Raw genomic sequence first — 246302 nt, 5'->3', positions numbered from 1 at the left:
TTCAAGGCTTTCTCCCTTTTCTAATTTTTTTTTCTGTTTTTGGTTCTTCAAGATAGGGTTTCTCTGTGTCTGTGGCTGTCCTAGAAGAACTCATTGTGTAGATTAGACTGGCCTGGAACTCAGAGGTCTGCCTGCCTCTACCTCCCAAGTGCTGCTATTAAAGGAGTGCACCACCACCACCACCTGGCTCTAATTTTCTTTTTAAACTATTTTCTATTTCGTATATGCGTATACTTAGGAGAGTTAGTCTCCTTCTACCTTGTGAACCTTGCTTGGAGAATGAACTCAGATCGTCAGGCTTGGCATTCAGTGCCTTTACCCACTGAACCGTATAAGCAGCCCCTTTCTTCTTGAACCATCTTCAAGTACCTTGCAGAGTTTCTTAGATTTTGTTCCTAGTCCCACTACACTTTGGACCAGAAGTCACTGAGCTCGCTGCAGTGGGAGCGTTGTGAGGTGCGGTCAGTTAGGTCAGGATGGCTCAGTGGGTAAGAGGCAGCATACGGACCTAAGCTTCCATCCCTAGTATCCGTGTACCAAGCTGGGCATTGCTGTGTGTTCTGTAAATCCATGTAGCAAGCTGGGCATTGCTGTGTGTTCTGTAAATCCATGTAGCAAGCTGGGCATTGCTGTGTGTTCTGTAAATCCGTGTACCAAGCTGGGCATTGCTGTGTGTTCTGTAACTGCAGCAAAGACTTGGCTCAGCCAAGGCCTTGAGAGTAAGGTAGAAAGCAATGGGCGAGATAGCTACTGTCTTTCTGTGGCCTCCACGTGCATCCACATGGGCACACAAAGTTAGTCTTTAAAGAAAGTTTCTCAGACAGGTGAGGTGGCTGAGCAGATAGCACTGTGTACTCTGAGGATAGCGAGTTCCTTGGCTTTAATCCCCACAGACAAGGAGAGGAAAAGACCTGCTCTCCAGAGTCGCCCTCATCTCCACACTAGCAGGGGTGCACCTGCACAGGTCGTGGGATAATCCATTTTTAAAAACATAGACCATGTTAGTCTCGGCGCTAATATAGGTTTGGTTATATAAATGTACTCTGTAATAAAGTACAGTGAGCTCTATGGATGGTACAGCTCAGTGATCGAACACTCACCTAGCTTGCATAAAGCCCTGGATTACATCCCTAGCACCAAACAGGTTTTTTCTTTAAAATACTTCTCGGGCCATGGGTCTGACTTGGTAAAAGGTACTTCTGGAGGAGCCTAATGAACCGAGTTCAAACCACAGAATCTACATAGTGAGAGAATAGGCTGCTGTAGCTTGTCCTGGGAAGACTGCATCCACACCCTGTCAGGTGCCCTTTCACCAAATGTCCTCTAAGTTTTTTCTCACTAGCATGTGTTTTGAGACAGGGTCTCATATGTTGCCCTAGCTGGCCAGGAAATACCATGCAAGGTGTGTAACCTTGAACACACCTCTTCCTCCTGCCTCTGCCTCCTACACTGAAGGATTAAAGGCATGTGCTGCCACACCTGGCTCACTAGACTCCCGAGCCGTGTGGCAATGGACACTTACGTATTCATTTACTTATTTTTAGCCCTGGGTATGGAACTCAAGGTCTCCCAAAAGCTAGGCAAGCACCCTAACACTGAGCTACACCCCAGTCCACATTTCATTATTTTAAAAACCCATGGCCAATGAAAAGGCTCAGCAGGTAAAAGCATTTGCTACCAAGTCTCATTACCTGACAGTTCATTTCCTCCACCCACATGGAAAGAGAGAACTGACATTGTAAGTTTTCGTGACCTATGCATACATGCTGTGGTGCTGTGGTACATGTGTGCATATGTGCACACACGCACACACACACACACACAATGCACAGTAAATAGTGTGGGTTGGAGTTTTGCTTTTTGTTTTTAAGGACATTCTTGAACTGGTGGGATGCCTAAGTGTGTAAACTACCAAACCTGATAACCAGACTTCAATCTCAAAACCCACACCGTGGAAGGAGAGAACATGCTCACTGACACACACAGTGGCACACTTGCACATGCACATACATAAGTGTAAAAAATATGTTTTATAGATTTGTTTGAGTACACAGCTGTCTTCAGACACACCAGAAGAGGGCATCAGATTCTATTACAGATGGTTGTGAGCCACATGTGGGTGCTGGGATTTGAACTCAGGATCTCTGGAAGAGCAGTCAGTGCTCTTAACCTCTGAGCCAGCTCTTGAGTCCAAAAAATATTTTTTAATAAAGTGAAACTCTTTAACTTTCAAATTCTTGTAATGTGAATCCACACCAGCAGGTCATCTGGATGTGATAAGCCAGTGTGACTCCGGTGGACTCATAGTCTCTTCCATTAGTACTGCTGGGTAGCTGGTTGTGGTTTGCCCTGGAGTTATCTGTATTTTGATGCTAATTTCACTGCCCCAAGGACAACTGCCTAGTCACATACTCAGGACTCAGGTGACTTCACCAGAACCTTCCCCCCCAATTAACTTGTAAAATACAGGTGAGAGCAGGGACAGAATAGAAGGAGGCCTGTCATTGGATGAGAAGGAGGGACGGGCGGGAGAAGAGTTTGAAGGAGGAGGAGGAGACTGGAGGGAGAGGGAGAGGAGCCATGGCAGGACAATATGGCGGGTGATGTTAAGCTTCCACGCTGGACCTTTACAGGTTGTTATAAATGTTTTTAAGGGATGGATGTGTATTGGGTTTTGTATGTTTAGGTGGACAATTATATCTTATCAATTGGGCCAAAGGTTATTGTGTTGTGTGTTCTTTCGTGTAGCAATTTAAGTGTAAGAAAGTGTGTGGCGGCTGGTCTGGGTCGCCTCAGAGTTGGGATGTGTTTCTGGCATGGAAACCTGCCTTGGGAACTAGATAGGGAGAGAGATTGCTGACGGCTCAGAGAGAGGCCTCTGGCAGTGCGATAGGGGATGGAGTGGAGCGGGTGAGACGCTTTGCTGACTGAGACTTAAGATATCCAGCAGGTATCTTGGGGCACTGAGGTGCCGGACCTAATGGGGGAAAAAAGACATCCTTACCTTTTTTATTTTTTATATAACATCAGTAGCTGGCATTTCTTTGGCTTGTGTATACCTATGTTTTGGAAAGAGGACATTTTTAAAGGAAATTTGTCTTTTGTTTGTGTAGGGAATTATGGACTTGGGTTTTTTTTTTTTTTTTTTTTTGGTTCTTTTTTTTTTTTCGGAGCTGGGGACCGAACCCAGGGCCTTGCGCTTCCTAGGCAAGCGCTCTACCGCTGAGCTAAATCCCCAACCCCTGGACTTGGGGTTTTTCTTGGGTTTTTTGTTGTTGCTGTTTTCTGGGTTTTGTTGTTGTTGTTTTTAAATGGCATTCTGCCTGTGTGAGGGTGTCAGATACCCTGGAACTGGGACAATTGTGAGCTGTCAGGTGGGTGCTAGGGATTGAACCTGGTTCTCTAGAAAAGCAGCCAGTTCTCCTAAGTGCTGAGCATCTCTCCAGCCCCCTTGAGGCGTTCCCCTGGTGCCACCTTCGTTCCAAATCCCTGGTTAAGGGTTGTGCAATCTTTGTTCCTCTCCTGACTCCAGCTCCTTTGACGATTTGATGGTCCACAGGTTTCATGCCCTGCCCACTTGTAAGAGCCTTTAGGTGGCTTCTGAGGCTTTGCCTGTCTTGACTTTGGAGCACTATTGAGCCCATTTAAATGCATGCATTGTTAAGATGGCCTTAACTGTCTGTCCTTCAGGGTAATTCTCTGCAGCAGATTCCTTTGTGCGCATGTTGACACATGAATGCCTGTAGCTTTTGTATGGCGCCCCAGGTTGGCAAGTTTGTACTTAGGGATTTAGGGGTGCCGCTGATATCTGAGATGAGGTCTTGGGTGACTGTTCATTGGTGGAACTACCAGTTAGTTCTCTTGAGAAGTTTTGCAAGTTTGTCTCTCCACAGTAACCTCGAAGGTTAAAAATTTAGATTAGAGCTACTCATTAATTGCCCTCGGAATCCAGAATCTGCATTACAGATTTGTGTCTCTTATTTGGATTTGTGAGAAATGAAACAAGGAGCCAGACTTTGATTAAAAGTTACAGGAACGACAGGGCCTGGAATACAGGCTGCCGAGCACGGTGAGGCAGAAAGATCACAAGCACAAGACTTGAGTAATTCAATGTGACCCTGTCTCAAAAAGTAAAAAGTGGTTGAGGTGTAACTCATTGGTCAAGCACTTGCCCTGATCCCCAGCACCAACTCCCACCCCCCAAAATGGCTAGACCCGTAAGTGAATGTGCTTGGTTCAGTTTAAAAATATTGGCATAAGTATTCTCTAAGAAACGGTTGGAGTGCGGAAGCTGGAAAAACAGCAGCTCAGGGGTTAGGAGCACTTGCTGTTCTTACAGAAGACCTGGGTTTGATTCCCAGCACTGATAGGGCAGTTCACAACCATCCAACTTCAGTTCCATAGGATCTAAAACCCCTTCTGGCTTCTGTGGGCTCCAGGCATGCACATAGTGCATACACATACATATGTGCAGGCAACACTCAAACACATAAAACATTTTTTGTTAAGTCACCTGCATAGAATTGGTGACTGAACCAGTGGTGCTGAGGACAGCAGTGGCCCAGCTGGAACGGATTTTACTGAAATAGCCTCCTCTGTCATCATGGGGATAAGGATGATGTGAATACGGCAGTAGCTTCCACAAACAACTCCAGAATAGCAATCCCCAGAATTCAAGTTACAAGGTGTTTTAAAAAACCATGTCAAATCCTCAGTAACAAGCATTAAATCTCAACAGACTGTGGGATGGAAACATAGCTGCACAGGGCTCTTGCCTAGTGTGGATTTATTCCTGGAGCTCAAAGAACACTGCTACTAAGAGGAAACTGAGGAAAACAAGATCACCAAAATAATTAAAACATTTCAAAATGAGGTTGGGGATTTAGCTCAGTGGTAGAGCACTTGCCTAGGAAGCGCAAGGCCCTGGGTTCGGTCCCCAGCTCCGGAAAAAAAGAACCAAAAAAAAAATTTTTTTTTCAAAATAAAACCAGCCATGGCCATTGTTTAGTGTGTAGAAAGTTTTATACTTCTTCACTCATTAGTACAGATGTGGCTGGCTCCATCATAAATTCTCTTCAGCAAAAGTTGGAAAGATATCTGTCTGCCCTTCCTCCCTCCCTCCCTCCCTCCCTCCCTCCCTCCCTCCCTCCCTTCCTTCCTTTTCTCTGTGTAGCCCTGGCTGTCCTGGAACTCACTTTGTAGACCAGGCTGGTCTTGAGCTCATAAAGCTATGTCTGCCTCTGCCTTGAGAGTGCTGGCTGTGCCCACCACTGCCCAGTTGAAGAGATGTTGTCTATCAGACTTTGGGAAGGAACAGCAACAGGGTGGCTACAGGCATTCAGCCAAGGTTGTTCCTGCTATCTGCCTTTGTTCCCCCCTATCTCGTGTATTCCAGGCCTGCTTAACCTCCTGAACTCCCTGCCTTCCTCAGCCTCTAATTGCTGGGATTATGGGCATGTTTTACCACCCCAGGAGTGATGTGGTACCAGGGATCCCACCTAATGCTTTTTGTACTCTACCGTCTAAGCCACATATCTAGCCCCTGGTTGTTTTGTTTTGTTTTGTTTTGTTTGTGAGACAATGTTTCCCACTAGTACTGACTGCTTGGCTCCCAAAATCAGAGGAGATCAGGGCATGTTCAGGATGGTATGGCCATAGACTAAGACAGTGTCCCATGACACTCAGGCTAGTTTCAAATTTCAACCCCTGCTCCTTCTGCCTCCACATGCCCAGCCACATTGATGGCAAAAGTAGCATTAAGGCCGAGTGTGACGGTTTGTGCGTTTAGTCTCAGTGCCCAGTAGGCAGAAGCAAGGGCCTTTCTATGGCTTTGAGGCCAGCCTAGTCTACATAGTTGAGCTCCAGGCCAGCCAAGTTTACACAGTGAGACCCTGTTTTAAAAACAGAACTGTAAAACTAGAATCCCAAATCACTTGAATTTGCCCAGAAATTATCTGTAACAACTTCTAAAAACAAGTAAAGCAAGACCAATCAACAGGGTTAAGGTACCTCCCCGAAGTAGGAAGCTTTTCCATGATAACTGGCAAAGGGGCAAAAGACAGCAGTATAGTGGTAGTTGGCGAATCACTCCGGCTCCTGGTCACACTCGAGTACTGGCCCAGAAGCTATCCAGATTTTCGAATGGAAGACACACACACACACACACACGCACACGCACACGCACACGCACACGCACACAGCAGTCAGTTAATTTTTGACATGCTGTGACTAGCTCAAAGGCTGGGCACTCCTAAATCTTCTCCTGCTAGTAAATGTTCCCCTTCAGTACTCCTGAAACTCTTAAACCTTCCCTGGCTACCCCAGGCACCATAGGGGACTGGCCAATGGCCACCTACCCAAATTTTTACATGGCTTGTTGGCTTTCTCTCCTGCAGCTCTTACATCCCATCCTTCTCCCCCGAGTCACGGTGATTCTCTCTTCCTTACTCCCAGTTCTTAGCCCAAACTAATCTAAAGGTCCTACTTGTCTGCCTGCCCACCCATTGGCTGTTGGCTGTTTATTGATTGATCAAGAACCAATTGGCAACAAGGACCTTCAGTGATTGGGTACGCAGATTCCCAATTTTGGGGACCAGATTAACTCAAAGCATTGGAACCAATCTCAAACAGAGCAGGCTGCTGGACAGTAGCATCAACTGCACAAAGATGTGGCCTAGCAACCAGGAACGGACAAACTGGAGTTTCCCACCTCTGCAGAAACAGAGAGACCTGTGGACCTGACTGAATTTCAGGCAACTTTTGGAGGGCTGGAGTTCTACCCCACCCTATTGGGTTTGGTAGCTCTTTTCTGATTGATCCCCTTTCCACCTTATTTGCATATCCACATTTAACTAATTAGGCCTACCATGCATCCTGGAGGCCCTATAAATTAAGATAATCTGGGCCTGGAGGGGCAGAGTTACTGCAGAATTCCACAGAGAAGGAAGAGATGGAAGGCTTGTGTGCCTGTTTCTAGGAGTCTGGCCCCAGATGCCTCTAGTCTCTTCAGAGGAAGAATCCTGATGACTTCAGGGTCCAGCTCCCTGCTGGTTCACCTATCAAAGAAGCAAGACTGCCTTGAGGACTGTGGATGCAAAAAAAAAAACAAAAAAAACAAAAAAACAAAAAAAAAAAAACAAGAAACAAAACAAAACAAAACAAAAAAAACCCAAAAAACAAAAAACACAGATCTCATCTTAAAGGGAATAAGACACAGTTTATTCTGGAGTCATTTTGAGTGGCCTGGGAACACAGAGTTAGGTTACCCCAAATTAAATGTTTCAATGTGTAAGCATTTTTGTAGTTTGCTTTTTATTTGTTTTTTTTTTTTTTGTTTTTTTTTTTTTTTAATTTTTGAGAAAGGATTTCTCTGTGTAGCCCTGGCTGTCCTGGAACTTGCTCTGTATAGCGGGCAGTCCTTGAACTCAGAGATCTGTTTCCTTTAGCCTCCCAAGTGCCACCCCTGCCTAGCTCAAATTTTATAGGTTTACAGAAGAAAGCCATAAGTCACAGCAAGTTTAAATACACTGGTGGGTACCTCAGGCAGGTACAACTAGATGGGAGAGCTTTCCTGTAGGCCCAGGATGCTACACAGTGCACTTCTGAGTTGGTGAGTTAATACACTCCACAGGTTTTTATCTATTTGTTCTGACACAGAGATACGCAAGGAATGGCTGTTCCAGAGGGCTAGAATTAGCCCAAGATAAGGCAACTAGCTTTTGGATCTGCAGCATTCCAGTCTGGTTACAGGTACTGACATTCTAATCAGCCAAGCTCCTTTTGAGTTGGGAAGTCTCACGGCTAAGGCGTCTGTGGGGAACTTGCTCCAGCTAGCTTCTGGGACAGGCAAGGTGGACTCATTCCCACCTCAGCCTCCAAGGTCTCTCAATAACTGCAGAAAGGATCCTGCTTGCTGCCTCAGCCTTAGAGACCTGGGAGAGCCTCTGGGGAGGGGCACACTCCTGTGGTGCCCTCAGTGACCTCCAGACTCATTCTGTGATGACTGCTTTTGGTTAGCTGCCCAAATCCTTTGCTTTCCAGGATAACGGTTGTCAGGGCCATAGTCAGAGCTGACCTGGTTCTTCATAACATCCCACTGCTATGGGGAGTTCCAACCAGTTTCACTTATTTCCTGAGTGGCAATCTGTTTAAAGCTGTTTTATCCTGCTTAAGATTGTTAACCCGTAGTTGACACATACTTGCTTTCTTTCTTTTTTTTTTCTTTTTTTCGGAGCTGGGGACCGAACCCAGGGCCTTGCGCTTGCTAGGCAAGCGCTCTACCACTGAGCTAAATCCCCAACCACACATACTTGCTTTCGTATACTGCTGTCTGCTTACTCTATTCTTGGGGGAGAGTGGGGAAGTACCTTGTTAAAGACGGGAGATGGGGGTGGGCGGAATGTCCCAAGCTGGTAATGGTGTGTGTGGTGATGTGGGGCAGGAAGACTCAGCTGCTGCCGGCCCATTCAGCTTCAGCCCAGGGCCCTGCTTGAGGACGTCCAACGCCTCCATGCAGAGTTTGCTGCTGAGTGAGACTGGGAGCAGTTCCACCAGCCTCAGAACCTGCTCCTAGCCTTGGGGAAGTGGGCGAGCTGGCAGTGCTCTTTCAGTGGAAGTCTGACACAGAGCCTGGTCCTCAAGCATGGCTGCTAAAGGAGTGAACAGGCCTTGAGGAGGAGCTTAATGATGTCCTCATCTACCTGGTGGCTTTAGCAGCCCGTTGTCATGTGGACTTACCTCAAGCAGTAATCTCCAAAATGGACACCAACTGACGTTACCCAGTCCATCTGTCCCTAGGTTCTGCCTGTAAGTATTCAGACTTGCCCTGTGGGACCCTTTCTGAAAACCAGGCTATGGGGGCTGGAGACCCTGACTCTGAGTTGAGAAACCAGGCTTCTACCTAGAAACACAGTGCTAGTCTGGTCTTATTAAGTCAGAGGCCTGGGCCTGGGTGTTTTCTCTCTCAATAAAATGACATAAAAAAAAGACAGCAGATGGTTTCCACTTCGGAATCACTCATGGTATCAGGAATAATTGTCCTGGTAAAAATAAACACACAAAAGACAATACTTAGGGATGAAGAGATGGCTCAGCGGTTAAGAGCTCTGACTGCCTTCTTCTGAAGGTCCCGAGTTCAATTCCCAGCAACCACAGGGTGGCTCACAACCATCTGTAATGAGATCTGATGCCCTCTTCAGGTGTGTCTGAAGACAGCAACAGTGTACACATATACATTAAATAAATAATATATATATATTTTTAAAAAAGACAATACCTAACACTTTGACACCACCTTACACTCCTTAATCTTTACCAGGCAAAACTTTCAAAACAAGTTTGCGATTTATTTTCTTTTTCTCCTGCTCCCTCTCCAACGAAATATGAAAGTTTCATGAAATACAGAGAAAGAAATCAGATCCCTGTGATTTGAAAAGCAAACAGATACCAATTACTTGTACTCATCTGACTTCCCCACTCCCTGATAACCACATTCTGGGTCTCCTCCTGGACCTTCAGCATAGTGTGCACAGCAGAGGCTGGCTCCTGCGAACAGCTGGCAGCATTAGAGGGTCAAGCCCAGAGCCCTATTCTCATTTGTCTTCACAAGGGCCCATGCTATGCACTAATAGCTTTAACATTCATTTTAAGTAGCTAAATAATATTCCATCCCTAACCACCAAGCTGGGAACCAAACCCAGAATCTGGAGAAAACAAACAAACCACAACCCATGAACTGTTTTGGAAGCTAGTTTGCAAAGATAGGTCTGGCTCAGGCGAAGACTGAGCCGCGCACATGCGCGGTCCTTCTTCGCTCTGTACCCCCTCCTCCTTCCCAGGATCTGTCCGCACCTTCCATTCTCAGGAAGGGGAGACTGTGTTTCTGATCGGCAATTTAACAGGCTGGGAGTGGAGCTACAAAAACTCACAGAGCCCAGAGGAAATTTATCCGTATTTTTTCTGTTCTGTAGGGACGAGGGTATAGGCTAACTAATTCTCTCTGACTCTTTTGAAATGTTAGTTTTGACGTTACCCCTGCAGAATGGCTTCTCTTGGTGGCCGGAACTATCTACGTTTCTCCGCGGGGTGACAAGCGGTACGGAGGGGCGATTGTTGCCGAGGGCGCTTGGACTCTTGGCTTGGAAGAGCGTAACGCAGCACAGCGTGGCTCGGCGCATCCTAGTCTCCTGTCGGCGCCGCGGCACCGCTCGCCGTGGCTAGTCTCTGGCGTTGCCTTCCCTCCGCCAGCCTGCGGATGGTTCGGTCCGGCTGGGTCACGCGCTAGACTCGGTGCAAGGGCCTGCGGAACGGGCGAGGGGCAGAACGGTGGCGACAGCCTCAGGACAGTTGCGAGCGGGTTCCGGCCCAGCATCCGGGAGACGGCGGCGAGCGCCCCAGCTGAGTTGGTATTGGCCCATAGGGCTGAATGGAAAGTGGGGATGGTAAACACCAGGGAGAGGGAGGTGACAGGTTCCATCCCTCGGTCGGGGTAATTGCTGTAGTTTGAACACTGCTGGGGACAGCGTCCTGCCAGTCCACCCCCTGCCCCCCCCCCCCCCCCGTTTTCTAGCAGGACGGTCGTCAAAGGACAGGACGGGCAGGGCACCTCATTTCTCCATTCTAGAAGGATATCTGGTCCTCATGCCCTGGAAGGAATGTTTAGCCCTGGGATTAGCCAGTGGATTGCAGTTGAGGAGGTCACAAGTAGCCTGGACAGAAGGGGGTTGTTGGACCTACTGCAAGTATAGGGTGACTTTCCATTTCTTGGGGGTGGGGAAGCCTGGCACCACCCATGGTGCCCGGCAGAGAGAAAGGCTACAGCCAGAGTGCTGCTGGCAGTGCTGGGTTATCATAATTGTCTTTAAGCAGTGGAGAGGTCATGGCACGTGATACTGTTTGCTTTGCTAGTGTCAAGTGACTGGGCGCTCTCTAAAGGAAGTCCTGCTGAACTTGGCAGTAGTAGAGTGGGGAGTGGTTCTAAGTTATAGATAAAGTTCCCTGCTGAATTTCTTACCCACTCTGTACTAGCTAGTGTGGCAGCCGGGAGGAGCGGTGAGTTTCCTGTGGCAGACAGTTAACAGCTCCTGCTGACCTCGAGATCCTTGTAACCCCTTGTTTGCCTACAGGGCACTCTTAGTGGCCTGGTGCTGTGAGGAGACAGGAAACAGAGATGAGGTAAAACCAGGGCATACCAGGGAAGGATGGTGTGGGTCTTGTTTGCCAGTCCTGTGGTTTAGACAGTGTGAACAAGCTGTGAACGTGCACAGCCTGCCTCTCAAAGAATTCAAGTATGACGGGGCTGGGGATTTAGCTCAGTGGTAGAGCGCTTACCTAGGAAGCGCAAGGCCCTGGGTTCGGTCCCCAGCTCCGAAAAAAAGAACCAAAAAAAAAAAAAAAAAAAAAAAAAAGAATTCAAGTATGGTGGTGAGGAGACTGTCTTCAGCTTGGAAAAGTTACTAGGAAGGGGTGGTTAGGCACACTCACAGACGCCAGCTTAGTAAGAATGTGGTAGGCATTGGACTTGGAGAGTGACTGAAGAACTGGGCTCTTCCTGGCAGGGAGTCGGGTGTCATATGCAGTACAGTCTGAGAAGCCTGTGAAGCCTGTTCTCCAGTACCCAGGAGGACTTCCAGGGGGTAAGGGACAGTTGGTTTCTCTGTGGCTCCAGAACTGAGTGTCATCTAGGGTTCCGTGACGGTCTCCCAGTGGCCACCTGGGCTGAGGGATGAGTAATGCGAATTTGTCTTGTTGGACAAATAAATGCTTTTTATCAGAAGCAATGTTGGGCACATCCTGTGTGACCCTGATGCTTTATGACGGTGAAAACCTGAAGAGAGGCTCGAGGGGTGTGGTCTGAAGGTCTGCGTTGGCACGGTGTGTGTGCTACGAAAACAGTTTCCTTCTAGACAGCAGTTGGAAAGATGGAAATTTTGTGTTTAAAAAATGTTTGGAGGGGCTGGGGATTTGGCTCAGTGGCAGAGCGCTTGCCTAGGAAGCGCAAGGCCCTGGGTTTGGTCCCCAGCTCCGAAAAAAAAGAACCAAAAAAAAAAAAAAAATGTTTGGAGAGACGAGTCAGTGGTTAAGAGCACTGGCTGCTCTCTCGGAGGATCCTGGTTCGATTCCCGGAGCCCATACAGATGCTCACAACCACCTGTAACTCCAGTCTCAGGAGATCTGATGCCTTCTTACGGCCCCCATATGTGCAGGCAAAAAATAATAAAAGAAATGTTCAAAACAATTCTATTTTTGAAGCTGGGCATGATGGTGCACGCCTTTAACCCCAACACCCAGGAGGCGGAGGCAGACAGATCTCTGTGGTCTGTATAGTGAGTTCCAGGCCAGCCAAGGCTATGTATTGAGACCCTAAAATTTATGTATTGGGACCCTAAATTTCAGCTACGCTGTCAACTTACTTCCAACCACTTTGATAGTTGATAGAGGCCCTATGCTAATCAGAACCCCAAGTGTGTTAGCTTTCTGACGCGAGAAACAAAACAACAACCTGAGATGATCCACTTAAAAGGAAGAACTGGTTTTGCTTCACGGTTTTCATTGGAGAGCCTGTGGTGGCATGATGTGGTGAGGGGTACACAGTGAGGTAAAACTTCATACCTCATGGCACCTGAGAAACAGGACCAGGCAGGGCCCTCTTCAAGGGCAGGACAGTGACCTAACTTCTTTCCACTCAGCCTTAAAAGGCGCCATTACCCCTGACAGTGCCATCAGCTGGGGATCAAGTCTTAAACACATGGTTTCCTTTGGAGGGACACATAGAATCCAAAAGCATGGCTGACAGGATGGCCCAGCTGGCAAAAGTGCTTGCCACACAAACCTGACAGCCAGAGTTCCATCCCTGGAACCCGGGTAAAGACTAGCACTCCCACAGTGAGGGGAGGCAGAGACAGGAAGTAGTGGGGAAGCTCTTGTGCCAGTTAGCCTGAATACACAGTGTGGCAGAAACAAGACCAGGAGCAAGGTGAAGGACAAGGGTGACCTGCAGGCTGTCCTCTGACTTCACGTGCATGTGCCAGGGTGCATGCGAGTGTATTTCCGTCTTCCTCCTCACCTCTCTCCACTGCACACATGCCAGTCAGCAGTCTTTCATTCGTTTTTGTTTTTCGAGAAAGTGTTTCTCTGTGTAGCCTTGGCTGTCCTGGAACTCACTCCGTAGACCAGGCTGGCCTCTAACTCACAGAGATCCCCTGCCTCTGCTTCGAGCGCTGGGATCAAAGGAGGTATGCACCACCATGCCTGGCTAACAGTGTTCGTTCTTTAAGATCCAAAGCACTACAGCAGATAAGTGTCCAGCTTCTCTCGGCAGTGCCCTGGTTTGAAGTTGGCTGTCAGCTGCTCAGTCATTATTCATGCCACGAAAACCAGTTCTCGGAATGAGGTCTGACTTCTTTTTCTTTTTTTCTCTAGACAACCTCAAGCCTTTGAATTCGAGTGCAGTTTGCATACCATACCTGACTCATCCGGCAGGCCTCGTACACGTTCTGGTCTAGGCAGGATGGTGCAGCCGTGATCTGTCAAGCATAAGGTTGGTAAATGACACTCCACACGTGGGAGAAATTTGGCTGAGGGCTGCTTTCACATGCTGACTTTGCTGGAAGGATGCTCATTTCTCCTCCATGCATCCCCCAAGGAGGATGTGGCTCCTTTCCCAGGGTGCGTGCTTCTGTCTTGAGTCCTGACTTCCATATTTCCCCATCCTGTTATTGGTTGCTTCACCTCCTCCATAGTGGACGCTTTTTCTGCTTCTGAGACAGTGTCTCATGTTTCTTGTAGCCCAGGCTGGCCTGGAGCATTCCGGTGGCTAAAGCTAGCTGATTCGCCTGCTGCCGTCTTCTGGTGCATCCATTCCAGATGTGTGCCACCATAGGTGCAATAGGTGTCTGAGCCTCCTCAGATACCTCTGGTTTCTCTGATTGCCATGGTCAGCTCTCTGAGCGAGTCATTTGGTGCCTCTCATGTGTTGGGAACTGTGGTGGACACAGAAGGGATTGTATTTAACCAAAGTCTCCACCAAGAGGAGCTTAGCATTTGTGAAGGGAAAACACAAGCAACATAGGTCCCAAAGCCTAGGACAGGTGACAGAGTGGGAGCTGGTAGGTTGGGGAGTGACAGTCAGCATGAGCTAGTCAGGCACCTGGAGGCCGGGTGCTCCCGACAAAGATCTGCAGCCCACATGTTCAGGACCTTCATCTCCAGCTCTTCTGCCCTGTGCTGCAGTCAGAACCCCCATGGGCAAGTGTACCCCCAAGTTCTCTGCCTCCTGCCTTATCAGTTGTTTATAGCTGCTGCTGCTAATCCTGTTTCAGCCTAGGAGGACTGGTGCTCGGTGACCTGTCAGCTCAGGAAGTTGACTGCAGAAATGCTAGAGGTAGGGCTGCTGATGGTAGTGCCATCTCAAAGGAGGCAGCCAGAGACGACCAGGGCACAGCTGTCCGTCACCAGCTACCTGTGTGACGAGTGCTGAGCTCCAACTTTGCGCTCGTCTGATGGGCCATATCTTGGCCTATTCTTCCCGGGGACAAGGACCTAGGAAGAAAGTGTCCTCTTGCCTGTATTTAGAGACTTAAATAGTTGCATACTCCTTGAGTAGGATTCTCCTAAGGAGCCCGGGCGTTGTTGTTGTTGTTGTTTATGGAAATGCCCCGGAACCCACACAGTTCAGATGAAGCCCTGTGTGAACGGCGGTCCTGAGTTTTGCTCTAGTTTAAAATCTTGAGTTGTCCCATGTGACTGGATATGGTGGGTGTGAAGACCCTAACCCGTCCTTCCAGACCTTTTTCCAGCCAGCCAGTATGGTCTGCAGTGTCCATGGGTCAGGTATGCAGCTTTGGCCGTCCCCACCTCTGCCTTTGCCACCTCTGCTGTCAGAACCCCTAGGACATTCTGGCCTTTAACACCTTTTCTGGTTAGCTGTAAAGCAGAGAACAAATGCCCCTCGGCCACCCAACCGTGCCGCAGCTGCCTGCAGGCTGCCATATCATTTCGTCAGGTGGAGAAGCGGGGCTTCCCAGACACCACAGCCCTTTCAGGTTCACCCTGTCTCTTCCACTGGAGCACCATTCCCCACTCTTTCCTCTCTCCTCTAGAAATCACATGACTTCCAGTGACCTTCCTGTGGCTCTGCAGGTGGTCAGTTTTGGGTGGTTTTGTTTGGTTTTTGTTTTAGACAGGGTTTTACTCTGGCTAGCCCAGAATTTGCTTTGTAAACTACACTGGCCTCTGCCTCTGTGGCAATGCTGGGATCACCGGTGTGCCACCATGCCTGCCTACGCCTTTTTAAAAACTCATGATGTGATAAAACTCATGACGCAGCATTTAACTCTCTCCCTCACACCATCCACCTCAGCTCCACTGTCTTCCCAGCTGACACCGTCTCTATCAGACTCTGGTCACCTCGCTGGGGTCAGGTCCGGCTCCCCAGATCTCTCCAGTGGGTTAGCCAGAGCGTATCCTGCATGTGCCTGGTTTCATTCTGTCCGAGATACAGCGGTTTGTAGGATTGCCTGACTCTCAAGGCTGAGTGACACCCATTCTCCCCTTACTAAAGCTCTTATTGGTCCAGCAGGATGGCTTAGGTGGCTCTTTGGTCACCTGCTCTGGAGGGCCCTGTGATCTGTGGAAGCCACATGGTCCCTGTTTGAGGCCCTGGCTGCCCCATTCAGTTCCACTCGAAGCTAAAAAATGTCTGCAAACCCCACCCCAGCATCCGCTCCGCCCCGCCCCTTTGTTTTCCCCATCTCCATCTTCATTATCCACATTCTCTCCTCCCTCTAGTTGAGTCCGCCTACTCATTTTGGAAACTCTGGCACTGTTTGGCCTCCCCACCTGTCACCGTCACCCACCAGTGCCCCATCGTTCTTCAGTGGGCAGTGGGGCTGTCATCTGGCACCTTCTGCTCCTCAGCAAAGCCCTCAGAGCTGGTTTGCCTTCATCAGAACCCTGGGAACCTTGCCATTTCTAGAACAAACGGGGGCCTGGCTGTGGCCACAGAGTTCAAGAGGTCCGCCTCTGCCCTCAGGTCTGCCCATCTCTGAACCCACTCAGGCCCCCCCATCTCTGAACCCACTCAGGCCCCACCCACCTGCTTGGCCCACCCACGGCTCCACCCAGACCTGTGCAGCCAACCCCACCTCTGGTCCTACTCCCCTCAGAGTCCCCTGTATGTGCTGCAGAGCTGTGTTCCAAGTCTCCCCATGCAGAAAGATGTTCATCTCTGTAGGTGCCCCCCACCCCGACCCCAAGCACCCCAGCATTCAAACCTTGCCTTGCAGGTGTGGGAGATGATGAAGGCTGCTGACCCTCCTTGGTGCCTGTCCTGTCTGTGTCCATCTATCCGTCCATCCATTTGCTCTTCTCCCCCTCCCCCGTGTCTTTCCTGCCCTTGATGTAGCAACTGTTACGCAGCGAGTGCCCATTGGTGCTGGCAGGTGCGGACACCCTGTCAGAGCCCTTGGCCTGATTCCGTAGCATGGATGGGGCAGGCCCACAGATGCCGTCCTTCCCTACAGGCCTCGGCCATTCTCCAGCACCATGAACGCCATTGTGGCTCTCTGCCACTTCTGCGAGCTCCATGGCCCCCGCACGCTCTTCTGCACGGAGGTTCTACACGCTCCCCTGCCCCAGGGTGCCGGAAGTGGGGACAGTCCTGGCCAGGTTGAGCAGGCTGAGGAAGAAGAGGGCGGCATCCAGATGAGCAGCCGAGTCCGTGCCCACAGCCCAGCCGAGGGCGCCAGCACTGACTCCAGCAGCCCGGGGCCCAAGAAGTCAGACATGTGCGAGGCAAGTGCCCTTTGGGACCGTGAGCTGGTTTTAGCCTTTCTGTGAGAGGTGGGCTGTAGTGGGAGCCTGGGAAACCTCCAAGGTCCTGAGAACATTTTTCTCACCACCCCAGCATGAGCCCTTTTAACCTAGTCAGTGCAGAGGCCGGTCTAGTCTACAGAGAGAGTTCCAGGACAGTCAGGGATGCACAGAGAACCCCTGTCTCGGGGGGAAGAAAACCACACATCATTACACATACTTAAAGGAAGTCGTACCAACTAGAGATAATGTTTCTCCAGAAAAAAGCAAGTTTCTTTTCTTTCTTTCTTTCTTTTTTTCTTTTTTTTTTTTTGTTGTCGTTGTTGATTTTGGTTTTGGTTTTTCTGAGACTGGGGTTTTCAGTGTAGCCCTGGCTGTCCTGGCACTTTACTCTTTAGACCAGGCTGGCCTCAAACTCACAGAGATCCTCCTTCCTCTGCCTCCCTAGTGCTGAGATTAAAGGTGTGCACCACCACTGCCCAGCAAGAAGATGATTTTTAAAAAGTTTTAAAAATTTAAAAAGGATTGTGTTTTCTATATTTAGATATGTTGCCTGCTCCTAGCCAAGAGATTTATTTATTTATTTATTTATTTATTTATTTTGTCGTCCTTTGTGTGCAGGGCTGCCGCTCGCTTGCTGTAGGGCACCCAGGTTATATCAGTCATGATAAGGAGACCTCTATCAAGTACGTCAGCCACCAGCACCCCAACCACCCACAGCTCTTCAGCATTGTCCGCCAGGCCTGTGTCCGCAGCCTGAGCTGTGAGGTAAGGCCAGCGGCAGGCTATCCGCGGGAGACGTGCACGGGGACAGATAGGTTCATTGCTGTTTACCAACACAGGGGGCCTTGCTTGTCAGTGCTGTGTGAGCATGGAAGCAGTCGTTAGAGCCTGAAGAGTAAGTCCCTGTGGACTCGGGCTGTCTACATAGGGGTTGGCATTTCACTTCGAACAACAGACTGGTTTTTCTAGTCCATTCTTGATGGGCAAGTCTCTGAGATGGGACGGTCCCTAGGCAGTGTCACCTTTACATTGTATCAACATGCCATGGTGGAATGCTTAGAACCTTCCAAAGAATGCATCCGGCTGCAGGGCTGGCTCAGTGGTGAAGAGGTCCTAAGTTCAATCCCAGCAACCACATGTTGGCTCACAACTGTCCATAGCTCAGTCCCAGGGGACCTCACACCTTCTTCTGGCCTCCATGGCCACTGCACGCACGTGGGATAGACATATATGCCGGCAAACAGAGCAGAGAAGAAAAATAAAGGTTTAACAACAAACAAGAATGTTTGCCCCTGAGCTTCTGCTGTGGGGCCCGAGTCTCAGCTTCTAGGTCTGATCTGTCCCACAGGCATATATGGCCCCTATCTCCACCTTGTAGGATCCCTGGGCGCCATGGTGCTTGTTCTCAGTGTGCTCTATACCTCCGTCTCCTGCTGTACGCTCAGCAGCACCAGATGCCCTGTGCACAGTAGTCACAGGTCCAGCAAATTTGTCAGGAGGGAGAGACCAAAGGACTCTCTAAAAATAGGGTGTGCTATGGGCTGGAGATAGCTCAACAGCTACGATTCTGTGCTACTGATACGGATGATCTCAGTTTAGTTCCTAATATCCACCCACGCTGGGTAGCTTACAGCCTCCCATGACTCCAAATCCAGGGGATCCAGCACCTTTGGCCTCTGCAAGCACCTGTACTCGTGTTTACACCACCCCCTCCTCCAACCCTACACACCACATTCCCATGATTTAAAGACCAGAAGTAGCCATTGCTTCTGCTGGCTCTCCAGTCTGCCCATCAAGAGCAAGTTGTAACATTTGGTGCCATTCATTGATAGGACACTGGCCTGCTCTGTTCCAGCCAGGCCCTGAGTCCTAACCCCAGCACCACCAAAAACAGGAAAAGAGGGCCTGGAGAGATGGTTCAGTGGTTAAGAGCACTTACTGCTCTTCCAGAGTCCTGAGTTCAAATCCCAGCAACCCCATGGTGGCTCACAACCATCTGTAATGAGATCTGATGTCCTCTTCTGGTGTGTCTGAAGACAGCTACATACAGTATATATATACTTATATATAATAAATAAATCTTTAAAAAGTCTTTAAAACAATAACAGAAACAGGAAAAGAGGCCCACGAGGCTTGAGGTAAAGTCAGGACTTCCCCTAAAGTTACTGTGGCTCCCTCCAAGGTGTGCCCTGGTCGTGAAGGCCCCATCTTCTTTGGTGATGAGCAACATGGCTTTGTGTTCAGCCACACCTTCTTCATCAAAGACAGCCTGGCCAGAGGCTTCCAGCGCTGGTACAGCATCATCGCCATCATGATGGATCGGATCTACCTCATCAACTCCTGGCCCTTCCTGCTGGGCAAGATCCGCGGGATCATCAGCGAGCTCCAGGGCAAGGCCCTCAAGGTGATGCTCAAGGCGGGGCTGTGGCCGTTTGGCATGGATGCTGGGTGCCCGGGCAGCAGTGGTCCTCCTGGCTCTGCCTCTGCTTTGGGCCCACGCTTCAGTGCGGTGATGTCCCGGGCGACCCTCCCAGCCAGCCTGTAACTCTCCTGGTTTCATCCTGGTCTTGAATTCAGAGACCCGCCTGCCTCTGCCTCCTGAGTGCTGGGATTAAAGGCAATCACCCCCGCCACAGCTGTCCTAACTGCTATTCAACCTCTGACTTCTTGCCCAGTACCTTTACTTCCTGTACCCTTCACAACCCAAACTGCCTGCTACTCTTATCTAGACCCCACCTAGGGCACCCCCTCCAGCTGCAGAAGAGCACACAGGCAGGCATGGCCATGCTTTGGTCACAGACCTTTAGACTCAGTGGCCCATTTCTCATTTGTGCTCTGTCCTTGGGCAGTAGAGGAGGAGGCTGTTCATCCTTCGTCCTGATAGGTGGAGTGGCTGGACTGTATTAGAATGTGGCTGGAAGGCATAGGAGCCTCCTATAAGGAGTTAGTCCTGTGTCTGTCACCTGCAAGGGTCTGTGAAATGAACCTGAGTACTTGAAGAACGGTGACTATCCAGTGGAGTCCAAGGAGCCAAGTAGGGGTAGAGAGGAACACACAGAACCCCCTGGGTCAGCAGAACCATTCTGTGAGGCATTGCCAGACTGCTGGCATGGACCGTGTTCTGAGTCAGGAACACAGAGTGGGAGAATCTGGGAAGTGGGGTGGCAGTAACTGAAAGGTTCGGTGGTAGCCATCCCTGAAGAGGCCCTCTTCTCCACCCTTTGTATTCAGGTGTTTGAGGCAGAACAGTTTGGATGTCCACAGCGTGCCCAGAGGATGAACACTGCCTTCACACCCTTCCTGCACCAGAGGAACGGCAACGCTGCCCGCTCTCTGACCTCCTTGACCAGTGATGACAACTTGTGGGCCTGTCTGCATACTTCCTTTGCCTGGTAATGAATCCTGGGTCTCGGCATCTGTGAGCCATTAGAACAATGCAAAGTCACCCATCTGCCTCCTGGTGGGGTTGGCTTGTGTACCTCTGTGGGTCTGCTGCAACCCAGAGAGGTCTCTGTCTCCCCACTGGATGGAAACCCTGTGAGGTAGAACTCATTTTTGCACTGACACAAGTGGGAAGACCACCAAGTCTCCTCTCTGAAGATGGCAGCAGGTTTCTAGCTCAGGCCTCTCCCGAGCCGGTAGCTGGTGCTTTGGGCTGAGGCCTGGGAGTTTTTGCCGGTGGGGAGCAGTCAGCTGGTGTCTGGGGTGAAGGTCTGGTGTATGGGTGCCCTATGAAAAGGGAGCTCCTGACCCTCCACTGAGTAGTCCAGGAAAACGGAACATGTAGAGCCTTAGCACCTGAGTGTAGCAGGGACATTCTGCTCCTTCTGGAGTTTGTTTGTCAGCCGATGGGCATGTAGGCTGGGCCTGTTCCTTGGCCATTGTGAATAGAGCAGCAGTAAACAGGAGTATTTAAGGATCTCCGCTGTGGTCGCTTGAAGTCCTTCAGGTCATGCCCGGGAATGGCGTATCGGGTATGGATTTGGAGGCTTCTCCCCACTAAGACAGGAAAACAGAGTTGGGTCCTGTGGAACTGCAGTTACAGATGGTTGAGAACCACGGAGTCAGTGCTGGGAGCTCACCCCATTCCCCGGTGAGAGCAGCAGATGCTGTTAACTGCTGAGCTGTCTCTTTAGCCCCTGTCCTGGGTTTTCCTGCTGAGAGGAATTCTAACTGATGTGAAAGGGGATGTCTAAGTAGTTTGAATTTCTGTTTCCCTGATAGTTAAGGATATTGAATACCTTTTCACATACTCATTGGCCATTTGTAACTTCTTCCTTTGAGAATGGTCTAGAATGTTTTTGGTTTTTACACCTATTATGTAGCCGTGAGAACATTACCTCACTTAGCAGAACTAAAGATTGTCTGGGGTACAACTTAGGTTCCCTTCATCTCGAAGGTGACTTCTGAATTGGGATTAAAACCAACAGTTCCTTCAAACATCCCATACTCTATTTTTCTCATCCCCTCTGAAGAAGGACCAAACTCATGTCTTACGGAATGTTTCCTCAGTGATGGGGGCTGGGGTGTTGGAGGGCGGTCTTTGAGTATGCTTATGTAGGCCATCTTCTGTGAGCTGGGGTTTGAACCTAGGGCTTAATAAGCCTCAGGTTCAGTTTTCCCATTGGCAGGGTACCTCATGACTGGTATTGCATTTTTCTCCAGGCTCCTGAAGGCATGTGGTAGCCGGCTGACAGAAAAGCTCTTAGAGGGTGCTCCCACAGAGGACACCCTGGTCCAGATGGAGAAGCTTGCTGGTAAGTCTGTTTTGTTTTCTGGGCTGTCTATAGTGGCAGCAACACCCCTGGCTTGTGGCTGCCATAATGAGTGGAGCTGGTACAAGGGAGTCTGGATGTGAATAAGCATGATAGGCCTTTGTGACAGCCACTCCCATGCCCTTGTTGATGTTATGATTCCGACTCATCTTCCTCGATGGTGCCTATTCTCAAGTAGGTTGGGGATTCTTAGAGAGTTCCCTGAAGGCAGCTCCACTGGGCAATCTCGAGGTGGCTCTGCTTGCCAAAGTTTCCTCTAGGTAGCTCAGCTGGTTTCCTCCTCAGCAATTGTTTTTTGCTTCTGTAACCTTGAAGAGAACCCTTGTGAATCTTGTTAGTTTCAGGAACTTCCTGAGACTTGTATCTCATAAGCCTCTCCTTAGAGGGAATGTTTTAGTTCAGAGGAAATCACTGTTCAACATCATCCCTACATCCATGGTCTGGTTCTCATTGTGACATTCAGCAGAGGTTGTCCGTGTGAAGGGAGATGGGGTGAAATGGTGTGTGGAGCACAGGGCTGTTTCAGCAGTTGAGTGGGATTAGCATCTTCCAGGAAGAGCTTCTAAGATGCGTCTTCAGCCCAAGTCTTCCTCCCTTCACCCCAGATTCCTAGTCAGTAGCAGAGTCATCGGGCCTCTCTGGGATACAATAGGAATTAGTAGTGTAGCTGTAGGTGCCCCAAAGCAGAAATGGCCACAGAACCAAACTGTAGCATCTAAGGGGATGCTCACTCCATACCTGTCCTGTTTGCCCTGTAGACTTAGAGGAAGAATCAGAAAGTTGGGATAATTCAGAGGCTGAAGAGGAGGAGAAAGCCCCTGCTACGGCAGAGGGTGCTGAAGGGCGAGAGCTGGCCAGTTGCCCAACAGAATCATCCTTTCTCTCAGCCTGTGGGAGCTGGCAGCCCCCAAAGCTTTCTGTCTTCAAGTCCCTTCGACACATGAGACAGGTAAGCAGAGGGGTGTGGTCCGAACTGAGAAGAGCCCGGGCCACTTCACAGGATACCAGCCCTTTGGGTCTGAGCTTCTTCTACATCCATGGGCAGGGGAGACACTGGGAACTTCTGAGTGGGTGTATGGCTGAGGGCACAGAAGACATCAGCCTGTCTTAGCAGGACCAGTGTTCTTTTAGTGACAGAATAGACATCCGGTGTATCTGTGTGCATTCATGTGCTTGTGTGCATGTTCCTGCATGCTCATATGTAAACACAGACCAGAGTGTCATCCTTCTGGGTGCTATTGATAAAATTGTATTTTGAGGCAGTGTCCCTCACTGGCCTGGAACTCGTCCAGTATGCTGGCTGGGTGGCTTGTGTGTCCCAGGGATCTGCCTCCCAACCCCTCCTGGCTGTAGGATGACAAGCACGTGCCTCTGTGCTTTCCCTGCCTTCTTAAAGTTAAGTCCTGGAGTGCAAACTCAACTCCTCGCACTTTGAAACTGAGCTGTCTGTCCAGCCCAGCATCTGTTTGTCTGTCAGGTTTCCTGAGGTCCTCCAACCTTGTCACCCTGGAACCTCCTGAAGGTGTTGAAAAAGCACTATCACCTGTTTGTGTGCAGGCTAGACCTTAAAGTAATGGTCAATCCTAGGATAAATCGGGCATAATCTACATGCCGCAACCTTAGCTGTTATTGGTGTCTCAATGGTGGACTGTTATTTGGTGTGAAAGAGTGAGAAGGTGACACGGAGTAGGAAGTGTACGCACGCCTTCCAGAGATGGAGACAGTCTCGTGAGAGTGAACATGGTTTGTCGGGTCAGATGGGAAGCAAGGGTTGCTCCAGGTGAAGCACACTGTCCCCTCTTCACACCGTTGTCTCTCTTTGGGTTAGGGTCTCACGTATCCCAGGCGGGTTTTGAACTCACTGTGTAGTTTACCAAGTGCTAGTATTATACGCATGTGTAAGCGTGCTGGGCTTACTTTTTGTACTATATTTCTTGTTATCTTTAATCTGGAATTTTTAAATTTTATTTACTATTACTACCGTGTGTGGAGGTACACATGGATGCCGCAGTGCACACGTGGAGCCCAGAGGCCGATTTCGGGGCATCTGTCCTTCCTGCTTTATGTGGGTTCTGTCCGGACACCCATCTCACACGGAAAATCCTCTCCCAACCTGCTAAGCCGTCTCTCTCAACGTCTTTATTTTTTTTTTTTTCCAATTAGTATTATTTGACCAGCCAGGAATGATTTCTGTTTTGGAGGCTGGGGAGTCTAGTGAGATGACCCCCAGGGGTAAAGGTGCTGGCGACCATAAAGACCTAAATTTGATGCCCAGGCAAATGGATTGAGCCCTGGGATTTCAGGGTGGGAGACAAGGATTTCAGGGTGGGAGACAGGATTTCAGGGTGGGAGACAGGATTTCAGGGTGGGAGACAAGGATTTCAGGGTGGGAGACAAGGATTTCAGGGTGGGAGACAAGGATTTCAGGGTGGGAGACAAGGATTTCAGGGTGGGAGACAGGATTTCAGGGTGGGAGACAGGATTTCAGGGTGGGAGACAGGATTTCAGGGTGGGAGACAGGATTTCAGGGTGGGAGACAAGAATTTCAGGGTGGGAGACAGGATTTCAGGGTGGGAGACAGGATTTCAGGGTGGGAGACAGGATTTCAGGGTGGGAGACAGGATTTCAGGGTGGGAGACAGGATTGCAGGGTGGGAGACAGGATTGCAGGGTGGGAGACAGGATTGCAGGGTGGGAGACAGGATTGCAGGGTGGGAGACCGGATTTCAGGGTGGGAGACAGGATTGCAGGGTGGGAGACAGGATTGCAGGGTGGGAGACCTTTGTTCTCCAGTGTTGAGCTGGGCTCACTTTGCTGTTCCTTCCCAAGGTTAACAGAGCAGGAATTGTGCTTCCCGCTGCACATGGGAGTACTCAGAGGCATTGGGGTTTGTAAAGTACATATTGTAGCCTCTTTTTGTAGTTTTTGTTTTGTTTCAACCTCATGTTTGGCCTCAAAAAACAATGACTACCTCCTAGCCGTAAGTGCTGCAGGAGTTACTGCCAGGCAGATCCTGTGATAGCCTCCCCCTCTGAGGAACTGCAGCTATAAAGAAGGCTGTTGCAGCTGACTTGGGCAAGTACCAGGATGTGGGTGCATCCTGGTGGTGGAGGCAGAGCCCTCTTCCTGGGGATGGAGTGATGAGCTGGTTGTTCACTTCCAAGCCCTCCAGCGTGACAGCGTGTTAGAGAGGGCGAGGGCTGCAAAAAGTAGACACCAGGCTGACCTCAAACTCACAGAGATCTGCCTGCCTCTGCCTCCAGTGCTGGAATTAAAGGCACACACCACCACTGCCCGCCTGGCTTGCTTCATACTTTTCATAGTGTACGGGGTTGGGAGTTATATTAAAAATGAAATACCTTTGGAGTCTGGTGACTTCTGTCCCCTGTCAGCCTCTAGCAGGCCACCAGAATCCCTAGAAAGAGAATTAACTTTCTCTTTGCTGACCGTGAGCTTCTTTACTGTGAAGAGATTGTCTGAGTACGTGGGGCTAGATTAGTTCCTATAATATGCCTAAAGAACTATGTGCTGTGTTTCAGGTCTTGGGAGCCCCATCTTTCCGAATGTTGGCCTGGCATGTCCTCATGGGTAATCAGGTGATCTGGAAAAGCAGAGATGTGAACCTTGTCCATTCCGCATTTGAAGTCCTCCGGGTGAGAACCTTCCCCTGTATGCTAATGCTTGACTTGGGACAGACTATTAGGGGTACCACCAGCTCAGAGCCTCGGAAAAATTGGTTTTCCTTGCCTGGTAAAAATGGCGGTCATTGATGCTCCCATGGAAGGATCCTGTATTGTCACTGTTGACGGCTACACTGTCTCCCTTTCTCAACCTGAAACTCTTCTGAGAAGTTATCTGAGCAAGAACTGGCACTTGCTGATGCTACATGGCTGTTCTCAAGTTGGGTGGTGGTGTAGGATCATCTCACAGCATGTCTGCTGGCTGCCAGAACCCTCAAGTGCTTCTCCATGCAATGAGCATCTGAATGGGCAAGGAGACCCAGAGGAGGCAGCACATGTCAGCGTTGATCTATGACTGCCCCCCAGGACCAGAATTGGGGGCATCTGGGCGGGAGACTACACATGGGCTGAGAGACTATGGACACACTGAGGAGGGAGGCTGTGGACCAGCTGCAGAGGGTGCATTTGTGGTGAATTCTGAGCACCTTGTTGTCCACAGACCATGCTGCCTGTAGGCTGTGTGCGAATCATCCCTTACAGCAGCCAGTATGAGGAGGCCTATCGCTGCAACTTCCTAGGGCTCAGCCCTCCGGTGCCTATCCCTGCTCATGTCCTGGCCTCTGGTGAGTGCCCTCTGTGAGACACGTACTGCCCACTGCTCTGAAAGACTCCTGTATCCAGCCCAGGGGTGCCCCTGGATCCAAGTCATAGATTTTAGGGCAAGGCTGTGCTCTGCCGCTCCAGCTGGGATGCACTGGGGTTGCCCCAAGCCTGGAGCAGCAGTGCCCTCTGTTTGCAGTAGGACCAGTCTGTGCAGAGATGTTTGGCTGTAAAGTTCTTATACCACTAGCCGTGTGTGTGTGTGTGTGTGTGTGTGTGTGTGTGTGTGTGTGTGTGTGTGTGTGTGTGTGTGTGGCCACTGAACCCTCAAGGCAGTTTCCATATACAGCATTGGTTCTCAATCTCCCTAAAGCTGTGACCCTTTAATGCGGTTCCTCATGTTGTGGTGACCCCAACCATTAAATTGCTTTTGTTGTTACAACTGTAATTTTGCTACTGTTATGAGTTGTAATATAAATATCTCTGTTTTCCAGTGGTCTTAGGTGACCCCTGTGAAAGGGTTGTTCGACCCCAAGAGGGTTGCAACCACCAGGTTGAGAACCACCAGTCTACAGGATAGAATAATAGTGAAACCATCCACTGAGGCTGCTTAGAATGAATTTACCTGAGTCATGTATGTTCAGTGTAATGTACCAGTTAGTTCTAATTTAACTGAGGCAAGAATTCAATTAATGAATCAACTGCAAAAGGCATTAAGCCCTTTCTCAGAGGAGGCTTGTCCCTGAGGTTTGAGTCTGGGGGTCTTGCAGTGGGGTCAAGGGACACTTTACAAGCTAGCACGTGTTTTGTTGCTACAGAGTTCGTAGTTGTCGTGGAGGTACACACAGCCACTCGCTCAAACCCGCACCCGGCTGGATGTGAGGACGACCAGTCCCTCAGCAAGTATGAGTTTGTGGTGACCAGCGGTAGCCCTGTGGCTGCAGACAGAGGTGGGTGCTGCTGCTGTCTCCCTTCATCGGGGAGGGGAGGGGTCACCGAGGCCTCTGCATCGTCTGGTGTTTGTATCTCCAGTTGGGCCCACCATCCTGAATAAAATGGAGGCAGCTCTGACCAACCAGAACCTGTCTGTGGATGTGGTGGACCAGTGCCTCGTCTGTCTCAAGGAGGAGTGGATGAAGTAAGCCCCAGCCTTGCCTTGACAGCTTCCCGGGCTGGGGGTGGGGGTGGGGGTGGGGGGTGAGGGTGGGGATGTGGAGGGGTGGGGCAGCTCACCATGGCAGTGCACTTTCATGCCAAAAAGCAGAAGCAGGATGTGCAAGCAGAGGCCAAGTATCAGGCGGTGGTGGCGTCTGCCTTTAATCCTAGGACTCAGGAGGCCAAGCATATGGATATCTGAGTTCGAGGCCAACCTGCTTTACACATGCGCGTGTGCACACACACACACACACACACACACACACACATACATAGAGAGAAAGAGAGAGAGAGAGAGAGAGAGAGAGAGAGAGAGAGAGAGAGAGAGAGTGAGTTAGTTCTAGGATAGCCAGGACTGTACAGAGAAACCCTGCCTGGAGAAAATAAACAAACAAACAAAGAGGCCATGCTGTGGCCCTGGGAGCCGCGAAAGTGGAGTTAAGAGTCGGGTTCAGGGGGCTGGGGATTTAGCTCAGTGGTAGAGCGCTTACCTAGGAAGCGCAAGGCCCTGGGTTCGGTCCCCAGCTCCGAAAAAAAAAAAAAAAAAAAAAAAGAATCGGGTTCAGACACCAACCCTGCCCCTCAGGAGTTTGCTGACATGGGAGGTGTCCAGTGTCTCCTGTCCTGGACCCTGTGTCCTGGTGGGAAGTGGTTGCAGCTACTGAGATTTAATGCTGGTATGAAAGTGCTGTTCCTTTATTCCTTAGTTCCCTTTTGGTTTTGGAGGGGTGGTGGGTACTAGGTGGCCAACCTAGGCACATGCTCAGTCGGGTGCAGCCGGGGCAGCCTCCCCTACAGCTTTATAAAAGGAAGTCACTTGTTGCCTTATGCCTTGTGTCTTGGTACTATTTTATCAAATTAATTGAACTAGTTGAACCTTTTCCTGGTTTCCAATAATGTAGTGAAAACTCAGGAGCAGTATTTCTTTACGAATTCCTCTCTTCTTTTTTGAGGGGGACTTTCCCTAGCTTAGCCAGGCAGGCTTTGAACTTCCTGGGTTCAAGGAGTCCTCCTGCTTCAGCCTCCTGAGCAGCTGAGACTGCAGCACTCCATTATCTTTTGCCATGGTAGTGGCCTGGCCTTCCTTGGGGTGAACCCCTGAGCTTGGCATGCTGCAGCTCCAGTGGGGCCTGCAGAGCTCTCACTGGCCTGGAAGTTGGGCTGCGTGAGGAAAGCTTGACTGGGCTGTGGGTCTAAGTGTTCATCTCTGTTTTCTGCAGCAAAGTGAAAGTCCTGTTCAAATTCACCAAGGTGGACAGCCGCCCCAAGGAGGACACCCAGAAGCTCCTGAGCGTCCTCGGCGCATCAGAGGAGGACAACGTTAAGCTACTGAAGTTCTGGATGACGGGCCTGAGCAAAACCTACAAGTCACACCTCATGTCCACAGTCCGAAGCCCGACAGCCGCAGAGTCACGGAACTGACTCCGAGAACACCGTCTGGAAGGTGGTGTACATCTTAGCTCTGTGGGAAAGACTGCCCTTGGGTTTCTGAGTGCTGGCGTGAGATCCTGTTTGAGGAGTGAAGACTTACGGGCTAGGCCTCGCCCTCCTTGTGAGGCTCTCTTAGCCCATGTTGAAGTGTAGGGGACACAGGGACAGTGGTCCCACTGCATAAAATTGCTCTGTCAGGAACTGGTGAGATGTGCTATGTGCCTCTTGAGGAGAAAGGCTGGGAGCTGAGAGGAGTCTACGAGCCAGCCTCTGAGGTTTTGTTGTTGCAGGATGTCCTCGTGGGCTTAGGACAACACCTTCCCACCATGGAAGACCAAGCATCCTGGATCGTTTGTCTTTGGGTTGATGACTTCTCAGGTCATGTGCACACCCGTGGCCTCTGGACATCAAGACCATGGCTGTTTTGTTTTTGTTTTTTTAATTTTAGTCTTTGAGTCAGGGTCTTATTCTGTCTCCTATCCCAGTTTAGAACTCACGGTGTGGCCTATGCTACTTCCAGACTTGTAGCAGTCCTCCTGCCTCAGCTTCCCAAGTGCTGGGAGTACAGAACTGAGCCATCAGAACCTTACGTTGCTTTCTTCTCTGTTGCTGCCATAGCATTAACCAGCGACTGTAGACTGTGGTGGGGTTGAGGCGGAGTGCCTCTCACCGTAGCAGCTTAGACTCCCTGAAGCTTTCCCAATTTGTTCATAATTTAACACGAAGACTACGTTTGTGTGTCTTGGTCTCTGTACAGTTGCAAGAATGTTGAAACACAATAAATCTGTATTTTTGTAAACTGCTGATTTATTTATTTAATGTATATGAGTACATTGTAGCTATCTCCACACACACCAGAAGAGGGCATCGGATTCTATCATAGATGGTGTGAACCACCTTGTAGTTGCTGGGATTTGAACTCAGGACCTCTGGAAGAGCAGTCAGTGCTCTTAACCACTGAGCCATCTCTCCAACCCTGACTATGTTTTTTATGTTGGATACTGTGATGATTTGTATATGTTCGGCCCAGGGAGTGGCACTATTAGAGGGTGTGGCCTTGTTGGAGTAGGTGTGTCACTGTGCGTAGGCTTTAAGGCCCTCCTTGTAGCTGCCTGGAAGCCAGTATTCTGTTAGCAGCCTTCAGATGAAGATGTAGAACTCTCAGCTCCTCCTGCACCATGCCTGCCTGGATGCCTGTATGTTCTTGCCTTGATGATAACGGGCTGAACCCCTGAGCCTGTAAACCAGCCCCAATTAAATGTTGTCCTTATAAGAGTTGTCTTGGTCCTAGTTGTCTGTTCACAGCAGTAAAACCCTAAGACAGATACTATTAATTCGGTTCCATCAAGGAGATGCAGCTGTGTGTACTGTGTGTCGTGTGTCCCAGTGGGGCTGAGGGAGACACTGTAGGGTACAATGCAGGCTCAGATGGATTCAGACACTGGACAATAGACTCTTACATGCCTTGCATTGTGTGTGTGGTCCACTGTTAGCAGGGCACAGCATGATAGCTCAACCCTATTATGCCAGCTCTTGTGGGGCTAAGGCTGGGGGATTGCTGTAAGTCTGAGACCATCTAAACCAGGCTATGCTACAGAATAAGACCTGTTTGCCTAATGGTGCCCAACTTCAGGAATAGGTCAGTCCCTGCAGATTAGAGGAAGATATCAGAAGAGGGCCATCTTGGACAGGGGGTGCCCCAGCCAGCTCTGGGTAGGAAGCGATGCTGGCCTGGGTGGTCCTGGGAGGATGAAGGAAATTGATGTCCGTCTGTATCTTCTAAGTTTTGGATAAGAGGTCTTTGTCTTCCAGCATGTAACATTCCCTGAATCACTGTCCTGTGTTCAGTCAATGCTCCTGGTTGTCTGCTGTTTCAGCTGTCGAGCCTCTTAGTGAGTAGGAATGCAACCTGAGGAAGCTCTGAATTCATGTCACAGGAGGCAACGTACCCTGCATTCCCATCAGAGAGCAAAACTTTCTGCATCATTAGAGACAAAGGTCAGGATGCGAGTGTGGACCGCTGTGGACCTGTGCCTTGAAAACAGTATCATTCTTAACGATCGACTCGATGATCAGAACATGCATGTGGTGGTATGTTTTATATCAACCAGGGTTATCAGAGAGGAAGGAGCCTCAGTTGAGAAATAGGCAAACCCATAGGGCATTTTCTTAATTAGTGGTTGATTAGGGAGGACCTGGCCACTGTGGTAGGTGGTCCTGGGTTCTATAGAAAAGCAATCCGACAAGCCACGTGAAGCAAGCCAGTAAGCAACACCCCTCCATGGCCCTGCTTCAGCTTTTGCCTTAATGTTCCTGCCCTGTTTGAGTTCCTGTCCTGACCCCCCATGATGAGCAGTAATGTGGAAGTGTAAGTCGAATTAAACCCTTTCCTCCCCAAGCTGCTTTGGTCATGGTGTCTTTTCACTGCAATGCAACCCTAAGGAGGACAGGGATTGGTACCAGGATAGTGGGACATTGCTGTAACAGAGGATTCTGAATGGACTTTGGAACTTTGGGCCAGAAAAGATGTTGCATGTTCAAAGCTTGGTGGGCTGTTCTGTGGGAGCCTGAAGGACGAGAATATTATGAGCAGGGCAGGCAGTGAGGCCTGGCTTGTGAAGTCTCAGAGCAAAGGTTGAGGGTCCCTTAATGACTCTGTCAGGGCTGTTTGCTATTTTAAGAATCAGTAGCTCTGGTCACCTAGGGCTAAACAGTCAGCTGTGATTAACACGAGACCAGAACCAATAAAGTGTTTTACTGGGACAGTTGATGCTGGTTAGCTGGAGCCAAGAAATCGGCGGTGACTCCATGCTGGGGTGGGCTTTGGTGACGCAGTTGTCTTTGAATCATTTCCACTCCTATAGGTAATTCCAGTAAAACTCATTGTTCCCCCTGGATGGTATCTGTTGGATGGTTCTTTAGCCTGTTGTCAGCTCCTTATTTGGGGTGAGCAAATATTTATGTCTCCCCAAGAACGGTATTAAACGTGTCCTTTCAGATCCATGCTTCAGGCCAGCACTATTTAGGACAGCAGTTTTCAATCTGAGGGTCGTGACCCCTTTGGCAAACCTCTGTCTTCAAAAATATTTATGATTCATAACAGTAGAAAAATTACAGTTATGAAGTAGCAACAAAAATAATTCTATGGTTGGAGTTGCCACAACATGAGGAACTGTATTAAAGGGTTGCAGCATTAGGAGCCCTGATTAGTTGAGAACCGCTGGTTTAGGAGGACCTAAGTCCTTAAGAGCTCCTAGTGGGAGGCCATTTGGCTACTGACAAGATGCCCTTGGAGTTATGGGATTAATTCCTCCTCTCCTTGCCTTTGCTTTCTGGCCATTGGTGGGTGGTTTGCTCAGCCACCACGGTGCACTCGCTCCCTTGACACAGGTGTGTTCGTGGATTGGCACTGTGGGCGTAAGAAGACTGAGTTGCTTCTCTCGGGCACTTGCTACGCTGAGCTGCCTGAATAGACACACATGGAGGCCAAGCAAGCCAAACGGGCTCTGGTAGGCCTTGCCCTCGCCACCTTCCCTCCTCCATGCTAAAACCCCTCGTATTATAGTCCTAAACCGACAACCAAGGTCTGGGCCTTATTTGGCCACTTCCTCCCTCTGAGACCCACTACCAAGGTCAGCATATAAAAGACCCCTTTGTCTCACCTGATTAACATGCCCAATCAAAATTAAATGCCTCATCCTAACAGGGACCCCTCCCTTTTTTTTCTTTATAAACTATTTTCCTACAGGCTTCATCTGCTCCTCTCTATCAGAGGCAGTCTTTTGTCGTCCCCCCCCCCCCCACCATGTTCCTTTCTCCATTCCCTATCTCATCCTCTATCTCCTGTCTTAAGCTCCTCCCTTTGTCCCTCTGGAGCAAATAAATCTCCTTTGTGCTGAGAACTTGGTCTTGGGGTAAGGTCTTGTGCTGACTTTGAGGTCCTTTCAATGTGTGAAGTCTCAGGCAGGGAGGAAGGGGTCAGCGCCTGTCTTAGAGCACCTCTCCAGAGCAAGCCTTTAGAGAAGTGAGTCTGGCTTCCCTGGTTGGGCCCTGTGGAGGCCAGAAGAGGGCTGCAGAGGTTCTGGAGTTACAATTGGAAATGCTATGGGCACTGGGAAATTGAACTCTGCAAAAGCAACAGTGTCCTTAACCACTGCACCACCTCTCAGCCTCATATTTTTAAATTATGTGTATATATTATGTATATGTCCTTGTATGGGTCTGTCACCTAAGTGCAGGTACCTGTGGAGGAAGGAGTGCTGAGTCCCCTGGAGCTATAGGTGGAGCTGTGGGTGGTGGTGAACGCCCAAGGGGAGTGACAGGAACCAAACTCTAGCCCTCTGGAAGAGCAGGTAGAGGTCTTAACTGCTGACCCATTTCCCTCATTCCCAAGACTTTTTTTTTTTTAAGAGACAGGATCTGACTATGTATTCTTGTGTGTCAGAAACTCCCAGATCCACCTGCCTCCCAAGTACTGGGATTAAAGGCATGTACCACCACACCCAGCCCGATAATTGATTTAAGTTTTTTTCATGTGTGTGTGTGTGTGTGTGTGTGTGAGAGAGAGAGAGAGAGAGAGAGAGAGAGAGAGAGAGAGAGAAGAGGAGAGGAGAGGAGAGGAGAGGAGAGGAGAGGAGAGGAGAGGAGAGGAGAGGAGAGGAGAGGTGAGGAGAGGAGAGGAGAAACAGACAGAGGCAGAGAGACAGAGAGACCTGTATCACAGCACACACGACAAGAAGGTTGGAGGATAACTTGCAGAAATTGTCTCTCTTATAAGGGTCATGGGATTAAACTCAGCTAGGTTATTTAAGTTTGAAAACAAGGGAAAACTTTGGTGGTATGTGCCTTAACCTTCTGAGTCATCTTACCAGGTCATACATTCTGTCTGAATAATTTGCCATTTATAGGTCCCATGTCATCCAGTGGCTGCCATGGTCTTTCCATTGGTACATCTTGTACAGATGGTTTGCTAGCAACACATCATTTGGATTTTTATGTAGAGTTTTGTTTTTTTCTTTTCTTTTCCTTTCTTTGTTGTTTTGAGACAGGGCTTCTTGTGTAGCCTGGCTGTCTTGGAACTCACTATGTAGGCCAGGCTGGCCTCGAATTCACAGAGACCCACTTGCCTCTGCCTCCTGAGTGTTGGAACTAAAGGTGTGTACCACCACTGCCTGGCTTTGCTTTGGATTCTTCTCTTCTCTTTTTTGGTTGTTGTACATTTAAAGTTTTGTGAGAGTTTTGTGTACAAGTGTTTTGCCTGCATGTGTGTCCTCCCTGTGTAACCCTTGGCTGGTCTGGCATGCACCGTGTATACCACAGTAGTCTTGAGCTCATAGAGATCCACATGCCTCTGCCTTCTGAGTTCTGAAATTAAAGATGAGTGTGGTCATGCCTGGATATTTATTCTTTTAACATTTCACACATCCATACAAAGTATCTCGATCCTGTCCGTCCACCGTTACCACCCCCTTCCTGATGCCCTCTGACCCCATCAGCCTCCCAACTCCATGGCCTTCTCTTTTGTCACTAATAACCCCGAGTCCAACTAGTACTGCCCATGTGTACATCCCTATGGAGCCATCCAAAGGGGCATGGGCAGTCTCCCTCCCTCAGTAACACACAGCCCCTCCTTCAGTGGTGGGGCCTTGGGTCCCCCTTCATGCTGGAGGCTTGACCTTATGCAGGCCCACAGGTGCTATGTGTTGACGTTTACAACCACCATGCCATGCCTGGTCATATATGACAGCCCTCCTCATCTGTCAGGCCTTCTACTCTTTCTACTCACTCTTCCAAGGTATTCCCTAATCCTTGGATGGGAAGAGGCTACAGGTGACCCATTCACATCCGAACACTCAGTTTCTTAACCATCAACGCTTTGACCAGATTAGTCTCTGTTAACTGCTGCCCACTTCAAAAGGTGGGCACAGGCTTGAAACACAAATCTATGGGTGTGACTATAAATGTTAGAAGGCAGTTTGACAGCAGTGGGCACGTCTTCCCAGGTACATCCGCACTGTAGCATGTGGGGTCGAGTGCTGAGTGAGACGGCGGATATCGTCTTCCTCAGAAGGCTGCATAGCCCTTCTCCTGAAAACCTGGCTTTTCCCATTTTCTTACATGTATGGGTGTTTTGCCAGCGTGCATGTTTGTGCGTTGTGTGCTTGTCTGTTACCTACAATGGCTGCTGGATCCCCTGGAGCTGGAGTTATGGGTTACTTACTGGGAGCTGCTATATGCATGCTAGGAATTGAGTTCAGGATCTTTGGAAGAGCAGTGGTGCTTCTGACACTGAGTCACTCCCCTCTCTCCTGAGCTTTTTTTTTTTCCTCCCCCCCCCGCCCCCCCGGAGCTGGGGACTGAACCCAGGGCCTTGCGCTAAGGCAAGCGTTCTACCGCTGAGCTAAATCCCCAACCCCTCTCCTGATCTTTTTGAAAATAGTTTTTGTTTTGAGAACTTCCAGCCTGAGTCTGCTTCTGCCCTTGGGGTATGCAGGCACCATTGCATACCGGGCTGGACTGGAAGGAATGAGGCAAGCTGGGCTGGGTGGGCTAGACAGGAAGTGAGTGCAGGTGAAATTGCCCTCTCCACAAAGTTTTCAGTGAAACAGCTCTCTTATTGGGGGTGCACAAGGGCTATATAAGCCTTGGAAGTGGGTAGGGATTTTGGGGGTGAATGTACATCATTGGCAGGGGCTGAGAATGCTTCATTTGCATGAAGAGGTATTCCAGGTGCTTGCTGGACAGGTTCTTATTGGGAGCCAGGAAGTTTAATCTGTAATTTGGCCACCAAGCTACATGATTACTTCAAGGATGGTGGAGGTGGGAGGGGGGTCATAAGGCTTCTGTGTGTTGTGCTGGGACATGCAAGCCCAGAGCAAGGAGGTAGTCCTAAGTAAGTCCGCTGGTCTCAGGATGAGAGTTTCAGGGTTTGGAGATGTCTTGACTTCACTCTTGCTCTGTCTGGACTGGCTCCCCGAGTCCCACAAACTTCCAGCTCCACACAGAAATCCATATATGAGCTTCATGTCTGTGTCACCTGATCCCTCCCCATCTCCTTCCAACCCTCCACTTGTCCCCCAAATTCAAGATCTCTCCTTTAATATTTTTTGCATGTGCCTACATTCGTGTATCATATATGTGCACATGAGTATAAGTAACCTACTGAGTCTGTTTAGCCTTGCTCATATGTACAGATACTTGGGACAGAATAACCTACATGGAGCCTGTTTCTGGAGGAAGCCAATTAATTATCCCCTTCTCGGTAGTGACCATCTGTAGCTCTGCACGGAGGGTGGGGCTGTGTGGAATTCCCTGTCTACACTGTCATGTCAGCTGGTGCTGTCATTACGTTGGTCTTGTTCAGGCAATGGCTCATGAGTGTGTTTCCCCCATCTAGGGTGCACTATCTAACACCGGGTGTCCTGAGCCTCTGGCTCGTTCAGTCTTTCCATCCCCTCTTCCACAGTGCTTAGCCTTAGGCTTAGGGGCTACAATGGGGGTGTATCAGTAGGGGTTGAGCAAAAGTGCCTTCTGCCAAACCTCATGAGCTGGTATCCAGCCTCACAGTCACCAATTATCGGCATTCTGATCAGTTGTGGAACTGTGTGATTGTCTTTACCTGTTGGTAAAAAAGTCCTTTGCTAAGGGGTGAGAGCTGCACTTATCTGTGGATATAAGGATAAGTTTTTAGAAAACAGAAACTATTTTGGCCCAGGAAGTTAGCAATAAGTAGGTTCTCCCCTCAGGCCTATGACCTATGCATTCCCAGGTAGTTGATTTTTATAGTACCATGCATAACTCCTTCCTGTTGACCAGTACAAATCCACAAACAACATGGTAATTGGAGAAAATTAAAATCAGGACAAGGCATCCATCCCACTATCCTCATTCTTTTTTTTTTTTTTTTTCTTTTCTTTTCTTTTTTTTCGGCTGGGGACCGACCGAACCCAGGGCCTTGCGCTTCCTAGGCAAGCGCTCTACCACTGAGCTAAATCCCCAACCCCTCTCCCCATTATTTTCAATATGATGCTGAAACTCTAGCTAGAGCAGTCAGGTAAGGGAAGGAAATTAAAGGGAAACACATAGGAAAAGAAGTCAAACGAAGGTACATGTCTTTAATCCTAGCACTCGAAGGCAGAGGCGGGCGGATCTCTTGAGAATGAGGCCAAGATTCCCCAAACGCTCATCGCCTAGGTTGGGTGGGGTGTGTAAAGGGTCGCTTAGCTCCTGGCTGGGGGCGGGCCCCGTAAGGGGGCGTGGCACACCCGGGGTTGGGGGCGGGTCGGCACGTGTTGGGCGCGCAAGCGCTTGGTGCTACGGCTGACCTTTGAGGTGGCGGCCATGGGGCGCTCGAGTTGGCGGTTGGTGTTCGCGGCCGGTGCGGGTCTCGCGCTGGCCCTAGAGGCACTGCCGTGGTTGATGCGTTGGCTGCTGGCTGGGAGACGGCCACGGCGCGAGGTGCTCTTCTTCCCCTCACAGGTGACCTGCACCGAGGCTTTACTGCAGGCCCCAGGCTTGCCCCCCGGGCCCTCCTCGGGCTGCCCGTGCAGTCTCCCACACAGCGAGAGTTCGCTGAGCCGCCTGCTGCGCGCGCTCTTGGCTGCCCGCTCCAGCTTGGAGCTCTGCCTCTTCGCCTTCTCTAGCCCGCAGCTGGGACGTGCAGTGCAACTACTGCACCAGCGCGGGGTGCGCGTGCGGGTCATCACGGACTGCGACTACATGGCCCTCAACGGCTCTCAGATCGGCCTGCTGCGCAAGGCAGGTAAACCGCCGCCGAGGGTGCACACTGGCAGAGGGGCTGAGGACTTATTTGATGCCCCTGTTGACTTTGTGTAGAACAGGTAGCAGTTCAGGGAGAAGGTGGAGGCAGGCGGCAGAAATAAGCAGGCCAAGGAGTCAAGGTCCATGTCTTCGCTCCCCATGAGCGTGAGGCGTGTGGGAATTCCCACCAGTTTCCAGGCTCTGGCCTTGACCTTGGTGGAGTGTTTAGACTCAGTTTCTGTGATTGTTCTAGGTTGTGAAGGCATGGGGGATAAAACTTATGTCAGTTTGAATCCAGCGAACACTGAGAAACCCTTAGCTGCTGTGTGACCCACAGGGGAATAGGAGTGACAATATTGTTCTGCGAGTTTCCCACTAGGCTCTGTGATCACTGAAAAATGGACCCTACAGTGTGGTGAATGCTTGCTTTCCAGCCATCACTTCTGGGCCGACGGGGAAGGTCTGCCCAGGCAACAGGTGGCCCTTGTCTTCCTTCAAGTGGTTGGCACTGCAGGAATGGAAACTTCGACTGCTAGATCCCTCTTACCCAAGAGTCAGTGCCCCCACCCCCATCCGCACACCTGCCTAGCCTAATCATGGTGCCCACAGTGGCTGGTAGGTTTGGGGAGCCTTGGGAAATGTCCGGGCTTTGTAGTACCGTTGAGGTGTTGTTTTGCACACAGCCTGTCTTCCCACTTCCTGGGGATGCTGTAGCTTTTGGAAACCAGGTCTGCTTCCAGGTAGCTCACAGGGAAGGAAGAGCACCACAGCACCACCCTGCTGTGTATCACCCACGTGGGCAGAGCAGAAGCACCCTGGCCGTCTGGCAGCTAACCCTTTGCCCCATTACTGACAGTCACAAAGTGGTCTTCAGCCAGGTGGTCATTTTGGTGGTGGACAAGTAGATATCGGGCATGGATGGTGTCACTAGATTTAGATTTTGGAGAGTCATACAACCTCAGATTTGTAAAGAACCAATATGTCATCCCAGATGGAACCTCCACTGATGTGCTGGCCACAGCTGGCTGACTTCCAGATTGCTCTGGCAAGTGCACCGTGTGCTAGTATTCAGTACAGCCGGGTGTTTGTGGGGAAACACATAAATCAGAAAGGCCTGGAAGACTCCACAAAGATCTGGTAGGAAGTGTGTGGCTGGGGGAGCTGCACAGAGGCATTGCAGCTGCTGGAGAGGCGTCAAGAAGGTACAGCAAGCATGGAGTGCCCGTCAGGAACCCGCCGCTGAGGTCTGACTAGAGCAGTCGATCCTCCGGCCTAAGGTGAACTGTAGTGTGGTGGGTGCTGCCAGCTTTGCTGTGACTGGGACAGAGACTGGAGTAAAGGAGGGACAGTAGATCACTTACCTAGCATGTGTAGGACCTGGGTTTCACTCTAGCATCCCTGCCAAACAGCTTGCCCTCAAAAGGGGGAAGCGGGAGCCAGAACTCTGGTGAGGACAGCAGGTTTGGATGTGGCACAGTTTTCCCCTTTCCGCTAGTGAGGCACCCTGGGAGGCGGTGATTGAAGTCAGCCAGCCAAAGCCAGTGTGCACTCCTTCCCTGTCTAGGCTTCACCCTTCAGCTTATCCATTTCAGCTAGTGAGTGACCTGACCTCTTCCCCTGCAGGATTTTGAGGTAGTATTTAATTTTAGGCCTAGTGGGGCTGGTATGGATTTCCCAAAGGTGTGCTGTCCCCAGATGAGTGTTTGGTATCCAGACCTTGCTTTTAGTGTGTTGACCTGGACTGGATTCTCTCTGTAATCTCAGGACCACCTCGGGACAACCCCTGGGTGTTCTTGTCTCCAACACAGGGCATCAGTGGGCTTGGGGATAGCTGCACCTGGGTGGGTAAAAAAAAGGCTGCCTTGGCTCCACAGGTATACAGGTACGGCATGACCAGGACCTAGGCTACATGCACCATAAGTTTGCCATCGTTGACAAGAAGGTGCTCATCACTGGCTCCCTCAATTGGACCACACAGGCCATCCAGAACAACCGTGAGAACGTTCTGATTATGGAGGACACCGAGTACGTGCGGCTGTTCCTGGAGGAGTTTGAGCGCATCTGGGAAGAATTTGACCCCACTAAGTACAGCTTTTTCCCCCAAAAGCATCGAGGGCACTGACCCTGCTTTGTCTTGCTCAGTCTTCCAGCTTGTCCTTGTGTTGTTACCTCCTGCTTTGCTTGAGCTTTCCTGGCTGGCTGGGGAGCAGCTTACAGTGTACCTGTGTGTGCATCCCCACCAGAAAGAAGTTGGGAAGGAGGTGACAGTGTTGGACAGTGCTGTAGCTCTCCTAGTGGTTGCCCAGTGGCATCATGAGACATGCCTCGTGGTTTACTGACCTTCAGCAAGTGGCATCCTCTCCCTGCAGTGTTCAGTCCCGCCTGCAGCTGTGCCCGGCTTTGCTTTTGCCTTCCCACGCCCTCACATTTAGAGCAATGCTGTGGACTTAGGCGTCCCCTCGCCTCTAGCACCCATGGTGGACTCAGTGGATTTACTCATGGCTTTTTGCTCAGTAATGGATCAGAAGTTGATGACAGAGGGAATCTTGGAGGTAAGCGGATTGCCCAGGCTGTTACCTCAGCTCTGGTGGGCATTTACAGGAGTCGGAGGAACAGCTTCTCACGTGCGTCTGAGACATGTTTCGAATTTTTTTTTGTATGCAAGTAGGTCAAGTGACACGAGCTAGTTTTGTCCTTGTTGATGCTTGCGTGCATGACAGGCTCCATGCGGCTCCCTGGCCTGTCTGAGTGGATGAAGTGTCCTTTAGCTTACCAGCAGATACTGCACAATGCATGCTTTCTCACTTTTTTTTTTTAAAGAAAAAAAAAAGCAAAACATTTTTGGGGGGAGGAGGTGGTGGGGAGGGTCTCGCTTATGTAGCCCTGGCTGGCCTGGAACTCACTATGTAGACCAGGCTAGTCTTCAGTTCACAGAGATCTTCCTGGGGCTGCCTCAGGTACTGGGATTAAGGCACGCCCAGCTTTTTTTTTTTTTTTTTTTTTTTTTGTTCTTTTTTTTTCCGGAGCTGGGGACCGAACCCAGGGCCTTGCGCTTCCTAGGTAAGCGCTCTACCACTGAGATAAATCCCCAGCCCGGTTTTCACACTTTTTAATGTTAATGTTTAACAAGTGTTAGACAAGTAAACTTGATGTTGATTTTCCAAGATTTAACAGAAGCTGTAAAGTGTACTATACCCAGCGTCAGTTACGTTAGATAAGTTCCTACCCTTTTGGAACCTGTGGATTCTTGTGTTTACTCTGCAAGGAGTGTGCATGTGTGTTGTGGGTGTGTGTGTAAAATCACAAAGTGTCCCTTGAGTGACAGTGTCTTTGAGGACCCTTAACTTCTGGCATATTTCAATAAATATTTTCAAGTATGAACTGCTACATGTCTACCTTAGCCCGCTGCATTCAGGTATGGTTACTCTGTCATCTGCAGAGATATGTGAAGACTTATGAAGTGACATCACTTCATAAATCTTTTTGTTTGAGACCATCTCACTGTACACAGACCAGGCTGGTCTCAAACCCTAAGACTGCCCTTATACTCCTGCCCCCTCACTGCGGTTACAGTTTGTCACCACACCCACTTTTGAGAGCTGTGAGATAGGGCATAGTACATGTGGACATCCATCACTTGTCTCAGCACCATCTTAAGATGATTTCCCCTAACATCGTGTTAAAACCTCTGTTGAAAATCAGCTGGTGACTCATTTAATGGTCTGTGTCTGGGCTCTGCACAGCCTCACTGTGGTAACGCCAGCAGCAGTCTAGATGAGTTACGTTTTGAGAACTGGCAACACAAATCCTGTTTCCAACATACTCTTAGCCGCTTATGTCCCCATGTGAATCTTAAAATGAATCCATCAATCATCACTGGCAAAAATTAAAAGGTGTCTAGGGCTTCGAATGGGGATCATGTCGAATCTGTAGACCAATGGGGTTACCATCGTGAATTTTCTGTTCCTTGGGCATATATATCAGCTTTATCTTATATTTCTTTTTTTTTTTAAAGATTTATTCATTTATTATATATGAGTACACTGTAGCTGTCTTCAGACACACCAGAAGAGGGCATCAGATCCCTTTACAGATGGTTGTGAGCCACCATGTGGTTGCTGGGGATTGAACTCAGGATCTCTGGAAGAGCAGTCGGGGCTCTTAACCACTGAGCCATCTCTCCAGCCCTTATATTTCTTGATGCTTGTAAGTTTTTTGTTGTTTACTCAACAGTTTATTGGGCCGGTAAAGAAATTCAAAGGCAAGGAAATATTAAAGAGACGAGGCATGCACATTCATAAAGAAGCAGCTTGAGTCACACGAGTTAAAGAACAACTTGGGAAAATAAGGATTGCTTGTAGCACGAGTGGTCTGGCTGGCCGATCAGGAGGGAGGATTAGGAGGAAGCTGGAGGTCTGGGTTATCAATGGTGCCCAGTGTAAGCCGAGTTCCCCCTTTCCTCTTTTCTCATCTTCCGGTCTAATTTTCCAGTAACGCCCATAGCTGTTCAATATTTATTCTATACTTGACTTGCATTTTCTTAAAGTATAGAACTATACAGAACTAGGTCCTTTAGGTGTTTAAAAGTTTTTTGTTTTGCTTTCCCTTTCTGTCTTTTGAAGGAGTTTTTTGACCTTTTAATCTTAGTGTTGATGGTTCTAAGTATTTTCCATCTGGTTTGATTTTTGTTCACTTGGCTGGAGCGTCACAGCAGTGTTTGTAGTTTTGAGAATGATTTATTACTCATGTTACTGTAAATGGAATTACTTGTCCCAATCATTATACTACTGTGTAGAAATACAACTGAGCCTTATATCCTAGCTTGCTAAATTTGGTAGTGCTAACTGAATGAAAAAGTGAAAAACAAGGAGGACATGCCTAAAGTATGGAGAAGGAGAATGGCCTACGGACCAAACAGGACCATGAGAGGAGAGCAAGTGAGCAAGCAAGCTTTTGACCAAGACGGGGGGCAGGCCAAACCATCCATGTCGTCAAAGTGGCTGAGCTAAGTAGGGATCAGGCTTTAGGGAGCAAAGCGTGGACTCCCAGCTCCAGGAAGGACAATTTTGAGGTGGGGGCGGGGTGAGAAGAGCTGGGAGGAGCCGGATGGGAGGGATGCTGGGAGAGCTGGCAAGCCTCCGCTCTGACCCACTAATGTGCATCTGAGCTGTGCATCTGGGTTTCTGAGGCCTACCTAACACTAACACCACGCAGACCTCACTTAAAAGAAGTTGCATTTGTTCCCTTTCAGTCAGTGCCTCTCTCTCACTGAACAACTTTAGCTAGATCCTTTGTGCCCTACTGAATGGAAATGGTGGAAGACTTGTTCAGTGAGGTTGCAGTCCTAGGGAAATGCCAGTCTTTCATTACTGAGTGTGGTACGTTGGTAACTTTTCATTTTTTTTTTTGAACAATTTTTTGAAATAATTTAAATCATAAAAGACTACTGTTCAGCTTGCCAACTAATTTTAAATTGCACTCACAGCTTTCAAGAAAATGTGCTAAAACACTTTCTGAGCCTTTCTTCTCTCTGACCTACCTACCCCTCCATGTGTTCCTGAATGGTCTCTTCCCTCCCTACTTTTCTCCTAAAAAAGAAAGAAAATATGCTAAAACTACACATATCAGGTCAGTTCCCCAAAACTTTTCTTTTTTGTGTTTGTTTATAATAGTTTTTAATGGATGAAAAGCTACCAAAAAGTCCTAAAGACTGCAACAACACTAAAAGTATTTATCCTTTTGTCTCTTTATATCTTTGTTTTATTTATTTTTTTTAAATTTTTTTATTAATTTTTATTTATCTGAGTACACTGTAGCTGTCTTCAGACACACCAGAAGAGGGCATCAGATCCCATTACAGATGATTGTGAGCCACCATGTGGTTGCTGGGAATTGAACTCAGGACCTCTGGAAGAGCAGTCAGTGCCCCTAACCACTGAGCCACTTCTTCAGCCCATTTTGCTGTTTTAGAAACTACTTATCTTGATTCCTAACTAGTAGAAACAATTTTTGTATTTCTAGTCAGTTCCACATACCTTTATTAAAAAGTTTGTGACAATATTTTGGGAGGCTATGAGGACAGACAGGGGCTTGCTGTGTAACCCAGGCTGGCCTCAAACTGAATCTTCTCACTTCAGCCTCTCGTGGGCTGGAATCACCAGCTTGGCAGCCATTATGTCTGGGCTAGTTCATTATTCTAAACTTAATGAACAAAAATGCAGCAGAGCAATGGAGGATATGCCACAGTTAAATAACACCTGTTATTTTGCGTTGTCTATTTTAGATCATGATGCTTTGAAAAAAATGAGACAGAATTACAATCACAAGTAAACCCATGAAGGACAGGCCAGATCTAGTGGTGCACACTAGTACTCAATGAACTACAGGTGGTGAGGCCAGTCTGAGCTGTAACTTCAGGGCTCATGTTGTAGAGGGACTGCCTCTTGAGGCCCTGGGCTCCAGCACCACAAATAAAAACCCAGGAGAGCTACCATGAAGAGTTAGAGTATCTTGATTAATATGAAGGTATCCCCATTAGAATTTTTTGCTGTTCTTTTAACCCCTGAAGTTTCTATACCACGTCAAAAGTACCATAGACTTAAGACATAAATACTATGCCTTATATGTGAAAATGTAAAATTTCTTTCAGTGTGAGATATAATGTAAAGATGCTGAAATCTAGAACTCAGAGGAACATTGTGAAGAGGAGAGCAGCAGGTTCTATCCAGGCCACTCAGGTTTCTAGTGCCTTTACGACTTAGGACTTTGGCTCTGCTCTTTGACTGGCACAGTCAGCACCCATATGCATGCAGAGAGCAATGCAAAAATAGTTTATTATGATACAGTTCATGTAAAATCAAGCAGTATTTACACAATAAAAAATGGTTAGCTACAGCCAAGGACTCTAGCTTGTCACACAAAGGAATAAATATTTCTACAAATTAGCATTTCAATTGTAGTGAACACCTGACCACAACTTTGTAGGGAAATGCCTTACACCAAACCATAAAATCTTGAAATGAGTTGGGGGACACTTTATCTGCAGGAGGCCACACTCTGTGGATACACAGAGGCCTAAGCTGGCTCTGAGAAGCTATGCTTGAAGCCACTCTGGCTCAGTGAGGCTCCGTTTTCTTCTACATGTAATTTTTAGTTTGGCAACTGGATTGACTGTATCAGAACAAAATACCTAAGTAGCAGGTGAGATGGTCCAAGTCTGTTTCTGTCAAGATGTAGTGAAGAGGCCCTGCCAGGCCTCTGTTCACAAACACGCACTCTACCCCCACCTCCAGTCAAACAGCAGTAATGGAAGGTCACCTAGAGTTCTGATTGTCAAGGAGCCACTGTAACCAGGGTTTTTTAATATTCTATACAGCAAACCTACAGAAAGCCATGTTGGTTAGTAACCACAGAACTTGTTTTGGATCCTGGCATTAAAGCATTAATACTGAAGGTAAATCTTAAAATGATTTAAAATCCAATTAAATCAAAGTTTGTGATAAAAACAAAATATATCAGTGAAGTCAGTGTTCTTTACAATCTATTCCTTGCTAAAATAAAATTAGATGTGTGGTTTGACTGACTTGTAAAGGAGCAATGAGCCAATGGCATGTTGACTGTGGCAGGCTGGAATAGGCTTCTTAACAATGGCACCACTTTATGGCAAATGCTGGCTATGGAACCCTGCCCCACAATGGGAGCTGCTCCAGGCTGACCTGTGACCCATGGGGAACTGGAGAGGCTCTGAAGTCCTTCAGTTTTGGGCTGTCCCATTTTTAACTCCACACTGGGCTGGCTCCTTACCAGCACAGAAACCCTGCTGTGGAGCTGCTCTGCACATAAGCCACAGTCATCAGAGCCAGGCACCTGGACCTAAAGCCTATGCTCCCAGCCAGTTCCCCTAACAAGAACACCCTGAGAAACCTGAGGGCAGATTCCGAAAGTCCTCCTAATAGTGGTGTTCCTTGAGTGGCCCCATGCAAATCTCACAGAATACTTTAAACAGGAATCAGGGTATTGATAAGGACTTGCCATGAGTGTGGGTAAGGACACACTCTTCAGAGTTTGTTGCAGAACCAAAACTTTTTTTTTTAAGATTTATTTATTTTATTTATATGTGAGTACACTGTAGTTGGTCTTCATACACTTCAGAAGAGAGCATCCTATTACAGATGGTTGTGAGCCACCATGTGGTTGCTGGGAATTGAACTCAAGACTTCTGGAAGTGCAGTCAGTGCTCTTAACCACTGAGCCATCTCTCCAACCCGCATAACCAAAACTTTAAGACGTTACTTATTAACATAGCCTTTTTTGGTTTTATTTGTAGACAGGGTTTTACTGTGTAACCTTCGTTCTTTTAGAACTCTATGTAGACCAGGTTGGTCTTGAACTTCTGCCTCCCAAGTGCCAATCAAATATGTGAGCTATCATACCTAGCTAACTTGATATTTGAGAGGGGTTTGCACTGAATGCTGCCTTTACATACCTTCAAAAGGGGTAGCTAAAGATATTTTAAAAACTCATACAAAATTTGCACAAAAATCCCCTATACCCCATCTTAGAAATACTTTACATTGGGGGCTGGGGATTTAGCTCAGTGGTAGAGCGCTTACCTAGGAAGCGCAAGGCCCTGGGTTCGGTCCCCAGCTCCGAAAAAAAGAACCAAAAAAAAAAAAAAAAATACTTTACATTACTTGCTCTGATAATACAGGAAAGGCTGAGCAAGTGAAGTGCAGATCACAGGGTGTCCTATGGTATGCTGGGAGCTCCCTTGAGAAAGGCTGTTTGAGTCCCCTACACTGATAGTCTCAGCATAGCTTTTACTAGGTGATGTCATCTTTACAGCATAGCAAGAACAGCTAACCCTCCTGCACTGCAGGTGCAGGACAATCAGCTGAGAGGTAATTACTGTCCCTCTACCAGCAAAGTCTGCGGTTTGGGTATTACTATGCATCTGGGGACTGTTAGTACCTGTAGCTGCCAGCTTGCATTGGGTACTTACATGGAGTATGGCATAAGTAGGAAGGCTGCTTAGAGCTCTGGGTGCTTATCCAGCCTGTCTTTGAGAGAGCCAGGGCATAGCTGGAGGTCAGGAGTTTCTTTGGTGTGTGGGACAGGCCTGTAGGAATCTGAGCTGATGCCCAGGTTTACACAAACAGTTGAGGCTGTGTGCTATCCAGCTACTTTCCTCAGCACCAGCTAGGTGTCAGCAGTGTAGTGTGCTTAGTTCTCTGCAGTTCCATGGTAGAAAGAAGTCAGTGCACCATCTTCCCCTGTAGGGAAGTTAACAGTAGTACACATTCCGTCAAATATCTTTCACACCCATTCTGTTTCCTAGTCAAATATCTCAGGCTCCCTTTAGACAAATGTTCTAAAGACCACAAGTGTGCTCTTTGTGGTGCTGTAGTTGAACCCCAAATTATATATCCATCCATCCATCCCCCTTAGCCTATCTGTATTTTGAGACAGTTTTGCTATATAGTCCAGACTGACCTGGTACTTTGGAGCCTCGAGTAGTAGGAGTACAGACATAAACCACTATGCCCAGTTCAGTGTTTTTCTGGATCCAGTAGAGGTCAACTTAGACCTTTGCTTTCACTCAGTGAATCCACACATTCCCAGCATTGTTCCCTCTGGTGATTCCCTACTTCATGGGGCTCTGGCCTCCTATTATGGTCCTGGCACTGTGGCCACAACCATACTGGTAAAGGTGGAGCCAGAAGCCCTGTGTGACAAATGTGCTTTTGCTCTGGTGCTAGGCACATGTGCAAGACGTAATTTGAGCATATTAACATTAACTGTCAAATGAAGTCAGGTATGTTTCATGTAATGGCAGTTTGCTTATAGATGCTGGCAGACCACAAATGTGTTTTCATAGGAAAATAAAATTCTGCTCCTACCATGAAGTGGGGAAAACATGCCACTGATTGGACCGGGGAGCAACCTGTGACTTCTTGATCTACACCACCCATCCTCAGCCAAGCGTCCTCTTCTACGTATACCAGGACCAACTCCACTTGCACATCCGATACCGCCTCTCTGAATACACCAGCTTCAGCTTCTTTCTGGGGAATGGGAAGCCTGTAGGGAGGTCAGGGAAAAGTGAACCTGGCTCAGGGAGTGAGGGAAGGAATGGACAGAGGACATGGACAGTCCAAGGTAAACTGCTGCAGTGGACCTGCATGGCCATCAGGGACTCAGAAAGGCCAACTTCTTGTTTGGTTCATTTTGTCAGAGGCCAGAAGTCACCACCAAGAATCTCAAGATGCTCCCGGATCCATATGTTACTGCTCAGACTGGCTTGGACAGTGAGGGATAATCCAGGAATCTCTGTTCTGTACCGGTTCCGCATTTGGCCAACATACCAAATACCCACACATGAAACCAAGCCCTGGAGCAGTGTGTGCTGTATCACGGCAGAATGAGCCAGCCTGCAGTAAGAGCCTTGAGTGACAGCTAAGATAGGTGCAGTGTGCCTGTCTCCCAGCCCTTGCCTCTGACACCCAGATACTTGTATTTTTAGCAAAGTTCAGATCCTAGAATTCTGAGGTGAAGAGCAAAAGATCAAATGTCCTTTTGAATGGTAGGCTTGGCATCTTCAGCAGGCTCTTTGTAGCATCCCAGGAATCACGAGGCAGGAAGATAATTACACTGGGCCAGGGGGTCCCAAGGGCAGCAGGATAGCCACAAAGAAACCCTATCAGAGAAGAGGAGTCCTCAACACAGGGCTACAGCTCCCAAAGGCCAGCCCATTGAGTTCAAAGCTCAGTTTCAACAGCAGCTCATTTTAAAAGGTCTGACTTGCCCAGAATGCTGAAAACATAAATTGTCACTGAGCATGTGCCAGAGTGGAACATAAAAACTTGTGCAAAGGGGAGGCTCAGGGCTTGTCTGCTGGTCAGTGGCACACTTTGGTATGTCACAAATCCATCTATTAGGCCAGCCTAGATTTTGTGGATGACCTTGAACATCAACTCATGTAGAGCCATTAGGAGACTCATGACTTGAGTTTGTCACTCAGAGACCATCTGACCCACTTAGTACTAACAAGCCAGGATGTGGGATCTAGTTGTGAGGCCACTGACTCCCCATCTGACCTGGTGGCTCTTGTGTGTGCTGCACCTTACAGTATGAATGCTTTCTTCTGAGAATATAAATAAAGTGGTTTTTTTTTTGTTTGTTTGTTTTTTTTTTTAAAGGAAGTGCTGTAGAATGCTTTGGGTAGTTGGAAAGGTCCTGTTCAGCTAGAAAAGCAAAATTAGCACAGGCTCCATGAGAAGCAGACAATTCAAGGGAACCTTCCAGGGCCCAGACAAATCAGAGTCTGAGCACACAGTCTTCTCCTCACCCTTCCCCAAGCAATGACAGCTTCTTTTCAGACAGATTAAAACTCAGCAATGTTCCCTTTAGATGACCCTGGGAAGGACCCATCACACAGGACAAGGCTGGAGCTTCAGGGTGCAGGTCACTATTCCAGGCGACCAGACCAGGATTAGCACAGCAAGGGAGGCACGAGCGGAGGAAGGAATGAGAGGGCTGGGACTTTTGTGCAAGATTTAATAAAAAACCAAAATAGGAATGGTTGCTTTCAACATTTTCCAGGTCGTGAAAGATTTGCCAGGATTATCTGGGTATGGTTCTAAGCTGCATTAGTGGGCCAAATACAAAATGCTGTCCTCCTCCCACATCAAAAGGAAGTGGGCCAGGCTGGACACTATCCTAGGCCCTTCAGAAACCAGGTCAACCTAGAACATTCGGTGGCTCTGCTCTACCCAGCAAGGGTGGTGCTCCGCTGTGTGTGGCAGAGCAGAGCCACTGGCAGGTCCGTCCCCACGTGCACTCCGAGGCAGGGCTAGCTTATTAACAGGCTGTTGTGCCTTAATACTGACAGTGTGGTGGGAGGACAAGGGGCTGCTCAGGTGTCAGTGGGGACACCTCCCCACTCTACTGCTTTCGCGTGACTAATCTGAGAATACCATGGGAAAAAAGCTGTGATAAAGACAACAGGAAGTTGGAATTAACAGGGAGGGAATGGAGCAAACACCCCACAGCAGTCTCTCATGCATCCATACCCACAGTTAATGACAGCAACAATGAGAAAGCACAGATGAAAGCCACTCTTGGCTTGTGCTGCCACCAGCTGGGAAGGATGTGTCAGTGGAATGGATGCAGCTAATCTTTCTTCAAGTCCCTGGATTCAAAGAGCTTCAAGCGCTCCTGCACCGTCAGGCCTTCCTTCAGACTCTGGTGGAGACAGAGGAGGAAGAAGCAGTTAGGTGTTGGTGCAGCAGTAGCAGTGGGCTTCAGTAGCAGGTGCAGGTGCAGGTGAGGGATCCTGAGATTAGTGGGCATGCGAGGGCAGAAGGCCCTGAAGAAAATCCCTTGAGAAGTAGTGTTACTGGAGTTTGCTTTCTCCTGTAGAAATTTACTTGGGTGAGAAAGGGGAAAAATAATAAAGAGAAACAAGACAATGTGTCATAGCTCAACTGTAGTTTAGGGCTGGTTCTTCAGACAAAAACCACAAAACACTTGGGTGGAGAACTGGAAACCCGGGCACCTATCATTCTTCCTAGATATGGAGTATGCATGTCTCATGAACTTAGCGCCTTAAGACAAGGGCGTCCTTGACAGGCCACCAGATAGCTATCAACACATTATATATATATTCTGGAACTTCCTCCTGTCATCTTGGTATTTTTTAAGGTAAAGGACATTTTACTAACTGGGGAACAGAATTTTTACCACATCTCCCTTAATATCTTTCCTCTTCCCCAAAGCTTTTATTTCTGGAAGAAAAAAGAAACTCCAGTTCTTAGAGAACTGGCTATCAATGTATTTTTAGCATGCCCAGGTCAGCACTGATTTTTGTTGGCAATCAGCCTTGGTGTCAGGCTCAGTCTCACCATAAACACAGGTTATACTAGGAAAGGGGCAGTCACAGTGTTTATCAAGGTTGAGGCCTGGCTTCCTACAGGGAATGAAGGAGGAACTAGGCTGTGGCTGGTGTCCTTACCACCAGAGTCCCCATAATGACTTGTTTTCTGAGTCAGGTTCTCCTATAGCTGAGGCTGTGCTTGAGTGCATACTATCTTTTTTTACTAACAGATTATGTGTGTGAACAGTAACACCCACACTTGCTTCTAGGTATCTTTGAAATCTACTTTCTCTTGAGTTCAGGTAGTTCCATGTCAGCCAGACTCCCAAAAGACATTACATAGGCCTTTTGGCTTACCACTCAGCAACTGGCCAAGCCAAAGCACTGCCCAGGGGTGAGGGCACTGGCACTGCCGTAAGTGCTCTGTTCTAGCTGAGCACTCACTACCAGGCCATCCCGAGACTCCTTTGGACAGAATGTGCTCTGGGACTGGGTTCCCTGTGCTGGAGGAAAATGAAAACCCTCATGTGACAGGAGCAGGCTCCAAATGGCCACAGTGGCCCTACATGGCAACTGACGCCCAGAGGTGTGAGCCTAGTCATACTCCTTACCATTTGCAGGACAGAAAGCATTTCAAGACCCACTGACCCTGAGAAGTGTCATTTCTCTGAGGTTTCTGGACTCCGCTGTAGCCAGTTACTCCCAGGGCACAGCATCCCACACCTATCCCATGACAACACTGAGGAGGGTCCTCTTTGCTCTGGATCTCAAGAGGCCATGCTGATGCTGGGCAAGCTGAGCAAGGCAGGAGATGATGCAGCATCTGAGGGAGGTCCCGATCATGACACAGCACACACAGGTTTCAGTCTCTCTCTTAACAGGGCTTGTGGGAAGCTCCAAGTGCACAAAGGTAGTACATGTGCACTGCCATCTTGGGTCCCACTTTGTGCGTGTGTATGCTGAGCTTGGATACAAAGCACAACAATGGAACTGGGTCCCCATGTAAATCCTGACATCATCTGAGAAACAGCTCTAGGTCTCTGCCCTCCTGCTTCCTCTGAGGGTCAGGTGCCGTCTGGAAACCAACCCTGGCTCTAGTGACTCCATGAGCACAGAGCTGCCCAAGCATTGTGTGACTCCAGTGACCCTGCTGACTACAGTAGCCCTAAATGGCTCTCAGGGCTGTCTTGCCATAGGGATCTTGTTCCTCCTGGTTCCTAGCATTACCACCACTCAGTCACTTGTTACTGAGGCCTGTGTTCGGTATCCCCACAAGTTCACATGTAGGTGGCACAATTCACTGCATATTTTTCCTCAAGGTGCCCATCCCTGGATGTCCTTTCTTATTCTGACCCAAAAGCCCCACTTGTTCATAGTGACCACTTTGCTTTCTGAGGGCTCCTGGGGAAGAGCTGAGCTTTTAACCTTAGGTTGGAGAAAGTAGTCTTCAATATGCTTAAACCACATCTGCATATAAGTTAACTTGGAACTAGAGGGAAAACAGACTAGTTAAAAAAGCCAATGATAACATCCTTGGGCTTTCTCAGTACTCTTCCCTAAGGCAGCCTTGTCTCCCCTGAGCTCAAGCTGATTGCCCTTGCTGGCTTCTGTCTTGCTGGATCATAGGGAGGCTCATGTATAGCAGGAACTGGCGCGCCTGGGTACTTACTGCCAGTGGAAACAACCAGGCCAGAGTTCTTGAGCTGTTACCACTGGATAAAGAAGGTCAACACATATCCTTGGGCATAGCATCCCTCCCTAGCACTGACCTCAACATGGCCAACCCTTCTACCTTCTATGGGAGAGACAGACTTTTGTATTGCATAAAAAACAAAAGCAGGTCATGTCCAGCCCTATTTGTATGGTTGCCAGGCCCTTAGGAACAAAATTTCTCAGACTCTACCCATGTAGTATTGGTCAGTTCCACACAGAACAGCACAATTGGGATCTGTTCTATCTGCAGGGGTCTCCCCAAAACAGTCTTGTTACCAACTGGATGGACAAGGACTTTCATGAGAGCAAAGTGCTCATCAGACGCATTGGTACCTTCTATCTCCCTGCAATTTGTTTCCAAGAGAGGAGACAGGAGCTCAGTGTCGTGCAAGTTTCCCCGTATGCATGCTGGCTCGTGCCCACCCATCAAGCTGAGGAGGCCCTGGGCAGGCTCAGCTCTGTGAAGAGGTTAGAGTGCCAACTTCCAGGACAGTTATTGAGATCTCATGTAGACTGTGTGTGTGTTTGCTGGAGAAGGATGAATGAAGATCATTACACAGAAGTGTGCTATGGAGGTGTGAGCAGTGCATGCAGAGCCGCTTGTGCGGGTAGTGGGCAGAGTGAGAAGTGGTTTACCTACACGACAGGGGACTTGGAAGCGGGCGCGACTCAGTTATCCCATGAGACCTGCTCAATTACGGACTGTCAGAGGAGAGAGCAAAAATAAGACACACACACGATCAGTTCTAATGCAGCACGCTGGCCAGGCCCTCTCCGCCCACCCCCCGACACATCCACCTGAGAGCACACTTCCTTTCCCCAAGGCTGGCAGTGTCAGTGTGATGACAGGGATGTGCAGAGAACAGACATACAGTGGAGTCAAGAGGTCAGATTTACCCCACCTTCTGTGAGGCTCAAGATTCGTGTGAGACAGGGACCTCTTCGTGTCTTGCTTCTTGAAGCCCTGGCCCTGATGTTCTGATGACATGGAACATGGACATGGACCTTGAAGCATTGTGACTACACAGGTGGGCTAGTGTCTGCACTGGGCTTGATCTCTCCAGCATCCTCCAGCACCACCTCATCTACAAGCTGGACCTCACTCACCTTGGACCTGATGTTTCTGAGTTGCCGGGTAACACAGGATCTGTCTTTCTTCAGGAAGTCAGGATTGCTTTTAGATTTCATTATGTCTGAAGGAACAAAAAGGCTTGTTACTTTTGCTTTCTACAATCTTCTGACCCAAACAGAATGTGGGAGGTTCTGCGTTCACTGGTACAGTCCACTCATACATTTCCTACATCCAATAACCAATGCACAGTGTGCTCTTCATGGATATAGCAAGCACCAGAGCACTGGGGTCCCACTGGGTTTAAGTCACAATTCCTGAGTCACACTACTGTCAACAAAGGATAGGATCTCCTACTCTGGAATTAGACTTGATTTCTGGGCATTCCAACTGGTATCACTATTTCTAGCTTATTTCTGACATAGGACCGGTATCAAATAGAATCAGACCAAATTCTTTTCATGATCCACCCCATCAAGAAAACAGTTCTTATATCTTAATGCAGACGACAAAGATGCACTCTGGGTCATACCACACAGTATGTCAAGGGTATGGAACTTTCATTTTTGTTTACTAAAATCTCACAAAATTCTCTATATATCAACACCTCCCCCCCCCCCCCCATCTTCCTAAGAACTGTACACTATGTAGTTTCCAACAATTAAGAGTCTGCACTGCTGGGCTAGAGAGATGGCTCAGGGGTTAAGGGCACTGACTGCTCTTCCAGAGGTCCTGAGTTCAAATCCAAGCAACCACATGGTGGCTCACAACCATCTGTAATGGGATCTGATGCCCTCTTCTGGTGTGTCTGAAGACAGCTACAGTGTACTCAGATAAATAAATGTTAAAAAAAAAAAAAAAGTTTGCACGGCTGAGTGGACCGCTATCCACAGATGACACTTAGCACTCTGCAATGTGTGGTGCTTGTCTACAGATGCAGTAACCCTGTGCATACTCCTCAGAGGTTAGTAACCAGGGCAGGACGAAAGCACACACACTTCCCCATTCTAGTTCTGCCTCAGCTTCTTAGTTTCCTACCCAGTGACCATGGTGATCACCCTTTTACAGTACGCTAAATTTTAAGTTGTGCTGTTGTCAGCAGCCTTCCAGAAAGTGGGTGTCTATCTCCTGTAAGCAACACAGAGGACTTATCCAGCATGCATGTTTGAATGCTGTCATAGACTGTTCCTGAACTTGCTAAAGGAATGTTGAGTTACAGGGATATTAGGGGAATTGGGCAGATTTTCAGTTTGTGGGGCTTTTATAAAGAAAGGGTCACGATAAAGGTAAGATGATATCTCCAATTATCAGAAAGTGTCAACAGTACGTGCGTGGCTCTGCAGCCTCTTTCCCAGGTGTTCTGCGCAGTGCCTGGATATTTTCAGCCAGCACAAAAAGAGCTCACTTTTCTTGTTCTTGAGCAGGCTGTAGGTTCTTTTTGTTCTGCTTGCCTGTAGCCCTTAAAGATTTTATGGCAAAACATTTAGCTCAAGGAATTAGCAAGAACGTCCCCCTACTGTCTGACCCTTTGTTTCTATGGAAGATGCTCTGTGTAAAGGAGCTGCAGAATATGGGAGGAGCAGTTCATGTGGGGCCCCTCAAGGAGATTTGGGATGGCAGAAGACTTTGTGGGTTTAAGTGCCAAAGCATCTTCACAAGGAGCACCCAGATGGCTCACCATATCCTGACACAGTAGTGCCTTCAGGAGATTTCTCGCCCAGTGCCTCTGTGGCTGCTTTCAGCTGCTCCTTCAGCCTGCTGATGTCACAGTCAGCCTTGGCCTTCGCGATGCTGAGCTCTGTGTAGATGTCTTTGTACTTGTCGCTCGCATACTTCTTATCCTGGAGAGTAAAGGGACAAGCTGTAGACAGGGTGTCAGACTCCCTTGGGACTCTTGTCTTCAGGCTAATGTCCTGGGAGAACTAACTGTGGCTTAGAAATGGCCCTGTGCCCTCCCTCTCTGAGGCAGAGACTGAACACTAAAGAAAACATGCAGTGAGCAGATGGGACAGCTGACTACGGAGCAAGCTCAGGCAGCCTGTGGTCCTGACTGCCCATATTTCCTTGTGGAAGTCAGCCAGGGAGAGCCTCTTGTTTTTAGATTTTCTAAGCGACCTGATCACACCGAGGATCCCATCATTACCTTTTGACTTCAGGAATCCCTTTGGGATGGGTCCACTAGACCAGCCTGAATGGCAGACCAGGCCTTACTTCACCCACATAGCATTCTTCTGCGTGTTACTGTACTTATCCAAATGCATGGAAACACAGGAACCACCGCCATCTGACTAGGCCAGGGAGACTTCCTTGTTTACTTCTGAGGCATATGCTTAGAGGCTAGTGTTTTAAGGGAACCTGACTGACTTTAGAATACAATTTTGTAGAGTGGCCTGCCGTGCAAAAACAAGCCCAGCAGGACCTGACCAGACCTCTTAGCCTTCACCCTCCTTGTCCTGCTTCCAAACACTTGGCCCTTACCCGCAGGGCTGTCTGGAGTTCATCCTTGAGAGAGCTGATCTCCTGTTTCAGGTACTGAATTTCTGACTCTTTGACCCGCAACAAGACCTATATAAGGAGAGGGAAGATGAGGACTGACTCTCATGAACCAGGTGTCCTGCAGTCTATATAAAAAGGATGGCTGGCAGACAGTTGCTTCATACATTGGGGAGAAGAGAGCCAACTCTTACTGACCCACAACAGAACACATGACTTAAATACTGCTCAGTGCTTCTATAGAAATGTTAACCTTGCTTGTCCCTAGAACTTGGGGGCAGAAGCATGAGGATTACACTGAGTTCCTTCCACTGACTTGCTTGCTCCCTGATATGTAGCTGTCAAGGTCTAGACACATTGTTCCTATAGGAACATCTGCCAACCCTACCCAGCTCCTCCTGTTCAACTTGTCAGTATGGTACAGTCTGAGTCCTCTATAAAGGAAAAGCTTAACCTAACTGTCATCTTCTTGAGGATGCCCTACACCAGTGGTTCTCAACCTTCCTAATGCTGCAACCCTTTAATAATACAGTTTATGTTGTGGTGACCTTAACATTATTTTGTTGCTACTTAATAACTGTAATTTTGCTACTGTTATGAACTGTAATATAAATATCTAATAGGCAGGATATCTGATGTGTGCCCTAAGGAGTCTTTTTTTTTTTTTTTTTTTTTTGGAGCTGAGGACTGAACCCAGGGCCTTGCGATTGCTAGGCAAGTGCTCTACCACTGAGCTAAATCCCCAACTCCACCTTAAGGAGTCTTAACCTACAGGCTGAGAACCACAGCCCTACACACACTGGTCTTTCCTTTCTCCCTCCCTCTTTCAATAGTGTTTTTTGTTTTTTTCTTTTCTTTCTGGACTGCTCTGAAATCCTCTTGCTTCAGCTTTCTAACTAGTTGGGTTACAGGTACATGCCACCGCAGAATGAACCGTTCTGATAGAAAACAAACATCTTGGACTCTGAGAAGTTAAGTCATGATATAATCTGAGGACAGTAGGATTCCTGCACCCCTGAAACAGGGCACTTTACCGATTTTGTGGGCAGGTAAGGGGGAGGTAGAACTGAAGATCCTCATGGCATTTAGAGGGGCCCCTGCTCCTGCCTGTGGACCTTAGGGTACCTGACAGCTAACTGTACCCCGAGGACTCTGGGCCTTCCCACAGCTTTCATGCATGTGAGCTTCAAGTTTTCTTTTCTGTGGTTGTGCAGAGCTAGAGATGAACTGAGAGTTTTGCATGTTGAGGAGTTCTACTATGGAACTACACCCTTCTGGCCCTTTCTTAAAATCTGTTTCCTCAATGACTCTAGATAAAGAGCTCTTGTGTGACTCACGAGCGCCTAAATAAGGCAGTGCCTTGCTTCTTACAGTACCTCTAACTCATAGGCATCCTTGCCCTGTGTGAGAGGCAACCCAGTGGATTCCCCACCACCTTCTCCAGTCAGTAGTGTCCGCAACCGTGTGATCTCCGCAGCCAGGCGGTTATTCAGCTCCTGGGGACAACAGCACAACATGACAGTGACCATCCCCACACACAGGTGCTTAAGACACTAGAGGAGGTTATTTCTCACCAGTGTGCAGAGGCCTATGAATGGAGCCAGCTGTGTTTAAGGTAGACATTTAAGGCAGTTACTATATAAAAGCTACTCATTTGAGAAGGCTATGTGAGGACTTATAACCTGTAAGAGATTGCTTCCAGGACCTCTGTTAGGCGCCAAATTCCGTGGATGTTCAAGTCTATTACAAATGACATACAATATCTGCATATATCCTCCCCTATACAGTAGGTTGTCTCTTGTCTCTGATTATGTCTAATACCCAGTTATAATTATGTCAGTACCAGTTGTAATGTATTATTTAGGAAGTAGAGATAAGAAAATAGTAGATGCCCAGTGCAAACTATTTTTTCCTCTCCTTAACATTTTCTAGGAATGGTCAGTTGAATTTAGAACTGAATCAGAATTCATAGCAGCAAAAGGCCAATTGTGTTTCTAGAGCTAACACTCCATGGACCTTAAAATTAAAATCATTCTGCTGTGGACAATGTTGTATTTCCCCACTTTAGCTCCCGAAGGCCGTTCTACTTCTGTCCTTCCAATTTCTCAGGACTTCTTTCTGACTGATAAGTGCTCTTCTTCTTCTTCTTTTTTTAAGATTTATTTATTTATTATATATGAGTACACTGTAGCTGTCTTCAGACACACCAGAAGAGGTCATAAGATCCCATTACAGATGGTTGAGAGCCACCATGTGGTTGCTGGGAATTGAACTCAGGACCTCTGGAAGAGCAGTCAGTGCTCTTAACCACTGAGCCATCTCGCCAGCCCAGTAAGTGCTCTTCTTAAAGCCACTGCAGTGGTTCAGTGACTCCCAAGTAGCTATGCCCATGGTGCAGTGTGGTTTGAGAAGCCAGACAGGTCAAGCATGACAGAGCTCAAGGCAGGAAAAAATAGGATATTGATAGAAGAGCTTATATTGAACTCAGTATCATAACCCACTCATCTGGTATTCTAGTGAACCCCAATTTCCTAAGGAGACTAAATTCTAAGAGCATGACTTATAGAAACAAATGGAGAGAGTAATAAACCTAGCCACTGGAAGACAGAAGACCCCAACTCTGAGATAGACTCGAGATATTCCAATTAGAGGACCAGAGATTTAGAGAAGTCACCAGATTCTTAAGCCTCTGGAAGGGCAGACATGGCGGTACCATGGCTAACAGCCTCCATGAAAATGTGGCTTAGTTTCTTTTGGCCTTACCTGGTTGTGGGCATTGAGCTCTTGGTTCTCACGCTGACACTGCCGCAGGGCTTGCCGCTCAGCTTCCAGCGCCTGGGCTAGGTGTGCATTCTCCAGGCACTTCTGAGAGTACTGCTCCGAAAGGACCTCCAGCTCTCGCTGCACTGACTGTAGCTCCTCCCTGCAGAGAGGAAATGCTCAGCCCTGCCCCTGCTGTAGGACTGGGACAGCTAGACATTGATAGTATAATGTCTGCCCACAGAATGTCAGGGACACTTTGTAGAAAGGATTCTCTCTCCTGGGCTATCCACAGCTGGCACACTGGTGCTGCAACTGGGAGGCAGAACCAGTGTGACAGCAGAGCTGTGTTTCTGAGGCCATAGGTGGAAAGCACCCACTTGGGCAGTGTATCATGTCAAAGCACAACAGGAAACCAGTTCTGGAGGTACTGTTCTCAGCACCCCAGTAGAGTTGAGAAGGACCTTCCAGATGAGCCTCCAGTCCAAGAAGCATGACCACCAGACTTCTTAAGTTGTTGCTTTTTGCCCCAGAACATCCAGAGACCCCAGCAAAGTCTCACCAATGGAGGCTTGTGGCATTAACGCACGGGTCCCTGGCAGTGTGGCTCCTACTGAGCAAATATTCACAAGTGCTTCCATGCTGCACACTTGGCTGGCGCTTGTGTAGTAGTCAGTTCATGACATTTCTAGAACACTGTGGCCACTTTCAACACAAACTGCTGTGGTACACCAGGCATACAACACCAGCAAGACCCTGGCTCCTTTTAAGGTGGTGATATAGTTGTGGTGGTTCAAACAAATTGGGGAATAGTGTCTATAGTCCACCCTAATAAGCACAAGGTACTACTATTTTGTTTGAGAACAGGGTCTCCATTACATAGCCCAGGCTGGCTTCAGATTTGTGGCAATCTCCCAGTCTTGGGTTACTAAGTGCTGGGATTACAAATGTCATCACGCCTGCTTAAGTTATGATTTTAAAATGTCATTTGTTACATTTGTGTCTCTGTATCTTAGGGATCAGTCTTAATTTAAGCCACGAAGAGCAAGGTAGTGTGGGCTGTCCTTAGAACCACAGTTTCTTCACCTCCTCAAGAGCAACCTTAACGCTGTCTTAGACTTGGTAAAGTAGAGCTCTCCCACAGGGCTCTCATAGGGGTAGGCGGTGACTCACAGGTACTGTCGCCTCAGGGCTTCTATGTCTGAATTGATGCTGCTGATCTGAGACCGCTGGCTCTTCTCTAACTCCCGTTCCATCTCCTCTCGGTGAGCATTCTTCATGGCTTCAATGGCTGCAGGAAGGACACAACCAACCCTTAGCACCAAAATCTGGGGCTACAACTGAGTGTCTCTACTATATTATCCCTCTACAAGGCCAAGGACAGTTAGTGTGATGTGTGTCCCTGCTGACACTGACTCCAGCAGCAGCAGGGTTCCAAAGCAGGCTGGTCTATCTTAGACCAGCTCTCTGGGATAGATAAAGGCTGAGAGAATTCGCTAATTACTTGGAAGCGCTATACTTGCTATTAGAAAAACTCTACAATAATCAGGGAAATGTCAGTGTTTTACACATGCATGAGTTTTCAAAATAAGAATGTCTGAAAGCTGCTTTATTTTTTTCCCCTGCAGTTAAATTAAGCTCCTGTACTGTTATTGGCCTTGTGGAGAAACTGCAATGTGACATGAGTAAGACACACTTGCTGGGGCTGTGTTAGAGTGTATTCATGCTCTGCTGAAGAGTACTCCGAGTGAGGGGTGCCTATTGGGGACCAGCTCTGCAGTGTCACAAACAGCTGGGGCTTCCAGTCTGGAGGCTCAATGGACCTCTCAAGCTGATCCTTGACTCCCTGGAATTTTCAAATACCTCTCTCCAAAATGAAGCTTAAGGCTGTGGCTGGCACTGATCTGGCCCAGTACCATGCATGGAGCTATGCTCAGTCTCCAGCAGTACACAAAGAGGGTGGGGTGCTACATGTCTGCTACTGCAGCACGGGGGGAGTGAACGGAGGAAAATGGGTTCAAGGTTATCCTCATCTACATACATAGGGAGTTTAAGGATGGCCTGGGATAGACCCTGCCCACCACCATCTACTAAGAAAAAAAAAATCTCAGAGAAAAGCAATGTTAAGGCCAATCCTCTTCTGAACTATAGGTTCAGCCCAGACATGAGAAGCCTGTGCTCATGAACTTAGTCCCACCTGATATGGTGGCAGCTGTCTCCTCAGCCAGGAGACGGTCTTTTTCCTCCCGCAGCTTCTCTAGCTCCCGCTGGTGTTGCCTCTGTAGATCTTCAATCTTCTTCTGATGTGTCTCCTCCATGGCGGCAAAGCCTCGCTCACATGTAGCCTGCAGAATGGAAAAGGGCTTATTGGTTTTTCTTTGCCTCCAAGTGGCTATCCTGTGTCATAAATAAGTAGCCACCTGCTTGGTCCAGGAAATGATATGGTCTCAAGATGTGGCTTGGTGATTCCAGCATTAGGGACCAAGGCTGTGTAGCTTTGTCCTGGGACTGTGTGGCACCATGACCAGGTGGCACATACATTGCCTATACTGGTTGGAGTAGCAGTCATAGTGTGACAAATGTGCTAGGCGGAGAGCACAGCTCATCCTCTGTGCGCTAGGGTACACAGGGCTTATTTCTGGGAGCTGAAGTGCCTTGGCTGTTTACTAAACTTAAAGGATATCCTCACAGGAGCCAGGCAGAACTAACATCTTTCCTGCCAGCCTGTGCCTTCTTCCATCTCTTTTAGAGGTCAGCAGAGGCATGCCACCTAATGAGAACCTTACTACCTTCCAAGCAGAATAGATACTGAGTCCTAGAGGAACTCATTCCCCATTCCTCACAGCCATGGAGCTCCAGGCCTGTCCTGTCAGGGCTGCTCTCCACAACCAAGCAGTAGTGCATGGCCTATGTTCTATCTGTAGCTCACAGCTACTTTGACTATGGGTCATTCTTCCTAACCTTGTGATAGCCACTTTCTCATGATTTAAAAACACTGAAGAGGTGTGGCTCTAACACCAAGCATCCAATCACCAGGCTTTGACATTTTTACTGAGCCTCACCGTCACTGAGAGGCCTTTCCAAGAGCTTCTATTCAGCAACTTTAAATTCTTGCTTCCATCATGGGGCTGAGTGTGGCGTGTGTGCTGTACCCGTCACCTTCTCTACATAGCCTAGTGATAATTTTACACAGCCTGTTTACTGTGCCTAAAGTTTAAATGAGACGTATCACAGAATGCTTACTGTGGGATTGTTTGCTGGTCGCAGTCTATTAGTGCTGAGAATATTTTAAATTTTGGCTTATTTCAGATTTTGAGGTCCATATAATGGATGCCTGCCCTATAAGAATCTCTCCAATTTTATTTTGATTTGAGCATCTTGGAATATATGAAGACAGGGTCCAAAAATTTCTTTAACAGAAACACTAATATATCTTTAATAACTAGGGTACTTCATTGTTAAATGTATTATGTTTGAAAATTGTCACTCCATAAACCAATTTAAAAATTTTGAGTGTTCTGGACAGTGGTGGTGCATGCCTTTCATCTCAGCACTCGGGAAGCAGAGGCAGGTGGATCTCTGTGAGTTCAAGGACAGCCAGGGCTACACAGAGAAACCCTGTCTTGAAAAAAACTAAAAAGCTAACCAATTAACTAAAAAAACCCCCAAACAGCAACAACATAAAACAACCCTACAAAAAACAATTGAACAACAAAAAAAATGAGTGTGTATTTGTGTGTATGTTCATGGAAGCCATGGTTGATGGCTGACACTGAATGTTCATCTGCCTTGATCACTTCCACCTCATACAGAATTTCTCACTTGGACCCAGAGCTTGGTGATTTAGCTATCTATCTTTCTTTGGGGGTCCTTTGTTGCTGTCTACCTCATGCTAGAATTATAAGAGACCACGCCATATATGCTTACTCAGCATTTACACTGAGTGCTGAGGATTCGATGCTGTCCTCATGCTTGCTGCTAAGTACCTTAAACGCTGAGCCATCTCTCCAGCTCCAAATTCTAGTTTTTAAATCATCCCTAGAATCAAAACAAGTTCCTCAATGAATAAGATGTGGACTCATGGTAAGAGATATGGGGCAGTGGCAACAGCCCAGACTCCCTGATCTGGGCAGAAATCCAGAGAAAGGCTGTTCTCTGCTCAGCATTCAGGACAGTCTGCTGTGCAGCTGTGTCACAAGCCCCACAAAGGGTCTCAAGTTCCTGGGCACATACATACATGGTCAAGCCTGACACTTTTGTTTCTAAGGTGTTCTCCCATTAGATAACCTTGAGCCCTTCATAACCACTGAGGTCCTGCTGACTATGAAGTTGCCAGGCCATGCAGGCTCCTGCAGCTTCAAAGAGGAGCAGGTGATGGTGGCCCAGGCTCTCCACAGGATCACTGAATACACAATTTATGATTTTTTTTCACATGCTTAATGGTTTTTAAAGGTCTAGACAGAAGTCAGGAAAGGAATGCTGAGAACCAGTGCCTCAAGTATCATCAACCTCTCCTATGTCAGAGAAAGGGAGAGACAAAGGGACAGCTCCAGCCTCAATGTTCCATTGTTTCCTTTCAGTATGGAGAAAAAGGGTATTGGGAAACAGTCATAGATGCCCTGCTGGGATACAGCTGTGACACTGTGGCAGGAACACTGGCCTGCAAAGACTGCTGGAACCTGGCACAGGCACCCTTGGAGACTGTCCACCTTCCAGTGACGAAGAAGATGAAGACAAGACTACCAGGCCTCCTCTGGATTCTAAGGAATGGTTAAGACTATGATTATGGCCAGGCAGTCACACACCGTGTAGTCTAAGATAAAGGACTGCTCACAGAAGCTGACACGCAGCCTAGGAGACAAGTGTGTGGGAAAGCCTTCTCAGACCCGGTGCTCACCAATGCCAGCTCTTCCTTGGGAAACTAGGCTAGGCAAGGCTATGAAGTCCAAACCCTGCTCCCTGAGAAGAGTCAGGTGGGTGACAGCCCTTCAGAAATGTGAGGCAGTCCTCATACTGATGCCTCAACTTGAAGCCAGCAGGGGCTCTGTGATGGTAAGGTGAAGGGTGTCCATGCCTGGAAGCACAGACAGGCAAGGGAAGCCCCTACTCTCCTTTCCCACAGGGATGCTGCTTTCCTTGCTAGCTCCCTTTTGGGTCAGGAATAGAGGAGCATGAGAGTGTTACTCAGTTCTGCCTGTGCACCAGCTGAGTGAGAATTAAGAACTATCTCTTCTCCCAAATCCAAGACCTCAGTTGCCCAGAATGTCCCCTTTCTTGCATCACCAAAGAGAAATGGCTCTGAAAAATAAATTGTGCTAAAGACCTTGAGGCTCTCAAAGTCCCGCTGGTACTTCTCCTGTAGGGCGGCCACATCACCCTCCAGCTCTTTGTGGCCCAGCTCCTCTCGCATGACACCCATTTGGGCTTCCAGCTCCTGGATACGTTCTCGAAGCCCGGTCATGGACTCAGCCTCATCCTTGGCTGCTGGCACAGCTCTGGGCTCAGATGGCCCAGGGGCCAGTGGGGAATCTGGGTGTGAGGGTTGGCAGAGGCTGAGGGCTCCCCGCATGCTCCATATGTAGTGTTCCTGCAAGGCCCTGAGTTCCTCCTGATGAACAGCCTGCAGCTCCCGGACCTTCAGCTGGAATCTGTCCTCCAGCATCTTCATCTGCTGCACATGATGCTGTTCCATGGCTTGCCTGTCTTTGACTGAGGCGTCTAGCTGGCTGAGAACCCGGCTACGCTCAGCCTGCAATGTATTTTCAGTGTGGCTCAGCTGCTCCACCATGCACCTGATCTCTTCCTCATACCTGCCCTGTAGGGCAAACATGCTCTCACTGTGCTTGCTTTCTGCTTCTTGTAGACATCTCTGCTGATGGTCCAGCTGGCTCACTTTGGCCTTGAGCTCAGTGTTTTCCTTTTCAATGAGGGTGATAACCTTTTGGTACTCACTCTTCTGCTTGTGGAGAAGTTCTTCATATTCTTCTTTCAGGGCCCCAACTGCTTGTGTACGCTTCTGGCAAGAAGCCCCCCTAGCCTCCTGACAGGCCTTCTTGTAAAATTGCAGCTCCTTTTCATATTCCAGCCGAATTCTGCATGCTGCATAGCATACTTGAGCCTGAATAATTGCATCTTGAACCAGTAATGAAGAATACTGACCAAGGCCCTCTAGACAAGCATCATATGAGAGATGCTGGGACATCTGCAGAAGCCTCTGGCAACCCCCAAGTGGCTCTGTGGGAGGCAGGACTGGCAAGGCAGCTGAAATCTCCTCAAGGATGCTAGCCTTTTCTCTCAGCTGCTGGGCCAGTTCATCCTGAATGGCAGCAAGGACTTCAGGGCTCTGATGAAACGCCTGCAAAGGCTCTTGGGAGCCATCTGTGCCTGGTCTCAGTACCTCTCCTAATGGGCTCTGGTCCCAGGATGTCTGTACATGGTCTTCCCTGTCAGTTGGATGCCTAAGGGTTTCTAAGATCTGCTGTATTACTCTTTCAAAGTCTGGGGTTTGGTAGGCTCCCAAGATTTCTCCCAGCATGCACTTGTGCTGCTGTAGGGCAGCCTGGGTCCCCTGTAGGGTCTCCTGTATGCTCTGCAGCCTATGGTGGAACAATTCTCTTACTGATTGTGTGGCATAGCTGAGCTCTGCACGGATCCATGTGGCATCAGCCAGACTCTGGGGAACATGCTGTTGCTTGTCTGCTGATGTGCAGGCTGTTTCTTCTCCTAGTGTCCCTAGGTGTTTACTTAGTGACTCGACCTGGCTCCAGAACTCACCATTCACCAGTACCTTCTTGGCCCAGATCTCCATTGGAGCCCCAGCAGAGGGGGCAGCACTTTCTTTCTTCAGTGGCCACTCCCCCGACTGAGTAAGCTCACAGAGAACACCATACACATTTGAAGTGGTACTTTTTAGAGAGTCAGCTATCTGGTTGATGAGTGAGGCCTCCAGGACTATTTGAGCAGAAAGCAGCTTCCTGTGCTCCTGCTCATTCAAGATGGGCTGACAGGGCTGCTGCATAGGGGCTGCTATACCACTTTCCATGGGGTGCCCCTTTTCTTTCTCTGCCTGCATCCTGCTCTCTGCAGGGGAAGCCCATGGTTGTAGGGCCTTGATGGCACTCACAAGCATACTCTCTATGTTAGCCAGGGAGGCTGCACATGCATCCTGGCCCTCCTCCTGGTTGGCCTGTGGCAAAGACCTTAGCTTTTCCCAGCAGTTTTCTAAGCATGTCAGGGCTTGGCTATTTTTGGCTTGGAAGTCTTCCAGCTCCCCAGAGTGGTGCTCAATGTTTGTGACCTTCTGTTGTCTTTCCTGCTCTAGCTGAGAGGCCAGAGTGCTAGCCTGTAGCAGGCTGACACGGAGCTGTTCCCGCAACTGTGCTTCAGTGCCAGCCCACTGCTGGTGGAGTGCAAGCAACGCCTCCTGACTCTGCCCCTGCTGGCTTTCCAGCCTCACAGTTACATCTTTGAGCTTCTCCTCTGTGACATAGAGCTTCGTCTCCAGAGAGTGGATTATAGAGATGTATGTTTCAGCATCTGCAGCTGCTGGGAGTGTGCTAGGGGTAGCTTCTGAGGACACACTATCCTCTGATGGTGACTGGTCCTGGCTGGTGTCTGATGATGTGCTGCTAGTCCAGGCTTTTGCACACCCCTCAGGGTGTATGTATCTTTGACACTGGATTGTGGAGAACCTGATTCTTGGCCTTTTTACAGGGGCTCCCTGATCAGACTTAACTGTGCTTTGCAGCTGCCCCTCCCTATCAGGCATATCGGCTGACTTTGGGGGTATGATGTTTTCCTCTCTGCTGAGGCTACCACTGCTACCCTCTTCTCCCAGGCTAGCACTTGGATCTTCATCCTCTGGCTGTGAGTGGGGAAAGCCAGGAAATACTCTGGTGACTGAGCCTAAGGTCAAAATGCCACTGTCCTCCTCCGTTGGGTCTGTGGTACTTTGAGGCTCTTTGGCATCCTTAGGAGAATCACTCACAAATCTCCTTAGGCACTCTTCCTTTTCTTGTAGCTTAATTTCTGTTTCCTCTAAGCTGCTGCCCAAGGCAATCATTTTAACTAAAGCCTCATTGAGGTCTTGGTCTTTTTTTTCCAGAACTCTCTCATGTGCTTCCTTAATGAGCTTCAGCTCCTCCTCCTTCTCTCTAAGCAGAGTGCGCACACTCTGCAGCTGGATGGAGACCCTGTGGTGTGAGTGCTCCAGGTTCTGGTAGTCAGCTTCCCTTCCCTTCAGCTTCTCTTGGAGCTCAGCCACATCCCCATCAGATGTGGCCACACGTTCCATGAGCTCTTGAAACTGATGCTTGATGAGATCCCTTTCATCATGGAGGCTCTGTACATGCTGGGCTAACTGGCGGATGCTGGCCTCTCGGGCCTCCAGCTCTTCCTGTAGCTTGTGTACCCGCTCAGTGCCTTTGCACGTTTCACTCAGCTTCTCTTTCTGGAGGGCCTCCACCTGCTGCACATGGCCTTGTAGCTGATCCTCATAGGCACTGGCCTTGTCCTCTACTTCCTTCAGGTTCTGCAGCAGTGCCTGCTTTTCCTGCTCACAGCTTTCCAGCAACAATGTATAGTTCCTCTTCAACTTCTTCTCCATCAGACGCTGGGCTTGCTCACTGGTACCTAGCTGTTGGCTGAGCTCAGCAATGCATTCCTGCAGCCTCTGCACCTCCTTCTGTCGGTCTCGTTGCAATGCCTGTTTTGTTTCCAGGTCCCTGAGTTCCTGTGTCTTCTCTAACAGCAGGGCTTCTGTACTCTGGAGTTTCTGCTCGCTCGCCCTCAGCTGGCCACGCAGCACGGCCTTGCTGTGCTGCCACTCCTCCAGCTGCTCACGAACCTTGCCCTGCTCCAGCTTCAGCTCGCCCTTGAGCTTGGCTAGAGCCTGCTCCTTAATGGCCAGCTCTGCAGCGGCATCACCAAGTCTTGTTTGCAGGGTCTGAATCTCAGCCTCATGGTGCCGGATTGCATCCTTGGCCTCCCCATAGCTATGTTTCAGGGTCTGAATCTGCTGTGTGATGAGCTCCTGCCGCCGGCACTGAGCTTCCAGCTCACTTTGGAGGTCTTGGTTGACTCTATGGAGCCTCTGCCAGGCACCCGATGGAGAGGTGGCCACTTCAGTCTTAAAAAAACCGATTAAATACTGGTTAGTAACACTCAGGCCACCCTGTTCTGAGTGTCACACCTCTGGCCAGGATCAATCATAGAAAATCTCCTTGATGGGTTTGCCTTTAATCCTTTGCACAACTTTTTTTTTCTTCATTTAAAGAAAAAAAATTCAAATTAATGTGGGTTTTGTTTGTTTTGTTTTGGGTAAATATAGCTGCTTCCACATAAACAGAACACAAGGACAAAAACACCAATAAAACAGCTCTAGTTGAACAGTATCTAGAAGAAATAAACCAAATAAAGCTGAATAATGGATCACACTGAGAAGTAAACAGAGACTGAAGGACGAAATAATTGGTTTTGCAAAACAAAGTATGCAGTTCTACACCACATGTTTAAAGCAGCACAAGGCATTAGGCACAAGAAAGTGATGTCACTTCCTTCCATGACAGGAAGAGAAGGAAGGCAGGTAACTACTTGAGAGATGTCAGCAAAGTAACACTGGAATATTTCCTTTAGAAAGCGTAGTCAGGCCTCCACCATAAGGGGAAAACTAATCTCTACCTGCAAGAAGACAGAACAAGGGGAATGCAGATCATGAAGCAAAATGTAATAAAACAAACCTTCATTAAGCTCAAAATAAGAGTGAAACATGCAAAACCCAAAATAAAACACAAAACTCCCCATACTGAGAGACACAAAAACAGAACTAACATAAAGCAGGGGAGACAATACGGCTAAGTCAGGCGAGCCCCACCTAGAATCTGGCCTGCCCAGGCTCCCTCAGTCTGTAGGTGGGGAAGCCACAGATGTGACACTCAGGTAAGTCCCAGTTCCACACCATGTTCACCAAAGCATGCAGCCCTCCCAGCAATTAGCACAGCACCTACCCCAAGCTTGCATCTCTGAACCCTCAGTGCCCCAAAGACCCCTTTCCCCTCTTCGCTTTTGACTGCAAGCATTTTCAAAGCTCATGGGTAATCATTATTAGATTCAACAAGAAGCTGCCCTGTGCTGACCAAGGTTGTTCAATGTAGATGCACATGATGGTCCATGTTAGATACACAAGTTAGCAATGTGCAAAGCTCCTCAGCGGTGTCTTTACCACCAAGTATGAAGTTAAGTCTTGTATGATGGAACCAACAAAGGCTTAAGAAAATGACCCTTAAATTAGGAAAGGCTTTCTGAGTAGGTTGTGTAGAAGGGAGATGCCTGCCATGGCCAGTTCCAGGCAAAGTCTGAACAGGACAATAGTGAGTGGGCTAGAAGGGAAGACAGTACAGTAATGTCAGGTCAGGGACAAAGGTAAGCCAGAAGCACATGCAGCAGTTTGAGAGCAGACACGAAGGTAAAGCAGACTTTGGTTGAGGGGAGTGAAGGACTCCAGGTCCACTTGCAACTTAATGACAAAGATTGAGGTCAGTATACAAGGGTCTGGGCATGTCAACAAGCAACATGGCAAAGACTCCAGGTCTTTGAAAGCTGAATGCCTTTGGAGAACTAGTTTTAAATTACACGGGCAGAAAGCTGCTACTGTAGGGGAAGGAGTGTGCTTCTGGGATCAGTGGGAGAGATAAGACTAGAATCCGGAACTGTAACAGCAATCTAAAACCAGTATCTTATCCTTGGTCTCTGCTGAGAGCCTCGTACAGTCCTAACACCCCATCCCACTCTCCTTTGCATTTTTGTTTCCCAACAGCATGGCAGTACCCAGCATGGCATATCTCCTTCATGTCCCAGAGGATGCATGGATTTTAGAAAGCTGGCTATAAGACAACACATAACACCTGTCCTCATACCAGATACCTGGAGACTTTTTTTTGACATATCTACATCTAGGGATCTGAGTGCAGCAGAGTTCTGGAAGACGCCTTGAAGAAGACACTGGGCTTGGGCCATCAGCTCAGTACCTAGCTGCCACCACTTTTACCCTGTTCCTGGTTGGTTAAGTTGTCTAGGTGGTCATATATCCTCATGGAACTTAAACTGGTTAAAAAGGAATGGGGGTAGGTGGGTGGTGGTATAGTTTTCCAGTTCTGCACTAACTTGCTGTTGGCCTTAAGGTGGCACTGGCCTGCTGTATGGCCTGGTTTTTTCAGTGTGTACATTGGGTCCAATCTCACTCTGGTGAAAACAATGAGAAAGGACATACAGATACATGGGTTTTCACAAAAGCACAATGTCTAGAAAGCCCAAAGAAGAGATCACAAAATGATTTCATGACCTAAAGAAAGTCCTTAGCTATAGAGATTTGGGACATAGTCCAACAAATCAATGTCCTCATAGCAAGGAAAATGTACAGAACGCCATGGCACTAAGAGCCTTGGTCTTGCTGACTGACCACAGCTTGGCCATGTTTGCACATTCCTAGCCTGTGGGCCTGAGCAGAACTTTCACACGGAAGCCCAAGTACACTACTGTCTTGTCAGCTGCCCACCCTACCTGCAGCACATAGCCCTCCCGGGCACTCTGTTCTCTGCCCAGGGCCACCCTTAACTGGTCCTGCAGAAGCCGATTCTGCTCTAGAAGATCCGAAGCTTCTTTCTGGCTCTGCTCCAGCTGTTGGTAAAAACACACACACACACACTTCACAACCAAGATGACAATAAGCAAAAGCAACTGACCACAGGTGGCCAAAACAATGGGGATTGTTCAGTGGTATCAGACATCTCAGTGGATATACAGCATATAGAACCATACATATCAGCACCGTCGCCTCTTCTCTGGTGGCGAGGTACACATTTCCTGTTCTTGCCTTAGGTAAGCCCTAGCCCCAATAAGTTTCTGTATTGGTTCAGAGTTGTACTGTGCAGGCTAAAAAGCCCCTGTGTCAAGTTCCTACCTGGGAAGGTGGCTGTGCTTTGAGAAAAGAACACTTGACGTTTTTATCAGAAGACAGATTGTGTGGGGGTCCTTTGCCAAGCCATGTAGGCCTCACTTTCAGGTCTTACTGAATATTCAGTTCCATCTGACCAGGTTTACAGAGTAGATTCCACATAAAGTTCTACTATATCCTCAAATTAAACATGGAAACCTCTAACTGGTCTACATTCTGTTTTCAACAGGTTCAAAGTCAGCATCTACCCTTCCCTAAAATTCTCAAATCCTTACTGATGCTCTGCTGTATGGGGGCTACCTCAGACTTCTGGGTCACAAGAGGCAGGAGGATGTTAAACACTGAATCCCAGACTACTGTTCAGTTAAGAATTCCGAATGCAACTGGGTGGTAGTGGCACGGCCTTTAATCCCAGCACTTGGGAGGCAAAGGCAGGTAGATCTCTACGAATTCAAGGCAGCCTGGTCTACAGAGTGAGTTCTAGGACAGCCAGGACTATATAAAGAAACCCTGTCTTAGAAAACAAACACCTCAGTATGCAGCCTGCAGGCCAGAGGGCTTACTTTGGTGGCTAGAATTACGTGTCTGAATTACCTGATTTCATTTTTCCTAAGAGATATAGAAAGTGGAGAGGCCAGGGTGTTGGTGGTAGTGGCCATATATCAGGCTCACACAGTGGCAGATCTCCAATTGTCTACTGTGGAAAGAGTGCTAAGAATATGCCTGAAACCTGATGAGGAAGATGCCATGAAGGGGCAAGAGTCAGAACCCTGTGCAGGCTGAGCACACATCTCAAATGCTCACGTGAGCATTCTGGATTTTAGGGTTTTGCTTTTGAAATGATTCTGGAGTGACTGTCTACACTGTGGGATAAGGCCAAACCTAAATACGGACTTCAACCATGTTACAGCTTACTTTATACACATGATATGGTTTATACATGTGATTTGTACATTTTTGCTTTGTTTAGTCAGTGCTGGAAATTGAACCCCAGGGCTTTGTGGATTATGCAAATGCTGTAACACTGGGGCCAATCCCCCAGTCCACTATAGTATAGTATTTATTAATCTTATATAGAAACAAAACTTCATAGCAGGGAATTTTCTACAGCATATAGCACGGTATCTTTGAAGCATTCAAGGCTTTTGGATTAAAGATTCATCCTGTAACTTCTTCAGTCATAGAATTCACTAGTGACACAAATATATGTACAGATGTAAATGAACACATCTGATGCTATAACACAGGGGCTAGCTTCTATGGTTCTGTACCAAGATGTTAGAGTGCCTCTATCTAATGCCTGTGCAACTGGATCTCACCATAGCTCCTGGCCACACCCCTATTCTGTCTACCACAGTACAAAGAAGATGTGCTTTCATTGAACAATTTTTTACATGCAGGAAGGGAGCTGCCCCACATTACCTCCTTCTCTAGCAGAGAGGTGAGCTCATGTGTGGAGAGCCGCTCACTTCTGTCCTCTAAGGATAGGTGCAGAGGGGCAATGGGCACCTGTTTCTCCTCCCTGAGAGGGGTGGTCTCCACTTGGTGCCACCGCTGCTCAATTTCCACATGGACATTCTGTGTCTTGAGGTCAGGGGTTCCCAGCAGCCCTGGGCTCCGGTCAATGTCCATACGTAGGGCTGTATCCTCCATTCCTGGTCCATCATTGGTGTCCAGCATCCCAAAGCGCTTGCGGCGTTCTTCTCGCCGTCGAGCTCGTTCACGCTCCAGCTCACCTGGCTCGGCTTCCAGACACCCAGGGTCACCAGAATCAGAAGACCCAACAGTGCTGGCCCTTTCTTGAGCCAGGGCCTGTTGGATGGGGCGGAATTCAGCCCAGTCAAAGGTCTTGGAGCGACCCTCCCGCCTCCGCTCTCGTGCACGGCTTTTCTTCTGCTCAGGATCTGGTTCTCCTGGCTCAGCTTCTTGCTTCTCACTTGGCCTTAAGCAGGTATCAAAAGATGTGCTTTTATTCTTTCCCTCAGGCAATGAGCTGCAGGGCAGTAAGAAAACACCAGGACCTGTCAGGGAGCTTGGACACTTTAGGGGGTCACAGGGCTGGCCAGCCCACACACCCGCTCTGATCCTCCAAGTGGCTTCTAAGTAGAGGGAAGACTGTTCCACATGTACTTGGTCCTCCCTTGGAGAACTGAAACCTAGTTGATGGGGATGGGAAGGGGAAAGAGCCTCAGCTATTCCTGAGACTTCAGTTTTCATCCTTTCAATGGAGTATCACTGTATGCAGGGAATGTCATGGCAGTCCTATTGTGGATGACAGGGATAAAACCAATGGACTTTTATAAGTCCTAGGGGAGAGAAGGGCCCGTCCACTGTTCAGACCCTTGGTGAGGTTGGTTATGAAGCAACCCTACGCTATGTAATGACAGAATGAGAACTAGCCCTTCTCTGAAGGGCTCAGGGATTTCAGTAAACAGGAGAGACACCCTCTTGATTTCAAAACTTACTCTGGCTCCAGGCATGACAGATAGGTCAGAGTGAGGCTGTTACTATCTGTGGATCAAGGGGACAAGTGACTCAGGTAGTCATAAGCCCACACATTCAGGTGGAAGGTAGCATAATGCCCACTACTTTGAGGAAGGAAGTGACTAGGGGACACAGCCACACAGATCAATCTTGTTAGTCCTTCAAACCACACAGAGATAACAGGAAATAAGTTGGTAGTTGGTTAGCTTGAAGAATATTTGCCTCTTCCCCAAGGAAGATTTCTGGAGAGGTTTCCACTCAAGCAGGAGAGAGGGTTAAGACATCACTATTGGCAACATGGAAAGGGCCTATCTGGGCTTCCTGGGCTTAAGTCCCAGTGATTGCTAGACAGCTCTGTTCTTGTTCAAGTCTTAACAGAATCAGAAGTGACTTGATGATAGGATGGCCCAAGGGGAAAGAGCCAGGGAGCACTTGTATTTATGCCAGGACCAACAAGGAGATTGCCAAAGGGACGTCAGACAAAAGAGAAAGTGACTCCCATTAACCTTGAGTCACCTGTTCTAGAAGCAAACAGCAAAAGCCAAAGTTCTGGGGCCAGTGAGGTGGCTCAGTAGGTAGGGACACTTGCTACCAAACCCAGTCCAGGACCTGGGTTCTCCCTGGAATCCACATGGTCGAAGGAGAGAACCAACTCCTACGAATTATTTTCTGACCTCCAAAAGTGTACAAAAGCCAAGGCACATGTACACAAACAAACAAGCAAACTTGTCCCCTGACCTCCAAAAGTGTGCTGTGAAACCATGCCCCTCTACACACCCCACACTAAGAAACACAAGTATTTAAACAAAGATCAAATGCTCTAGAGCAGTGGGATCAGCAAGGGTCCAGTTTAAGATCATGCAAACATGCAAATAAAAATGAGTGGAAAGGGGCTGAGTCAGTGCGCAGTGGTTAAGAGCACACCCTGCTCTTGCAGAGCTCCCGGCTTGGTTTCTAGTGCCCACAGGCAGCTCACAGACATCCACTGAAAATGAGTCCCAACATGGGCTGCCTATAGAACCCAGCACGTGGTAGGCTGGGCAGGATGGCAGAGGGGGAGGCCAACCTGGGCAATACAGGGAGATCCTTGTACAGGAAAAAGCAGAACCACCCAGGGTGGTGAAGTCTCAGGTCTGTGTGGGGAGTTGAAAGTGACATCTGGGAACAGGGACAGAATTCCCAACAGATAGCCCCTGGGGAAGATGGCAGCATTGTGAGACATCCTCACCACAGACAGAATGACAGAAATAAGAGAGTTCTGACACTGCTGTCCTTGCCTCTGATACCTTCTGATGGCCAACAGAACAACATGGTTAAAAATAAGTGGGTGTAGGACACCATATCAGCTCGAAGACACATTAATTATAAAGTAGATTCTAGCCAGGAAGGCCAGTGTATGCAAGAGATACAGGGTCTCTATGTCCTTCTATGGAACACACCATAAACATGTGCACATGAATGTTCTTGGCACTAGCACCACACACTAATTCCCTCTAGCCATGACCCTCCATCTGCATGCTGCCTGAGAAGAGCGGCTCAAGTTTCTTTCACTTTGCTATAAGGCTTTGTACTACACGCTCTTCTCTTGACTGGAGGGACCTTGGAGGTAGGGAGGTACACTGCTTGTTTCTCAATAGTTCTTTTTAAAAGACATTTTAAATTTAAATTTTTTTTATGTGTATGGGTGTTTTGTCTGCACACACATCTGTGTACCATGTACACATAGTGCCTATGGGGGACAGAAAAGGATGTTGGATCTCCTGGAATTCAGTGGGTGCAGAGCCTCGAACCTAGGTCCTCGGAAAGAGCAGCCATCTCTCTAGCCCCCTAGCACAGTTCTTGAGAATGGCAGAGGACAATTTTATGGATAAAAGTAGGCCTTAGGCTGGAGAGATGGCTCAGTGGTTAAGAGCACTGACTGCTCTTCCAGAGGTCCTGAGTTCAAATCCCAGCAACCACATGGTGGCTCACAACCAACTGTAATGAGATCTGATGCCCTCTTTTGGTGTGTCTGAAGACAGTTACAGTGTACTCATATAAATAAAAATAAATAAATCTTTTGGGGGCTGGGGATTTAGCTCAGTGGTTAGAGCGCTTACCTAGGAAGCGTAAGGCCCTGGGTTCGGTCCCCAGGTCCGGAAAAAAAAAAAAAAAAAAAAAAAAAAAGTAGGCCTTGCAGACCTACTGGTTCTATAATGCAGAAATCAGTACACTGTTTGCTGATGAGTAAAGAAATGTCTGTGTGACAATCCCTGAAAGGGGACTGAAGACAAGAGTTCAGGTTCCCTTTCCTTCTCATTTATCAAGAAATACAACCAGCCAGAAAAATAAAGTTTGAGGCAAGAATGCGTATAGCTAATGCTGTCACAGGCCAGTACCCTTTGACTGACACACACCAAAACCTCTGATCCCAAAACCATACTTGGCAGCAACATGAACCAAGAGAGGCACAAAATGCTCAGGATGAAACCTGGATGAAGCACAGTTGAGACTTGCCACATACGGCACATCTGCGATGTCCTACCTGCCTGCGATGAACACTGGTAGATCTAGAATCTTCAGAATAGAAAGGAGAGGCACAGAGCATGGTCCAAGAAATACACACAATAGCATGTTGTGTACACAGGAGAGAACAGAGTTTTCAAATGTGGGCTTCAGGACTCACTGAGACAGAAACATCTCTTGAGTCTATAACAACTAGAAGGATGAAGAACTCTGATGAGAAAGTGAAAAACAATAGTGCAAAAGAAACTACAATGGAGATAAAGCAAAACTCTGCTCTCACCCACAGCTGGGGTGCAGCTACCAGAAAAAGCCCACAGTGAAGCCTGAACCCAGTCTGAGGGCTAAACTCTGCTGACAAAAACCTCCGCATAAGAGTGACACGTGTGGCTTCTCAGGTCAGCTCAATAGAAGAAAGGCAAACAGAGAAGAAAAACAAAAAAATCACGGGGACATGTATCCAGAAGGAGGAAAGGAATTCATGTTGTAGTGTAATTGGGCTCAGGCCTCAGGGAATGGCAGGTACCCTAGGGCAATTAGCAAGACCTCCATCTTACCTGGTCACATCTGGGGCAGATGTTGGGAGCACATGTTTCATAATGGTCTGGATCCAGTTCCGTCGTATGCCAGATGTCATGGCCGACAGGGTGAACTCACCCTCCTTGGTCTACACACACACACACACACAAAAAATACTAACCATCAGTGGTTAGCCCATTGGGGTGACTGCTACCTCCATCTCCAAAGTAAACAAAGCCCCAAAAGGAAGAGGGCTAGGCTAGGTGAATTTCCAAGGAATGTTGTATGACCAGCTAGAGACAGGCAAAGTAACAGGGCCACACCTTGGGGAGAGGTGAACTGGGTGTCCCCGAAACAAGGGAGTACACACTTGCTAGTTGCTGGCACATAGATAGATGATCACGTGTGTTCCTCTCCTCAAAAAGCTTGGTTAGCCCTAGGGAAAAGGGCACAAAACTGGCCGGGAACAGAGAGAGTGGTGGCCCAGCCTCCATGGCCTCCACACAGGTACACGGTACATGTCCAGAATTCTGGGTGACTAGAGAGCTAACGTGGTCTGCCTAGGACCCCCATTTGTTAGTGATAGCGAAGGGATGATGTAAGGGACAGATTCCCACATCAGGAAGAACAATAACTGTGAACCTGGGCTTAGAGATGGATACCAAATAAAAGGAGAGTAACCCAGTCGACTACAACCACTATGAAGCCTCACTGAAGAAGGCAAATGTACTAGAAATCCCTTAGCCTGATGCCAGCAGCCCTAATCTCTTACTCCCCAGTCTTCATCGCTCCATGGTCCAACACTCCAATATAAAAAGAAAAGAAAAAGGGGCTGGGGATTTGGCTCAGTGGTAGAGCGCTTGCCTAGCAAGCGCAAGGCCCTGGGTTCGGTCCCCAGCTCCGGAAAAAAAAAAAAAAAAAAAAAGAAAAGAGCAATCTCTGCCACAGAACCTTTAAAAAGCCCCAGGGCAAAAAGATGCAGAAACCCAATTTTTGTCCATACCATTTATCAGGAGTACATGGTCAGCAGCCAGATGATTAACAGGGAAGATGGAATCCTGACCACATGTGCTAAGATATAACCCTGCTGGTCAACTCCATCCATCCCCAGACTCACATGTATCTGAAAGCCATAGTTTCTCTGGACTGGATACTCAGTGACATCATAGCAAGTGGACAAGTTAATTTCTCCATCTAGGTCAGCTGCCTGCAGAGAAAAATGAGAGGCGTGAGGAGACTTAGGAGAGAGGAAGTCTGAGTGAGCATGCTTCCACTGAATATCTTCACAGGCTAGACCATGACCAACTGTCCTACAAGTGCCATCTCTTGGGGTGTCTATACCACCATTTCTCTATGTATCTAGCCAAAGACTTTCTACACCAGTAATCCCCAAATGCTTTCTTATTAAAATCCTTTTATATGCCTAAAAAGGAGACCCTCTATGCTGGCTAGATTTATGTCAATGTGACATACACTAGGGTCATCTGAAAAAAAAAAAAAACCAAAAAAACAAAAAGCCTTAATTGAGATATTGCCTCATCAGATTGCCTACAGGAAAGTTTGGTAGGGCATTTTCTTGATTGGTGTGGAAGGGCCTAGCCCACTATGGGCATTTTGACCCCAGGGCAGGTGGTCCTGGGTGGTATAAGAAAAACAAACTGAGTAAGGCATAGAGAACAAGCCAGTCAGCAGTGTTCTTCCGAAATCTCTGCTTCAGTGCCTGCCTCCTGTCCCTGACCCGACTACACTTTGTGGTGGATTATAGCGTGTACAATGAAATAAACCCTGTCCTTGTCCTCTTCAATCACTGCTGGCCATTGTGTCTATCACAGCAACAAAATCAAACTAGGATACACAAACTAAGACACACTCTTAATTGAGAGTTTTGTCTAGGTTAAGTTCACCTATTAAAATGTATAAAAATGGGGTTGGGGATTTATTTAGCTCAGTGGTAGAGTGCTTGCCTAGCAAGCGCAAGGCCCTGGGTTCGGTCCCCAGCTCCGAAAAATAGAAAAAGAAAAAAAAAGTATAAAAATACACATTTTAAACATGATTTATTCACTTAAGGAAAACTTTAATAAAAGCCAGGTGTGGTGGTTTACATCTACAATTTGGGCACTGGGGAAGTTGGAGAGGAGCACTCAAAGTTTAAAGTTAATTTGAATCACATACTAAATCCACTTCATGTTAAAATTAAAATATACTTAATCAAAATATGATCCACATTCACTGTTTAGAGTGGCAGTGTTTACATTTCTGCAAGTCTCCATGCCTAACTCTGGAGAAGATGCTAGACTTCTGCAGTCAGCTTTTCATGTACCATTTTGGCTCACATATATGAAGAGAAAGTGGTCTAACACAGAGATGGGAAAGGAAGAATTTTCAAGGAATCGGCTGGCTGGTCCGCCTTGATGAGTAGTCGTGTCTGAAAGCTTAACTGCAGTGTGGAATTTGCAGTCCTATCAAGTGAATTTTCTGTGCTGTTAACAATGAAATCATGGCTCTTCTACCCTTTAAACATTTCTTTTGCCAGGCATGTTCTGTAACTTTATAATTGGTCACAGACAATATCAAACATCTACCCAGTTTTTCTGCAGGAGCAAATCTGTTAAAGCACTGATATTTCACCAGCAGAGTTTGCAGATAAAGAGGAGCTGTTAGGATAATGATATAAACCCCCCAACGTTCTCACTCTTTCCTTGTGTCACAGTCTCTGAATACTACATAGGTTAGTCTCAAATTCTTGGGATTCAAGTGGTTCTCCTACTTCAGTGTATTGAGCAGCAAAAACAACAGATATGTGTCATTGTGCCTAGACTAGGTTTTTCTTTGAAAATATTTCTTTTTCTATGTGTGAATGTTTTATCTCTATGCCTGTATGTGTACTATGGGTGAGTAGCACCTGCTAATAGGTGGCCTTCATTGGCTCCCCTGAAACTGTAGCAACCACCTTGTGTGGTCTTGTGTCAGAGGAGTAAGTTCTCTTAAGTGCTGACCTAACTCTCCAACCCAAATTGGTTTTTTGTTTGTTTGTTTGTTTGTTTTGAAAGCTTGAACTCTATTCATTACTGGCAACAAACTGTCCTTGAAGGAATAGATTCCTGGTTTATTTTCATGAAAATGCCTGTCAAACTGTCAAAATTGAGTGACAGAGCTTATTTGTCAGCTGTTTCTTCAAATAATATTCCACAAAGAGGCTAGTTCAATTGGTAACTCAGGATTTTCTCCAGTAAGGCTTTGGTATGCAGCTCAATGACTTGATGGACATTTCCCACTTAAAGAACATTAAAAAGGGGATGTTCAATAAAGGTGTTCCCCACACAAGCCTGGTGACCGAGTTCCATCCCTAGAACACATTTAAAGTAGTAGGAAAGAATCAACTTCACAGTTACCCTCAGATGTTCACAAGAGAGCTGTGGCATGTGTAGATCCACATTAGAAGATCATGTACACACGCACACACACAAACATAGTAATAATAAAAGTTCAAAAAAAAAAACACCAAAGAGAATGGCATTCAAAAGCTGCAACTTAAAAGTACCAAGGAACCTATTTTATTGTTTTAAAAACCATTAACTGTAGAGCGGTACAAGCTCATTGACTGTTGGTACAATCTGACTTTGGCCTGTTGTCAAGGCACTGGCAGTTTTCTCTGCTTCTGCTTTTGTGCCATCAGTGTTTTATCAACACAGTTCCTGCTAGCAGTCTTGACTTTCACAACACATTTCACTGATACTTCTCTAGAGGCCAGAGAGAGAGTTTCAGCTGGTAAAGGTGCTGATGATCTGAGTTCAATTCCTGAAACCTACTTGGTAGGAGGAGGCAACTCCTACAAGTTGACCTCTATACCATGCTGTGGTACACATAAAACCAAAGTTTTGAGTACTAGGTCCACCCTTGCTCAGAGCTTACCACCTGCCTATCTCATCAACAGCCTCCTCTTTAGGCCTTGGAGGCTGATCTCAAGAATTTAAATACATAAACCAGCCGAGAGATGCTTTTTCTTTTTCTTTTTTCTCTTCCAAATTATAAGAGCATGGAATGGCAAATGTGAGATTCGTGGAGATGGATGGTGGTTCTGAAGGACCCCAGATGGAGTTAGCAGGGAAAACGCAGGACATAGATCTGCCAGGTTGTTCAAAAGACTTTTTGGTAGGTACAGGAGGAAAGAGCTCCTTCTGGTTGGTCTTCTAGGAGTGGTGAAGAAATGGCTCATTTGGTAAAGCACCTGCTGCCAAGTCAGTCCCCGGGACCACCATGGTAGGAGACGACTTGTTCCTTGATTAAGTGTCCATGGCATAAGTGCCCCCCCATGTCCTAATACACACACAAGAAATGATTTCTTAAATATAAGTTCCTCTACCACAACAAGGCAGACCAAGACATAAGTTTACCTGTCTAGTGACTCAATTTACCACAATCTTAAAGTTGGAGACCAAAGACAAAACTAGACCTGAGTTCACCCAGAGTACTAACTTCATTGTTCTTTTATTTTTTCGATTTATTTGTATGAATATTTTACATGTGTGAATGCCTGTGTATCACATGTGTACCTGGAGCCTGTGGAGTCAGAAAAGGACATCAGATTCCTTGGAATTGGGAGTTACAGATGGTAGTGAGCCATTATGTAGGTGCAGAAACCCAGATCCTCTACAAAACCAAATGCTCTTAACTGTTGAGCCATCTCTCCAGCCCAACTTCACTGTTCTTAAAAGAATATAGAAAACAAAGTAGTCAAAGCCCACTGCATCAGGATACCTAACTCAAGTCCTCAGAGGATGACCATAATGTCTGAGGAGGGCAACAGTCTGCCATCAAAGCTGGTCCATCTGCATGTACTGTGCCAGTATACTGAGACTATGACACCCAAGGCAGTAGGCTACCTTTTCACAGACTTCAGCCCTGGACTTTTAGATGCCACTTATGCCTTGTAGTGTTCTCACCTCCTCAGCCACGGAATCCCTGTAGTATCTCAGGCTCTGATCTGCCAGGACAAACCAGTGTTTCTTCCACTAAGGGAGAGAAAGATAAACATCCAACTACCCTGCAAACATGCCTGATGCCCCTCCCTGACCCCAGCTGAGTCTAGGCACCCTGGAGAGCACAGGTAAAGCAGGCAACAGACTGTTCTGGCAGGCAGCCATGCGCTCATGGCCTCGGGGAGGCCCTGTTAAGATGCACTCCAGCAATGAGGCAGTGGAGAGTAGTGGGCCTTGGCCAGCTCTGTGCCCTAGTGTGTGGTTGGTGACTGGTGCTTTGCAGGCCTCCGTCCTAACTTCAGAGACTGAAGACAGTTCTTCTGGGTCCATCACACAGAAAGGTGGCTGTGAAAAGAGTGCTGAGAGGCACAACCACTTGGCTGATATACCAGTGTGAGCCCCACTGTGCCAGCAGGTACAAACTAACCTGCGAAAGTCCCAATCTTCATTCTGAGCAAGGGAATTCGAGTCTTCAGGTAAGGCCAAGGGCATAAAATATGGTGGAAGAAGGAGAAAGAGGGGATGCTTTGGCACAGTCTCCCAAAGGCAAAAGGAGCTAGGATAGAAGATTGGGTTTTTATGGGCTTCTAAGGCCAAGGGCCTAACATGCTTCTGGTCAAGGTGAGGCTTGCAAATTCTTCCTGTTTGGACTTGATAATATTCATAATTCTCAGTACCTAATGGTGCCCTTAAAACTGAGATGTTCTAACCCAAGGATTTTGCAGCCTTATGTGTCTGCCCATATATAGCTACCTTGTATGGAAACGCAAGCCAGCCCCACAGCCATAGGCTAGCTGTTCTGCCTCTGAGGAAGCATAGACTCTTTAAGAGAATTTTTAGGAGCAACCATAGGCAGGAGCTGGAACTGCAGGATGTTGTAGGATGTCTGCAGGCCAAGGGCATGAATCAGGGCTCACAACCCCACCAGGGACAAGACAAGCTGGGACTTGCATCTGCTCCCCAGTCCTCCAGGCCTCGGAATGTACACACACACTCACCTGGCCATCCTCATACTGCTTGGTTAGCCAGCCTTTCTTGAAATTCAGCAGGTCAGGCTGAGAAAGAAAAAAAGAATAGCTCAAGGGAAGCCATCTGGGTTCCCAGTGATGGACAAGTGTGCACAACAGGGTTGTTTTCATATAGATGAAGCAGTGCCAGACAGTTTCTACCACCTACCAGAGAAGCCTGCCCGCTCTCTTGCCCCAGTGTTGCTGCCCAGAGGCATTTGTCCCTGAGGAAGTAGTAGGGACAAACCTGGGCCTAGCAGCACAGGGTGCTGGCTGCTCTGAGGTCTCTATTCTGGCTTATTCAGGGCTTGCACTCATTCTGCCTTGGGGCATAGCATAGGCACCTAAGTACATGGGGACACCTGCAGTAACAGTTGAAAGGAGAATCCAAAGGCTCCTGCTGAGACTGCAGGACTGAGGGCCAGAAGCCTGAGAGACAAAACCATGTCTGGGGTAGACAAAACAACAGCGGCGACCTTGCCCAACTTTAAGGTTACTCTTATACCAGGAAGAAGTTCAGTTTTCTTCTCTACACAGGAAGGTAGGTCAAGGACCATCAACAGACCTGAGTGGGGGCTGGCTCTACTGGGGAGCAGACTGCATTCCGCTGGGGACAAAGTTATCGTCTGCTAAAGTATACCCGGAAGGACAGACTTTGAAGACCCCAGCCACCCCTTCTGTGGTCCCCAGTGCTCTCAGGTCTTCTCCACAGTTGTCCTGCTCAGAAACTGGTTTTGATGTCTCTCAAGGACAGGGATTGATCCAGAGAAGTGACACCAACCAGGACAGGCATCCTGGGAGTTCCTGCTCCATTGTGGAGAGACCACAGCAGGCTTTTGCCATGCCACAACTGAACACAGTAAGATGAGGCTTCCCTTTGTGGAGCCTTCCTATAACCCATGCTTCACAAGACTTCCTTCTGCAAGAAGTGTTTGAAGAACCAACAGAGATGGAGATAAACTTTAGGATGCTCCAGCCCTGAGACCTGTACAAAGGGAAATCCCTTTTCGATGGTACACAGTTGTTGCTTCATGAGACTTTGGGATGAAGGCCCGCTCAGTGCCTTTCTGGACCCCTGCTGAGCTGCCGCTCTATGAAAGATTCTTAAAATTTTTGCTGTGGTTATCATTGTTGTGCCTGCCTTAAGGAATGGTGGAGGTTGGTCCCTGTGGGTCTTTTCTCTCTGGGTCTCTGGTGGTTGCCAGGAATAGTGGCTACCAGCTGAGTTGATAGAGAAACTGCTCTGGCTGGGGGATGAGAACTGGTGAGTGGGCCGTGTCTCCTGGAAGGCTGTAGACTGTGTTGAGGAACCAGGCCGAAGTTTGTCTGCAGCTTCATTCCTGTACACGCCCTCAAATGGGACAAATTTGTCAATATAACATGGAGCCTGTTCCGAAGTGCCACAAAAATAAACACCAAAAGCAAGACAGTAGAGGTCAAGTTGGGGCTTTACACCTGCAGTGGCCCTGTGCACCTTCCTGTGCACAGAGACCTCCATGTGCTGCTACTCAAGAGTGCCACAGCCCCCAGTCCTGTGGGTCCCGGAGGGGAAGGATGGTCAGTCTCCAATGTGCTGCAGACCAGTGGGTGGGCACTCACAGGCATGAGGGTGGTACAGAGGGCGGGCCAGTGTGGACATATAGATATAAATGGACAGAGGCCCAGAGTGGCCAAAAGTAGCAGTGGTAGTGGCACAGATCTCCAGAGAACTTGGCACATGGCCTGGGCTCACCGTCATGGAGGATTCTGTGGACCTCCTGTCCAATGACTTGGCTCTTCGGTGTGGAGACAGGGGACAAGCATCTGAGAGAGGAGCTGTGGGGGTTTCGCTGGCAAAGTCCTGTGGCAGAGAGCAGCCACCCATCAGTATAGCTCAATGCAGCTTGGTCAAGTATGGGGGCAACAAGTTGGGTAGTTCATCCCTCCTTGAGTAGGGCAGTGCTGTCTAGGCCCCACAGCAGGTTCCGGGTGACCCATGTCCTGGCTTTGGTCAGTGGAGCAGCCTTTTCTTTAGATGCCTGGTTATCACTCTACTGGCCCCACCCAATTTTGCAGCTTCTCAAGTTACAGAAGAAAGACAGCAGAGACCTCATGAGCAACAAAGAAACTGGAAAGAAGAGCTTGGGTATAGCAGGCCACAGAAGAGGCAGGTGGGCAAAGGCTGGAGGAGTCTAGGAGGAGGAGGACCGCTGGGGTCTGATGGACTTTGTGGGCCAAGCAGAGAAATGAGGGTACAGCTTGCCACTCCAAAAACAAAAGGAGAAAAGAAGGTATCAGATTCAACTTTGCTCCTGGGTGGCCTCACTGGAAGAAATTGCGCTAGTTACAACTGGGATTTAAACCTCACTGAAGCATCTTGTGGCACAGAAGGCTAATGCTGTAGGAGGGAGATGTAGAGGATGGGTTGGTGCTCAAGAGGCTAACTGGAAGAGAACAAAGAGTGGAGGCCCAGGAGAAACATGTCCTTGGTATATACGGGACTTAGAGCATGTAGGGCAATGTGTTCCCCAGACCCAAACCATGCTGCCAAAGGCCCCACTTCGTCCCACACTAGAGCTCACCCGCTTTCTAGGGATGGCCCGTCTCTCACTGCGGCCCTGACGAGTGTCACTGGATGGAGTGGTCAGAATCAGCATGTTGGTTTCCATGTGCTCTGCCTTTTCAATGTCCAAGGCCTCAAATTTCTCAATTACCTGGGACCTCCTACAAAAGAGGACATGAAGCTGCTGAACCCGAGTCTCCCTGTTCCCAAGGTGGACTGCATCTCAAGTCCAGCAGGGGCTCCTGTAGTCGACTTGCACACCTGGCCTACCTCACTGGGCTCCAGTGTTAGCCTTCCTCTTAAGCATGTGAGGCACTGTTTATACAGTACTGATAGGACTTAGGGCACAGATTCAGTCTACTTGAGCTCCATTTTCCCCCCATTCATGCTGGGCTGGAACAGCCATAGAACCCTTCCACACTGGGCCTGCACTGGTCCTGCCCCAACATTGGACTCATACACCTTGGTAACCTCCCTGAGTCAGACACAATCAAGGACCACCACCACCTCCACACACATGGCACCCTCTAGTTACAATGCAACCCACAGTAGGATGTTCAAATTTTAGCAAGATAAAAGCCCATGAATTAACAGTTTCTGCTAACATTAAAAAGAATCAAAATCAAAATAAAACAAAGCAGTTGATTTCATGTGAAAGGCCAGCGGCCTTGTCAGGCGATCTGTGGCTGGGACGACGGAGCTGAGATGGAAGCGAAGCGGGTGGAGGAGGCGCGAACACAGCAGAGGGTGGAGAGGGCAAGACCTGAAAGAAAATAAGGCTGGGAAATGAATGAACAGAAAAAGACTGCTTTCAAAATTCAAATCATGATAAATCAAAGTTATCTAAGATTTAAAGCAGCAAACCCCAAGGTAATGGCTGAAGAGAGGAAACCCATAATTACTCCATAGCCTAAAGAGTCACCTTGTGGGATTAGGTAGAAGGCTTAGGCTGTATACCTGGGGTATGAGAGCTGACTTAAACCTGCTGGGAGGATGGTCTCTTCTCACCAAACCTGAGGCCTGCTCTCCTAGGGACATCCTACTCCCTCACAATGAGGGTGGGCGTGGCATGCATTCTGAACCAGTGGTGTGGAGCTAAGAGGAAGTGATAAAGGTCCCTATCAGAAAATTAAAATCTCTAATAAGCAAGAGGAAGAATATGGGCTAGAACCCAGGAACCTCTCTTTTCAGGGGTCACTACAAATCTACCTTAAGAGTTCCTTTCCTCAAGGGAGGTAAGAGGGCAAGGGCAGCCAGGAGGACTTCTGGTGCTGTGCCTCTACATTTAGTATTGTTAGAAGACTGGTGCCAGTTAGCTTGCTGTGCCCATACAGGCTGAGCTGAGGACTGACGGTGAGAGCAGTAAGCTAAGCAGCTGCTAACTGCCAAGTAGAGGGAAAACTTTTTAAGTGCAGCCAAGACATCCTGCACAGCTAGACTGCTGCAGGGAGATCTGGACACCCACAGCCCCAGGGCCACTGTTTCTTCCTGGGCTGAGAGCACTCTAACTGGCTAGAGAACTTCAAGGCCCCAGGATAGTGGGAGGGCTGGCTGTATGAGGCCAGATTGGCATGCATGGTATATACGTTTGTAGGGCTCTAAGCAGAGTAGTTAGCATGAGAAACAGGAGGCACTTGCTATAGCTGCTTGACAGAGATGCTGCCAAGACATGATGAGACCAGGAGCCTGGACAACCTCTGTATATAGCTGGTTCTCTATTGCTAAGTTGGCGTTTCTGAAGCAACAGAGGTGACAGGAAGTGCTTCACTCAGGCTACACTGACAGGTGAAGCTCTCACAAAGGAAGACAGAGAGGTCAGGGTTCCATTAGCTTTCTGTTAGTCACTAAAAGTGTTATAAGGATCATAGCTTCTCCACACTTAGCAGACACAGGTCTAAGAACTTCCTGTAAGAACTTCAAAGGTTCAGAAGTCTCAAGAGCAAATGCCAAGTTCAGTGCCACTGGTCCTCGGGAGGTGCTGCTTACTGGCTTACCCAAGTTTACTAAAAGCAGCCCGGTGGTTTCACCTGCCTGGCTGTGTGGCAGGTCTGTCTTGTCTCCAGTAACTCAATGCAAAGTAGTTGACATCTTGTTGTTCTAACCTATCAGGGACCAGGATCCAGTTCAGTAACAGGTGGACTACTTGGGCCTCAGACAGCAGTCCTCTAAGAGCAACACCAACCAGTGGGATCATTCAGAAAGGGATAGTTACAGGGTTAATGTGCAGAAGTAGTCCAGACACCAACACCAGCCGAAATTCATCCCCATAGTGGCGAAGAACATGCAAAAGAACAAAGCCTAGAGACTGCGTCTATCTCAGGCAGGTAGACAGAATGCATTCAAAATAACTTCTCTGACAACGAGCCTAGCCAAGCAGGTGAGCAAAATGGTTACTCTGGCCTGGCACTAAACTTAAGGCACAGCTGACCCCATTCTGGAACCATCAGAATGAGCCTGCTCAGTAGCCAGGGCAAACCCACCCCTGTGCACCCTCAAAGCCTCCTTAATGGTAAACAAGACCTTCTATTTCTGTTAGCCCAAATGCTTAATTAAAAAGGACACAAGGAGCTCTGGCACTGGTTCCTATCATAGGATCAGAGACTTCCTGTTGAAGGCCTACCCACTAACTGTTATTTACCATGAGGGATGATGGGTCGGGTCACCTAAGTTTTCATATCCATGAATCAGGGTAAGAGTAATAGGCGCCTTATTGAGCCACCGTTGGACTGTGAAGATTGACGATTATATGGAACACCAGGGAGCCAAGTAGCACTTAGTGTCCACTATCTACCTGAGAGCTCAAAGGCCATTTGAAAAAAGCTGGGTTGGGTGTCAACTAATTGTGAATTGTGAAAATGGGGACAAGAGAAAGTCCTCCCCAATTTCATCCTGCCCACAACACCTGACTGAACTTCAGCCTGCACCCATGGCAGGAAGACCCTCAAGATATTTCTGGAGTTGCCTTTCTGAACGGAGGACTTCTTTGTAAACCTAATGAAAACTGTGCCCACCCCACCCCTCCACCCCCCAAATCCCCCACAGCAAAGCAGACAGATATGCTTTTAAACTCTCCTGGGGGCAGCCATGGATCTTTTGAAATCTGTCGGGGCTAAGCAAGAAACATGACCTGGACATAAAACACAGCTCAGAGATATGGCAGAGAGTCTGAGGGGACTCACAGGTACAATGTTCCCTAGTCTTCAAGCTTGGGACATCAGCGCAAAACAGCAGGCAGGAGCCATATTTTTTCAGCAGTAAGTAGTCAGTAATCTCTGCCACTGGTGGGAGCCATTTCAGCAGAGCCCAGAGGTTTGGTAAAAGTGGTACCTGAGACTCCCAGCAGCTTTTCTGGCTGCTGCTTGCATCTTGGTGGGGACCTATACTGTCCTGCACTTTCCTGTATCTTGGAACCTCTTCAGTGCCCTCTGACAACTGCAGAACTGCCAGCATGAGGAGGGCCTGGTCCCTATCTGTGGCTCTGAGAGAACAGAAGTTCTCTCTGAGAAGACAGGTCAAGAAGCTTAAGATTCAGCCACACTAGGACCAATCTGGGAAGCACAATCTAGAGCAGCCAGTCTATAGACACTTAGTTCTGCATCTGGCTGCCAGGAGCTGAGAACTAGTACCACAGCCTGGGACCCAGAGAGGAAGTGCTCCATACACTGAACAGAAATCACATTCCTGAAGTATGCTTGTATGAGTATGAAAACACACGATTTTAGCCCTCTAGTGCCCTCCTTACCTCCGCTCGTTGCCAAACAGACGGGCCACCTCTTCCCTGCCAGGGCTTCGGGCCCGAGTCCTATGCTCCAACCGCCTTCTCTCCACCTGGAAGGCTTCTCGATGGCTGATCCGGATGGCCTTAGGGACGTCGGCCAGGGCGGCATACTGCCTGCTGGCTTTAAAGGCAAAGGTGCTCCCCAGTATCTCTGTTCCCCACCCCCCAGCACTGCTGGAGTCCATGTGGTTGGGCGGCCTGCTGGCCTCACCCAGGCTGTCAGGACAGATGCTGTAGACCATGCGGCTTGGGGCTGGAAGACCTGGGGAGTGAAGGGGGTGGCTGAGTTCCTGTGAAGGCGATCCAGGACAACCATACCTGCTGTGTGGGGTGCTGGGGCTGGGTGGAGAGAGTAGTGGGGGCAGCTGTTCCTCAGCCCTCAGGTCCTGCTTGGCCTTCTCCAGGGAGAAGTAGCCGCTTTCTACCCGTACTTTCCGACCACCATCCACACGGTCCCCACTTAAAATGTTTTCATCTGGAAGACAAGAGGAAGTTTGCTCAGACTGCTGTCAGTTCTGTCATGAGAACTTTCCAAAAGCCCATACATGATCAACCAGGAGCTGCCTAACACCTCTACATTCACACTCCACAACTACGAATGGACCAGAGGTAAAAGGTGAAAACTGTGGGCAGAAATCCCATCTCCATTTCCTTAACTCCCTACCCTTTTTCCACCAGTCTGGTCACTTTGCAGGTCACTTTCACATAGTTCTGGTGGGGAAGCAGGACTCTGTCCTAACCAATGGTTTCTTACCCGATCACAGGAGGAAACCAACCAAAAGACATTTTTCGGGCTCTTAGTACATTTTTGAGGCAGGGAGGAGACCTTTTGCAGGCACGACAAGGGGCACAGTATGCTGAAGAACTCCAATTGAGGGAGGCAAAGAAGGAAATTTTAACTCTGCTAGGGCACGGTGATGTCAATGGTGTTCTCCCTGGCTCTTCTTCTTAGCCAGGAGCTGAGCAAGATAGTAAGAATGAGGAGAGGGGCACTGCGATCCCTCTAAAGATAGGAGGGACCCAACCCAGCAGGTTCTAAGAGCTAATAAGGTAGGAACCTGTGATACAAGAACAGAGGTCTCATAGAGGCAGAAAGAACAGCGTTTATAGATCTCCTGAGGCCAACAGAGTAGGTACTATGCCTTTCTCCTTCACAGGTGAGGTAGAGAGGTCAAGCTGAATCTCATAGGGCCAGGAACCCATGCCAGGCCAGTGCTGCCCAGAACTGATGATGCACAGAGGGATGAAAAGTTCAGGACCTATGACTGGACTCTAACTAGGGTCCTGTATCACATGCCCAGTGTCACTTCCTATCTCCTGGATGGAGGCCCACTTCAGCAGTACAAGATGGATCACCACAAAAAGAGGCCTGCAGGCCAATCAGCTGCTGCTCACCTTCTTTGCTGTCTAGCCCTGTTTCCCGTGGGGTGCAAGCAGCAGGAGGTTGGCTTTGGCTGGGACTCTGAACTGGACTCAGGCTGGTCCCATCAGGTTGGTCTTTGGCTCTCATTTCTTCCTGCCAGAGTGTGGATTTGGTGGTGGGGACCTTCTCAGCACTGGGAATGCTGCTGCTGCTGCTGCTGCTGCTGCTTCCACTGCTGCCACCACTACTGCTAGTGACAGCCATCTTAGCAGGCCCAGGTTCCTGGAGGGGTAACAGTGATGATAGCACATAAATACATAGCCCAAGCTAGCACACAAGTCCTGGCCGCTAAATTAAAAAGAATACAAGGACAGCAAAACAGTGTTGCAGGGATGAGAAGTCCTTTTTTTTTTTTTTTTTTTTTTTTTTTTCCTGATTGTGCCTTGTCCAAGAGACCTTGCAGAGGAAAGGTTCTGGGTTTCAACCAGAGCCATGTCACCAAGAATCTAAAAGCTCTTTCTGTATATTGCTTAACAGTGCCTAGAAGAGCAGCCCAGTTATTAAGGGTGAGCTCACAAGAGTCTGCCATTTCTATACTCATAGGTACTTGAGACATAAACAAAGGGAGATAGGACAGGGCAAAAGAGTGCACTCCTCTGAGTCAGGCCCACTGCTATCTAGACCATAGGGGTAAATGCAGAAAGGAAATTCCACAGCACCCTGTGGTCTTACCCACTCTCAGCTTAAAAGGAACACCAGGGATAATGTGAAAGAACTGCTGAATAAGACAAACACTAAGGCCTGACAGTTGCTGGTCATTCACATTAGAAATCCTATCCCCTTGACGATGATTTGTGGAGTGGGGCCCTAGGATTTGATTAGGTCATGAAGGTGAAGCCCACGCAAATGGAGTTAGTAACCTATAAAAGAAGCCAAGAGATCTACTTTGTGCCTTCCATCATGTGAGAGAGGACCAGAAGTGGACCCACATCTGCTGGCACTTTAACCTTGAACTTTCCAGTTTCCAGAATTCTGAGAAAATCCCAATGTCTATTGTTTAAGCACCTCACTCTGACATTTTGTGAACAGCATCAGGACTGATATGAGACACACAACATCCCACTGAAACCTGTACACCCACACCTGTCACATGCACACCTTGTTCTCGAGGACAAGCTGTTCTTTATTGGTAGCTCAAGTTATTTCCCAGTTTTCCCAGGTCACAGAAATGGTACAGCCCTGAACAGAACTCAGCAGACGTACAAATCCAGTTTCTAAGTACACAGAGAATTGGAGTCTTTAGACGCTGAACACAGATAAAGACAGGATGGCAATCCCAGCTGTCCTGTAGTACCCACTCAAGTTCTGTGCCCAACCATTCTGCTGAGGGGTCTGCCAGAGGGTGGAGTCAGCTGATCATTATCTTGCCACAGAGACAGAGAGGTTGACATATAAATACCCACATCTTACTTCCATGTAGTCTCAAGCCAAATAACTGGGCCTGATCCACACCTGTGGCCCCAAAGGAGCTTGTTCTTGTTCCTGTATAACAGTATTCTGTCTTCTGGAGGATAGGTAAACAAATCCTCATTCTTGGGCTAGATCCTTTTTCTTCTGGGCAGACGGATGAGAAATCTAGTTCAGTGAGTGTGGTCACAAAGAGGTGGAGAGGCTTGGACTGCACAGAGCCAGCCTGGGTCAGCAAAGGGTATAGAAACCCAGGTTCATTGCACCCTGTCCCTGAACTGTTCATGAACTGAGCTGTCATGTTCACGCCATTAAGACCGTGACAAACCCCAGCTGCTATCACAGGCACTCAGAAGGGCTTCCAGAGCCAAGGAAAAAGAGAGTAAGCTCCCTCTCCTCAGGGTGCCATTCTCTACTTCTCTGGCATGAAAATGGAGCAGGAGCCATAGAGAGGAGGAAGCCTTGAAGTAGAGGGCAGCAGAGACCTTACAAAAATCACAAATCCTAGAAAAGACCAGGGAACACTCACCATATCCAGATACAGAGCAAGAGCGTCATCCAGCCCTCAGCCAAGGGCCTGGCAGAGAAAAAAAGCCACCCTCCCAAGTTCCATATGAGAACAGACTCTTGGAGAGCTAGGAAACTCTTGCTCTCATCAGGCCTTGGGGACCCTTGTTTCCCTCTACTCTAGTCCTTCTGTTCAGGCACATATGTCTGGCAAGTATCAGCTCTATCATCCGAGTTTCTTTAGGGTCCAGCTCAAGAATTTAGCCTGGACCCAGCAGAAACCAAGCTTCTGGTCCTGAGTGGTCTAGCCTGAAACTCTTCTAGGCTTTGTGCAGGGATATGGGAGAGAGATGGAAACTGGGCTTCATAAATGGCTCTGATAACAGGCTGTTCAAGTGTGTGTGGGTGTACCCAGAGACTTCAATCCAAATGTAATCCTTGTCTCTTTCCTGAGACTCACCAGAGGTTAGCTGTGGGGAAGGGGAGAGGCATACCATAACACTGGTAGAGGAGGCTAGGAAGTCTGCCCCTAGTTCTAAGGCATACCTCAGGGTATGGGTGACTTCCGTGTTCTGGGATCATAGGTCTCTTTCTACTGGCCAGAGAGTTGGAGCCTGGCCACAGGGCAGCATCATTTGGAAGGGACAAAGTTGTGGGGGAGGGGATATATCCAAATTTCTAGCCTGACCCAGGCTGTCTTTGGTACGTAGGGAGTTACCATATTTGGAGGCAGAAGCTCTATGCTACAGTGCTTCCAAGGCATCACCATGGAAACAAGGCGTAACCCTAACCACTGTTACTCAGCCAGGACTTTTCTCTCAAACCAGGCAGCCTGGGAGATTTGAGCATTAACGGCTGCTCCCAAGCAGAAGGCTCTACTTTCAGTTTCCCAGAAACTAACTACACGTTTTAATTTCATTGATTGCATATTTTAAATGACTTCCAGTTAGGGGCATTGCTCTCCAAGGACGGCTGGCTTGGGTGCCCTCTGGGGCTTCTTGAGTAAGGAAGAGATGTAGGATGGCGGGCCTGGGTTATATCCTAAGAAGCCAGAGAAGCCAGCAAAGACTGCTTGGCCCAGGGACTCAGGGTTCTATCTTAGGCGGCCTCTCTTTGCTTCCATAGGACTCTGGCTTTCTGATGCCCAGAAGACCTGCCTTGTTCATTCTCAGGACTGACTTGATTTATCCAATCTAGGTCAAAATCCTGATGAAACCAACATTTGGTACAGAGGGGAAGAGATGAATATTAATACCTACAAACACCCTAGCAAGAGGCCCTTGCTGGAAATTCGGAATGGCGACTTTGCCCACCCTTCTCGGGTGTGGTGAACACAGCAAAAACAGGGGCAGAGCACTACCTACCATGAGCCCAGAATACTGGCTAGAAGGTAGGAAGGGATGAGGATGAGGATGACACATGGAGGGAGGGAGGGAGGGAGGGAGGGAGGGGAGGGACGGACGGATGGACTGGACCTGGTTGGTCTGCCCCAGCCACTTAGCTCTAGTCACACAAGAGTCAGGACAGGGACCCACCAGGTCTCACCTTCTCTGTTGCTCAGGGTTACTTCTCTCTTCTGGCAGTGGCAGAAGAGTGAGTGCCCCACTTTTCCCTTCCCAGAAGTAGATGGGATGGCCCAGGGAAGGGACACTTGCTAAGCTGCTATTGCTCAGTATTTGCCTGCTGGTTCAAGCAACATTGGACTTAGGACATTGTGGCAGGCTGGTTTGCTCAGTAACTCAGAGAGGATGATATATGGCCAATGGCTCCTAGGGTATAGGCAGGAGGGAGGAGGAAGCATGCGAGTGAGGTCTGACTACCTCAGCCCTGGCCAGGCCTCTCCCCACCCTCTTACCCTTCTTCCCAGGCTCAGCTCCTCTAGGGGACAAGCCACCCAGCCTACCTGTGGCGTAGGTGGCTCTACTTTCCGTTTCTTCTTCTGGTTCTGCTTGTTGGTTCGAGGATATACCATGAGCATCTCTAACCACCTAGGACGACAGGACAAGAAATAGTACTGGGTAAATCCCTGACTCTGGGTAAGTCCAGGACCTATGACTCTAAGCCCTGCTGGGGTGGTATAGACCTCAGGCTCTTAGGTACTCTTTCTGGAGATACCTATCAGTGGTCAGACACTAAGCAGGATGGGTGCTATTTCAGATCAGAGTGTAGTAGCTGCTGAGACTGTGTCATTTCACAAGTCAGGAAAACCCCGGGCTGTATCAGGACAAGGCTAGACCATGACCCTTCCACGGCCAGTATGGACTCACAATAAGATGACCTATCTATTCTGACAAATGAGGGTGGAGTCAACCAAAGGCATCATGGAATGGAGGGATGTCCCATCATTGCCTACTCTCAACTTTAAAACTGCCCACCCAGACAATGACTGGCAGCCAATACGGGCTACTGGGCAGATACTGGCTGAAAGGAGAAAAATCTGGAGTTCTATCAGCAAAGTTCCCACGGTGGCTCACCTCAGGAAAAAGAAGCTAAATCAGACCACCATTTGCACATGAAAAATGCCACAAACCCCAGGTTTAAACAAGGCCACACAGTTGCCAAGGATCCTCACTAGAGCCCAGCATTCACCATCCTGGGCCATTAACAGAAAGCATGGAGCTGGTAGCTAGGGAAAGAGCTATAGACAAAAAGTTAAGACCCCAGATCTGGCACTGCCACTCTGTGTAACCATATCCTAGTGTGCTCCTAGTCCCTTGGGGCTCATCTCATTTCTGAGACCAGTGGCTAAATGAGAGCATGTCCAGAATTTCAGAAGGACAGAGGGACTGTAACACAGAAGAAGGCTTGCCTCTGAAACCTGGCCTCAGCCAAGGCCAAGTGGGGCACAACAGCCAGCCTTCCTCTAGACAAGCAATAACTGCAGGAACCACAAGAGAGACAGGGCTCTAAACTTCACAAAACATCAGGTCCATGCTGGGTCCAGGCCTAGGGTAGTGATGGTGCTGGTCACATCTGCATACCTATCAGTACCCCTGGGGCAAGAGAGGTGCTTCTATAATTTGGGCTTGCTGCAGGATGCTTTTTGAAGCAGTCTTGGGAGCTGGGAGCTAGGGAAGCCAAGTTTAGTGTAGGGAACCATAGCTGCTGAACAAAGGACTGCTCACCCCAGCTCAACCCATGCCCAGGGATCGACAAGTTGCTAAGAGCACAAATAAAGGTTTCCTCCCTCAGAGCCTTAGGGGTGCTTATAGGCCACTTCTCCGTGGCCCCAAAGAGAGGAAGAGATTCCATCTGGAAGATAGGCAGACAGGCAGACTTCCTAGGGCACTGAGCTCCTAACTTCCTGCTCCATCCTTTTCCCAGGAAGCCTGGATCTTAGAGCTGCTCCATGTTGGCTGATATTTCTGTCAGATACTTGAGGACCTGTGCCTGGAGGGAGTGACTCCTACAACTTCACTATAATCCTAAATCAAGATTATCTTCCCACAAGGACCTCAGGTATGTGGGGTACATGGCGGGAGCTGTAGAACCACGATAGGTAACTTCTTATGCTCTATCCATTGTCAACACCAAGGAGCCTTGGCAGGGGAGTCATCAAGAGGAACTCTTCTGCTAAGTTAGCGAGGGACTTGGGTGAGTTTGAGGAAGTAAGCCTGGGACTTTTAGTCACTGCTAAGCTTGCCATGACTAATGTCAGAGTTGTCAGGGCTGAGGCATGATGGAACAGGTCTAAATTCCTATCTCTTCCCTCCTCCCCCATTTAAAACAACAAACCAGGTTCTTGTTATGTAGCCTAGGCTGTCCGGGCTGTCCCGGAACTCCTGACTCTCCTCTTGCCTCAGTCTCCCAAAAGCTGGAATTGTAGGCGTATGCTACCACACTCAGCTACATGTGATTTTGTCATGGAAGTCCAACATACTTAGATGTGTCAGAAACATTAAGAATAATCCAGTGAAGAGATGAGGGTCGGTTAGTACATGTGAGGTTGGTGGGGACTCATTTTCTCCAACTCCAGAAGGCAGAGCTGTCAGTGAGAATGAGAGAATGGGCAGAGCTAATGACAGGGCAAGGAGAAGAGAATGCTAGCCTCTGGCTGAGCCAGACAACGAAAATGAGCCCCAACCAATCCTTTAGAAAAGTTGTGTCAAATATGGTCCCAGCAGCCTGGAAGCCACTCATGGGATGAGGGATGGAGGCTAGGTATGTAGTAATGTCCCTGCTCTACCTGCTTGGTCAAAGTATCTTCTCCTTAGGAACTGGTTTTTGATGTGACCAGAGCACATAGGTCAACGGGGCCTGCAGTCCACAGATGAAGAACCTTAAGCGCATTAGAGAGGGCACTGAGATTAGAGGAGACAGGGAAGTGAGGGTAAAACGCCTGTTTCTGGAACATTTGTGTCATGCCTGACTTCTTTGGTTACCAAAGATCCCAGCATGTGGGAAAGACTAAAGAAGCTGCTACTTGGGTCAGAAGAGGGGTTTCAAGAATGAGGGGAGAAAAAGAGTTTCAGTTGATTTTCTACAACTATGGCCATGACCTGCCATGTAAGCTGTGGACCCCAAGAAGTACTAGCCTGCATACAGGATTTTGAAGCTACACATGCCTCTGATACCTTGGTCAGTTAATGGTTATTAATAACCATGTCTATTTAGCAGGCCCCCATGATTATGCTGACAGAACAGATGACAGAGAAGTAACCAAGGGTAGTGGTTCAGAGTAGAGCCAGAACCTCAAGGTAGCTGTCAAAGGATCAATCAGTCAGATGCTAAACATCATCTCTCTGAGCAGCATGGCATCACTGACCCAGTTCCAGATACTCTCTGCTTGTCCTAGAGACCCATGACTCCCTTTTCAGTCCCAACTGCCATTCAGGCCCTCTCCTAGATCTAAGTCTCGGAGGGTGAGGCTCCCTAGGAAACTCCACTTGGGACATGTGTGCTAGATCAGGCCAGGTAGCACCAGCTGCAGTCAGAAGTACATACGGCCACTTATACCTGACTGCTCCCTTACTCCTGACCCTCAGATTCCTTGGTATAGAGCATGGGTTCATTAGAAGTTCTAGAAACCCTTCAATCTTGGGTTCTGGGTTAAACGCAGGAAGACACACAAAGTACTCCTTCAGGTTATCCCTAGAAGCCTGGAAAGGAGAATTCTCAGTTACCTACCAGAGGGTAGCGTATCTCTTGGCCAGTACTGTCTGGCTTCCTGAATAGCAACACTAGAAATGCAACCAAAGGATGCTAAAAGAAGACAATGCTCCCAATGGCCCTGTACTTGCTTAAACCAGATGGCTTCATGCCCTTACTTCCCTCTACTCTGTACCTACACCCCTCAACCTCAGACTGATCGCTTCAAGAGCCTTGATGATACACCTGCCCACTTCCAGCCTTATACGATGAATGGGTTTCATTACTGAGGACAGAAATCACAGGCATGTAGATCACCTGGAGGTTTCGGTGCTTCACAGGATGTTTCTCAAAGTGGCTGCCTCACTGACTGATACACAACCTGGAAAAGAGGGCTTATTCTATTTGAGGGGAAGGCATGAGAAGCACTGTGTAGCTGAATGTCAGTGAGGCACAGAGTGAGAATGGGGTGTAAGTGTGGGGTGGGAGGATAACCAACCAGTCAAGAGTTCTGAGGAAGACCTAGAAGCCCTGGAGTCCCCAGAAATGGATGAACAAACAGACAGTGCCTCCTGTGGCTCTGGCCAACTTACCCACTGATGATCTCCTTCGTTTCTGCCCTGATAAAATGTTCCTTGTCAGGTGTTAGGATGCAGAGGGAGAACTTCTGCCCTGTGCGGGCCTCCCCATCCACCACATCTGTGCACTGGTTCATGTTGATGGTGCCCTGAGGAAGGGTGGTGGGCTGCAAGTACAAAGCAAGTCACTCAAAAGAGGTGATGTCAGGTCCCACAGGCACCAACAGTATCCACCCTTCTCCTTTAGTCCTCAGTCTTCACAGTACCACTTCCTACCCACCCACCTACGGTAGGGCAGACCAAGCTGGACTTGGGTAGAGATACCAGCTGGACTTTACTTTCTATCTGGAGAACAGTGTCCTAGTTTGCACTGGAGGAGGGGCAGGACAGTGAGAGAATAGCTCAGTGAGGACTGCTGTGGAGAATAGGCAGCCAAGATCCTAGTCTCAGATCTGTGAGGAAAAGTTTCTGAAATAGTAGATTCAAAATAGAAAAATAATTAAGAAAAAAAAAAAGCCCTAAGGAGGTAGGTAAAACAGAGCCCCATCTTTGAGCACTAGCTTTAACGCTGGGGAATAAACTCGAAGGCTCGCACACCTGCCTGGGCTTTAAGGAGTCCTGCAGAGACTTCCTGGAGGGCAAAGGTCAACATACATGCACACATGGATGTACACACACATCATTTACAACACTGGAATGTATTAACACAGATATTCCGGGAAGGCAGATGGCTGCAATGTACCCTATCATGCCAGTTCCTTCACACTGCCAGATCCTATAGGGAAACACTGGCATAAGCCTGCTCCAGAAGCCACAGGTGGGTGGACTTTGGGCAGACAGCAACTTCTCACCAAACTATCCAAAACCTACTACTTGATGGGCTTCCTTTCTTAGCACTAAATGCTTATGGCAGCAGTTGGACACTTGTGGTTGGCACCTTGTTTGAGAGCAGGGTATGAGGCCTGGTACCCACAATGAGCTTAGAATCACCATCTCATGAGCTTTACCTGTCAAGTGCCTGTTAGGCAAGCCCTTTGTAGGCTCATTCCAGTTAAGGTCATCAGGCCAATCAAAGCATTCTAACTTGCTTGATGCAGATTCAGAGAGTTTGTTGTGGGTGGGGTGGGGCAGCACCAGAACAGTAGAGCTCTCACCCACACAAGTCCATGCTCAAGAGCACACACCCTGAGGAAGGGTATCATGAGGGTCCAGCACAGCCTCGTAGCATAGGCAGTTCTGCAACCAAGCAGCAGGTCTTCTCGGGGAGCAGTGGACAGAGACAGTAGTCTAATGCTCCATCTTGCCTAGATCCAAATCCTGCTCACTTTCTGGATGGGGAGGCCCAGGGCAGGGTCCTAATTTTCCTTGCCTCTTCTTTCCAGTGCCAGTCCCTTCTAGTCCACCCAAGTCTTAATTACAGGCCCCTCTAGCAGTCTCCTAAACCTGCTTTGGGTAAACTGTCCTCTTCTATACAGAAGCAATGTTCTTCACCCATGCACAAGACACATCTTATCTCTGAGACAGAAAACTAACGCTATGGAGATTGTGAGAACTGAGTGACAGAAGCTGTGCAGACAGCCAGGAGTGACCAGATAAAAGTAACTGCAAAGGATTCCTCCTCTTCTCTACTGCTGGAACTCTATCCCTGACAACAATGGCCATGATGGATTTCAGACCTATGTGACTAGATGATGAACTATGACACTACATCATACAGAAAGATGTTAAGTGACGATGATAAAACATCAGAATTCCTGGGGTTTTCTTCTCAAGGGATTGGCCACCAGGCTGTTCAAGGACTCAGTGTCACAAAAGTGTTCAGGTTCCTTCAGCTCAGCTCTTCCCTTCTGCAGAGCAACAGTCAGTACTAGAAACTGGACAGTGAGCCGAAGACCCTGCCTTACAGCTGAGTATAGCCATGTCTCGGCCTTCAACCTCTCCACCTCCCTGACCTCAGCTCTATTTCCTTTAGAAAAGGTTTCAAAATGGTCAATAAAAGGCAAAGAGAGCCAGGCGTATATGTTGGTGCGTATCTGTAATTCCAGAACTTGAGAAGTAGAGCCACAGAGCTGCTGAAAGTGGGGCCAACCAGGCTAGCCAGGGCTAGATAAAAGACAATATCTGAAAAAACAAAACCAGAGAGACAAACTAAGCCAGGACAGAAGGAAATTAACATTCCTTTTTAAGTAGTGTTTTTGGTGCTCACCGCCCCAGTACTAACCAGAGGAGGCATTAATGGACCCTATCACACACACAGGAAAGAACAACCAGAAAGAAAATCTTACAAAACGAAGGGATAACTATGGCTCTAGAGCCCAATCCACTCACAGGACTTCCCATGAGATGGGAACAAACTGTTGCCAAATTAAGATTTCTCACTCATAGCTAATTTCTCTTTAATAGCAGCTTTATTGAGACACAATTTACATCACACAACTTACCTGTTTACAGAGTACAGTTCAATGGCTATTCAGCATTTACAGAACTGTACTAGACTCACCCCTACTAACCTCAGGCCTTAGCCATCATTTCCCTCTGTCTCCCTCCAATCCCTCTGCCTCATCACTCATCCAATACTTTATCTAAATGGAACCACATGGTGTAAAAGCCCTTTGTGTCTGGAAGCTCCGCCTTCCTTCACCACACTCTGAAAGTTCAACAGATCACTTTTGTCCAGGCTGAATCCATCAATCAGACGAGCCCCATTTTGCTTTCTCACTTTACCACCAAATTACACCTGGGTTGTTTCCACTTGGAACTAGTATAAATAAAACTGCTATGGGTACTCATACTCATGTTTGAATGGCCTCATACTCTCACAGCTCTCAGGTGGATAGCTACATGTGGAATTGCTAGTTCAAATGGGAACTATATGTTTAACTCCTTCAAATGCAGCAGACTATTTCCTACAGTGGCTGAATCCTCTGACTTGACTTCCATTCCAGCTGTGGAAAGCTCTGGAACTAAAACAAAACAAAGCAAGAGTAACCTCCCACTATGCCTGGGTGTGGCACAGTATACTTGGGCTCCCCTTACACTGTGTTTGAAACAGTGTTTCTTCATTGTTCACCACTACAGGAACAAAGGAAGCTGGTTTTCAAGATGTTAGTGATTCCCCTATCTCATCCTAAGAGTGCTGGATAGGTACTGCAACCTCCAGTTTTATGTGGACTCTAGAGATCTGAATTCAAGTCTTCACACTTGTGGGGCAAGTGCATTATTCACTGGGCCATCTCCCTCGCGCCACTCCACATTGACTTCCTCCCTTTAACTGTCTTCTTTTTTAATGGGAGTAACATAAATGGCAAATTCTATAAAGGCATCATAATGAAAGCTATTTTTCTTTTTTCAGATTTTTATATTTATTTATTTAGTATACTTGAGTGTGCACTCATCTGTGAGCTCACCAAGGTCACAGCACATGTGTGGAGGCCAAAGAGTAACCTTCAGGAGTTGGTTCTCTCCTTCCGCCATGTGACCCTGGGAATTGAACTCTGTCATCAGGCTTGGTGTCAGGCACCTTTATCCATCTGAGCTACCTTGTGGCCCTTATTTTTAAAATTAGCTTCCATCTGGTGTTTTCACACATACTTAGTTTTTTTTTTTTTTTTTTTTTTGGTTCTTTTTTTTCGGAGCTGAGGACCGAACCCAGGGCCTTGCGCTTCCTAGGCAAGCGCTCTACCACTGAGCTAAATCCCCAGCCCCCCATACTTAGTTTTTGTTGATTTTCATGCACTCCCCTCCTCTCCCTGCCCTATCTTCCTGGTGCCCTGTGCCCTAGTATTTCTCCTGCAGCCTTGCTTTGCTGTTACCCCATCCTTCCCCCATAATGAATCTTTTTTTCTTAGTCTTACGTGCTTCCTTTCTAGTTTTCTGGCTTTTATCCACATTTCTCCAACCTGGACACACATATTTAGCAGTTAGAGCTGAGGATCTGTACACAGGAGAGAATCCTGAGGGTTCTGCCTTTCTAAGCCTGGGTCACCTCACTTAAAAGTATTTTCCATCCAGTTCTATCCATTTTCTTGAAATTTTATACTCTCATTTTTCTTTACTGCTTAATAAAATTCTATTTGTATATGTACCAGACTATTCATCCTGCTCTAGTGAGAAAGGCAATCAAGAAAATGGTAATGAACACTGGTGAAGATATGGGGAGAGAACAGCAGTGCTGGGAGAGTGAGGACAGCCACTACAGAAATGAATGTGAAGGCCTCTCAGAAACTAAGAGCAGAACTTCCTATGACCCAGCTACACCACTCCTATGGAGGCACCCACAGAATGAATGTCTTCTACTACACAGATATCTGCATGTCTCCATTTATCCCTGTTCTTTATACAATAGCAAGAAAATGGAATCAGCTGAGATACTTGGCCTTAACTTGTAAAATGAATAGTTACCATGTAATTCCAACTACTACTCTTGGGCAGTAGGTCAGGTTTGCACTGACAATCTGCTAAGAAAAGTTCTCTGTAACTCTCAACAGTGCTCTCAAAGGAACGGGTACTAAATGTTATACAGCAGCACTGGGAGTAGTGTTATTCATCCTAAATGTAACCCAGGTTCAAGCTTTACCCCTACCCTCTTGCTGAATATGCCTACAGCCCCAAGATGCGGGAAGCTCTGTTTTCCTCATATACCTCCTTATAACCCTTTACAGACAGGAAGGAAGGAAGGACACTGAGAAGCTAATACGCTAGGAAGTAGCTCTGCAGGAGTGGAACCCAAGTTCCAAAAGCAAGGCCAAATATTTATGCTGTAACCTAAATTCAGGCAGAAGAAGGTTAGTAACTCAGGTCTCCAAAGACAGAATGCTTTACCTAGATTTTGTGGTTTTTTGTTTTTGGCTTTTTTTTTTAAAAAAAAGAAAGAAAGAAAAGAGTGATTTGACATTTGACAGCCAGTGCTTCTATAAGATCAATAAGATTCTATAAGATCAATTGCAAGCAGCCCTCCAGCTGCCTGGTCTCCAGTCCTCTTCTGGTTCCCATACGGCCAGAGCTAGGTCAGCAGAGCTGTTACAAGCTGGTGGTCATGTAAGAAGGAGGGTAGCAAACCAGAGGTGGGGGAGACAGGACAAGGGTTTCTCACCAAAGATGGGGCAGAGTGTACTGAGAGCCTAGTTCTATCCTCAGTCTTCTGCTAGTTGGCCTGAGTATGCACTGCATCCAGGAAACTGTCAGGGGCCAAGGTGACCCTTCTGGGTTTGAACAACTCTGCTGAAACAGTGTGGCTACTCAAAGACTTTCCACTATATCCCAGCAGGTAGACTTGGAGGAAAACCAGCCCATGAACTGTTGATCCCCTTTCTTCTAACCTGTCTGACCACTGAGATTACAAGTGTGTGTGCACTACACTTGGCCCACCCTGTTTGTTATTGATCCTGGAGAGTTTAGGAGAGCCAGAAAAGAGGAAGAAAGAAAATGGGATGAGCTGCCAAGTGAGCTGGTTAGTACGGTAAGAGGTCTTTTTTTTTTTTTTTTTTAAACAATTAGCTGCTATTGTGGAACCAGAGGTACCTCAGAGGGCACATGGTAGTTATCATCCTTCACTCAAATGGGAAAGAAAACAATCCTACAGAAACCCACTTTCCCCCTGGCGCAGAATATTACTTCCCAAATCTGAAGGTCTAAAAGGGTTTGTCAGAGTGAAGCTTGACCCTACCCACTGCTGGAGGCCCCAGAATGGATTTTTCTTTTTTCTTTTTTAATGATTTATTTTTATTTTATGTGCATCCATGTTTTGCCTGTATGTATCTCTGTGTGGGAGTGTCAGATCCTCTAGAACTGAAGTTACAGACACATGTAAGCTGCCATGAAGCTACTGGGGACTGAACTTGAGTCCTCTAAAAGAGCAGCTGCGATGATAATGATGATGATACTGCCGCTGCCACCACCGATCATCATCAGCAACTCTCCTTCTCTTCTTTTTAAATTTATTTTTTGTTCTCAATACATCCTGACTGTAGTTTCCCTTCCCTCCACAGCCAGTGTCATTGAGATCAGCATGCAGCCTATAACCTGGAGCCAGATTCCAAAGTTCTTAGCACAACCGTGAAGACACCCATCTCCTTCCCATAGGGAATAGCCACCTCTTTGAATGTTATTTGAAGCTAGCTAGTGGTTAGTAGTTAGTGTTCACACTGACCCCAAAAGGACCCACTAGACACAATGCCTGGAGCTATAGTGAGTGAGTCATGGCACCGGCCATAGGTTGCACAGTGTAGAGGGAAAGCGGGCATACACAGCTGAATAATATGCTTGCCCCAAGGAGTAAGTGACACTATTAGGAGATGTGGCCTTGTTGGAGGAAGTGTGTCATCATGGGGATGGACCTTGAGACCCTCCTCCTAGCTATCTGGAAGTCAGTTTCTCCTGTTGGCCTTTGAAACAAGATATAGAACTCTTAGCTCCTACCATGCCATGCTTGCCTGGATGCTGCCATGCTCCTGCCTTGATGGTAATGGACTGAACCTCTGAACTTGTAAGCCAGCCCCAACTAAATGTTGTCCTTTATAAAACTTGCATTGATCATGGTGTCTGTTCACAGCAATAAAACCCTAACTAAAACAGAGGCAAAAAAGCCAGACATAGGATATCAAGACTCCTCCAGATGCTAGTAACATAGGAGCTAGATTAGTCTATGAAGTCCTATGAAGAGTAGGCTCCGAGAGCAGAGGAACAGATGAGCAAGTCCATTCACCAAGGGTCTTTCCATAAACAGTCGTGTTCCTCTAACTGTGAAGTAGCGTCATCCAGTACAGGTGGAGGGAAGCCCTGGGAGATTAAAGCAGCATGCCAAAGCTGATGCTGGCAACCAGCGCCAGGAGAGTAGCAAGAGCTGAACCACAAAAGCTCTGACCCTGAGGCCGAACAGGGAGATGAGTCAGGCACATCACATAGACAGACCAAGTGCAGCAAAGGGGAGGGCCTCAAAAAAGATTGCTACAAGAGTGGGGGGCATAGCCTCATCTACTATGTGTTCTTGGGATAAGCCTCCAAGCAAGCAGAATAGGGTCAGGAGGGAGCAGCATATGTTAGAGAGAATGGACTGTCACAGCAAGACACCCACCCAAGTTTGGAGAAGCAGGAAGGTAGGAAGGTAGGTCGTGCAGGCAGTCAGGTTACCAGTGCATTCCACACAAAACCAATCTCAATTCTGCAGCTTATTCTGTGATTGCTCTGACAGGAACAAGGACTCACACGGATGGCAGCCTGTAGCCTGCCCCACTGGCACATGCGATTCTCATGAGCCACCCACAGACACAAGCAGAAAAGAGGTCCTAGTGTGTTGTATGGGCTTCACTTCAGGATGTCTTCCCTCCTTACAGTCTAGGCCCCTGTCCTGCCCCTGCCAGTCCTTCAAAGGAGCCTCTTTTCCTAGCCTATTCAAGTAGCCAGGTCTAGAGCAACCTCTATTTCCCTGAGTTTCTGGTACTGCTTTCTCTTCTATTATTATTATAATTATTAATTTTAACATTTAAAAAAGATTTATTTATTATATATAAGCACACTGTAGCTGTCCTCAGACATACCAGAAGAGGGCATCAGATCTCATTACAGATGGTTGTGAGCCACCATGTGGTTGCTGGGAATTGAACTCAGGACCTCTGGAAGAGCAGTCAGTGCTCTTAACCGCTGAGCCATTCCTCCAGCCCGACTTTAACATTTAAAAGCTGTAATGGTGATGCAGGATTCCTACATACTCATCACTGAGGTGGCTCTGTCGTCAACACCTTTCACGGGGTGGTGCAGGCAGCCAACCACTGCTTGCCAGGTCAACAGACTCCACGCTGAGTCTGCGGAGTTTTCGTCTAGCGTTCTAGAGCAAATTAATTGTCATGGGACCTTAGGCTACTCTTGCTTGTGATGGTTTCTCAAAATTTCCTTCTAATTTATGGTCTTGACAGTTTCACAAAGGCTAGCCACATAGTTTGAAGGCTATTCCTTAGTTCGGGTGCCTGTTTTTCTCATAACTCGATTATGGTTCTGGATGCTAAGAAGGAAAGCCACTGAGGTAAAGCACACCTTTCATTGTACCTGATGAGACTGTAGGACTTCTCGCTGGTGTTGGTGGTTATGTCTTGTGGTAAGCTATGGCCCAGATCTGAAGGAAAATTACTATATACTAAATAGTCTGCTTGGAGAGGAGAGGGACTGATGACACATGATGACACATGAGGGGAAAATCTGCATGGGTTATTTGAAATTCTTTTGCACAGATTTTTTCTTTCCTATTTGCTTATTTCTTTATCAATCAAGTTATATCTGCGAAGACTGGTAGACATTTAAGTCATCCCCTGATTATAACCAAAATACAAAATTCATTTTGTCCCTCATATTGTTCCAGCTTTAGGTACAGGAGCTTTTCCAGTGGCTCCTGTTTGACATCATAGTACTTCCTGGACAAGGTGCTCTAGGCTGATCGAGTACAACATTTGCCTGGCTCTAGATCAGCCCCTCACAGAAGCCAGGGCCTTACCTGAAGAAGGACATTAAAAACCCTGCTCAAGTGGTGGGAATTCTCATTGCTCATAGGATATTTTGGCTTTTAGGCCCTCTTAGTTGCCCAAGAAAGAAAGGCACAAGCTGCTGGAATCTGAATACAATCCTATCTACTACTTTCTGTGTGTCTCTGATGATGTCTGTATCAGACTAAGCACACTGAAGTCTTCAACACTACATCATGACTGCATGGTCTAGCCTTTTCTCCCTTGGGCTCCAACAGTACTTCCTACCAACCACTGTCCATTTACTTATTAAAGCGTTCCATCCCAGTCCATGTGCATGCACATGTAGCTCTGTAAGAAAGAACTATGTTCCCTAGGTGCTACACTCATGCACGGCGCCTGCCTTCCAGCTTCCAGGCGCTGCTCATTTCTGAAACACACTTGTAGTTATATCACTGTCTAGGATCTCCTCCGGCCAACCAAAGAGCTTGCCACTGGCCTTGTACGTTTAAGAGGTCAAAGGGGCATGAGAATATCATTGTGTAAGAATTTTATACCTTTTACTATGAGTTTTTGAGACACTTCCAAGACATTTGGATGAAAGAAGAAAATAGGAGAGTAACAAATGAATTAGTGAGTTTTTCTGTTACTGTGACAAAAACCCTGAGGATATCTACTTGAAGGAAGAGATTTTACTTTGACTCAAGAGTTTCAATATTTGGTTAGCTGGCTCAATTGCTTGAAGTGAGGCAAAATATCACAATGCTATGGAAAGAGGGAGACAATGAGGGAAGCCGGGATATAGTCTTCAAGCACATGCCCAAAAGACCTGCTCCCTTCAGCTACATCCTATGCCTTTTAAATTTCCATGAACTCCCAAGAGACTGACCATCAAATTGTAACTGTAGTAATAAGAGAATCCATGTTATCAACCAAGCACTCAGCACATGGCCTTGGGTGAGGCATTTTAGATTTAAACCATGGTGTGCTGTCTTAAGACTGGGATAGGTAGGAGGGAGAACTGACTGGAGGGAGGCAGAGACTGGCTGATATCCCAAGACTGAGAAAGATGGTTTGCTAAATCAAGCTATATGCACAGGGCTCAATGTTTGCTGAATGATAGAACCAGCTAGAACTGAAAACAGAAACTCAGAGGCTGTGTCCCATTTTCTGGGGTAAGACTAGAATGTCAGGAGAGTAAATGTCTCCTGTGGTGCTGAGACCCTGACCTCTCCTTGCTACCATAGCAGGCTCTTCCTTAGACTGACCATCCAGCTGTCTGAAGTCACTCACAGCTCTTAGACCCAAGATGACCTGACAGAAGCAGAAGCAAAGATGGGTTGAGAATCTGAGATGGACCACAGCTGTGCGGAGCTGGCATGTTGTGTTTGATGAAATAGAAAGGGCTTCACAAGGGGCTTGGAACAACTAGGACCCCTAAAATGCCTACCAGCTGCCACCGCCAGCACCACCACCACGTCCTCCTCCTCTTCCTCCTTCACAACAACAACAACAACAACAACAACATGAAGCTTTAATCTGAGGGACAGGAGGAAGGGGGTGCAGTATGATATCTTCCTTAAAGAAGGCATGATACGACTTAGTGAAAAGGGCCAGAGACACAGAGAGGCAACAGCCATGTCAGACAACTGCTCCCCCAACAGGACAGCATCTATTTTCAGAGATGTGTGACAGAAGTGATGTGGCCAGAACTGTGTGTGATGAAAGGAGACAAAGTCTGAAAATCTTTTACCTCTAGCAGCCTCTCAGTAAGGAGTAACCTAACTGAGACAAAGCCAGAGCAACCAGGTTCTGCCTGGTTCAAGCATAGTGCCTAATGAGCACGCTCTTCTCGATGTATCCAGTCAGTGAATGCTTCTAGGCTAGGATCAGTTGTGCACACCTGTCATTCAGGTGTGGGAAGCTGAGGCAGGACTGTGAGTTCAAAGCTACTCTAGGTTATACAGTGAGACCGTCACTTTTTTTTTTTTTTTTTTTTAAATAAAAGGGCTGGGGATGTGGCTCTGCCTTGTGCATGTGAAGCCTGAGTATAATCATCGGCACTGTAAAAATAAGTAGACAAACAAACATTCCTAAGAGGCCTTCCTTTTGGTGGAAGGAGTCCTAAATGCTATGAGAATGACTGTTTTAAAGATTAAACTAAAAAAAAAAAAGTCAAGTTGAGCTGAAAGGAAGCCCTGCCCAGGCCACAGAGTTACCATTGTTGTCCTTGGGCAACCCCACACACTCACTATTTTTCTTTGTAGGGTTTGAACTGGCCAGAAATTGAGTTTCGTGCCTGAGCCTCCAACACAGCCACAGCTACATGCCTCCCTAGGTAGCTCTATGCAGGCTCTTCATGAGCAGGTGCCTACAGCCGGAGGGGAGGGCAGCCCCTGGAGGAGGGCCTCCGCCAGTCTCAGAAGCAATCTGTCCACCTGGGTGTGTGGACCTAGAGAATGTGTCACTTCTACTAAGGTGCAGCACAGCTCTTAAAGGAGATCAGTGGCCAGAGTAGTCACTGCAACCATGAGCCCCATGGTGAAGCTATATTATTTAACAGTGTCCTCTTGCTACCTCAGCCATTCCTAACAGGAAGGTCACATGAGATTGTAGCAGTAGCTGCACAGCTCCCTGCTCAGACACACAACACCAAAAGGTTGCTGTAGTTTCCACACGCTAGACTATCCCCTCTCAGGGCCAAGAGCAACCACAACTGAGCAGGCAGAACTAACAAGTGCCACGTTGGGTCCCAGGCGAGGCTTAGGGAGATGCTGCAGCTTATATGGGCAAGATTCAACTCAGCAAAACTCTATGACCACAACCTGTGTGGAACCATACTTACTGTGTTTTACTATGTATTCACAAAGTGTTGTTCATGTCTAACATGTCAGGCATAGATAACCATGGAAATGCACCCCAGCACCTGGCTGTTGGCACCTTCTTTCTGCTCTCTGGACTTTAGCTTCTCTAATTTATAAGATGATTATACTGAGGCCTATTTCAGAAAGACTAATATGAATCTAATGTGAATGTCTATAGAACATGGAAGACATAACAAATGCTATATGACTATCAGGCATAAATAGTCTTCAGTAGCATTTAGGTTTCCTCAAGAAGAAATAGAGGGGTTAAAAAGCTTGCTCAGCCACCAGGAAAATGTAAGTGAGAATTACAGTGAGAGCCAACTGTTCTCACTCCTATGGCTATAATGAGAAAGATGGACACAAGCTGAACATGACAAGGATATGCCTTGACAGGGCCCTCATACTTTGCTGGTCAAAATGAGAACTAAGGTAGCCACTGTGGGAAAGTGTAGTGACAACTTCAAAGGCTAAATACAATGACCCTATGACCCAGCACTACCACTTTTAGACATACATTCAATGAAACAGAAAGCATGTCCACACAGAAATGTGTAATGTGACTGCTCACAATAGCCTGATTTATATGTGCTCAAGGGTGGGATCACAGATATCCATCAACAGATGACTAGATAAGTAAACTATGGGACATCTACACAATGGACTATTTTTCAGCATTAAAAATGTTTTATCTGGGTGTGGCGACACATGCCTATAATTGCTGCACTGGAGGCAGAAGCAGATAGAGCTTTGTGAAGTAGGCCAACCTGGTCTACAGACTGAGTTCTAGGCCAGCCAGACTTAATTGAAAAAAAAAAAAAAAAGTTGGGACTGAGGAAGAACAGGAAGTTGACTGCTAAAAGAATAGGGTTTTCTTTGTAATGATGAAACATTTTAAATTGGCCACAATGACAGTTTTCAAATACACTATTTGTATATATAACCAAATATACTTAAAAAATCATTTAAGTGTTTACTTTAAATGGGTGAGCTGTGTGAATCAAATTTTAAGACAATTATTACAACAAAAAGCAAAATCCTTTTACCACCCAAGTCACACACAGAGCAGACTCAGGCCAAAATGGTATTTGCCTGTCAGCCTCCCTCTGCCTCTTGTCACGCCCCAGGACCTGTGCATGGAGGCCTTTGTGTCTCTGATAGTTTCATGGATCACAATATAAAAGTATTCACACAGCCTGAGTTTGCTTGAGTTCTCACGCTTGCCACCCAGTCTTGTGCGTGTGCGGGCGTGCGTGCGTGCGTGCCTACTGCATTGCAGTGCATTAACAGTGGAGCTCCCAGCAATGACTTGATGGATTAGCACTTCACACCAGTCTAGAGGTTTTAAGAAGCCACTTCTCCTACAGGTAGAATGTTGGACCTATTTTCTCCTCTGTAAAAATATAACCTTGCTCCTAATCATCTATCTAGCATGGAGGTGAGGAGGTATGAGGACACACATATTCAACACACACTAGCTATCCCAGCTATCTTGGGGATGGGCAGGGATACACAGGTGACATTCCCACCTCCTTATTCCCCAAAAAGTCCATGTGACTCTGAGGTTGGATCTATCCCAACTTCTATGTCTTTGTTGCCACGAGTCCAATCCACCTGTGGTTCTCTAAAGCACCACGTTTTTCCAGAGTGCCAACTGAGCCAGGCTGTACCTTGTACCTAATACAATGGCTCTAAGTCTGTCTCTCCTTAGGGATCCTGTTTCCCAACAGAGTCATCAATTCCCTGGCGATAGGAGAAGATCCTCCTATTTGCTAGGTCCTTTCTTAGACCCTGCTTAGAGACCTCTGAATAATTAATAACAGAAAGGAACCTCCATTTCACTTGAGAAGTCAAGGCCCTGGGTACTCTATTCACCAGCCTGAGAGAATGCTGGCCACACAAAAGTAGTTAAAAATAAACATCAGACACAAAAGCCACTGGTAACTACTTAGAGGAACAGAGACATGAAGGGGAGGCCAATAATGTCCTCTGTCTCCTGAAAAACTGATTTGTTGTGCTACAGCACAAACTTCAACTTTTTCTATGCAAAAAGAGAAGGCAAGGCTGAGAATGGAAGCAGGAAGTAATCTGGGTAAACCCTAGTGCATCTCCAATGAGGCAGCTTACTAAAACAGGCTCCCACTCCCATATGCTGAGAGACAGCTTGAGCATCTTTCTGAGTAGCACTTAGGGGCAAGACTTCTGTGCCCAGGGCTGAGGGCAGGGGGACCAAGTGAAAAGCTACCAGGTATATAAGCTGCTGAGACCAGCAAGATGCCAGCCATGGCCTCCTCCTTAGTACCACACTAGTAAGGTCAGTGAGGCATCAACTATGACCTCCTTCCTGGCACATTAGTAAGACAAGTGAGGCACCCAGAGTCCCCTCCTCCTTAGCATCATATTTGTCATCAAATTTATCCCAGATTCTTTCAAAAGTATATTCAGTCCACCTTTAAAGATCCCAGGGCCAGGCAAGGAAATGATTCAGCTCACAGCCATCTGAAGTAAATGACCAACTCATAGCCCATCATCTGTCCATCATACCTCCCTCCTAGGAGATGAAATCTGAGGGGTACAAAAGAGTGGCCAGGGAGTATCTGGAGGTGATGTGCCAGGTCTCCTAGTCTGTGAATGACTGAGTTATTGACGTGTACCACTCCAAATACATTTGCTCAGTACACAGTATCAAGTTGTGGTCAATATCAATTCAGAAACATACGTGATGGAAATGGCCATAAAAAGAAGACATAAAGGAAGCTGAAGCACGGAGTAGCCAGCAGGACTGAGGAAGAGTTGTATCTCTTCCTGTCCACAACAGCTCACCACAAGGGGCACTTAAGTATCTACCCCAAAGTGGCCCACAGGTCTAAACACTCTGAAAAGAAGAGTCCTCTGGAACAAGTGCATTCTCCAGGGTCATTTGCAGGGTCCCAAGGCCCAAAGAGAGTTGAATTACTCTGAGCTGCAGTGGTCATGTTCTAGGAGCTAAAGTAGTCTCTTTAGCCTTTGGTTTTTCAAATTCTCTAGCCAGAACTCTACTCTCAATAAATAATATAAAAAGAATAGGGAACTATATACATAACTGTTGCCTACACTACTGTCAAATGTTTCTGAAGGTTTTTATCTTTTAAATAACATGAACAGTATTTTTAGTCGGACACAGCATTGATGAAATCTTAAACAACTTCCTCACCAGTGAGCGGGCATCACTGGATCCTAGGCAAGAGAACTACTTTGCAAGGAACAAAGCCTTTCCTTTAGTCTAATGGTCAAGCAAGCATAGAAAGCAGGACACCTTGTTGGTTTGGCATCCTTGTCTTCCCTTCATCTCTTCAGATGAATGTTCAGAGAGGACAGGAAACAGGATTCTGCTACATTGTAGCTTACTGTCTCCACTCTTAACTGGCCATCCTCAGTCTTCATGGTGCAAAGGGAAAAGGACAGGTTTACTGAGTCACAAAGGCACCTCAGGGTAAGCAAACAGAAAGCAGAATTGGAATTTAACCCTCACATATCAACTGAAGTATTTTCTGACAATTGCCTGAAGGCAAACTAACTCAACTGAAAAAGCCCAGCCTGGAATAAACTAGAAGACTGGTCTCTTCCCAGGCATCTTGTGGTCCCCAAGACCTCCACTTCTAGCCAAAATGGCTTGGGAGGTTGACGATGCCAGCAAGGCACTCTGAGCAACCTAGATCTCAAGTTAGAGTGCTTCTGGGACGGGGGACGCAGACTTCCAAGGTCGTCCATGCCTGTGTCTGCCTAGCCAGCCTTCTGCCCAGGACCCTTGAGTGATAGGGAAGAACTAACCTACAGCTACCAAGAACCACCCCAAGGAAGGTATATATTACCCTAAGGATAAGCGTCTACTCCGATCTCTACTAGTGTGACAGCTGTCAAAGGACAGAATGTGATGCCTAGAAGGACTTTTCTTTTGAGTTGACCTGAACAAGTGAACCAAACAACGGCAGACTTTCTGGAGAATTGATCTTATTTTTGTGTCTCAAAAAAATGTGTCCAATAAATACCTTGACTTTATAATTGAGCAAAATGACAAAAAAGTTTTTGTGCTTCTACCCTCCTACACACAACGGCTCCAAATCCAATATAGTTTGACTTTTATTTTCTTAAATGGCCTATATAGAGAGGTGGGTCTGCTTCACTCTGTACAAGTTAAGTAGGAATATTGAAAGTTTAAAAAAAAAAAAGGAAGAAGAAGCAAGACAACAGATGAGGAAAGGAAACTGATTTTTCTCTTTCCAAAGAGATACAGAAGAGAGAGAGAGAGAGAGAGAGAGAGAGAGAGAGAGAGAGAGAGAGGTGTCAGCTTGCTGAGTGCAGTTGTGTATGTTGACACTTCTCTTCACCCCAAGTCTCTGCTGGATCCTGAGGGCACAGGTCTGGCCTGCAAGGAAAAGGGAGAGGCAGCTAGTGGCTTTCAACCAACAGCTGAATGCAGCTCTTCTGAGTTCTGATGTGCAGAGCTCCCATATGAAGGGCTGTGACTTTGACAAGGCTATTTTTGGATTCCAAGTAGGATGAAAATAAGATGTGCAGTACGGCCAGACACCTTACTGGGAAGCTCCTCAGGGCTCCTCTTACTCTAGCTCCTCCCTGCATAGCTCCTCTGAGAAGGGAGCCGGCCCTTATATTTTCTTCCTCCCCTGGGCCCTTCTTCCCCTGTGCTTCGAGAATGTGTGGGCCTCACCCACTTGTCTGTCTCACAGAGCTGGGAAACATGGAGATAAATAAAGCCTCAATTAGGCAGGAGTCCAAAGCTAGGATTGGGGGTTGGGAAGAGTGCTGTCTGAGACTCTGTCCCAATCCAGAAATGCCTGAGAAAGCGCCCGGGGCCACAAGCAGCCTTGAGGTTGGACACTTCCCACAGCCCCCTTTGGCCTGTGCTGACCAGGCGTGGTCAAAGGCTGGGAGCCACGCCATTCCCACATGCAGCTCCTCTAGGCTGCCCAAGCCCTAGCTCCCTTTGCCATCCCACATATACAAGGAGGAAGGAGTCTGGGCTATTGGCCCTTCCATTCCTTTCCTTGTGAGAGAGAGGGACTACAGAGTGATGGCTTGTCCCCAGCAGGGATGGCTTCAGATGCTGTGGCGCCCCTCCAGGCCCGACAAAGGCAGTTTTCCCCCCTTTCAACTTTGGAAACTCAGTGTTCTTATTTATTCCTTTCTGAGCTTGGAAAGAACAATGAGAGGGAGATCTTGTTTCTTCCCCTAAGTCTTGGGTGGGGGGAGAGTAGCAGCATATGGGGGAGGAGACTGGGCCAGCAGAAGCTCACAGATATTTTTAGAGACATGGGAATTAAGTAAGCCTGAGACAGCTTTGTTTTCATCCAAAAGGCCAAGTGGGTGGGGTGGAGTCAGAGCTGAAGGCAGAGAACAGCAAAGATTCTGGAGACTGTGAGAGACGGAGCAGTCTCTCCTCCGTGCTGTGGTCTATTCCACTTTCCTTTACCAAGGGATAAGTAGCCTGTGTGCCTGCACCCAGACTCCCTTTTAGCTCAGGGGACAGCAAAGTGGCAAGGGGCAGCAAACTTTGATCCTGCTTCTGACGTGGGAGAAGCATAAAATCCAAAATGAGATTTCTGAGTTGTCTTTTGGCTTCTAATAACTGTTCTTGAAGATCAAAGCCATGGTACCAAACATCTTTTAGAGGCCTCACTCAAAAAGCCTGCCACTATAGTTTGGGATAGGATACAGAGAAATGAAAAAGGGAGAAGCTAGGGAGACCCAGCCAGTTAGCTGATATCATGCAATGCTACTGAAGAATTAACTACTGATAGGCTCAAAACTTACTCATTTCCACACCAGCAATCCTACTTCCAAGAATATTCTCTGAGGCTCTCATTTTTTTTTCTTTTTATTTATTCTTCTTTCATACAGTACATCCCAACTGCAGTTTCTCCCCGCCCCCTCCTTATTACCCAGACTCACCCCGGCTGGCTCCATCTCCCTTCAGCAAAGAGCAAGCCTTCAAGGGACATTAACCAAATATGGCATAACAAGCTACAGTAAGAAAGACCAGGCACATTATCAAGCTGGATAAGGCAACTCAGATGGAGAAAAAGGGTGCCAAAGGCAGGCAGCAGAACCAGAGACAGGCCCCACTCCCACTGTTAGGAATCCCACAAGAATATCTAGCTACACGACCATAGCAAATCTGCAGAGGACTTAGGTCAGACCCATATAGGATCCCTGATCTCTATGAGCCTACTTGAGTCCTAGTCAGTTGATTCTGTGGACCAAGTTCTTGTGGCGTCGTTGATCTCAGACGTACATTTAAACAAACAAACAAACAAACAAACAAAGAAACCAGCCTGGAAACAAGTTGAGAGAGAGTGTAAGAACCATGAGCAAACCTGATGGATGCAACGGTGAATGAAGATAATATATATAGGATAAAACAGGAAACTGCAGAATAGAACATTTTAAAAAGTTACAAGGTTAAATACTTAACGAATCTTACTTTTTGGCCTCAGGAATGTACACATCTGTGTGCCCGACAGTTCACAGACTCTGTACGAACTGTTATCCCCAAGTGGTAAGTCTTACCAAGCAACTTTGTTTTCAGCTTCCCCAACTTCCACCATGACCGATCTGACTTCTGTCACTAGGGGAAGCCCTGCTCTCTAGCCACTCTGGTCTGGGCAGTGCCATCTTTCATGAGACACTGGTCCTGCTGAGAAGTCTCCATCTTCACAGTCCAGATTATTCTTCACCTGCTCCTACCTGGGAAGCTATAGAGCTTACTGGCTGGCTGACTGGTTGGTTCCTGCTACAGGTAAACAGAGGGCAAGTGTGTCTTTCCTGTTCACCTCTTGCAGCTTACATACCTCAGGACAGCTGACTCTGTTTCTCTGGCTAGACTAAGAACCTGGAAAAGCAAGGACCCTATTTCATCTTTATTTTCCCAACTTTATGTTTCAAGGCACAGAGCAAAGCAGCACTGTATGTATGAAGGAACAAGGTCAATCTCTGACAGTTTCCCAAGGCTACATATAAGTAGAGCCCTCAGGAAAACAGGTGAGACAAAGAAAAAGATACCAGTGCTCTACGGCCCTGGAATGAGGACAGGCCTAAGCCCAGGTTTCTGCTGTTATTTCTCAGTTATTGGAGTATCAGTAGCAGAACCTGTCCAGGCCACCACAAGGGTATTATTGTTAATCCCCAGTAGGTGAACGGGCTCTTTAGTAAAAGGGCTCATTCATCAGAGGAGATTAGATAAACTGCCTCCTCCAACAGCAAGTAACCCCTGGGTTTTTAATGAGGAGGACTTGCAATTTTAACTGAAGCAAGGAACAGCAAGGTACATTTAATTCAGGATGCAAAAAAAAAAAAAAATGCAGAGATCACTACTACATTTACATATTCATACATACTAACATATACCTTGCCAAGAGCTATATGGACCCACAGCAATAACTTGACCTTCACAGGACCAAACGTGGGCCAGGGCTGCAGCATGGCTCTGTAGGGCCATCAGTGATAGCTCGCTCACAGTAAGAAACCAGCATATACCAACAACTCGCAATGTTCCTGACATACATGGAAAGCCTCCAGTTACTCACAGCTGATGTAATAGCTTTATGTCCTACTGAAAGTTTTATGAAAATGGTCGTCAAGATATAAACTCTAAAGGACAAACAATGAAGGAAGACAACAGCAGACACTCAATATCAGTTAAGACTTTGGAACAAAGTGATTGGGAATTATAGGTAAGGTAGAAGATCCTTTTGGAGCACAGCCAGGAAGAAGCAGACTCATGCTGCCACAAAACATTAGAAAGCTGATGCTCTGGAGGCCCACACCAGAAGGCTCCAATGTGGGGAAAGGATACACAGTTCAAAGAAAGTCTGTACCCTAAAAGTCAAAACTCCATCCCAAATCCTTCTGCTGATCAGAGGCATCCTTAAACTAGAGCTGAGAGGGCTCAATTTGGGAAGACTGATTAGTTCAAGAAGAGAGTGCAGGGTGGGACACTCATGGTCTATCTGTTTCTGTCCCTCTCTTTGTACTCCCTTATTATTTATTTTTAAGATGGGGTCTCACATGTAGCCTTAGCTGGCGTGGAGCTCACAAAGATCCAAAATGTTTTCTGGAGAATATCATTCTTCAAAGAATCAATGTGCCAGATGCTTATCTTTGGGGACATTTAGGACCTTCCAAAGAAGCCAGGGTTCATAATTCTCCTTAGACAAGTACTGTAGGTGAATGGACATGTATATATCCTGTATGAATGTATAGTCTGAAGCCCATGTTCTAATATACCCTTTTCTTCCAGACCTAACATGTTAACTCTATGTACATCTTGGAATAGAGATTATAGGCCTAGAAACCATGGCAACTAATTGATAACAATACAGAGGTAGCTGGGTCTTTAGTAATGTCAATGGGGCTATCAATACTCCGGAGAAGATAGAGGGGAGGGTCAAAGAATCTTCACTGGAGAGTCTAGCCATCACTCCCTCCTGCCTTCTCCCAGCTGCAAGTGATCAGGAGAAATACCAGAGCATACAAGAAGTAGATTACTAATGGAAAAGGAGACTAAGGGGTGGGACTTTGTAATGACACCTATGCAAGTAATCCCTCTAAGAAAGCATAATAAACTCCTCGGCTAGCCACCCTGGATTTAGTGGACTCCTGCTCTGGTCTATTGTTGGTGCTCTACTTAAGGTGAACAGTGGCTGGTTCACATCTACTTACAAGTTTATGCAATCGGTTGCTATTCATTTGTGAAAGCCTAGGGCCAAAGTCAATAGGAAGGGGGCTGGGAAGGCAAAGAGACAGGGCAAATTAGACAAGAGACAGCATTAGTCTTTAAAATAACTGAAATCATTTGAAAGAACTATACTCCGGAAATAGGACAGACACACACACACACACACACACACACACACACACACACACACGCACGCGCGCACACAGAAGCTGATGTCTTGATACAAAGGCCACATGAGTCTGTCACACTGCCTCTGCTAGTAGAGGGGAGAAGGTTATTTGAACATTATTGAGAACATGAACAAAAGTGATGGGATCCTGCAGACGACTCGGGTAGAGAACAAGGCTAGGTTAAGGGACATGCTAAATGCTGATGGGGCTTTTGGCTTGGCTCTTTGTTTGGCTCAGTAATCTCTGCTAGTGAATCTCCCTGTGCCATTCCTTTGACAGAGTGTCACTCCATTTCCAACAGTGTTCTGCACTTTATTCTCCCAAATGTCAGTGTTCCCACAGAATCATGCCCAGCGACTGCTTTCTTAACTTCTGTACCAAGCATAATTTTTATTCTGTCTTGTACCTTGAAGTGGAGACCTTTATAGCAAAGAAACCTAGTTCATGTTGACTAGAGGGATGGCTTAACAGTTGCTCCCCTAGACAACTTGACTGCAGTTCCCAGAGCAATGGACTATGTTCTATACTATCCAGGAAATTTATAACCTCTATTACTCCAGCTCCAGGTTCTCTCTGGCTTCTATTGATGCCTGTGCACACATACATAAACACACACTTAAGACATATGCGCACGCGCACACAGAAATCCTTTAAACAAACAAATCGTAACATGCTCACCACATCCAGTATAATTCGAAGACCTCAGCTGCTTGGGGTACAAGATTAAAACACAGCCCAAACCTTTACTCCTTCCTCTGTAGTTTGTTTGTGCCACACAAGTTTCACTGAAGGCTTCATTCTTTAAGCAGATGTCAACCACCCGGTAGCCCAAGTGCCCGTCAATGATGTAGAGATATAGGATTTCTGTTCTAGTTCTTCCAAGCCAGCAGTACTCTTCACACATTAACCAAGTGAGGCTCTGAAATGCCTGGCCGACATGTTTATAAACCAATATTGCAGACCAGATTAACCTTAACTTTGAGCAATTACTATGCTCTCCAAGAGCAGAGGCAGTGAAAGATGGCGGATGTCTCCTTCCTTTACTTCTGTACTGATCCTAAGGTAATAAATAATCTCGCCTAAAGCATCTAGAAGGTGAAGTCTGACTTCTATTCCATTGTCAGCTATAAGCCCTGTGGATGGACAGCCACCTTGACACTGGTGAGTACTCTGACAAGAAACAAAGGCAACCTTTGGGTGGGGTCGGGAAAAGAATGACTGTCACATAAGAAATTTCGAGATGCAGAAACAGATTGAAGCACCAAAGCAAGGTCACTAGAGGAAGAACAAAGGGACAAATCACTTCTTTAAGACCCTTTTGTTCAAAGGGACAAACCTGCTGTATGAGGCTGGCTAGAAGTGGGACACAGCTTATAGTGCAAAAAGTTCTTCAAGGTCCTATTGCTTTGGATATCCCTGTCCCCCTCTACCTACTTTATTCCTGTCCCTTTACCTTAGTGTAACATGCTTGGTGTGGTGGTTTAAATAGGTTTGACTCCCCCCACAGACTTGGACGCTTGAATGCTTTGCCCATGGAGTTGTACAATTTGGAGATATGGCCTTGTTGGGAGGAAGTGTGGCCTTCTTGGAGGAAGTGTGCCTTGAGGAGTGGGCTTTGAGGTCTCCTAGTGCTCAAGCTCGGCACAGTCTGGAAATGTCCCCCTTCTGCTGCCTATGGATCACGCTTTGGAACTCCTAGCTCCTCCAGCATGTTACCATGCTTCCTGCCATGATGATAATGGACTAAACCTCTGAAAGTATAAGCCAGCCCCAATTAAATGTTTTCCTTTATAAGAGTTTCCTTGGTCATGTTTTCCTTTCACAGCAATGAAACCCTAAGACACACTTGGTCTACACTTCATATTTGAGAAGTAAATATAACACTAGGATCACCAATAGGATGACAGACTCTTAAGGACAAAGGGTTGTCTGCTCAGCCCCTGCTTGCTTTTCCTTGTGGTTGTTCTGGATGAATGCAGCATAAATACTGCTGTATCTTCCAATAAAAGGCTCTCCCATTTGCTAGGCTGAGCTTTAAGGTTGTCTTTAATTAACCCATGCACAGGGGTTGGCTTTCCAGGTCCTTCTTACACAAGATAATCTGATATTCCCCCCAGTTAGGGTTGGTGGCCCCCTTCTCTTTTCATCTGTTACAGCCAGGGCATCTCCTGCAAAGCTCCCACAGCTCACTGAGAGCCATGTTCTCCACTCACACAACAGTGTAAGGTCTGCAGCAGGAGGACAGCCCTTACTGCTGCTCTTCCAAGCAAGTTCAGTGTAGCTCTTGGCCTGACCAGCATCCTCTCTGTAGAAAACGTTCTGAGGTATACAGTTCTGTTTCTGAAGCAGCTCCCTCTTATGGTATCCTATGCAGCTGACTGGGTAATCACCTTCTAAGGCACACATGCCTACCTCTGTCCCTTGATGTGTGCCCACAGTCAGTTAAGGGCGGCTGCTGCTTCTGCTTCTTCTTCTCCTTCTTTACCTTCTCCTTCTATTCCTCCTCCTCCTCCTCCTCCTCCTTCCTTCTTCCTTCTTTCTTCTTCTTTTTAAAGTGTAGAATAGAATTTATTTGGGGGCAGGGAAAGGGAGTTGAGAAGGAAGTAGAGGCTGAGAAAGAGGGGTCAGAGGACATAAAGAGAAGAGAAGAGGCCAGCCAGGAACACGTAGAGGGAACATGGGGAGAAAGAGGTCAGAGCAGTTAAGGGCTTCTTTATGTATGGTGGAACAGGGTTCTCCAGAGACAGTCAGTCCTGGTACATACAAGTGCAAATCCCTCAATACAATCCTAAGGTCTTGGGAAAGGGAAGCATGAGAGGAATGACACAGGAGAAAAGGAGATGACCATGTGCAACAGACAAGAAGCTATGGGGATGAAGGATGGGCACAACTGATAACAGCAGGCAGTGGAACTGAGGTCTGCAGAAAGCAGAACCTTAAATAGACACTGACCTACACCCTTGACCTGATTCTTAAACTAGTATTGAAAATATTAAATCCATACTGCTCTAGGACATTATAATTATGGCAACTGTGAAAGAGCTTACTTACTATTTTATGCACACATGTGTCATTACCATATATGGGCCAATACAATACACTCCATACAGGTGATTATGTGGTACAATACAAGGATTCACCTTTCTGAATTTCCCCCCCACACTGTTCCCTGAATCTCCAAGAGCCTTCAAGTGTAGCTACTTCCTAGATCCAGAGAACTTTCTTTATCATAAAGCTACCCCCTTTCCCTTCCTCTGTGTCTCTGGCTACAGAGAACGCCCTTATGCTAGTGAGTTCAGAGGTAGGGGGAACAGGAAGACTGACATTGGCTTCCAAAGCTTCCAGTCAGCCAGTGACCTCGGTGAACAGGTTTATATGGTGGTGTTAATAGACAACATCATTTACTTCATAGAAGGCGCAAAGTAAATGGTATGGTTAAGTGGGCTGAAGTCAATGGAAAGGGACACCTGAGTGAAGGTCCAGTTTGGAGATCCAAAAGGGGAAAAGGAATGAAAGTAACCCCCAGAAGACTTGGCATCCTTTGTGCTGCCCCATCTTGCCTGATAGTATTTTGAGCTTATTCTTGACTACACTGGCATTAGCCACTTGGCTTGGCTTCTTCCACTCTATGTGCTTTTTGTATTTTCCATAAAAATTATTCTTTCAACAGTTGTTTCCGTGCTGTTTCTTAGTCAGGTTCCTAGCCAATTAACTCTGAAGTACTACCTTTAATAGCACTCCTCCTCTCTGTTTAGGAGGGAGACACTGCCAATCATTATAGCCTGTAGGGCATAGCTTGGCTGCTATGGTAAAGTCCGCTCATACTGTAAAGGCAGTGGCCAGGTGCAAGTCACACTGCGTATTTTCCATGTTTTCCCAGTAAAAACTAACAAAGACACAAACTGCCCCCACCACTTGCACACCACTCTAACAACTAGAAGGGCAGGAAAGGGTCAGGCAGATAGCACCATGGTGCCCAGAAGCTTCCCTGAAAGGGAACTACAGGTATTCTATAAAGGAGAGCTGGGTAACTAGAGAATCTAATTATGATGTAACTTAGCTTGATAGCTACTACTACTGTTGTTCTGCCTTTTCTTCCATACCTATAGAACTAAGGAGGGAAATACAGCCACTAAATGGTCCTTAAGAGAGGCACTCACTGGGTTCCCCAGGCTACCTCTTTCAGCACAGTCTGAAACTTGAAAGCCCACCTCACCACACAGGTGCACTGTCAGTAACACCCTTCATGCAGGACCAGTCAGTCATCAAGTACTTGTTGCCCTGAAGAGAATGCCCAGAAGTAGAAGAGCTCTCCATGCTTCAGCAAGCATCCTGAAAATAAGGGACACAAGGAGGAGGGAATAAAGTCTGATTTAGATGACCTGTTTCCTCTCTCAGCATTAGTGGTCCATCCACGTATGGTCATTGACTTGAGCCCTTGTCATGTCTGCCCACCTTACTAACTCTGCCCTCTCTTCTCTAATTTCTTCCCTCTTTAAGGTATTCATTTAAGACTCCCATAGAGAAGTACATGTACCAGAGACCTTTGTAACACTGGAACAAAATTCCTGATATAGGCTATTTTTTTTAATTTAATTTTTGTGTGTTCACATGTGGTAGTCAAAGGACCCTGCTTTCATCTTGCTTGAGACCGGGTCTCTTTTTTCTCCAATGGACTGCTATTTCAGGCTCACTGGCTCCAACTCAATATGGAATGCTAGAATTACATACATACACCAGCATATCTAGCTTTCCTGTGAGATCTAAACTCAGGCCATGTGGCCTAAAAAGGCTTATGTGGCAAGCCTTTTACTTATTGAGCCATCTAGCTGGCCAGCTACTTCTTAAGTAGGGAGAGTTTGCTTGGACTCAGTTCTAAAGGTTTATTGGTTTGGCCTCTGGTGAAGACAGTATAGTACATCATGGTAGAAATGTGTGGGTGGTGATCTGAGTACCCCAAAGACTCATGTATTTGAATGTCTGGTGCATATGGAGTAGGCTTCCTAAGGTGTGGCCTAGTTGGGATAGGTGTGGTCTTGTTGATGGAAATGTGCCACTGTGGTGGTGGGCTTTGAGGTCTACTATGCTCAAGCTGCCCATCTGTGGAACCGTCTCCTGCTGCTGCCTATGCATCAAGACGGTAGAGCTTCCAGCTCTGTCTCCAGCACATTTGTCTGCACTCTGCCATGTCCTGCCATGACGATACTGGACTAAATCTCTGAAACTATAAGCCAGCCTCAATTAAATGCTTTCTTTTTAAAGGTTGCCATGGTCATAGCATCTCTTCACAGCCATAACCCCCTAACTAAGACAGTCTCTTAAGGGCCAGTGGTCACATCTCCAAGTTGCAGAAATCAGGGCCCTACAATCCCTTTGGTAGCCATATTCTATGACTTAAAACTGACCACTGGTGCCATCTCTTAAAGATCTTTGGCCTGCATCTCTTATCAATGCCACCCTAGAAATTAAGTTTCTATATTCAGACTTCTGAAGAGATGCCTATTTACACCACAGTTGCAAACAACCTTCAAACTGTTCTGCACTGGCCCTGCAGGAGAACAGTCAGCCTTCCTATACACCCCAAGGAGCAGCTCAAGGATGTGCTCAGGACTCCTGCCTCATACCATACCTGTAGTTCAGTCCACGGGCCCTGTCTCAGTCACATACCCCCCACTAGGCTTCCTGACTACAGCATGGAAGACCTGGAGTAAGTAATGGCTAGAAACTCTCTGGCCAACCCTCAAGAGGCTGTTCTGATCTTGATTAACAGCCAATGTCACTGTGGGGACTATGATATGGAATGTACACCAAAACAAAACAATCAAAAACAAACAAAAAAACAAAACAAAACAAAACAAAAAAACAAGCTGGGGGGCTGGGCAGCAAGCCGCTCCCTTGAAACTCCACAGCAAGCAGAGGCAGCCAGAGTCCTCTTCTGCTCCTAAGAGAGTGTTCTGCCTGCCCATTATCCATTGCCCCTTATAGTATTCTCATCATGGTTTTACCACACAGGAGTTCGATTACACACTTACACAACCTGAGGATCACAAGAGGGATTTTCTAAGTGCTGTGTATCTATCCTCTATCAAGGATGTTCCCCAGAGCAGTATAGTCATGACAGCCTGAGACATAACTGGAGGAGCAATACAAGGCAGGAGTGAACCCTTTTCTTACCTGCCCAGGGAGCCTGCCCAGCAAAGCTCTAAGTAGAAAGAAAACAAGCCAGAGCTCAAAACAGCATTCTCAAATGTCATATTCCCTAAAAAAAATCACGAGAGTAATTACAGAGAATGCTGGGCCACCAAAGCTTTGAGAATAATTGGGGTCTAGGAGGTCAGCTGCAAAGGAAATAAACACCATAGTTACCAGTTCCTAAGAACAGCAGGAGTCCTGATGCCCCTCCTTAGCTTTGGTAGCGCCTGGAAACCCTAGAGGTACTGCTCATGGCTTTGACACAATAGCAGCAGAAATATGCCCAAAAAGGATAGACAATTTCCTAAAGTCAAAATGTCCCCCTAGGCTCTTCTACAAGAATCACCTGTAATGCAGCCCAAGCCAATATGAGCACAGTCTCTGAAGCCCCCACAAGAAAGACCAACCTATACACAAGACAGGCATACACAGTGAACACAGATGGTTGGGCATCTGTATCCTGACACACAGACAGCCAGATAACCCTAAAAAGGTATGTAACTCAAAGCTGTAAGGGCTTCTTCATCTGCTATATCAAGGAAGCTCAAAGTTAGCATGACCTAAGAGTCCCAAAGATCCTGTATGCTGGGTTCTTTCAGGGACTTTCAAAACTGAGACGCTGTAGCCCTTGGTACTGCACCTGGCTACAGAATGGACATGACAATGCATGGACTTCTGTGCAGAGGCACAGGTCATCTTAGAGCAGATGGGATCCAAGAACAGTGTACCATCCACAGTGATAGGGCAAGGAACCCTGTCAATGTGGTTGAACCATACCGTAACCAGGTATGTTGAGGACACACAATAAAGTGCAATATCCCAGACACAAGGAGTCAGGATGTATTGTCAGATACAAGTAGTGAGGGTATATTGTATAAGAGAAACATTTTTTAAAAAGGAAAAAGGAAAAAAAAAGAGTCTGAAATGATTTAAAATATAAGCAAACTCTGACTTGAAGGAAATTCCACATTAACCTCATGATGGGGCACAGTGAAAATTCATATGCAAGAAAAACACTGTACAAAATTGCCTTCAGGTTCAGTGTATGAGGTATAAGTGAAACAAATGATTTTTCTGTTTAGACTTAGTTCTCATCCCCAAGATGTCACATAATATTTACACAAATACCCCCAAATATAAAAAAAAAAAATCCAAAATCCTTACCACTACCTGTCCCAAACATTTCTGGTAAGGGATAACAATTTGTATGAGGCTCTTGATGGACTCAGGCTGACACCCAGCAAGAGAATGGAGCTAAGGTCAAGGGCGTGGCAACAATGCTCATGAGAAGGTGCAGAGCTCGCATGCCCTGCGTGGCGATGGCTGTATGTGTGCACCCACTGCCACTGCACACGCTTGGTTTCGTGTGCTCAGAGTAGTGAGTTGTATGCTATGCACATCTTACAACAATACAAACAACAAAGCATTTCCATCTGTTTGCCTTACTTGTATGCAGGCAAAGGACAAGAGCAGGCCCATTACGGGGGCCAGAACCTCCTCCAGACACCGAGCAATCCTGTAGTCCTGTATCAGTTCCTGTAAGATGCAGCCATGAAGCAGAAAGCAAAGGACAGCAACAGTGGGGTCTCCAGGTTCCTTGCCTGTCCTCTCCTGAATTCAAAACAGCAGGCCCAGCCTCTACAGGCTCCACTCTGTCTAGTTACTGTGCCCTCACCTCAACAAACACTCTTCTTTTTAGGGAAATCTGCATCACTTCCACACCTACCACTCATACACTACTTGGGAGTAATGGACATAGAAACCTATCCCCAAAGGAAAAGAGATTCTCAAAAGTCAATGCCATTTTAGCTATGCCTGGAAAGGTAATGGTAAGACCAGGGAGCCAGGCTGGACTGCAATTAAGGCTGCCAGAATCCCAAGGCACCCAGAGCTAGTACCATTAACAACCTCCTGAGGGCACACTGTAACCATCAGACAGTCACCTGTTTCTTCACAGCCCAGCCATTCCCTCACCATTCCTCAAGTTTTCTGGTCATCACTTCCCCTTTTTGCAGAGGCTAGTCAAAGTCACCACATTCATAAATATTCTGGGACCATGTTAGATCATCTTTCTCTCTAGTTCACCACAACTGGTGAGCCCCAACTCCACACATCATGCTATGCCTGGTCCATTGAACCCCATCCAGACAACATGGGAAGAAACCAAGAATTATCAAGACCTCCAATCACAGGGGAAAACCATGGTCTGGCTAGTAAGAAAGTATTTAAAAGAAAAGGGAAAAAGTAGTATAACATGTAACAGGGAAACAACAATTTGAAACAGACTGTAACTAAGTGTTAAGGAAGGAAATACAACTTAATGTTACAGTCAAGTCAGCTGGGAAGAACAGGCTACTAGTGAGGGCTGGAGTTTATCTAGGCATAAGAGGAGGACTGGAAGCAGTCACAGACTGCTCAAAGATGTTGCTTTTGGATAAAAGCACCAGACGGGGATGTTTCCTAAGCATTGTAGAAGCCATAGAAAATATGACTGTGCTCCTGAGTGAATACCACAGAAATCTCTCAAGATGAAGAAATGCTTACGATAACCCCAGCCTGCCATCCATTACCCCACTCCAGGAAACAACAGGCAAGTCCCATGTCCTGTGCTAATAGTAAACCAAAATCAAACATCTTTAAGTTAACGACGAAAAAGTAAGTAAGTCAATAGCCAAGTCAAAGTTTCTTATTCTGGGCACTAATAAACTTTAAGCTGATTCTTGTTTGTTGTGTTTCCATGAGGGTCTTCTGCATCCTTAGCCTCTCGCTGTCTCAGTCAAAGATGGCATTATACACTAAGCATATAGCTTTGAGGTACACTAACTCTACTGAAGACCCTGTTCAGAAAGAACACAAGGGAAACCTTCATTGGCACGTTGAGTCCACCCCCACATACTTGCCTACTCAAATTCCAAAGGAAGAGGAATCCAAAGCTTCATTTAGGAGAAAGAAATCTCTTTGAGAGAAAAGGGAGGTGGCACGGGTAGAAATAGAAAGAGACATTCTGTTCTATTGGGGTTTGGCTTCTGGAGCAAGAACAGCAGCAGCACTTGCCCACCCATGGTGCAGGTAGAAAGCTAGGCAGTGGAAGAGCAGAAAGATGCTCATCTGCTCAGACCACAGGACTAGCAGACCTCAAACGCCAGCTTAAAAAACAATCCACACCCATATCTAGTGGAACAGCCTTGGAAGACAGGACAAAAGCCTGTCCTCTGCACTCAGGTTTGTAGAAATACCGCTTGTGCAAACCCCTGTTGACACCTGAGACTATATCCTCCTTTTTTTCCCAATCTTAAATAAAAGTGATTTCCTTCTTCACTGCTTTCTCTGATGAACAACTGGGGGAAAAAAGAAGCCTTGATCTGGGTTTGTAGAGCACTTTCTAACTAGTAGAAACATTCCAGACTTCCAAACAGAAGCCTTAGTAAGGCTGCACTCAAGCATGATGTGGCCAGCAGTGTCACCACGGAGGAGCCTGGGAAAGACCAGGGCCAGGATCAGGGAACAGTAAGGACACTTACCATCTCATCCAGGGCATATCGCAAGAGGCCATGCTCATAAAGGATGAAGAATCGTCGCTGCCATTTCTGCAACAGAGCACAGAGTTGGGGATCAGGTCAGCACTGAGTCTCGGATGGCAGAACCCCAATATCTAACACACAGAGTCTAAGGAATGAATGGTTCTAAGGCTTCAACTTCTGGGGCAGATGGTAGCAGGATATCCAAGTACAAGTGCAGTGACTCATTAGTCAGGTGGGGTCAGGAGATGGCCTAATATAAGTGACTGGTGTCTCCATATGCCCAATGGGATCTTTAAGGCTGGAGCTTTCCTGGGGAACAGAAACTGTATGTGGTCACTTTTCTATATTGTTACTGGCAGGCAGTATGGATGTTTCACAGAATGTTTGTTGATTTATTAGGTGAGTGATCTGTGTTCTGGAATAACCTAGGTTACAGGGAGACTGACAGTATTACTTCCAAGAAAGTCTGGGAAACAGTATGTAATGGGACAGAAAGCAGACAGCCAAAGCTCAAGGGATTGAACGGCAGTGGAATGAGCTAATAAAAATCAAACAGAGAAGAACACCAACATAGGCCAGGCCTCCAGGGGTGTTACCATAGTCAAATGCTGTTGAGAGCTGAATGAAAAAGACAAAGTATACACATCATCTTTCTGGGTGAAGGGTCTTGTCTACCCCATGAAGCTATAAGCCTAAAATCCTGACTCACACACAGACCAGCATGGCTCCCATCCTTACTCCTCTGGTTGACTTCAGACTCAAGGTTCTATTCTCAACTTCTCAAAAAGTACAATAACATTTAAGTTTTGACTAGCACTAAAGCCACAGAGTTAACTATAATGTATATTTCTTTGTTGTAGACCAGAATAAGTTTTAAAATGATTAGTTTGTCACTAGGAACTAGAAATGACAGTTCTGAAGTCTTAGGAGAGACCAGGAAAGGCACTTGGCTCTCTGCATACAGCATTTTAACTAGAACCACCGGCTCCCCAAGGGCAGGTGAGAAGAATTCATGGGGCTACTCAGAAAGGACCTATTAGAGCTGCTTCCAGGCTGGAGTTCCAAAATAGGATACTGGCATCTGTTTCCAAAATAATTTCCAAGGTTCCTATGTGTCTTTGAAATCAGAATCCACTTCAGAAGAAAGTCCAAGAACCAAAAATGCAATGTCTGTGGACCAGAGCACATATTTGTGTGTTCTTGCTGAGGTGAGAAGGGATGAGCAGTGCTGGGACAATTGTAGATGTAAAACTAGAAGAAAATGTATGGAAAAGATGCTCTGATTGGAGCTGAGGCAAGCCTCTAGTCAGCAAAATGCAGGGTTATCTTTCTTTTTGCTCCAAAAGAGACCTATACCAGGAGACAGGATGGTGTGAGGCTTAATTAGAGGGAACAGGGGCCCAGGCCTTACTCTTTTATTAGGACTTGTTGGTCTTATGCCCCTGGCTCAGGAGGAAGCTGCCTTGACTCTGAAGGACTTGCATTTTGAGCTAGATTAACATGCTGCAAAGATGTACTTAATTGCTTTTTTGCCTTTTCTGTTTCTTTTCAAAGAGTCCCAATTACCCGCAATAGTTGACACCCATACAGAATGGCTGTTTGAAACAAGGACTCTACATATACATAAGCAGAACTTTCTTAGACCTCTGAGTTCACAAAACGTTAGATCCCTGCCGACTTTGTTACCCAGGTGCCAGTGTTTACCTCCTGTCTCCCTCCCTAATTTTACCACTTCACTCTCAAATGTTCCTCCTTCTGGTTCTTCCCACTCCAAGAATACTCTCTGGGGTCCTTACCCGTGACCGGTGTACTGGGTTGTCAAAGTCGGTGCCATCTGGAGCCAGGAGCAGCCAGCCACCATAAATGGGTTTTGCCTAGAAGAGAAAAAGGGTGACAGATCTTCAGTATCACTGAACCGGAGGACAAGAAAGAGAGCAGGCCAAGTTGACAAAGAGGATGTCATCTCCTATTCCCCAACACAGGCTAAGTATTTAGAACAGATGCCTAGTTTAAAAGGTCTCAGGATTCTACATCTTGTCGTGTGCTTAGGGGAGCACAGAACCTGAAGGGCATCTGAAAACCTACAAAGCAAAAGAACTCTCACAGACATAGGCTGCCACTCTCAAGTTCTAACAAGCACACCAAGATAGGAAGGGGTGACATTTTATTTGATGAATGCACCACATTGAGTACCAGGAACTGCGTGTAAACAACAAAGCTCCAACCCCCATCCTGAAGACAGAAGAGCCTGGCAGAGATCACATTTGGCACTGGCCTATTCATTAGTGCTTAGGCACCACCAAGGGCAAGGAAACCTCTGGGTTTCAATCTGACACTGCGGTCGAAGAGCAGAATGTCGACAGTCTAACTCCATCTCGTCAAGTGTCTGTTTTAATGCAGGTGAAAATCAGAACAGAAACCAGGTGACATGGTTCATGCCTACAATCTCAGCACTGGGGTGACTGAGACATGAGTTCCAGATCAGTCTGAGCTGCAGAACAAGACTACAAAATAAGTACAATGAGGGGCAAATATTGCAGCTGGAAAACAGCCTGGAAGTTTGGAAAAGTTTGAACACACAGATAAGCTACTCTGAGCCCCAGCAGTCCCACTGCTAGGTAACATACATGTGAGAGAACCACACCAACGGAAACATGCTATGCAACATCCTGAGAGCACTGCTCCATTATCCAAAGGGGCTACAATTGCAAGGCCCACAAAGAGTTGGAAGATCTATAGTCTGCCCACACAGTGATGGCACAACATGACAATGCATGTGAACCTCAAGAGCACTGTACAATCAAAAGCAGCCAGACACAAAGCCCTACATTCCATAGAATTCCATTCACATCAACTATGTGATACAGGAAAATCCATAGAACAGAAGGCAGATGGAATGGTTACCCAGGGGCAAGGGGAAAAGGCACTGGGTTTCTCTGCAAAGTGATAGAAATGTTCTGGGATGACATACTGGAGATTGTTGCAAAATACTAAGAATATGATAAAGCTAGAGAACTCTATAGTTTAAAGGGGTGAACTTTATAGCATGTGAATTAGACCTCAATAAAATGATGTCTGGCCTATAAAACCCCTCAAATGTGAGGCATAGCTATACTTTTCCTGCCCAGAGCACCTACTACCCAAGACCCTGGGTTACAATGTGCTTGTTGTAGGAATGGGATACACTATGGCTCCATACTTTACAACTACATCCAGTTTGTGAGAAGAGGTTTGCAAAGGGGCAACTGAACTGAACCAATGTACCTTGTGCCATTTGCGGGCAGTGACAAGAAAATCCAAACCCTGTTGCTATATCCACATGATGATCTCTGAATAAGCCATGGGGAAGAGAGGATCTTAATAATAATGTTTATTTGCAAACGGGGAGATGTCTCATCCTACCCCTTTAGCTGTGGAATCTATTACTCAACAGGGCAATGTGCTTGCTGGAGGGTCACGGCCTCCAGGGTAAGCCAAGAGGAAGACTACCTTTTTTTTTTTTTTTTTTTTTTAGCTTCTTTGCAGAGTCCTTAATGCCCCCAAACTCTGACGTTTCCCTGAGTAAAGTGGATGGAAAGAGGTGTGAGTTGGAATAGGAGCAGGCTGTTGGAAGAATGACAGAACCTTGCTCTGATGAAATGCAGGAATAAGTGTTGGCAGAAGGCCCAAGAGTTAAATAGACATGAGCAGTGCCCATCCAGCTGATCACATTTCCTTCTGCCCATAAACATGATGAGTGCATACTGTAGGTAGACTGTCCACAGCACAGGAAAACTGGAGACAGGGATAGAGGGCTCCCCGAACCCTGTATGTCTTGATCCTATTGGCCCCTCTTAGTCTCCATCTTGAGTAGTCCTTACAAACCTGTACCTGTGTGATCTGGTCAACAGGCTACCCACTATGATTGTGTGGCATTATTTTTGGTTTACGACTGTAGAACTTTAGGAATATCTACATGACCTTCCCTAAAGGGGACAATGGAGACCTTAGTAATTGGTGTAAGTATCCTCAAAACTCAGGTTGCCCTGGTTCAAGTTCTCACTGGCATTGTCATTAACTTGACAAACCTCTGCCCTGGCCTACTTTGCATGGTCATGTACTACATACTAGAGACCTACTAGTACTTTCTGGGCAATAGTAACAGATCCTAGGATCTCTAGGAAAGGGCTTCCAGTAAGCACCAGGAAAGCATAGGGCCAGAGTAAAAGGTATAGTTCCACAAAGAGTTTGGTGGGGAAGCTGGTGCCTGGAACACTAACAAAGGCAAATCTCAGTGGACAGAGAGCAGTTTATTGGACAGTCTGGAATTGGGACTAGCCAGGGTCAGGAGGCAGGGAAAGGTATAAGGTGACTATGCTGACAACTCCATCTCTAGAAATAACCAAAACCACTAAGTTGTACACTTTAAACATTTTAATTACTTGAATTTAAAAATGGCTCAATCAAGCCATTTTATTTGTTTTGTTTAGTTAGTTAGTTAGTTAGTTAGTTAGTTAGTTAGTTAGTTAGTTTTTCGACACACGGTGTCTCTGTGGAGCCTTGGAACTCACTCTGTAGATTAGGTTGCCCTCGGATTCAATAAAGCCATTTTTAAAAGCACGCAGAGAGTTCTCAAATCCTTGTGTAGGGTCTAATTCAGAGAGTTGTCTCCCTTCCTCTTCCCCAACCTCCCTATCTATGTCTTTACTACAACCCTCGAGATCTAGCCAAGGTCCTGTAACCAGTGGCTCAGCCTAGTCTAGGTACCCACTGACTGTGCAGAAACCAAGCTCCTGCTGGATCCCACATCCTATATGTTCCTGTCTAATCTAACTCACCATCCCCTATTGCTAAAGTCAACTTCTGGGTTTCCCAGGAGTCATCCTACCTATAAAAACCCACAAGTGGCTCCTGTTCCACTTGCAATCATTCCACTTGGTATCTAGACCACCCCTTGATATCCTCAAACCTACCTTTTTTATAATCCACAGATCTAGCCTGGGTGCAACACCCAGTGCAGGAGCCTAGCCTGGCCTCCCTGCCTGTACTACAGAAGATCTCTAGGCTTCTGCCAGGACCCTCCCCCAAACCACAGGACATGCCCAGGCCATATCCAACCTCCCCACCCAGGCAGGTCTAGTACTACCCTCAAAGTTCAGACCAGAAAGCACATTGTACATACCACCCCAGTCCCCTCTCCACCTGACTTTATCTTACCCAAGCCATTTTCAATCTTTAGGCCCAAAACACCTGAATATCTTCTCTTTTGCCCCAAACCTGCTCCGTCCATAACAGACTCAGAACTAACAAAAGAAGTCCACGTGTAAAGATCTCATTACAAAAATACCAACAATATGGGACTGGAGAGATGGCTCAGCGGTTAAGAGCACTGAATGCTCTGCCAGAGGTCCTGAGTTCAATTCCTAGCCAACCACATGGTGGCTCACAACCATCTGTAATGGGATCTGATGCCCTCTTTCTGTGTGTCTGAAGACAGTTACAGTGTACTCATTCATATACATAAAGTACATAAATCTTAAAAGTCCTAAGACTAAATGAAAATTGTAAACAATACAATAAAACCTCTGGGACATATTGAAAGTAGTCCCATGAGGTAAATTTATAAATCCAAGTGCCTATTTTAAAAAATCAGGAAGTCGGGGTTGGGGATTTAGCTCAGCGGTAGAGCACTTGCCTAGTGAGCGCAAGGCCCTGGGTTCGGTCCCCAGCTCCGGAAAAAAAAAAAAAAGAAAGAAAAAAAAATCAGGAAGTCACCAGGTGGTCGGGGCACACGCCTATAATCCAAGTTTGGAAGGCAGAGGCAGGCGGATCTCTGTCCAGTCTGGTCTACATAGTGAGTTCCAGGACAGCCAAGGGATACACAAAGAAGTCATGTCTCAAAAGAAACAAACAAAAACAAGCCAAACCAAACCAAACAAACAATCTAGTTGGTAGCAAGAAATAAAAAAAAGAATCAATGACTCTAAGAGCTGGTTCTGACAAGATAAATAAAATAATTGACTGACAAACTCTCTTGGCCCAACTACCCAAAGGAAAAAGAGGACCCAAAATAACATAATCAGAAATGGACAGGGAAGCATCAAACACCAAATATATTCAGAATACTGTAAGGGAATATTTTAAAAACCTGTACTCCATTAAGCTGGAAAACCTTAAAAAAAAGGGGGGGGGGACAGATTTCTAGATTCAAACAGACTACAAAAATTAAACTAGGAAGTCAAGACCCTAAACAGACCCACAACAAATGAGGACAATGAAACTGTAGTAAAAAAATAAAAAGCGTTCTCGCTAAAAAGAAAGAAAGAAAGAAAGAAAGAAAGAAAGAAAGAAAGAAAGAAAGAAAGAAAGAGAGAGAGAAAAAATCCAAGGCCAGATGGCAGATGGAGTCAAAGCAGAATTCTACAAGATTTTCAAAGATCTACAGTTGTTTTTAAAGCTATTCAAACAAAGAAAAGAAACACAAGGAACATACTAAATGTCTTTTATGAAGCTAGTATCACTCTAATACCTAAACCTGGAAAAAAAATGCAATAACAGAAAAAGAAAACTATAGGATACTATCCCCAAAGAAATATATATGTGTTTCTTTCAAACAGATTATCCACCATGACCAAGTTGGTTTTATCCTTGAAATGCAGGGATAATTAAACATATACAAGTCAGTAAATGCACTAAACCACATAAATGGATTGATTTAAAGAAAAAATTTACATGATTTCCTCAATATATGTAGTTAGCCTTTGACAAAACCTAACATGCCTTCACGATGGGAATTCTAAGGAAGGTAGGGCTACAGGGAACAGACCTCAACACAATAAACGCTATCTACCACCCACAGTCAACACCATCCTCAATCAGCAGTTCTCAACCTGTGGGTGGCAACCCTTTTGGGGATCGAATGGCCCTTTCACAGAGGTCACCTAACACCATAAGAAAACACAGATATTTTTATGATAACTCATAACAGTAGCAAAATTACAGATATGAAGTAACAACAAAAATAATTTTATGGTCAGAGGTCACCACAACATGAGAAACTGTATTAAAGGTTTGCAGCATTAGGAAGGTTGAGAACCACTGTTCTACATGAAGAAGGCTTGAAGCAATCCAACTGAAGTCAGGAATGAAACAGGGATGTCCACCATCCCCTTTTGGACACTGTGTTGGACACTAAGGCAAGAGAAGGAATTAAAGGGATACACATGGGGAAAGAGTCTAACTGTCCCTATTTACAGATATGATACTATACACAGATATATCTACAGAAATCCCAAAAATTTCTACCTGAAATCTTACAGGGATAATAAAGAAATTCAGCAATGTGGAAGGGATACAGAAGCACCTTGCGTAAATCAATAGCTTTTCTATACACCACCAATGAACATATAGAGAAGATCATAGGCACACCCTCATTCCTTATAGCCTCAAAGAAAATAAAATTATCTAGAAATAATCCTAACCAAGGAAGGAAAGGACATCTACAATAAGAACTTTTAAAATTCTGAAGGATAAAGACAAAAGAAAATAGTCTGATGTTTATAGATCAATAGAAATGACATTATAAAAAAAAATGACAAATTTACCTGAAGCTACTCTCAAATTCAATACAATCCCAATCAAAATCCCCATCCTGGGGTGGAAGATGGCTTAGCAGTTAAGATCACTAACTGTTCTTGCAGAGGTCCTAAGTTCAGTTCCTAGCAACGACATGATTGGCTCACAACCATCTGTAATGCCCTCTTCTTGTGTGTCTGAGTGTACTCACGTACATAAAATAAATCTTTTTAAAAAATGCCCATCTCATTCTTCATGGAAATAGAAAGCAACTATCTGAAAATCCATATGGAACCACAAAAGAACCAGACAGCCCAGACGATCCTAAACAAAAGGAACAATGCTGGAGGGACTGCCACTCCAAGTTTTAAAATATATTACAAACCATAGTATTAAAAATACTGTGGTAATGGGCTGGAGAGATGGCTCAGCGGTTAAGAGCACTGACTGCTCTTCCAGAGGTCCTGAGTTCAATTCCCAGCAACCACATGGTGGCTCACAACCATCTGTAATGGGATCTGATGCCCTCTTCTGGTGTATCTGAAGACAGCTACAGTGTATTTATATATAACAAATGAATAAATCTTTTAAAAAAAATAGTGTGGTACTGACACGAAACAGACACATAGACCAATGGAACAAATAGCAAAGATCCAAACATAAATACATGTAACTTCAGCCACATAGTATTTGATAAAGACACCAAAAACATGTGGATAGAAGAAAACATCTTCAATAAATGGTACTGAATGTTGACATGTAGAAGAATGAAATTAGACCTGTATCTATCATCTTGAGCAAAAACCAACTCCACATGGATTAAAGACCTTGATGTGAAAGACACCAAAATAGTTAAAAGGAAACAAACATAGGGAGCGCCCTTATGATATAGGTGTAGGAAAAGACTTTCTGATTAGGAATCCATAAATTCAAGAATTAAGGCCATCAACTGACAAGTGGGATTTCATAAGACTGAAAGCTTCTGCACAGCTAAAAGAACAATTGACAAGGTAAAGATGAAGCCCACAAAATGGGAGAAAATCTTTGCCAACTATACATCTGACAGAGAATTAATATTCAGTCTATATAAAGACTCAAAAAACAGAGTTAAGAAAAATGAATAAACAAACCACAAATGGCACATTAGGAAAAAAACGGGCTTAACCTTAACAGAGAGTTCTCAAAGAAGGGAAAAAATGGTTCCCTAGTAAGTAGGAAAATGCAAATCAAAACAACTTTGAGATTTTATCTTACTCTAGTCAGAATGATAACAATCAATGGAACAATCAATAACAGATGCTGGAGGGGATGCGGGGGGAAGGGAACACTCACTCACTCACTCACTCACTCACTCACTCACTCACTCACTGTTTGGTTGGGCTGCAAACTAGTGTGGAGTATAAAAATCAGTGTGGAGAATTCCCAAAAAGCTAATAGTAGATCTACCATATAACCATTCCAAACCATTCAATGGCATATGTGTCCAAAGGACTCAACATCCCACTGCATAGAATGTTCACTGTTGCTCTATGCACAACAGCTAAGACTGGAAGCATAGGAAAAGGCCTTCACCTGGCAAATGGGTAATGAAGATGTGCTACACACACATTCAGCTGTAAGGAAAAATAAAAACTTGAACTTTTCAGGTAAATGAATGGAACTAGAAAATACCATATTGAGTGAAATATTCCAGACCCAGAAAGACACAGACTTTATGTTCTCTCTCATGGGATTTCACAGCTCCAAACCTTTAGATGTGAATACATAGTCTGCTGAAACTATGGAAAAGTAAAAGGAGAGACTACTGCCAAGAAAGTTCAGGAACAAAAGAGAGGGAAATAACAGGGTTCGAATAATCTGTTCTGAAAAATGGGCAGAGGGAGGGAGAGAGAGGTAAATATACGAGGAGGGAGAATAGGGAATACCAGAATACAAGTGATCTGACAGGAGAAAAGGGAGACTCTTTAGGAAGAGGGAAGGGAAGTAAATACAGAAGAAGGTGGGTAAAATAACAAGGATGTCCATAAAAGTCACTCAAACTATTAGCTATTTACCTCAAAACAAAACAAACAAACAAACAAACAAAAAACCCCTATAATACACATCATTCTGGGGTTGGGGATTTAGCTCGGTGGTACTGATTTAGCCCTGGGGTCAGTCCCCAGCTCCGGAAAAAAAAAAATACACATCATTCTGTGTATAAATAAATAATTTTAATGAACTTTTCTCACCTTTGCTGACTGTATTCCTTCCAAGAGCCAATGACCCACCTAATAAAACAAAAAACCCAAAAACACCCAATAGCAGGCACGAAAAAGCCCTCTTGCTCGACACTAGAAGGTGCTATGAGTGCTCCTGAAGGAGGGAGACAACCGACGTCCTACTCAGCTCCAACGTCTGTGAGCCACTTCAACTACCAGACTGCACTACACCCTGTGCAGTAACGGCAAACGTACCTTGGTAATGACCACCAGCTAGCTGTCTCTCTAAGAGGACTCAACAGGAAGGAAACCATGCTGCTGCTGGAAACTCAGCTAACCACCCAGAGCTGGTGAAGTCGCACACACTAGAGGAGAACCTACAACCACTCCTTTCAAAAGCAGCGCAATTCCTAACTAACGACCTAAGACTTTGTCCTGACACCAGAGATATGTGAGTTCTCATCCTATGCCTCCTGCTAACAGACAGAGACCGCTACAGAAAAGTACAATCAAAATACATAGTTGTTGAGCCCATTCCAACAGATACATCTATAAAACATTCTTGTACCTAAGCTCAGGAACACTGTGGAAGAGGTGGAAAGATTCTAGGAGGAGCAAGAGGATCAGGGAGTTTGTGTGAGATGCTGTCTCCTAGTAATGTCAAAAGCTACACCCATAAAGTCTCACCAGCATGGCTACGTAAGCATGATATAAACAAGGACATAACAATGCACCTGTCAAAGTGGATGGGGAAAAGTCCCTGAGGCCTCAACAACCCTACACAAACGAACCACAGGCAACTGGAATGCAGAGAATAAGAGAAATAGTCTTACCAAAACCCCCAAGAATGTACGTGTGTGTGTGTGTGTGTGTGTGTGTGTGTGTGTGTGTGTGTGTGTGTATGTGTGTGTGTGATATTATAAAGACTAAGCAGGTTATATTTTGAAATAAATATGCAAATATATACATATATGCATTTAATAACAAAGAGGCCATGAAATTGAGGAAAGCAAGAGTATATGAGGATACGGAGTGAGGAAAGGAGACATATTGTAATTATAGTTTCAAAAATTAAAATAAAAAGCACGTATAAACCTGACAACTTGTGTCCAATCCCCTGAGCCTTTAGTGGAAGAACATATCCAAGTTCGAAAATAATCTGTCTTTTGCCCTCCACATATATGCCACAGCATGCAAATAACTGCACAGTGTGTGTCTGTCTGTCTGTCTCTCTCTACACACACACACACACACACACACACACACACACAGATACACACTCAGGCTTAACTATAAGCAAGACTGCATCAAAACAATCATTTAACAAGACCTAAGTCTGGTAATACCACACTGTAGGTATATGGGTAAACCACGTTCCCTTTCCCACCTGGCAGAAGTCAGGTCTCTGTAGGGGCTGTATTTTCAAGGGACTTTGCCTCAGTCAGAGAGAGGGACAAAGATCTCAAGGGCTATAATTTGTATCCCTGATCTATGATTTGTTGTAGGAGTTGGGGTGGCCAGATGAGCAAAAGAGAGAATGCCTTAGGCTAAGCTGGCTATATGGAGCACAGAGTGGTAAACAGCTCCTAAAGAGCTGAGCTGATCCCAACAGGAACCTGCCAGGCAAGCCACACAGGGCAAAAATCATCTGATAATGCAGAACCATCTGTAGAAACAAAAGACACAAAGGAAGTAGCTATTCCTTGCAAGTCCTGCTGGAAATCATCTTTAACCCCTCAGCTACTCCAACTGAGCACAAAAAAACCCGGACGGACGGATGGACGGACGGACGGACGGACGGACGGACGGACGGACGGACACACACACACACACACACACACACCACCCCTCCTCACACATCATGGCTACCCTTTTCCACAGTTAATCAAGAGGGCCTACTGCAGTCTCTCCCAGATCCCCATTTACCCCACAACTTTGTGAGTCACCTATACCTTAGGATGTCATGCCTCTTCCTCAAGTACTGTCCCTAACCACCTAGGCCAGGACCTAGTGACTTGCCTCCATCATTAGAACAATGACATGTTTCAAAACTGACACATGCCTGTGCTTTTATCATGTAAGACCCAAGGGATACCACTGTCTGAATGACTTCCCTAACTTACAGCAGTACAAACTAGAGGATTTTTTAGCGGGAATTTGAAGGGGCTACAAGATTAAGAAGCACTCTCTTTCTTACAAAACAAAACAAAACCAACAACAACAGGGTCAAGCTATGTAGCCCAAACTGATCCCAAATGCTGCAATCTTCCACCATCAGATTCCCAAGAGCTAGGATTACAGGTATGCACCAACATGCTCAGCTTCCAAAGCCTTTAAAAACAGTGGCTCCTGGAAGGTGGTAAGTGTGTCTAAAACACGGACAATTTTCACAGTGGAAGTCTTTCTCTTCTATAGATACTGTCCTAAAGAATTGGGAGGGGCAGTTATTTTAAAAGGAATATTTTTCCTAAATTATTTCTCGGAAAGTAGTCTATTAGTACAAATGAAGGCTACTGTTTGTTCTTTAAATACTGATTTTGTATCCTGTCACTCAGTTTTTAGTAGATGCTATAATGTATTTTAAATAAAGAATGTCATCTGCAAATAGGGACGATGTGACTCCTTCCCTTTCTACTGTTACCCTTTATGTCTTTCTCTTTCCTAACTGCTATGCTAGCGTCTCAAGCACTAGAAATGAGATGAGAGAGGGTAGATATATATTTGTCTCCTTCCCAATTTTGAGAAATGCCCTGAAATGCCTCTATTTACTGTAACATTTTCTATAGGTTTGTTATATTAGCCTTTATTATTGTGAAGTATGTCCCATCTACTCATAAAGTTTCTAGAACTTCTTTCATGAAGGCATCCTAAACTTTGTCAAGTGTCTTTTTAACACTGACTAACACAATGATATGGTTTCTTTCTTTCCTGAGATTTGTTTATATGGTGCATTACATTTATTGATTACATATGTCGAACAAACCTTGCCTTTCTGGGATGAAGTCCACTTGGATATAATATATGCTTGCTGCTACCGAACCTTTAGGGCTGCTGTGCCATGCTGGTCATTGTTGTGGTTCATTGGCATCACATGCCTGCATGGTGCTTCCTGGCACCATGAACGCTAGTTCTCTCAGGAGGAGGCATTCAGGTCAGCTCCAGCTCAGGGGTCTCTGGACCTTATAACTTGAGTGCATAGTGTCTTCAACAACAGGGACTTAACTTTCATCTCTGGGACATAATCAAGGTCAATAGCCTGCAATGTTTTGGACAATCTTGACCAACAATTCAAAAGTTGGGTTTTCCTTGGGGCCTTTGGCTCTTGGAGGAAGTAGTGTCAGCCCAAAAAGGAAAAGGTCATCTGAACTGTCTATGTATATTTATACACAGACTCTAAGTGCTGCCAAAGACATGGAGAAAGTGTGCATTTATACAACATCACCGAGAATCCAGGTGGTGGTTTCTTATGAACTAAACATGAAGCTACCATCTCACCAGGAACTATAGCCTTGTATATTTTACTCCAAAGAAATAGAAGTTGTGACACTTTTAAAAGATACACACAAACGATGGCTGCAGACCAGAAGACCTGCAGTGCAGAAACAGCTGAACAAACTTTGTCACCACTCCATGGGCCACATGATCCACCAGTCAGCAATGGGAAGGTCTGACTACCCCACACACAAGTCTCTGGGTTCCAGAGATCAGGAAGAGGAGACTATCCCACAGGTGATACACGGTGAGATTCCTCTCACAAACCTAAGAAATCTAGCAGAAGCCAGACTTGAACTGTTTAGGTGAGGAGCAGACGGGGTTGTGGCTACAGATGAAGGCACAACTGACTGGGAAGGACTGAAGGTCCTGCCTACACCAGCTTCGACAACTGCTCTGACACACGCCCATCCAACCCTCTGTGCTGTAGGGTGTCACGGGGGAGGACTGAGTGAAGGAACCAGGATCGCCATGTCACCTTTGCGCTGCAGGAAATCTACAACAATCTTGGTGTAAAAAAATTAACTAAAATGAGATAGCTGGGCATGGTGACGTATGTCTAATCCCAGCACTTAGGATAGAGATATGGTCAGATCTCTGTGAGTTCCAGGCTACCCGAGCCTACACAGTAAGAGCCGGGTCAGCCAGGGATACAGTGGGAGGCCATATCTTAAAAAACAACAAAAATAAAATTGCAATGAAGAATTCAAAACTTCGCAAAGCCAAATCTACTGTTTCTAAAGCTTCCCTCACTGTATCCACATAAGGCTGTGGAACACTGGCAAGAACTACTACAGCCCCAGAACCCATGGTTATAGTCAAAAAGTCAGTCCTCAGCCTGGAGCTACACGGCATGCGCTCCACTGGCCCAGGCAGTATGGCCTGTGAAAGTCAGGCTTATGCTCCCATCTTACAGGCCTCCTACGTCACAGTGGCGAGTCTCTTAACCGTCCTCCTAGAGCTAATCTTGCTTGAACTAGGAGACCAAATGTCTCCAACAAGATCAAATGGGTGGGGCAAAGAGTACAAGCCAATACTCTACATCTGGCTCATAAAGCACAATTACGCTACTAAATGAATACTTTTCAGGCACAGTCTGGCTTCTGGACACTGCTACCCTATCACACAATCAGCCTCAAGGAACTCAGAACTGACAGGTTTGACTCTGGCTTCACATGATCTCTCTGGCTTAAAGAACATGGAGGGAGTACCCTTAGTGACAGGATTCCTACCAGGTTTCTTGCTCCCTAGAACTAAAGGACAGGTGGGCATGGAACGAGGAAGTGGGACTGTAAGGGTAGCATCCAAACAATCCATGAAGCTACCACTCCCAAGACCTCCAGGGCTGGTGCCCCTCCAAAGGGAAGGGTGGCACTGTTCCACTTGCTGCCCCTCAAGACAGCATACCTCTCGGGAACACTAAATCCTATGACTACTTTAGGTCAACTACTTTTGGAGTATATGCCGGGCTGATCTATAATTACAGAGCTTTCCTCCTGCTCTTAAAGAATCCTCTGCTTGCTAGGAGGTGGTGATATACACCTTTAATCCCAGCACTTATGAGAGATGGAGGCAGGAAGATCTCTTTGAGTTCCAGGCTAGTTCTAGGACAGCCAAGGCTACACAGGGAAACGTTATATTGAAAAACAAAACAAAGAAGGAAAAGGAGAAAGAGGAGGAGGAAAAAGAGGAAGAGGTGAAGAGGAAGAGAAGGAGGAAGAAGAGGAAGAAGTGAAGAGGAAGAGAAGGAGGAAGACGTGGAAGAGAAGGAGGAGGGGGAGGAAGAGGAGGAGGAAGAAGAGGAGAGGGAAAGGGAGAGGGAAGGGAGGAGGAAGAAGAAAAGAAAAAGAAAAAGGAGGAAGAGAAGAAAAAGAGGAGGAGAACCCTCTGCTTAGTTCCTTTCCACATACTTGAGACTTTGGGCTTAAACAGAAGGATGCTCGGGAAGAACTAACCCTGTAGCAGCACCTGCTTCCTCTGAGGTCCTATCTCTCAAACCCTACCAGCCCTGCTCCTTCTCTCTCTCTCTCTCTTTTTTTTTTTTTTTTTTGGTTCTTTTTTTCGGAGCTGGGGACCCAACCCAGGGCCTTGCGCTTCCTAGGCAAGTGCTCTACCACTGAGCTAAATCCCCAACCCCCCTGCTCCTTCTCTTACAACAGCATTGCAGGAACAGAAATCCAATCCAACCCTAGCCCAGCCTAGTCCAGAGCTGAGCTCCAGGGGATGAAAGCAAACACATAGATAGATGATTCCTGGGATATCTTGCTCTGGTTAGTAACACTATGCTAGAAATGGAACTGCTCCCCGGGCATGTTAGGACTATTACTGATAAGGCCTTCCTGGAATACTGTCAAGCCAGACTGAATCTCCAATTTTCCCACCCTATGCCCTTGGGTCACAAGGATGATACTGGTCAGCATCCAGTACTAAGAAGACAACACATAGGCAGATGAGCTTACAGTGGTGCTACTGTGTACACCATGCTGCCAAAGATATGGGAAATGTTGGCATTCTCAGATTGCAGCATGTGGCAACATGAGGCAAGAAACTTGACACCGGGTGCTGTGCAATTATTCCATGGGTAGTGAGCGACAGATACAACACAAAGCAGAGCGAGGCCCTCTCTGATCATCAGAGAAGAACACATTGCCCAAAAGACTCCATAAGAATACATACACACTATACAACCATTTGTTCTATGACCCACACCAATGCACTGGGCCAGCAAGGAGATGTTTGCTCAAACCTCCCAATGGCCTTTCTCAAGAGTCTATTGAAGGAGACTACAGATGGGAGGATGTAAAGGTGCTTATAAAATATGCCAGGATGAATGCCGAATGGCGGAGAAACACCTAAAGAAATGTTCAACATCTTTAGTCATAAGGGAAATGCAAATCAAAACAACCCTGAGATTTCACCTCACACCAGTGAGAATGGCTAAGATCAAAAACTCAGGGGACAACAGATGCTGGCGAGGATGTGGAGAAAGAGGAACACTCCTCCATTGTTGGTGGGATTGCAAACTGGTACAACCATTCTGGAAATCAGTCTGGAGGATCCTCAGAAAATTGGACATTGAACTGCCTGAGGATCCAGCTATACCTCTCTTGGGCATATACCCAAAAGATGCCCCAACATATAAAAAAGACACGTGCTCCACTATGTTCATAGCAGCCTTATTTATAATAGCCAGAAGCTGGAAAGAACCCAGATGCCCTTCAACAGAGGAATGGATACAGAAAATGTGGTACATCTACACAATGGAATATTACTCAGCTATCAAAAACAACGACTTTATGAAATTCGTAGGCAAATGGCTGGAACTGGAAAATATCATCCTGAGTGAGCTAACCCAAACACAGAAAGACATACATGGTATGCACTCACTGATAAGTGGCTATTAGCCCAAATGCTTGAATTACCCTAGATGCCTAGAACAAATGAAACTCAAGACAGATGATCAAAATGTGAATGGTTCACTCCTTCTTTAAAAGGGGAACAAGAATACCCTTGGCAGGGAAGAGAGAGGCAAAGATTAAAACAGAGACTGAAGGAACACCCATTCAGAGTCTGCCCCACATGTGGCCCATGCATATACAGCCATCCAATTAGACAAGATGGATGAAGCAAAGAAGTGCAGACCGACAGGAGCCGGATGTAGATCGCTCCTAAGAGACACAGCCAGAATACAGCAAATACAGAGGCGAATACCAGCAGCAAACCACTGAACTGAGAATAGGACCCCCGTTGAAGGAATCAGAGAAAGAACTGGAAGAGCTTGAAGGGGCTCGAGACCCCATATGTACAACAATGCCAAGCAACCAGAGCTTCCAGGGACTAAGCCACTACCTAAAGACTATACATGGACTGACCCTGGACTCTGACCTCATAGGTAGCAATGAATATCCTAGTAAGAGCACCAGTGGAAGGGGAAGCCCTGGGTCCTGCTAAGACTGAACCCCCAGTGAACTAGACTGTTGGGGGGAGGGGGACAATGGGGGGAGGGTGGGGAGGGGAACACCGATAAGAAAGGGGAGGGGGGAGGGGGATGTTTGCCCGGAAACTGGGAAAGGGAATAACACTCGAAATGTATATAAGAAATACTCAAGTTAATAATAAAAAAAAAAAAAAAATGCCAGGATGGATAATGACAGAGGCTGAATCCTGAAATGTGCCCAAAGGCCTATATATGTGTTAAAGACAAAGTCACAGAGAGGTGTTACTGGGAGATGATGGAACCTTCAGGTGGTAGGGCCTAGGAGGGATGGTCCTTAGGTCATTGGAAATATGCCCACAAAGAAGGCAGTAAGACCTTGAGCCCCTCCTTGCTCTGCTTCAATGTTCTGACCATGAGGAAAGTGTCTGTGCTCCAATGTTCCTGTTTGACCTGATCCCTCATCACAAGTTCTAAAGCAGTGAGAATGTCCAACCATAAATGAGTTGGAACCTCTAAAACAGCGAGCCAAAATAACTCTTCTGTATCAATCAAATGTTTCAGGTATTCTGTCACAGTCATGGAACTTGCTGACATAGCAGTCAACAAGGAAGCACTGGTGAATAACTGCTGGTGCTGGGATCACGTAGCACTCGAGACGCCTTATTAGGTTGGTTTGAATAGTGGTTCTGGAAATCCAGCCTACATTGACAAGCAATTCATCAACTGAGTCCATTTCCAGCTCTGATTCTTATTACATCCTCCTTTATTTAAAAAAAAAAAAAAAAAAAAAAAAGACTCCATATGAGTACACAGTACCTATCAAGTTGTTAGTTTGTTTTGGTTTTTTTTTTTTTTTTGGAAACAGGGTCTCACTACTCAGTCCTGGTGGCCTGGAATTTGCTATGTATACACAAACTGGCCTCAAACCCACATCTATCTGCCTGCCTTTTCTTGTTGAGTAATAGGATTAAAGGTGTGTTCCACCATGCCTAGCCTTTATCATTCAAAGGGAAGAAAAGAATGGCAAAGAGAGTGGGTAACTCCTGGTGACAGTTAAGAAACTCCAGTATTCCCTCTACAGACTAAGGCTGACAGCTTTGGTTATACAGGGCTCCTGGACAGAGAGAGGCCCAAGATCAACTCTGGCTCTATGACTTCCTCACTATGTAGCAGAAGGCAAGGCAGAACCTCAGGAGAGTTCACTTTAATCTCTAATAACACAGATCCAAGGATATGCTCACTCCTTCAATACCTTTGACATTTCAAGTGTACATGTATGCATGGTCAGATGACAACTTGAATAACTTGTAGGAGTCAGTTCTCTTCTACCATGTAGGTCCCAGGGATCAAACTTGGATCTTAGTCTTGGCAGCAAGTGCCTTTACTCAGCAGCAAGTGCCTTTACTCAGTGAGCCCGAGATCACCATCACTACCACCTCCTCCACCTCCTCCACCTCCTCCCCCCCCCTCCTCCCCCTCCCCCTCCTTCTCTTCCTCCTACTCCTCTTCTTCTTCCCCTTAAATAAAGACACAGGGTTTGTATAGCCCGGCCTGGTCTGGAATTTCCTACGTAGCTTAGGATGACCTTGAACTGACTTTTGCCACTACTCAGTTATCCTTCCTTCTCATTTAGTAAAAGACGAAAGATTATACGATCTGAAGAGAAACCAGAGTATGCTTCCTTCTCATTTAGAAAACAAAGTCCTCTCACATATGAACCAACCATGGGTCAGTACACAATCACGGGTGGCTGAAGACTGGTTCATCTGTCTCAGGACCTATTTGTTCAGCATACATTTTGGCGAAACTCAACCAGGGCCTCTAGAAAAGGAGTCCTGAAGTGGAAAAGGCCAGGAATGGCCAAGCAGAGCATTCTACACCTGGGTTCTAGGCAATACCCACCTCCAGAAATATTCCTTACTAGGAAAAAAAAAATTCATGCAGCTCTGAAAGACATCTAATTATGGGACTAAGATACTAACTACAGGGTGAATTTGAAGCAAAGCCTTTTGTGGCAGGTGATGGTATTACCAAAGGATACAAGAGCAGGCTGTATGGAAAGTGTAGCTGACCCATCTGGTGAAGTCTGGAGGCTGGTTCTTTGTTCTGTGGACCTTCTGTGGAGACAGTGTCACACTCAGAGTACCACACTGTTCAATATTTTCTGTGCTCCCCTGCCCTACCCCAATGAGGCTTGGGGTAGTAGTTATTTGGCCAATTTTATAAGCTTTGTAAATCAAAGACCCCCTTTGTTGAACTCTTGGACCTAGAGTTACAAACAGTTACAAGTCAGCACATGGTTGCTAGGAACAGAACTCAGGTCCTCTGCAAGAGCAGCCAGTGCTCTTAGCCACTGAGCCACCTCCCAAATTCTCTTTTCAGTTTTTTTGAAAGAGATGTTCTAACTCTGAAATCCATGCTGGCCTCAAACTCCTAGTGATTCTTCTGCCTCTGGGATTATAAGTATGGACCACCATGCTCAGCCAACTCTACTCTTGGCACTCAAGATCAGCATAGGGCAGAAGTGAAGACAAAGCAAACAACTGGTGAGTCAGTGGGGTACTGATGATATCTGAAGGCTGTTAACGCTGTCACCTATGTATGCACACAAGCCGTGTGTGGAAAAGCAGGCTGTTGCCATGACCACAGGAACCAAAAAGTACAAGGATGGGTTGGGGAGTGTTAACTTCATTTTGGTAGGAACCAGGAAATAGAACTGGCATGAAGATGGGGAGAAAGAAATGTCAAATGCAGTTGTTCTTAGGCTTAGGATAGGTCCTGTCCTGATAAACTCTCTGTCCTCTTAATAGCATTCTAGACTACTGAGCACCATGAATCAAACCTACCCACTGTAAAGGTGCTTGCTTACCCTGGCCCATAAGTGGGCAATCCCACCCCACCACAAACAGTTCCATTACCTGATGCTGATTTAGTCATGAAGGGCAAACCTGACACTGACAGACTAGTTACTTGGGAAAATTCCACACCACTGAGAAAACTCTTACACTGTAGTAAGAGGCTATCTGTAATGGTTAGACAAAGAAGTAATGTGGGCCCAAATATTAAGTGAGTTAGAGGTGGTAACTGGGTATATTTGTGCAATGATTTTTTGGAGTTAGAAATACAATGCATATGTTACCTATTTAAGATATACAACCTAATAGTGTACTGTGGCTAGCTCTTTAACTGCCACTCTCCAAACCTGCCATCTCTTCCAGCCCCGGGCAACTACTAGTCTACTTGCTGTCTATATGGATTTGCCTATTCTGGGATTATGTATGTATGGAGTCATACATGGTGTCTCATGTCATGGCTTCTTTCATTTAACTTCATGTTTTTAAGGTTCACTTATACTGTAGCATGTGTCAGAAATTGATTTCTGTTTGATGAACTATTTCCTCCCATAGACCTTAGGGTTATTTCAATCCTTTGTGATTGTGAACATGTATCAAAGTTTAGTAGCTATTAATAAAACCTCTTAAGAGAGGACTTAAGAGTTGGATGCAAGGTAAGGGGACCTGAGTTTAATTTCCAGCACCCACACCAAGTAGCTCACAACCATTTGCCCTAGCAGGCATCAGCAAACATCACAAGCGCGTATGCATGCATGCACTCACGTGTGCAAAGTCAGACAGACAGACAGACAGACAGACAAATAAATAAAAATATCTTTAAGAACCATAAAGACCATAAGACCATAAAGATAAAAGTGAAGTATGAGCTATTAGTTCTCAGGAACAGAATAAGGGCAGATGATGATGGAAAGAAAGGAGCCCTGAGAAGTTCCTGTGGGTAAGCCAGGCAGCCCAGCCTCAAAGGCCAAGTTCAGAATCAAATCTCTCCAAGGAGAGCTACCCAGACCTTCCGTCCATAAGACTTCTAGAAGAGGGGCATGAGAAACAAAAGAATGAAGCAAGGACAAACTGTAACAGGCACCATTAGCATATAATCACAAGAACTGTGATACACATACAAGATGGGAGTCCAGAGAGGTTAGACTTCAAAACTCCCATTTAGCTATCAAGAGTAAAACTTCCTGAAGTTACACATGAGTAGACCCCAGCTTCTTCAAGAACCCAAGAGCACTGTCAATGGTCTCCCCTGATCATCTTGCCCTCAAGCTATCCTCAATTCCTCTACTGGAACACTTACAGGGTACAGGATTTAATAGCCTCTTTTAGACCAAGAATTCCAAAGCGTTTTTTTTTAATTTATTTAATACTTAATAATAATTCTTTGGTTTCCGGGCAAACATCCCCCTCCCCCCTCCCCTTCCTTATGGGTGTTCCCCTTCCAACCCTCCCCCCATTGCCGCCCTCCCCCCAACAGTCTAGTTCACTGGGGGTTCAGTCTTAGCAGGACCCAGGGCTTCCCCTTCCACTGGTGCTCTTACTAGGATATTCATTGCTACCTATGAGGTCAGAGTCCAGGGTCAGTCCATGTATAGTCTTTAGGTAGTGGCTTAGTCCCTGGAAGCTCTGGTTGCTTGGCATTGTTGTACTTTTGGGGTCTCGAGCCCCTTCAAGCTCTTCCAGTTCTTTCTCTGATTCCTTCAACGGGGGTCCTATTCTCAGTTCAGTGGTTTGCTGCTGGCATTCGCCTCTGTGTTTGCTGTATTCTGGCTATGTCTCTCAGGAGAGATCTACATCCGGCTCCTGTCGGTCTGCACTTCTTTGCTTCATCCATCTTGTCTAATTGGGTGACTGTATATGTATGGGCCACATGTGGGGCAGGCTCTGAATGGGAGTTCCTTCAGTCTCTGTTTTAATCTTTGCCTCTCTCTTCCCTGCCAAGGGTATTCTTGTTCCCCTTTTAGAGAAGGAGTGAAGCATTCACATTTTGATCATCCATCTTGAGTTTCATTTGTTCTAGGCATCTAGGGTAATTCAAGCATTTGGGCTAATAGCCACTTATCAGTGAGTGCATACCATGTATGTCTTTCTGTGTTTGGGTTAGCTCACTCAGGATGATATTTTCCAGTTCCAACCATTTGCCTATGAATTTCATAAAGCCGTTGTTTTTGATAGCTGAGTAATATTCCATTGTGTAGATGTACCACATTTTCTGTATCCATTCCTCTGTTGAAGGGCATCTGGGTTCTTTCCAGCTTCTGGCTATTATAAATAAGGCTGCTATGAACATAGTGGAGCACGTGTCTTTTTTATATGTTGGGGCATCTTTTGGGTATATGCCCAAGAGAGGTATAGCTGGATCCTCAGGCAGTTCAATGTCCAATTTTCTGAGGAACCTCCAGACTGATTTCCAGAATGGTTGTACCAGTCTGCAATCCCACCAACAATGGAGGAGTGTTCCTCTTTCTCCGCATCCTTGCCAGCATCTGCTGTCACCTGAGTTTTTTATCTTAGCCATTCTCACTGGTGTGTGGTGAAATCTCAGGGTTGTTTTGATTTGCATTTCCCTTATGACTAAAGATGTTGAACATTTCTTTAGGTGTTTCTCAGCCATTCGGCATTCCTCAGCTGTGAATTCTTTGTTTAGCTCTGAACCCCATTTTTTAATAGGGTTATTTGTCTCCCTGCCGACTAACTTTGTGAGTTCTTTGTATATTTTGGATATAAGGCCTCTATCTGTTGTAGGATTGGTAAAGATCTTTTCCCAATCTGTTGGTTGCCGATTTGTCCTAACCACAGTGTCCTTTGCCTTACAGAAGCTTCCAAAGCGTTTTTAAAGACAGAGTTGCACTATGTAGCTCTGGCTGACCTGGAACTTGATATACAAACCAGGCTGGCCTCAAACTCAGAGATCTTCCTGCCTCTACTTCTCAAGAGCTGGGACTATGCCTCCATGCCCAGCTCTACTTTAAAAACCATATTCACACAAAACAGAGGGTGACTGACTTGGCTATATCAACACTAAGCTCTAGGTCAGGGTCTAGAGGAGGGTCCATAGGAGTTACCTAAAACCCAATTCCAGGAAGGATGGAGCGTGAAGTCAACTGCAAAGCCAATGAGGAGAGCTTGTGCCACTAAACAGTCCACAGACTACGTACAGCTCTACACCCCACCCCAAGACATCCCCAGCACCTGAGGTCATACAAAGCACACTCGCATCTCAGAAGTCTGTTTTCACATGAAGTCCTTCCCAAGTGCCAATGACCTCACCTGTGTTTCATTGAGTCCCCAGAAGCTTTGGAAGTATGAATCAATCCAGAGCAGGCTGGTGGCAAGAGTAGGCAGTGTCCACAAAATCTATGATCACCCCTGCTCTGCATCCCTGGCACCCCTCTGCCAAGCATGCACTCACTCACCTGTCTCCCTTGGCTGTTGCCCTGTCTCTATCCACACTGCATTCTTCATGGCGGGATCATCACTCCGAGGCATGTGGAGTCTTTTGCAAACAGCTCACCCTGAGTTAGATCAGCAGTTGTAGTATTCTTTTAAGGACCCATGAGACACATTTTTTCATAAACACTAAGGTACCATTTGAACTCATCTTTCTCCATCCTCAGCTTCCTTAGTGCAAGGCCAACAGTGTAGACCATCAAGCTAGTCTCAAAGTTCCATGCTTTGTCTCAAAAGTAATAAAGGAAAAAAGAAAAAAACCTGTAATACTGTAGGCCAACAGGACTGAGAAGATCTTTCCTCTCCAACAAATCCCAAGATCATCTGAGATCCAATTCCAGGCAACATGAATCCCTTCCAGCAGCACCCAGTAACCTCATGCTCCAGTAAGCCTGCATCACTGGGCTGTCCAGCTTTCCAGTCCTTCCTATACCCTTGAGCTCTCTGACCAACAGTCCCTAGAGCTGCCTTAGTGTTTTCCAGTTCAGCAGCTCAAGTGAGATGAAAGGGTAGAAAGTAGAAATGTCAAGACTCCTGAGACAGATGGCCCTTGCGCCAGTACCTGGGAGTTCACTGTACTTACAGCCAGCAGGGACATCCCACTGGGCTCTAAGTAGCTCCATGGCAGATTCTACTACATGACAGACAGGCCAACATCTGGGGCCAGGAGCTGATTTAAATCCAGCCCACTAGCAGAAATACAGCAGCCCAGAGATCCTATCCTCAGGTCTCCACTGGAAAAGTGACAGGAGATGCTCAAACAAAAATCTATATACAAATATTCACAGTAACACTACTCCATTTGACAAAAAGTAGGGATGGCCCAGATGCCATCAACTGGGATATAAATCAACAAAATGTAGTGCAGTCATACCCTGGAATATTATGAATTATAAAAAAAATGAATGAAATTCTAAATAGTAGTCAAGATAGGGAAACCGTAAGAATATTAGTTGAGTGAAAGAACCCAGATTAAAGGTCACAGGTTCTATGATTCCATTTTATGAACTTTCCATAGCAAAAGAAAGCAGATTCAAAGTAGTAAGCACCTGGAGATAGGAAGTGGGATGCAGGATGGCTGAACAGTTAAGAGGTGTTCTGGGGTGCAGAAAAGAATTCCAACTAGAGCATGGTAGTATTTCCACAGCACTGTGAACTTGTTAAATGCAACTCAATTCAAGTGGCTAATTTTACGTTATATGAATTACACCTTAAAGAACAAAGACAAACAAAAATGCAACAGATCCCACACCCTTGGCACATATGGGTTATACCTCCTCCCCTCTGTTCCAACTAGCCTAAGAGAGTCCTACAAGCCTAGGCCCTCCTGGGGGTTGGGGGGGTGCTGTTATTAAAAGACTCTTCCCTGACAGCCTGCTCATGGCTGCAAGACTGTCAAAATACGATGCCATTTGTGGGAGAGGGGAGAACAATAGAGATGTTGGACAGCCTCTGGGTGCAGCTTTGTACTGAAGTCATGACCAGTTCCATGCAGAGCCACCCTTTCATTAAAAGCAAAACCAGGGTAGGAGCTTGACAGAAGAACAGACATGAGATAACACACTTAAAGAAGGACAGTCCTGACTGGATCCTCTAGCCTGCCCACTTGGCAGACAGCTAATCTGTATCTATCCAGGAGGATGGGAGTGGTCTATGCTTTGGCATAGCTCTTCCCAACAAGTCACAGGACTTCTCCACACCTAGTCCTTTATCCTTTCACCTATAAGAATGTTGTGAATATGAAAGAGTTAGCAGTGGCCTGGGACAACAGTTTCTGTCAACTATGAATACCATGGGGGGAGAGAGAGACAGTCCAGAGCAAGCTGATACCCCTGTAATTTCAAACCAGAAATACCTGTGCACCAGGGAAGACCATGTGCTGCTAGCTAATCTTGGTCCACATAGCGGACTCACAAGCTTCTAGGCTGGAAGGCAAATATACTCTGGAAAGTAGAGGGCTTGTCTGCCCAGGTGACATGTCCCTATGGGAAGAGCGTCAGTAGTTTCCATTTCCATATGGCTAGGCATCTAAAAGAGCCCTGAGACACAGCAAGGATAATGTACTAGCTGAGGGACCAATTCAGTGCTGGAGACCAGGAGCTATAATGCACTCTGGCCAGATTTCTTGCCCAGCTAGCAATTCTGGCTTGGCCTGGCTATGGCTTGGGCTGTCCTCTACCTACCTGGCACTTAAAAGGCAACGGTGTAGATGATACTGGGGACATGGCATAGATGAGACTAGGTTTTTTTTGCATCTCCCTCCTGTGTTATCTACCCACTTTCTATATGAAGACGACTCAGACGGCCTGAGGTGGAAATCTCAGCTGATGACACCTGGTTCTTTCACTTCCTGTATTCTAAAAAGTCTTCAAACCAAGTCAATCCTTATATTGCTATCTTCCAGAAATCAAACCTATACAAGCAAGACTGAGCAGAACCTGCTGATCTCTCTGAGCCAGTGTGAAAACAGCACCAGAGGTACAGAGTAGCTATAGAAGAAAGGCATCAGGGTCCAGGGGCTCACCATTGGTGAGCTGAGAGACAGGACAGGCTTGAGGATAAGCTCTCTTGAAAGGTCACAGATATCCCTTATCTGTGCTCATTTTCTCAACTGCAGCTTCAGTATGGAGTCCAAGCAAGTCCTTCTGGCCTTAATTTCTCTGTCTTAGTTACGATTTCTATTGCTTGATGAAATACCATGTCCACAAAGTAAGTTGAGGAGGAAAGGATTTATTTGGCTTACACTTTCTTATCACTTCATCATTGAAGGAAACAGGGAGGAACTCAAACAGAGCAGGAACCCGGAAGCAGGAGCTGATACAGATGCCATGGAGGAGTGCTGTTTACTGACTTGCTCTCCATGGCTTCCTCAGATTGCTTTCTTATATAACCCAGGACCACCAGCCCAGGAATGACCCCCACCCACATTGGGGTGCCCTCTTCTATCAATCACTAATTAAGACAATGTCCTATAAGCCTGCCTAAATAACCTGATCTCATGGGGGCATTTTCTTAATAGAGGTTCCCTCCTCTAAGATGACTTTAGCTTGCAACAAGTTGATATAAAACTATCCAGCAAAATCTCCCACCTGGTTTAGCTCTAGGCACCCTGTTTAGCTCCAGCCCTTTACGGCATCTGCCTAGATAGCCAGGTCCAGTCAAGTAGACACTGGGCAGATGGACCAGGTGTGGTGGCATGCACCAGTAATCTCAAGATTCAAGCTACTGACGCAGGAAGATACTGAATTAAGGACAGGCTGAGTTACACAGTTAAACAGAAAAGACAGAACGTTAAGTGAGTATACTCTAAGGGCAGAGCCTATATCCCACATGTTCACTCTGTACTCCATGTTCAGTGTTTATAAAACATCCTGTTTACTGAGTGCCCATTCTACCTGGTATTTATGAGTTCAGGCCCTCTGGTACCCCTGTAGTTACTGAGGGTTGTATGTGTATCTCATATCTTGTTGTTCTCTAGACTTCCAAGATGGGTGTTAAAATAGCCCTAAATTTCAGATGAGGGCATAGATACTTTACCCTAAGAAGCTTGCTCAATCCATAGGAAAAAAATGTTGGATGTGAACCTGAGCTGAAAGTTTGCTCACTACTATTCCAACTGTCAATCTTATGTGGCACACCAAAATGGAAAAGTGCAGCTGTCAGATTTCTAGGTCACAGCACATCCTCAAAGTGGAAACCAGGAAGACACCTTGACCTCACAGGGTCCCAAGGCTCTTATGCCCCAGTGTCTTCACTAGTCCTAACAACAAAGCTCAGAACGTAAATCAGGGAACCTTGAAAATGACCCCCTTTCTCTACTCCACTGAGGCTCTGAGCAGCTGTTCCCATTTCACACGGCCTTTTCAGCCAGGGTAAGAATAAGGAGGAGGTAAGAAATCACATGTACAGAGTGTACCAAGGAGCTGGTTTGTCTGTTGAAGTAGTGCCTGTGAAAATCAAGGACATGGTTATTTCCCAATTCTAAATTCTTTCAGGGGAAAGAAAGTAACTCTTGTTCATAGATATGCTAAAGGTCTGACCATTACCACAGGTCAATAGCCTGTTTGGGGGACATGAGGTTCCCTGCAGTTTATCATAGCTCCAGAAGGTGAAGAAAACACATTCTGCACACACATCCCCTGTAAATACCTCTAAACTAGGGAATCTCTCTCTAATAACAGGATAATTTACCAAGGGCAAGAAGGCCAAATAAAATTCTGGAAAAGCCCATACTAACCTTCCTGCAACCAAGGCAAACAACTTCATAGATCTTAGCTGCTCCATCTATTAAGCAAAGACTTAGTTTACTTAACAGGGTTGAAGGGGTACGGAAGGGACAGGCCCCTCTTTCTTAGCACTATGATTTATTCTATAACACACCAACTCAACTCCTGACATCAGAACTGCCCAAGTCAGGCAAAAAATAAACGCCAAATTTATATGTCAAGATAGCCCCTCCTGAACTGTGGAAAGTGAGTTTATAGCCCATGGTGAAACTGGCATAGAAATCACAAGGATCTAAGTTCTGTGTCACAGCTTCAATGTGGATCAACTTGATGACCATGAGCAGTACCTTTTTTTGCCTGGGAGTCAGGCTGCCACCAGTCAAGCTGGCCTCTAGTCTCTTGGGCCTTATGGAATTATGAATCTGGCAGGTAATCAAACATGTTCAAGCTGGGGCGGGGATGAAGGAGGTGCAGAGCCAAACATGTTGGTCCACTACAAGCTTAACTCACCAAGGCCGTGTGGTATCCCTAAGCCAAACCCAGGAAGACAGAACTAGAAAAGCCCCAGGCAAAACCAAACTGTGGTTTCATGTGAACTAGGGTGACCTTGACTGAGAAAACCAGGGAGCGGTTTGGAAGATTCCAGTTCCAGTCTCTAGAGACAAAACGCCAGCAAATCAACCCACTAGCTCTCCCCACCTTCTCCAGAAACTTAATGACACTGTGGAGCAGATGGGAGGGCAGTGGCAGGTCCACTGCTGGGACACTGTTTCAACTACTGAAACTGGAACAGCACAAACTCTGGAGCAGAGTTTTCAAATCAGCCCTCAGGCCCTCAGGGATGACCTAAGGTCCTCTGTCACCCAGAACCCTAACCAGTACCACATGGAGCTGTGCTTTGGTGACAGAATCTAGGACTTACTGCAAGTCTGAAACTATCCAACCGGACCAACCATGTCATGCATACGGAAAAAAGGGCAGCCTGGAGAACAAAGTTCTCAGGAGAAAGAAAGATTTGTTTTCTCTCTGAAGCTGAATATTCCAAATCATTGTGCGCGTGTGCGCGCGTACACACACACCACACACACACACACACACACACACACACACACACACGCACGCACGCACGCACGCACGCACACACACACGGCATGCAAATAAAACCTAATAAATTTTTTTAAAAAAATTAAGCTTGGGAACCACTTAAAGATAAACATTCAGATTGGTTAAGCGGTGCACACCTTTAATCCCAGCACTCAGGAAACAGACATGTGGATCTCTGAGTCTGAGGCCAGCCTTGCCTACACAGTAGAACACAGAGAAACCTGTCTCAAACAAACACGAAGGTAAGTAAGTAAATAAGAAAGTAAATAAGAAAGACAAATATTCAATCAAATGCCTTGATTTCATTAAAATGACATGGCATTCTGGTAATCATAAGATGGCTCAAGACAAGGCTTCTACCTACAGGAAAGGCCATCAGTAGGCTTTAGAACACTGATACCATGTAGGGGGTACTCAGGATCTGTACGGCTCCAATAGTGAGCAGAAGGCAGATGCCCACTCCACAGATCAAAGGCCTCAAATCAAGTTTCTGGATCACCCTGTGCACTTGTGCAAAGAGAACACAGCTCTGAACCGCTGTCCTGTATGGCAAGGGAAAAATAGCTTTGAAGGAAATTTCAGCCCAGGGAAGCAGCTAAGAGACAACTGCCAGACACTGAGAGATCAAAGATCAAAGACGCTTCATGAGACACCATCTCAGTCAAATGGCTTGCAACTGTGTGCTGCACAGAGACTGACAACATACTCAGGCCTGTTCCAGAACTCACTAGCTTCCCAAAAAGCCAACCTGCAGACAGTCTGGGGTGTGGCCAGAATCTTTCTGCCTTCTGCCACCAAACTTTGCCTCTAACAAGGGTGGGGTCAGAACCCACAGAGAGTTTCTGAATATATCAAAAAGGAATTAATTATTAAAGAAAATGTGATATTCATAGAAAAAAAAACCTCCCAGAAGTTGAGAGGAAGACACTAAGGGCAAGAGAAAGGGCCCAGACAGGTAACAGGTAAGAAAAGAATAATACAAGGGTCTCTAGCCCAGGGCTTTCTCTAGGCTAACACTGAGGTGAGGGTGGATCAGGCCTTCTTCCCACATGCCATGCCTGAGTCTATGGAAGAGCCTGGAAAGACCAGCTGTGGCCAAAACAGTGGGTAAAAAGCTCTTGTAGCAAAAGCCCTGATGACCTGAGTTTGATCCCGAGACCTATATAAAGGTAGAAGAGCAGCTCAATCAAGTTATCTTCTGACTCCCCTCCTCTATCCCATGCACACACATGTACACACTTTCACTCTCTCAAAATAAAATTGTAAAGTATTTTTATGGCTTTTACATTTTATTTATTTGTTTTTACTTACTCTGTAACTTAGGCTGACTTCAAACTTGTGATCCTCTTGCTTCTACTTCCCAAATACTTACATAATATAGGTATGTATCACTATGCCTAGCTCCCATTTACATTCTTTAAATGGTTATATAAATAATTATAAAAATGTCTTGATTTTGCCAGTTGACCTATCCAACCTAAAATATTTGTTATCTGGCCCTATAAGGAAAAAAATCCAATCCCTAGTCTGTACTCCAGAAACCACCAGATAACTGTAACTCTCCCCACCGTCCTTCAAAGCCCCAGCCTCTAGCAGCCACCAATCTGCCTTCACTTTCTACTGATCTACTTACTCTAGTTATTATGTGTATAATTAATATAAAAATATACACATATAAAAAAAAGACACCATTCCTATACTGTGTGATTTCTTGTGTGTGAGCCTTTGACTTGGCATCAGGGTCCCTTGGTACATCTATGTTACAACATGTCTCCTTGTTAAATCAAAGTACAGATCACTGTATGAACTCATAGGTTGTTACCACTGCTCATGACTTCAAACTTTTGTCCTCTTTTGGCTATTGTCTGCTGCTATGAACATTTACATACAAATACTAGAATATAACTACTTTCAATTTTTCTGCAACTGCTGGCTCACAATAATTTGACATCTAACTTCTTGAGAAACTGTTGAACTGTTTTCCATAGCAGTGAGAACCATCTTGTCCCCACCAGCAAAGCCCAAGGGTTCAAATTTCTTCAGATCTTCACCTACTTTTATTAAATTGTGGCTTTTTGTTTTGTTTTTAGAATTATAATCATCCCCTGTGAGTATGAAGTAGAATCTCACTGTAATTATTATTTGCTTTTCCCTAATGACTAATGATATTGAATCTTCTCATGACCTTAGTTATTTGTAAGGGGATTTTATATATCTGGAACTTCAGTCACATCCCCTGCCAAATACCCTACAACTGCACATAGGTTACCAATAGTCTAAAATAAAGAAGAACAAGACATTTCTCCATTGTTCCTGAGATAAACATTGTCAGACAAATTCTGTATCCTGAAACTTCTAAGAAAATAAGAGGACCGAATGGAGCCCTAATGGAAGAAAAGCTCCACAGAAATACAGTCCTAGCTTGGTCTTCTGTATCAGAGCCTCTTCCCACCCTGTAGCCCTTGTAGCCACGGCAGCGGTAGGATATAGTCAGGGCCTAATACAGACATAATCAGACCAGAAGGACTAGGAGTCCTGGAGAGATGCGTTCCCCTCCGTGAGCAGCCCTCTCTAAGCTACCTCCCTGCTTCCATGAGAGCTTCCCTCTTCTACTTGCACATGGCAGGGGAGGTTGTCTCTTCGCACTCACTCTCCTCTACGTAAACCACTCAAATCTGTACTTCAGCAAACACCCAAATAAACACTCAGATCTTCACTGAGCTCAACGTTCACTTCTGGCTCTGGGTGGATGGTACCACCTTAAGAAGCCACACTGGATATACACCCCCACAAGGTTAGATTTACCTTAGAATTTCTACCTAAACTCACTCCAAATTTGTTTTCACTGTCTGTGTTAAAGATAACTGGGGCTGGAAAGATGGCTCAGAGGTCCTCTTGCAGAGGACCTGAGGTTGGTTTCCAGCACTTATATGATGGCTACCAACTACCTATAACTCTAGTTCCATGGGATCTGATGCCCTCTCCTCTGGCCTCCCAAGGCAACAGACATGCAAATGTATTTAAATTTATATACACACATAGCAGGGAAATTCACACGCATAAAATAAATATATTTTTAATGAAGAATACCTCAATACACCCTGACTTTCTCTACCAGCAAATCTGTTCAACCTCCTTCTCTCTAGTTCTTAACATGGCTATGGAGAGAAGACCCTCCTCGGCATCTGTCTAGACTACCTCCATGGCCTCTTCTAGCTCCTCTGCCTTTAGTTTTGGGATTTTCCTAAAAGCAAGTCTATTAAATTTGAAAAATTACGCATAAAAATAACTGTGACCCAACCAATAATACACACATAAGTAAGTGTAATTCTAGTAAACTAGTGAAGTTACAAATGATAAAGGAAATCAGACTTAACTGCACTCACTCACCTGTACTTCACTATCCTGGTTCTACTGTGACCTAGGGCCCCAGTGCCAACTGCATTCATTTTAAAACTACTGAATAAAAAATAGCCACACAGAGAGACAAGTGACACTTGGGGAAAAATCAAAACAAAACAAAACTTCCATGTATGTGTGGGGGAAGAGGTGCCAAACTATAGCTCCAGGTATAGTGGCCAGGTAGCTACCTGGTTTTGCTAATAAAGTTTTACCAGAATACAACCACATCCACTGGGCTCACGTGTTATCTATAGCTCCTTATGTACCATAACAGTAACGTAATTCCAGATTCTATATGGCCCACACAGGCTAAATTATATTAAACCTTCTATACTTCTGTCAGGGTTAAAAGCAAATACGAAAACCACAGGTGGTCAGGGGAAATGCCTAATGTGAAGATGAACAAGCAATGCAATGCAAACAAACAATCCCAGCACCAAGAAAAATAATTCAACAAATACTACAAAGAACGGCACACACCTGTATTTAATCCTAGCATTCTGGAGGTGGAGACAGGAGGATCTGCAAGTCAGTGTATGTCACATCTCCAGACCAAGTTCAAGGACAGCTTGGGCTATGTAAGATTCCTTCAAACCTGCATTCACATGCACATATCCACATTAAGACACACATAGTTATATGTGATTAAAAGTAAGCTAAAAACTAAATTTTTAAAAGGGGAGTTTAACAGGGAACTCACTAAAGAGTAGAATCATTTGGTAATGCGCATTTCTGAAAATGTGATACTGTTTTGGAAATTTAGTGAGCTTGCTGTTAACCCAACCGTTTTATTTTTAGGTATCTGCCCCAGGAAATATTTGCATTCTTGCACACACACACCCAATCAAAAGCACTATAAAGCTAAGACAGATACAATTGGGTTCAAGAGACAACTCAAGGGTTCAGAGCACCTGCTGTTATTCCTAAGGACCAGAGTTCAATTCCCAGCACCCACAGCAGGCAACAGACAACTTCCACATATGCACACACACACACATGAAATCAATCAATCTCCTCTCTCTCTCTCTCTCTCTCTCTCTCTCTCTCTCTCATTCACTCACCCTCATTCCTCCAGATAATTACATTTAATAAAAATAAATCTTTTAAGAGGACAGTACTTAATTTTTAAAATTAGTGTGTTGTTTGCATGCATGAATGTATATATAACAATGTGTGCAGTCATATACATTCCGTATCACCCAGGTGAAAATCAGAGAATAACTTTATAGACTTGGTGTCTCCTTCCATCTTTATGTGGGTTCAGGAGAAAGAACTCATGTCACCAGGGTTGGGCTTATACAACCTGTCAAGCCATGCTGCTGGCTATATTCACTATTTATAACAGCAAAACCTCAGCAGCAGCCTTAGCTGTCTATCACAGAAGGAATGAGTACATCCAAAAGGGCCCACGTGGAAAGAAATTTTGATGTTTTTAGATATAACAACATGAAAAGGAGCTCGAAACATTCTCAAGCAGAAATAAGTATACTGTGGAACAATACAAACACCAAGCTCAGGCTTTAAGAGGTTGAATGAGGCAGGTGAGATAGATGGCTCAGCAGGTAAAGGCGTGTGTTGCCAAGCCTCAGAAGCACGATGGAAGGAGAGAACTAAGTCCTGGTGGTGGTGCAAGGTGACAAGAGGATGCCCATACACAGTAAATAAATGTTACATTTTTTTTAAAGGTTTAAGTGATACTTGGGTCCACGCAGAGAAATGCACAAGAGGGCTAAATAAAAATGTCACCCTGGGAATAGGGGTAGAGCAAGCACAGCATCATCTGCTTAGCTTATCACAGATAAGTCTGAACTCCAGGGGCGGGAAAGCAGGACTCCATGGCCCCAAACAGCACTTTTGAGGCACCTTCTGAAACTCCACGATTCTGATGTGCTCATGGGGTGGCTGCTGTAGACAAAGAGGTCGCTTAGGAATCCATGCTATGCTCCTGCAAGGCTTTCCCTTCTCTGAGTTTCAAGGTTTTCTTCAGGGAAAGGAAGTGGCTAGCTTAACTGACCTCCAAGTGCTTCCCGGTTTGATGCCACAACATAGGCAGGCCTGAAAGAGGTTCCCTACCTCTCCAGGGGAAAACAAATAAACAAAACCAACAGCTGAGGAAATAAAGCTCAAATCAGAAGGCCTAAAGGAATGTGTGCTCCTGGGAAGATGACATCCTTGAGAGCAGAAGCTGTCCCCGCCTCCCTAGACTCACATCCTCAACTATTACAGAGGGGGTGGCTTTGATGATGGCTGATGTATCCTCCAGCTTGGACAGTCTAAAATAAGCTCTGGGCGGGAGGGGCAGCAGGAAGCAGGGGATTGGGGGAGGCTGACAGGAACCAATTGGCTGAGGTTTTCTAATGGAGCCATAAGGAGAGCAAAAGGCTCTGGGAGAACCGGATACAGAGCAGGGACAAATGCTGTCGGCAGCAATCTCCAGTCTCTCTGCTCTCCTTTCAAGAGCAGTTTCTTCCTGAAAGATCCCAGGAGGTAGAAGGCTGGGCTAATCTCTCCCCACACAAATAACCCTACTCATTATTTTAGGAACTACTTACTATTCCAGTTGCCCTGGAGGTCTCAAGCCTGTTTCAAAGTGGAATCATTTTGAAAACAAACTCAAGAGTTCAATACTTTCAATTTGCTTCAACCCTCGAGTTTTACTAATAATCAACAGATTTTTTAACAGACTCAAACATTTAAATTCCACTCATTCATTTAAGAATCAGAGAAACAGCTCCTGTGTAGCATAAATATCTAATTATCAGTTTAGGCAGTTGCTTCAAATAACCTGGAAACTTACAAGCTTCCCTCAAAACAGCCTTTGCCAAGGCCAGAAACTTCTTAAATCAAAGCTGACTGTTCTATGGGTGGTTTTTCAGTTTGTTAAATTATAAGAGGGAAAGCTCAATAAAACATATTTCTTGCTTTTCCTAACACATGGGAGAAATAAGCCAGGATCACTATTACCAGTTTACAGACATGGAAATTAAAACAGAGGTAAAAGGACTCACTCGTTCAAGGTCAAACCTCAGAAAGTCACAAGCAGTCACCTCAGATCCCATACACTCCTTCCCAGAACAGGGTCCAAATGAGAAGAGGAAATCACATTTCTCTCTCTTCAACAGTCCTACCCTTCCCAAACAGACAGGTCTCTAAGGCCCTTGGTGTTCTCACCAACCAATGACTGGGACTTGGAGAGTCTGGCTAAGCTTCCTGATTACTTCCTGGCTATTGGAAATCTGACCTCAGAGCAAGATGGCATAACCCCTGCCCTACTACTACACTCTGGTTTGCCCCATAAAAGAAGTCAAACCTTGCTTGCCCACTTGTTTGCCCATAAAGGCTTTAAAAAACATTCAAACCAGGGCACTTCAAAGCAATGTTTTCAGTCTAAACAGCTCTTTCCAAAAGGAGTGGCTACAACTAGGTGGCATTGGGCTGGAATGCTTGGGGAGCTCTACTGGCAGTCGGCAAGCAGGTGTTGAGAGGCAGCGGCAGAGGGCTAGGGAAAAAGGTAAGCAGGATGTACAGGGCTTTCCCAAAGTGCTGCAAACAAGGCCAGGAATCTTCAACACCAGAAAACTGAGAGCAACCAGTCAGTTCCCATGGGACAATAGCCTAAATTGGGAACCTTGTACCAATACAAACTCCCAGTCTCCTACACTGCTCCAGGGTTGGGGGTCTAGGCCTGTGTTTTCCATGACTGTGACTTGGAGGTCTAGGACAGTTCTTTCTATGACTGTGACTTTGACACGGGTTAGGAAGAGCTTCTAACCTGGTCCAAAATCCCGACTAACAGTTTAAGCACAGAAAGAGGGGAGAACCAACTTTACCCAGAATGCAGAGGTCTTCTTGAACTCCTGGGCCAGAGAGCAAAACAAGAAGGGAAGCCCCTTAACCTCTCAACGAAAGCTATTCCTACCTTCAGTTCAAGAGCAAGACCCACCCATCCCCAATTGGAGACACCTCATCGCTCTTCAGACCCTGACGGTGACAGTGACTTAGGAGGGCAGGCTCTATTCCACAAGATGGAAACTGGTGACCCACGCAAACAAGCCAATTCCTGGGACAGTCTGGTGGTCAAGTCTGAGTCCAGCCCCAAGACAAGTCGCAGGGGGTTGGGGGGGGGGGATCCTGACAAGCGGCAAGCAAGCCCCACTTTGTTCCTATCCAGGGAAACCAGACATTTTTGAGTCACCCAACAAGCATGAATCACACGGCAGAGCTATGGGAACGGGAAAGGATGTTATTTTTCGGCATTCTTGAGGATTTTCCCTTTGTCCCGGCTCTATCGATACTCTTCCCGCCCCCATTCCAACCCCATCCCCCAACTCTCACGCATCTCTTTTTCCTGCTCCATTTTATTTTTTCTTGGCCTTCGCAGGCTCCGCGCTCCCCGACACGACTCGCAGGCAGGACTCCCAGCTCCGCACCCGCGGCAGCTCACCTGCGTCAGGTCCTCGTCGTTGAGCAGATGCGACTCGCGGGGCTTGAAGCAGTTCTGACACTTGCTCTTGTTGAAGATGTTGGCCTGAAATTTTCTGCACGGGTTCTCCTTGGCCGCCGACATGTCGGCTAGGGGGCCGCGGAGCGGGCCGCCACGGCCCAGCGCGCTCCCGGAGGTCGGGGACTCAGCGCGGCCGCCGCCGCATTTTGCGCTGGCCGCCGCAGGCCCGGAAAGGCCTCCCCTCTCGTGCCGCGCCCCGCCTGCTCACCGCGGCCTCAGAGCGCGCGCGCCGCCTCGCGCCCCGCCCCGCCGCCCGGCCGCTGTGGGCCCATGGACGGACGCGGCCTCTGGCCGCTGGCTCCACCGCGGCCGCCCCCAAGGCGCCGGCCGGCAAGTCCAGCCGTCGCGCTCACCGGGCGCCCGCCGCCACCGCGAACGAACCGAGCTGGGCGCCGCGCGCACTCGGGGCGGGGCGGGGCGGGGCGGGGCGGGGCGGGGCGCCGCAACCGGCAGCCCCGCGAACCAATGGCACCTGCACGCTCCTGCTAACAAAGAAACCCGTTGACCAATGGATGGTGGGGGCGGGACCAGGAGCAGCGGGCGCAAGGTAACTTGTCCAGGCTGGGAAGGTGGAGGCGCTGGGATGGAACTTTCAGGTTTGGTGGACTGGCGCTGCCGCCCGCGGCCTGACAGCTGCGGCGCTGGGCTGGTCTGCTCCCGGAAGGACGCGGTAGATCTCCGCGGTCTCCCTGCGGGCCCTTGTCTCTCTCGTAGCCTCTTCGTTGCGGCCTTCTGCCTCGTCGACCCGGCGCCCCTACTGTGTGCTAAGTCTATGGTCGACCCAGGTCGCACCAAAAGGGCTAGGAATTGTTTCAAGAGCTCCCTGTGGTTTAGATCATTAAAGTTCCACAACCTTTCCATGACCATTCCGGTTTTACGTAAGGAAACTGAGGCGCGCGGAACAGTTAAGTAATAAGGCATAGTGTTTCCGAGGTGACTAGAAGATGTCAGCAGCCCCGTGAGGAGTTGTCAATTCTACTATGGGAGCCCAATTCTGCTAGAGTTAAGCAGTCTTACCTTCGTTTTGTGCTTAAGGAAACAAAGGCTCAGACACTGCCAATAGCTTGTGCAAGGTCACTCTGCAGGAAAGGGCCCGAACTGTATACTCCAGACCACTCTTGCCCAGACTCCCAGGCAAAAGGCCACTTGGAAAGGAAAGGACAGAGGAGTCTAGAGCGGAGGGGAGGGGGATGGAGAGGGACAACCCCTGCTCCTTAGGAGACAGACTGCTTCCTACAGCCTTGAGCTGGTTCTAAGCAGAGCCTGCAGAAATGTTCCCAAGGTATGCAGGTGGAAGTGGAGAGGAGGAACAAGAAAGGAGTGTGTGGTCCCATGACTCTGGAGGCAGATCTAGGAGGATGGAGAGTTTAAGGCCAAGTCTGGACCATAGTGAGCCATTTCTAAGGAGGAGAGGGGAGGGAGGCAAGAAGTAAGGGAGGAATCACTTTGACCTGAGATTCCAGGCTCAGCTGGCTGGCAGTTCCAGGAGTCAGCCTGCGGGTTTTTTGTTTTTGTTTTTTTGTTGTTGTTGTTGTTGTTTGTTTTGGTTTTTTTTTTTTTTTTTTTTTTTTTTTTTTTTTTTGGTTCTTTTTTTCGGAGCTGGGGACCGAACCCAGGGCCTTGCGCTTCCTAGGTAAGCGCTCTACCATTGAGCTAAATCCCCAGCCCCTGTTTTTTTTTTTTTTTTTTTTTTTAAACAGAGGCTGAGCTAACTCATTCTTCACGGTGGAGGTGATATTGGAGCAGGTGGTGGCATTGAGAGCAGCTGAGCTCAGGTCACAAGGAGGCTTTAGGAGAGAAATGCCTTCAGAGCTGTGTACTTTTCCTGGTGACTACCCCAGGGAGGTGTATTTCCATTTTGAGAAGGAAATGCTTTCCTGCACAAGCATCAGGGATGAAGGAACCCGGATCAAAGTCTTCCTGCAGCCTGAGGGGAGAGCCCAGCTCTGATCTGGCTGTGGGCAAGTTCTTTGCCTTCACTGGCACCTCAGTGACCACATGTACAAAACTGACATGAATGTAAGGTGTTGCAAGCTCTAGTTGATAATAATCCCTGCAAAATACTCCACAAAATATGGCCAGTCCTCAATTGGTGAATATTGGGGAAGGGTGTTTACTGTACTATTCTTGCAACCTTCTTGTTATTTAAATTTTTCCAAAATAAAGGAGGGGGAGGAGTAAAGGGAGACTGACAGTTCTTGTTTGCACTGAATACTCAGAAAGTGATACCAATGGTGGCCTCTGGGGAGAAGAACTGGGTTATTGGGAGGTGACCTACTTTTAATTTTCATTATAAGACCTTTTTGTCCTTTTGGGTTTTGTTTTATGAGCGTGTACAAACTGTTTAAAAGATGGAGCCAGCGAGATTGCACACCGAGTAAAGGCTTTTTGGTACCGAGCCTGATGAATTAGGATCAGTCCCCTGAAGCCACATGGTGGAAGGAGAGAAGAAACTCCTGAAAGTTGTCCTCTGACCTCCATATGAGTAGCACAGTGTCCTGCACCCACCTGTATGCCCATACACGAAATAAATTTAAAATCTAATTACAATTTTTCAAAAAAAATTCTTTTAAGTTCTACTGGTATCTTGGGGTCAATCAAGGCTACCCTACTAAGAAAATGCTGAGCGTACATTGTCCAGGCCTGCCACATACCACTGGCGTCACAGCCGTGGGTATGAGGAAGAGTGATTCAGGGATCCTGAGGTTGGTAGCTTGCCCTCAAGTAAATGCAAACTCATAGATACAAGAAACAAACAGAAACCTTCCTCCGGAAAGTTGCAGGGACCCTGCCTAGGAAGCCCCTGACTCCAAAGCAGACTCAGGGCGGGGGCTCCTGGAAAAGGCAGGATCTTGGACAGTTCAAAACTGAGGAAGACTCAACCTGGAGAAGGAGAAGGAGAAGAAGGAGAAGGAAAGACATTCCAGATCACCACAGCAGGGTGATTGGCACATCCAGACCAGTCTGTGTAAACAAACAGAAGCCTGGGTGTCATTAGGGTGTTGCAGACATTCAAACAGCCCTGGAGTAGCAGGCGTTAGGAAGATGAATGAGTAGTGCAAGCTCAGCCTCCTGAGAAGGCAGGTGGGGACTGTTATCTCAGGACTATTTGAAAGAAGAGCTCCATTGGGCTCAGGGCACAATAGGACCTTGCCTATGGTGATAATTAAGTACTAAGTGAGAACTGAAGTCCCAGGCTGGCGCTACAGTCACCTGGGCAGTAGACAGTATGAAACTTTGGGTGGTACCCCTGGCCTTAAACGTGGGTGCTCTACCACTGAACCATGTCCCAGTACAATCATGGATTCTTTGGACTTGTCGCTCACATAGGGACCTGTGGTCTGGGAAATGAATGGCAAGAGAAGTTTAGAAACAGGATCCATCAGGAAATGATTATGAAAGACCAAAGAGTACAGAAGTGGCCAGGACTGGAGCGGTGTCAGTCAGAGATGCAAGGGATGAAATTGGACAACACTGAAGAGGTTTACAATTCCATCAGCCTCAGCATCTCTAGGGTAGAGCTTGGGCGGGGTTACCACTGCGTTTGTTTCCCCACCTAGTTCTGTGCCTAGCAGAGCGCGGGTACCCAGCCAACTCCTAGCCACAACTGAAGAGATAAAACCTATTATCCCAGCACACTGAACTATTTCTCCTATCAGATTATAAAATCCGGGTTTGAGTCTTACGGCTTTGGGTTCCTTTTTCAGAAGCCTAGAATACAATCATCCACTAGGCTGTCTTAAGATTGATTCGCTGAGGATGCAGCTCAGTGGCAAAGCACTTACGTAGCATGCATAGCGTTTTAGATAAGTATCATGGTACACTTGGGGGATTGAGAGAGGGTTGCTGTGAGTTCGAGGCCAGCCTGGACTTCATAGAGAATACCAAGCTGCCCAGGGCTATAAAACAAGGTCCTATCTCAAAAAGAGGTGATTCAGGCCCAGTGTAGTAGTGTACTCTTTTAATCCCAGCACTAGAGAGGCAAAGGCAGGCCGGTGAGTTCCAGGCTTAGACCCTATGTCAAAAACCAAACCAAACAAACAAACAAACAAAAAAGATGATTCCCTATATTGCTTTCATTGTAACATATACTATATACCCCTAACAAGCAAACAAGCAAGAAAAGTCCCCCCAGGTGGGGCCCAAAGGCAACTGAGTCTTGCCGTGTGGTTCTGACTATCACCCTTAAACGCCTCCAAGGAAGTAGCAGAATTCACGCAAACTCACAGTGTCCACGTAGAGGTAACCACTATTTTGTACTCCATTTTCCTGTCTGACCTTTGACTTGGTGTGAGTGAGAGTCTTGCTCAGTGTTCCTGGCTTTTCTCACTTAACATCATGTCTGTGGTTATATCCACACTGATACTGAACTGATACTGAGCATGTTGTAATCAGATGCCTGACAGCAGGCAACTTGAGAGGTGGGGAAGGTACTTGGCTTTACTTTGTTTGCATTTTAGTTTACAGTTTGAGGCCACAGTATATCCTGGTCGGTGAGGCATGGCAGGCAGCAGGATTTGCCCGTGACCTTGGAGTCAGGCGAGTAAAGCTGCCTCGTTCACTTCTCCATAGATGGGAAACAACGAGTTGGGAATGCCAGCTCCCTTCCTTTTTCGCTTTTTCTTCAGTTTGAGCATCCAAGATGCTGCTGACAACCCTTGGGTGACCACTCCTGTGGTCATACTTTCTGTGTATATTTGTTTTAGCTAAAGGTCAATCATTCTTCAGCATTTGTACTTGGACCAAGGGAGGGCTTTGTCATTCCTCTGAGCCTTGCCAGAGGAACACTTTGCCATCTCCATGGGTCATAAGCATCGTGGTCCTTGATATGGCCACTATTGAGTTAACAACACTCAGGATCACATCTAGTCCTCACACTTAGGACCTGTACACTGCACAGTTGATCTTCCCTGGAAACACCCTCACAGACACACCCAGAGGTGTTGCCAACTGATCCTCTAGGGACTTCTTAATTCAATCAAAGTGACCATGAAGATTAACCATCATATCGGATCAGTCATTTTTAAATATTACTTCCCTGATGCTCATTGTGTGGCTATATTGCAATCTGTTCAAGCTCTCGTGGATAGCCATTGAGGATGCTCCCACAAAGCTATTCACAAATGAGGGGTGGGTTCTCTTCCTTTCTCGTCTAATAACTGATCATAGGCTTCTGACTTTTATCTGTTTGTTTTATTGTTTATGTGTGTGGTATATATTCTATACATATGCACAAGCATGTAGTATGAAGGTCAAAGGACAACCTTGGGTGCTGGTCCTTGCTTTTAAGTGACTTAAGGCAGGGTCTCTGTTGTTTACAGCTGGGTGCAATCCTCAGTTATCCTGGGATCCGTCTGGCACCACCTCCCAACTTATTTTAGGCACACTGAGATTTTAGCTGTATGGTACCACACCAAGCTTTATATGGGGTCTGCGAACAAACTCAGTTACTCACATTTTTGGAGCAAATACTTCCACGATTCTGGCTTTTTGAATAAGACCCAATATTCCTTATCTTCAGGTATGTCTGGGAACAGTGGACAAGGCCTTGGTTTTTGAAGGCCATGTCATTTTTACGTCCCTATTCCAGAGTCTCATTCCGGGATGTATTTATTCAATTAGTGTGAGTAAAAAGTCCTCTGAGGATTAAATAGTCACAGAGGATCCCAATCACTGGATTAAAGAGGTGAAAGGGGGAAAGGCTCTGAGATTGAGGACAGCAGGATGTCTCCATGGGCTATGGACTCATGAGCATAGTGTTGGAGTCACTCCTAGGCTCCTTCACAATTGAGTGCCAGATTCAGGTAATAGGCTGTTTGGGTCTTGGGATGGAGGATGTTGTATGACAACATTTTCTTGGAAAAATGTGTACAACCACCTACTCACCCCAGATAGGGAGCCCACGACGGATCAAAGTATGGATACCACTAAAGTCCAACTCGGTGAGCTCATAAGTTTTATTGGAGTTACTCACAAGACAATGGGGTGAGGGCTAACTTACAGAACTAGAAATGACTCAGACTGTTGCATCACCAAAGTCCACTCTGGCATAGCTCATGAAAGCTGGAAGCCTGGAGCATATGCCCAGCCTTCGGGCGGCTCCAAAGGTGTCTTTGCTAGGCAGCTCGGTTGATCATTGCTTCTTCTAGGCTGTCTGGCTGGTCTGCGCTTCTTCAAGGTCGCTTGGCTTGTCCCAGAAGACTTTGCAGTTTGACTTATTTAAGAATCACTTGCAGGGCTGGAGAGATGGCTCAGTGGTTAAGAGCCCCAACTGCTCTTCCAGAGGTCCTGAGTTCAATTCCCAGCAACCACATGGTGGCTCACAACCATCTGTAAAGAGATCTGATGCCTTCTTCTGGTGTGTCTGAAGATAGCTACAGTGTACTTATATATAATAAATGAATAAATCTTTTTTAAAAAAGAATCACTTGCATATATTCTTGTCGTAGGAGGGGCCTAGTAGATCTGGTCAGTTTCAGGAACTCCTGGAAGCTATTTTGAGCCATTTTATTTCCTGTCTTAATGACTGTGCGAGCTAGTGTTTCTCTTCCTTTGGGACGTCTTGTCGATTCACCTCCTTGCAAACATCATGTCCTAAAATACCCCCATTGTTTCACTTTCTCTTGGCATCCTACATCTCAAGGAGTTTTCCTCTCAAATGAAGGATGAGATCTAGGAGGAAACCGCTGTCTAACAGACAGGTAGAATTCTTTGGGGCAAGATGGAGCCAGGTCATGTGGAGCCTATCTGTTCTCCAAACTCTCCTTTCTCCTTCCCCTCCTGTGCAGCATATCTCAAGAATCCTCAAAATGTTCCTGGAGGAAGGAAGGAAGACAAAGATAGGTGTTCTTCAGAAATGACGATGGCACTCTGAAGTACAGTGCCAATCAGCTATGGCGCAGGCCTTCCTAGTCTCCAGGTAGGAGGGTCGGCCTCTAGTGTGAACCCCAAGAGGAAGCTATCATAGAGTGGCTACTTCTTCGGCTTGTGAGGACTCGTCATGCATGGAGGCACGTGCCTATAATCCCAGCAGGAAGGAAGGAGAGGTAGGAGAGTCATAGGTTGAAGGTTATCCTCTCATTTGTCTGAAGAATACTCTCTTCTCTCAGAGATGGCTAGCTCAGCAACACCCGGGAGCCTACAAACCTCGCCATCCTGTGAACCTCTGTGGACACGCCTATTTGCCCAAGCCTTGGATGCCAGACATTCCAGAGATTTGACTCCATTACACCCTCCCCTTCACGCCAATTATGAATCACATCAAATGTTGCAGTCAAACTCCTTCCACCAGGATTAGACACAGTCACTGCCCTCTTTGAGATAACACCTGAGTGATCTTCCTGCCCCGTATGGTTACCCACCTGGTTTGGGTCACTGTAGACCAGTATGCGAAACGCATGTTAGCGAGTCACTCTCACTGTGCTTGCATGTCTGTATCATTGGCATGTTCCATTCAGACTTACAGAACTCAAAGCTAGCGTGGGCTACATGAGACGCTGTCAACAAAACAAGGAAAACAAAACACACGACCAAAAAGATGGTGAGAACCAAACAATGTAATGGGTGCGGAGGAGTTTAGAATCAGCCCTGAAGCACATGAAGTGTTAACATTAGCATTTATTATTATACCTATGACTTGGCCTTGGCCACAGTGGCACCTTTCTTGTGTGTTGTTTGTTTTTCAAGAGCCTGTTGTCAAATATTTTGAGCTTTGTAAGCCAAGTAACTTCTTGCAGACACTCAATTCCACCAGTGAATGTGGAGATATTCACAGATGAGATAGCCCAGAAAGTGCCACTGCATTCCAGTGGGAGGTTAGCTATGGGAAGCTGAGATAGCCCAAAAAGTGCCACTGCATTCCAGTGGGAGGTGAGCTATAGTAACCTGAGATAGCCCAGAAAGTGCCACTATCTTCCAGTGGAGGTTAGCTATAGTAACCTGAGATAGCCCAGAAAGTGTCACTGTGTTCCAGTGGAGATTAGCTATAGTAACCTGAGATAGCCCAAAAAGTGCCACTGTGTTCCAGTAGGAGGTGAGCTATAGTAACCCGAGATAGCCCAGAAAGTGCCACTATCTTCCAGTGGAGATTAGCTATAGTAACCTGAGATAGCCCAAAAAGTGTCACTGTGTTCCAGTAGAGGTTATCTGTGGTAACCACGGTGAGCTAAGTTAGGTCCTCTACCTTGGGAGCTATCCTCTTTTCCTCCCAGTTCACAGACTAAGGCACAGAGAGGTCAAGTATGGCATTCACGGTGACCATCAGGCTCTGGGAGTTACTGCCCACTCTCTTGGAAGGGGACCGAAGTTCACCCTTGCTCAAAGCCCAGATGGCTTTAGAAGTGGAACTAAAGGATTTGAAATGGGGGCTGGCAGGGAGGGGAGCTTCTCTAATGCAGAAAGCAAATGACAATAGTTTTCAGATATGCACCAGGAGACAGTGTCACATGTTAGATACAGAAAGTCTAACCAGAAGAGTAGGTTAGCCATTCCACTATGCTCTTATATATGGAGCCCTTTCACTTAGCCATGCATAAATATATAAATACAGAGTCTGTTTAGTGTTGTTTGTGTATACAATTTCAGGGCTGACTGCTTTGTATTGAATAACCAATTAAAGGACTGAGAAAGAAATTAGGGAAACGACACCCTTTACAATAGCCACAAATAATAGGAAATATCTTGGTGTGATGCTAACCAAGCAAGGGAAAGATCTGTATGGCAAGAATTTCAAGTCTCTGAAGAAAGAAATTGAAGAAGATCTCAGAAGATGGAAAGATCTCCAATGTTCATTGCTTGTTAGGACTAATATAGTAAAAATGGCCATTTTGCCAAAAGCAATCTACAGTTCAATGCAATCCCCATCAAAATTCTAACTTGATTCTTCACATAGATAGAAAGAGCAACTCTCTTGGGGCTGGGGATTTAGCTCAGTGGTAGAGCGCTTACCTAGGAAGCGCAAGGCCCTGGGTTCGGTCCCCAGCTCCAAAAAAAAGAACCAAAAAAAAAAAAAGAAAGAGCAACTCTCAAATTTATCTGGAATAACAAAAAACCCAGGATATCAAAAGCCATTCTCAATAATAAAAGAGCTTCTGGGGGAATCACCATCCCTGACCTCAAGCTGTACTACAGAGCAATAGTGATAAAAAAAAAAAAAAAAACTGTATGGTATTGGTACAGAAACAGACAGGTAGATCAATGGAATAGAATTTAAGACCCAGAAATGAACCCACACACTTTTGATCACTTGATCTTTGACAAAGGAACCAAAACCATCCAGTGAGGAAAAAAAGACAACATTTCGACAAATGGTGCTGGTATAGAAGAATGCAAATCGACCCATTCTTACCTCTTTGTACAAAGCTCAAGTCCAGGAGGAACAAGGACCTCCACATCAAACCAAATACACTCAAATTAATAGAAGAGAAAGTGGGAAAGAACTTCGAACACATGGGCACAGGGGAAAATTTCCTGAACAGACACCAATGGCTTATGCTCTAAGATCAAGAATTGACAAATGGGACCTCATAAAATTGAAAAGCTTCTGTAAGGCAAAGGACACTGTCATTAGGACAAAATGGCAATCCACGCACTGGGAAATGATCTTTACCAATGCTATAGATAGAGGGCTAATATCCAATATATACAAAGAACTCAAGAAGTTAGACTCCAGAGAACCAAATAACCCTATTAAAAATGGGGTACAGAGATAAACAAAGAATTCTTAACTGAGGAATCTCAAATGGCTGAGAAGCACTTAAAGAAATGTTCAACATCCTTAGTTATCAGAGAAATGCAAATCAAAACATCCCTGAGAGTCTACCTTACACCAGTCAGAATGGCTAAGATTAAAAAAAAAAAAAAAAAAAAAAAAAAAAACAACCCTCAGGTGACAGCAAATGCTGGTGAGGATGTGGAGAAAGAGGAACACTCCTCCATGCTGGTGAGATTGCAAGCTGGTACAACCACTCTGGAAATCAGTCTGAAGATTCCTCAGAAAATTGGACATAAAATTGGACAGGACCCAGCTATACCGCTCCTGGGCATATACCCAAAAGATGCTCCAACATATAACAAGGACACATGTTCCACTATGCTCATAGCAATCTTATTTGTAGTAGCCAGAAGCTAGAAAGAACCCAGATGTCCCTCAACAGAGGAATGGATACAGAAAATGTGGTACATTTACACATTGGAGTACTACCCAGCTATTAAAAACAATGACTTCATGAAATTCACAGACAAATGGATGGAACTTGAAAATACGCTGAGTGAGGTAACCTAGTCACAAAGAACACACATGGTATGTACTCACTGATAAGTGGATATTAGTAAAAAAGAAGCTTGGAATACCCACGATACAATTCACAGGCCATATGAAACTCAAGAAGAAAGAAGATCACACCAAAATGTGGATGATACAGTCCTACTCAGAAGAGGGAAGAAAATAATCTCCAGGAGGTAAAGGGAGGGAGGGATCTTAGAGGGAGAGTGGAGGGGGAGGGAAAAAGAGGGGCCAGTTCAGACATGGGAGGAGATAGGGGAGAAGTACAGAGAGTCAGGAATTTGAAAGGAGTTGTGTAGCAGTGGGGGAGAGGGAATGGAGGTAGCCACTAGAAAGTCCCAGATGCCAGAGACTTAAGAGGTTCCCGAACCCAACAGGGAGGACATTAGCTAAAATACCCAACAAAGGGGAGATAGAACCTGTAGAGACTCTATCCAGTTGAGGGGTGGTGCCTCCCACCCACCTAAAAATATTAACCCAGAATTCCTCCTGTCAAGGGAAATGCAGGGACAAAGAGTGGAGTAGAGTCTGAAGGAAAGGCCATCCAGAGACTGCCCCACTTAGAGATCCATCCTGTTTGCAGACACCAAACCTAGACACTATTGCTGATGCCAAGACGTGCTTACTGACAGGAGTCTGGTATAACTTTCCTGAGAGGCTTTGCCAGAGCCAAACCAATACAGATGCAGATGTACACAGTCAAACATCGAACTGAGCGCAGGGATCCCAATGGAGAAGTTAGGGCAATTACTGTAGGAACTGAAGGGGTTTGCAACCCCGTAGGAAAAACAATATCAAACAACCAGACTCCCCCACCCCCAAAGCTCCCAAGGACTAAACTACCAACCAAAGAGTACACAGGGAAGGGGACCCATGGCTCCAGCTGGATATGTAGTGGAGGATTGCCTTATCTGGCATCGCCGGGAGGGGAGCCCCTTTGTCTTGTGGAGGCTTGATGACCCAGGGTAGGGGAATGAGTGGGCAGGTGGGGAGCACTCTCATAGAGGCAGGGGCAGGGGGAGGGAGGGGGGACAAGGGGCTTGTGGAGGGGAAACTGGGAAGTGGGATAACATTTGAAATGTAAAGAAATAAAATACCAATAAAAAAGGGGGGGTCTCATTCCTGGGAAAGATGAATTCGAATTCTTCCTCTCTTTGCAGTCATTAGTTGCTTATAGTTCTTGTCTAGGAATGCAGCCCCATGAGATTTCCTCTTCCCATGTTATCAAGTCTATTGGTTTTGTCATTGTCTAGGTCTTGTTTAAATAGCCATATTGTTGGGGTATCATGGGTGTAGCTTCCCTGTTATTTCCAGGAGATACAATCTCATATCAGACTTCCTGGTCCTCAGACTTTTAAGATCTTTCTGGTCCTTCTGACAGTTTTTCTGAGCCTTGGGAGTGGGCATTGTGTTGTCGATGTATCCACTGGGGCTGAGTACTCCATAATCAGTTGATCGCTGCATTATGGCCAGTTGTGGTTTCCTATAATATTCTCCACTTGCTACAAAGAGAAGCTTCATTGATGTGGGGAATGAGAGATATACTTATCTGTGGGCATAAGGATTAGGTTTAAAATGCAGTTAGGAATTATGCTAGTTTAGTAAAGTAGAGGTTGTAGGTAGTAGAAACTTAGCCCCTGGTATTTGGCTCGGTCTTTAGTAAAAGGTATGATTTCCTTTCTGTTGAGCAGGCTGTCAGTCCAGCTAGAGAGCTGTTTGGTGACTGCCAAGATATAAATACCATTATTGCACCTTTAGCGATATCTTGCCATGCTAGTCATTGTTGTGGTTCATAGGCATCACAATTGGATAGGGCTTGTCTTAGTAGGAGTTTCCATTGCTGTGAAGAGACACCATGACCAAGGCAAGTCTTATAAAGAACAACATTTACTTGGGGCTGACTTAGACTTTCAGAGATTCAGTGCATTATCATCATGACAGGAAGCATGGCAATCTGGAGGAAGACATAGTGCTGGAGGAGCCAAGAGTTCTACATCTTCAACGAAAGGAAGCCAGAAACAGACAGTCTCCCATGTCTCAAAGACTACCCTTATAGTGACACACTTCCTCCAACAAAGCCACACCTACTCCAACAAGGCCACACCTCCAAACAGTGCCACTTCCTGGGCCAAGCTTATTCAAACCACCACAGGGACTACTCATTACTTCTCTTCCTTGGCAACTTGCATAGCACCTACTGGTACTACAAACCATAGAAGGGAGGCTTTTAAATTTTTTGTTTATTGCTATTGTAATATTGCCATTGGTGTGTGTGTGTGTGTGTGTGTGTGTGTGTGTGTGTGTGTGTGTGTACCTGAGGCTGTGTATGTGCTCCACATGTGTGTAGGAGCCCTAGGAGTTCAGAAGAGGGTGTCAGATCCCCTGGAACTGGAATTACAGATGTTTGTGAACTATGTGAATGCTAGAAACTACAAGAACAGTAAGTATTCTTAACTGCTGGGCTATCTCTTCAGCCCCCTCTTCTACCTTCCTGAGGGTGTCAGGATGGAGCTCTGCTCATCAGGTTACTACAACAAGCATTGTTACCTGACATTTTCCCAGCCCTCTTGTGTTTTGAGACAGACTCTCATAGCCAAGGCTAGTCTCAAACTCACTATGTAGATAAAGCTGTCTGTGAATTCCCAATACTTCTGCCTCTGCTTTAGAAGTACTGGAATAGTAGATGTACATCCCTGGCCTGTCTTTCTGTCTGTCTTTCTTTTAAATTTTTCTGAAACAGGGTCTCATCTACCCCAGCCATGCTTTGAATTTGAGATATAATTAAGGATGACTTTGAACTTCTGAGGCTCTACACTCTACCTCCAAAGTATTGGGATTTCAGGCATGTGCCGGCATTCCTGACCTATATGTTGCTAGGGGTGTAATCCAGGGCTTTGTGAATGCTAAGACAAACACTAAAACCAACAAAACTATATTCCCAGCACTACCTTTTTGGCTTTTGAGACATGATCTCACTTCGTACCACAGGCTGGCCTCAAACTTGCAACAATCCTCTCGAGTGCTTGGATTATAGGCATGAGGCATCCCACATTGCTCTCATTGTAATTTTTTTATATTTAAATGCTATTATTATTGTGTGTATGTGATGTTTATGTGGGAATGCACATGCCACAGTGTATGTGTGACGGCCAGAGACAACTTTTGAGAGTCAATTCTATCTTTCCATCACGGGTTCCAAGCAGGCTTGTGGCAAGCACTTTTACCAGCTGAGCCAGCTCTTTGGCCTGGATCTCGTTGTATTTTTATTGTTGTTGTTATTATTGTTGTTTTGTGTGTGTACACTCAGCATTTGGGGGTTGGTTTTCTCCTTTTATCACGTGTATTCTGGGGATTCGAACCCAGATCCTCAGACTTTGTAGCAAGTGGCTTTTTTTTTTGGGGGGGGGGAATGGGTTACCTCCCTGACCCTCTCATTCCTCTTAATAGCATTAAATTAGAGACACAATAATCATCTTCTGCTGAAGAAATAGATAAATAAATGATAGTTCTTTGATACAGTGGATAAACTTAAGGCTGTTAAGATAGAAATAGTGTTGAAGTAGGCAACAGTCGGTAGAAGTGAAAAGCTAGTGGAACCCAGGCTTGGTGGTACAGGCCTATAATTTTAGGGGCCAAGAGGCTGAGGAAGGATCATTAGAAATTCAAGGTCAGTTTCAACTATGGAGAGTTCAAAGCCAGCTTGAGCACTTTATTGAGACCAAAACCAAGAGATACAAAACAAACTTTAAGGTGTAGAATAGTGTTGAGATGTCTGTGGTGGTCTGATTAGGAATGGCCCCATAGACTCCTGTGTGTGAATACTTGGCCCATAAGGAGTGGCATGATTAGGAGGTGTGGCTTTGTTGGAGGAAGTGTGTCACTGGAAATCTCATATATAGACAAACCATACCCAGCCACAACCTATTTTGCTGCCTATGGCTCAAGATACAGAAGTCTCAGCTCCTTCTCTGCCTGCATGCCACCATGTTTCCCTCCATGATGCTAACAGACTAAACCGCTGTAGGCCAGCCCCAAATTAAATGTTTTCCTTTTATAAGAGTTGTTGCAGTCATGGTATCTCTTCACAACAATAAAACCCTAACTAAGACAGTGCTCCTTGTGTTAGGAAAAGAACAATCTTAGTGCTGCACAAAGAAATACAAAAAGTAAAATAATTCGACAAGGCGATTTCCTTTTGCAAAAGGGTATGCTAGAACCCAAACTGGGCTATGGACACATTGGGACAATACAATCTTTGTCTTTTATCCCTAACATAGGAGGCGATTGCATCTCCATTGGTGAGAGCTCAACATCGCAATCTTTGACAATTGGCTAGTGGGGAGGATTGACTCAGGAAACATGGGCCTTTGTCAGGGATTGGATATAGACATTTTTTCTCATAATTCCTGCCTCTTTATTATGCATTTTCAAACTTAGCCAGCATATATTGTCCATTTGAACTCTCTAATAACAGTAAATTATTGTCACGATAAGCAATGGCTTAATCATAGTTTATAATGAGACTGCCTTCCCAAAAGTGGTCTCTTGACCAAGCAATTGACTGTAACATGAAATTTTTCATCTTGCCCGAAGATTCTGTTCTTTTTACCAGACAGTGTTTTCATTTAGCAGATCTTTATTGTCGTTTTATTATTTTCCTATCAGGAAAGTTATTCTAGAATCATTTAGGAACAAGTTCAGAGAGCAAGGTCCCCAAATCAATTTGGATATTCTGGTCTCTGAAAAGATGGGGCTATCAAGAAAAAGGATACATTTTGCTTTTATCCAAAAGAGAAATTGGCTATTTTTCTTGGGACTTTTTTTTTCTAGTCTGTTGGGCCAATATATTTTTAAATCATTCCTGCCTCCTATTATTCTGAAGAGATTATCTTAATTGCCATTATAGAATTGGGGTGAGTACTTGTCTTGTTTGCTCCATGTCCTCAGAGGTATGGAGAAAAGAATTCCCCTTCGCTGTAACTGAACACTGGTAAGAGTTCACTGCGTGGGGTCTCCTTGGCCTTCCTGAACAAGAGAACAGGAGAATCCTCACAGTTAAAAGGCATTTCAAAAGATGTCCCACAGTTCCTTGGGCTCTAGTTGACCTTGAAGAGCAAGGGGAAAATATTTTCCTCTTTTAATACTTTTGACCACATCATTACATGCTCCAAATATGGTTATCGAGCACCCAGAAGGTCAGTTATACCAGTCTGGTGCTTTTAACTACTGTGTAATATTTATATAAAGCTGGAACAAAACCCAAACATTTAAAAATAAACTTTGATTATACATACATTTAAGCAGATGTGTTTCATTAATGTATCGAACTTTGACCTTAGAAGTTTTAATTTTATATACATAGGGTCTCATCTTTTGCATGCTGTATGTGACTTGCCCAAATTGTTGTGGCTGCCTAAGGTTTACAGATCTTTTTCCACTCTAAACACACACACACACACACACACACACACACACACACACACACACACACACACCTAATCACCCTAATTTTTGTCAATGATTAACAAGCTGAGCTATGATGATCTCATAGCTGTGCTTTTGGTTTTGAATGAGTGCAAATTGCAGATAGAGAAATGCAGCAGTACACAGCAAACTGTCATCTAATTGATGTGTACAATGTCCACCAGAGTGCACTAAGAAGGCCATGCTAGAACCATGATACTAGAGTTAGAAGACTCTAGAAAGGCACAATAAGCAGAGTAGAGGAGTTGTGAGAAGCATGGAGTGGGTTGAGATCAGATAGATTTGTGAACAAGTCAGGGGATGCTTTGGGCTGCCATGGGAGATGGTAACCAGCGTCTTGGAGAATGTTTTCTTAGAGCTCCTTTTTACCTACTTGTTTCCCATCCTGATTTTGTAAAATTTAAATCGTCAGTATCCGAATCCTACATAATCCAGATTTCTCCTGCTCAAATAATAAATCAAAATCTCAACCTTCCAGAATGGAGGATTTTTTTTGTTTGGTTGGTTTTGTTTCTTTTCTTTTTTTTTTTTTACTCTGATTTGAATGCCCCATCTATTTCCAGCTGATTCCCTAACGGGGCAGTGTCCTACGCTAGGTGCTTCTTAGCAATCAGAACTCACCAAAGATTGCCATGGAGCAATGGATCAACGCTCCACATTTGCTTCATTTCACCTCAGTGGCACAGTTCATTCATTGTCTCTTATTCAACCTCCAGGTTGACTCAACCAATGACGAAGTACTTTGCAGGTCTTTGCATTTCCTCTTTGGCTTTGCACACACACAAGAACTACTTTGTCACTGTGATAAGCCTTCTCAGGTTTCTGAGAAACTTTCCATCCTGATATCATTATTGATCTGAAAGAGAGTCATTCATCTGAGAATCTGGAGGCCACAATCATGGGGGTGGAGCAAGCCTCCTCCAAGGGAGAAGATCTGAACACTTGACTGGATGGACTTGAAATTCCAGAGAATCCCCAAACTGTGGGAAAAAGAATAATCTTCGCATCTCATACAGGAATACATGAACAAGGTAAGAGTTATTTAGCAAGGGCAATGTTGTAAAAGTGGAATGCCAGACCTCAAACTGGCCTAGCAAACACACTTACCCAAAATGGCTTCTGTCTTCAATCCTTGACATACATGGTGGTTGCATCTCACTCCATTGGTGGGAACTTGACTTCATATCTGCCATAATTGGCTGATCACCACAAAGGGAAGGGGAGGTTCAGGGACTATGAGCCCTTGTTAGGCTAACTAATTTTGATAAAACAAAACAAAACAAAAAAAAACCCCTATTCTCATACTAGTATGTTCAGGGCCCAAGGGTCAATCTCCAGTAACGCACACGCACACAAACACACACACACACACACACACACACACACACACACACACACGAGCTTGCACACCAATAGAGGCTTCAAATGTCAGGCACAGTGGCATGCACATCTCTAGTTGCTTAGGACGGTAAATCAGGAGGTAACCGAAACCAGCAGGAATAAGGGTTCTGAACAGTGAGGTGTTGAGTGGAAGGATAGGGATGAGGCACAGAGATGAGAGAAATAAAGAAGACAAAAGCAATAGTTGGGACCAGGAGGTCTTGCATAAGCTGATGACGAATGAGCACATTTATTGAGAGGTACAGCATCCTAGTAGTGTGCGTGCGTGCATGCGTGCGTGCGTGCGTGTGCGTGCGTGCATGCGTGCGTGCGTGCGTGTGCGTGTGTGTAATGGCCAAAGTCAGCAGAGACCTACATTAGTCAAAGTTGGCAAAGAGAGCATAGGATACCTCAGACGCAGCTCCCCAAGGACTGATGACAACAGAAGGGGCAATCTTGATGCTTCTGAAGAAGCACTGGCTCCAGTTCTAGTCCAGTCCTGCAAAGTTCACTCGTGGACAAGGACATATGACGAAAATTCCCTTTGTCCTTTCATCAGGGCCTCTGAGAAAGTCTTGGGTCAATCTGGCTCCTCGCAAAGAGGAGGAGTTTGGAACCTAGGCCTGGGCCTAGGATTAGAACCAGCCTAGTAACTGTCTATAACTCCAGTTCCAGGGATGCAACACCTTCCTCTGCATGAGCACAGGCACACATTGCACGGACATATATGCAGGCAAAATACTCACGCACATTAAAAAATTAGAATCAATGAAGTTGGAGAGGTGGCTCAGCAATTAGGAGCCCTGTCTGTTCTTCCCGAGGACCCAGGCTCAATTCCCAGGACCCACATGGCAGCTCACAGCAGCCTGTAACTCCTGTTTTAGGGAATCCAGTACTCTCTTCCGACCTCCCTGGGCACTAAGACACATATGAGGCACAGACAGAGAAGCAGGCAAAATACTCATATGCATAAAAAAAAAGAAGAATTAGTCGTAGGAGAAGAGCAGGAGAAGGAAGAAAGAAGAGGAGGAAGCAGAAGAGGCTACTAGGGGGAAATGGGACACATGTGTATTGTTCTTCTTGAAGAATGTGTATGTTTGAAAAATACATAGGTAAGGTCATGTGTATTATATAAGACACCTGCTATAACACCATGTATTGCATGTACACATATACCTGCTTATGCACAAGACAGTTCTTTACAGTTAACTTCAGGAGATAAAGAACAGACACTTGCACTTATTCTGTAGATTTATATCGTGTTTAAATTGTTTTTAAGGGGGGTTGGGGATTTGGCTCAGTGGTAGAGTGCTTGCCTAGCAAGCGCAAGGCCCTGGGTTTGGTCCCCAGCTCTGAAAAAAAGAAAAGAAAAAAATTGCTTTTAAGGTGCATTCGTGCTTTTGCATGAGCAGGAGTTGCATCGTGAAGGGCAGCAGTAACAAGTGATGGTTTTGTTTATGCGTAGACTTTGCTTCCGCTCCCCTGTCTCTCTAGAGCAGGTTCCAATGTCATACAACTTCCTCCTTAAATACTCTAGCGTGCGTGTAAAAGATGAGCACTCTCTTAAAAGAGTAGCTACACCACCACCATCACACCTAAAAACACCTCAGGCATAATCTACACCATCATCAGATTTCCATGTTACTTTCATCTATCTCATAAAAACATGAAGTATTTTTGTCCCTTGAAAAGGAAGGAAAATGTTAGCCCGGGGAGTAAATTGGTGTAACTTCCTTGGGGTTTTGTTTAAAGATATTATCAAAAAGCCTTCAAGATATGCTTTTCTTTTGCCCTGGCTATGCCAATCTAGGAATGTATATGAAAAGAAAAAGGAGTCCTATAAAAGTTCAACTGAGTACCCCCACTGCACCACGCTGCATATGGTGAAGGCATCTGAGAAAATAGCTGGAGGTGAGTCACAGCACCCTTGGTGATGCCGTTGTCTACAGTAAGGGAATGTCCAGCTCAGCAGCAAGGTGGATCCCTAGATGGAGTGCTGCTTTGCCATTCAGAATGAGAGCATATAACTATGCTGTAGAGACCAGGGTACACCAGTGTAGAAGTGAAAGTCCTTTATAGAAGAGGAAAAGAACAGACAACACAAGTCACATAGGCTGTCACATACTTGTGATGTGCCTAATGCCCAGCATACCCCACCTTGATGCCCTTCTGTCCCAAACCCATGCCCTCAGTCATAAGAAACATCAGCCCAACACAAGTAGCACTCACAAAATACCTGATTGCTGTGCACAGTTCCCTGAACTACCTGATGACCCTCTATCATTTTCCAGAAATATCTTAGAGCTTCCCAAATACCTGATTGCTGTGCACAGTTCCCGCAAATACTCGCACGCTCTTTATAGTTCTCAAAATATTCAAATACTTTGCACAGTTTTCCAAAATTCCAGAGTACCCCGAAAAGTTCCCCAAATGCCTGAGAGCTTTACACAGTTCCCCAGGGACCTGAGTACTACGCACAGTTACCACACATACCTGAGCGCTGAGCACCGTTCCTCAGAATACTTGAGTGCTCTTCACTGCTCTCCCAAGTGCCTGAGGATTCTGCACTGCTCCCGAAGAATCCAAGTGCTCCTTATACTTCTCCAAGCACCGTTTCTAAGAGATCTAAGAGCTCTGCACAGCTCCCACACACGGTGCTGCATACACCATGTCCACTGCAGACTGCTCTGCTGCAGTGAAGCTCCTGTATTCGCTGAGGGCAGGTCTGAGGGCTGAGAATGATGGTATCTGAGGAGCCCGCAGAGTAACACCCCAGTGTGCCAGCAGAGACATAGCACAAGCAAAGGGCGTGAGGCAGAGATGAACAGGTGTGCCCGAGGGCATAGGGACACTCAGTCAGGGAAGAGGAACGTTGGATCAGGGTTTATGGAGGTCTTCAGAGCTTAAGAGGAGGCTGTGTTTTATTTTAAGAGCATCCAGAATCCATGTGTGTGTGTATGCGGTGTGTGAGTGTGTGTGTGTGTGTGTGTGTGTGTGTGTTGTTAAACAGAAGGGTGGCTTTTTAAAAAAATTTAATTAATTTACTTTTACTTATTCACTTTACATCCCACCCACTGCTCCCTCCCAGTCACCCCCTTCCAGAATCCTTCCCCCATACCCTCTCCCCTTCTCCTCTGAGAGGGTGGGGGTCTCCTTGGGTATCCTTCTTGTGGTGGTTTGAATATGCACTATTAACAAGTGTGGACTTGTTGGAGTAGGTGTGGCCTTGTTGGGGGTAGTGTGTCACTGTGGGCATGGGCTTTAAGACCCTCGTTCTAGCTTCCTGGAATCCAGTCTTCTAGCTGCCTTCAGAAGAAGATGTACAACTCCCAGCTCCTCCAGCACCATGCTTACCTGGACCCCGCTGTGTTTGCCACCATAATGACACCTCTGAACCTATAAGCCAGCCCCAATTAGATGTCCTTATAAGAGTCGCCTTGGTCATGGTTCACCCCAAAAGGGTGGCTTTTAACATATGTGTGGGGTGGATGGACGTGGGGGATGGTGGCAGGAATGGAAAGAAGAAGAGACCTTCTTTTGATGATGAGGTTGGATCACAGAAAGGAGCATGGCTGAGATTCGGGGTTTACAGTAAGAACAGGAGGCACAGCAGTTACACATTCCCCAACCTCAGGATCAGGAATCAGGCTGTGCGTGAGGTTCACTCACCTGACCCCAAGCTCTATCCCTCCTGTTGGTGACTAATCTGAGCACCCCTAGTATACCTACCTGTCCCTGCCAGTTCCTGTCAATCACTTAGAATGGTGACAGGCTTCAAGTGGTGCTCTGGGTCTCGTGTCTTTCCCAGAGTCTGAGCCCCACACTCTTTGGGGGCTAGGACAGTCCTGACTCATTGCTTTTGGTTAATGCCTTGGGCCATTTGGTGTTTTGTTAGCTTTTCCCACCAGGAAGCTTTTCTGAGAGCTTGTAGGTTGGAGGGAGAAGGAACTAGGTTGCTCTGACACTGGGGGACAGAGAAGAATTACTTCAGTTGCACCAGAAGGGTCTTTGGTTTGAGCTAAGGACAATCATTAAACAGACAGACAGACACAGCAAGCTGGTTGTAGCCCAGGGTTAGAGTACTTGCTTAACAAGTACTCGGTTCAATCACCAGTACTGAAACCAAAGACATGAAGCTGACATCCCGCCCACGAAGGGGTCCTCTGAGACCCCCAAGAATGTGATGGCCCACTCACTCACGAGAGGGCACTGCTGAAGCCTGCTGCCCTTAGGCCTACAGGCATCCAAGGGGAGAGTTTTCTCCATCCCCCCTCAGTCCCCTCCTCAGAGGTGACAGAGCTGGCCTATGCATTCCATCTCATTGTAAAGTCACTTGTTTGTTCTCTGTAGCAGAATGCCTGCTCTACAAGACAACATGATTGTTTTGTCCCCATGTCTGACCGGAGCCCAGCACATACTGGAGGCTCCATAGGGTTAGGGGATTATGTAGAGGGCTTGGGTAGAATAGATGGGCATCTGACCTCACGCAGAGCCAAGCACATACCAATCTTGCCCATTTGACTATATAGGACCCTCCAGCATCCTTGTGAAGGAAGTAGCCCCATGAAGGAGGCCTTGCATGGAGATTCACCAGACCTTCCCAAGGCTGGAAAGTAAGATCACCACCCATGAGTGCCCAGACAGCATATGGCAGATTCAGGAGGTTCTCTAGAGGACCAGAGTTAGCTACAGAGACACACCGCCTTTGCACTCACTGGTTCTCCATCTATGCACAAGTTTTGCTGTCCTCTGCCAGCCCTACCTGGGTATCTGGACCTGCTTAGGCACAGTCTGTTTAAGAACATTTGCCTGCCTGGAAGAGTGGCCGGCCCTGCAGCCCAGTGCCACATAACATCTGGATATCATATTGCCCATGGCCTCACTTGGGCCCAGCCCTGGGCACACATGTGTCTCCGCCCAGGTGGGGCCTTCAGACTTGCCCTTCTAGGTGCTGTTTGTCATGCCTGGCTGACATCAGCTGGGTGTGCTTAGGCAGCCTGGAGTTTGAGAAGGCCTTGCTGCCTAGCTGGTGAGGACTCCTTCCTGACTGGCCCCTCCCAGAGGTGAGTCAGCCCAGGTTGAGCAATGATGAGTGGGAGTCGATCCAGCTGCCCCTCACAGGGGGTGGTAGAGAGAGGGGCTCCAAGGAATAAGCATCAGAGTACATGTCTCCGTAGAATCTTACTGCCACACGTGCATGGGATTGCCTTTCCCCATTTCGTGCCGTAAAGATGGCCTCAGTCTCACGTACCCATTTCAGGCCTGAGGTAGGCTCCCAAGCCTTTTCCTCCTCACTATGGCTTCCTGGCAACAGTATTAGCTTCATCTTACCTAGAAGAAACTGCAGCTGAAGGAACAGGTCCACGTGCCAAGAGTCAGCTGATAGGAGCTACGAGTCAATTAGTGTGATGCCATGGCTTCCTAGTTCTTAAGCAGCCTACCCTGCAGTTCACAGTCACGATGGGTTCCCAGTGGGAGGGTAGGGGGAACAGGAGGCACTTGGGTAGTGCTCTGGCTGTGTCTAACTCTTGCAGTGACCTTGGTTGTATCTCTTGGTCTCACTGGGTTTCAGTTTCATCTCTGTGAAAGAACAGGTTGGGGTTCATACCCATTCCATCTCCACAGGCTATTAATTTAGAAGGGAATAAAGCAAGTCCCAGTGAAAACTGTCAGATTCCGCACCTTCAGTGCGTTTACCCACAGGTCTATTCTGCATGGTATTTGCTCATTTCTTCCCATCCGTCAGAAGCTCCTGTTGTGTAAGAGACCACAAAACAGCCTGCCCCTCCACAGTTCTCAACCAGAATTTGCTCAGAGTATCAGGCCAGGCATGGTATTGAATGCCTTAGGCCTAGCACACTGAAGGCAGAGGCAGGTGGATCTCTGTGAGTTGGAGGCCAGCCTTGTCTACACAGAGTTCCAGGCTAGTCAGGGCTACATAGTCTATAAGCCTGAAAGCAGTTCTGGTCTCAAAAGGGAAAAAAAATTGTCTGGGGTGTGGCTCTGTGGTAGAAACCAGCATATGAGAGGCTCTACAAAGGAAGAGAAGCAAGAAAAGTCAGTGCTGCCACAGGGAAGGAGCTCACCTCAGACACCAAAGAGCCCCATTAGTACACGGACAAGCTCTTCAAGGAGAGGAATGTCTGAGACTACATGCCAGCCACCATGACCTCTTCCGGGAAAGGGGACGATGGGGTGTTCTGTCTCCATCATGTGGTCAGTGTGTTGGTGAGCACTACACTTCAAGTGTAGGCTTGTGTGAGACCAGACACCATTTTTAAACTAAAATTTAAAACAAGGAAGTCTGGAGCGGGGCGGACCACAGGCTCTGTCACCTGGGTTAAGGCTCAGATTTATTGTTTGTGAGCTGGGTGACTTTGGTTACTAACATTTGTTTCTCTGCAAGTGTGATTGTGAATGTCAGGTATGAGTGGGAATGACAGGTGTGAGTGCAGATGGCAGTTGTGAGTGCAGATGGCAGGTGTGAGTGCAGATGGCAGGTGTGAGTGTGGATGGCAGGTGTGGGTGGGAATAGCAGGTGTGAGGGGAATGGTAGCACCTTATGTACAGCAAGAGGACTATGGAAAGGAAGGGCAGGATATCCAACACAGCACCAAGTCCAGAGCACACAGGGAGTCTTCAATAATTGACAGCTGTTATCAATAATGAAAGAGTAACACTGGGAACCACAAATATTTGCTAAGCTTTCTGTGTGCCAGATACCCAGCTGGGCTCCAGAGAGAAAACAGGCCTGGATCCTTTGCCTGCATGGTTGACCTTCTAGTTCATTCTCTCCATCGACAAGTTCACCATAACATGCCCAAAGCTGCACATCTGGTAGACACCCTGGCTGGGGCCCAAGCTGTCCTTCTTGGGCCGTCTGTCCCCTTGTGCTGACTCAGATGGCCTGGTCACATCCAGACCCTCTCACCAATGCACAGAATGTTAAGCTTCCCTCCTCCCTCCACTGTCTCTCGTTCTACTGGCGCTTCCTAGGATCATGCCACTCAAACGAGGTGCTCAGCATCTTCGTCTCAACATCTGCTTCAGGGAGCCCTCTTCTGAGACAGTCAATTGGGCAAGTGTGGTATAGAGGCAGTGGGTAGGGCAGCTTGAGGGGTGCAGGCTAGTGTAGGGTGGGGAGTCTGCTATCCTCTGGATGCCTTGGAATTCACTATACCCTGAATCTCCAAGGCACTCCTGCCTGCCCTCCTCAGTCCTGAGTGGACAGTTATCTTGGAGAGAGGAGAACCACTCAGCTAGGACTCCTTGGTAGGTCTGTACATTAGGTGTTACTACTCCTGCCTGCCATGAGTGACCTTCTCCCCCCTTTCCCTTCCAGCCCAACGGAGGCTAGCTGCCTTTAGAAGGTAAACTGAAGCTCAGGGCTGAATGGCCTTTCTTCCCGAAGCTGCTGTGTGTCAGCATTCCCCCAGGCCTGTTCTTATGAGCTCCAAGGGCCAGATAGGCTGTTATGAAACATGGGTCTGGGAACTATAAGACACCGAGCTGGGTCAAATCAGGCATCTGAGGAGCAGGTTAACAGAGGTCTGTCAGTGGGAGGGAGATACCACAGGCCTAGGTTTAACAGCCAAGGATCCTCTCTCAAGACCCAGCTTGTGGCTACGAACCCTGCAAAGTGTGCCTGCCTCTGTGCGAACTATTACTGCAGCATCCAAGCAGCTAGGGTAGGCTCCAACACAGTAAACTAATGTCTTCATACCAAGGTGAAACTGGGTACAAACGCACTCACTGGTGGGGCCTGTGTGTATGTCTGTGTGTGGGTATGTGCACATGAGTGCGGTGCCTGTAGAGGCCAGAAGACAGTGTCGGGTCCCTTGAATCTAGGCTGTTGTAAGCATGTGACATGGGTGCTGGAGTTGAGCTTGAGTTCCCAGCAATAGCAGCAAGTGCTCTTAATGGCCGAGCCACTTCCGCCAGTCCTACGTGTTCTCTTCATGCCAGCGCGAATCTATGTGTACCCTGGGCTGCAGCTCCTGCCCCTGGTGTGCCATGTTCTGTACAGCCGTAAGGGTTGACCTAAGTGGGGCGTTGAAGGGATGAAGGGAAACACAGAAAAGCTGGGATCAGGTGGGTTGTGGTTAATTGAAGTTTAGTTCATCTTCCTGAGAGGTCTCTGTAGGGGATCAATCTCGGGCTGCAGTCATCCCAGAGGGGGAAGTTGGTTGATAGTTTCCTAATGCACTGTCTGTATTCACACTCGGACCAGATGAAGGCCTCACCGGTTCCCATGGATCAGAGGCACTGGGTGCCTCGGCACTGCTGTGTTTCAGCAACACACATTCACACAGACCTTTCTCTGTACCCCATGCCGATGGCCCTCATCTGGCCTCTGACTCTTTGGCTTGCCTGTTTGACATTTCACATCACAAAGTCATATGGCATGTGATCTGTGGTCTGACCTCATGGTTTCAACATGAAACCTCATGGTTTCAAGCTTCACCGTTCTGGTACCTGTGGGCATACCATTCTTCTGTGGCCAACTCAAAGGCTGTTACATGGATGCAGTGCGTGCGTGCGTGCATGCGTGTGTGCATGTGTACACATGTGCACACGTTAAGATAGGGTTTCACAATGTAACTCTGACAAGTATGGAGTTTCTTACGTAGATCAGGCCTCCAACTCAGAAATCCACCTGCCTCTGCCTCCTTCCGAGTGCTGGGATTAAAGGCGCGTGCCACTACCACTCGACCTGTAATTGAGTGCCCAGGACGCTGAGGTTGGAGAGATGCTCAGGGTAAAATCAGCCTGGGTAGGAAAATGAGACCCTGTCTGAAAAAAAATCTTTTTAAAATGATAATAAACATCAAAAGAGACAGAGAATGCATAGCAAGGCATTAAAGGGAGATAATGAGATGCTGACCCACAAAAGGGAGAGATGGCCCTGGTGTTAAAGAAAGGAAAAGATTCCATAGTGTTTTTTCCCCCAACTTCCTGTTCCATATAAACAGAAACATTTCCCACGCCTTGGTCTGAGAGGCTACAATCTGTGTGATGCCTTCTTGCCTATATTCCAGGCTTAGCAAAAGCATGGGATGTTTCCTGAGAGCAGAAGGGTGTGACCACACCCCACTAACCTAACCTGTGTCCCCAGCCACTGCAGCCAGCCACAGATGACCTGCCGCAAACACAGAAGAGGAACTTCCTCCCTCCCATTCTAACCACTGGGATGGGTGCCTGAGTCATTTCCTGCTTGAAAAATAGCTTGGTGCATACCCCAAAGCTCAGAGGTTAAACATGTTTGGGAGCTATGGTGTGGGCTAGCCTGTCACCTCCACTTATCCACTGTGGGCCAGTGCTTTACACTCAGAATTATGTTCAGTCTTCCGAACAGATACAAAGGGGACTGAAAGTCATACCTACCTAAGGTGGAGCTCAGAGACGTAAAACATTGACCAAAGGTCCCAAGACCTGACCTTGAACGCGTTCTGCAACGGCTGCTACGCCCTCCTGGTAAACCTGACAAGATTCTTGGACTGTGGGGCTTTCTGTGACCCAGAACCATCACATTTCCCTCACCTGTGAGGCTGTCTAGAAGGGACCTTTTGCTTCTCCTAGTCCCCGTGGACTTTCCCCTGCTATCACCTGTGACAAAGCCTTAGCTTGGCCTTGCTGGCAGCATTTGGAGCACTGTAGCTATGATACAACCCTGGCCTAGGGAAGAAGCCATTTCGGACTCCTTTGTGGGCTGCAGATGAGGAGAATGGGCTGTTTCACATCATTTACTAACTGAGCCATGCCAGCCCTTGACAATCCTCCTCAAGGCCCTGCCTGGCACTGTGTCAGCCAGTCCTGCCTGTGCCTCGGGTGTATGAGGAGGCATTCCCTTCTCCGTAACAATGTTCAAAAGGAGCCAAAAGGGGGTGGGGGAGCAGACCCAGAGTCCCCGCCTACAAGACTGGAATTGTTCCCCGAAGTCCTTGCAGGATAAGGTTCTGTGGCTTCTCTACTGTAGCTTGGGTACTTGTGGCATTGCTGAAATGCCAAGAAGGGCTGGCACCCCTGCTTCCAGTGGCCCATCAGCCACTGCCCTCCTCTTGGCAGCCCTGAGCTATGTACTGAGCAGGTGGCCCTTCCCACTCAATCTGAGTCCCAAGAATGTTGTCATCTGGCTACCCAGGGCCTTTATCAGTGTAGCCTTTCTTACGGTGGCTGGGACAAAGGGTGTGGGCGTCCTCAGGACTCCAGGGGATTCTGGGAATGTATCTTTGCCTCCCCAAATTCCAGCTGTCCTAGCTGTATGGAATTCTCATCCGTCTTGCTGAAGAGATTTGAGACCCATAGTGGACCAGGATACAGCTCAGTTTCCAACTGCTTTGTGCATTGAGACTTACTTAGAATCTTCCTACCATTTCTGAGTCATGCAATGAGAAGAAAGTTCTAGATCATCACACAGATGCCTGGGAGCTGGGCATATGGCATCAAGAGACGGAGTGGCCCGGTAAGAGGACTGTGTTCTTCAAGCCTCAACCATTTTTGATAGAGGTACCTCGTCAGACACCAGACCCATTTTTCCAAAGATTCAATCAATCAATCAATCAATCAATAAATTTAAAAACTAAAAAAATGCATTTCTATAAGGAAACTACTGATTTTCAAATGTTGGCAATGAATTCAATTTTGAAAATTGAAATAGTCTGCCAGATTAAGCACATCTGTTGTCCAGATGCAGGCTGAGGATCACCAGGTTATGGCCCTGACTCTACGAAAGGGTACAACCCACTTTTGAACCTAGGAGGCACAGCCCCTCATCTAGCGGTGTTGCAGCCTCGGGCTGGAGGTGACAGAATGTGGGTAAGCAGTTGAGGTCAGGCTTTGACCTCCACTTGCCCGGACTTGTTAGGGAGAACTTCAAGGACCGTCTAGTTTCAGTGTAGGAACACCCACAGTGGTTAAACAAGCTGGCTGGGGAGCAGGAGGAAGGAGCTGAGATCAGAGCAAGGAGTCTGCCCCAAATCATGCCACAGAGCCTGGGAGGGAGGGGGCACACGGAGATAGATGGTCAGCAGACATAACTCAGCTCCCTTTGTTCTGCCTCTCACGCTTTAATTCTCCAAAGTCTTGCCACTGACTCATGTCTGGAGTCAGAGAGACCTGGAGATAGGGAGTGACTAAACACTGCAGTCCTTAAGTGTTTGTGGGACTGGTCGTAGGGCCCCATGCAGACGCTCAAACTCACAGATGCTCAAAGGTCCAATGCACGGGCTCTCCTGGACTTCAGAGTTCTCGTAGATTGCACATAGCACCCAGAACAATGTAATCATGTAAATCGCTCTATTATTTAGGATGTAACGACATTAGAACAAAGTCTGTTATATTCAACACAGACATGGTTTGAGGGGAATATTTCCTCTCCCCCTTCTTGCCCTGAGTGCCTCATTTTCTTGCCTCATGAAGGCTAGGTCATAGATATGTAGCATCATGCCAGTTTTTATGCACTGGTACTAGACATGGAACCCAGGACTTCATCCATGGGGGCAAGCACTCTGCCAAAGAAGCTATGTCCTCAGACTCTTATTGGCTTTTTTTTGGAGACAGGGTCTAACCTTGTAGCCCAGGGTAACCTTGAACTCAGTCTGCAGCTCCACCTGGCTGTGATTCCATGGTAATCCTTTGACTATTTATTCCCCGGCACTCTCTTCCCTGACCATCTACCTCTCTCTCTGGTCTTGGCTCAAGCTGCTACACTTCCCATCCCTTCCTCTGAATGGCCAGAAATGCTACCATGAGCAGTAGACCCCTGTGTATCCCATGGCCTCAGCCCTTGCCTGATATGCTACGTGTCAGGCTGTTCAGGATTCCCAAATGAATTCTGGAATCCAACTTGGCATTTTACAAAGGCCCAGGAGGTCGTCCCTCCCTGGGTGTGGCCTCGGACAGACCTGGAAGGAACCCTGTATTTTAAGGCATCCTGGATTGGGAAAGCCACTGTGGCCCTTGACTGATACTACCTGCCTCTGAGTGAGGATGGTGATCCCGGAGGCTCTGCACTGGCTGGACAGGTTTCCCAACTGGCTTGGCAGGATTGCTGGGAGAGCACTCAATCTCTGTGACAGAGTAGTCTGTCACTTGTGGGTTGCCTAGCATGTACAGCTTCATGGATCCAGGTAAGGGCTCCCTGGCTGTCACTACAAGGACTGTAACCCAATTCCTCTGGCCATTTATGCAGCCATTTCTAGCAAGGAGCTCTTGCTTGGGGTCTCAGACTTGTGTACATTTTTGTAAGTTGCTGTTATCTGGTAGCAAGAGAGGCTATAGAGTTGAGTGAGGTGCACCTGGTTTCTGGGTAAGACTTGTCCCTACAGCAGTTTCCCCAGGATAAGTCTAGGATCTAAGTATAGGTGCTTCCTGTGGGGTCCAGAGACTTGCATGGGTGACCAGGAGGCAAGGAGATGACAGTCCATGAGTGAGCCAGTGACTACAGGGCCTTTTGGGGACCTTCCTTCTAGTTTTTTTCTGTTAACATTCTCCACCCAGAGCCCCTCCTATATAGTAATGTGTGCATGTGTATGTGTGTGTGCATGTATGTGTGTATGTATGTGTGTGCATGTGTGTATGTGTGTACGTGTGTACATATGTGGTCATGTGTATGTGTGTACGTGTATATGTGTGTATGTGTATGCATGCATGTATTGTGTATGTGTGCATGTGTATATGTGTGCATGTATGTGTGTTTATGTGTATATGTATGAGTGTGCATGCATGTATGTGTATGTATATGTGTACATGTGTATATATGTGTTCGTGTGTATATGTGTGCATATATATATATGTGTGTACATGCATGTATGTGTTCATGCATGTATGTGTGCACATATATGTGTGCATGTATGTGTGTGTTACGTGTGTATGTGTGAATGTATGTATATGTGTATGTATGTGTGTGCATGCATGTATGTGTATGCATGCATGTGTGTATGTATGCATGTATGTGTGTATATATGTATGTGTGTGCATGCATGTATATGTGTGTGCATGTGTGCATGTGTATATTTGTGCAGGTATGTGTATATGTGTGTATGAATGTGTGTGCATGCACATACCTGTGTATGTGTGCATGTGTGTATGTGTGTATGTGTGTGTACCCCACAATGAGGGAATCTTGTTGAAATACTGTGTGGGCCCTTGCCAGTTCCCAGCCCATTTGCATCCTTTACATGGTTTATTAGTTTCCTCCCCATTTTTTTGGTAAAACATCACAGCGAAAAGCAACTTCACAGAAGGAAGTGTTTATATGTGTTTGTAGTTCCAGAAAGATAAGGGTCCATCCAACAGGGAAAGAAGGCAGCAAATGGCAGGCACAGGGACAGGAGCAAGAAACCGAGAACTTACATTTCAACCAAGAGAGTAAAGCAGAGGACATACACTGGAAATTGCTCCAGGCTCTTAATCCCGAAGCCTGCCCCCAGTAACACACTGCTCCAGAAATGCTGTACCACATAAACCTCCCCAAACTGCCACCAGCTGGAAACCAGGCGTTCAGATGGCTGAGACTAAGGGGTAATTTCTCTTTCAGATCACCACACACAGTGTCCAGGCAGGCTTGCTAGAGTCCACTGCCTCTGACTTTGGAGGCTCTCATGAGAACAAGAGAGACCCACTGTCCACACTCAGAGCCACTCAAAGACTATACAGTCACACCACCTTCCAATCAGTGGGGCGAGGCAAGGACAGAGTAGAGGAAGCTGCGGTACCTAAATCCCGGCTGACTAAGACGGGTTATTCATCACATGGACCTGGTAATCAGGGGACTCAGTTTATCGGGGGGAGGAAGAAAATCACAGCATTCAGACCCTGCTCCTAAGAATCTTAATGTGGTGAAATGCAGACATCATGGTTTTCTTTCATGACTGAAATCAATTCTGGGAATTTTAGCCAGGACAAAGCAGGCAGGAAATGGGAAGACAAAAGAAAGAAGAACCATTGGCTGCAAAGGATGAATCAGGACATGAGACAGAGGTAGCTGAAGTAATGTGTTTTCCCTCCCTTCCCTCCATTGTAAGTCACTAAACACAAGATACAAATTTCCTCCTCCTCCTCCTCCTCCTCCTCCTCCTCCTCCTCCTCCTCCTCCTCCTCTTTCTTGTTTTGTTTTTTTCAAGTCATGGTTTCTCTGTGTAGCTCTGGCTGTCCTGGAACTTACTATGTACACCAGGTTGGCCCTGAACTCAGAGATCCTCCTGCCTCTGCTTCCCAAGTGCTGGGACTAAAGGTGTGTGCCACCAATGCCTGATTCAAATTTCTTTCTATGTAAAGTATTTCTCTAAGTCGATAAAACAAGATGGTAAAAGGGAAATGAGAATAAAAAACAGGCAGTCCACAGAACAAAAACACAAATGGCTCTTAGATGAAGGAGAAACATTTAGTCATGCATAATTGGAGAAGTGTAAGTCCAAATTGCAGTCCAAGAACTATCTGATTGGCAACGACCCAGAACTGTGATAACACTGTTGGCATGGGCATGTGAGTTGGTATAGACATTATACACTCACTTCTTTTAAGTGTACAGGCCTTGTCATCTAGAAAGCATTCATGGACGCTTTATGCATTGCCTGTGACAAGCTAGCATGTGAATATTTATCCAAGAATGGTTTTCTTGCAATAGCAAGACTGGGAAAAAACCCCACAAATAGAGGTAGGTGATATACATGATAATGACTCCAGTGGTGAATGCTGCATAAAGGCCAAATAGAAAGAGGCAGGTTCCTAAGCTGGGGCCTGAAGTTGCCTAGATATATGAGGTGGAAAATACAGAAGATTAATTACACCTGTGCGTTGACCTGTGTCAGTGTCTTGTCTCTTTGTCGGAACCATTCCATCTGACCTGTGGCCACTGTCCTTGCTGGGTGCATGCTGAGTCCTCATGCCACTGTCTTGTGTGCAAATGGCCTAAAAATACTTTTGTTCTCCACTCTGCACACCAGTGACTCTTCCCAGGACAGTCACAGTCCTCCCAAGTCCTCATCAATTCCACCTACAGGGCTGGGAAGTGCCACCATCTTCCAGAGAGACCAGGAGGAGAGAATGGAAACTCAGTAGCTCAGGCTGGGATCCTGCCATGGGTCTGCCTTGTGGGCCTACCCCCAGAGAGCAATTGAGCCTGTTCTGCAGAACTACGCCTTGTGTGGACCCTTTCCCATTGCATATCCGTTCTCTGGCCCAGTCCCTTGGGCATACATCCTTAATGAGTTGGTGCCATCCAAATTTGTTATAATTTCAAGAGAGATTCAGTGCCCGCTTTCCTCAGCACAGAGCCCAACAAATTCTTGGCCCAATTAGTGTCATGGAAAAAAAGCAAGAACCCCTCTCTAAACACAAATGCAGAGAAGAAGAGGAAAGGAAGCAGGCCATGTCTCTTCTCATCTCTGTTGCTCACAATCTGCAAGCAGGCTGAGTGTGGAGATGAGGTAGCACAGGGTGCAGTCAGTCTTATCACCTATGTGAGGGAACAGAGGCTCTGTGGACATCACTTAGAAGTGGTGAGTGATTTCATTACCAGAGAGACCTGCTCAGCGTCAAACTCATACTCACAGAAGAGGAAATCTTCGTGGGTGGAGAAAATGGCATCTTCAGGGCAGACCAGGGAAGGGGAGGTTGCTTAGATTCTAAAAAAATTCTCATTTGCTGTCATCTCCTCGTAACCAGATGAATTCTGGGACTGGAAGCAGAACCTGAGGGAAAGCTGACGTCCCCAGGACAGCAATCTTGTGGAGTGGGAAGGGACCTGTTTCTGGCTTTTGTTCTGTGCCACCTTGGCTCTGCATCCTTGACTGCTGGGATCTCCATCAGGGTTTGAACTGAGGATGGATGTCAGGCTCATGTCCAGACCGCAGGAAAGACAGACGGCCCTTTAGTCTTGTTCTTTCCCACTTACTGTGTGTGATGGATTGTCAACTTAACTACATCTGGAATTAACTAAAACCTCCAGACGGAGGGGCATGCCTTTGAGGAATGCTTGCTTAATTTGAAGTGGGTAGACCCACGTCTAATCTCGATCTCTGAGGTGGGAAAACCCACTCTAATTTGGGCCACATCTTCTGGAAGCCTATAAGAGGTCATGGAAGAAGGGAGCTTTTGTTCTTGCACAGCATGCTATCTCACTTCAGTAGCAAGTCCATTTCTTCACTGGCATTAGAACCTACTTCTTCAGGATTCCAGCCTATACAGAAGACCACTTGAGAAACCCAACTTCATGGATTGAATAATTACTGGATTCTTGGACCTCCCATTCATAGGAAGCTATAGTTGGATTATCTGGACCACAGGACGTAAGGATTCTAATAAATAATATATATATTTATATATACTTATATATTTTTATATATGGCATACACAGGTAGTTAGATTGATAGATAGATGATAAAATGATAAATATATAGATAGATAAATTCATTCATTCTATAAGTTCTGTTACTCTAGAGAACCCTGATTAAGACACTGTATGATCCCATTCCTGGCCCAGCATTTGTGTCTTGGTATCTAGCTAACTAGAGAATGAACAGGAAAGGAAGAAGGACTCTGTGAAGCCAGTCCTACCTAGGATCACTAGAAACAACCCATCTGGGTCCAAGGAAAAGCCTGCAGACCAATAAAGTGTGGCCTTGTGAGCCAACCACACACCAGCTCTAGTACACTGCCACAAAGCATGGAACCTCATACGAGGTGACAGAAGGGACACAAGGTGGGGAGGGGCTGGGGTCTCAGGCTAGCTGTGTGGATGTCAACCTCACACACAGTAGAACTGTTGTCTGTGACTACAAAAACCATGGCTAGAAGCCCGGTAGGTTCCTGAGAATCAAGCCCCAACAGCTGTGTTCTGCCTGCTTCTGAATTCATTCCGAAAGCTAGGAAAGCGGCCAAGTCCACAGTTCCCTTTCAGCCTTCCTTTCCCATCTGGCTTTGCTCACCAACCAGCCAGAGGACTCCACTGCTCACAGAAAGCTCTGTTCAAGAGGCCTGTCCCTGGAGAGGGCTGACTGCTCGATGCCTTTTGCTCTGAGGAACATCAGTAGAATCTGAGACCCCTATCGAGACAGTGAGGGAAAGCAGAGCCCACCCAGAGCAGAGGGAGATGCAAGAGAGAGAAAGACGCAGTTGTATTTTATTGGAGACCCTGTGGGGATGTCAGCTCTCAAGGGGAGGAGCCTGAACTTGAACTATTCCATCCCCTCCATGCCTGGCCAGCAGAGTGGATCCTAGGAGGGATCAGCCTTCAGCTTCCTTGGGATGATCTCCAGGGAACCAGACACCTGCCTCCACCTGGTGTTTGAAATCGGACTGCTCTGGTACCCGATGCAGGCTCCATTGTCACTCCCGGGCTACAATATTAGTCCCCAACATGGGGGTAATTCAGGAGTCGACTGCGCCTAATGATGACAAACACAGCTCACCGGTGTGCATGGACCATGCTGTGTTTCTGTCATCTCCACCTGGAGCAGTCCCTGGCGCCAGGACCTTAGTAAGCACTGAGAAGGAGCCATGGGAAGACCTTTGTGAGGGTTTTGTGGGCCTCAGGAGGTCTACTTTCCAGATGAGTTAACTGAAGTGCACCAGTCAGCCCTTCCTTACTGTCACAGAGAGAAGCAGCCTAGACATTGGCTCTGGTTCACGGTCTTAGAGACCTCTTGCCCTTGGAGGAGGCCAGCATATCATCATCTTTCTTTTTTTTTTTTTTTAAAGATTTATTAATTTATTATGTATAAGTACACTGTAACTATCTTCAGATACACCAGAAGAGGGCATCAGATCTCTTTACAGATGGTTGTGAGCCACCATGTGGTTGCTGGGAATTGAACTCAGGACCTCTGGAAGAGTAGTCGGGTGCTCTTAACCGCTGAGCCATCTCTCCAGCCCCCTCATCATCTTTCAGTACACTCCATTGGAGTCGGTGGTGGAGCAGAGCTCCTCAACTTACGGCCAAGAATGAAAGATTCGAACAATAGGCTGAGGCCCTCCCATCCCTTTCGATGATAGACCCCAACTTCCTACTGGCCCTTTTGTAGGCCCTGCCTCTTAAAGGACCCGCCTTTGTCATCACCATAGGCTCCTAGCGGATCGTGTTGGGTAATGAGTGCATAGAGGACACCCAGACTTGGCCCCACAAAGTTAAGTATGTCTCTACCAAGGAGTGACGTGGGCTACTGGGGTAGGACAGACAGAGGAAGAAGGGTCACTCCTCATCAAAGATGTGTCTGTCCTCAACTCCTTTGGAACCTTCTGTATTCATATCGGTGGAAACTAGGTTTTTCTCCTTGAACACAAAGTACAATGTGATGATTTGATGCACACAATGCAGAGAGTGCTTGGCGCTCTGTTTCCTGGTGATGAGAACCTGTGAACTCCCCATTTTAAAAGCAGATTTCTTTTTCATGCCTTTCTTACTTATTTTATGTATGTGCACCAGAGTGGATGTACATGCAGGTGCCTGCAGAAGCCAGACGGAATTCGCTCTCCTGAAGTTACAGGTAAGTTTTGTTATGAACTGCCCAATGTGCATGCTGGGAACTGAACCTAGGTTTTTCCACAAGAGCAAGTGCTCTTAACCACTGAGCCACCTCTCCAACCCCATTCTCTTCAAGTCTTTAAAAATACATAATTAGGTGGCAGTCATCAGGGAAGCCGAGATGGGTGCATACAAATACATCCAGGAGCTATGGAGGAAGAAGCAGTCCAGTGCGATGCGCTTTCTTCTGAAGGTCCGCTGCTGGCGATACCACCAGCTCTCTGCGCAGCACAGGGCTCCCCGCCCCACCCGGCCTGATAAAGAGCGAAGACTGGGTGGGATACAAGGCTAAGCAAGGTAATGTCATTTACAGGATTCATGTCCACCGTGGTGGTTGCTAACGTCAGGTTCCTAAGGGTGCAACTTATGGTAAGCCTGTCCACTAGTTGAAATTTTCCCGAAGCCTTCAGTCTGTTGCTGAGGAGAGAGCTGGGCGCCATTGTGGAGCTTTGGGAGTTCTGAATTCCTACTGGGTTGGTGAAGATTCCACATATAAATTTTTTGAGGTTATCCTCATTGATCCATTCCATTAAGTTGTCAGAAGAAATCCTGACACCCAGTGGATCACCAAACCAGTCCACAAGCACAGAGAGATGCGTGGGCTGACATCTGCTGCCGAAAGAGCCGCGGCCTTGGAAAGGGCCACAAGTTCCACCACACTATTGGTGGATCTCTCCGTACAGCCTGGAGAAGGCGCAATTCTCTTCAGCTCCGCCATTACTGTTAGTACACACGATGTTTGTAAAGTTCATATCCAATAAACAATTTAGAACAGTCAAACAATACATAATCAATCGTGAATAATTTCTTGACTAGGGACGGGAGTTCATGACTACCTCCCCCTCTCTGTGCTGGGATTTGAACCCATGCAGGATTAGCGCATGCTGTCACAGTACGTGGAAGTTCATATGTGTATCAGTCCTGTAGTGGCTGGGGGACATTTTTCCTTGGAGCCGGCCATCACCCGGGTTCTTACAATCTTCCTGCCTCCTCTTCCACATAGATTTGTAAGCCTTGCATAGAGGAGCTTGAAGGAAAAAAATCTCAGTTTTGTTCAACGCAGGGTCACTAGCTACAATACCAAAGTATTCTCCAGGCTGGGCCTTATGCCGAGGAACAGTTTACTAACACAAAGCAGACTACTTTTTGTTTTGTTCTATTATTTGCTTTTTATTTTGGTTTGGTTATTTTGTCTTTTGTTGTTGTTTTGGTTTGACCTTTGGGACGGTGTTTTTGGGTTTTGATCTGATAGACAAAAGAATGTGAAGTTGGGTGGGTAGGAAAGTGGGGAGAATCTGAGAGGAGTTGGGGGCGGGGGAATAAGATGATCAAAATATATTATATTAACTTGTTTTCTAAATAAGAAAAGAACAAAAGCATAAAAATTGGGAACTGCAGTCCCCGAACAGTACAATCCCTACACTGCGCTGGGTGCTGGGTCTTGCTCTTTCCCGAGCAGCTGTGCCGTGACCTCTGACCTGTGCAACTGCTACCCAGCTCCTTCCCTCCCTGTCATCTATCTTATCATCTTGACAAATTTCAAAATATGGTTAAGACCATCAACCTGTTTTTCTCCAAGTACTTCAGCGTGAATATTTTTTTTTTCGTAGCTGAGGACTAAACCTAGGGCCTTGCGCTTGCTAGGCAAGCGCTCTACCACTTTGCTAAATCCCCAACCCCCAGCGTGAATATTATTAATTAGAGGGAAATGTCATGTTTGAAATCTTTAGTGATTCAGAAGTTCAGAGGCACCAATTGCAGAGACTGCAGTAATGAATTCTTATGCATCATCCACTGTCCGGATGGCCAAGGCTCCCCAGTCTTGCTTCCTATACCTGCCCACTTTTTCTTTTCCTGATTGGGAGGTGGGGGGATCACTTCAACCTAAAAGGATGATTTAATTTAAGCCTTAAAAGGTTCGAGTTGGTGCAACCATAGTAATGGTGCTATGCTGGCTGAACTGTACTGGACATCGAAGAACCACTTCAAAGGGAGCACAGTTGAAACCGATAGCCTAGCGTCTGTGAGGCCCATTGTTTACAGGCCAACCCAAATGTCACTGTTACAGAAACAATGGAAATGTAATATTAAAGGAGGGCCCATGGGTATGGGGCATTTGCACTTATGCATGTTTGCCAAAATCGATGTCCTACTATGCAGTGTAAACAGATTAATATTTACGACAGAGCAGATGGAGGCTCTCATACAGCTCTAGAGATGCCTTAATTAGAAATATATCACATGCGTTTTTGAGAGTCCAGCAGTGCCCTGAGATGGACACCCAAGGGGAAATTATAAACCTATGATGGCAAGAATGGTTGTACTAAACATAGATGTGTGTGTCAGAAGTGATAAAAACATTATTAGAAATCAGGGCATATGAACATATTGCTCTAACAGTGCACCTGGGGGTCGAAGAGCTAGTTCAGAGGTAGAATGATTCCAACCCATATTCTAGGATCCACGAGACCGAGCGTTCACAAGCTCACTGAAGCACATTGTTTGAGAACAGCTATAAACAAACACAGCATTACAGAAACTCACACAAATGTAAAAGGGTAGCAGGACTCAGGGATGCTAGACGCCTGCATTCATGGAATTATGACACAGGAGACACGAAGTTGTACTGCCACCTCACTGGGTGGGAATGTGCTAGCAGAATGGCTCACACCACTTTGCATTAAAAAAATTTACACATTTGCACGTTTACAAAGACCATGTCCTACTGCTGCAGCATAAACAGATGTGTGTTTGCAACAAAGCAGACGTGTTTGCACAGCGCTGAACATGCTAGCAGTAGAACAGCAGGACATATGGTACTAAGACCACCCCGGAGCATCCAGATGAACCTGTGCACAGGGGGGAAATAAAAGGTAAAGCTATGCGGTGAGAAATGGTTGTATTAGTCACACAGCACACACTGGGACAGAGATGACAAAGGACTTTTTAGAAAGCAGTGCACATATTTTGACAGCAGCGCGTCGGACCTTGAAGGACTAGTTCAGAGGTAGCGCAATCCAAACGGCTATGCTACGATCCGTGTGTTTACAACCACACTTGAACACATTGTCTGAGAACCGGCATACACACGTGTACCATTGCAGAAACACGCACGAATCTAACACTAAATCGGGGCACGTGGGTGGGTGACATCAGCTCTCATCAAACTACCTCCCAGCACACGCAAGTCCATGCTACAACACCACTTCCCACGGATGTGGGAAGCTCAAGTCACACCGTCTTCATACATTAAAGAAAGAAAAGCACAACTCATTTGCGTGTTCACAAAAGCTCATGTCCCATTCACTATATCGTAAACAGATGTGGATTTACAGCACACTGGATGGAGGTCCTTACAGCTCTGACTATGCCTGAGCGAGAACAGTAGGGCACATGTTATCAGGACTGCGGCAGTGCTCTGAGGTGGACACGCACCAGAGAATGCAGCCCCGAGAAGGCTTTACTATTCATGCAGCGAACACAGATGTACTGTGCTGTTCTTGTGGCTGTGGTTTAACTTCTTTTTCTAGGTTCATGTCCGTCTCAGTGCACACTGCTGCGATCCTAATAACGCCCCACCAGGACACTGACAAACTAGTTCAGAGGTAAAGCGATTCAAACCGCTAACCTAGGGTCTCTGCGGCCAATATTTACAAGCACAGCTGAACGCATTTTATGGAAGAGCCCCAAGTAGAGGTGCCTACTAAGGGCAATGCTAAAGCAGGACTTATAGGTGTCCAACTTCTGCTCTAGTGGAACAGAGGAAACGGGAGCTCACAAGGGTGCACTCCCAGCTCCTTGCACGTGAGTGCGCTTGTAGGCAACTTATATCCACTTCACGTGAAAAGAAAGTACACACTTGTACTTTGCCCCTTTGCAAAAACTGATGCTCTATTACCACAGTGTAAATGGAGAAGGGGATTCTCTTGTACAGCTCTGAGCATTCTTGAACTAGCACAGTAGCCTGGACATTTTCAGTAGTGCAACCGTGCCCTGAGACGGACAGGTACCCAGGAAGAATATGTGTCGCCATAGCAACAAGAAAGGTGTAGTAGTCATGCACCTAACACAGATGAACAGTAGTAGGAGTGATTAGGTCTGATTAAAGATTTATTTACTAGAGTAGGCCCCACACCTTTAATGCCAGCACTTGGGAAGTAGAGGCAGGAGGATCTCTGTGAGTTTGAGGCCAACCTGGTCTATAGAGTGAGTTCCAGGACAGCCAGAGCTACACAGAGAAATACAGCCTCAAACAACAAACAAACAAACAAACAAACCACAAACACACAAACACACACACACACACACACACACTAACAACAACAACAGCAGCAGCAGCAGCAGCAACAACAACAACAACAAAAGATTTACTAGAAGGTAGCTCAAATGAGAGTATTATAGCAGTGCTCCTGGACCATGAGCACTGCTCATAGTTCAGACGTAGAGCAACTGAGACTGACATCCTAGTATGTGTGAGACCAAGTGTTCGCAGGCACATTTGACTGTAATGTATGTGAACTGCAGGACCCATGTGTACTGTTACAGAAACACACACAAATGTAGTACTAAGGCAGGCTCCATGGTTGTATGATATCCACACTCATTAATCAATGTACAGGAGACACCAGGCTACACTGCCACATCATAGCCACTGACTATACCAGTAATGCACCTCATTCTGTCTTCATATGAAAATAACTGTGCAATTGTGTTTACAAGAATGCAAGCTAAACATGTGTTTGCAGGATGGAGAGATGGCTCAGTGGTTAAGGGAACGGACTGCTCTTCCAGAGGTCCTGAGTTCAATTCCCAGCAACCACATGGTGGCTCACAACCATGAAGAGGGATTCAGTGCCCTCTTCTGGTGTGTCCAAAGACAGCTACATTGTTCTCATATACATAAAATGAATAAGTAATTTTTTTTAAAAGTGTGCTTTTACAGCACAGCAGACAGAGGTATGTGTATAGTGCTGACCATGCCTGAAGAAGAATAGGACATACGTTGTTAGGACTGCAGCAGAGACTCAGATGAACCTGTACACGGGGGCTGGGGAGGGTAAAGCTGTACTAGTCACACAGCACACACTGGGACAGAGATGACAAAGGGTTTATTAGAAAGCACTGCACATATTTTCACAGCAGTGCGTCAGACATTGAAGAACTACTTCAGAGGTAGAGCAATCCAAGTGGCTATGCTACGATCCGTGAGACCAAGCGTTTCCAACCACACTTGAACACATCAGCAGCTATACACCAATGTACGGTTACAGTGAAATTATCCAGGTGGGATAATTATTGACAACCATGCTGGTTAAGCTAATTAAAAGTTTGGAGTCCTTTTTATTAATGGTTAGATCAAGAGTGACCTGTGCCGCTGCAAAGTCTCCTGGTGCCCAGGTCAGGTGTGTGGCATTTAAAAAAGAAAGCCACAGTTACATCTATGTTTGATGTAGAGGTTACATGAGTGAGGGAGTTGGAGTGGCCTAGAAACATCTTTCTTTACAATGCTCGGCTGTATAGTCCAGACACTACATAATACGTTTGGACCATGGTCAAGTTCACAGACTGTTCCAAAAAGTGTTGCCAAGGCTGTTGGGGGATGGATGGCTGAGAAGCATCTAGGCAGACACAAAACAAAGTTGGCACAGAATGGATTTCCTTAGTCACTTCATTCCTCACCACCCCACTCCCTTTTTCTTACTTTCAAGTCTTAGGTCTTGGCTAAGGGGTGAATGCTGGGTCCTGAGGATCATTAGCTTAACCAAGGCAATTTGTCTGGTGAACTTTAAAAGTCATTTTACTATACAAGGCAAGTCTTCTAAAAAGGAACCGGAAGGGGCCATTCAAGATCAATGAGGAAGATTGTAAGCCACAGATTTTAATCAAATATGTTATGATACCAGGAATTATTGTTGTCTCATTTGCTTGTTAATTCGGGACAGGGTCTCACCTCTGGTTGTTCTGGGGTTAGCTCTGTAGACCAGGCTGGCCTTGAACTCACAGAGATCTGCCTGCCTCTGCCTCCTGAATGCTGGGACTAAAGACATGGGTCACCACTGCCCATCTATATTGTTTCTTATCTAAATGAGCTTTAATTTTTCATGAAGTTTCTTTTTAATAAAAATCATAAATAATAATGTTTTATAACCATGTAGGGTTTTAGAAGGCCTTCTCTTCAAGACTGTCAGAGGGTAGCTTTTAGCCTCGATTGTGGGAAGGTTTAAGAGTTGTGTGTCTGGTGGCACACACCTTTTCTAACACTCAGCGCTGTTAGGATGGTAGAGTGAGGTCTTTTCCAGGCAGGTGTCAAGTTTCTGAAATGTCTTTTTTTTTTAATTATTTATTATTTACACTGTAACTGTCTTCAGACACACCAGAAGAGGGCATCAGATCTCTCCAGCCCCTGATATACACTTGGCCCCCAGGTCAGAATGAATGGCAAGGCACCAAGGAAGGAACTGGATGGGTGTCTTTTTTTTTTTTTAAGATTTATTTATTATATATAAGTACACTGTAGTTGTCTTCCAACACACCAGAAGAGGGTATCAGATCTCATTACAGATGGCTGTGAGCCACGATGTGGTTGCTGGGAATTGAACTCAGGATCTCTGGAAGAGCAGTCAGTGCTCTTAACCACTGAGCCATCTCTCCAGCCCTGGATGGGTGTCTTGATCCCTAGAGTGGACTGCCCTCTGGACCTGTTGGAGAGACTGGAGATTCCTCAGAAGAGACTGATTAGTAATGTCCACAGTGATTGTCTCTTAAACAGGGTGAAAAGTGGGTGGCTTTTAAACACGATCTCATAGGGGAGGAATCCTGCCTTCTGAAGGTTATGTCTTGCCCTAGGAAGGACCAGGGGTAAAAAGTTGGGCCAGTTTTCACTGCCTTTAAAAATTAATTTGGAGAGGGTGGGCTTAAGAATCTGGTTCATGCCTCTGTCCTGTCCATAGCCCTGAGGTCTGAGACTTTCAGGGTACATTTAAAACTTTATTGAGCCTCTAAGTGATAGGTGAGGAGAAGGCTGGTCCATTATCTGATCCAGTCAACAGGGGCAGCGGAACTTAGAGATAATGTGAGTAAAGAGTCTTCACCATTGTTAGAGCAGTCTTCCTCTGGGTACCAAAGGCTTTTACCTGTCCTGACCAGGTGTCCACAAACACTAACAGATACTTACACGTTTTTCCCTCTGTGACGTTAACTTTCCATTTTTCACCAGGTCTAGTCCTCACAAATGAAGTGAAAGGCAGTAGAGGAAGGATGAAGGACAAGAAAGAGAGAAACAATGTCATTATATTTTAATTAAAAATAAAGATTTTTTTAAAAAAGAATATTTGCCAATAATGATAATATGTTTTATATAATAACCAAAAACGCTTATGGAGTCTCCTAATACACATTTTAAAAATTCTATGGATAATCTGAACAGCACTGTATCTGTTAAAGAAGTGGTTTTTTTTCTTTTTTCTTTCTTTTTTTTTTTTTTTTCCGGAGCTGGAGACCGAACCCAGGGCCTTGCGCTTCCTAGGCAAGCACTCTACCACTGAGCTAAATCCCCAACCCCTAAAGAAGTGTTTTTAAAAAGCATTCAGACTACCTGAGGACCCAGCTATACCTCTCTTGGGCATAGACCCAAAAGATGCTCCAACATACAACAAAGACACATGCTCTACTATGTTCATAGCAGCCTTATTTATAATAGCCAGAAGCTGGAAAGAACCCAGATGCCCTTCAACAGAGGAATGGATGCAGAAAATGTGGTACATCTACACAATGGGGTACTACTCAGCTATCAAAAACAATGACTTTATGAAATTCATAGGCAAATGGAGGGAACTAGAAAATATCATCCTGAGTGAGATAACCCAATCACAGAAAAACACACATGGTATGTACTCATTGATAAGAGGATATTAGCCCAAATGCTTGAATTACCCTAGATGCACAGAACACATGAAACTCAAGAAGGATGACCAAAATGCGAATGCTTCACTCCTTCTTTAAAAGGGGAACAAGAATACCCTTGGCAGGGAATAGGGAGGCAAAGTTTAGAACAGAGGCAGAAGGAACACCCATTCAGAGGCTGCCCCACATGTGGCCCATACATATACAGCCACCAAACTAGATAAGATGGATGAAGCAAAGAAGTGCAGGCAGACAGGAGCCGGATGTAGTTCTCTCCTGAGAGACACAGCCAGAATACAGCAAACACAGAGGCGAATGCCAGCAGCAAACCACTGAACTGAGAATAGGTCCCCCGTTGAAGGAATCAGAGAAAGGACTGGAAGAGCTTGAAGGGGCTCGAGACCCCATATGTACAACAATGCCAAGCAACCAGAGCTTCCAGGGACTAAGCCACTACCCAAAGACTATACATGGACTGACCCTGGGCTCCAACTGCACAGGTAGCAATGAATAGCCTAGTAAGGGCACCAGTGGAAGGGGAAGCCCTTGGTCCTGCCAAGGCTGAACCCCCAGTGAACGTGATTGTTGGGGGGAGGGCAGTAATGGGGGGAGGATGGGGAGGGGGACACCCATATAGAAGGGGAGGGATGTTGGTCTGGAAACTAGGTAAGGGAATAACATTTGAAATGTAAATAAGAAATGCCCAATTTAACAAAGATGGGGGGAAAAAGCATTCAGATAAGCTTATGAAAAGATAAGCTTTAAGAAAAACATAACAGAAGCTGGAGAGGTGGCTCAGCAGTTAAGCGCACTGGCTGCTTTTCCAGAACCCATACTGTGGCTCAAAATTGCGCATCACTCTAGTTTCAAGGGATCTGATGCCCTCTTCTGGCCTTCATAGGCAACTTACAGACATGCAAACCAAACACATTTTTAAAAAAGGTTTATTCACTTTATATCTTGATCGATGCCCCCTCCCACAACCCCTCCTCTGTCCCCACTCCCTTCTTCTCTGAGAGGATGGAGGTCCCCATGGGTATCCCACCAACCCTGGCATATCAAGTCTTTGGCTGGGCACGTCCTCTCCTACTGAGGCCAGTCAAGGCAGATAGAAGAACATATCCCACAGACAGGCAACAGCCTGTGGGATAGCCAGCTCCACTCCAGTTGTTCAGGACCCACATGAAGACCAGGCTGTGCAGGGAGGCTTAGGTTCAGCCTGTGTACTCTCTTTGGTTGGTGGTTCATTTTCTGAGAGCTCCAAAGGTCCAGGTTAGTTGACTCTGTTGGTCTTCCTGTAGAGTTCCTATCTCCTTTTAGGCCCTCAATCCTTCCCCTAACTCTTCCATAAGAGGCCCTAAGCTCCATCCTCTGTTTGGCTGAGGGTCTCTGCATTTGAGTCAGCCGCTGGGGGGCTTATTTCCATTTGTTCTCATGGCCATCTGTCCATCTCTCCTGTCTCTCCCCACGCCTGATCCTGAGTGCACCCCTACTCCCCTCTCCCACTGTGCTCCTTCCCTCCATCTGCCTCCTAGGACTATTTTGTTCCCTCTTCTGAGCCTCTCAGAGGACAGCCATGCTAGACTCCTGTCTGCAAGCATAACAGAGATCATTAATGGTGTCAGGGACCGTTGCCATGGTCCTCTAGTTGGACCTGTTACTGCTCAGCTATTCCCTCAGTCTTCGGTCCATCCTTTATCCCTGCATTTCTTGTAGACAAGATAAACTTTGGGGGCTGGAGGTTCTGTGGGTGGGTTGGTGTCCCTATCACTCCACTGGGGGGTCCTGCCTGGCTATAGGAGGTGGCCTCTTCAGGTTCCATATCCCCAATGCTGTGGGTCACAGCTAAGGTCGCCCCCATTGATTCTTGGGCACCTCCCTTGTCCCAGGTCTCTGTCTCTTCCTGGAGATGCCCCCACCTCCCCACCTTATCAGTTGCAGATTTCCATTCATTCTCAGGGACATCTGGCCATCTCTCCTGTCCCTCCCCACACCTGATCCTGAATGACCTTCCTATTCCCCTCCACATCTCTCCCACCCAGTTCCCTCCCTCCATCCACCTCCTATTTTGTGGAATAGTTTAAGGAGTATTAGTATTAGCTCTTCTTTTAAAGTTTGGTAGAATTCTGCATTAAAACCATCTGGCCCTGGGATTGATTGATTGATTGATTGATTTAGGTTGAGAGACATTTAATGACTGTTTCTATTTCCTTAGTGGTTACAGGGCTGTTTAATTAGTTTACCTGTTTACCTGATCTGGATTTAACTTTGGTAAGTGGTGACTGTCTAGAAAATCATGCATTTTGTTAAGATTCTCCAATTTTGTAGAGTACAGATAAAACACAATTCTTTGAATTTCCTCAGTGTCTGTTGTTAGGTCTCCCTTCTCATTTCTGATTTTGTTTGTTTAGATACTGTTTCTATGTCTTTTGCTTAATTTGGCGAAGAGTTTGTCTAGCTTGCTGATTTTCTCAAAGAACCCAGCCCTGATTTTGATTATTTTCTGCCTTCTACTACTTTTCAATATGCTTGCTTGCTTTCCTCCTCCTCCTCCTCCTCTTCCTCCTCCTCTTCTTCCTCCTTTTCTTCCTTCTCTTCCTCTTCTTCTAGAACTTTTAAGTACACTTTTAAATTGCTGGTATCAGAACTTTCTAATTTCTTTGTTTTGTTTTGTTTTTGGTTCTTTTTTTCGGAGCTGGGGACCGAACCCAGGGCCTTGTGCTTCCTAGGTAAGCGCTCTACCACTGAGCTAAATCCCCAGCCCCAGAACTTTCTAATTTCTTTATGGCGGCACTTAGTGCTATGAACTTTCCTCTTAGCACTGCTTTCATTGCGTCCCATAAATTTGGGTATGTCGTGCCTTCATTTTCGTTTTCATTTTAGAAAGTTTTAAAATTCTTTTTTTATTTCTCTTCTAACCCAGAGATCATTGAGTAGAGAGCTGTTTTATTTTTATGGGTGTGTAGGCTTTCTGATGTTTCTGTTGTTGTCAAAGTCCAGCTTTAATCCATATTGACCTGATAAGATACAAGGCATTATTTCAGTTTTCTTGTATCTGTTGAGGCTTTCTTTGTGGCCAACTAGATGGTCAAGTTTGGGGAAGGTTCAGGAGGTGCTAAGAAGAAGGTATTTTGTGTGTGTGTGTGTGTGTGTGTGTGTGTGTGTGTGTGTGTGTGTGTTTGGGCGAAATGTTCTGTAGATGTCTGTTAGGTCCATTTGATTCATAATGTCTGTTAGCTTCATTATTTCTCATTTTAGTTTTTGTCTGAATAACCTGTCAATTGGTGAGAGTGGAGTTTTGAAATCTCCCACTATTAATGTGTGGTTTAAGCTTTAGCAGTGAGCAATGTTTCTCTTACAAATGTTGGTGCCTTTGTGATTGGGGCATAGATCTTTAGAATTGAGATGTCATCTTGGTGGGATTTTCCTTTGATGAGCAGAAGTGTTCTTTGCTTGTCTCTTTTGATTGATTTTGGTCGAAAGTCTATTTTACTAGATATTAGAATGGCTACTCCAACTTGCTTCTTGGGTCTGTTTGTTTGGACCTTTTTTCACAGCGCTTTACTCTGAGGTACCATCTATCTTCATTTCTGAGGTGTGTTTCTTGCATGCAGCAGAATGGATCCCACTTTCACATGCATTCTGTTAGCCTTGGGGAATTGAGTCCATTGATGCTGAGAGACACTAATGACCAGTAATTGTTAATTCCTGTTATTTTGATGGTGGTGGTGGTGGTGTGTGTGTGTGTGTGCTCACACACGTGTGTGCACTTCCTTTGTTTTTGCTGGTATGGAATTACGTATTTCCTGTGTTTGCTTGGATGTAGTTATCCTCCTTGGATTGGAATTTTCATGCTAGTAATTTCTGTAGGGCTGGATTTGTGGATAGATATTGTTTAAATTTGGGTTTGTCTTGAAATATCCTGCTTTCTGTATCTATGATGGTTCAGAGTTTTGCTGGGTATAGTAGTCTAGGCTGGCATCTGTGGGTTTTAGAGGTTGCAGGTCCAGGCTCTTCTAGCTTTAGAGTCTCTGTGCAGTCAGATGTAATTCTGATAGCTCTGTCTCTGTCTGTTACCTGGCCTTTTCCCCTCGCCCTTCTACGCCTGAGATTCTCCCTTCTACCTCCATATTCTGTGGCTTGCATCTGTCCTTCCTGTTCTCTTCCCTAGGTTTTCCATCTCCAGGATTCCCTCCCTTTGTGTTTTCTTTATTGCTTCAGGTTTATTTATTTCCTTCACCCGTTTAATTGTATTTTCCTGTATTTCTTTAAGGGATTTATTCATTTCCTCTTTCTAGGTCTCTATCTTTTTTTTTTTTTTTTTTTTTGGTTCTTTTTTTCGGAGCTGGGGACCGAACCCGGGCCTTGTACTTCCTAGGCAAGCGCTCTACCACTGAGCTAAATCCCCAACCCCGGTCTCTATCATTTTTATAAGATTGGATTTAAGGACATTTTCTTGTGCTTCGGTTGTGTTAAGATAGCCAGCACTTCCTGTAGTACAGTATCTGTGCTCTGAAGCTGTCACATTGCCCTGGCTTTGTTGACTGTGCTCTTTTGAGAGCCTTTAGCCATCTGGATGGCTTTGGTCCCTGGATGCTCCTGTTGTAGTAGATATTGGGAGATTAACCTCCAAGATTGTGGTGTCCAGATCAACAGGTCTGTATGGTTCAGGATCCGCAGGTCTGATGAAGGTGGAGGTCTTCAGGGAATAACAGATTGCTCAGGGCAGCTGGGGGTGAACCAGAGGACTTGGCAAGCCAGTAAGCAAAATTGTATACACACACACACACACACACACACACACACACACAATGTACTAATGTAGAGTAAAATCAGTATACATCTTTAATTAAAACTCCGTTTGGAACACATCCAGACAATTCAATCATATCTAATAATTAATCTTAATAAAACTATCCAACATGAAACCTTTATAATGGAAAAGAGTCGAGTTAATGGTTACCTTTGCTCAGAAAGCAGAGGAGTAAAGAGAATCTCGAAGTAGAGTCATCAGACCATTCACCTAGTCTTGTTCTGTGTTATTGTAATATTATATTTGTTCATTGAAAACAAAGCACTTTCTAAAGTGAAAATCAATAGGTTTCATATACATCTTCTAAGCTAGGCTTTGGGTGTCAGCTAGGGAAGCTACAGTTTCAGAAATTTTATTAGAAAGGATTAAAAGTTGTAAATTAGATTTTACACAGCAGAAACTACTTTTAATTTTGTGATAATTAATCTTACTGATATGGTTATAATTAGTACTCCGGGCATGTAGAAATTAGAAGAGGTCCACAAAAAGAAAGTTGCTAGTTGTAACCCACCCCCTTTGGGAAAAAAAATCTGCAAGAAAAAACATCAAACGCTAAAGGATTTCTTCCAGCATAACATAAAATTCTGTTTTAGCACAGTCATTTGCCCAGTTTGCAGAGGCAGGCAGGCGGTACTAAGTAAAAGTTTGCTTAGAGAAGATGGTGTGCAAATACCTGGACAGCAGCTTGTCCTGCCCAGTAGATCAGAACAAAAACAGTAAAACCACAAATGTAAAGAAAAGCAAAAAAGACACAAAGAAAAAGGACTCCGTTGGTTTGCGTTTCTTGAGAGACCAGAGAGTGAGCAGTGGGAGGACACCCTGACCCCTCCCCACTACACTGCTTGTAAAAGCCTCATGGCAAGATCTTAACCAGACAATCAGCAAAGGTCACACTGATGGAAGAAAAGGCCATTTGAGCATGAGGAGGGCTGTGGGAAATGTATAGTCTAAGGAGTTCAGGGGTTTCGACATAAGCACAGGTGGGAGGTACCGCTCTTGACCAGCATGCACAAGGCCCCTGGAGAAGTCCCCAGCACTACAAATAAACCAAAGTGTAGATATCCAAACACGTGAATCCCAACAACTTTTTGGAATTAAAGACTGCTAGACAGAGTTATTCAAACAGAGCTGGGAAAGAGAGAGAGGAGACAGAGAGAGAGAGAGAGAGAGAGAGAGAGAGAGAGAGAGAGAGAGAGAGAGATATCTTAAGAACTGAATCAGTTCTGTCCATCAGTGCTGTTGATAGGCTCATCTTGGTTCATCCCCAGTAGCCCTCCTCCATAAGCAGCTAAGGCCCTGCTCCCCAGACACTCCCTGTTCAGGCATTCCCACATCACTACTCTCCTTAGAGTTTCAGCTCCCAGTCTCTCTAATGAAGAAGGCCTGATTGTCCGTCAGGAGCTCGTTCTGTGGGAACTCTAGAGCACTGGCTTCAAGCTTTGGTATCCACCATTAGGAAGGCATTAGCGATGAGCATAGAGTGTTGTACTTGCCTCGGGTGGGTGAGGCCCTCACTTCTATGCCAGCACCGCAAAAGTCTTAAAGAAGAGAGAGAGAGAGAGAGAGAGAGAGAGAGAGAGAGAGAGAGAGAGAGAGAGAACAAGACAAAACAGCAAAAACAACAAAAACGAAACAACAAAGACGAAGCTGAACATGCTACTCCAAAACTTTGCAATCCCAGCACTTGGGAGACAAGGCAGGAGGGGTGCAGGGCTACAGAGTGAGACCCTACCTCAAAAGCAGTAAGAGAAAAAAAGAAACACACACATTTGTCAAATCAACACATACGGCTGACTCACTCTACCAAGGACCAATCTGTTCTGTTTTATGCTACTTTTGAAATGTTTGCTGTATTCATTAAACTCATTTTCCGACCTATACATGGCCCGTGACCTAAAATTTAAAACAAGCAGTGCTTTTAGTCAAACAGTTAAGTCCTATGTGCAGGGCTGGGAGGAGGATTGGCTGGTGACCGCGTGAGGACATGAGAATGTCTGCTCCACTGGGTGGAGCAATAGAGCTGGAAAACTGAGAACGCTTTCTACAGGAGAGAGCAAATGTTCCTATTACATCTCCAACACACACGCACACACATTCTGCCATACGGCGTCTCCTTCCTCTTGTGTCCGAACTGCTATTGGAACTACAGCATCATGGGCCAGCTGCAAATAAATCATTATCTCCACTTTGTGCAAAAAAGGAAGCCGCGGGTCTTTTTCTGTCAGTTTGCTGACTTTTGTAAGTAGCCATATCTCCCTGAATAAAACGGATGCTCTTCCCTGCAGGCAGTAATATACATCAGTGATCATGGACTCTGGGATGCAAGACTCCACATCTTCGCCACCTTCGGCTTATTGCTACTATGATTCACTGTGGTTCTGAAACCATGAACAAGTGAGGTGAGTCCCAGGTCCCATCAGTGCCCTGCAGGGTCCAGCAGGCTTCTCTCTTTCCCAAGAACCTTCAACATGGCTGCCTTCATGTCTTTGTTTCTCAGCGAGTAGATGAAAGGGTTTAGTGTGGGGGTCACCAGGCAGTAGAACAGAGTTAGAAACTTGCCCTGGGTTGGGGATTTAGCTCAGTGGTAGAGCGCTTGCCTAGCAAACGCAAGGCCCTGGGTTCGGCCAGCTCCGAAAAATAGAAAAAAGAAAAAAAAAAAAAGAAAAAGAAACTTGCCCTGATCCTGGCTTGCTGCGTTGCCAGGCTGCATGTACATGTAGATGATGCTACTGTAGAAAAGAGACACCACCACCATGTGTGAAGAGCAGGTGTTGAAGGCCTTGCGCCGACTAGCTGTGGACTTGATCCTCAGGACGGCGACAGCAATGTAGCCATAGGAGACCAGGATCATAGTGAGAGGCACGAGGACAATAGGGATGGCCAGGATGAAAACTAGGCCTTCTACCCAGCTTGTGTCCACACAAGAGATGTGGATGATGGCCGGCATCTCGCACACAAAGTGGTTGATACGGCGATGCCCACACCGCCCCAGAGACATGGTCAATGGGGACATCAGTGTGGAGCTGGCAATACCACTGAGCCAGGCAAAGGCTGCCAGCTTCAGGCACAGCTGTGGGTACATGATGGTTAGGTAATGCAGTGGCTTGCAGACAGCTACAAAGCGGTCATAGGCCATAACGGATAGGAGAATGCACTCGACGCCCCGCACAGACAGAAAGGCAAAGAGTTGAATGGCACAGCCCACGAAGCTTATGGTCTTTTGTGGGCCCCAGAGGTTAACCTGGAACTGGGGGATGCTGCTGCTTGTGTAGCAGAGGTCAAGAAGGGACAGGTTGCTGAGGAAGAAGTACATGGGTGTGTGTAGCCGGAGGTCCACAAGGGAAAGGAAGATGATGGTTGAGTTGCCTGTGACGGCCAGGAAGTAAAAGACCATACAGACAACAAAGAGGACCATCTCCAGCCTGGGCTGGTCTGAGAAGCCCAGGAGAATAAAGTCCCCAGAGCTCTCATTGCTTCTCTCCATCAAGAGTGACCTGTTTAGAAAGCACAACGCACAAGCATTAGGAAGAAGCCTAGATGGTCTGGACACAGATGGTCACCATACCATTTTAACTCTAGTGACTTGTTTAATGCTTACCTGCCGAGTAAGGTCCTAGGATAAGATATTTATCTACCATGGATGGAAACTCAGACTTTCCCCCAAAGAGCACTCTAATCCTGTAAATTAGGGTAAATGGATAAATGTTCAAAAATCTTTTATTTTGAAAAAGGAGCGTTTACCGATATGTTTAGAAATAAAGTAACATTTAAAAAAGTCTCTTTCCCAGAGTCTTCTAACATTGCAGTGCTTTTCAAAAACTTGATACAATCACCTTTTCATTCTGTGAAATTGTTTCAAGTGGTTTGCTTGGATCTCCCATTTCCTCACCCCATGTCCATGTTTCAATTATCATAGATCCAGATAGTCTATTGTTCTTGCCATCTTGTGCCATGAGTTACAGGTTAGAAGGGATGAGGCACAAGTTGACATTATGAGTTACTCATAGTAACTATGCTTCTGGGAAACTAAAAGCCCATGGTTCTAAATATTCTGACCTCTGAAAAGCTAAAGATTTGGTCCCATCTTATGACCTAGTGATTCAAGTGACATTGCCTAAAGCAGCTTTCATTCTGCAGAGATTTTATGAATATCATGGCATGCAGGAGAAAAAAAGGGGGGGGTCTCACAAATATGAGACCTGCTGATTTTCTAGCTTTCTGAATTCATCTGCAAGGAAGGATTCATCTGTCAGCAGGGTGCTTAGGGATACCCAAGCCCTGTCTGCAGCAAGTTCTCTCCTCAGAAAGACCTACATGTCTAAAAGATGCATGAAGAAACAGTCCAGGATTGAGATGTTGCAGCCGGATGAGGCTCTCAGATGAAAAGGGAGCCAGGGAAGAGAAAAAAATGATTGCTAAAGGCGGAAATACTCCCGGACATGGTTCTCAGTGCTTTGCCTTTCCCTGAAGAGTTGCGGCCATGTTCTCGGGCAACAGAAGCCAGCAGCTCTTCTCCTTCACACCCCAGCATGCCAAGAATTACTTGTCTCACGGTTATACTCTAACGTGCTTTAGTTCCAGTTTTAGAAGAGGAAATCCAGTAGTATAATAAATGAAAAGTAGAAGAGGTAGAAAATAAATACTACATGCACAAAGATATAAAAAAGAAGATGGCAAGGGGGTGGGTACTCTTCTGACCATGTTCTTTAACTGAAGGTCACAGGCTATTCTCTTGTCCAAAGAAATACCTTTGATCCATTGTTATCTGGTGAAATCCCAACAGCAGCATCATTGAAAACAGATCTGTAGAATAATTCATAAGTTGTCTGAGACAGACTCTTGGAATACTTGCAGTAGAAATAAATTAATGGGTTTAATTCGTTGCCAGCAGCAAACCCAAATATTCTAATAACGTTTATAGTGGTATACAGTGCAGGCTGAGAGCTCTACAATCATTAGTGGTCAGGAAAAGCTGGGGACATTTTTATGGTCCATTCCACGCTGCTGCACAAAATACCAGAGAAAGGATGATCTGTAACAGAAATGTATCTTGGTTTACAGTTATCTCCAGTTTGAGAAGCTGGGGGTCATGGGATCGCATTTGGTGAGTGCCTTTTCGCTTTACCACCCCATAGTAGGAAGACAGAAGAGAGAGAGGTTGGTGTCATTGTTTTATTTGGAACTCACCTACATGATAACTTACCCAGCCCCATGGTAACAGGTGTATGCATCTGGTGTTTCGGGCAGAGCCTTTGGGACTCGATCACTTTTGACAGTACCTGCTCCCACTCAACACTGCTGTCCTGGGGAGTCAGGGCCCAACACATGAGCTTTGGGGGAACACAGTCAAAGCATAGCAGTAGCTTTGTGGGATGCAAAATTAAAGAGGGTTGGCTGAAGAAAAAAAGAAAACAATTCTCTGCCGATTGGAAACCGTAACGTAGTTACACAGCGAATATCTGGGCAATACAGACAAGAATGGTCAAGCATTGGCTTGGTGTTTGCTCTCATTTACCAAGTAAAATTTAAAGATAAGGAGAAAGAGAAACATTATTTTTCTTGGAAGACTGACCTGGAAGTGAGTATTCAGCTACTCAGGACATGGTGAACACATCGTATTTACTGAAACAAGCAACCTCCCCCAGTACAGAAACTATCACCCTAGAGTTACTCCCTAGAAAGGGGGTGACAAATATTCCCTGCTCCCACCCTAGCATTTCTTCCCCATAGTGAATGGGAGAGACTTTTAAAGGGTTCAGGCTCATTAGGAAATCAGGACGCTCCTTTAGAGTTCTTCGTAAGAAGATAAGTTATTTATGGTACTGAATTCCCAGGGTCCCCCTCCCAGTCCCAGGAGTTGGAAGAAATAACTCAGAGAAACAACTCTCAGGAGATTGCTTTTTTATAGTGGGAATAGAGAAAGGCAATTGGTCTCAACAGAAAGTTCATTTAAGACACATCTCTTAAAATAGACAAAATTCAGAAATGAGCCAAATTCAGAAATGAGAGGAGAAATAATTTCTCCTAAGAGAACTAATTGTTTGACTTGAATGGATTGGATACTTTTCTTTTTCTCTCTTTCTTTCTTTCTTTCTTTCTTTCTTTCTTTCTTTCTTTCTTTCTTTCTTGAGTTGCAGAGTCATTGGACTTAGTTGGTCCTATCCTTAAAATGCTACATTTTCAAATTACAAATTGTTTTACATAACAAGCTTTCATTTAAAATCAACCCTCCCCATCCTGAGATTTGATAAACTCATGAGACAGAAATGTTTGTGGAAGATCCTTACCTATGCCGCTCCCATACCAGCAACAGGTAAAGAGAGGACTGACAGAATAAAATAACCTACCAAGTCTACGGGACAAACAAACAGAACAAAAAAAACAAACATGACCCTTAAACAGATACGAAATAGAAGCAGTTATTAAAAGTCTTCCAACCCCACCCCCAAAGCCCAGTGTAGACAGAGTCAGCACAGACTTCTTTTTTTTTTTTTTTTTTTTTGAAATTTGAAGTCTTTATTGAACCAATTGCATGTTAGGTTACAAAGGTATTTCACTTTTCCAAAATGCTGTTTCTCTTTGTAGACCAATCTGGCCACAAAAGGCTACCTGGCTAAGTATTAGCCAGAAACTTCTAAATCCCAGTGTGATCTTCTTGTGGCATTTTTCCAACAAATAATGCAGACCAAATCACAAGATGGCCACCTCACTGGTCACATGGTCCTTAGGTTAATGAGCAGAGGCTGACAGGCTGTCTCCTCACTCTTCCAAGAACCGCCCAAGTGCACACTGCAGAAGGAAAGTTTGTTGTGAATACCACAGGACAGAAGGACAGACAGCTCATAACTCCAGTGGAAAAACATATAGGAGAGCTGAGTGGCAACAGCAGGCACTGTGATAACCTGGGCTGTCAAAGTCTCTCCGTTACTCTGGCATGCAGTTGGAGATCAGCACAGACTTCTAACAGACCTTTTGAAAAATAATTAATGCCAATACTTCTCAAATTGGTCTTCAAAATAGAAACTGAGGAAACATTTCCTAGTTCTTTTTTACACAGCCACTATTACCGCCATTTTGATATCAAAACCACAAAGGCCATACCAAAAAAGAAAAGTCTAAACCATGGACATAGATGAAAAACTTGTGAACTGAATTCAAGAACACACCAAAACGAATATCTACCGTAATCAAGTCAGCTTCATCCCCAGAATTCAGGGATCATTTAATATATGTAAATCAGAAAATGTAATCTACCACATAAACAAACTAAAAGACAAAACGTGATTGTGTTTTTAGCGGCAGTAAAGGCCTTTGATACAAGCCAATGTCTTGCCAGGGCATGGTGGTTCATACTTTTAAACTCACTCAGGAGGCAGAGACAGGCAGATGTCTGCACTGAGGCCAGCCTGGTCTACAAAGCAAGTTCCAGGACAGCCAAGGATATACAGAGAAACCCTGTCTCAAAAGCAAACAAACAAACAAACATCTAACATTTCTTCATGATAAAAGTCCTGGAGAGACAAGGATACAAGGGACATTTTTTCAGCATAATAAAGGCAATTTACAGCAAGCTCACTGCCAACATCAACCTAAATGGAGAGAAACTCAAAGCATTTCCATTCAAATCATGATCAAGCCAAGGACGTCCACTCTTCTCACATCTTGAAGTCTCAGCCATAAGCAACTGAAGGAGACCAAGGTTATACAAATAAGAAAGAAAAAGTCAAATTATCTTTATTTGCAGATGACAAGAATTTATATTTTAAAAAGTTTCTAAAACTAGGAAACTTCTACAGCTAATAAACACTTCCAGCAAAGAAGCAGGTTTCAAAATTAACACACAAAAATCAGTAGCCTTCCTTTTTAAAAAAAAAATTATTTATTTTTACATTCCAGATTTTATTTCCCTCCCGGTCCTCCCTCCAACTGTTCCACATACCATACCTCTTCCTATACCACCATCCCCATGAGGATGTCCCCACCCCATCCATCCCATCAGACCTCTAAACTTCCTGGAGCCTCTAGTTTCTTGAGGGTTAGGTGCATCTTCTCTGACTGAACCCAGACCTGGGAGTCCTCTACTGTGTATGTGTTGGAGGTCCCATCTCCGCTGGTGTATGCTGCCTGGTTGGTGATCCAGTGTCTGAGAGGTCTCAGGGGTCCAGGTTAGTTGAGACTGCTGGCCCTCCTACACGGTTACCCTCCTTCTCAGCTTCCTCCAGCTTTTCTCTAATTCAACAGTGGGCCCAGCAGCTTCTGTTCATTTGTTGGGTGCACAGATCTGCATCCGACTGAGCTGCTTGTTGCGTCTTTTGGAGGGCAGTCATGATGGATCCCTTTTTTTTTTTTTTCGTTTTTAATAAAAATAAGTTTTATTGATTACATACAATTTTTAACTATCCTAACATATAGTATAAACTTTCAAGATTAGTATTAAATGACTTTATATATTTTCCCAAGAATAATCTAAGTCAGTTTGTGGTACCATGTTTGTTGAAAACTTTTCTTTTTTTTTTTCTTTTCTTTTTTTTTTTTTTTCTTCTTTTTTTCGGAGCTGGGGACTGAACCCAGGGCCTTGCGCTTGCTAGGCAAGCGCTCTACCACTGAGCCAAATCCCCAACCCCTGTTGAAAACTTAAAATTCAAAATTCCCCCAGTCAGTCATTACACACCTATTCGTAGGGAGACAGAAAGATCTCTCCAAGCTCACACCCCAGTCCTGGACTTCATTATGCAGAAACGCCCCATCTTCCTTCCCAGCAGGCGACCCCCTTTTTTATACAGACCCCTCTCCAATCACCTGTCACGTACTAAATCTACCTTCCCACCCACCAGCGCTGCCTCTGGTCTTCCCTTTGGAACTAGAAAGGCATACACATCAGTGAACAGCTGTTCTGGACTCTCTATTTTGGGTTAATTTTTTCATTTTGGCTGGAAACCTCAATTGACAACAAAAATACCCAGGCACCCAGGCCAATGTTTAACACAAGATGGAAAGTGGCACGTTGCGTCAGACGGCTTTTGGCAGGTCACAGAAACACGCTGCTGCTGCTGCTGCTGCTGCTGCTGCTGCTGCTGCTGCTGCTGCTGCTGCTGCTGCTGCTGCTGCTGCTGCTGCTGTTAGGAACAAACATCGCTGTTGTGCTGCGCTGAGGAGCTACACAGTGTCATTCAAACTTCTATGTCCTTCCTCCACGTCTTTCAGACAGAGCACTTCCACAGAACCCTTGCCTTTGGTTTCCTTTTTTATCAGCTCATCAGTTTCTCTGAAGCAGCCTGGGTCGATGAGGCATACGATCTCCAGCCGCTGGCTTTAGTCCTCACTCTCCACGACCTTCATCAGTGGCTTCAGCTTTTCCTTCAGTTTCTTCCCTTCGTTCACCCGCAGGATAAAGCGCATGCGCATGTGGGCCCGCTCTGTCTTCATCTTCTCTTTCAGCTGCTTTATCTCCTCCAAAGCCCGCTGCTTGGTGCTCTTGTTGAGTTTGACAGAGTAGTGGATGTCCTCCATGGCTCTCTCGATGAGGATAACGGTGTAGGTAGGGTCTCTTTGTTTCTGGGTTCACACATACTTGTGTGCCACAATGGTGGCAATATCCCTAAACATCTGCTCCAGCTGTGTGTGCCGTTCTTTATCTGACACTTGAACTTCTCCTTTAGTCAAAATCTGTTTGCAGATTTCAGTCTGGTCGTCTGTCCCACTGATGAAGTCTTCCTTCTTGACAATCTGACCTTTGGAAACATTGACAAACACTGAATGGGTCTGCAGAACTTCATCAAGGCCTTTTTCCATGCCACTCCCGCCAGCTGAAGACCTTGTTTTTATAGCAGGCAACTTCGAAGCGCTTCCCTCCCCGCTTCACCCACACCATGGCCACACTGGTCAATCAGATCTGGTTGGTGGGGGTGAAGATCGACGTGGTGGCTGCTCACAGACTTCGAGAGCTCAGGGGACTCCAAGTGCTCGACCCTGCAGCGCGCAAACCCTTAACGCACAAAGAGTGCACGGCTCTTCTGGGACCTACTCAGGGGCAGCAGCTACTCGATAGATCCCTTTTTGTAAGCGCCTCATAGCCTCAGTAATGGTGTCAGGTCTTAGGGCCTCCCCTTGAGCTGGACCCCACTTTGGGCCTGTCGATGGACCTTCTTTTCCTCAGGCTCTTCTCCATTTCCATCCCTGCAGTTCTTTCGGAAAGGAAAGATTATAGGCCAGAGTTTTGGCTATGGGATGGCAACCCCATCCCTCACTTGATGCCCTGTCTTTCTGCAAGAGGTAGGCTCTACAAGTTCCCTCTCCACACTGTAGGGCATTTCATCTAGGTTCCCCTGCTTTGAGTCCTGAGAGTCTCTCACTTCCCAGGTCTCTGGTACATTCTGGAGGGTCCTCCCAACCTCCTTCCTTCTGAGGTCGCCTGTTTCCATTCTTTCTGCTGACTCTCAGGGCTTTTCCCCCACCCAATACCTGATCATGTTCCCCCCTCCCCACCTCCCCCAGCCACTCCCATCCCCTTTCCCTCCCTTGTCCTTCCCTTCCTCCCACCTTGTGGTTGTTTTCTTCTCCCTCCCAAAAGGGACTGAGGCATCCTCACTTGGGCCCTTCAGCTTGTTGACCTTTTTGAGTTCTGTGGACTGTTTCTTGGGTATTCTGTATTTTTTTTTTTTTTGGTTAATATCAACTTATTAGTGAGAACATACCATGCATGTGCTGGGATTAAAGGTCTGCACCACCTCTGCTTGGCCACATTTTCATTTTTAATGCATACAAACAAGTTTGGACACTGGAGGGATGGCTCAGCAGGTAAGAGTACTTGCTGTTCTTGAAAGGACCAGGAGTCATTTCCCAGAACCTATGTGGCAGCTTACAGCCATGCAACAACTCCAGTTTCAATGCATGGGATGTCCTCTTTTACCCTCCGCAGATAGCAAGCACACACACAATGCACATACAGATATGCAGGCAAAACACTTATGCACATAAAAGTAAAAATAAGTTCTTTTTTAAAATTGAGAAAAACAAGCTTGTGCATGCCTTTCTAAATATGACAATATTTTAATCACAGAGAGAAATTATAATCCTATAAAAATTGAATAGTCACTCTCAAGACACAGAAAACCAACATTTAAGGAAACTTGGTACATGTCGTAGTATATAAAAGGTAGTACAGGCCCATACATTTTTTTCTTTTTTTTCTTTTTGGAGCTGAGAACCGAACCCAGGGCCTTGCACTTAATAGGCAAGCGCTCTACCACTGAGCTAAATCCCCAGCCCCCCATAAATTATTTTATTATATCAAGAATGGGCGGGCTGGAGAGATGGCTCAGTGGTTAAGAGCACTGACTGCTCTTCCAGAGGTCCTGAGTTCAATTCCCAGCAACCACATGGTGGCTCACAACCATCTGTAATGGGATCTGATGCCCTCTTCTGGTGTGTCTGAAGACAGCTACAGTGTACTCATATACATAAAATGAATTAATTTAAATTTTTGCTAAAGAGACACAGTTTATTGACAGCTTGAGTTTGTTCTTTTTAAATTCCTTCGCTTCAATTTCTATCCCATGCTATTTTCCCTAAACCCGATATAACTGGTTCCATCATTGAAATCTACACTCCCCTCCATGTAAAATTCAAACCTACCATGATCCAGAGAACATTGGAAAGTTGGTATAGACCTGAAGGGCACAGGAAGGTCTTGGCCTCTCTGTGAATAAATCTGTCTTACATTTCTAGAAAATGGGGAGAAACAGAAGGAAGTGATGGGTATGCCTCACATGTGGGCAGAGGCTTAAGGAGAAAAGGTTGTGACCGCTCCTACTGTGGGTGGGGTTTACATCAGTTCACCACTAGCTGGGTAGAACAGTCATGGTGACCATGGAAAATTAAAAAAAAAAAAAAAAAGCCCAGGTTGTTGGGCCATCGAAGTTCCTTAAAGGTGAGTGAGGAGAGCAACACTGAGGACTGGAGAAAATACAAGTCTACAATGTGGAGAGAGTAACATTTCTAGGAAACTGGTATTATCAAATATGTTTCTCCTAGACGCCAAAAAGTTCCCCTATGTGGCATCGGTTTTGAGAATTCTAGAATTTTGGTTTCTTTTAAAAACCCGGAAATACCATAAGGAAATGTGGTTTTGGTTTAATCCCAGGTGTGGGATATGGGGCTGAACTATCCACAGCCGCTGACTATGATTTGCATCGTGCTTTGGTGGGAGCATTGGTTTTGCCAGGTGTAGATGATTTCAGTGATAGTGTGACATTTGGAATTCTGGGAACTTTTCAGAGGGTTTATAAATGCCCGATAGGCAGGACTGGTTGTCATTCAGAGCTGTTGTTTGCGGTTTGTTGGTAGTAGTGTTCAAAGACGAAACTAAAGGAAAGAAATTAGATTTAGGGATCTCTGGCTCTCTCTCCCCACTCTATCCTTCCTTCTTTCTCTCCTATCTAGTGATAGGGGGTGAAACTTGGGGGATAAAGGGCAGGAAAAAGGAAAAACCCACAAAGTAGCAAAGACCAGCTACACCCTTATAGCAAGAAAGTTAAAACCTAGCAGAGCAGTGGTGGTGCATAACTTTAGTCCCAGCATTTGGGAGGCAGAAGCAGGTTGATCTCTGAGTTTGAGGCCACCTTATCTACAGAGTGAGTTCCAAGACAGCCAGGGCTACACAGAGAAACCCTAACTCGACAAACAAACAAACAAACAAACAAACAAACCCTGTCTAAATAATAATAAACAAACAAATAAATAAAATCTACCCAGCCAAAAAAAATCTCATGTTCTTTTGAAATTTGGTTGTGTTTGAAGTCTACTGTTGTCCTTAAGGTGAACATCAGATGGCCCAGGTCAGAGCCTTAGTTGTGAATCCTGGGAACACGATGACACCACAGACTATCTCAACACTGTTTTTGTTTTTTTTTTTTTTTTGTTTTGTTTTTTTTTTGTTCTTTTTTTTTCGGAGCTGGAGACCGAACCCAGGGCCTTGCACTTCCTAGGTAAGCGCTCTACCACTGAGCTAAATCCCCAACCCTCAAAACTGTTTTATGAAATATTTTTTGTTTGGTGTCATGTGTGTATCTCACTCAGGCATATTCCCCAGAGCAAATATGATTCTAGACACAACAAATTAAAAGTAGCACAAATCCCACTAGCTTCCACAAACAGAGCCTGAGACTTAATTATCTATACAAGACAATTCACCTTAGGTCTCAGAGGATGCAAGGGTAAGCCTCAGAAACCCCGCTTCCCTCAACATCATCAAATCCCACTTGCTGGCTGGGCTGTGGTTACTCTGCCTTCTGATCCTGAAGAACTACATCCCTGGCTAAGGTGTCAGCTTTCCCGCTGCTTCCTCCTTGTTCTACGTCCCTTCCTTCTTCAGCCTGGGTGAGTGGTCAGCCATTCAAGGGCTCAACCATGTGTAATAAGACTACCTTCCCCCTTGGTGAATCTCACAAAGGATCAAAAGGAACATTCTCTCAGTTAGTGAGGGGGACTACAATAGCAAATGGGATAGAAAATACAAAATTTTAAATAAAAGTGGCTAGGAGATATTCTTCAACCCAATCATGCCCTCCTTTCACTTACCAGCTTACTGGGTTTCACATCCTAAAGGAACTTACACAGGAAGTAGTATCTATCTATCTATCTATCTATCTATCTATCTATCATCTATCCATCTATCTATCTATCTACATATCTATCTATTTACATATCTATCTATCTACATATCTATCTATCTATCTACCTACCTAATGTGCATTGATGTTTTGCCAGCATGTATGCCTGTGCAAGGGTGCCAGATCCTCTGGAACTGGCATTACAGGCAGTTGTGAGCTGCCATGTGGGTGCTGGGAATTGAACCTGGGTCCTCTGAGAGAATAGCCAGCGCTCTTAACTGCTGAGCCATCTCTCCAGCCCACACAAGAAGTTTTGTGTCCTTTGAGACACTAGTGGTAAATAAAATGTGAACTTCAAAAAAAAAGCCAAAACACAAACAACAGTATCAGAACAATGAATCTAGGACATGTTAAGTCTCTGGTCCTTAAGTATTAGGCTACATAGTTATATAAGAATTGTAACACAACAAACTAAAATGTCTGTCCTCTCATGTGTCATGATACTACAGGAAAATAGCTTCATTAAAACAAAATCTGAGGGCTGGGGATTTAGCTCAGTGGTAGAGCGCTTACCTAGGAAGCGCAAGGCCCTGGGTTCGGTCCCCAGCTCCGAAAAAAAGAACCAAAAAAAAAAAACAAAACAAACAGACAAAAAAAACAACAAAATCTGAACCAGGTCTAAAGTGATGGGTAGCATTTAAGGTAGCAAATGGAAAGAATTTTGATTTATAGCTAAAATAAATTTCACTTGAAAGTGACTATGGACAAAAACGATTACATGTACTGTAAAATAAAAAGAGTGGCTGGGAAGATAATTTGTGTGACACAATGTGTAGAGAAATAATTATGTTAATATGATAGAAGCTAATTACATATTCCAATCTGATTAATCTCAGAATCTATTCATTCAGGGTTCTTCTTCTTCTCCTTCTCCTTCTCCTTCTTCTCCTCCTCCTCCTCCTTCTTTTTCCTCTCTCTCTCTCTCTCTCTCTCTCTCTCTCTCTCTCTCTCTCTCTCTCTCTTTCTCTTTCCCTCCCTCCCTTCCTCTCCCTCTGCTACACAAATGCAATGTGACCGACCAGCTGCTTCACACATGTACCACTATATTATTGCCATTTTTGTAGCCACACATTTTCTGCTTGCTGGACTCTACCCCCCAAATTATGGGTCACAAAAAATCCTTTCTCTGTCAGTAGCTTTTGATGGGTATTTCATTGAAGCAATGAGAAAAGCAGCTAATACAGAAAAGTCATGCATAGGTCTGGGTCTGTTGCTGTGCCATTTGTAGGCTGTTGTAGAAAGAAGATATATATGAACAAATTGAAGAGTTATGGGTTACCGAATCCCTGGCTTGTTCTTCTGGGGGCAGAGCTTAGTGAACTTTCTAGAGGGAAATGACAATAGCAGAATAAGAGGAACGAAGATAACAGAGGTCCAAAGCATGAAGTTTCAGAGGGAAAAAATGACTCCATGACAGCAGGACTGGAGGCCATTCATGCTATGCCCCAGCAAAGAATCTGCTGTATTATTCCTATGTCCTGAAAACTTGAGAGAGGTTGAATTTAAAAGGAAGTTGACTAAGATGTTTAGGAGAGGAAATTTCAAGAGGCTAAAATCCTGTCTGTGCCATCACAGCTGCATCTGATACCTAGATCAGTGCAGAGACATCGAGACCTGCACTAGAGGGTTATGAAGGGTGACCCAGGGACAAGGCATCGCCATCAAAGACTCCAATTGATGAAAATGCAAATTTATTAATAAGAGAGCGCCTGACTGAGAATGCAGATGAATGGGTTCTCCAATCTCATCTGATGCATCAATGAATCTGAAGAACATGAAGTAAATGAGACGTGCCGACGACCAGATTATAAATACTGGGTTATGGAGTTTTTCTAAGGAATTGAATCGAGGTGAAATTAACATGAAACAAGGAAAATGATGGGTACTGGGGTATAGGATTGGGGTGGACATGGAGGGATTACTTCCTGGGTTTAGTTTGAGAGTGTTGTTGTTGCCTTTTGCTTCTTTGGTTGGTTGAGGTGTTGTTGTTGTTGTTGTTCTTGTTGTTGTTGTTTTGTACAGCCTAGGCTGTCCTAGAGCTTGCTTTGTAGACCAGGCTGTCCTCAAACTCACAAGAGTTCTGCCTGATTCTCCTTCCTGAGTGCTGGGATTAAAGGCGTGTACCACCGCCATCTGGCTAGTTTGAGTTTGATAAATCAAAAGATTCTAGATGTGGTTGGTGACAGGAGTTGAGCAAGCCTATAAATGCACTTGATAGAATGAACCTCTGTGTTTACAGTGACTTTACCATCAGATGTGCATTGAGGAATTCTACCTCATGACTCCCCCAGGTAGGAAGAGCTCACGGGGTTATGTGACTACATCATAAACCTCAACCCCCATCTTTTCACTTGCTTCCCCTTCATCCCTCACCTGCGTTGATTTAAGTGACCCATTATGAACTATTTCACTGGATATATTCCCGAGATATGCCAGATACAAGGACTGCGTGATACTTTCCACCTGACAGGGCAGCAGTGTGAATAGAGTAGAAGAATTCAGGAAGGCTGTGGGAAGACTTGCTTTTATATAAGAAATTGTGGGGTAGAGAAGCAGAGTGAAAGATATGCCTAGGGGTGTTGCTAGTTGAGTTAGCAGGACGCTATCAATTTTTCGTTGCGTGTAAGAGATGAAGCTCTAAGCCTACTCTGTCCTGCACTATGTGGAGTCCGTTGGGACTAGAGAAATACTCAAAACGGTTATGGAGAGTAACTCACCATTTGTCTTAGGAGCACTGTAGCTGTGATGAAACACTGTCACCAAAAAGCAAGAAAGGGTTTATTTGGCTTACACTTCCACAGCACTGTTTATCACAGAAGGAAGTCAGGACAGAAACTCACACAGGGCAGGAACCTAGAGGCAGGAACTGATGCAGAGATCATGGAGGGATGCTGCTTTCTAGCTTGCTCCCCTTTGCTTGCTCAACCTGCCAGGACCCAGGACCACCAGCCCAGGGTGTCCTCAGCCACAATGGGCTGGATCCTCCCACGGCAATCACTAATTAAGAATAAGCCCTGCGGTTTGCCTGCAGCCTAAACTTGTGGAAGCTCTTTCTCAACAAAGGTTTCCTCCTCTCAGATGACTTTAGCTTGTGTTAAGTTGACATAAAACTATCCAGCACACCAGTGCATGTGGAGTTTTGAGGATTTTGCCATGGAGTTATTAAAGCAGAAAAGTCTCATTTATCCCAATAATCTGTATGATTCCTTTGAGGCATAAACAATGCAAGTGGTGAAGAAAGGATAAAACATGAGTTTTCCTAATGCATTCGCCTTGCTGGGCTTCTCTAAACATCCATGGCTAGTGATCCCCATCTTTGGCACAGTCATACATGCACACACACACACACACACACACACACACACACACACACACACACACAAACGTGTGTGTGTGTGTGTGAGAGAGAGAGACAGAGAGAGACAGAGACAGAGAGACAGAGACAGAGGGGGGCTAGATAAACAGATAACAGTTACATCACCTCACCAATAACTTTCCTGCTCCTGCAAACTCCCAGGAAAGGAAATTGACTGCCCTACAAAAAAACGCAGAGGCTGAAGGCAGTGGTTACTGATGGATCCTGTTACTAAGTAGGAGAGCCTTATCCATCTGCCTCCATCTCTGTGGAAAGCCTGTTTCCATAGTGACTCAGCTTCTCCTTTAGGCAAGGCAGTGATGCTCTGCCCTTGAATTCTCAGATGCACTCTTGTGGGTGCTAATCTTCTCTAATAGACCCACTGCTTTTTAAATCCTCTCTTGCATTACCTTCCAAGTACAAATGTCTGCAGGGGTCTTTGCCTTGAAATGTACACAGAAAACATTATAAATAGCAATACTAGAGGATGGTATTTTGATACAACCCAGCTCAGTGAATGAGCGGTTTGTTGAGAGCCAGGTTCATTCAACGTTTTCCTTGAGGCTCCGATATTTACCTGTTGTTTAAACTACCAAGTGTGCAGCACTCGTGATCAGAGCTAGGAGGAATAGGACGCTCTGCACAAAGATGCTGTCTTTCCCCCACCGTTGGATCAGCAGCCTGTTATATACTGAGGTGTGGAACAAACTTACCAGGATTTGTCTCCACAGAAGTCATCTCACCCCCTAGCAGGCAAGGTGATGACGTCTCAGTGGGGTGAAAAGGAATCTTCAAGTTGATACATACCTCAGACTGAGCAGTGGCAGCAGACATGGTGAGTCACCTGAAATGGAGAAGGTTGGCACCAGTCCACTGGTTTAGCTAGGGCTGAGCGGCCAACATGCCAAAGTGATTCGTAATGGTCTGTAGTTTGACGTGTTCGAAAGATGTTACCTTCTTTGGGTCTGTGAAATCTTTATGCAAATCTTTAGAAAAATGACTGAACCATGAAAAACAATGCCCAATGCCCTTGCCGAGCCATTGGAGGAATGACTCAATGATTCAGAGCACTTGCTGCTTTTCCAGAGGCACCCTGTGCTCATGTTGCACACCTGTACAATGCACATGCACACAAATAAATAAAAGTACTAAAAATAAATCTCAGAGATTGTAGCTTTACATCTTATATAGTTTCAGGTGTTGTCAAATAAACTCGGTTCTTCCGTTAGACGGCCGCCTCAGTGAGCGAGCTCTGGGTGATTTTGCTCATTTCCGCCATCACTCCATGCTTTAATTGTGAGATTCTGCATCCTCTAAGCAAACAGTCTCCCCAAGTACACAGAGATCTAACGGGGTCTTGAAAAGATTATATAGAAGATTCCGCTCACAGTACTAAAGTCCCTAACACAAATATTCAAAAAGACCTTTGTGCTTCAACACAAGGTGGGAGGTAAGGAAGGTGTCCTTGTAGAGGCAGGGTCTATAGCTTCACAGGCACAGCCCCTGTAATGCTTTAAACATAAAGGGCACTCACGGAGAGAGTTGAAGAGCGAAGCCCTAAAGGCAGGCTTCCCTCTGCAGACATCTAGTGATTGAAGTGGAGGGAGTTGTCAATACTGAGCTGAGTTTTCAGTGTGCCTTTGAACTTTGTGATTGAAGAAAGAAATAGCTAGAATATTCCAGAAGCATAGAAAACACCCAGGCAAACACAGAGTCCAAAGAAAACAGATAAACATGGCGCATCACAGGGATTGTGATGAACTTTACTCCATGAGAGTGCCATGCCTCTTACAGACGGGAGAATTCATTAGGCTGCGTGCCCGTTAGAGCTGGGTGTCAAAGAGTGCTCTCGGCACAGCTTAGAGTTAACATTTAAACAAGGTAAATGGTAAACTAGAAAGGTAATAACAAAGAACAGCTCTTTGTTTTCTGGTCTCATGACTTATGAAAGTCAATGACCAGAGCAGGGGCAACAGGAGAGTAAGCTTTGTATGTTTAGGGAAAGGGATAACTACTTACCCCCTTCTCCATCAGCTTCACCTACATGAAGGAATGTTTCACTGAAGGAGACACAGGTGAAAGGGTGATTTGCTAAAGCAAGCATGTGAAAGGACACGAGGTGAAGGATTCTTCACTAAGGACACACATGTCTTGGTTTGTCTTACATGCATTGTTGAGTTACATTTGTCAGAAGTCCACAGAGAGAAACACACCAAAAAACTTCTCAAGAGGTTCCTAAGGCTTCTTGTTGCTTCCTTGGACTTGGGCCTATTGGCAGAGTGATGTCAGCTGGTACAGATCCAAGCGGAGTTTTGCTAAGATAGACTCACGTGCTGAGGCAAAAACCCCCTTGAGGACACGTGATGTTTGGAGGGAGTATAAATAGGACTTAGCGAAGATTGACAGGGGCTTGCTTGCATAGCTAGCTTTGCAACGCTTCTTGGTCTCACGTCTTCGCTAATCTCTTCGTTGAGAGAAGCAAGACTAAGAACTTCTCCTGGTGTCCTTGGTGGTCCTTGTCCCTCCTGCTGACTCAATTCAGCTGAGGCCTGGCTGCCTCTGCTAGGCCACATCACACTGATTTGTGTTTCCTACCCCAGTGCTACTGAACTGGACTGTTGGTGTATTTGTGAAGTGTTCGAGAATGGATCAAACTGCTGCCACTGATTCCTGTCAACTGAACTGCTGATTTCCGGACAACACAGATGGGATTTGATCCAAAGAACAATTTCTAAACAGGTTCACTTCCCCCCGGTATCCTAATAACCTGCCTTTTCTACTACCTCTGGTGAATGGTGGGCAAGATGGAAGGTTAAAGCATTTAAAAACCATTATTAAAAGTAGATTGAGGGGCTGGAGCGATGGCTCAGTGGTTAAGAGCACTGACTGCTCTTCCAGAGGTCCTGAGTTCAAATCCCAGCAACCACATGGTGGCTCACAACCATCTGTAATGGGATCTGATGCCCTCTTCTGGTGGGTCTGAAGACAGCTACAGTATACTTATATATAATAAATAGATCTTTTTTAAAAAGTAGGTTGAGAAAGATTAAACACTATACAGTTGAAACCAGTAACTCCCATGTTCTTACATAAAGAACATATGTCTTATATTTTATCTATAGGAATTGAAGACCTAGATATTTATGGCATAGAACGTGATGTTGGGGTTTCTACACAGAATGTGCAATGACAAGAGCCAAACTCATCATCACAAACATTGGCATACTTCATGGACGTCTTAGATGACCCTCCAAGCCCCACCCTGCTCAACGAGAGGCTCTGCTCACCGTGCCAGAGTGTTAGAAGCCAGTGTGTAGAAGAGAGGCCCGCACACTCGTGTCCATTACTAGACTGTTCAAAGGAGCACAGCATTCGTTAAGGGGAAAAATGGAGGCAGAAGTGGCAGCATACAAAATACATTAGTATTCCCCCCTAAAACTGAACCTCTACCATTTGTGACGTCATGGCTAGATTGGGGTGACACAGGGTAGAGTGAAATAAGCCAAGTACCGTCCTCAATTGTTTGCAACATAGGACATCGGTCTCATCAACACTGAATGTCATCACCAGAAGCCTGGCTTAGGGAAACTGAAAAGTTGTCAAGCTTGAGTTAAATTGGAAAGATGCACAGTTAATGTAAGGTCCTCTGTATGCTGTGTGTGTGTGTGTGTGTGTGTGTGTGTGTGTGTGTGTGCGCGCGCGCGTGCGCACGAGTGTGTGTATCACTACATATTTATTAAGCTCAGGAAACATAAGTTTGGCATATTCAATTTTAGAGACATTTCTCTAGCTAAGCCCATAAGCAAACCTGGTTCTCATCTACCAGGCTTACAGTCTTACTTTTCATCTGAAAGTCTCCTTAGTTAAATAAGTATTTTAAATATCTCTCTAGGGATGAGCATAATGCATACCTGCAATCCAGGCCCCCCAGAAAGCCAAGGCAAGAAGATTATTTAAGGTCTACATGGTAGAGGTAGTGTGACTGCCCTCAAATAGACGGAAATGATGAATGTTGGCAAAGACGTCAAGACAGGTATATGGTGTACGTATTTTCATCCACATTGTGAATGGCTCTACAGTGACAGATGATTGGCTTACCTGCAGTTCTAGCCTGTGGTTATTTTACTACTTTGCTTTGGTCCTGTATCTATTCTTAACATTTGGGCAGAGTGCACAGTTGATCAAAGCCACTTAGCTTGTGATGACGAGGACTAGAAAGAGGGGCCAGGAACAACAAACACCTTCAGTCACACCAAATTCCTGCAGAAACCATGTCTCCTAAAAGTCTATCGGGTTATGTCATTAGGCTAACCCTGACGACAACCATGAGGTTATCATCCTTATGACGCGATCATATTTCAAGACCTCCCATCTGAATGTGGCTGAATTGAAGATAAAACTCCCTGTATACGAACTTTAGGGATCATTTCAAACCCAAACTATAAGGAAGCACTTGTAGACTGTTTGTAGGGATATAAATTAAAGCAGAAATTGTGGAACTATCCCTAAGGAAATTACAAATGGAAGTACCATAAAATACAATAATTCTACTATTCTGTACTTACCAAAAAGGAACTGAACAAGCACATCAAAAGCACCAACACTGCCATGCTTCCTGTAGCACTTTTCTCAGCAAACAAAAGTCGTAATCAAACAAGGTACCCACTGATGGGGGGTTGGATAAGAAGACAAAGGGCAGGTTGGGGATTTAGCTCAGTGGTAGAGCACTTGCCTAGGAAGCGCAAGGCCCTGGGTTCGGTCCCCAGCTCCGGGGAAAAAAAAAAAAAAAAAAAAAAAAAAGAAGACAAAGGGCAGATATAAACAATGGGACACTGCTGGCCAGACAGAGCAAAATCTGCCGCTGGCAACGATGTGAATGATGTGGATGGAACTGGAAATGCTTTTTTTCCCTTTCTTTTCTTTTCCTTCTTTCTTTTCTTTTCTTTTCTTTTCTTTGAAACACGATTTCTCTGTGTTGCCCTTGCTGTCCTGGAACTCGCTCTATAGACCAGGCTGGCCTCGAACTCATAGAGATCCACCTGCCCCTGTGTACTGAGTATAACTGGACTATTCTAGTCAAAGGTGGAGGGAAGCAGGCACAGGCACTACACTATTCAACTCAGGTGTGGAATTTAGAAAATCCAAGCTTGTGGGCTTAATGAGCAGTGGGTTCCCAGAGGCAAGAGGAGGAAAGGAGAGGAGTGTGGTCACTTCCAAAGCCACAGCCAGAGAGAAGGGAAGAATGGTGGTATTCTATGACACAGAGGATTTATAGTTAACGACACTACAATATACAATTCAAAACAGCTATTTTAAAACATTTTTAATCTACCCCTAGTGGCTGCTGTGTCACATGTGCATCAGTAGGTGGCAGACAAGGCCTGGGGGTGAGACTATGGCATGGCAAACCATGCCCAAGATGACCCCTGCCCGGTGCCATGATGCAGAAGCAAGGCATAGCACTCCTGAGACTGCCCCAGAGACTTAGAAATCCTGGGTGCCACTAAGAAGAGAAAGTAAGTGGTGGAGAAATGGAAGAGAAAGAGAAACAGAAGAATGTGGGCGCAATGAAGAGAGGTAGAACTGAAGAGTTGAGGGTAGTGAGGATAAGCTTGATGTATCGAGGCCACCTGGTACCATGATGGGGGTTCTGGCCTGTGCCACCACTGGGTGCCATGCTGTGTCCGTGGCCCTGCAGCAGCAGGGGTCTGTTACCACCAAAGGTCAGGGACATTCCTAGTCTGAGCTGCTGTCTGGGGACATGCTGATGTCTGAGAGTGTGCAGAACTGGCTTCACCCCTCACCTGGACATCATGGGAGAGCTTCTCCTGGGGGGCTGGCCCTGCCTCTTGCCTCCCATGCAGTAGCTTGGATGAGGAAGAGATACACTCCTCTGTCTTCCATTCTCACCCCTTGTCACCTGAAGCAGGTGGAGACCTGGCCCTGGGTCATGAGAGAAGGAGATCTGGCCCTGCCCCCCACATACTGCAGCACTTGGGAGAATGGGACCTGCACGGTAGAGTAGAGTAGGCCCTAGGTGCAGGGATCATGAGTGAGCTGGCCTCAAAAATCAGAGAGAGGAAAAGCAGGTGGGCTGACCAGCTCAGATACATCTCTGGCCCAGATCTAGGCTTTGAACTGGCCCACCATTGATGGACTGCTGGGGCGCATGACAGGACTGGCCCTGATGATCCAAAAATGACAGGGTCTCCATGGCAACAACAGAATATCCAAAAGGTATCCCAAGTGAGTTCCAGGGTTGATAGAATAACAGAAGCCAGAAGTCTTATACTAGACTCAGGCATTGCAATGGATTTGCAAGTAAAGAAGTGTGGAAAAAAAGGTTTATTGTGAAACACACTGTGACACACTGTAGCTTCCACACCAATTTTTATTTTCTCTGCTGTGAAGAAGGTTGCAAGGGTAGAGGGTGAGTATGAGGAGAGGGGAAGATGAATGGGATTGGAGTGCATGATATGAAATTCACAGAAAACCAATAAAAAGTTGAAAAAAGATTTTGAATATTCTCATGGAAGAAAATCATAAATTGGAGTGGGGAGGTGGCTCAGAAGTTAAGAGCACTTGCAGCTCTGGCAGAGGACCTGTGTTCTGTTCTCAGGACCCACACATCAGCCCACTGCCCTGTGTAACTCCAGCATCAGGGAGTCCAGTGCCCTCTTCTGGCTTCCAGAGGTACTGCTGGCAGGTGGTATGTACACATACATGCAGGCAACACTTACACATATGAACTCTAAAAAGGAAATATTTCTGAAAATCATACACGGTCTCAATCAAACCTATTCGGCATAAGTAAATCAACACAAGATGCATAAATGTATGGAAAACATCATGTTATGTCACATGAAAATGATGGTTATTATTGTCTGCCCACAAATACAAGTAAATAAAACATGTGGACTTGACAATATCCAAAAACACTGGCCAAAGTATTTTTTGTTCTCTGATGGGTTTGCAAACAAGATAAAATAATTCCTGTATACATTACACAGTCTAAAATAGGGGGAAAATCTTACTGGGTCTGCTTTTTGCTAGTTTGACATTGTTTGTGTCAAGCCCTATGATGTTACCTGTATGTATATTTTCAGGGCCAATCGTTTGGGTTTGGACAATCAGTTGAGGTGCTCTTCCCTGGGGCACTAGCTCTCTCAACCTTAGCATTCCTTAGTTGCCTGTAATACCTTGTCTAGGGTTGAGGCCTTCGGGCTTTTCCCTGTCTGCCTTGGTATGTCTATAGTCATCATTCAGCTCGCGTTTAGAATTGATGTGTTTAGCTTCAGCTATTAGTAGGAGACACAATGTCAGAGCAAACCCTGTGATCCTCTAGCTCTTACGATCTTTCCAGTCGCACATCTGTAATGACGCCTTAGTCTTAGGTATGGGAGTTATTTTGTGAATGTATCCATCGGCCGTTGGGCTTCACAACTGTATTTGGTTGTTTGTGTTTTCTGTAATGGTCTTCTTCTGTCGAAAAGAGCAGTTCCCTTGATGGGGGACGAGGACTATATTTATCTGTGGGTATATAGACAAATATTTAGAATGGAGTTAAGAACTGCTCTGGTTTGGTAAAATGACAGTTGTAGGCTCTCCTTCAAGGTTCATGACTTCACTGTAGGCCTGGGTGGTTGGCTAAGTTTCCAGTACTGTGTATGATTCTCCTCGTGCTGAGTCGTTTAAGTCCAATCAGAAAACAGTTGGTTACCACTGGCCCATGCATGCCGCTACTGTGTTCTTGCGGTCACCCTGTCATGCTAAGTCATTGTTGTATGGACCAAAACTTCTGTGTGCTGACCCAAAAGAATTCTTAGCAGAACATTTTTCCCCAATGATGCTGACCTCTTTTTAATCAGAGACAATTCTTTAACCCTAGCTGACCAAGCCCCGCAGATTCTTAGTTCAAAATATCAAATGGTGCTGATAGAATCTTTAAGGGACTCTCAAGCTTTCTCTGAAACTTCACCAGCCAGGTCTCCATTGTCCGCATTGTTCTCAGTAAAATCTCCAAGTTCCCACAATAACCCCTTAGGCTCAATGGCTTTTTTTGTTCTAGCCCAAAGTTCTAAACTCCTTCCACAATCCTCCCCCAACATAACTTGGTCAGGTCTGCCACAGTTGTAGTCCACCCTTTAGTACCAATTTCTATTCTTCTTAGGTTTCTATTGCTGTGTTAAAACTCCATGACCAACAAACACCAAAAAACAAAACAACAAAACAAACAAAACAAAAACAAACAAACAAAACAAAAAAAACCCCTGAAAACAAACAAAAACAAAAAACATAAAAAGGAGTTTGTTTCTCCTCCTCCTCTTCCTCCTCCTCCTTCTCTCCTCCTCCTCCTCCTCTGCTTCTTCCTCCTCCTCCTCCTCTGCTTCTTCCTCCTCCTCCTCCTCCTCTGCTTCTTCCTCCTCCTCCTCCTCTTATTCTTCCTCCTCCTCCTATTCCTCCTCCTCCTCTGCTTCTTCCTCCTTTTCCTCCTCCTCCTTTGCTTCTTCCTCCTTTTCCTCCTCCTCCTCTGCTTCTTCCTCCTTTTCTTCCTCCTCCTCTGCTTCTTCCTCCTTTTCCTCCTCCTCCTCTGCTTCTCCTCCTCCTCTTCCTCCTCCTCCTCCTCTTATTCTTCCTCCTCCTCTTCCTCCTCCTCTGCTTCCTCCTCCTCCTTCTCTTCTCCTCCTCCTCTTCCTCCTCCTCCTCCTCTGCTTCTTCCTCCTCCTCTTCCTCCTCCTCCTTCTCTGCTTCTTCCTCCTTTTCCTCCTCCTCTGCTTCCTCCTCCTCCTCCTCCTCTGCTTCTTCCTCCTCCTCCTCTTCCTCCTCCTCCTTTTTTCTGGTTTCCTCGAGACATGGGTTTTCTGTGTAGAGCTGGTTGTCCTGGAACTCAACCTTTAGACAAGGCTGGCCTTGAACTCACAGAGATCCAGCCGCTGGGTTTAAAGGTATACACTACCTCCTCAGGGGTTGAGTTTGTTTCTTCTTACAACTACCAAGCCACACCTGAGGGAAATCAGGGCAGGAACTCAAAACAGGAACCTGGAGGCAGAAACTGATGTAAAGCCATGGAGAAACGCTGCTTACTGACTTGCTCCCCATGGCTTGTTTACCCTGCTTTATATACAACCTAGGGCCACCTGGCCAGAGGTGGCATTGCCCACAATAGACTTGGTTTTGTCACACTAATCATTAATCAAGAAAACACCCCACAGACCTGCCTACAGGCAAGCTAATGAAAGAATTTTCTCAGTTGATGTTCCTCTTAGATAGCTTATGTTAAGTTACCAGAGACAAATAAATAAATGACCAACCGAGACAGCTGTGAAATAAAATACACCATAAGATACCAAAAAGTGGGCTGGAGAGATGGCTCAGCAGTTAAGAGCACTGGCTGCTCTTCCAGAGGTCCTGAGTTCAAATCCCAGCAACCACATGGTGGCTCACAACCATCTGTAATGAGATCTGATGCCCTCTTCTGGTGTGTCTGAAGACAGCTACAGTGTACTTATATATAATAAATAAATATTTAAAAGAAATTAAAAAGGGGTTGGGGATTTAGCTCAGTGGTAGAGCACTTGCCTAGCAAGCTCAAGGCCCTGGGTTTGGTCCCAGCTCCGAAAAAAAGAAAAAAGAAAAAAAAAAAGAAATAAAAAAAAAGATACCAAAAGTTTCCCCTATGGCAACAAACTAAAAATAAGAATCTACCCAATAAAGAACTTCTTGATATGCTGCTAAGCCAATAGTAACTTATCAAGAAATATCCCAATAAATCTTCACTACAGTGGACATCAGACTTCCCGAGTCATACTCATTGATGGGAAATCTATAAACATGAGGAGGCCAGAGATTATTTCAGTCTCATTGCAGGCAGCTAACTCGGGCATATTCTCCAGGGCAAAGATGATCCTAAAGATGATAAATTAAAAGAAATCCCTCCAGAATGTTCCTCTGTAAATACATCCCCTGGCCTAATTATCTACATGAGATAACTCCGGTCTCCGAGGATCTAAGGAATAGACCTCGGGAGACCCCTGACGTCGTCAAATTCTTCTTCCTGCATTCTGCCTAGTTGCCTCCTACTCCCTAAGCCCCTCATTGTCTAGTGCTAATTTGACCGAAGCTTCAACTTTCCCATCGCTGTTTCCTCACTCTGCACCTCTACCTTCTTCAACCTCAAGGTAAGTCAGAGAGTGGCCAGCTAAGGTCTTATGTCTGTAGGAAGTTTTTCTCTCTTCTATCAAATCCCACCAAAGATTATAAAGGACATTCTCACCCACGGAGGGAGGGCTAGTCTAAGAAAGGAGACTTTTTAAGTCAAGGAAGATAAAGTAAAAGCATCTAGGAGGCTGTGCTCTTCAGCCTCATAGCGGCCTTCCTCACCAATCACCTCGGGGTGGGGGAGGGGGCGTCCACATCCAAAAAATAGTTAGGATGTAAGATTTTGTGTATTCTAAGTTGCCAGGGTTAATCAAGTGTCAACCTAACAAAAATGAGCAAACATAGTAGACCAAAACGGGAGAGTAACCAGTCAAGGACAATGAAGTCATTGGACAGTAAGTATTAGGATATATGAGCCAGTGAGATAAAATTTCATGGTGATGCAGAAAACAATGGCTTCAAAAATTAAAATTGGGGTTAAGTTGAGAATTCTGGGTCGCATGTAGGAACAGAAATAAAAAAGTTTAGATTATAGGGGGAAATCCCTTGCTAAGAATTCTGGGTGGCAGTCACTACATGTTCTGTAAGGAGGTGTACCAGGTCATCCTGACGAGCACTTTGGTGGGGTGGTGTCTAAAGGAAGAATGAGGCTGACAGGAGGATGATTGGAAATCTGAGTAGCCCTGTGCAGAGCCCATCGACTCATTCCTGGGGAGTGAGGTATGGGGCACAGCCAGACCGGAATCAGGCCCAGAGTCATAAGCTGAGGTTCCGAAGGATCCTATGACCTTAGGAATGCTGGAGTGCTAGAAGGAGGGCTGCGATCTCTGAGGGTTACTCAAACAGCTCAATGTGAAGGCAGGATAGAAAGGATTTAAGCTGAGTCTGGTTCCTGCCGGCGCCTGAGTTTTCCTTCATTACCGTTGATTTCACTGGGTGATGCTGTCTATCCCATAATCCAGCTCTAATACGCTGCTCTGAACCTGCCCGTTCTGTTGGTGAGGGTTTCTGATGTGCTTTTCGTTTGTTCTGGTTTTTTGTTTGTTTTATTTTTTTTTAATTTCCAGCATCATTTTAGCTTGATTTTTCTCCAGCAATTCTAACTCTTTGCTGAACTCTATTTTAAGACTTTAATTTTTTAATTTCATTTAGCTCTTTGTTTTTATTCCCTTAAAGTGCTTTTGTGTGTGTGGTGTTTTTTTTTTTTTAATTTTTACGTACATTGGTGGTTTAACTCCATGTATATCTGTGTGAGGGTGTCAGATCCCTTGGAATAGGAGTTACAGATGGTTGTGAACTGCCTTGTGGGTACCGGGAATTGAACCCAGGTCCTCTGGAAGAGTAGCCAGTGCTCTTAACTGCTGAGCTGTCTCTCCAACCCCTTCTTTTTGGGATTGGAACACAGTCATAAACACGCTTTTGAATTCTTCATCTAGAGGCTCTCCCAACTCTTCTCATTGGGCACATTACTGTAGGGTTCATGGTCTTTGGAGAAGACGACGTGCTGTCTTGGTTTTCATGTTGCTTTTGTTTCTGCACTGGAACTTGTGCATCTGCGGTTGGCTTTGAGTCCTGTTTCTTCTTTCAGTGGCAGCATTTACAGTGCCCACGAGACGGCCAAGCTATAGTAGGGTTGAGGTATCATTCTTCTCTGTTCGCCTGGTACTAGCACCTGAACCTCTATTTCAATCTTACTCTTAGGGTCAGGAACTGTTCCGGGTCAGCGCCAGCCTCCTCTTTGTGTCTGTAACTTCCACACCATGTTGTGGAACTTCCTGCACATCTGGACCTTGCCCTGGGACGATGCAGACCTCCTTTCTGGATCCAGCTGGGCGTTTCTCTGCAGAGCAGAGAATTGAGAATAAAAAGATTGGTAGATTTTACATCGTCTCTTTGCTATGAGAGAATAATAAATATTAATGAGAGTGTGGAAAGCAGTCCCTGGTGGCAGGAAGCTAAGTTGTACAAAGATTCTGGAATACAGCATAAAAATATAATTACAATAAAATCCGGAAGTTCCATTTTTGAATACATATTAAAAGTATCGAAACTCAATCTCAGCGTGGTGTTGGGAGAAGTACATACACAGCAGCAGTGTTTCCAATGGGCAAAATATAGATGCGCTCGGTGTTTATGGGTGAATACAACAGTCAGCAAACACGTATAATTAGTGTTAATTGGCCTTTGAAAAGGAGGAAATCCTGACTTAGCCTGGAGCATAGATGAATCTAGGCATGATGGTGTAAATGAAATAAGCCAATGACAAAGTTTCAAATACGGGTCAATGAAATTCCTTTGGGATAATTAGACTGATGGAAATAACAATTTTTTAAAAAGTCTCTAGAATGATGGGTGCCAGCTTCCGGAACTGTGGTAGACAGGAGGATCCTGTTTGATAGGAATTGATGGAGTTTGATAGAAGTAATAACTCTAGAGGTGGGTGTGACAAATGGCAATATAAATGCATTTGATGTAACAAATCTAGACATTTAAATGTAGTTAAGAGAATTTAATTTCGGGTTCACATTGCCACGATAAAATCCGGGGCAAATATGAGAGTGGACCTCTCTCATAGAAAGAGTCCACAGAGATGTGTCCGTGTGTTACAGATCCAAGCTTCTAACTTCCCATCTGAGTCCCAGCATCGCCAAGGAAACATCAGGTAATGTCTCCCTCAAATACAGTAGTGAAAGAGATGCCAGGTGCAAGGGAAGCGTGGCCTTCCCAGATGAAACGCAGCGTCGTGTTTGCTGAACGCGTCAAAGGGTGGAAGAGGCTGAGGCTAGCTTTAAAAGGCGGTGAGGAGTCACGGGAGGAAAGGCAGAGTGAGAGTCTCACAAACAGATTCTTGCTTGGCTTGAGGCTTTGGGTAAATATCTTCCTCCTATCTTGGATAGTTTCAGTCTAACCTGACTTCTAATTTAACTACTGAGCAAGCTATGAAACCAGCTATGCAAAACACCCATGGAGGCTACCTCACTAATGCAACATCACAAATTCAGTGGGCATTTTGAAGATGTTGCCTTGTACTTATTAAAAGGGAAACATCTTGTTTGCCTTCACATTCTGTCCTTTTCCATACAGGCATAAACAATGCAGGTGGCTGTGAAAAGGCAGAATGTGAGTTTCCCCCACACCTTTGTTCTGGTGGGCTTCTCTGATCACCCATGGCTGGAGATGCCCCTCTTTGGAGTGCTTCTGGTCTCCTACATCTTCACCATGATAGGAAACAGCTCTATCATCATCCTCTCCCTGCTAGAGCCTAGACTCCAAACACCAATGTACTTCTTCCTAGACAACCTGTCTATGCTGGACCTCTGTGCCACATGCACCATTGTCCCACAGCTGCTAGTCAATCTCTGGGGCCCAGAAAAGACGATTGCCTCCTGGAGTTGCATTACCCAGTCCTACCTCTTCCACTGGACCAGCTGCACTGAATGCGCTCTGCTGGCAGTAATGGCTTTGGATCGCTATGTGGCCATCTGCTGTCCCCTCCGATACGTACTCATCATGCATCTCTGGGCATGTGTGTGGCTGGCAGCTGTCTGCTGGGCCAGCGGCCTGGCCAATTCTCTGGTTCAAGCTACACTCACCCTCTACCTCACGCTCTGTGCGAAAAACACACTGGACCACTTCTTCTGTGAGGTGCCTGCTTTGATTAAACTGGCATGTAGTGACACCACTATGAATGACCTGTCCCTGGCCTTGGGAGCTATTCCTTTTGGAATAGTATCCCCTTTGACAGTGCTCATCTCCTACATCTTCATTGCCAGGGCTGTGCTGAAGTTACCGTCAGCTGAGGGAAGGCGCAAGGCCTTGAGCACATGCAGTTCTCATTTGCTCGTGGTCACCATGTTCTTTGGACCCGGTATGTACACGTACCTCCAGCCTCCAGGCAACAGTACCCAGTCCAAGCTCTTGTCCTTCTTCTACTGTGTCTGCACCCCGCTGCTCAATCCACTCATCTACACTCTGAGAAACAAGGATGTGAAGGAAGCTTGGAAGAAGGTCCTAGGATCCCAGGGTAAGGGGACGTCTTTGAAAGGCAGATGATCTCTGTCTGGCTTCTGGAGCTACCATGGGTGAGTTAGTGTCGGCAGCTTTGCTTTTCCGAAAAGATAAGAGCTTAGGCCGGAATTCTCTCTTCTCAGTCAGCCACTCTGATACCAACTCTTTTGAACAGAGACTTCCTCTCCTAAAATCCCAGATAGGACAATTGTACTTTTCTGGACTCTTCCCAGATATTTGTATCCACAGAGGGAATGGGGAAATGCTCTATAGATCTTCCAAATACAGAGAGAAAAGCATGTCTATAAATCCCTTCTAGTAATTGCTCTTTGATCACATGCTGTCAAAAAAAAAAGTTGCTGAAATTATTAGGAACAGATACATTCTCTTCAGTGAAGCAGCCACTGAGAAGCCACCCACGCCTCGGTTAATAGTCCACAGCCTATGTTCCTGTAAGTAACCCCCAATGAACTCATTGACTCACCAAACAAACAAGCAGAAAACCCACACGCAAGCTGAAGAACAGGATCACCAGAAGTGAGAGGGATACGATAAGATAACAGGGATGCAAAATGATTAAAAATAAATTATGTGCATTATGAAACCCATTATTATATAATTAACATTTGCCAAGAAAACATTAAAAGTTTTTTTAAAAAAAGATCTAAGTAGGAATTTTAAGCAGATTTCATTAGATTTCTCCAGACACCTACTCAAACTATTTTAACCTCTCCTGTCTGAGAATCCCATATCTCCCTTTTCGTTCAAACACTTTGCCAACCTACAAGTAATCATACCCTTACCTCATCTTTGTCAACACAGTGAACTTCATTATGAATGTGAAACAATCGTTGTAACAACACCGTCATAGGCCTGTTTCGCTTTTCTCAAATCATTTAAGCCAAGCTTCACCCGGTGTCTTTGTGTGACATTTTACCATTTGTGCTTTACCACTTACACCTGCCTAATTCCTCTATTCCACGATACTTTCACAGACCAGAAAGAGCCCTTCTGTGAGGCTCCACCCACTTGACGCACACCTTCCAAGCAACAGTGGAACAGGGGTTTGAGCTAAGAGAGAATATGGGTTTGTCTCTATTGAATTAGCATTAATATGTGCCAGAGCTATGGGTGACTCCCTTCCTCGGGGCGTTGTATTAATTATTGTCTCATTGGTGCAACCAAACATCGGATAAACGTGTCTTAAGGAAAAGACTATTTTTTGCTCACACATCAAGGGTGTCATCCATGAAGACATCATGGAAGCCGGAGCTTGCGATGGCTGGCCTTGCTACATCCACAGACAGAAGCAGGGAAAGAGGAATGCAGGTGCTTGGGTCACTTCCTCCTTTGCATTCAGTCCAGGAACCCAGCCCATGGGATGATACATCTCACACTTAGATAGGTCTTCTTCCTCAGTTAACCTAATCCAGAAGTCCCTCGCAGATGTGCCCACGTCTGTCCCATGGTAACAGTTCTACACACTAGTTGACGGTCAAGCTCAACGACTGCAGTTCTACCGCTCGTCAATCTAACTTCCAAACACACCACTTTTTTGGGGGGGGGTTCTTTTTTTCGGAGCTGGGGACCAAACCCAGGGCCTTGCGCTTCCTAGGCAAGCGCTCTACCACTGAGCTAAATCCCCAGCCCCCAAACACACCACTTTTAAACTGTAACCTTCTACCCAATTCCTCAAGAGGTTCCTATCTGTCTTATAATGCAGAATGCATATGGTCCACTTCAGATATTCTCATAATCTTTAACAGTGCCAACACTGTTTAAAGGTCCAAAAAAATCTAACTTTCATCTGGAACACAACATGATTTCTTATCGATGAATATCTGTATGATAGTTTAAAAAACAAATTGTATGTTTCCGATATATAATAGTACAGAATGAACATTCCCATCCCACATCAGAATAGTGTGAACCTAGCAATGGATGATCAGACCAAATCAACAATAAAACCCATCGGGGTAAGCGCCAAGTCCTGAAGTTCCACACCAGGCATCTGGGGCTCATGATGGAATCATCTGGGCTCCTCAAGGCTTGGACAGTCCTTTCCCTCCATCTCTGCCCCCTGCAGCATATATAACTTCTATCTCTCTTGGCTCAGCTACTCCATAGCTGCAGGTTTTCTCAGTAGACATTCCCTTAGTCAATGCATCTCCAACACCCTGCTTGCAACCTTGAAAGAGTCCACCCTGGCCATATGTTGCCTGGCTTCGGTGGCCTTCTGGAACCCTGACAGAGAACTCCACGATGCTCTCAGCTTTGCATCTTTCATGACTGAAAAGCCATTTCCTCATGGATGGCACGGCCAAATTCTGCTGCCCTCTCAGGATGCAGTCTGTCTCCCTCACACCACGGTTTTCATGTCACCCCTTGTCTGCTACCCCAGGGGAACAATTTCCTTGGAATCTGATTTTGAGCAGAGACCCCTCCAGGGGCATTTTCAGTTTAGGCTCCTTCCTTTCAAATGAATTTGAATTTTCAAAAGGTGGATTCTGCAATTCTGTAATTATCCATGTCTAGCTATATCCAGACATGCCCAGAGGTTTGTTTCCATGGTAATTCCAAATCCCACCCAGTTCACAATTGACATTAATCTTCACAGGCTTTGTTGACCTTTGGTCATTGTAACAGAGAAATCAGTAAGGTATTTGCTAATGTTTTGAACCCAAAAGCATTCTTGCTGCCGTTGTAGCCTCTACCTATGAAATGACTTGAAATGAGATGAAAATCGGCTGGCTAAAAACCCCCAGAGATCTTCCTTTCTCTAACTCCCCGGAGCTAGGTTCAGAGGAATGTGCTACCATACTAAATTTTTACGTGAGTGTTGCAATCAGTCTAAGGCGCCCATGCCTGCACAGCAAGCATTTTACTAACTAAGCCATCTCTCCAGCCCCATGGATCTTTTTCAGTTGGGAAACTATTAATAACGGGGTCCAAGCCTGCCTTTCAAAAGACTTGCCTTCCGCTACATTTTCAGCAAAAGAAAAAACTCCTTTGTGAAATAAAAAGTGTGTATCCACATCCATCTGTTCATCTGTCTGTCTGTCTATCTAATGTTATTTATTATGGGATTTTCATCTTTGCATTTGCTACATTTTTATTAAGTAAGCCTAATAAATATGAATCTCTGTGATGTCCTCCTTACGTCTGGGTTCTATAATAGAGACACGGTAG

General features: G+C 46.2%; 4 protein-coding genes, 1 long non-coding RNA gene, 1 other non-coding gene and 4 pseudogenes across 46 annotated transcripts; 6 read left to right on the top strand and 4 right to left on the bottom strand.

Annotated features, from left to right (window-relative positions):
* The first annotated feature begins 7094 nt into the window (after nt 1-7094).
* Nucleotides 7095-9820, top strand: Dctpp1-ps1 (dCTP pyrophosphatase 1, pseudogene 1; annotated as a pseudogene).
* A 13-nt stretch (nt 9821-9833) lies between these two features.
* Flcn (folliculin) lies at nt 9834-29251 on the top strand. Of its 13 annotated transcripts, none has more exons than XM_039085951.2 (14): nt 10077-10403; nt 11556-11633; nt 13420-13537; nt 16521-16791; nt 17431-17577; nt 18995-19216; nt 20044-20204; nt 21478-21569; nt 22346-22536; nt 25126-25239; nt 25766-25889; nt 26685-26816; nt 26899-27004; nt 28242-29251. In XM_039085951.2, the coding sequence occupies exons 4-14, from the start codon at nt 16543-16545 to the stop codon at nt 28441-28443; spliced, it is 1740 nt and encodes a 579-aa protein (XP_038941879.1). In that variant the 5' UTR covers nt 10077-10403; nt 11556-11633; nt 13420-13537; nt 16521-16542; the 3' UTR covers nt 28444-29251. The 13 variants fall into 13 exon arrangements, with proteins under 13 accessions (XP_006246552.1, XP_006246551.1, XP_038941879.1 ...); XM_063269001.1 differs by lacking the exon at nt 11556-11633 and adding an exon at nt 15787-16030 and having other exon boundaries at nt 10106-10399; nt 16284-16791; XM_039085952.2 differs by having other exon boundaries at nt 10161-10399.
* Nucleotides 29252-36682: 7431 nt separating this feature from the next.
* Pld6 (phospholipase D family, member 6) lies at nt 36683-39334 on the top strand. Of its 2 annotated transcripts, none has more exons than NM_001398582.1 (2): nt 36683-37209; nt 39087-39334. In NM_001398582.1, the coding sequence occupies exons 1-2, from the start codon at nt 36793-36795 to the stop codon at nt 39114-39116; spliced, it is 447 nt and encodes a 148-aa protein (NP_001385511.1). In that variant the 5' UTR covers nt 36683-36792; the 3' UTR covers nt 39117-39334. The 2 variants fall into 2 exon arrangements, with proteins under 2 accessions (NP_001385511.1, NP_001385510.1); NM_001398581.1 differs by having other exon boundaries at nt 36683-37213.
* Nucleotides 39335-44026: 4692 nt separating this feature from the next.
* On the bottom strand, nt 44027-163943 carry Mprip (myosin phosphatase Rho interacting protein). 25 transcript variants are annotated; one of them, NM_001371051.2, is made up of 25 exons: nt 163479-163915; nt 128613-128690; nt 126817-126882; nt 96901-97052; nt 93123-93207; nt 89278-89527; nt 87847-88357; nt 84124-84265; nt 83295-83402; nt 81554-81610; nt 80520-80588; nt 76694-76783; nt 75615-75724; nt 71494-72064; nt 69678-69794; nt 63445-67248; nt 60319-60466; nt 59295-59412; nt 58125-58284; nt 56738-56857; nt 55347-55433; nt 54547-54709; nt 52907-52992; nt 52440-52501; nt 44027-49455 (listed from the first exon to the last, which is right to left on the bottom strand). In NM_001371051.2, the coding sequence occupies exons 1-24, from the start codon at nt 163599-163601 to the stop codon at nt 52469-52471; spliced, it is 7248 nt and encodes a 2415-aa protein (NP_001357980.1). In that variant the 5' UTR covers nt 163602-163915; the 3' UTR covers nt 44027-49455; nt 52440-52468. The 25 variants fall into 25 exon arrangements, with proteins under 25 accessions (NP_001357980.1, NP_001401152.1, NP_446266.2 ...); XM_006246424.5 differs by having other exon boundaries at nt 49270-49455; nt 52436-52501; nt 163479-163943; NM_001414223.1 differs by lacking the exon at nt 52440-52501.
* LOC120095110 (uncharacterized) lies at nt 88353-115598 on the top strand. 4 transcript variants are annotated; one of them, XR_005490255.2, is made up of 5 exons: nt 88353-88491; nt 92417-92609; nt 93087-93255; nt 94544-94678; nt 102149-115598. It is a non-coding gene; the product is annotated as an uncharacterized LOC120095110 (long non-coding RNA). The 4 variants fall into 4 exon arrangements; XR_010055639.1 differs by having other exon boundaries at nt 100974-115598; XR_010055640.1 differs by having other exon boundaries at nt 94544-102343; nt 102873-115598.
* A 34440-nt stretch (nt 163944-198383) lies between the features above and the next one.
* Nucleotides 198384-199934, top strand: Rpl15-ps6 (ribosomal protein L15, pseudogene 6; annotated as a pseudogene).
* Nucleotides 214339-215406, bottom strand: Or2w25-ps1 (olfactory receptor family 2 subfamily W member 25, pseudogene 1; annotated as a pseudogene).
* Nucleotides 218401-229685, bottom strand: Sbds-ps2 (Sbds, ribosome maturation factor, pseudogene 2; annotated as a pseudogene).
* LOC120095414 (small nucleolar RNA SNORA44) lies at nt 218782-218907 on the bottom strand. Its single transcript, XR_005490888.1, has one exon. It is a non-coding gene; the product is annotated as a small nucleolar RNA SNORA44 (small nucleolar RNA).
* Nucleotides 229686-242198: 12513 nt separating the features above from the next.
* Nucleotides 242199-243158, top strand: Or2aa1 (olfactory receptor family 2 subfamily AA member 1). The gene has a single exon (NM_001000023.1). It carries the CDS (start codon nt 242199-242201, stop codon nt 243156-243158), a length of 960 nt encoding a protein of 319 aa, NP_001000023.1.
* Nucleotides 243159-246302: the final 3144 nt, after the last annotated feature.

The sequence above is a fragment of the Rattus norvegicus genome, chromosome 10 (genome assembly GCF_036323735.1).
Source record: "Rattus norvegicus strain BN/NHsdMcwi chromosome 10, GRCr8, whole genome shotgun sequence".
In the NCBI taxonomy this organism is placed as follows: domain Eukaryota; kingdom Metazoa; phylum Chordata; class Mammalia; order Rodentia; family Muridae; genus Rattus; species Rattus norvegicus.
Note: the sequence above shows the minus strand (reverse complement) of the source record. Positions and strands in the feature narration are given on the sequence as shown.

Coding starts and splice junctions, on each gene's coding strand:
- Pld6 (NM_001398581.1), top strand. CDS start 36,793: ATGGGGCGCTCGAGTTGGCGGTTGGTGTTCGCGGCCGGTGCGGGTCTC. Junction 37,214..39,086: donor CGGCCTGCTGCGCAAGGCAG/GTAAACCGCCGC, acceptor TTGGCTCCACAG/GTATACAGGTACGGCATGAC.
- Flcn (XM_006246490.4), top strand. CDS start 16,543: ATGAACGCCATTGTGGCTCTCTGCCACTTCTGCGAGCTCCATGGCCCC. Junction 21,570..22,345: donor CCAGATGGAGAAGCTTGCTG/GTAAGTCTGTTT, acceptor TTTGCCCTGTAG/ACTTAGAGGAAGAATCAGAA. Junction 26,817..26,898: donor CCCTGTGGCTGCAGACAGAG/GTGGGTGCTGCT, acceptor TTGTATCTCCAG/TTGGGCCCACCATCCTGAAT.
- Mprip (XM_063268288.1), bottom strand. CDS start 163,601: ATGTCGGCGGCCAAGGAGAACCCGTGCAGAAAATTTCAGGCCAACATC. Junction 72,065..75,614: donor TCTGCCCCAGATGTGACCAG/GTAAGATGGAGG, acceptor ACTGCCCTGCAG/CTCATTGCCTGAGGGAAAGA. Junction 67,249..69,677: donor GGGAGGGCTATGTGCTGCAG/GTAGGGTGGGCA, acceptor GGTTTTTTTAAG/ACTGAAGTGGCCACCTCTCC.
- Or2aa1 (NM_001000023.1), top strand. CDS start 242,199: ATGCAGGTGGCTGTGAAAAGGCAGAATGTGAGTTTCCCCCACACCTTT.